This window comes from Bos indicus x Bos taurus, chromosome 7, assembly GCF_003369695.1.
Source record: "Bos indicus x Bos taurus breed Angus x Brahman F1 hybrid chromosome 7, Bos_hybrid_MaternalHap_v2.0, whole genome shotgun sequence".
Taxonomy (NCBI): domain Eukaryota; kingdom Metazoa; phylum Chordata; class Mammalia; order Artiodactyla; family Bovidae; genus Bos; species Bos indicus x Bos taurus.
Genome location: NC_040082.1, coordinates 40,914,597 through 41,202,954, shown reverse-complemented (window position 1 = coordinate 41,202,954; position 288,358 = coordinate 40,914,597). Strand labels below are relative to the sequence as shown.

Genomic DNA, 288,358 nt, shown 5'->3' with positions numbered 1-288,358 from the left:
CTATTATGAATAAAGCTACTATGAATATTTACATATGTCTTTCTATGGACATATACTTTGTTTTCTCTTGGTTATATCCCTAGGAGAGAGAAATGTCTGAAGTTTATAGTAGGTATATATTTGACTTTTTAAGAAACTCTCAAGTTGTTTTCAAAGTTGTCCTATCATTATGCATTCCTACCAACAATGTGTGCAAATTTGAGTTATATCTTCGTCAACTTGGTCTGGTCAGTCTTTTTAATTTTAACCATTTTAGGAATTGTGTAATGATATCCCATGTGGTTTAAATTGCATTTTCCTAATTGCTAATGATGATGAGCACCTTTTGATGTGCTTATTTGCTAGCTGTATATCTTTTTTGTGTGTGTGAAATGACTGTTCAAATATTTGCATATGTTATTTTTAAGCCATTATTATTCAGTTTTAAGTGTTTTTTATGTTTTTAGTTGGGCTTCCTGGGTGGCTCAGTGATAAAGAACCCGTGCTTCCCTGGTAGCTCAGTGGTAAGGAATCTGCCTGCCAATGCAGGTGGCGTGGGTTCTATCCTTGGGTCAGGAAGACCCTCTGCAGAAGGAAATGGCAACCCAGTCCAGTATTCTTGTCTGGGAAGTCCCATGGACATAGAGACCTGGTGGGCTACAATCCATAGGGTTGCAAAAGAGTTGGACACATTTAGTGACTAAACACCAACAAACAAATATTTTTTAGTTACAATCTTTCATCAAGTCTCTACTATGATGATACTTTCTCCCAGTCTGGGACTTTTCATTTTCTTCATAATGTTTTTTGTAGAGCAAAATTTTAAATTTTGATTAAGTTCAATCTATTGTATTCACAGGTTTGAATTCAGAAATGTTTATCTACTCCAGAGTCTCCTATGTTTTCTTATGGAAGTTTTATAGTTTTGATTCTTACATTTAACTCTGATTTCTTTTGAGTTATTATTTGTATATTGTTTAAAGGAAAGGTGAAATTTATTTTGTTGTATCATTTGTTGAAAAGATTATCCTTTTCCATTTGAATTGCCTAGTTTTTTTGTTATCAATAAATTGAGTCTGTATGTGTGGATCTCTTTGGAGTCTCTGTTTTGTTCAACTGATCTGTAATTATGTCTTTTTACTAATATTACATTTTACTTTTAAGATAACTTTATATAATAGCTTCTGAAATTAGACAGTGTGTGTTTCTTTTGTTCTTTTCTTCTTTCAAAATTATTTTGCTTATCTATTGCATTTATTTAGATGTAAAAATCAATTTGTCAGTTTCTATAAAGAAACTAGCTTGGATTATGATTGGGATTGCATTGACTCTACAGGTTAATTTGGGGAGAATTTACATCTAAATACCAACAGTGCATTTGATTTTGATCTAGTGTTTACATAACTGACTAGATTACGGTTATAAGTAAATATGTGATTTTGATGAGAGATAAAATTAGGAATTGTTCACTAGAGCAAAGTTTGCTTGCCCACAGGGATTAAACCAATGGCTTTGGCCTTCAGTTCAGTTCAGTTCAGTTGCTCAGTTGTGTCCGACTCTTTGTGACTCCATGAATCGTAGCACGCCAGGCTTCCCTATCCATCACCAACTCCCAGAGTTTACTCAAACTCATGTCAATATAGCATTGTTGCAGCTATTCCTTAGCTTAATTCAAATAAAATATATTTGGTCAAAATTAAATCTGCTTTTTTTCATTGTACAAAAAGAAAATGTTGATGTTTGTTGAGTATGATTAGTAGAATACATCTAAAAACTGTCTGACCACCCAGGTGGCAACTATGTGAAATAATCTTGTTATTACCTTGTGTCTTCCTCCCCACTATGGCAGAAATCATTCATTAATCCTGGCATTCTTTCTCAGAGAATTTGCAGCACACAGGTATTTTTTTTTTTTGGTTAGAAGTTGTCCTCAGTAAACTCAGCTTTTCTTTTCTTTAGTATAGGGAATTCCTCCACCAGTAATGGGAAGTTGAGTTGACTTCTTAGGCTAGTCTTAGGCAATCTCTGCATTCCTTTACCTGGCTCCATTAGGTCAAGGGTATTCCAGTTGTTTTTGCAACTCAAATGCTTTGGGCAACTTTTGAATTTGTACTAGAAGAAAGTATATTTGGTTGAAATCATTAGTTGCTCAGTCATGTCTGACTCTATGGAATTCTCCAGGCAAGAATACTCCAGTGGGTAGCCATTTCCTTCTCCAGGGGATCTTCTCAACCCAGGGGTTGAACCTGCGTCTCCTGCATTGCAGGCAGATGCTTTACCATCTGAGCCACCAGGGAAGCCCATATTTTTTTAAAGGTTTTCCTTATTAACTCTAGTCCATCCCCACGTGAGGATTGAAGTGGAATCAATGAAAGTGCGGGGGGGGGGGGGGGGGGCTTCAGTGCATAATGGCTTAATTGCAAGGATTTGAACATTTCTGTATGAGCTCTTGATCCCACTTTCTACAATGAAGACTTTAGACCTTTTAGTGTTCCCTAGATGCAGCTGAATATGTGTCCACTGTACTTAAAGCCCTGATTTCTAGTGTTGTAGCCACGTGTTCCGGGAAACAAACTCACTCAGAAGGACAATGCAGATAGTGGAGTGCAGTTTATTACATTGGCAGGCCCAAGGCAGAGTCTCCTCTTAGCCAAGGACCCCGACCAGCATTTGTGAAAATCCTTTATACCCCATGTGTACGTGTCTGAACCCACCACTCCAAATTCCTTGAGACTTACATAACCAAGGAAAATCCAATAACCCCATGATTCACGTGCTATGTGCTCATGTGCTCAAACAGTCAAACAATTAGCCAATAATCAATAAACCTGAAGTTACATTGCAATAGATACAGAAAAATTTATGGCCTATCTGGAGGAAGGGGTGATTAGTGTATGTTTTCTCTTAGGCGATGAGTAACCTAGATATGATCTTCAAGGTTCCCCGGTCTGGAGGGGGTCTTATCCTTCTGTTGTTGTTTTCATAGGCTCTAAACACAGAATTCAGAGTCCATTGGAAAGGTAGCTGAGCATGATCAGCATGAACAGGCCTAAGATAGAGTCCAGGCCCTATGAATTCCTTCTTCACTAGGGCACTCTACTTCAGACTCACCCAATCTGACTGTCATCCTATGAAATCAATTCTTCTACTGCTAGTTTGCCCCTTAGTGTCTTCTTTCTTTTCCCCTTTGGTTTCTTTCTTCTCTGAGAGAAGAGACACCAGGAATGCTGGCTAGTTTGAAAGGGTGAGTTCCATGGATAGATCCATTTTAGGGTTGTTGAATTGAGATCAAGTGGTAATGGGATGTCCAAGTAGGAAAGAAATGCAGATTTGGAGTTTAGGATAAAGGTCTATATTAGAGATAGTAGATGTAGGAGGCATTTGCACAGAGGTGGCTGTTGTAAGAGGCTATGGTAGATTGAAATCACCTTCACAGGTGGAAATGTACACAGAGAGAGGCCTGCAGCTGGACCTTGGAGGAACTCACATTTGAGAGTTAGAGGAAAAATGGGGGAGGTTGAGAAAAATTGATGAGGAGAAAAACTGCATTGACACATTGGAACCCTTCCTGATTCCTGCTTGGCCATCAAAACTTTGCATTCGCTGCCCTTAGAACAGTGCTCTTGTTTGGTCACTGAGTCATGTCCGACTCTTCAATCACATGGACTGTGGCCTACCAGGCTCCTCTGTCCGTGGGATTTCCCAGGCAAGAATACTGGAGTGGGTTGCCATTTCCTTCTCCAGGGGATCTTCCTGACCCAGGGATCAAACCCACGTCCTCTGCATTGTCAAGCGAATTTTTTACCACTGAGTCATCAGCAAAGACCTACCTTAGAATGCTGACTGACACATAACTGGTGTTTAATAAACTTCTGTTGAATGACCGAATCTAAAAACATTTTCTAGGAGAAACCTAGGGTCAACAGTTTCCAATGTTGAAGCAGGTGTGAAATGAATGAGGAAATGTTTCACTGAAGAAAGGATTTTAGATTTGGGGATTAGACAACTGTAGACTTAACAGTGTGAAGATTATTAATTCTTGTCACCTCACATCTTAGATTATGGGAACCTGTAAAGTGTAGATAATAAGAGTTAATTCCTTGGATTAATGTGAGGATTCAGTGATATAACCTGTGAACGGTGTTAAATACTTAGCTCAGCTCCTCATTCATTCACTAAACTAATATTTAATGTGTTTATGGATCAGGTGTAGTTGGTATGGTCTGTGGATAGATCAATGAATAAAACAGATAGTTTGTGCTTTCATGGACCTTATAGTCAACTTGGAGTGGGGACAGGTAGTAACAAAAACATCTGAGAGTGACAGGTGCTGTGCATTAATTAAAGGATGATGATCTTATAGTGAGGGGATGGCTACTTTATAGATAAGTTGGACAGATAGATTGGACTCTGAGGAAGTGATATAAGTTAAGAGTTGAAAGACAAGGAGAACTGATATTATCATGATGATGATTCTCTTCTTCGTCTTTTTACTTCTGATTCTCTCTTTTCACTTCAACTGTTTACCTGCCTCAAACACCATCCTGTCTCATCACATCACTTTTGTGTTCAAAACCCTTCCATGCCTCCTGAATGACTTTGCAAGTTGTTATCTGGACTCAGCCTGCAGAGAAAAGTGCTGCTCCCACATTACAAGCTGGCTGGCAGCTCCACATGGTGCTGTAGAAAAGGCATCCTTGCCCGAGGCAAAGGCATTTACACCTTCCAGGGACACATATGATTAGAGACAGAGGAGATGCAGACGCAGACAGAGAGGAGGGGGTGAATAGGAGGCTAACAGGAACTTAATCTGTTAGAAGAGGAAAGGCCTTTGAAAAGTGAATTAACGATATTTATAGCTGCATCAGGTAAGTAGCTGGCAAGAACTCGCTGATAATGAGGCCAAGGTTGAATTCCCATATGGACCAGAGAGCTTCATGTGGAGAAACTATGCTACTCACTCTCTGGCTGTGAGACTTGGGCAAACACTCAGAACCTCAGGTCCCCAGTCTAAAAGGGGACATGCATCCCACCTGCCTGCCCCATATGTTGTAAGGAACAAATGAGAATGGATAAAGTGCTTTTTAAAATAATACATTTTAAATAAGATCTATTATTGTTACTGGTTGCATTATTATTTTCATGGCTGTAGGTACCCTTCTCTCCTACTTCTTCTGCAGCGTATCAGCCAGCTATTTCTCACAGTGGAGATTCAACCACACTATGAATGCTTCGTATAAATCAATCAGTAATAGCCCTTCTTCAGGATGCCCATTATATTGACCCTGACAGGAAGATTGTTTGCATAGAAAGAATACAACATATATTTTCAAGCGCTGGTGCTTGGGTGTATTCTACCACTTGTTTTGGCTAAATCTTTTTCTTATTTTAATGCTATACTCAATTATAGTGCTCCTAACCACTAATCACTAGTGTGGATTTCCTGTGTCCTCCTCATGATTAAATCCTAGGCTGAGTCACCTCTGATCTTTTTTCGCCTAATCTTCAGAGAACTAGTAATTAGGCCATTTGGTGTCACTACCCAGTGATGATGACTATATGGCACAAGCACAAGTGCCTCCCCTCCAACTAAGCCCGTTGTGGATGCTTCTAATTGATAATTGCACTATCTCCTATTAATGCAGCTTCACAGCCCTAATTTGGTGACCACTGGTCATTTGAAATATGACTAGTCCAACTTAACCTAGTCTGTATGGGTAAAATTCATACCAGATCACAAAGACCTAGCACAAAAGAAAAAAATGTAAAATATCTCAATTTTTATATTGTTAGTTCATATATTATATTTAATTTTACAAGTTGAAATGAGAATGTTTTGCATGTATTGGGTTAAATAAAATGTCATTAAAATTAATCTTACCTGTTACTTTTAACTTTTTTCAAGTGGTTATAAATGTAAAATTGTATGTGTGGCTCACACGTGTGACTTGTGTTTTGTTACTACCTGCCTTCAAATCATTTTTAAGACAGTTCTTTAGGCAATCAGTTACCATTAAACCAGAAATAAAAGCAGTCCTATTTTATGGAAGTGGAAAAGAGATCAATACATTTTGAGTTTTAAATCATAGAATGAAAATAAGAACCTTTGAGTGTATCTAGTTAAGTAGTTCCCAAACATGTCTGTGCTTTAGAAAATCCTGGGATCTTAAATTGTAAAATGACAGATTTGTAGGTTCTACTCCTGAAGATTCTGGTTTAGTTGGTCTGGTCTGTGGCCCCAGATAGTGTATTTTTAATACGCAGCCCTGGAGATCCTCTGATGAGCAGCTCGGTCTGAGAACCCCTGAGCTAGGACTTTTTAACATTTTGATGAAGGGACTTGCCCAGTGTGACGAGTTGTAATTGGCAGAGCTAAGACCAGAGCACATGTTCCTCACGGATTATGTTTTGTACCACAGATCCCTAGGGTATTTTGTACTACTGCAACCTAAGTGTCTTTCTCAGAACTCGGGTTAGAATGAGGAACTTAGGCTGCATCTCAGCCGGCAAGAGTACTTCTTTTGCTTCCTTATTTGGAGAAAACCCAGTTTGGCTCAGCAACCCCCTCTGCTGGCAATAATCCCTAGCGCAGCTTGGCACAGCTGGCTTTGGGGAAGGGAGCCGGGAGGGAAGGCAACACAGAAGGATATAGCAGAAAGGACAGTGCAGTGGGGAAATTATTTGCAGTCAGGCAGTGGTCAAGAGGAAACATTGCAGTTTAAACTTGCAGAGCTAAGCCGGCCTGTAGAGTTTGTTTACCTGACTGTCTCCTGTCTGGAGGAGAGAATATGGACAAATCATTTCACCTCTCTGGGCCTCAGTTTCTTCCTCTGAACAGAGCAGAAGGACATGCTCTGCTTCCTCTCCCTCATTGGAGACTATTTGAAGAGTCTAATAAAATAACGGGAATGTTGTTGCTAATGTTTTAGTCCAAAGACACACTCTAGTTAGAGATGGAGCCAGACCTTGAACCCTGGTCTCCCAGTTAGTTAATTGAGGTGTCTTATACAATTTCAACTAACAAGCAAGAGATGTGTTCAGCTGCTTCCAGAGCGGTATAGGGGCAGGAAAAATGTACAAGGGAGGTTGAGGCTGGTCTCAGGCCTAGCTGAACTGAAGCCAGGTTGCTACCCTCTTCTTTATATATCATTCATCATTTATTCTGCTTGTATTTATTGAGCACCTCTTATGTGATTGAATCCTTGCAAGATATGGTGATACCAAGTCAAATCAGATATGGTCCTTGTTATGACTATGGTCTTGCTTTGTATCCCTGAGTATTTCTTTGTCAGATATATTCTCAACTAGCTGTCATAATATACAAGTAACATGGCTGGGTGAAATCATAATAGCTGTCATTTACGGGGAGTTATATGCCATGCATAGTGCTAGGCATTTTCCACTAACTACCTCAGAGCACAGAAGAAGTACATCTAGAGACATTTAGAAAACTTTTCAAGGTAACAGTGGAGTAGGTGGTGAAGTTGGGTTCATGCGCACTCTTTAAACCACAATGCTGTACTGCCCTAAAAACACTTCCTTTTGGTAAAAGCATTAGGTAGTTATCAGGCCCTAGGCAAAATGTATGTTCATCCAAATGTTAAAACCTAAAATATTTGAAATATGTTTAAATAAATTGTAATACAATGTTTTTGAAGAATGCTTAATGATCTGGAAAAAGGCCGTTGATAAAATGCTACTTCGTAATAGAAAGATATAAATCTGTTTGATACTAATTTTGTGAAACACCCATTCATATCCATAAATACAGAAAAAAAAGGATGGAGAGCAGCTCACTCTTGTTCTCAGTATTGCTGTTGGGCAGGCAGTAGTGTTTTGGGAGAGTCTTATTTCTTTGAACTTCGTAAATTTTTCATACTTTCTATAATATTTAAAACTTTTCTCCCTAACATTTTATTGTAACAATTTCCAAATCTACAGAAAATTTGGAAGGATTTTACAATGAATATTCATATACTCACCACCTAGATTCTACAATGAACATTTTACTACACCTGCTTTATCACATGTCTATCTGGTCTTTTATTTAATCCATCTAATTTTTTGATGTATTTCATGATAAGTTGTTGACATAGGTACACTTCTTCCCAAGTACTAAAATTCAATATTGGTTTGTGTATTTTTTCTTATACAATTCACTTACAACGAAATACACAAATCTAATGTAGCATTCAGTGAGGTCTGACAAATGTATTCACTCAACACATCCTTACCGAGATACATAACATTGTCATCACCCCAGAGAGTTCCCTCATTCCTAGTCAATCTCTGTCCCCAAAGCAACTGCTGTTCTAATTCTTTCCAGCAGAGATTAGTTTTGCTTGTTACAGAATTTCATGTAAATGGGATTGTATAGTATAGTATAGTATATAGTCTTTTGTAGGGTTTCTTTTATGCAATATAATGTTTTTGAAGTCTGCCCAGTGTGTTGCTCGTATCAGTACTTGGTTTCTGTTGCTGGGGATGGTATGACTACACCGCTGTTTGTATTTCTAGTCCCCTGTTGATGGACACCTGAGCTAGTCCCAGTTTTGGGCTGTTATAAATAAAGCTGTTATGGGTATTCTTTCTGTGTGTGTGTGGAGATATTTTTCTCGTGGGTAAATATCTGGGTGTGGGATTTCTGGGTCAAAGGGTAGGTGAATGTTTAGTTTTGTAAGAGACTGCCACACATTTTCCTAAAGTGGCTGTACTATTTTGTATTCTTGCTGATATGTTAGCAGACGCTAATTGCTGCATATCCTCGCCTATGTTCTATTCTGAAGTGTATCTCATTTGTGTCAGTCTATTCTGAAGGGTATGTAAGGGTATCTCATTGTGGACTACATATTTTTATAATCATAAAATAACAAGTTTTATTTAAAAATAAATAAAACTGAAATAATGTCAAGGAAAAGAAAAAGTACTGGAAGTAAATTTAATAAAGTTAATTGTGCTCTTCTCTAGGTGGATTATGAATGGATTTCTTTCTTGTACTATTTACTTTAGTTCCTAAATTATCCAAAATAAGCTCTTATTAAGAAGAAACATGTGTTTTTTGTTAAAAGAAAATATCCATGAGAGTTAATACATTGATCTAAGGGAATTCAACAATATTTTAATTGTCAGTGATTTTATTGATATGTGATAGCTTAAAAAGAGATATTACATAAATATGGGCTATATTTGGGCCTTACTTGTACATACTCTGTGACATTGAGCAAGCTGCCCCTTCTGTCTTCCGTTTCTTCCTCTTTTTTTATAAGTGGATTGGAATAGATGCTAAGTCCTCCATTGGTTAGAGAGAAAATGCAATAGTGGTAGGTGTTGTAGGAAATGAGAGCTAGGACAAGTAAACTTTGACAGGGAACAGAGGCTTGATACTTAGGGGATCAAGCTGAGTGAAAGCCTTTTGTCATGTGATTCATAGAAGAGGTCCAGGCCCACAGGGAGACAGAAGGGTGTAGTCAGAATGTGAGTTTGAGAGTCAGATGGTTCTAGATTCAAATCCAGACACAGAACTTTTCTTGATCTTTGACCTTAGGCGAGTGCTCCCTGAATCTCAGTTTTCTGCATCTACTAAATGACGATACTAATTTTTATCCTGTTGACTGTGTGTGTGTGTGTGTATTTTATATTGGATAATATTTACAGAGGGCTTCCCAAGTGGATCAGTGGTAAAGAATCCGCCTACCAATGCAGGAGATGCAGGAGACATGGGTTCAATCCCCGAGTCAGGAAAGTTCCCTGGAGAAGGGCATGGCAACCCACCCCAGTATTCTTACCTGAAAGATCCCACAGACAGAGGAGCCTGATGGGCTACAGTCCATGGTGTTGCAAAGAGTTGGAGACGACTGAATGACTATGCACACATACAATATTTACAGATGTAGTCATTTACAGAAGTAGCTGCAACAGACTTTTGCCTTGGAATTTGTAGGCAAGTGATAAAACTGGGGAAGAGGGATGTGAAATAGAGGGAAATAAAAGGGGACCACAGATAAATTTAGAAACCTAGATTGTGAAGATTTAGAGGAATGCTAGAGATGATCTAATCAAACCCACATTGCAGAGGAGGAAAGTGAGGTCTAGAATTGATTTCCCCATGGATACGGTGGCAGGGTCAGTGGGGAAAACCCATGTGGTTTATTTTCTGACTTACCATAATGTTTTGGTTAACCTCACAACTTGACCCTAGCGTGGTGTCAGTTGGATGAAGTGGAATTTTCCTTGCACACCCCACTAGGGCCACTCAACTTGGGGGATTTCAAATGCTGTAACCAGCAGGGGAACAGAAACAAGCACTCCAGGAGTCTTGCCAGTGGAAGACAGAACTCTTCAACTCTAAATTTTACAAGCTCAAGCAAAAGCCGTGCTGTTGATCAGCTTAGCTCAGACCTGGAACAGTTTGTTGCTTTTGACTCTGATTCATTCTGAGCTCATGCACCAACTTCCCTGGGAAGTACATATAGGCCACCTAGGGGATTGTCTGTGTATTAATTTCACCCATGAGAAGTTTCATCCTTTGTCCTGTATTGTAGGCTAGAAACTTAGTATCTGACAACTATATTGTTTTCTGTCACTTTCAAAGGAGAGCAGATATCCTTGCCATACTGATTTGCCGTCAGTTTCTTTCAAGGTTGTTTACCACTGTTTGTGTGGTATTACCCTGTTTCTCTTGGAGAAGGCAATGGCACCCCACTCCAGTACTCTTGCCTGGGAAATCCCAGGGATGGGGGAGCCTGGTGGGCTGCTGTCTATGGGGTCACACAGAGTCGGACACAACTGAAGAGACTTAGCAGCAGCAGCAGCAGCACCCTGTTTCTCTGCATAATTTCAGAGAAAAAGATTTCTTTCCAGAAAGCTAAAAATTAAGAGCTTAGAATCCCTCTTTTCAAATCTCCAGTCTTTTGGTCTGTAGAAGGAATTCAGGAAATCTCTTGGGTGGTTTTACTGGTTGAGAGAAAAGAAAAAAAGAAAAGTCAAGATCCAGCTTGAATTTTCTCTTGCTCCTTAACCTGAGTCTCTATAAAAAGTCTTTTCTCCTTGCATACCACATTCCTCCTGACTTTGCACAGGGGTGCTCTCTGCCCTGGAGATCTTGAGACAGGAAATAACATTAAGCTATCTAAAGAAAGGCTGTTTTCACAAGAGAATTTTTACTCCAGCCTCATTTAAAAAATAATGAACCTCTTGTGAGCAAATCTCTTAGGAACCATATAGTCTAATTTTCTAAGATGTTGGATGGTGGTTAGAGGATTGAGAGGGCCATGGGATGCTATGAAGACTGACTTTGGATTTTCATCTTTGCTTACGTATCTCTTATGATCAGGGTTAGCTTTACCCTGGAAGGAATAATTTCTGTGAAGCTCCTCCAAACCAAGGCATAGAAAGCACAAAAGAAATGTTGATGCATTCTTGTGCTTTCCAACACAAATGTATTTCATAGAATCCTTGCTGCTATAAAGAAATTCTTTGAAAGCAAAATGTAAGAGAGCATTGTTTATAGAAATGTCCTTTCTTCCCTTGGCTAAGGACTCCTTGTTCTTTTGCTTTCCTCGCTGCCACTCTGGCTTGCTTTGTTTATATGACAAAGTCAATATTATACTTCACTTACTGACATTGACTAAAGTAGGGAAGATGGAGTCATGGCCCCAAAGGTAATGTGGTGGAATAGAAAGGCCTGGAACTCAGTCTGGTGTCATCAGTTTAGGCTTTGGTTTTGGTAATGATGTCTTAGACTTCAGTCTCATCCAATCATATCTAAGAAATAGAGTTTACATGTTATAATGCACATGAGACATTTGGTAGAGGTCCAGGCAACAGAGTAAGCACCCAGTAAATTCTTGCTAGAGTTGGCATGAAAGTTTGTTTGCCGTAATGCTTTCTTCCTTAACAAGGGTGTGTGGCAGGGGGACTGGAATCCTCCAAGAACATGAGAGACATGGCTGCTGAAAGGGGGGCAGGGTACAGGAATAACTGCTCAATATTTGTTGAAGAAAAATATCAGCTAGTTCTTTTCCTGGGAGCTGACTCTATAGCTGTGTATCAGTATGTGATGTAGAAGAAACACGAGAGACTTTGGTTAAGACATGTTTGGGCTCTGGATTCTAGTCTATTGATTTGAGTTGTGTAATATTGTGTGTTGTTCAGTCACCAAGTTGTGTCTGACTGTTTGCAGCATGCCAGGCTTCCTTGTCCTTCACTATCTCCCAGGGTTTGCTCAAACTCACGTGCATTGAGTCAGTGATGCCATCCAACCATCTCATCCTCTGTCATCCCCTTCTCTTGCCCTCAGTCTTTCCCAAAATCAGGGTCTTTTCCAATGAATGAGTTATTGTTACTTAAAAATATCTCTCTTCCAGGTTTAGTAGAGTGACCCAAATTTTCTGTGCTCTTCCCTGTCTTCTACTTTTGATGCTGGGAAAACTAGATTAGAGCACTGGAAATGACTCCATTCTCTGTGTGAAACCAGCCCTGAAGAAGCAATTAAGGCAACCCGAAGGTGTTGGCAGAAGTGTAATAAACCTTATGGGAGTGTTATTTGGGGTTGCTAACCTTCCTCACAATTGGACTCTTCTATTCACAGATTAGCACCAATAATAAGCTTCATTGAAAAGAACGGCTCTAATTGGTTCCTAGTGGTTGCTTTGGGACAAAAATTGAGAATGATCTGTTTGAGTCTGTGTCTACAGTTTCCCCAAATGAACTGATAAATAAGTGAAAGATTCACTCCGCATCCTGACTGTTGAGTCTGTGGAAAGCCCGCCCAAGCAGTCTGGCTGGATTTCCTCTGTGAACCCATAGAGTATTTTGGCACCATGTGGACGCTTGCTTTGTGTGCGGATGTGTGCATGTCTGCTTGTATGTGTGTTAGAATGTGTTTTAGAGAGTGTTTAAAACCATGATGCAGACAAATGAGGACACTTAGAAAAATTAACCAACCAAAGGCTCAGGTAGACATTTGATTGCTTGACTGCTCTCTTCTGTATTAGTTTAACTTAAAAAGCATAATGAAAATATTTTGGCTTAATGAACATAACCTGTGATAAATTGTAGTGCTTTAGGAGGCAAATAAATTAATGAGAAGAAGATTCAGCCCTAAGACCAAGGATGCTGTTTACTGTTTAGTTGCTAAGTCATGTCCAACTCTTTGCTATAGCCTGCCAAGCTCCTCTGTCCATGGGATTTTCAAGGCAGTAACACTGGAGTGGGTTGTCAATTCCTTCTCCAGGGGGATCTTCCCAACCCAGGGCTTGAACCCATGTCTCCTGCATTGGCAGGCTGATCCCACACCTTTCTCTTATGGGAATTGCAATAAGAAGGATATTTATTTAAGTCAGATGTTATGGTTTTGGTCAAGGGCTATGGTATAACCTTTTTCTTGACTTTATATTCTTTGAATTAAGTCTATGTTCTTTTATTGTAGTTTTATATGTATATTAATATTTACGTAAAATGTAACATTTACAATTTTTAAATTGTTTATTGGTATTAAGTACATTCATAGTGTTGTACAGCCATCCACCACCATCCATCTCCAGAACTCTTTCATTTTCTCAAGCAGAAACTTGGTACCCATTTAATCCTTTATTTGTAAGAGACAGCAAATTACAAATTTTGGAACCATCTATACCTTATTTACATGAGAATTTATCACAGAAGTAGCACATCATTTATATTTTTTTTTATTCATTTGCTCAGTTATTAAATAGATGTTGACTGAGTACTGATGATAAGCCACTAGTGTGCTGAGGATGATGTTGAATAAACCAGATGAAGTCTTGGCCTCATATCTTACTGTGACTGTGGGAGCCAGAATAATGCCCTGCCCCTCAAAGATGTCCATGTCCTAATTTCTGGAATCTGTGACTGTGTTATTCTGCATAGCAGAATGGGATTTTGAGAAGTGATTAAATTAAAAATATACAAGCAACTCCTGCAGCTCAATTCCAGAAAAATAAATGACCCAATCAAAAAATAGGCCAAAGAACTAAACAGACATTTCTCCAAAGAAGACATACAGATGGCTAACAAACACATGAAAAGATGCTCAACATCACTCATTATCAGAGAAATGCAAATCAAAACCGCAATGAGGTACCATTTCATGCCAGTCAGAATGGCTGCTATCTAAAAGTCTACAAGCAATAAATGCTGGAAAGGGTGTGGAGAAAAGGGAACCCTCTTACACTGTTGGTGGGAATGCAAACTAGTACAGCCACTATGGAGAACAGTGTGGAGATTCCTTAAAAAACTGGAAATAGAACTGCCATATGACCAAGCAATCCCACTGCTGGGCATACACACCGAGGAAACCAGAATTGAAAGAGACACGTGTACCCCAATGTTCTTCACAGCACTGTTTATAATAGCCAGGACATGGAAGCAACCTAGATGTCCATCAGCAGACGAATGGATAAGAAAGCTGTGATACATATACACAATGGAGTATTACTCAGCCATTAAAAAGAATACAGTTGAATCAGTTCTAATGAGGTGGATGAAACTGGAGCCTATTATACAGAGTGACGTAAGCCAGAAAGAAAAACACCAATACAGTATACTAAAGTATATATATGGAATTTAGAAAGATGGTAATGATAACCCTGTATGCGAGACAGCAAAAGAGACACAAATGTATAGAACAGTCTTTTGGACTCTGTGGGAGAGGGCGAGGGTGGGATGATTTGGGAGAATGGCACTGAACCATGTATATTATCATATGTGAAATGAATCGCCAGTCCAGGTTTGATGCAGGATACAGGAAGCTTGGGGCTGGTGCACTGAGATGACCCAGAGAGATGGTATGGGGAGGGAGGTGGGAGGGGGGTTCAGGATGGAGAACACGTGTACACCCGTGGCTGATTCATGTTGATGTATGGAAAAACCAATACAATATTGTAAAGTAATTAGCCTCCAATTAAAATAAATAAATTTATATTAAAAAAATATCCTGATGGGGGGAGGGGCGGGAAGAGATTATCTTGGATTAAGGTAAATAACCTGCCTGACAGTGCAGGAGACACAGGTTCAATTCCTGGGTTGGAGAGATGCCCTGGAGAAGGAAATGACAACCCACTTCAGTATTCTTGCCTGGAAAATCCCATGGACAGAGGAGATTGGTGGGCTACAGTCCATGGGGTCACAAAGAGTCAGACAGGACTGAGTGACTGAGTATGCGCATACGTACACACATACATACATTCATACAATTACGAGCATCCTTATGAGAGAAAGAGGGAGACAGGAGAGTCAAAAAAGGAAATGATACAACAGAATACAGTGATGGGAAAGGGGCATGAGCCAGGGAAGATGGGCAGCCTCTGGAAGCTGGAAAAGGCAAGAAATGGATTTGCCCCTAAAGTCTCCAGAAGGAACATAGCCTTCTTGACATCTTGACTTTAGCCTGTAGGACTCATTCTGGATTTCTGATCTTTAGAACTGTAAGATACTAAATGTGGATGGTTTAAGGCCATTAACTTTGTGGTAATTTGTTATAGCAACAATAGAAAACTAATACACTTGTCTTTTTATTTAGTAAGTTTTAAGCTAAGGACTTTCTTTACTGTGAGTTTTGCTTGGTTTGTTCAGGCAAGTGTGAAGTTTTTTCATAACACAAAATTATGTTTGCTCTAGAAACCCTCTCTGCCTCATGTCATCAAGCCTGTGCCCAGACTTAGACTATAATTTACATTTAATTCACTATGATTAATCCATCATATTTCATTAATTCATCATTCTTTAAACCATCATAATTCATACACTAATTCTTACCCCCTGGCACCCTGCTGGGTATACTTAATGTCTAACACTCAATCTAGGAGACATCTTACACTTGGTTTGGGTCCTTTCTCAAACAGGGCAATTTGCAGTAGTGGTAGTCATTCTGTTACCTGGTAAATTTGCATATGTGTAACTACTTTGTCTACAGTAAAAATGATGACTACCAAATGATGGTAGTATATTCACATGTACTGTGTACTGAACTATAAGATATGTGATTTTTCTGAGACTCAGATAAATGTCATAAAGGTCCTACACAGGAGTCTTTCTTACATTAAAAAGGAAACCTTTGATAGTTCTAAACTCTTGATGTTTACCTCTTCCTGTGCTTTTTAGAAACAGTAATCCTTATCGTTTTTGCTGGACATTTCTCTCTTGAAAATGAGCAATGATGTTTTTCACTCTGTGGCCTCCCTCTCCATCTACTGGGCAGAAAGTTCAGGGCTGAGTGGATAAAGGAGTAAATAGCTACTGGTCTTTGGAAGAAAAACACTTGAACTTGAGAGTGGGAACTCCATGTTCTCTGTCTTCTTGACCTCCAACCAGAGAACTGATTATCTTGTTTATGTGTTTTTTAGAGATCTTCATAAAAGTGAATTTCTTAAAAAATTCTGAGGCTGGTTGAACATGTATCTTTTAAGGGAATGGAAAGTTGAACGTCTTTAAAATGGCATACAAAGCCCTCCATGACCTGACTGGCCCTTTTCCCTACCTGTCCAGACTTACCTCTCATCATTTTACCTCTTAATGTTTCAACCACTCTGAATGTTTTCAGTTCCTCCAACATCCTGTCTCTCCAGTGTCTTGGCTGTACCTGACTCAGTCTGGACAGTGTTTTCTTTTTCCCCACGTTCCCCTGACCGTGGCCTTGCTGAATTCTTCACAATGTTCAGCTTAGAGGCTGCTTCTGTGCATTAGCATTCCCTGATCCCACACCATTCTGAAGCGCAGCTCTTAGGCATTGTGTTATTGATACCCATTTACCTGTCTTTGTCCCCTATGAGACTATGAGCTCCAAGAAGGCATGTTTCATGAGAGCCTGTGTCTTTTTTATAGTTTTCATCACTATGCCTGGCACTTCCTTTAACAGACTGGCACTTTGCCCACAGGCCAAATCTACCTCAAGCAGCCTTTTATGCGCCACCGTTTGTTTTAATTGCACAGTTGAATATGACTGAGCAAATGACCGACGGGTACCTGTAATCAAACAGTCCGGAGATTTTAAGCACTTCCATTCATTCCTGGAGCAGTCACTGAGCCTTGGCAATAAGTAATTTAAATTCTGGACAGTGAGTTTTCGAGCTGCTTCAATGACTGCATTTTGAGAACAGCGGAAAAACTCCGACCCTTTGATAATTAGACTGAATTAGTTTTCATAATTCTACTTTATGCACTAGAATAGTTAGCAGGCTTCATTATCAGCAGCCTGATGAGACAGCTTTCAGCTTCTGATATAGATCTTGTGAGTAATTTCAATTTGCAAACAAACTGCGGCCACTCTGAACAGCACTGTTTCTTAGACAAGATAGTCTTATGCTGCTGCTAAGTCACTTCAGTCCTATCCGACTCTGTGCGACCCCATAGATGGCAGCCTACCAGGCTCTGCCATCTCTGGGATTCTCCAGGCAAGAACACTGAAGTGGGTTGTCATTTCCTTCTCCAATGCATGAAAGTGAAAAGTGAAAGGGAAGTCGCTCAGTCGTGTCTGACTCTTCGAAACCCCATGGACTGAAGGCTACCAGGCTCCTCCGTCCATGGGATTTTCCAGGCAAGAGTACTGGAGTGGGGTGCCATTGCCTTCACCAAGATAGTCTTATAGTTTCATTATAAATAATTTCAAAGTAGGTGCAGAACAAAGCATACAATTAGCATCTTGTCTATGTATGTCTGATCCAGAGAAAGGACCGATGACTGCCACAGTTGAAAGCAGCCACCAACAACCCCTGTAACCTAGGAAGCCTGTATTTGTTGAACTTGTAAATTGATATCTTTTCTTTTGCTCTATATGTCTGGGACAGTGCCAGGATCTAAAAGACTCTTACAAATTAAGGGGAATGTATCTTTAAGACATTCCCGGAAAAGACATTTGACTTATTATCTGACAGAACATCCTGGGCTTCTTTTGTAATACTCACAAATTTCTCCCTCTGACCCACAGTGTCTCTCTAGCCCACAGTAGCCTGAATGGTCCATTAGGGCAGAGATCACTTTTGTCTTTACTACTGAATCCCCAGAACACAAAGTAGACGCTTTGTAAATATTTGTTGAACAGATAGATAAATGATATGTATGAATAAACTTCCATAGTGAGGTATTGGTATATGCACATTTTTTTTTTAATCTCTGGCAGATCTACATAACTCTGTTCTGAGTTAGAACTTCATAACTTATTTGAAAAATTCGGTTTTCATCCTATTTCAGTTACTACAAATACGTAATAATCAACCCCAAAATTTATGCTTTTACTCCTCAACAACATCTAGTAGTAGTAGAGGTAGTGTTAGTTGTTCAGTTGTGTCCGACTCTTTGTGACCCAGTGGACTGTAGCCCTCCAGGCTCCTCTGCACATGGGATTCTCCAGGCAAGAACACTGAAGTGGATTGTCATTCTCTTCTCCAGAAGTTCTTCCAGACCCAGGGATAGAACCTGAGTCTCCAGCATTGCAGGCAGATTCTTTACCGTTTGAGCTACAGGGATTTTAAATTCAACAACATCTAATTTGCTCACAAATCTGCAGTCTTAGAGCTTGGTGGAGAATGCTCATTTCCGCTCTGCTTGCTGATGTGCACTGGGGCAGCTTGGAGACTAGAGAAGGGAATCATCTGAAAGCTGCTCCTAGCCTGGGCTAGAAGTCTTAAATAGTTGAAGACTGGCCAACCAGTCCTCCTCAGATACCTTTCTCTAGCCCTTTGTGGTCTTTCTATGTAACCTCTTCAGCATGGTGCCTTCAGGGTAACTTGACTTTGTATATGATGGCTCAGGGCTTCCTGGGTGGAACAGTGGTAAAGAATCTGCCTGCCAATGTAGGAGATGCAAGAGACTGGGTCAGGAAGATCCTCTGGAGAAGGAAATGGCAACCCACTCCAGTATTCTTGCCTGGGAAATCCCATGGACAGAGGAGCCTGGTGGGCTACAGTCCATGGGGTCGCAAAGAGTCAGACACAATTGACCACACACACACACACACACACACGCACATACACACATGACAGCTCAGAGGTCTAGAGATGCATGTACTAGGGACAGAGGGAAAACCAAGTAGATGGTGTATTGTTTTTTTTGTGATCTGGTTATGAGTCTCATGGTGTCATGTCCACTGCATTCTATCCCTTTGAAGAAGTCATTAAGGCCAGCCTGTGATCAAGGGGAGTTTGAATTTAGACTCCACATTTCCTGGGAGAAGTGTCAACAAACTTGCAAAGATATTTCAAAGCCATTACTCAACCAATCACTTTACTGGAAGTTTTGCAACATCAATTAAGTCCAGACTTAACACTTACTCTGAGTGAGACAGAAACTCCTGCAGAGAAGTAAAACTAGAATATCATCATCACTTCTTACATAAAAGGATAAAGATGAGGAGTTTGAATGTGGACCCTTCTTACTCCAATATAAAGTAAACTGTTGTAACTCCTCCAAAGGCTAGACTTTTGGGATGCATTTCTGTTCTTTGAATGGGTGCAAGTGGGACTCTTATAAAGGGAGAGGGAGAGGAGGGGCAGCAGTCAATGTCAATGTCAATATAGACGTTAGTAGACACAAGCTTTTCTGTACCCTCATTGCTTCCCGACTGTCCTGGCTTGTCCCCCGAGGCTAGGCTTCAGGAAGGCTGCTTAGTGACTTTCCCTTCATCTTCCAGTTGCCTTTTCCAGAACTTTTCTTTCCCAGCTACTCCCACAATTGTGCAAAATATCATTTCTATAATAAATAATAAATTTGATATTCTGTGATAGTGATAGTGGTTCTGTTTCTAATTGAATACTAACTGATAGAGAAGAAACCAGCATCATATTATTTCATAAAAAATTCTTAGTTTTGACTCAATATAGCTTGAATAGTTCGTTATTTTCAACACTAAGCTTCAACTTTGTATAGATGACAGCTATAAACTAAGTGTAGGGGACCTATTAAAATCTAATGATATTTCTTAGAACACTTTGCATTGACCTCTATTAAAACATCACCCTCCAAAATGGATAGAGTACAGGTTAATAATATGCAGTACAACGTATAATTTTCTTCTGCTAGTCCAGGGGTTGGCAAATGTTTTCTGAAAGAGACTAGGTAGTAAACATTCTAGGCTTTGAGGGTTCCTGTTGCAAAGACTCAAATGTACTGATAAGGTGTGAAAATACATAGATAATACATGATTGAATGGGAGAGGATATATCTCAATGAAACTCTGTTCACAAACACAGGCTGTGGGCAGGATTTGGCCTGTGGGTCTTAATTTGCCAGTAAGTGCTCAGAAGCTAGTTGACATTCTGTAAATATTGATCTGATAAAAGAAAGATGCCATAGAAATGATTTTCTGGAGGACCATAGGGGATGAAACAAGCAAATATGTAAAAGAAACAAGAAGTGACTTGCCTCAAGTATCACCTGTACAGCAGGAACAATATCAGAGAACCAAGAGGAGGAAAGAGAAGAAAAGGTTAATATTAAAGAAGTTGAAATTATTTTTTTTCCCTTGTGTGCTGGTAGGAAATATGTGTTGTAGGCAGTATATTTGTTTTGTGAAGTGGGGTGCAGCACTTTTTACATATCCTAAAAATGTTACTCCTAGCTGAGGCTCCCCCTTGGCAAGCTTGACTAGGCTGATAGTACCAGTCATTTGAGTGTATATGTGGGTATGGGGGCAGCAGTTGCTCCCTTTCCTAATATGGTTGGAGATTCAAAGCTTATGCAGCCCAGGAAAATGGTGAAAGTTTCTGGCACTCAATTTGAAGTGGTCACCATGGTGCCAAGCCCTACGGTGGGATTGTGGCTGAGGTTCCCAAGGTCACAGCAGGGGGGGCCAGCTCTTCCTCTTCCCCGCCCTCAGGCCTGAGGAATTTCGTTTCTTATCCACAATGCACTAAAACACCAAGTGAATTCTCTCTGTTCCGGAACAATCTAAATAGTTGCCAATTAGTTGGCCCTAGAGATCAAATTGCCAACATCTGTTGGATCATAGACAAAGCAAGAGTTCCAGAAAAACATCTACTTCTGCTTTATTGAGTATGCCAAAGCCTTAGACTATGACTGCTACTGCTGCTAAGTCACTTCAGTCGTGTCCGACTCTGTGCGACCCCATAGACGGCAGCCCACCAGGCTCCCCTGTCCCTGGGATTATCCAGGCAAGAACACTGGAGTGGGTTGCCATTTCCTTCTCCAATGCATGAAAGTGAAAAGTGAAAGGGAAGTTGCTCAGTTGTGTCCGACCCTCAGCGACCCCACGGACTGCAGCCTTCCAGGCTCCTCCATCCATGGGATTTTCCAGGCAACAGTACTGGAGTGGGGTGCCATTGCCTTAGACTATGAGGATCACCACAAACTGTGGGAAAAAAGAGATGGGAATACCAGACCACCTTACCTGCCTCCTGAGAAATCTGCATGCAGGTCAAGAAGCAACAGTTAGAACTGCACATGGAACAATGGGCTGGTTCCAAATTGGGAAGGAAGTACGTCAAGGCTGTATATTGTCACCCTGCTTATTTAACTTATATGCATAGTACATCATGAGAAACGCTGGGCTGGATGAAGCACAAGCTGGAATCAAGATTGCTGGGATAGAGAGAACAAGATGGCAGAGGAGTAAGTGGACATGGAGTACATCTCTCTCCACAGATCCATCAGGAATACACCTTCAGGCACAGAAGTGCATGCAGAACACCAGCTGAGAGTGGACAGGAGGACCTGACCAGTGGAAAAGAATATATAGAACGAAGCAAAACTCTGTAGGATGAAGCAGGAAGTAGGGGAAAAAACAGGAGTGTTAGTAGGACTAGACCTGCCCTCGGCCAGTGGGGGAACTGAAGCAGGGGTCCGATCCCCACATCAGGGCAATTGTCTGAGTCAGAGGAGAAACATTTAAGACTGAGAGTGAAACAGCTGATCTGTGGCAGCCTAAATGGAATGAGAATCCATTTTGTTTGCCACAGATCAGCTGTTTCACTCTCCCAGAGAGGGAAAGTGAAAGGACTCTGACAGCAGTGACTCAAGAAAAACATTTATTATTCTTATGTTTTGACTTGTTCTGTAGATTCTTTCAGAGAAGGCAATGGCACCCCACTCCAGTACTCTTGCCTGGAGAATCCCAGGGACGGGGGAGCCTGGTGGGCTGCCGTCTATGGGGTCGCACAGAGTCGGACACGACTGAAGTGACTTAGCAGCAGTAGCAGCAGTAGATTCTTTTGGATTTTTTTTTCTTTCTTCTTTTCCTCCCCCCGCATTGTAGTTGTCAATTTTATTGGCACGATGAAATCTAATTAAGCTTTTGAGGTTTTTTTTCTCTCTGTCAAATTTTTTATTGTTCTTATAAACCTCTGCCTCTACGTTGGGCTTTTGCAGTTCTGTGGAGTTTTCTTTTAGACAATTTTTTCTTTTCTCTTTTTTAATTTTAATTTTTTGAACCTATTATTATTTTTTCTACATTATTTCTTTGTTTGCTTTTCCTGTTCTTTTCCCCTTGCAGTTAATCTTTAATGTATATAAATCTTCTTTATCTACCTCTATTTAACTTTGCATATCTATTCTTTCTTTCTTTTCTTTCCTCTTAACATATTTGTCAGTTTTCTTTTCATTGCTTTATTCCCCACTTGGCACCTTGCTTTAATTTTGTTTTTCAGCTTGTGCTTTAGTTAGTTTTGTTCTGGTAGATATAACTTTTGGTTTCCTTTGTTCGCTGGGTCAGTCTATTGTACTTTATTTTTGTTGGGCTGTTTTGATTTTACTTATGGGTGTACATGTATATGTATATATTCAGTCACATTTTTTACTGTTGTTATAAACCTCTGCCTCTATGTTGGGCTTTTGCAGTTCTGTGGAGTTTTCCTTTTTTTCCCCCTTTTTTCTTTCTTCTTCATTTTTTTTTCCTCTTTTTTTAAATTTTAATTTTTTAAACCTATTATAGTTTTTCTACATTTATTCCTTTGTTTGCCTATCCTACTGTTCTTTTCCCCTTGCAGTTAATTTTTAATGTATATAAATCTTTATCTACCTCTATTTAACTTTGCATATCTATTCTTTCTTTCTTTTCTTTCTTTCCTTTCCCCTTAACATATTTGTTAGTTTTCTTTTTTCTTTTTTCATTGCTTTATTCCCCACTTGGCACCTTGCTTTAGTTTTCTTTTCAAGATTTGTGCTTTAGTTAGTTTTGTTCTTAACTGGTAAATATAATTTTTGATTTCCTTTGTTTGCTGGATCAATCTACTGTATTTTTGTTGGACTGCTTTGACTTTGCTCATGGGTATATATGTATATGTGTATGTTCCATTCTTTTAATTATTATTTGCCTGATTTTGTAACTGCCATTTGTCTAGGGTTTTCTTGTTTTTGGATATTTGTTTTACTTTCCCTTAATGCCATAACCAACCACTTGTGGAATCTTCATTCCTGACCAGCGATCAAGCCCTGAGCCTTTGGAGTAGGAGCACTGACTCAAAGACCCTAGACTACCAGAGAAGTAATTCTAGGGAGTATCAAATAGTGAGAACTCACATAAGGGAAATCACTTGAAAACAAGACCTGTCATTACCCAACCACCAGTAGCACTCTGTGCGGGACACTTCATCTAAACAACAAACAAAACAAAAAAACAAAACCAATCATCAGCAGACAGGATTACCACCTCATTCAGCCTTGCCCATCAGAGGAAAAACAAGCAAACAAAGAGAAACTGAGCACAAATCTCACCCTATATGAAGCTTACACAAACCACTGGACCAACCTTAGGAGGGCAGAAACCAAAAGGAAGAAATAATTCAACCCTGAAGCCTAGGAAAAGGAGACCTCAAACACAGTAAGTTAAAAAAAATAATGAAAAGGCAGAGAAATACTACACAAATGAAGAAACAGAAGTCCAAATAAATGAAGAGGAAATATGCAGACTAGATGAAAAAAATTCAGAATAATGATAGTGAAGATGATCAAAAACCTTGAAAATAAAATGGAGAAAATGCAAGAATCAATTAGCAAAGGCCTAGAAGAATTAAAGAATAAACATACAGAGACAAACACAATTACTGAAATCAAAAATACTCTAGAAGGAATCAATAGCAGAATATCTGAAGCAGAAGAATGAAGCAGTGAGCTGGAAGATAAAATGATGGAAATAACTTCTGAAGAGCAGAATAAAGTAAAAAGAATGAAAAGAACTGAGGATAGTCTCAGAGACCTCTGGGACAATATCAAACACAGCAACATTAGAATTATAGGGGTCCCAGAAGAAGAAGAGAAAAAGAAAGGGTATGAGAAAATTTTTGAAGAGATTATAGTTGAAAATTTCCACAACATGGGAAAGAAAATAGTCAATCAAATCTAAGAGGCACCAAGAGTCCCATACAGGATAAAACCAAGGAGAAACATGCCAAGACACATACAAATAAAACTAACAAAGACTAAAAACAAAGAATGTTAAAAGAAGCAAGGGAGAAGCAACAAGTAACATATAAGAGAAACCCCATATGCCTAACAGCTGATCTTTCAGCAGAAACTCTGCATGCCAGAAGGGAATGGCAGGGTATATTTAAAGTACTGAAAGGGAATAATCTACAACCAAGATTGCTGTACCCAGCAAGGATCTCAGTCAAAATTGATGGAGAAATAAAAAGCTTTTCAGACAAGCAAAATTAAGAGAATTCAGCACTACTAAACCAGCTTTACAACAAATGTTAAAGGCACTTATATAGTCAAGAAATATAAGAGAAGGAAAAATATCTGCAAAATCAACCCCCAACAATTAAGAAAATGGCAATAGGAACATATGTGTCAATAATTACTTTAAATGTAAATAGATTAAATGCTACAACCAAAAGACACAGATTGGCTGAATGGATACAAAAGCAAGACCATATATATGCTGTCTACAAGAAACCCACTTCAGACTTAAAGACACACATAGACCGAAAATGAGAGGACGGAAAAATATATACCATGAAATGGGAAGCAAAAGAAAGCTGGAGTAGCAATCCTCATATCAGACAAAATAGACCTTAAAATAAAGACGATTACAAGAGATAAGGAAGGACACTACTTCTTTGGATTGATTGGGATCAATCCAAGAGGAAGCCATAACAATTGTAAATACCTATGCACCCAACATAGTAACACCTCAATACATATGACAAACACTAACAGACATAAAAGGAGAAACTGACAGTAACACAATAATAGTAGGAGACTTTAACACTCCACTCACACCAATGGACAGATCACCAAAACAGAAATTAATAAGGAGATACAAGTCTTAAATGATATATTTGATGAGTGGATCTCATTGATATCTTCATGACATTCCATTCAAACCCAGAAGAATACATCTTCTTAAGTGCACATGGAACATTTTTTAGGAAACACATCTTGGGTCACAAATAAAACCTCAGTAAATTTAATAAAATTGAGATCATATCAAGCATCTTCTCCAACCACAATGCTCTGAAACTAGATATCAATTACAAGAAAAAAACTAAGAAACACAAACACATGGAGATTAAACAACACGTTTCTAAATAACCAACAGGTTACTGAAGAAATCAAAAGGGAAATTAAAAAATTTCTATAAACATGTCATTCCAAAATGACAATGAAAACATAACAACTCAAAACCTATGGGATGCAGCAAAAGCAGTTCTAAGAGGGAAGTTTATAGCAAGACAATCCTACCTCAAGAAACAAGAAAAACATCGAATAGACAACCTAAATTTACACCTAAAGCAACTGGAAAAAGAAGAAGAAAAAAACCCCAAAATTAGTAGAAGGAAAGAAATCATAAAGATCTGAACAGAAATAAATGAAAAAGAAATGAAAGAAACAATAGTAAAGCTTAATAAAATTGAGAGAGACAGAAGAATCAAATCAACAAAATTAGAAATGAGAAAGGAGAGGTTACAACAGACAATGCAGAAATACAAAGGATTATAAGAGACTATTATGAACTTCTGTCTCTCTCTCTTTTTTTTTGATGAGTCTGACTAAGGGTTTGTCAATTTTGTTTATCTTCTCAAAGAACCAGCTTTCAATTTTATTAAGCCTCTGACAAAATTCAGCACCTATTTTTGATTTAAACTCTTCAAAAAATGGGCATAGAAGGAACCTATGTCAACAGAGTAAAAGTCATATATGATAAGCCTATAGTGAACATTATTCTCAATGGTGAAAAACTGAAAGCATTTCCCCTGAGATCAGGAACAAGACAAGTGTGTCCACTTTTCCTAATATTATTCAACATAGTTCTGGAAGTCCTAGCTACAGCAATCAGAGAAGAAAAAGAAATAAAAGGAATCTAGATCAGAAAAGAAGAAGTAAAGCTCTCACTGTTTGCAGATTACATGATACTGTACATAGAAAACCCTAAAGTTGGTATCAGAAAATTACTAGAGCTAATCAGTGAATTTAGCAAAGTTGCAGAATACAAAATCAATACACAGAAATCACTTGCATTGGGGGAGGAGCCAAGATGGCGGAGGAGTAGGACGGGGAGAACACTTTCTCCCCCACAAATTCATCAAAAGAGCATTTAAACGTCGAGTAAATTCCACAAAACAACTTCTGAATGCCGGCAGAGGACATCAGGCACCCAGAAAAGCAACCCAACTCTTCGAAAGGAGGTAGGAAAAAATATAAAAGACAAAAAAAAAGAGACAAAAGAGGGAGGGACGGAGTTCCATCCCGGGAAGGGAGTCTTAAAAAGAGAGAAGTTTCCAAACACCAGGAAACCTTCTCACTGCCGAATCTGTGCCAAGCTTTGGAAGCACAGAGGGCAACATAACAGGGAGAAAAAATAAACAATTAAAACTCACAGATTGCGAGCCCTACGGTAACTCCCCCAGCGGATAAGCAGCGCAGACGCCTGCACACGCCATTAGCAAGCGGGGGCTGGGCAGGGAGGCGCGGCGCGGGCTGCATCGCTCAGAGTAAGAATCTGGCCTGAATACCCTGAGCGCTATCTGAGCGAAATAATTTGGGCTAGCAAACCAGACTGTGGAATATCTACCACGCGAAAAGCCAGCCCCAACCTAAGACACCGCCAGGCCCGCGCACAGAACAAAGGACTGAACAGAGATAGTCGGCTACAGACCTTCCCCCTCCGGTAACAGGCAGCCAGAGCCGGAAGGGGACAATCGCAGCCCCAGAGAGACATTATGTATAAAACTGTAAGCAGGCTTCTTTGCTAGCTAAAACTGCTTGGGGGTCTGGATGGTCAACATCTGCCTGAGAAGGTGCGCCGGTTTTACACCCAGATAACTGAGTGGCGGGGAGGCGATAAGTTGCAGCATTGGCGTTCGCCAAACACCTCATCACCTGAGCTGCTCGGACCTGGGAAGAGCACAAAATGCAGGCCCAACAGAGTCTGCGCCTCTGAGGACTACCCGAGTGCCTGAACCTGAGCGGCTTGGACCTGGGAGGTACATGCAGCCCAGGGCCGGCCTCGGATTGTTCTCGGCGGAACAACCTAGAGCCCGAGCAGTGTGGGCAGGGAGGCTACACGCGCCGTGAGTGGGGGCAGACCCAGTGTGGCTGAGGCAGTGCGAGCGCATGCCAGTGTTATTTGTTTGCAGCATCCCTCCCTCCCTCCCCACAGCGCGACTGAACAAGTGAGCCTAAAAAAAAAAAAAAAAAAAAGTTTCCCCCACTGTCCCCTTTGTGTCAGGGCGGAAGCCAGACACTGAAGAGACCAGCAAACAGAAGAAGTTATAACAGAGGGAAACGCCTTGGAAGCTACAGGCAATAGATTAAAACCCCGTGGTTACTACGGACTACATAGGAAGGGGCCTATAGATCTTGAGAAATATAAGTCGGACCAAGGAACTAGCCAAAAATGAACTGAACCCACCATACAACAAAACCAGAGAAAGTCCTAGATATATTTTTACTATTTTTACGATCATTCTTTCTTTCTTTCTTTTTTTAATTAAAAAAAAATTTTTAAGTCCTCTATTGTTCCTTTAATTTTCACTTTTATAACCTATTATTTTGCAAAAAAAAAAAAAGACCCTATTTTTTCTTCTTCAGCAAACTTCATATATATATATTTTATAATTTTTTGACCTTGTTTTTTTTTTTTCTTCTTCTTTTCTTTAACATTGTATTTTTGAAATTCCAAACTCTACTCTAGTTTTTTAATTTTAGCTTTTTGGTATATGTTATCAATTTTGTACCTACAGTTTTTTTTTATAATTTCTGTGACTTTTTTTTTCTGTTTCATTCTCTTCTTCTTTTATATAACATTGTATATCTGAAATTCCAAACTCTACTCTAGATTTTTAATTTATGCTTTTTGGTATTTGATATCAAATTTGTACCTGTATTTTCTTTATAATTTTTGCAACATTGCTTTTGTTTGTTTGTTTTCTCTCTTTATGTTTCTTCTTCCTTTTTTTTAACATGGTATTTTTGAAATTCCAAACTCTACTCTAGATTTTAAATTTTTGCTTTTTGGTATTAGTTATCAATTTTGTACCTGTATTTTCTTTATAATTTTCACGACCTTGTTTGTTTTTCTTTGTTCGTTTTTTCTCTCTTTCTTTTCCTTCTTCTTTTCTTTAACATCGTATTTTTGAAATTCCAAACTCTACTCTAGATTTTTAATTTTTGCTTTTATGTATTTGTTACCAATTTTGTACCTTTAAGAACCCAATGTTCAGGACCCATTTTTCACTACAGAGCGAGATTACTGGCTTGACTGCTCTCTCTCCCTTTGGACTCTCCTTTTTCTCCACCAGGTCGCCTGTGTCTCCTCCCTAACCCCTCTCTACTCTACCCAACTCTGTGAGTTTATGTGTGTTCCAGATGGTGGAGAACACTTAGGGAACTGATTACTGGCTGGATCTGTCTCCCTCCTTTTCATTCCCCCCTTTATCCCTCTGGCCACCTCTGTCTCCTTCCTCCTTCTTCTCTTCTCTTCTCTCTGTAACTCCGTGAACATCTCTGAGTGGTCCAGTTGTGGAGTGCACATAAGGAAGTGACTACTGGCTACCCCACTCTCTCCACTATTGATTCCACCTCATCTCATTTGGGTCACCTCTAACTCCCTCCTCCCTCTTCTCTTCTCCATGTAACGCTGTGAACCTCTCTGAGTGACCCTCACAGTAGAGAAACTTTTCATCTTTAACGTAGATGTTTTATCAACGGTGCTGTATAGAAGGAGAAGTTTTGAAACTACTGTAAAAATAAGACCGATAACTGGAAGCAGGAGGCTTAAGTCCAAACCCTGACTCCAGGGAACTCCTGACTCCAAGGAACATTAATTGACAGGAGCTCATCAAACACCTCCAAACCGACACTGAAACCAAGCACCACACAAGGGCCAACAAGTTCCAGGGCAAGACATACCAAGCAAATTCCCCAGCAACAAAGGAGCACAGCCCTGAGCTTCAAGATACAAGCTGCCCAAAGTCACCCCAAAACCATAGACATCTCATAACTCATTACTGGACACCCACCAGAACACCGACACAAGCTTCCCTAACCAGGAAACCTTGACAAGCCAAGAAAATAACCTACAGCCCAGATTATTGTACCCAGCAACGCTTTCATTCAAGTATGAAGGAGAAATCAAAAGCTTTTCAGACAAGCAAAAGCTGAGAGAATTCTGCACCACCAAACCAGCTCTCCAACAAATACTAAAGGATATTCTCTAGACAGGAAACACAAAAACGGTGTATAAGTTTGAACCCAAAACAATAAAGTAAATGGCAACGGGATCATACTTATCAGTAATTACCTTAAACGTAAATGGGTTGAATGCCCCAACCAAAAGACAAAGACTGGCTGAATGGATACAAAAACAAGACCCCTACATATGTTGTCTACAAGAGACCCACCTCAAAACAGGGGACACATACACACTGAAAGTGAAGGGCTGGAAAAAGATTTTCCATGCAAATAGGGACCAAAAGAAAGCAGGAGTAGCAATACTCATATCAGATAAAATAGACTTTAAAACAAAGGCTGTGAAGAGAGACAAAGAAGGTCACTACATAATGATCAAAGGATCAATCCAAGAAGAAGATATAACAATTACAAATATATATGCACCCAACACAGGAGCACCACAATATGTAAGACAAATGCTAACAAGTATGAAAGGAGAAATTAACAATAACACAATAATAGTGGGAGACTTTAATACCCCACTCACACCTATGGATAGATCAACTAAACAGAAAATTAACAAGGAAACACAAACTTTAAATGATACAATAGACCAGTTAAACCTAATTGATATCTATAGGACATTTCATCCCAAAACAATGAATTTCACCTTTTTCTCAAGCACACATGGAACCTTCTCCAGGATAGATCACATCCTGGGCCATAAAGCTAGCCTTGGTAAATTCAAAAAAATAGAAATCATTCCAAGCATCTTTTCTGACCACAATGCAGTAAGATTAGATCTCAATTACAGGAGAAAAATGATTAAAAATTCCAACATATGGAGGCTGAACAACACGCTGCTGAATAACCAACAAATCACAGAAGAAATCAAAAAAGAAATCAAAATTTGCATAGAAACGGATGAACATGAAAACACAACAACCCAAAACCTGTGGGACACAGTAAAAGCAGTCCTAAGGGGAAAGTTCATAGCAATACAGGCACACCTCAAGAAACAAGAAAAAAGTCAAATAAATAACCTAACTCTACACCTCAAGCAACTAGAAAAGGAAGAAATGAAGAACCCCAGGGTTAGTAGAAGGAAATAAATCTTAAAAATTAGAGCATAAATAAATGCAAAAGAAACAAAAGAGACCATAGCAAAAATCAACAAAACCAAAAGCTGGTTCTTTGAAAGGATAAATAAAATTGACAAACCATTAGCCAGACTCATCAAGAAACAAAGGGAGAAAAATCAAATCAATAAAATTAGAAATGAAAACGGAGAGATCACAACAGACAACACAGAAATACAAAGGATCATAAGAGACTACTATCAACAATTATATGCCAATAAAATGGACAACGTGGAAGAAATGGACAAATTCTTAGAGAAGTACAACTTTCCAAAACTCGACCAGGAAGAAATAGAAAATCTTAACAGACCCATCACAAGCACGGAAATTGAAACTGTAATAAAAAATCTTCCAGCAAACAAAAGCCCAGGTCCAGATGGCTTCACAGCTGAATTCTACCAAAAATTTAGAGAAGAGTTAACACCTATCCTGCTCAAACTCTTCCAGAAAATTGCAGAGGAAGGTAAACTTCCAAACTCATTCTATGAGGCCACCATCACCCTAATACCAAAACCTGACAAAGATCCCACAAAAAAAGAAAACTACAGGCCAATATCACTGATGAACATAGATGCAAAAATCCTTAACAAAATTCTAGCAACCAGAATCCAGCAACACATTAAAAAGATCATACACCATGACCAAGTGGGCTTTATCCCAGGGATGCAAGGATTCTTCAATATCCGCAAATCAGTCAATGTAATACACCACATTAACAAATTGAAAAATAAAAACCATGTGATTATCTCAATAGATGCAGAGAAAGCCTTTGACAAAATTCAACATCCATTTATGATAAAAACTCTCCAGAAAGCAGGAATAGAAGGAACATACCTCAACATAATAAAAGCTATATATGACAAACCCACAGCAAACATTATCCTCAATGGTGAAAAATTGAAAGCATTTCCTCTAAAGTCAGGAACAAGACAAGGGTGCCTACTTTCACCATTACTATTCAACATAGTTTTGGAAGTTTTGGCCACAGCAATCAGAGCAGAAAAAGAAATAAAAGGAATCCAAATTGGAAAAGAAGAAGTAAAACTCTCACTATTTGCAGACGACATGATCCTCTACATAGAAAACCCTAAAGACTCCACCAGAAAATTACTAGAACTAATCAATGACTATAGTAAAGTTGCAGGATATAAAATCAACACACAGAAATCCCTTGCATTCCTATACACTAATAATGAGAAAACAGAAAGAGAAATTAAGGAAACAATTCCATTCACCATTGCAACGGAAAGAATAAAATACTTAGGAATATATCTACCTAAAGAAACTAAAGACCTATATATAGAAAACTATAAAACACTGGTGAAAGAAATCAAAGAGGACACTAATAGATGGAGAAACATACCATGTTCATGGATTGGAAGAATCAATATAGTGAAAATGAGTATACTACCCAAAGCAATTTATAGATTCAATGCAATCCCTATCAAGCTACCAACAGTATTCTTCACAGAGCTAGAACAAATAATTTCACAATTTGTATGGAAATACAAAAAACCTCGAATAGCCAAAGCGATCTTGAGAAAGAAGAATGGAACTGGAGGAATCAACCTACCTGACTTCAGGCTCTACTACAAAGCCACAGTTATCAAGACAGTATGGTACTGGCACAAAGACAGAAATATAGATCAATGGAACAAAATAGAAAGCCCAGAGATAAATCCATGCACATATGGACACCTTATCTTTGACAAAGGAGGCGAGAATATACAATGGATTAAAGACAATCTCTTTAACAAGTGGTGCTGGGAAAACTGGTCTACCACTTGTAAAAGAATGAAACTAGAACACTTTCTAACACCATACACAAAAATAAACTCAAAATGGATTAAAGATCTAAACATAAGACCAGAAACTATAAAACTCCTAGAGGAGAACATAGGCAAAACACTCTGACATACATCACAGCAGGATCCTCTATGACCCACCTCCCAGAATATCGGAAATAAAAGCAAAAATAAACAAATGGGACCTAATTAACCTTAAAAGCTTCTGCACATCAAAGGAAACTATCAGCAAGGTGAAAAGACAGCCTTCAGAATGGGAGAAAATAATAGCAAATGAAGCAACTGACAAACAACTAATCTCAAAAATATACAAGCAACTCCTCCAGCTCAACTCCAGAAAAATAAATGACCCAATCAACAAATGGGCCAAAGAACTAAATAGACATTTCTCCAAAGAAGACATACAGATGGCTAACAAACACGTGAAAAGATGCTCAACATCACTCATTATCAGAGAAATGCAAATCAAGACCACTATGAGGTACCATTTCACACCAGTCAGAATGGCTGCGATCCAAAAGTCTACAAATAATAAATGTTGGAGAGGGTGTGGAGGAAAGGGAATCCTCTTACACTGTTGGTGGGAATGCAAACTAGTACAGCCACTATGGAGAACAGTATGGAGATTCCTTAAAAAACTGGAAATAGAACTGCCTTATGATCCAGCAATCCCACTGCTGGGCATACACACTGAGGAAACCAGAAGGGAAAGAGACACGTGTACCCCAATGTTCTTAGCAGCACTGTTTATAATAGCCAGGACATGGAAGCAACCTAGATGTCCATCAGCAGATGAATGGATAAGAAAGCAGTGGTACATATACACAATGGAGTATTACTCAGCCATTAAAAAGAATACATTTGAATCAATTCTAATGAGGTGGATGAAACTGGAGCCTATTATACAGAGTGAAGTAAGCCAGAAGGAAAAACACCAATACAGTATACTAACGCATATATATGGAATTTAGAAAGATGATAACAATAACCCTGTGTATGAGACAGCAAAAGTGACGCTGACGTATGGAACAGTCTTATGGACTCTGTGGGAGAGGGAGAGGGTGGGAAGATTTGGGAGAATGGCATTGAAACATGTAAAATATCATGTATGAAACGAGATGCCAGTCCAGGTTCAATGCACGATACTGGATGCTTGGGGCTAGTGCACTGGGACGACCCAGAGGGATGGTATGGGGAGGGAGGAGGGAGGAGGGTTCAGGATGGGGAGCACATGTATACCTGTGATGGATTCATTTTGATATTTGGCAAAACTAATACAATTATGTAAAGTTTAAAAATAAAATAAAATTAAAAAAAAAAAAGAAGAAATCACTTGCATTTCTACATACTAACAATGATAAATCAGAAAGAGCATTTAAGGAGTCAATCACATTCACCATTGTAACAAAAAGAATTAAATATCTAGGAATAAACTTACCTAAGGAGACAAAAGAACTGTACACAGAAAATTATAAGACACTAATGAAAGAAATGAAAGATGACATAAACAGATGGAGAGATATTCCATGTTCCTGGGTAGGAAGAATCAATATTGTGAAAATGAATATACTACCAAATGCAATCTAGAAATTCAATGTGATCCCTATCAAATTACCAATGGCATTTTTCACAGAACTAGAACAAAAAATTTCACAATTCATATGGAAATACCAAAGACCCTGAATAACCAAAGCAGTCTTGAGTAAGAAGAATGGAGCTGGAGGAATCAACATTTCTGACTTCAGATTATACTACAAAGTTACAGTCATCAAGACAGTATGGTACTAGCACAAAACCAGAAATATAGACCAATGGAACAAGATAGAAAGCCCAGAAATAAAGCCATGCACCTATGGGTACCTTATTTTTGACAAAGGAGGCAAGAATATACAATGGGACAAAGACAGCCTCTTCAATAAATGATGCTGGGAAAACTGGACAGCTACATGTAAAAGAATGAAGTTAGAACAGTTCCTAACACCACACACAAAGATAAACTCAAAATGGATTAAAAAGACCAGAAACTATAAAACTCTTAGAGGAAAACATAGGCAGAACACTCGATGACATAAATCAAAGCAAGATCCTCTATGACCCACCTCTTAGAGTAATGGAAATAAAAACAAAATTAAACAAGTGGGACCTGATTAAACTTAAAAGCTTTTGCACAGCAAAGCAAACTATAAGCAAGGTGAAAAGACAACCCTCAGAATGGGAGAAAATAATAGCAAATGAAACAACTGACAAAGGGTTAATTTCCAAAATGTACAAGCAGCTCATACAACTCAATGCCAGAAAAGCAAACAACCCAATCAAGAAGTGGAGAAAAGACCTAAACAGGTATTTTGCCAAAGAAGACATACAGATGGCTAACAAACACATGAAAAGATGCTCAATACCACTCATTATTCAGTTCAGTTCAGTCACTCAGTCATGTTCGTCTCTTTGCAACCCCATGGACTACAGCACATCAGGCCTCCCTGTCCATCATCAACTCCTGGAGTTTACCCAAACTCATATCCATTGAGTCGGTGATGCCATCCAACCATCTCATCCTCTGTCATACCCTTCTCCTCCTGCCTTCAATCCTTCCCAGCATCAGGGGCTTTTCAAATGAGTCAGTTCTTTGCATCAGATAGCCGAAGTATTGGAGTTTCAGCTGCAGCATCAGTCCTATCAATGAACACCCAGGACTGATCTCCTTTAGGATGGACTGGATGGATCTCCTTGCAGTCCAAGGGACTCTCAAGAGTCTTCTTCAACTTCAATGACTACTGGAAAAACCATAGCTTTGACTAGATGGATGTTTGTCAGCAAAGTAATGTCTCTGCTTTTTAATATGCTTCTAGGTTGGTCATAACTTTTCTTCCAAGCAGTAAGCATCTTTAGTTTCATGGCTGCAGTCACCATCTGCAGTGATTATGGAGCCCAAGCAAAAAAGTCTGTCACTGTTTCCATTGTTACCCCATCTATTTGCCATGAAGTGATGGGACTGGATGCCATGATCTTAGTTTTCTGAATGTTGAGTTTTAAGCCAATTTTTCCACTCTCTTCTTTCACTTTCATCAAAAGCCTTTTTAGTTCCTCTTCACTTTCTGCCATAAGCATGGTGTTATCTGTATATCTGAGGTTATTGATATTTTTCCTGGCAATCTTTTTTTTTTATTTTTTAATTTAAGGATAATTGATTTACAGAATTTTGTTGTTTTCTGTCAAATCTCAATATGAATCAGCCATAGGTATACATATATCCCCTCCCTTTTGAACCTGCCTCCCACCTTCCTCCCCATTCCACCCATCTAGATTGACATAGAGCACCTGTTTGAGTTTCCTGAGCCATACAGCAAATTCCCATTGGCTATCTATTTTACATATGGTAATACGTTTCCATGTTACTCTTTTCACACATCTCACCCTCTTCTCCCCTCTCCGCATGTCCATAAGTCGTTTCTCTATATGTTTCTCCATTGCTTCCCTGTAAATAATTTCTTCAGTACCATTCTTCTAGATTCTGTGTATGTGTGTTAGAATATGATATCTTTCCCTTTCTGACTCACTTCATCCTGTATACTAGGTTCTAGGTTCATCCAGCTCATCAAAACTGACTCAAAGGCGTTCCTTTTTATGATTGAGTAATATTCCATTCTGTCTATGTACCACTACTTCTTTATCCATTAAGCTGTTGATGGACATCTAAGTTACTTCCATGTTCTAGCTATTGTAAACAGTGTTTCAAAGAGCAATGGGATATATGTGTCTCTTTCAATTTTGGTTTTCTCAGAGTATATGCCTAGGAGGGGGATTGCTGGGTCATATAGTGCTTTTATTCTTAGTTTTTTTAAGGAATCTCCATATCATCTTCCTTAGTGGCTGTATCAATTTACATTCCCACCAACAGTGCAAGAGCTTTCCCTTTTCTCCACACCCTCTTCAACATTTATTGTTTGTAGACTTTTTGATGAGGGCCATTCTGACCAGTGTGAGGTGATATCTCATTGTAGTTTTTATTTGAATTTCTCTAATAATGGTGAATGCAGCCATGAAATTAAAAGACGCTTATTCCTTGAAAGAAAAGTTATGACCAACCTAGACAGCATATTAAAAAGTGGAGACATTACTTTGCCAACAAACATCCGTCTAGTCAAAGCTATGGTTTTTCCAGTAGTCATGTATGGACGTGAGAGTTGAACTATCAAGAAAGCTGAGCACCGAAGAATTGATGCTTTTGAACTGTGGTGTTGAGAAGACTCTTGAGAGTCCCTTGGAGTGCAAGGAGATCCAACCAGTCCATCCGAAAGGAAATCAGTCCTGATTATTCATTGGCAGAACTGATGCTGAAGCTGAAACTCCAATACTTTGGCCACCTGATGTGAAGCACCAACTCATTGGAAAAGACCCTGATGCTGGCAAAGATGGAAGGCACGTGGAGAAGTGGACAACAGAGGATGAGATGGTTGGATGGCATCACTGATGCGATTGACATGCGTTTGAATAGGCCCTGGGAGTTGGTGATGGACAGGGAAGTCTGGCGTGCTGCAGTCCATGGGGTCACAAAGAGTTGGGCACGTCTTAGCGACTGAACTGTATTGAGAATGCTTTACCCCAATCCCCACTGGCTAACTGGCTGAGTGTTTACAGTTAAAGTTGCTCAGTTGTGTCTGATTTTTGTGACCCCTTGGACTATACTGTCCGTGGAATTCTCCAGGCCAGAATACTGGAGTGGGTAGCCTTTCCCTTTTCCAGGGGATCTTCCCAAACCAGGGATCAAACCCAGGTCTCTTGCATTGCAGGCAGATTCTTTACCAGTTGAGCCACAAGGGAAGCCCAACAATACTGGAGTGGGTAGCCTATCCCTTCTCCAGTGGATCTTCCTGATCCGGGAATCGAACTGGGGTCGTCTGCATTGCAGGCGGATTCTTTACCAACTGAGCTATCAGAGAAGCCCTGAAAAAGCCTATCTCTCCTGAAGGTGGGACTCTGGGTAAGGCCTTCAGAACTGACAGAGATGATTTGGGTTGTAATTAAGATCCTCCCACCCCCATCCCTTTTCAGACAGCTTTCCTTTTCAGCCCTGGAAGAAAGGCCTTCTGGGCAGGAGTAAATACCATTCATTCCTTCTTGATAGATAAGAAGAGATAGACACAGAGAAGTGTCTCAGTAGATTATTATTCTACAGTGAATTCTCAATAAATCATCATGCTACACATGTGAAATACCTTTTGCATTAAAAATAAACCCGAGAATCAAATGAAATAGTATATAGGAAATGTTGATTTCTTTTGTTTCTTCACTGTTTGTAGGGCATGGAGGTGAAAAATTACATTTCCTGGATGTAGGTGAGGTTCACAGTTAAAACAGGGAGAGAGCAAAAGGGTTTTCAGAATGAGAGGAGTTACAGAGGAAATACCTCTCTCTTTTTCAGGTCTGTGAGTTTGCTGACTCCTCCTCTCTCTCTGAACTTCTAAATAAGGTGTGTGTCTTTGGAGTTCCTGAAAATAGGCCAGCTGTCTGCAGAGTATTTAAAGAACTCAAAGGAATATTTCTAAGTTATGACGATCTCCTCCAAAAAGGGAGGCAGAGATTAAGGAGCTGCTGAGTTTACATCATGGATGCATGATCCACTGACCCTTCTTCTTATTTTAAACCACACATGATTTTTAAATTTTTATTTATTTATTTATATTTGGCTGTGCTGGGTCTTCATTCCTGTACTTAGGCTTTCTCTAGTTGTGGCGAGAGGGGGCTCCTCTAGTTGCAGTGCTCAGACTTCTCATTTTGGTGGCTTCTCCTGCTGTGAAGGACAGGCTCTAGATACGTGGGCTTCAGCAGCTGGAGCATGGAGGCTCAGTAGTTACAACTTGAGGTCTCTAAAGCACAGGCTTAGTAATTGTGGCACATGGGCTTAGTTGCTCCCAGGCATGTGGAATCTTCCTGGACCAGGGATTGAACCTGTGTACCCTGCATTAGCAGGTGAATTCTTATCCACTGAGTCACCAGGGAAGTCCCTGACCCGTCTTCTTAAAATACCTGATAGAGTAGAGCCCAGAAGAGTTGAGAATACATGATTGGACCAGATCCTGCTAAAATCTACGTTCTCCGAATGTGGGTATGCAGAGGAGAATTTTGTTTAAGAATATTGGTGTTAGAGAAAGTTTTCCCTGTTGCTCTTTTCTTTATTAACTGTGTGAACTTTGTTCCAGGGATTTCTTAAGCTTCAGGTTGCTTGTCTTTGTTGTTGTTGCTGTTCAGTTGCTAAGTCATGTCTGACTCTTTGCGACCCCATGAACTCTAGCACTCCAGGCTTCTCTGTCCTTCACCATCTCCCAGAATTTGTTCAAATTCATGTCCATTGAGTTGGTGATGCCATCTAACCATCTCATCCTCTGTCACCTGCTTCTCCTTCTGCCCTCAATCTTTCCCAGCTTCAGGGTCTTTTCCAATGAGTCAAATCTTTGCATCAGGTGACCAAAGTATTGGAACTTCGGCTTTAGCATCAGTCCTTCCAGTGAATATTCCTTTAGGACTGACTAGTTTAATCTCCTTGTCTTTAAAACGGAAGTAATAGCAGCATGTACCTCATAGGTTATACGGATGTGAAGTTGGATTGTCCAGGCTCCATTAACTATGCTCTGGGTGAGTTGGGTAGTCCTTTACCTTTCCCACCCACTTTCCCCATATGGAGCTACACGTAACAACCGGACATAGTTTATAGCTTATAGTGTTGCTATGATACTTTAAGGAGAAGGAAATGGCACCCCACTCCAGTACTCTTGCCTGGAAAATCCCATGGATGGAGGAGCCTGGTAGGCTGCAGTCCATGGGGTCGCTAAGAGTCAGACACGACTGAGCGACTTGACTTTCCCTTTTCACTTTGATGCATTGGAGAAGGAAATGGCAACCCACTCCAGTGTTCTTGCCTGGAGAATCCCAGGGACAGGGGAACCTGGTGGGCTGCCGTCTATGGGGTTGCACAGAGTTGGACACAACTGAAGTGACTTAGCAGCAGTCATCTGGAGGGCTCAACTGGGTCGGAGGTCCAAGATGGCTCATTCACCTGGTGCACAGTCAGCATTGGCTGGGAGCTCAGCTGGGGATGCCAAACAGAACCTCACTTCTCCTCCATATACCCTTTCCTTGTGGCTTTGGCTGCTTGTAGCATGTATCTGGGTTCCAAGCAGTAGGAAGTGGAAGCTGCTAGTTCCCTTAAGAAGTGGGCTCAGAAGTTGCAGAGTGTCACTTCTGCAGCCTCCTATTACTCAAACCCGTCACAGGGCCAGACAGGTTTAAATGGAGGAGAAATAAACTCTTCCTCTCGATATGAGAAGCAGTTACCAGAGAGAGGAAGGGGCAGTCTTTGTAAACAAGCTATGTGTAATTTATTGCTTTGTAACAAACTATCTCAAAACATGGCAGGTTAAAGCAATGAACCTGGGGAATTCCCTGCTGGTCCAGTGGTGAGGACTTGGTGCTTTCACTGCTGTGGCCCAGATTCAACCCCTGTTTGGGGATCTAAGATCCAATAAGCCATGCAGCGAGGCCATAAATAAATAAATAAATAAAACAATGGACATTTATCATCTCACGGTTTCTGAGGGTCAGGGATCTGGGGATGGCTGAGCTGAGTGGTTTGATTTCAGAGCCTCTTATGATGTTGCAGTCAAGTTGCAGTTTCTGAAGGGGCTGGAGTATCCACTTCTAAACTCACTCCTGTGGCGGCTGGCAGGAGGCTTCAGTTTCTCGCCTTAGAGTTCTCTCCATAGGGCTGCTCATCATACACTTCCCTACAGTATGAGTGATCTAAGGAAAGATAGAGAGCAGGAGGGGGAAAGGGAGAAGGACAGGGAGAAGCAGAGTGAGAAAGAGACAGGGCCAACTTGAAAGAGAAAATCTCAAGGCAGGAACTGCGATCTTTTATAACCTAATATTGGTTCTGATGTACTGTTGCTTCTACTATGTGCTATTGGTCATACAGACCATACCTGGTAGAGTGTGGGAAGGGCCTACAAAAGGTATAGATTGGAGATTTCTGGGGATCATGTTAGAGGCTGCTTACCCCACTAGTTTACAAGGGTGCTGTGCATGACAACCTTCTCAGGAACTTGTTAAATATGTAGATCTCTTGGCTAAGAATCCAATGTGAACCACATTTTGGGAAACTTTGACCATATACCAGGGCTTTAGTGTTGTTGACTGTGTGATGTTCAAAGGGCAGTTAATTGTCTGGTGCAAGCACACATTTACACTTGTGTGTAAGTAGATGTGGGTTTCTCTTCTGCTCCCAGATGTTTTAATTCTTACTGAACATGCAGACATTTAGGTTGTTTGAAGTATGTGGCACTGACAGATACATGGTTTTTTGGTTTGGGGTTCTTCAGTGAATTCTGCTTATTTTTTATTTTCCCTAGTCAAAATCCTTGGAGAAGGCAATGGCACCCCACTCCAGCACTCTTGCCTGGAAAATCCCATGGATGGAGGAGCCTGGTAGGCTGCAGTCCATGGGGTCACTAAGAGTCAGACACGACTGAGCGACTTCACTTTCACTTTTCAGTTTCACGCATTGGAGAAGGAAATGGCAACCCACTCCAGTGTTCTTGCCTGGAGAATCCTAGGGACAGGGGAGCCTGGTGGGCTGCCATCTATGGGGTCGAACAGAGTCGGACACAACTGAAGCGACTTAGAAGCAGCAGCAGCAGTCAAAATCCTGCTATTGATTGACATACATGTTCTTGAAGGTAAACATCTATATCAGTGGCTACTTACCTGCAGATACTCATCACATACATATGTACATTGATGATGTCACTACCATTGGATTTCATGAGCATCCCAAGTAAGACAGTTCCTAATCTTCTGGTTTGAGTCTTATCACCGTCAGGAAGCCCTCCACCTGTATTTAGATTTATCCCCCCACCTTCCCTCCCTTATTCCTTCTTTTCCTCCCTCCATTTTAGGTCAACAGAATGTCTGTGGAGTCACCTTTTGGGCTCTCTGCTTCGCTCACAATGATTCTTCCTTCTCTTTTGCTTCGGCTTCTGTGTTCCCCCTAGCTGAATTTGAACCATAGCTCTGACTGTCTAAACTTAGTAAACTGGGTCATTTGGACATTTGATTCAAGTTGGGCAATTTGATTCCTCTCCTGGTATTTGGAATTGGGACCAAATGAGAGACAACAAGGGATTCTTTTTGCATGGCTGAACTCTTGCCCTATAGATACAAAATCTGTGGTGGAACTGAGTCCCTTCACCACCACTCTGCTCTTTTGTTGTGTAGGCTGATAACAGAAAAGTCAGTCTTAGTGATTAAAGAGCAAAGCAGATGTAGGGGTGAATGGGTGATGGAATGTGGGAAAGAGTGACCTTTGGATTCCAGATGGCTTTCCATTTCCTAAATCGGTCTCTCCCTGGGTCTTGGCTTGGATTCCATGAGCTTCCGATGTATGCTTATAATATGCACCCCATCTCCCTACTCTTTTAAACTGAAGTTAGCTCCTATAGATTTCTGTTACTTGATTGTTAATACAATCCATCTATAGAGGCACTAAGGCTATACTTACAACCTGGTGAGTTCAGGCATTGAAAGATTCTTTCTGAAGGCTACCTGTAGAACAAAAGCTGCATGGACATAAGGTGGTGGGACATCCGGGAGGGATTTCTCACTTCACCTGGGAGTACTGGCAAAGGTTTCACAGAGCAGGTGAAATTTGAACTGGGCTTTGAAGTATGGTAGGAGTTTGCTCAGAATGACAAGGGCCTAAGTCTGATATATCTAACTGATGTGTAAAGGAATAAGGGAGAGCAACCTAGAAACTGGAGATGTCAGTTGACACCAGAAAAGTCAAGGGTTTCTTATGCCATGCTAAAAATAACAAGGTGTATTTTCAAAAGAGAAATGAAGATAATCTAAAGCATAATTTGGAAACAATTGGTCTGGAATATCTCCTCATTATGAATTCATTTGCTATGCACTGTAATAGAGCTAGTCCTTGTAAATGCATTTGGAATTCAAATGACTCTCACATGTACTTCTATAAGATTTGGCCTATATTTTAGAGGAAGTTATTGGAAAGCATCCATAATCTTTCATGCTGGTTCTAATATTTCTGTGGCATGGCAGAGGCATTAAAAAGGAAGACCTTCACATATCATGTTTGGCTCAGGCTGATGTTAATTAGAAATAAAAGCAATTTGTGTTTAATTTAATGGTAGTGGGAGATTCATTATACCGTCCTTTGGTCAGACACAGTGCAATGAAGGTAGATTTCTGTGTTATTTTTATCTCTCTTTCCCTTTCCTTTGTCTTTCAAAGCTATGGTTTAATGTATTTCCTAGAAATTCTGACTCTTCTTTTCATTTTCTCTTCCATTTGATTTTTTCTTATGTTATCACTGTTACATTTGACATTTAATTGTTTTCTACTTCTAAACTTCATTTATTTGTTTTTGCATCCTATAACTACACATTTCTAATCATCTTTATGGTGAGAAAAGTCAATTGTGGATTTTTCAGGTGATGGTAGCTGGGTTAGTAGGTCACGTGGACTCTTTTAAGTTTTTACCTTCTTCTTCCTGTTGCTGATTTTTTAACCTCTCCCTGCTCACTAATATATTCATTGATAATTACCCTGGAATGAAGGGGGAAAAAGAACTCAAACAATTAAAATTTGGTGATTTTTGGACAAATTCTGTGAAAGGTTAGTTGGGATTTGAAACTCCAGTTAAAAGGAAGAACTTTGTCACTAGAGCTGATTTTCCTGGGAATACTGACTTTTATGGATTAGAATAATAGGTTGTGGAGGGAAAGGCTAACAGTATTCTAAGGACTAACCCAGTTTTTTAATACCTGTTTTTTGGAGGTAACAAGATTTCAGGGCTCTCAGGCTCTTCTCTGAAGTTTTAGGAAGCTGTAAGAGAAGGGTTTTTTTTTTTTTTTTAAAGAAGATGTGTCTTCTAGACTTAGCTTCCCTATGGCTCAGCAGTAAAAAATCCACCTGCAGTGCAGGAGACTCAAGAGATATGGGTTCAATCCCTGGGTGAAGACGATCTTCTGGAGGAAGAAATGGCAACCCATTCCAGTACTCTTGCCTGGAGAATTCCATGGACAGAGGAGCCTGGTGGTCTATAGTCCAATGGGGTCACAAGAGTTGGACATAACTGAGAGACTGAGCGTGCACTCACATCCTCTAGACGGTTTCATGGGATAACTTGATTCTCAAAGTGGGAGAGCAGTACAACCAGAACCCTGACTCTCTTTACTGAAAGGTAGATGCACATAGTATAGCTTTTGGACCATGGATATGCATTCGAGTCCTTGGCCTGCTATTAATTAGCTTTGTGATAACAACAGAAGCAACACGAATAATAAAAATACCCTGATGGTTTATTGTTCTGTTGTTATATGCCAGACACTCTTATTATGCTTTGCTCTTGCAAAAACCTTATGAAATAGAAAAAAATTAATATCTCTACCTCATATATAGGGAAACCGAGAGAGAAATTATATAGATTGCCTGAGGTTACCTGGTAGGTAACTGGCAGGAATCTAACCCCGGAGCCTTTGTTCTTAACTGCTGCGTTATATGTTCTCCCAACACTCAATTGCCTAGTCTCTCTGTTTGTTCTTACAAAAGGGAAATTCGTGATTGTTCTGACACCATCCTCCTATTGCAGAGGATCAAATGAGAGTGTGAAAGGGAAAATGTTTTGAAGACTATAAAGCCCCAGAAAAATACAAACAATTATTAAGATGGACAGGCTGAAAGAGAGAAAGAGAGAAGGAAGGCTCCCTGGAGTGAGAATTAGAGTTTGACCTTCAATAGAAGGGCTGCCGTCACTGCGCTGACAGCCCAAGCTGGGAGCCTGGGTCCCTTCTTCCACAGCTGTCAGAATGGCAAGGGCAGGGGACAGACGCCAGGCCTGGGCATCCAGGCGTGAGTGGCAAGGCCCCTTTCACCAGAGGCTCTGGGCAGATTCACTCAGAGCTTGACCTTTTGAATGTAAAACACTTGTCAGGTTGCCAAGTAGCAGCCAGTCAGGGGGTGGATTCAGCCAGGAGAAGAATATTCCTGTGGCTGTTCCAGGGATGCTCTCTCTCTGGACCCTATGACCACAGGGTCTCTTTTGAAGAGAAGTGGCCTCTACAGAGCTTGAGGTATACTTGAAAATTGAAATCTCTTTAGTACCAGGTTGGTGTTTCTCAAGTTTTAAAAATCATGCCTCCATTTTATAAATGTAATACATCCTGTAGTTTGTATTATAAAAAAGTTTTATATTTTTCATTTTCTAGCCATAGAACTGTGTGGTTTATTTGAATGTTTTTGAATTATCCACAGCCGCTTCAAGTCTGGTAAGTCTCTATAGGTGAGGTTCAAGGGGAGGAAACATTTGTTCTCTTGATTTAAATAATGTGTTTACTGAAATGTCTCAGTTGATCCATCTGGAGCAGAGGTTGGCACAAGAGAGCCTGTGAAAAGCAAAATTGTGGGTTGTTCTGTAAACTTGTTATTGGTGGAAAAGCTTTCCTTTAGGAATCAGAAACCAGAGCGGTCTAACACAAGAAGTTAGTAATTTATGTATTTACAATCACCAACTACCTAGAATATGCATTCACATCATGTTATTTAAATGTTTACAGTTAGGTACATTGTAAAATGGCTGCAAATTCCTCCCATTCCATATTGTATTCCTCTTTGCTCATCCTTCCATCAAGAGATGGTAGAGTCTATTTTTTTAACTCTTGAATTTGGGCTTTCTGTATGACTTTTTTTCATCAAAGAAACTTTTAAGAAATCTGATGCAAGCAGAGGCCTGAGAACTGCTTGTGCTTTGGGCTTGCCCTTTTCTCACTGCTGGGAGCCTTTTTGCCACCGCTGACAAAACCCAGATCAGCCTCCTCTAAGATGAAGACACATGGGACAAAAGACAAGAGGCCCAGAGGAGGCCCCTACCCTGAGCGTTCTGCCAACCACCAGACATGTGAGTGAACTACCCTGTTTTAGTCTGTTTGGGCTGCTACAATGAAATACCAGAGACTGAGTGGCTTTATAAACAACAGACATTTATTTCTTACATTCCTGAGGACTGAAAAGTCTAAGATCAAGGTGTTGACAGATTCAGTGTCTGGTGAGAGCCTGGTTCAAAGTCATCTTTTGGCTATGTCCTCACATAGTCAGCGGAAGGAACAAGGGAGCTCTCTTGTGGTCTTGAAAGTGAAGTCGTTCAGTCGTGTCTGACTCTTTGCGACCCCATGGACTGTAGCCTATCAGGCTCCTCTCTCCATGGGATTCTCCAGGCAAGAGTACTGGAGTGGGTTGCCATTTCCTTCTCCAATGTAACAAAGCCTCTATTAAAATCTAAAAGTGTAATAGCGACCTTCTCAGCCTGAACCCTAAGAGTGATGGGCCCTTCCCTCGTCCCTCCCTGGCACCAGCCATCGCTCATCAGGGCAGGTAGGAGCTCCACTCCGGGGACACAGTTCCCTTATTAGTCACGAACTAAGTCGGCGGTGGGCTGAGCTCACTGCCTCGCCGCTTCAGATAGCGATCCCAGTAAAGGGTGCTATCAGTTGCCTCCACGTGGCCACCTGCAGGTCCATGGAGAGCTGGAGGAGGACACTGCTAGAGCTGCCCGTGCTTCTTCAGACGGGCCACTTTCTGATGTCGCATTTGTCTGCTGCTGCTGCTAAGTCAATTCAGTCGTGTCCGACTCTGTGACCCCATAGACGGGAGCCCCACCAGGCTCCCCCGTCCCTGGGATTCTCCAGGCAAGAACACTGGAGTGGGTTGCCATTTCCTTCTCCAGTGCACGAAAGTGAAAAGTGAAAGTGAAGTCGCTCAGTCGTGTCCGACCCTCAGCGACACCATGGACTGCAGCCTACCAGGCTCCTCCATCCATGGGATTTTCCAGGCAAGAGTACTGGAGTGGGGTGCCATAGTCAGGGTGTAATAGTGGTGAAGGCAGGCCCTGAGCCATAGCAGCCCTGCTGAGCCGTTGATTGGTGCTGCAGCGGGCCCCTCCCCCAAAAAAGGACCGTTAGTGAGCAACCGTGAACCCGCAATGGTTAGTGGTTCTGCTCAGCCATTGGTCAGCACCACAGTGGCCCCGCCCCCTTTCACTCTTGTATATAAGGGGAGCCCGACTGAGGAGAGACTTAGCAGCAGCAGCGAACTGAGGGAGTTTGTTTTCCAGATGTTAATCTGCTATATTCTCAGTCTGCTAGCTTTCTGATAAAAGTTGTTATACTTGTTCCAACAACTTAGCTCCTAATTTGTTGGCCTGTCCTGTGGTGAGCAGAATGAACTTGGGCTCAGTAACAAAAGGATGAGGCTCAAAGATTCTCCAGGTTGATGAACAAGAATGTACCTACATGCCCAGAGGGCAGTGTACTCCACACTCCTGTGGGGAAAGAAACACCTGTGCTTGGTACCCTTCTGGCCTTCGCCTTATGTATCTCTCTTCATCTGGCTCTACATTCACATCCTTAATAGTCTTTTCAATAAAACAGTAACCTAGTAAGTATTCTGTTTTTCTGAGTTCTGTGAGCCACTCTGGCAAATCAAACTTGCGGCAAGGAATGTGGGAACCTCTAATTTATAGCCAGTCTGTTGGAAGTACATGTAACAACTGAATTTGAGCTTAGCATCTGAATGAGATTGGGGGTGGGCAGGGTACAGTTTTGTGGTACTGAGCCTTTTAACCATAGGATGTTTATTCCAGGTAGATGGTATCAGAATTGAGTCAAATTTAGGGCGCCAGGCTGGTGTCACAGAATTACTTGGTGTGGAACCCCCACACATTTGGTGTTAGAAGTGAAGTCAAATGAAGTGTAGATGTGAAAGGAGACACTCAGGGGAGTTTTTATCCCTGAAAATGTTTCTTTTTGAAGGGCATTGATCCCAGTCGTGAGGGTCTACCCTCAAGACATAGTCACCCTAGAGACCCCACCCCCAAATACCATCACACTGAGGATTAGGTTTTAGCATATGAATTTTGAGGGGACACGAAAATTCAATCTAGGGTATGGCCTAAAACCTCCAGTCCCAGCCAAACTGCCAATTGACAATAGAGATTTGCCAAGCTGGCCTTAGAACAACTGCCCAGTAGATCTACAAAATCATGATATATAATATTTACTGCTTTAAGTCACCAAGTTTTGAAGTATTTTATTATATAGTAAGGACTTCCCTGGTGGCTCAGATGTTAAAGCGTCTACCTACAATGCCGGAGACCCAGGTTCGATCCCTGAATCAGGAAGATCCCCTGGAGAAGGAAATGGAAATCCAGTACTCTTGCCTGAAGAATCCCATGGATGGAGGAGTCTGGTGGGCTACAGCCCATGGGCTTGCAGAGTTGGACACGACCTCACTTTCACTTTCATTATAGAGTAAGGGCTTCCCAAGTGTCTCTAAGGGTGAAGATCCCACCTGCCAATGCAGGAGACGCTGGAGAGGCAGGTTTGATCCCTGGGTTGGGAAGATCCCTTGGAGGAGGGCATGGCAATCCCCTGCAGGATTCTTGCCTGGAGAATGCCGTGGACAGAGGAACCTGGTGGGCTACAGTCCATGGGGTCACAAAGAGCTGGACATGACTGAAGCAACTTAGCATGCACGCATTCATGCACTATGTAGCAAAGATGATACAAACTCATATTTCAGTCCCAATCATTAATTTATTAGAAATATTGGAAAATTAAGGCCATGGGACTGGCCCTCCATTTTGTAACTGAAGTTTTATTGGAATACTGTGCTTTCTTTGCAATACATTTTTTCCTAGCTTTGTTGTGATATGATTGATATATAATATTTTAGCTTAATGTGTGCATATGGTTATTTGATACATATATATATTGAAAAATTATTACAATAGGGTTGGTTAACATGATTCTATTACTTTATCTAATGTACAGAATGGTGACTGTTAACAATACTGTTTTATAAACCTGAAAGTTGCTGAGAGAGTAAATCTTAAATTTTTTCACCACACCAAAAAAAAGTAATTGTTATTGTATTTTCTGTGGTTGCTTTTGAAAACTAATGACTGAATAGTTGTGACAGAGCCAGATAGTCCTCAAAGACTAAAGTATTTATTATCTTATCTTTAAAAAAAAAATGTGGGGGGGAGGAGCCAAGATGGCGGAGGAGTAGGACGGGGAGAACACTTTCTCCCCCACAAATTCATCAAAAGAGCATTTAAACGTCGAGTAAATTCCACAAAACAACTTCTGAATGCCGGCAGAGGACATCAGGCACCCAGAAAAGCAACCCAACTCTTCGAAAGGAGAGAGAAGAAATACAGCTCCACCCACCAGAACACCGACACAAGCTTCCCTAACCAGGAAACCTTGACAAGCCACCTGTACAAACCCACACACAGTGAGGAAACGCCACAATAAAGAGAACTCCACAAACTGCCAGAATACAGAAAGGACACCCCAAACTCAGCAATTTAAACAAGATGAAGAGACAGAGGAATACTCAGCAGATAAAGGAACAGGATAAATGCCCACCAAACCAAACAAAAGAGGAAGAGATAGGGAATCTACCTGATAAAGAATTCCGAATAATGATAGTGAAATTGATCCAAAATCTTGAAACTAAAATGGAATCACAGATAAATAGCCTGGAGACAAGGATTGAGAAGATGCAAGAAAGGTTTAACAAGGACCTAGAAGAAATAAAAAAGAGTCAATATATAACGAATAATGCAATAAGTGAAATTAAAAACACTCTGGAGGCAACAAATAGTAGAATAACAGAGGCAGAAGACAGGATTAGTGAATTAGAAGATAGAATGGTAGAAATAAATGAATCAGAGAGAATAAAAGAAAAACGAATTAAAAGAAATGAGGACAATCTCAGAGACCTCCAGGACAATATTAAACGCTACAACATTCGAATCATAGGGGTTCCAGAAGAAGAAGACAAAAAGAAAGACCATGAGAAAATACTTGAGGAGATAATAGTGGAAAACTTCCCTAAAATGGGGAAGGAAATAATCACCCAAGTCCAAGAAACCCAGAGAGTACCAAACAGGATAAACCCAAGGAGAAACACCCCAAGACACATATTAATCAAATTAACAAAGATCAAACACAAAGAACAAATATTAAAAGCAGCAAGGGAAAAACAACAAATAACACACAAGGGAATTCCCATAAGGATAACAGCTGATCTTTCAATAGAAACTCTTCAAGCCAGGAGGGAATGGCAAGACATACTTAAAATGATGAAAGAAAATAACCTACAGCCCAGATTATTGTACCCAGCAAGGATCTCATTCAAGTATGAAGGAGAAATCAAAAGCTTTTCAGACAAGCAAAAGCTGAGAGAATTCTGCACCACCAAACCAGCTCTCCAACAAATACTAAAGGATATTCTCTAGACAGGAAACACAAAAACGGTGTATAAACTCGAACCCAAAACAATAATGTAAATGGCAACGGGAACATACTTATCAGTAATTACCTTAAATGTAAATGGGTTGAATGCCCCAACCAAAAGACAAAGACTGGCTGAATGGATACAAAAACAAGACCCCTACATATGTTGTCTACAAGAGACCCACCTCAAAACAGGGGACACATACAGACTGAAAGTGAAGGGCTGGAAAAAGATTTTCCATGCAAATAGGGACCAAAAGAAAGCAGGAGTAGCAATACTCATATCAGATAAAATAGATTTTAAAACAAAGGCTGTGAAAAGAGACAAAGAAGGTCACTACATAATGATCAAAGGATCAATCCAAGAAGAAGATATAACAATTATAAATATATATGCACCCAACACGGGAGCACCACAGTACGTAAGACAAATGCTAACAAGTATGAAAGGAGAAATTAACAATAACACAATAATAGTGGGAGACTTTAATACCCCACTTACACCTATGGATAGATCAACTAAACAGAAAATTAACAAGGAAACACAAACTTTAAATGATACAATAGACCAGTTAGACCTAATTGATATCTATAGGTCATTTCATCCCAAAACAATGAATTACACCTTTTTCTCAAGCGCACATGGAACCTTCTCCAGGATAGATCACATCCTGGGCCATAAAGCTAGCCTTGGTAAATTCAAAAAAATAGAAATCATTCCAAGCATTTTTTCTGACCACAATGCAGTAAGATTAGATCTCAATTACAGGAGAAAAACTATTAAAAATTCCAACATATGGAGGCTGAACAACACGTTGCTGAATAACCAACAAATCACAGAAGAAATCAAAAAAGAAATCAAAATTTGCATAGAAACGAATGAAAAAAAAAAAATGTGCTGTTGAAATTGTGTTTTACTAATTGCTGTATAGGAGCTTTTCTTAATGCTAATTCTTTGTTAGTTGCATGTATTGAGAATATTTGCTTCATGTTTGTAACTTATTTCAGATACTTTAAGGTGTGTTTTGATAACCAATAAGTTCTTTAAACAGTCCTATAGACAAATCTTTTTTTTTTTTCCCCCCCCATAGTTCATGCTTTTTATGTCCTGGTTAGAAATCATTCCCTACCTCAAGTTAAAAAAATCACTTAATGTTGTTAATTCTGCACTCCTAATTTGTCCCTCCTCCCTCTCTGGAATTAATAGATTGCATCTGGGATTAACAGATACTATACACTGCTTTACATAAACTAGATAAACAACAAGGATATACTGTATAGCATGGGCTTCCCTGGTAGCTCAGTTGGTAAAGAATCTGCCTGCAGTGTAGGAGACCCCGGTTTGATCCCTGGGTTAGGAAGATCCCCTGGAGAAGGGAAAGGCTACCCATTCCAGTATTCTTGGGTTTCCCTTGTGGCTCAGTTGGTAAAGAATCTGCCTGCAATGCAGGAGGCCCTGGTTTGATCCCTGGAATGGGACGATCCCCTGGAAAAGGGAAAGTCTACCCACTCCAGTATTCTGGCCTAGAGAATTTATGGGCTAGTCCATGGGGTTGCAAAGAGTTGGGCACGACTAAGCAACTGTCACTTCACTTCACTTTATAAGGAGTTATTTTCATTATTTTTTAATAACCTGTAATGGAATATAATCTGCAAAAGACCCTGAATCACTATGCTGTGCACTTAAAACTAATACAGTATTATAAATCAACTATACTTCAGCAAGAAATAATAAAAATAAAAGTTTTTTTGTTTTATTATGCCCTGAATACATTGGAATTGACTTTTGGATATAGTATGAGGCAGAGATCCAGTTTCTTCCTTTCCTACATGGATTGTAGTTTTTTTTACAGCTCTTTAATGAATAGTTACTCCTTCCTAAGTGATGTGTCACTTCTGTCATTTATCAATGTTACATAAGTGTGTGGGTTTGTTTCTCAGCCTTCTATTCTATTCTATCCCATTTTATCCCACCCCATTTCACTCTACTTGTTAATTTATCTAAATTGTACCAATATGACTGTCTTAATCACTATAATTTCGTAATACTACTGATAGTTTGTGGGGCAGGTCCTCTGCCCTGCTCTGGTTTAGATGATTCTAGCCATCCGTGGTCCTTTTCTCTTCCATATACATTTTAGAATCCTCAACTTTTATGTAAAACCCTGTTGAGATCTTGAACTGAATCTGTAGATAGATTTGGAGTGAATGGATACCTCTGCAATATTTCTTTCTACCCATGGACGTGGTACATATTTCTGCTTTTTACTTAGGTCTTCTTAATAAAATTTTATATTTTCTTCTGTAGTTCTGACACATTTTTAGTTTTCCTATCTTGGTATTTTCTGAACTGCTGTAAGTAGGTTTTTAAAATTACATTTAAAAATTGTTTATTGCTGATGTATAGAAATGGAGCATAAATAATATTAATCTCATGAAGATGGCACTAAAAGTTAAGGAAGCCCCTCCTCCTTCCAAAGCTTAACTATAGACTTTGAAAGTCAACAGGCAGTGCTTTCCATCCATCCACAACACAACAAAAATGATCTGCATGTCGCCCACCTTCCATACAGCCCAAAACATTGACATTGATGTGGCCAAGGTTGACACCCCTGTTAGGCCTTATGGGGAGAGAAGGCATATGTTCTAACACTTACTCCTGACTATAATGCTTTGAATATTGCCAGCAAATTTGGATCATCAAAACTGAGTCCAGCTGGCTAATTCTAAATATAAATTTTTTTCACCATAAAATATTTCTATAATCAGACTACTTGTTATACTCTATTAATTCTAATAATTCTGTCTAAATATTTTTTCAGTTAAAAATTATATGTTGAATAATATGAAATCAATTATAGATTTATTTTTCTTCCAATTCTTAAAACTCCAATTTTTCTTTATCATCTTCTGGTACTGGCTCAGACCTTCACAATGTCAATAGAACTAGTATTGTGGGATGCTATTCCATTCATGATTTTAAACAGAATGATTCAAGATTTTCCCATTTAAAGTGATTACTCTGGATTATTTATAGATATTTCTGTGTCTTTTTGGTGTGTCTTCATTATTCTTTGGGAGAAGGCAATGGCAACCCACTCCAGTACTCTTGCCTGGAAAATCCCATGGACCTGGTGGGCTGCAGTCCATGGGGTCTCTACGAGTCAGATACGACTGAGTGACTTCACTTTCGCTTTTCACTTTCATGCATTGGAGAAGGAAATGGCAACCCACTCCAGTGTTCTTGCCTGGAGAATCCCAGGGATGGGGGAGCCTGGTGGGCTGCCATCTATGGGGTCGAGCAGAATCGGACATGACTGAAGCGACTTAGCAGCAGCAGCATTATTCTTTGAGCCCTTCCTTACTTTCTGGAGTAAAAAGATATTGTAGTTTTGTTTTGTTTTGAACTTTTTACTTTGTATTGCGGTATGGCCAATTAGCAAACAATGTTGTGATAATTTCAGGTGAACAGCGAAGGGACTCAACTACATGTGTACATATATCCATTCTCCCCCAAACCACCTCCCATCCAGGCTGTCACACAACATTGAGCAGAGTTCTATGTGCTATACAGTAGGTCCTTGTTGGCTATCCATTTTTAGATACAGCAGTGTATACATGTCTATCCCACACTCCCTAACTAAACAATATTGCAGGTTTATCTTATATTTTTCACCCTGGAGTCAAGCTTTCCTTTAAAGTCTTGGTTCTTGAATGATATATAGAAACCAAGATCTGGGCACTTGGGGTACTCACTGGTACTGGTATGTCATACTCCTAATCTCTCTCAGTTGACAGAATGGATACACATATACTTGCCTATGTGCACACTCAGTTGCTAGGTTGTATCCTACTTTTGGTGACCCTGTGAACTGTAGCCCACCAGGCTCTTCTGTTCATGGGATTTCCCAGGAAAGAATACTGGAGTGGGTTACCATTTCCTCCTCCAGGGGATCTCCCGACCCAGGGATGGAAATTGAGTATTTTTTGTCTGATGCATTGGCAGGTAGAATCTTTACTTTGGAGCCACTGGGAGGCCCCCTAGGTGGCTATATTAAAATATAGATACTTAATATCTGTATTAAAACCACGAGTTCACACCAATACCTCCAATTCCAATCCAGCACCACAGTGGTTTTTCTTGCCTTCACCTTTTCCACATTTGTAACTCCCCTTTTCCCAGTGAGAAACCTGGTTTTCATTATCCTTGATATATATGTAAGCAAATTTTTGCTGTGTAGGCCAAAATTTCAAGAGCGGGAGGAGGAGGAGAAAGGACAGGAAGAAGGAAGAAAGAGGAAAGAGGAAGAGTTTTATCTTTTTATCTTCATTTTACAGAACCATTGCCCTCTTTCAGAAATAAGGAAGAGAAGACCCAGAATGGCAGGGAAGGGGATAACTGCCCCAGGAGAAACAGGTGAGTCCTGTCACTGCCTTTGGTGTGGGAATCAGTAGCAGGCCAGCAGATGGAGCCAGTGGACCCACCTTTCGTCTCCTAGGTGATTCCTGGCAGTCTTTAAAAAAAAAAAAAAAGACCTTTTTAAAGGACAGTTTTAGGTTCAAAGCAGAACTGAGAGAAAGATACAGAAATTTAATATATCCTCTGTTCCCACACATGCATAGCCTCTCCCACTAGACCATAGTAGTACTATTTGTTACCACTGATGAACCTTGCATTGACACGCCATTATTACCCAAAGTCCATATTTACATTAGGATTTACTCCTCGTGTTATACATTCTATGTTTCTGGACACATGAATATACAAGGATATGAATTTACCATTTAGAATATCATATAGGGTAGTTTCATTGCCCTAAAAATCTGGCAGCCTTTTAAAACTTAAGCACCTTGGTTATTTTACAGGCAATACTTTTGAAGGCCATGGAGGTGCTGGGTATGTGTTTAAATGATCCTGTTGAGGGACCACAATCAGAGTTTGCACACCTCCGCCTCCCACTCTAGGAAGCCTTCTTGGCCCCGGGGTACCATGCATACACAGTAGCCCTGTTCCTTGTTTAGCTCATACTGGCAGCTTTTTGTGTTGAGCATCTTGCTGAATTTTCATGCTCTGTGGAGCTCATGATCTTCATCTTCCATGTAAAGTGCAGACTGAGGCTTGGCCTCTCTAGCTTAGAGCATCTCCATATGGTGTTTGCTTTGCAGGTTCATGCAGATTCATTCTGGCAAATCTAAAATAGTTCAGCTCAGTTCCGTCTCTCAGTCGTGTCTCTTTGCGATACCATGAATCGCAGCACACCAGGCCTCCCTGTCCATCACCAACTCCCGGAATTCACCCAAAATCATGTCCATCGAGTCAGTGATGCCATCCAGCCATCTCATCCTCTGTGATCCCCTTCTCCTCCTGCCCCTAATACCTCCCAGCATCAGGGTCTTTCCCAATGAGTCAACTCTTCACATGAAGTGGCCAAAGTATTGGAGTTTCAGCTTCAACATCAGTCCTTCCAATGAACACCCAGAACTGATCTCCTTTAGGATGGACTGGTTGAATCTGTTGCAGTCCAAGGGACTCTCAAGAGTCTTCCCCAACACCACAGTTCAAAAGTATCAATTCTTCAGCACTCAACTTTCTTCACAGTCCAACTCTCACATCCATACACGACCACTGGAAAAACCAGAGCTATGACTAGAGGGACCTTTGTTGGCAAAGAGTTGTTTCTGCTTTTTAATATGCTGTCTAGGTTGGTCATAACTTTCCTTCCAAGAAGTAAGCATCTTTTAATTTCATGGCTGCAGTCACCATCTGCAGTGACTTTGGAGCCCCAAAAAATAAAGTCTGATACTATTTCCACTGTTTCCCCATCTATTTGCCATAAAGTGATGGGACCTGAAGCCATGATCTCAGTTTTCTGAATGTTGAGCTTTAAGCCAACTTTTTCACTCTCCTCTTTCACTTTCATCAAGAGGCTTTTTAGTTCCTCTTCACTTTCTGCCATAAGGGTGGTGTCTTCTGCGTATCTGAGGTTATTGATATTTCTCCTGGCAATCTTGATTCCAGCTTGTGCTTCTTCCAGCCCAGCATTTCTCATGATGTACTTTGCATAGAAGTTAAATAAGCAGGGTGACAATATACAGCCTTGACGTACTCCTTTTCCTATTTGGAACCAGTCTGTTGTTCCATGTCCAGTTCTAACTGTTGCTTCCTGACCTGCATACAGGTTTCTCAAGAGGCAGGTTAGGTGGTCTGGTACTTCCATCTCTTTCAGAATTTTCCACAGTTTATTGTGATCCACATAGTCAAAGGCTTTGGCATAGTCAATAAAGCAGAAATAGATGTTTTTTTCTGGAACTCTCTTGCTTTTTCTATGATCCAGCGGATGTTGGCAATTTGATCTCTGGTTCCTCTGCCTTTTCTAAAACCAGCTTGAACATCTGGAAGTTCACGGTTCATGTATTGCTGAAGCCTGGCTTGGAGAATTTTGAGCATTACTAGCATGTGAGATGAGTGCAGCTGTGCAGTAGTTTGAGCATTCTTTGGCATTGCCTTTCTTTGGGATTGGAATGAAAACTGACCTTTTCCAGTCCTATGGCCACTGCTGAGTTTTCCAAATTTGCTGGCATATTGAGTGCAGCACTTTCACAGCATCATCTTTCAGGATTTGAAATAGCTCCACTGGAATTCCATCACTTCCACTAGCTTTGTTTGTAGTGATGCTTCCTAAGGCCGACTTGACTTCACATTCCAGGATGTCTGGCTCTAGGTGAGTGATCACACCATTATGATTATCTGGGTCATGAAGATCTTTTTTGTACAGTTCTTCTGTGTATTCTTGCCATCTCTTCTTAATATCTTCTGCTTCTGTTAGGTCCATACCATTTCTGTCCTTTATCAAGCCCATCTTTGCATGAAATGTTCCTTTGGTATCTCCAATTTTCTTGAAGAGATCTCTAGTCTTTCCCATTCTATTGTTTTCCTCCATTTCTTTGCATTGATTGCTGAGGAAGGCTTTCTTATTTCTCCTTGCTATTCTTTGGAACTCTGCATTCAGATGCTTATATCTTTCCTTTTCTCCTTTGCTTTTTGCTTCTCTTCTTTTCACAGCTATATGTAAGGCCTCCCCAGACAGCCATTTTGCTTTTTTGCATTTCTTTTCCATGGTGATGGTCTTGATCCCTGTCTCCTGTACAATGTCGCAAACATCCGTCCATAGTTCATCAGGCACTCTATCAGATCTAGGCCCTTAAATCTATTTCTCACTTCCACTGTATAATCATAAGGGATTCGACTTAGGTCATAGCTGAATGGTCTAGTGGTTTTCCCTCCTTTCTTCAATTTAAGTCTGAATTTGGCAATAAGGAGTTCATGATCTGAGCCACAGTCAGCTCCTGGTCTTGTTTTTGCTGACTGTATAGAGCTTCTCCATCTTTGGCGGCAAAGAATATAATCAATCTGATTTCGGTGTTGACCATCTGGTGATGTCCACGTATAGAGTCTTCTCTTGTGTTGTTGGAAGAGGGTGTTTGCTATGACCAGTGAGTTCTCTTGGCAGAACTGTATTAGCCTTTGCCCTGCTTCATTCCGTACTCCAAGGCCAAATCTGCCTGTCACTCCAGGTGTTTCTTGACTTCCTACTTTTGCATTCCAGTTCCCTATAATGAAAAGGACATCTTTTTTGGGTGTTAGTTCTAAAAGGTCTTGTAGGTCTTCAGAGAACCGTTCAACTTCAGCTTCTTCAGCGTTACTGGTTGGGGCATAGGCTTGGATCACCGTGATATTAAATTGTTTGCCTTGGGAAACAAACAGAGATCATTCTGTCATTTTTGAGATTGCATCCAAGTACTGCATTTAGGACTTTTTTGTTGACCATGATGGCTACTCCATTTCTTCTAAGGGATCCCTTCCCACAGTAGTAGATATAATGATCATCTGAGTTAAATTCACCCATTCCAGTCCATTTTAGTTCGCTGATTCCTAGAATGTCGACATTCACTCTTGCCATCTCCTGTTTGACCACTTCCAATTTGCCTTGATTCATGGACCTAACATTCCAGATTCCTATGCAATATTCCTCTTTACAGCATTGGACCTTGCTTCTATCACCAGTCAAATCCACAACTGGGTATTGTTTTTGCTTTGGCTCCATCCCTTCATTCTTTCTGGAGTTATTTCTCCACTGATGTCCAGTAGCAGATTGGGCACCTACTGACCTTGGGAGTTCCTCTTTCAGTATCCTATCATTTTGCCTTTTCATACTGTTCATGGGGTTCTCAAGGCAAGAATACTGAGGTGGTTTGCCATTCCCTTCTCCAGTGGACCACATTCTGTCAGACCTCTCCACCATGATCCGTCTGTCTTGGGTGGCCTCACATGGCATGGCTTAGTTTCATTGAGTTAGACAAGGCTGTGGTCCGTGTGATCAGATTGGCTAGTTTTCTGTGATTGTGGTTTCAGTGTGTCTGCCCTCTGATGCCCTCTCGCAACACCTACCACCTTACTTGGGTTTCTCTTACTTTGGATGTGGGGTATCTCTTCACGGCTGCTCCAGCAAAGCACAGCCGTTACTCCTTACCTTGGACGAGTCACCCCTCCTGACCTTGAACTTGGAGTAGCTCCTCTCGGCCCTCCTGTGCCCGCGCAGTTGCTGCTCCTTGGATGTGGGGTTGCTCCTCCCAGCCACCACCTCAGACCTTGGACATGGGGTAGCTCCTCTCTCCCGCTCCTGCACCATCGCAGCCAACATATCTTAATATAAACTTGAGGGAGAACTTACTGAAAAAGCCCCCAGTAGCCCTGTGCTAGCTGTGATGATTGCCAGAAGGAGAGGCTGGGGTCATATTGAGGCAAAAATCTGCTGAGCCCAAATATGCTGCCCAGTATGTAGGGGATTTCCTTTGAATGAACTGTGGAGGAAATTTGCTTTATCTGGGGTCAGAAGTCTACTGTATTGCAGACTGTCTGGCAGAATTTGACTTGGATCTCTTTTTCTTGCCAACTTCCAGGAGCCACTGGGTACTCTCCTTCACTAGACTATTCCATGACAAGAAGTCTTATCCTCAGCCTCCACCAATTCAAATTTTACTTTGTAGTATAGTCCCTGGAGTTTGGAGGAATCCTGTTGAGTCTTATCAATGATCTTCATAGCTACCTCCTTCCCAATCAGGATGTGTCAGGCCAACTTCACTTTGGCAAGGTACCCTTGCTGATGGTCTGGAGGAGCTGGTTATTGCCAAGAGGGGTCTTCTCCTCAGCAGAGATGAGAGGAAGCCCTGCATCATTTTGGATTTGTTACAGGACTTGAAGGCAAGGTTTCCTTTATCTTTATGACCCAAATTCAGCCTAAACCTGGGAAAAGCTGATGAGGTTGGTCCAGGACACCTGGATAGTAAATTGCTTCCCAAGATCACCTGATGAACTAATCTTTATAGTGAAATCAAGATACAATGGGAGACTAAAGTAAAAAACTAAGTAAAAAAAAATGAGAAAAAAGAATAAGTAAAAAAAAATGAGGGAAAGAAAAAAGAGAATAGAATAACAAAGTAAAGAATAAAAAAAGAGAAGAAAAGAATGAGAAAAATTTAAAAAGAAAAAAGAAAAAAAATCTATAGAAAGCTACAGAAAGCCCACAATGTCAAGGAGAAAACAAGCTGGCTTTGGTCAAATGTTCCTCAGGTTATTGGAAACTGGCTTCCTGAGCTAGAAGGACCACAAACGTAGGCCAACCAGGAACTTACATTGGTTCTTAGAATTCCATAACAATGGCTTCTTATAAGGTCATAACAAGAAAGGGACATTTCATGGTTAGTGATAATCCACGTGGTTCTCTCTCTCTCTCTCTCTTTTTTTATGTCTGAAGAGCCATTTTAAACTTAAAAACGTTATTGAACCCAGAACAGCTTTTCGTTTATGTGGATTATAGCTATTTGCCTTATTAGAAATTAAAACCTGTATGATTCTTCAGTGGCTTTTTTATTCCTAGTTTGAAACGTGATAATAATTTTTGGCCCAGTGTATTTTCTTTTTTTCTAAATTAAATTTATTTATTTTAAAATTGAAGGATAATTGCTTTACAGAATTTTGCTGTCAAATCTCAACATGAATCAGCCATTAGGTAAACATATATCCCCTCTCTTTTGAACCTCCCTCCCATCTTCCTCCCCATCCCACTCCCACTCCTCTAGGTTGATACAGAGCCCCTGTTTGAGTTTCCTGAGACATACAGCAAATTTCCATTGGCTATCTATTTTACACATGGTAATGTAAGTTTCCATGTTACTCTCTCCATACATCTCACCCTCTCCTCCCCTCTCCTCCTGTCCATAAGTCTATTCTCCATGTCTGTTTCTCCATTCAGTTCAGTTCAGTCGTTCACTCATGTCTAACTCTTTGCGACCCCATGGGCTGCAGCGCGCCAGGCTTCCCTGTCCATCACCAACTCCCAGAGCTTACTAAAACTCATGTCCATAGAGTTGGTGATGCCATCCAACCATCTCATCTTCTGCTGTCCCCTTCTCCTCCTGCCCATAATCTTGCCCAGCATCAGGGTTTTTTCAAGTAAGTCAGTTCTTCGCATCAGGTGGCCAAAGTATTGGAGTTTCCTCTTCAGCATCAGTCCTTCCAATGAAAATTCAGGACTGATTTTCCCTAGGATTGACTGGTTGGATCTCCTTTCAGTCCAAGGGACTCTCAAGAGTCTTCTCCAACACCACAGTTCAAAAGCATCAATTCTTTGGTGCTCAGCTTTCTTTATAGTCCAACTCTCACATCCATACATGACTACTGGAAAAACCATAGCCTTGACTAGATAGACCTTTGTTGACAAAGTAATGTCTCTGCTTTTTAATATGCTGTCTGGGTTGGGTGTAACTTTTCTTCCAAGGAGCAAGTGTCTTTTAATTTCATGGCTGCAGTCATCATCTGCAGTGATTTTGGAGCCCCCCAAAATAAAGTCTCTCACTGTTTCCATTGTTTCCCCATCTATTTCCCATGAAGTGATGGGACCAGATGCCATGATCTTAGTTTTTTGAATGTAGAGTTTTAAGCAGTTTTTCACTCCCCTCTTTCTCCTTCATCAACAGTCTCTTCAGTTCTTCTTCACTTTCTGCCATAAGGGTGGTGTCATCTGCATATCTGAAGTTATTGATATTTCTCCTGGCAATCTTAATTCCAGCTTGTGCTTCATACAGCCTGGCATTTTGCATGATATACTCTGCATATAAGTTTAATAAGCAGGGTGACAATATACAGCCTTGACGTACTCCTTTCCCGATTTGGAACCCGTCTGTTGTTCCATGTCCAGTTCTAACGGTTGCTTCTTGGCCTGCATACAGATTTCTCAGTTTCTCCATTGCTGCCCTGCAAATAAATTCTTCAGTACCATTTTTCTAGATTCCATATATATGTTTTAGTATACGATATTTACCTCTCTCTTTCTGACTTACTTCACTCTGAATAATAGGCTCCAGGTTCATCTACCTCATTAGAACTAATGCAAATGCGTTCCTTTTTATGACTGAGTGATATTCCATTGTGTATATGTACCACAACTTCTTTATCCATTCATCTGTCACTGGACATCTAGGTTGCCTCCATGTTCTAGCTATTGTAAATAGTGCTGCAGTGAGCAATGGGATATATGTGTCTTTTTCAATTTTGGCTTCCTCAGGATATATGCCTAGGAGTGGGATTGCTGGGTCATATGGTGGTTTTATTCCTAGTTTTTTAAGGAATCTCCATACTGTCTTCCATAGTGGCTGGGCCCAGTATATTTTGAAATGTCCAAATATGTGAGGATTTTTAATTTGTCTCTTTATTAACTTCTTTTTTCATTTTACTCATTTTCAGTTTTTATTTTAGAGATACAAAATAAAAATATTCTTTATAAGAAATATAACTTAAGTGCTATTCTAAAAATGATTCCTCAGTATCATCATCTATGCAGTGCTAAAAGTGTCTTATGCATTTTGAACATTTTTGTTTTTCAGATTATATGCCTGGATCAGAATCCAAAAATTTTTCATATATTTTGATTGGTTGATATGAATTTAAGCTTCTTTCAATCTAACTCCATCTCCTTCCTCCCTGTCTCCACCTTGTTTTTTATTTTTGAGCAATTTGTGTTGTTAATTTGCTACTTTTGGGATTTTCCTGATTGTATCCTGTTGTGTACATTAACAGGTTCCTCTGTACTTTCTGTAAATTGATAGTTAAAATCTTAAGGTTGATCAGATTTAGAAGTAATCTTTTTGGTGAGATGGGTGGTGATGTGTTCCTTTTCCAGGAAGGTGATGGCCTCTCATTTTGTGATGTTAATTAGTAGGCTTCCATGCTCATTGTTGAGATCCATTAAATCATGACAAGTAGCAAAATACTAAATTTATCATATTTTCATTTATTAGCTAGAATACTTCTGCAAGAGAAATGTCTTCCATTCAACTCAGTTACCTTGTGGTCATTGATGATGGTCTTTATGATTCCTGTTTCTGAAGGTTGTTGGAGGATTTTTTTTTTTTTATTGGGCTAATACACATTTTTTTCAATTGTTTTTCATACAGGGCTTTTAGGTGAACTTTTATTTGAATAAATATTTATGCAGCAAAAGTTATTTTGAAATGTTCCAAACTAAGCCATATAAATAAATGGCCAAGTGAGGAATTTTGGCAAGAGAAACACCATTTTGGATATTTGAGGTCCTGAGAATATTTGAAATCTTGTTAGGGCTGAAAAAAAAATGCAACAATATATGTTGAGAAGGAAATGGCAACCCACTCTAATACTCTTGCCTGGAGAATCCCATGGAGGGAGGAGCCTGGTAGGCTACAGTCCATGGGGTCGCAAAGAGTCGGATACGACTGAGTGACTTCACTATATGTATGGTAGCCATTGCTAATATCGTATAATCTAGCCATGTCATTTTATATGTGGTTCACTGGGGCTCATTCATTAGTTTGTTCAGTCATCAAATGTTCTCTGAGGCTTTTGTTCTCTGAGGAGGCACTGTTCCTGGTGCTGGATAAACTGCAGAACAAAGTCCCTGAGTTTGCTGTGCTTTATTGTGAGGTGGGGAAGCAACAAGTTAACAGATATGTTGAGAGGGTGAGAAATGACTTGAAAGAAATAAATACAGTGATGTGTTAGTGCTACTGGGTGGGACATCACTTTAGATGAGTACTAATGTTTCACATGAGATTTCCTTGACAGGAAGGGAGCCTGATAAGCAAAGATCTAGGAAAATGACTCTCCAAGCAGAGGGTACCACAAGGGCGAAGGCTCTGAAGTGTAAACAAGCTTGGTATGATTGAACTGCAAAAAGTCAATCAGTGTGACACACAGAGTGAGCGGGCAGAAGTGTGATGGAAGGCGAGTGGAGACAGGCAGGCAGGAATAGAGACGCAGAATTCAGCTTTTCTGGTCGATTCTGTCCTGATATATTTTGCATTTCATTTGGCATGATTCTGAGGCCCTGGTAGCTGTGTTTCTTCAGCATAACATGTGCTGCTGCAGAAGAGAATGTTTCAGAAATCACTTCTCTCTTCTTGTCTGCCTCTGCTCCAGTCAACATCTGTCCCTTAGAAAGCCAGTTCTGAAGGAAATCTGGCCCTTTGCTGCAGCCTCGATTTCGTTTCTGGTGGTTACAGCCTCCGTGTTTCCAGGGACCTGGTTGTGATTCGCTGATTTGAGCAGGGTTGAAGAGCCCGCTCCTGGACCATTCCTGCTTCGTGCTCTGCCCTGACCTCTGGTGGACTTGGCCTGTTAAGGCATAAACCAAGCTAGAAGCTGGAAGCCTTTGCCTTCTATCTCTACCTGCCTGATTTGGTTTGGAGTGTGCACTCTATTATGAAGGTTTTGAGAAGAGGCATAATTTCAGACACCACCATGGAGTGGCCAGATGGCTTTTGATCATTCAACACCTCTTATACTGGTATGGGAACCATTCTTTAAGAGTTTGCATGAGCACTGCATGCTAAGTTGCTCCAGTCATGTCCAGCTCTGTGCAACCCTATGGACTGTAGCCTTCCAGGCTCCTCTGTCCATGGAATTCTCCAGGCAAGAATATGGAGTGGGTTGCCTGTGCCCTCCTCCAGGGGATCTTCCTGTTCTAGGGATCGAACCCGAGTCTCTTATATCTCTTGCATTGGCAGGTGTGTTCTTTACCACTAGCATCACCTGGAAAGCCCTCTTTAGAGTTTGGATGGCATCAATCCTACCAGTCCCCCAGGCACAATGGATGGGTATAGGACCCATCCTGACCAATGTGAACAATCATTCCTTTGGCCTGAAGGCTTGGTTTGGAAAGAGCATATGATCTAAACTGGGCAAATCAAGTCTTCTGTAAGGGTCTGATACTTAGACCTTTCCCTGGAGATGGAGTTCTATAGATTCCTGAATACCTGAATTGCCAGTAACTATCATCTCTTTGGCCCCTTGAGAGAGCTGGCCGAGAATTAAATTGACACCGAGGAAGAGGGTGGGTTCTGGAAATTCAAAGGGAGTAATTTAAGCTTCTGCTTCTGGGTGTGCCTAGGGTGAACTGATGAATTCCTTTTTTCTCTTAAGCTAGTTTCCGTTGGATTTCTGACATAAATGGAAATCTCCTAATTAATACTGCAACCAGTGTTAGTCATAGTTATTATTTTTGTAGATAATCCGAAGTAAATTTGAAGTATATATGGTGTGACACTTTCCTTTATGACACCACATTAGTAATTATATAGTGGTCTGGATGACAATATTTAAATGTCTCTCACTCCATGAGCAGGGGTCATATTTATTTTGTTCATCACTATAGGTCTTTGACTGGTTGATAGTAAGTCCTCAATAAATATTCATGGGATGAATAAATAGTTGTATGGCAATGTTTACTGATGTAAGAATGTAATTTCTCTTACCTAACACTATTGTGGTTATTGAAGAGAATATTCTTATTCCTAAGTGAGTCATGCTGAGGTGTTTGGAGGCAAAGTGGGATGATGTCCACAAATTAATTGGTTCAGAAAAAAAAAAAAACTATCTTTCTCTCTATATCAATCTGTGTATGTATGTCTGTGTTGAGAGAGAGGGAAAACACATATGAAAAAATGTTAATCTTTGTTGAAATCAAGTGACGGCAATACAGGTGTTTATTGTACTCTCCTTTCAACTTTTGTATGTTTAAAAATGATCAAAATTCAAATTAGGAAAAGAGAAAAGATGACCTTTATCTGAATGGGCACTCATGCTTGTGTTGCCTTTAAGAAATGTCCAATTCCCCAATTACAGGACAAGTGTACCAGGGAAAGACCATTTGCATTACAAAATAACTTTTAATTTTCCAGGGGAAAAAAATCCCCTCAAGTCTTATTCAAATCATAGCAATTAAAATGATCCAATGAAGAGCTCAGCTGTAGGGGAAACTGGAATTAGCACTAGAGGGCAGTCTTCCCTCCCTTCTTCCCTCCTTTTGTCTCTCCTTTCCCTCTCCCTTTCTTTTCTCTTTTTATTTCCCCCTTTCTTCCTTCAGTTATTTTGCTAAAATAAAAAAAATTTTTTTTCCCTTTTTTTCTTTTTTAACAAACTAGGAAGTTATTATAAAAAAAATTTCAGACAATAAGGAAGGAGTAAAGGGGACAGCAAAAATTATCCTTGATGTTACTACCTACAGATAATAGTAAAAACAGTGCAAGGTATTATTCTAAGCATTTTACACATATTGACATGCTTAAACTTCACTCATAACCTGAGAAGGTAGTTCCTACTCTCATGCACATTTTACAGAAGAGAAAGTTGAGTAGAGGGTGTTAAGTTTCTGAGGATCAAATCCTACATGGCCTTGCTGAGAAAGAGACACTCTGGACTCTTTGGTAAAAGTCCTTTGCTACATACATACTTGCCCACATTCATGTGTGTATACAAATGTGTGCACATGATAATCACCCACATGTATATGGATTTGCACATATATGTATGCCACAATTACATGTGTAAACACACACATTTTACAAAACAATCATTTTATTCATGGTACTTTATGACTTGGTTTAAAAATATATATATATCACAACATTGTTAATCCTCTGAATAACAGGAAACTGTGGTGAGAGAGTTTAACTTGTCCTAGGCTGAGTGGAGCTGTGAACCTGGCTGGTTCACTCCAGAGCCTGTGTTCTTAGTCATGTACTGCTCCTTTTTTTTTTTTTTTTTTTTAATCCAGTTCTCTAATTTTTGTGTTTTAGTTATTTCTTAGTCTTAATGTTTTATAAATAACGCTGTCATGAATATCTCAGAATAAGCACTTTTAAGAGTCCTCAAAATCTTAGCTCTTAGACCCCTAGACTTTATTTCTTTATTCACAAAGCAGATATTAAATAAACTAGAAAATATGCTCAGCAATAGGTCTTCCTGTAAAGCTGTGTCAGCTGAGAGTTGGAAGGGAGACTTCTGATCGATTTTTCTGTTCTGGGCAAGAATCTTTTCTAACAATGACCTAGTAGCTGATATGATTACAATAGTAGTACCACCCCTTGAACACCTCGCTATATTTCAACCACTGGGTCACACCTTTTTCCTTTATCATTTCCTTAATCTTTACAATAACTCTGTGAGGGAGGTGTTATCCCTGTGTGTTCAGATGAGAGCAAACATCCTGTGACATCTCTGAGAAGATGGGCACAGCCTCTGTTTACACACATCTATGAATGGGGAGCTCTGTTGTGCAAAGCAGACCAGACCACTTATGGAGCCCTGTAATTGCTTGCTTACTATTGTAAGAATTCACTTACAATCACTGTAGAATTCACTAACTCTCTTTTCACACAATAGAGCTTGTTTAGATAATAACAATGAACATAGCTGCCATTTGTTGGGCATTTGCAAGAGGCCAGCATTAGTTCTTAGTGTACTTTTCACAGGTATTTTTAATACCTCACTTATACATAATGACCTTATATGGGGGGTATATTATTTTTTTCCATTTTATATATGAGGTGACTGAGGCCTGTGGCTATTAACTAGTGAGGCCAAGACAGTCCCATCTCACCTGAATGTACTTACCTGATGGCTTTAGAACCTGACCTCTCTAGAAAGATGCCTGAGGGCAGGAAAGTTAAGATGATTAGTTCGGTCAACATAGAAGAATGTCAGTTTAGAGAGATGGAAAGCCGCTGGCCAAGTTCCTTCTTAAAACTTTCCAAAGTTTTCAGAATTTCATATAGTATGGACGTAAGGTTGGAACAAGGAAAATTTAGATGGAAGTCTAGCAAACATTAATTATCACATCAACAAACATATCTGTAACATTTATTGATGTAGTAGGGGTTTGCTATAAAACCTAATATTGTGCTGTGTGCAAATTTACTTTAGAATCTATTGTGTTTATTCCTCTGTCATGGATTGAATTGTGTACACCCAAAAGATAAGTCTTAATTCCAGGTACTTATGAATGTGACCTTTTTTGGAAACAGACCTTTGAGATACAATCAAGTTAAGATCCAAAATCACTGCAGATGGTGTTAAGATCCAAAATGACTGCAGATGGTGACTGCAGCCATGAAATTAAAAGATGCTTACTCCTTGGAAGGAAAGTTATGACCAACCTAGATAGCATATTCAAAAGCAGAGACATTACTTTGCCAACAAAGGTTCGTCTAGTCAAGGCTATGGTTTTTCCAGTGGTCATGTATGGATGTGAGAGTTGGACTGTGAAGAAAGCTGAGCGCCGAAGAATTGATGCTTTTGAACTGTGGTGTTGGAGAAGACTCTTGAGAGTCCCTTGGACTGCAAGGAGATCCAACCAGTCCATTCTGAAGGAGATCAGCCCTGGGATTTCTTTGGAGGGAATGATGCTGAAGCTGAAACTCCAGTACTTTGGCTACCTCATGTGAAGAGTTGACTCATTGGAAAAGACTCTGATGCTGGGAGGGATTGGGGGCAGGAGGAGAAGGGGACGCCAGAGGATGAGATGGCTAGATGGCATCACTGACTCGATGGACGTGAGTTTGAGTGAACTCCAGGAGTTGGTGATGGACAGGGAGGCCTGGTGCGCTGCGGTTCATGGGGTCGCAAAGAGTCGGACATGACTGAGCGACTGAACTGAACTGAACTGAACTAATTTAATATGACTGGTGTCCTTAGAAGAAAAGGAAAGTGCCAGGTGAAGACAGAGACACACTGGGAGAATGTCACATGACAGCAGAGGCAGAGATTTGAGTGATGCAGCTGCAGGCTGTTGACCTGAAATAAATAGACTGCCAGTTACTTTTCCAGCAAAAATGAGTTTATTCAGAATCAGGAAAGAATTGCAGTTCGGGGTCTGCCACCATGGCAAGCCATATGCAAGTCTCATCACAGCAAAGGAGGGACAGTTAAAAGGGGGGGAAAAGGAATTTGGGAGGGCTGTAGTAAACAAAGAGTCCATGACTTTTCATTAGTTGAGTTGCCAAGAGAAAAGAGGAGGTTGGTCTACTTCCCTTTGGGCTACGCTATTATCAGAGGTAATGGGAGCTCCCCCTTCTGGTCTCCTGACTATTTAATTGAGGTTTCTGTTTATTAATTTTTTACAAGGCCAAGGAACATCAAGGTTTGATGCCCCTTTAAGAAACTACAGAAATGCAAGGAAGGAGTCTATCTGAAGTCTCAGAGAGAGTGTGGTCCTGCTGATATCTTCATTTTAGGTATCTAGCAACTGTGTAGAATTGTGGGGGAAATATATTTCTGTTGTTTTAAGCTCCCTCATCTGTAGTATTTTGTTACAACAGCCCTAGGAAACTAATACAACCTCCCATTCCACTTGTAGGAGTTGATAAACTATCCTCAAGATTTGAAGTCTGTTCAGTTGCATGGATGATTTCCTTTCACTTGTTCCCTCTGGGATTTTCAAACTTCAGTGTGTATAAACAAAAAATACATATATATATGTATATATGTATATGTATGTATTCTGCAGTTCGTTTGGAGAATTTTTAAAAGTTGAAGTATAGTTGACTTACAATATTGTGTTCATTTCAGGTATTCAGTGAAATGATTTTGTTATACATATATATATATATATATATATATATGTATACATCTATATATATTTTTTGTCAATTCTTTTCCATTATAGTTTATTACAAGATATGGAATTTTCCAGGCAAGAATACTGGAGTGAGTTGCTACGCCCTTCTCCAGGGGAATTCCCGACCCAGGGATCAAACCCCATTTCCTGAATTGGAGGCAGATTCTTTACTGTCTGAGCCACCAGGGGAGATAAAGTTCCTTGTGCTATACAGTAAATCCTTGTTGTTTGTGAGGACTTTTTTCAATAGATAATTTTCACTGAAAGTTTTTTCACATTTGTTCATTTAGAATGTGACTCCCAAGCTTCTTTGTATTGTATTTCTCTTTGCTTTCTCTCCCCTAGGCGATATCCCTTCAGTTTTTGTTGAAATATTTTCCTAGGCCATTTGCCAACCAAACGTATTCTCTTGTGAATGTACTATCGTGGATCAATGCCTCTCTTAAAGTGTGGTACTTGGTATAGGGATTATAGTGGGACTGATAACTTCCCTGCTGTGGATATGAGCACTGTACTTCTATCAGTGAAATCTCTGCTTTTTTTTTTTTAAAGCAGCCACACAGCAGCTATTTAATTGAAACCCCACATCTTTTTTGTTTTTTTAATGTTTAGCTCCTAAGTCTGATTTTATACCTTTTAAAACATGCCGAATTATACATGTTTTAGGACACCTAAATATAGAATGTTACTTTGCTCCTATTAATTTTTTATTGTATGCAACTAAGATTAGATCTAATATGCAGTACAGTGATTATAGATACAAAACTCTACTATGAACAAAAAAATTAAACTTACCAAGAGACTAGATCTTAATTGTTCCCAGTACTAGAGGAAGTGATAATTATGTGACTTGGTAGAGGTATTAGCTCAGGCTACAATGATAGTGAAAATCGCTCAGTCGTGTCCGACTCTTTGCGACCCCATGTACTATACAGTCCGTGGAATTCTCCAGGCCAGAATACTGGAGTGGGTATCCTTTCCCTTCTCCAAGGGATCTTCCCAACCCAGGAATCAAACCCAGGTCTCCCGCATTGCAGGCAGATTGCAGTATAAATGTATCACATCAGTATGTTCCATACCTTAAATTTACAAAATGTTGTATGTCAAAAATATCTCAATAAGAAAAAAAAAATCTAAAAAATGTATTTTTCCCTCAATCACTCTCTTTTTCTCTTCAAGCTTGTTGGTCTCATGAGAGGAGTTTCCCCATTACAGACTTCATCTCCAGATTAAATAAGTAAGTTTGCTTTTTAAGCCTATTTATGAATATCACTTTCTTCCTTCAGGTTTGTGCCATGTTTTTGCATTCAGGTTTGGATGGTTGCTCCATCTTCCATCTATTTGTGTGGCTCTGGTGGGAGTTTTCTGTGTATTAAATACGTTGCTTTCTTTAGATGCTGTCTTCTCTTTCTGACTCTTGAGGAGAATCTGTGAATTTCTTTTTAGTTAGAATGTTACTAAGACAGACTTAATGCCTCTGGATTGTACCCATCTTTTAAGAATATCAATGTAATAATATATTTATATAGAGAAAATGGGTAATAAAATTTACTAATAATTATTGGGTTTCTTCCTATGTGCTAGGCATTCTCATTTAAGAAAATTGAGGTGGAAGTCACATATTATAAAATCAACCATTTTAAAGCAAACAATTCAGTGGCATCAAGTACATTCATAATGTTGTATAACTACTGCCTCTGTCTAGTTAAACATTTTCATCACTCCGAAGTAAAACCCCCTACCAATTAAGCATTTTCTCCCTCTCCTTCCTCCCCTCAACTTCTGGCAGCCATCAATCTGCATTTTGTCTATATGGCTTTTTGTATTGTGGATATTTCATATAAATGAGATCATATAGTATGTGACTTCTGTTTGCCATTTTTCTCTCAGCATGGTTTGCAGGATCATCCATGTTGTAGCGTGTTTCAGTACTTGTATTTCTTTTTGTGACTGAATGATGTTCCATTCTGTTGATGGTCATTTATGCTGTTTCCACCTTTTGGCTATTGTGAATAGTGCTGCTATGAACATACCTGCGTATGTACTTGTTTTAGGGTTATGTTATAAACTGTGCCTTTTAGGACTTGGAAAACACTGTCATTCTTTTTCTAGGAAACCTTTATTTGGGTGCCTGTGCAATTTGTAAATAGAATGATACAACCATAGAAGATTCATTCATTTTGTAGGGCTTGCTCTCTCCTGGATTATGTTCACATTTCTGGGACATATTTCAAGCTGAATGAGTCCATCAACATTATTATCATCCCCCTGACACTGGTGATGGTAGCTATCATTTGAGAGCCTATCATATCATAGATACTATTTTTATCCACATTTCACAGATGGAGAAACTGAGGCTTATGAAACTTAAGCATCTTTCCCAAGGGATAGACTAGTGATAGAGCTAGGACTAAAACCAAAATCTTTGTGACTCTAAAACTTGAGCTATGTGACAGTTACATGCCTGAGTTTTCCAATTTTCATGAAGTTGGCTTTTTCCCCTAGTTTTAGTGGATAGCTGCTGACCATCAATAATAATAAACCTTCAATCAGTCAGTCCTGAAATCAGTTCAGTGAGTCAGAACCGTCACTGAAAACTGAAATGGAATGGAATAAGATGGAAAATACCATGTAGTAAGGGTATTATTTGATTAAACTTGCATTTTCACTTGTGTGGCATGTACATATGTGTCTGCATGAAGTAGTGATATAAAATGTATTTCTTATTGCGCGTTGCAGTCAAAAGGTTTGAAAAAATGCTCTAAGCCACTCAGGTTCGTTTTGATCAATGAATGTTCATCATACGTTTGAACTCTTATACAACCCCATACATTTGAGTTTTTATACACCCAAACAATTGTTGCTAGTTTCTTCATTCTCAAATATGGAGAATTTGCTCTCATCCTCCAAGTTCACGAATTACTGAACTATGATATTTTTTGCCTCTTCATAGCCATCATTGACTGATACTACATGCAGTTTTACATGGGTGCAAGCCTTTGAAATTCTGTTACCCTTCATTATTAAATAACACACATACAAAAAAGTACACATTTAATAAGTACTTTAATAAGTGATAGCCCACATCAATTTTCACTTAACACAAACAGACCATTTGTGCTGTTTTGTCACTTACTGGCACCCGCATCAGACGAGCAAGACACGAAACTAGACATCTTCCCTGCTGTTCATCACATAGCATAAATGCAATTTGGGGGCTCTGGTCCCCAGACAGCCTCCGGGAAGGGCTCCTGTGGATATGCAGATGATAATTCCACATGGTAAATGTTTGGTTTTCTTCACGTCAGTAGCAATCCACAGCAGTTCTCTGGGGACACTTTCAAAAGCCAGTTTGAAAATTTGTTCCTTAAAAACACAATGTTTTAAAAAATTTATGATGAGAACATATTAAAAATGCCAAGTTGTTGGTAAAAAGCCCCAAAGCATCCTTTTAATAAATTGGAGTGAATTATAACTTAAATCCTACAAAACAGAATTAGGGTTTTACATTTTTATTTGTCTCAATGCAAGAATTCAGTCTCTCACTGAAACATTAAAAAAAAAAAGTCATGCAGAAAGTTCAAGGGATCGTTAATCAGGTAGGGATAGTTGTGGAAACTGATCATTGAGTAAATGCTGTTGAAACACCCTTTGGTGTAAAACACTATGCCAAGTGTTGAGAAAAGGGAAAAATTATGATATAGCAAGCTGCTTCAGAAAGCTAGCCAACAGGAGACTCCTATGTGTGTTTGTAGGATAGATTTAAAGGAAGTTCATCAAAATCTTGTATGAAATTAATGGTAGAAAAGTAGAATTATAATGTCTGTTAAAAAGGGAATAAATACATTCTGGTGGAATCATCCAATGGGATAACAGAAAGCTATTAATAAGAAAGAGGGAGACTTCCCTGGTGGTCCAATGGTACAAACTGTGAAGAATGGTTAACCTGAGGAGTGGGCTTGGGGTCAGGGAAAGATATTACAGTAAGGACTTCAGAGCAGAAAGGTAGGGCAAGTCTGGGTACTGGTTGATATTGCTAAACTTCTGCATCAGCCCTGAAATAGCCAGAAACAATTAAATTGTGAAATTATGCAAGCAGTATCCATTGTTCAGTTCACTTCAGTTGCTCAGTCGTGTCCGACTCTTTGCGACCCCATGAATCACAGCCAGGCCTCCCTGTCCATCACCAACTCCCGGAGTTCACTCAGACTCACGTCCATCGAGTCAGTGATGCCATCCAGCCATCTCATCCTCTGTCGTCCCCTTCTCCTCCTGCCCCCAATCCCTCCCAGCATCAGGGTCTTTTCCAATGAGTCAACTCTTCTCATGATGTGGCCAAAGTATTGGAGTTTCAGCTTTAGCATCAGTCCTTCCAATGAACACCCAGGACTGATCTCCTTTAGGATGGACTGGTTGGATCTCCTTGCAGTCCAAGGGACTCTCAAGAGTCTTCTCCAACACCACAGTTCAAAAGCATCAATTCTTCGGCGCTCAGCCTTCTTCATAGTCCAACTCTCACATCCATACATGACCACTGGAAAAAGCATAGCCTTGACTTGACAGACCTTTGTTAGCAAAGTAATATCTCTGCTTTTGAATATGCTCTCTAGGTTGGTCATAACTTTCCTTCCAAGGAATAAGCGTCTTTTAATTTCATGGCTGCAATCACCATCTGCAGTGATTTTGGAGCCCCCCAAAATAAAGTCTGACACTGTTTGTTTCTCGTGGCTAAAAGCAATTCTATACAGTGCCGTAAAAAAAGCCTTGTTGAATTGAAAATATTGATGAATTCAAGGAGGTGACTCAAGCTATATAAATAAAAGATAAATAACAATGCAAGACTATGTGTACTGAGTATCAAATGGATAGCCTGGTGAACCTATCAAGAAGATCTTCATGGAAGAGAGAAAATGTGAAGTGATTTCAAAAGCTAGTAATAGTAAAAATGTGGATTTAATAATTAGTTGTGCAAAAAAAAGTCACATTGGGTTTTTTTTTTTGGTTTTAATTTTATTTTATTTTTAAACTTTACATAATTGTATTAGTTTTGCCAAACATCAAAATGAATCCACCACAGGTATACATGTGTTCCCCATCCTGAACCCTCCTCCCTCCTCCCTCCCCATACCATCCCTCTGGGTCGTCCCAGTGCACCAGCCCCAAGCATCCAGTATCGTGCATCGAACCTGGACTGGCAACTCGTTTCTTACATGATATTTTACATGTTACAATGTCATTCTCCCAAATCTTCCCACCCTCTCCCTCTCCCACAGAGTCCATAAGACTGTTCTATACATCAGTGTCTCTTTTGCTGTCTCATACACAGGGTTATTGTTACCATCTTTCTAAATTCCATATATATGCGTTAGAATACTGTATTTATGTTTTTCCTTCTGGCTTACTTCACTCTGTATAATAGGCTCCAGTTTCATCCACCTCATTAGAACTGATTCAAATGTATTCTTTTTAATGGCTGAGTAATACTCCATTGTGTATATGTACCACATTGGGTTTTGATAACTCAACTTGGTCTCATTTTTTTGACTATTCTTTTTCTAAAGTGCTTTTGATATGGACCATTTTAAAGTCTTTTTTTGAATTTGTTACAATATTGCTCATGTTTTATGGTTTGGTTTTTTTTTTGGCCTCAAGGCACATGAGATCTTAGCTCCCCAGCTAGGGATTGAACCAGCACCCCCTGCATTGGAAGGCAAAGTCTTAACCACTGGACCACTAGGGAAATCCCTTGAGACTTTTTAATAGCAAAAAACACACTATTAGTTCATTCTAGCTATACTGAAGTCAGTATTTTCTGCTTTACTCCCTTATCTCTGGTTGGCATCCAAGTTCTGAAGGGCTCATGTGGTATTGTGGACTCATTTTCTGTGTGTGCATATGTAGGTGCACGTGTGGGTGCATGTGAGTGCCCGTTTGTCTGTGTATTGTTCCCTAATTTTGGGACTTTACAGGGAGGGGCTAAACGCAGGGCTCCTTCGCAGAGATGGGGAAACTGAGACGTATGAAACTTGATGCCTCCCATAAGTGATACACCGATAAGTGATAGGACTGGAAGTAAGACTCTTCGGAAGTGTTTATGTCTTTTGCATCCCTTCCAACTCATCTCCTTGCCCAGTGCCTACAGATTTTTTCCACCTCTCATCATGTCAATAAAAAAAGTAACTAAACAGTTGTCTCCCATGAAACATTGTTTTGCGTTAGGGTTTTTGCCTTTAGAAAGCAAATCCAACCTGTCCAAAAGAAAGTCTTGATCTTCCTCCCACAGACTTGCCCTATTCATATCTTTCTCAACCTTCCAATTGTTTAGGCCATGAACTTTTATCATCCTTGATTTTCTTCATTATCTCATATCCCACATCCAAAGCATCAGCAAATCTCATGAAAGATACCTAGAATCTAACCGCTTCTCAACACTTCTGCTACTGCCACCTTAATCTAAGCTTCTATCATCTTTGACCTGCATTACAGTAGAAACCTACCAACTGGTCTCTGTGCTTCCATTCTTGCTTATCCCAATAGTCTATTCTCAAACAGCAGCCAGAACCATTCTGTTAAAACATGTAAGTTAGGTCATGCCACTTTTCTGCTCAAAAAGCTCCATTGACATCTCATCTGACTCTGAGTAAAAGGTTTTTTTTTTTTTTTTTTTTTTAATAAGAATCCTTATTTATAAAAGGCCTTAATTCACACCCCTGTTACATAACTGACTTTATTTCTTTTTACTCTTTTACTTGATCATTCTGTTCCATAAATTTCTTCTTTTCCTCAAAATGCCAGTCATACCTAGGGTGCTCCCCTCCCAGAAATCTGAGTGTTTCACCCCTTGCTTCGCTACAAGTCTTTGCTCAAGTGAGACTTACCTTGACCTTCCCACTTAAAATTGCAAACCCTTCCCTATTCCCCCCATGCTCCTCTATGTTCTGTTATTTTCCATAGCACTTATCAGCATATAAAATATGATATCACTTACTAATTTTTCTTATTGTCTGTCTCCCCTGAAAAGAATGCAAACCCAACAAAAGCAGGCAGTTTTGTCTGTTTTATTTACTGATGTATCTGTAGCACTTAGAAACCTGCTTATCACATAGCAGATGGTCAGTGATTATTGTTGAATGAATAAGTGCTGTGCTAAGTCCTGTCAGTTGTGTCCGACTCTTTACAACTCCATGGACTCTAGCCCGCCAGGCTCCTTTGTCCATGAGATTCTCCAGGCAAGAATACTAGAATGGGTTACCATTTCCTTCTCCGGGTATAGCACAAATAAATGAATTAGATGTATCTAGATTTCTCATTTAAGCAATAAAACTTGAAATATTATGTAAAAAGACAAAGTCATTAATAAAATACAGATCTTTATGTCCTGTTGCAACTTGAAAATATACTATAAGACATGGCATGTTCAGAGTACAAGGAGAAAGTGACATTAAAAATCATTTGTCCAGTATGGATATTCCTTAAAAAACTAGGAATAAAACCACCATATGACCCGGCAATCCCACTACTAGCCATATACCCTGAGGAGACCAAAATTGAAAAGACACACATACCCCAATGTTCACTATAGCACTATTTACAATAGCTAGAACATGGAAGCAACCTAGATGTCCATCAAGAGATGGATGGATAAAGAAGTTGTGGTACATATGTACATATGTACAATGGAATATTACTCAGCCATAAAAAGGAAAACATTTGAGTCAGTTCTAATGAGGTAGATAAATGTAGAGTCTATTATACAGAGTGAAGTAAATCAGAAAGAGAAAGCAAATATCACATACTAATGCATATATGTGTTGGAGAAGACTCTTGAGAGTCCCTTGGACTGCAAGGACATCCAACCAGTCCATTCTGAAGGAGATCAGCCCTGGGATTTCTTTGGAAGGAATGATGCTAAAGCTGACGTTCCAGTACTTTGGCCACCTCATGTGAAGAGCTGACTCATTGGAAAAGACTCTGACGCTGGGAGGGATTGGGGGCAGGAGGAGAAGGGGATGACAGAGGATGAGATGGCTGGATGGCATCACTGACTCAATGGACATGAGTCTGAGTGAACTCCGGGAGATGGTGATGGACAGGGAGGCCTAGCGTGCTGCGATTTATGGGGTTGCAAAGAATCGGACACGACTGAGCAACTAAACTGAACTGAACTGAATGCATATATATGGAATCTAGAAAAATGGTACTGATGAACCTATTTGTAGGGCAGCAGTGGAGACACAGACCTAGAGAACAGACTTATGGACACGGTGGGAGGGGAGGGAGGAGAGGATGGGATGTATGGAGAGAGTAACATGGAAACTTACATTACCATATGTAAAATAAATAGCCAATGGGAATTTGCTATATGACTCAGGGAGTTAAACCAGGACTCTGTAACAACCTAGAGGGATAGGATGGGGAGAGAGGTGGGAGGGAGGTTCAAAAGGGAGAGGACATGTGTATACCTATGGCTGATTCATGTTGATGTTTGAAAGAAACCAACACAATTCTGTAAAGCAATGATCCTTCAATTAAAAAAATAAATAAATTAAAAATTAAAATTAATCATTTGTCAGTCATCACATTGTCTAACTGACTCCATCTGAAAACTTACAGGCAAGAGGCCCTATAAAACATTGAAAAAGAATTAAAACATTAACACTTTGAAAAAAAATAAAAACATTACTTCCTTTCTTAGCCTCCTTCACTAGGTTCATCCTTGTAGAAATGGCCCTCCATCATTAGGAGGTTTTTGTTTTCTCATACCCCAGTGAGCTAGAGCAGAGCTTCTCAGACTTTAATATGCATGCCTATCACCTGTGTGATATGATTCATTAGGTCTAGGTAAGGCCCGAGAATCTGCATTTCTAGCAAGCTCTCAGATGATGCCATTCCTGTTACTGTGGTCCACACAGTAGCATGGCAAGGATTCTGTTTAAAATCTCTGTCTTGGGCTTTTTATTCTGTTTTTTAGAAGCCAGGGTTGAATGGGGAGGGCTTCTACCATCAATCATATCTGTTGCATCAAACTTTGGGATAATTTTCTATTGTCTTTTTCTCTCATTTTGTATATGGCTTATGTTTTGGTTCTTTCTTTTCCCCTGTTGTTTCTCTGGCTGTCACGAGCAGAATGTGCCATTGAAAAAAGTTGGCACATGTAATTGATTGTGATAGTATAATCTTTCATTGTCATGCAGTTAGCAGTGTACACGTTTGGTTTTACTCTAGGACAGCAGCATGGAGCTATTTAAATTAGTTAAAAATATTAACAGTGAAAAATATAATTAATAGGGGGTTGATCTGTTGAATTAAACCCCATTGTGTGGCACGTGTTTTCCTGTGTGTGTTATGCCAGACACTGGTAACTGTAACTGTGACAAATGTGTCCAGTGTTGCTTTGCTGGCTCTCACCCCTGCTGATTTCTATCTGCTAGTAAGGTGGGTGTGAGAGGAAGAGCAGGAAGAATTATTATATTTCTCAAAGATCCATTATTCTATAGTGCAGGGATAGCATGCACTATAGCACGTGGAAGTCCACGCAGGGATAGCAGCTACATATAGTAGCTAGGGACCTTGAGTTGATCATCAAAACTCCCATTAGTGCAAGAGGTGGAACTTTTCTTAATAGAAATTACTGTAAATGGATATAGGAGTCATGGGGGTAATCGACTAACCAAGGCTTAAGCATGTTTGTGGAAAAGAAAAGCCACAAAACAGTATGCCTTCCCCCATTATCCCTTAAACAGAAGTGAGTGGCAATTGCTGGCAATACATCTCAAATGAGGAAAGAAGCTCTTTAGGATGTCAAGTTGCATGGAAATTGTAATGAGGATGCTGATGTTCATTGAATCTGGTAGATAATGTTTTTTATATAGTTGGGTTATTTTCTAAGAAATCATATTTTACTTACTTTGAACCTTCTGAAGTTTAACCATATTGGTGATATACCTTGGTAGGATGCTGTCTTCTGGAGCTTCTTGGAGAAAGCTCTGCTATTCTTTCTGCTGCTGAGTTTGAAATGTGACTTTGACTATCTGAAATTTTAAAATGTAAGCAATAGTGCCACCCAATGGTGTCTCAGCAGCCTTTTGATGGAGAAGAAAATGGAATTTATTTTTAGGAGATGTTTCATGAAGCTTTATGTTCCCAGGCCCCATGGATTGTATTTGTCTCTCAATGGAGAGCCAGGTTCTCTAATTCTTGTCTTCATTGGGAAAAGTGGCCTTGGTGGAATTCTCTAGTCTTGCCAATCCAGAGTCACATGCCTCCCGAGAATGGGGAAGACTTACAGATAGCTAGTGTGAAAAGATGGCACATGAGAAGATGTTCAGCATCACTAATTATTATTCAGTTTAGTTCAGTTCATGCAATGAAATATAATTTCATACCAGTCAGAATGGCTATCATCAGCAAATCTGCAAACAATAAATGCTGAAGAAGATGTGGAGAAAAGGGAACCCTCCTACACTATTGGTGGGAATGTAAGTTGGTGAAGCCATGATGGAAAACAGTGGGGAGTTTCCTTAGAAAACCAAGAATAGAATTACCATATGATCCAGTGATCCCACTCCTAGGCATATACTTGAACAAAACTATAGTTCAAAAAGATACGTACACTCCTGTGTTCACAGCAGTAGTATTTACAATATCCAAGGCATAGAGACAAACTAAATGTCCATTGACAGATAAATGGATACAGAAGATATGGTACATGCACATTGAAATACTACTAAACCATAAAACTGAAATAATGCCATTTACAGCAACATGGATGGAACAAGACATTATCATACTAAGTGAAGTAAGTTAGAAAGAGAAAGACAACTATCATATATCACTTACATGTGGAATCTAAAATATGGCATAAACGAATCTATTTAGAAAACAGAAACAGACTCACAGACATACAGAACAGAATTGCCAAGCGGGGGAGGGCTGGGGGAAGGCTGGACTGCGAGTGTGGGGTTAGCAGATGCGAACTATTGTATATAGGATGGATAAACAACAAGGTCCTACTGTATAGCCCAGGGAACTATATTCAGTATCCTGTGGTAAACCATAATGAAAAAGAATATTAAAAAACTGTCTCTATGTGTATAACTCAGTCACTTTGCTATACAGCAGAGATTGACACATTTTAAGTCAACTGTATTTCAATAAAAAATTATAAAAATCCCATCTCCAAATGTATAATGCTGTGTTAAGCAACAAGCTCCATACATTGGGCCTTGTACGACTCCAGTTCTTTAAATATTCATAAGTAGAAGCCAGATGTGGTAGACTGCTGTGGATGGCTGGTACTCACACTATTCCCTAATGTCTTTGGTGAACCCCCGTTAATAGGACACACTAACAAGAATGGACTTTTTCTGAAGATTTCATGAGGAAATAGGAAAGTTGATTTGCATCAGAGACCACACATTAGAGAACTAATAAGGTCCTCATTCTTCTTCTGTCCTCTGCCAGTGATCTTGTCATTCTTCCTCTCTTACTCCAAACAGCCTCTGAAGACTCTTTTATTATCCAGCCTATTCAGCTTTTGTCCCCAATTTATAGATCCTTGTCAGCAAAGCCAAACCCTGGAATTAGCCCCAGAGTGATCATCAACTGCCTCTTGAAGGCCTTCTTCCTCATCAAAGCTTATAATTTAGTTATTCATCCAAGTAAACAATTTTGGTAGTGGGTGGGTTCTCCTGGTAAGTAGATTTTTCTCCATATTGTTACATAAAATATACCACATCTTCTTCCAAAAATGATTGTGAACCATTAAGAGGTTCAGATATACGTGAGAATATAAATGAGTAGCTAATTACATAGTCTAATACCAGACATCATTCAGTTTGTTACTGATTGTCCTGTTGTCCTTCAACAAAGTCCTTCAGTCTCTCCAAGTGGAAGTGTGTGCTCAGTTCACCTTTCTTCAATCGCTTGGCAACCCCTTTCCCATATTCCTGCTGAGGCTGCCAGCTGGCCTTGTTCTTTCTGGAAGCACTTTTACGTTCTCTCCCTTTCCAGGATTTCTTAGACTTCCCAGTTGCTGTTACGCTTGAAAGGTGTTAATGAATGACAATGATGTAATGTGTTATGGCTGCAGGGCTATTTGCATTTAAATTGGAACTCTTACATTTACACAAGTCTGTGTATTTTTAATTAATTAATTTAGTTTTGGCCCTGCCACTTGATTTGTGAGATCTTAGCTCCCCGACCAAGGATTGAACCTGGGCCCCCAGCAGTGCAAGAATGGAGCATAAGCACTGGACCACCAGGGAATTCCTGACATTCACACAAGTCTGAGCCCAGAAGGATGACTGATTGAGGAGAATTTCAAACTTGGGGAGGGCCAATGAGGCAATTGTTTGGCTGTATATAAGCAACATTATACATGGAGGGTTAGATGCACTTTTTAAGATGGTTGAGTGAGCGAGAATGAAGTGTAAACTGAAAAAAAAAACTACACATGACATTAGAGAATCTATATTTGATGCTTGAATGAGCCATCACAGGGGTTACAAATGTGGTCACATCTCCTTGACTATCTTGTTTGCTGTTGTATCCCTAGTGTTTTTTAAAAACCATTTTATTGAGGTGTTATTGTTATACAAAAAGCTGTGCATATTTAATGTATACAACTTGATGAGTTTGGAGATAAATATACATCTGTGAAACCATTACTACAACCAATGCCATAAACATCTTCATCATTTCCAAGCATTTCCTCCCACCCTCTTAATTTACTTGTTTATTATTATCTTTTTATAAATCTATAGTTTTATTAAGACAGAAAACTGACAGTGTTGATATGAAATTTACATTTAAACAAAAGTTTTCACAGAAACCTGACACATGCCTAAAAATTACAGTGGAGTTCTAGATGCAGGTCTAGATGATGTCAAGAACTGATGGAGCTCATGATCCAAGACAGCGTTTTGGATTTTAGTTAATTCTTAGGATTAAAAAATTTGTTTTGTTTTAAAGTGAACCACTGCCCCAGTATGAAAATTAAATCTTCTCCTGAGAAGATTCAATTTTTGAAATGATTCAGCTCTTGAACTTGTGCTGTCAGTGACTAAACCCTGCCACCAATGATTTCAAAGTTCAAAAAACAGAGTCTCCAAGAGTTTTCTACTTGAGTTTTCTTTGAGCACTGGTCCTTGTCTTTCCCTATCTGCCTACCTCCTATACCACTCTCTGCCCTTCCCTAAATACTTCAGCCTGTGGCTTGGGTGGAGAAACTGATATTTACAACTTCATAATTGGAAAAGAAAGGGTCTTGTCAATTCCAAGAATTAGCTCCTCTAAGACAGAACTGGAAAAGGTCAGTTTTCATTCCAATCCCAAAGAAAGGCAATGCCAAAGAATGCTCAAACTACTATACAATTGCACTCATCTTACAAGCTAGTAAAGTGATGCTCAAAATTCTCCAAGCCAGGCTTGAGCAATACATGAACCTTGAACTTCCAGATGTTCAAGCTGGTTTTAGAAAAGGCAGAGGAACCAGAAATCAAATTGCCAACATCCTCTGGATCATAGAAAAAGCAAGAGAGTTCCAGAAAAACATCTATTTCTGCTTTATTGACTATGCCAAAGCCTTTGACTGTGTAGATCACAATAAACTGGAAAATTCTGAAAGAGATGGAAATACCAGACCACCTGACCTGCCTCTTGAGAAATTTGTATGCAGGTCAGGAAGCAACAGTTAGAACTGGACATGGAACAACAGACTGATTCCAAATAGAAAAAGGACTGTATATTGTCACCCTGCTTATTTAACTTATATGTAGAGTACATCATGAGAAATGCTGAGCTGAAAGAAGCACAAGCTGGAATCAAGATTGCTGGGAGAAATATCAAATATGCAGATGACACGGCCCTTATGGCAGAAAGTGAAGAACTAAAGAGCCTCTTGATGAAAGTGAAAGAGGAGAGTGAAAAAGTTGGCTTAAAGCTCAACATTCAGAAAACTAAGATCATGGCATCTGGTCCCGTCGCTTCACGGCAAATAGATGGGCAAACAGTGGAAACAGTGTCAGACTTTATTTTTGGGGGCTCCAAAATAACTGCAGATGGTGATTGCAGCCATGAAATTAAAAGACGCTTACTCCTTGGAAGGAAAGTTATGACCAACTTAGACAGCATATTAAAAAGCAGAGACATTACTTTGCCAACAAAGGTCCGTCTAGTCAAGGCTATGGTTTTTCCAGTGATCATGTATGGATGTAAGAGTTGGACTGTGAAGAAGGCTGAGCGCCGAAGAATTGATGCTTTTGAACTGTGGTGTTGGGGAAGACTCTTGAGAGTCCCTTGGTCTACAAGGAGATCCAACCAGTCCATCCTAAAGGAGATCAGTCCTGGGTGTTCATTGGAGGGACTGATGTTGAAGCTGAAACTCCAATACTTTGGCCATCTGATATGGAGAGCTGACTCATTGTAAAAGACCCTGATGCTGGGAAAGGTTGAGGGCAGGGGGAGAAGGGGATGACAGAGGATGAGATGGTTGGATGGCATCACGGACACAATGGACATGGGTTTGGGTGGACTCTGGGAGTTGGTGATGGACAGAGAGGCCTGGCATGCTGCGGTTCATGGGGTCGCAAAGAGTCAGACACTACTGAGCGATCATCATTATTTGTTTTTTCCTTTGTTTCACAGTTTCTTCAAATTTTAACAAAAATGATCTTAACTCCAGTCTCCCTTCTTTCCCACCCCATCCCACGACCTCCTTTATATATTAAATTTCCTTCTCAACCAGTTTCCATCCCCCAAATGCAACTTTGTTAACTTCCTAACTAGCTTAGTCTTTTGTTGGGACCAGCATTAATCTCAGGCAGGGAATACCTTGGCTTCTACATTTTAGGCATTCACAACTTTTAAACAGTCTCTCACAGTCCTCATTTAGGTGGCCAATGACATTTTTTGAAAGGATACAATATTCTGGACACAGAACCCAATCATCATTATTTGTTTTTTCCCTTTTACAGTTTCACAGTTTATTCAAATTTTAACAAAAATGGTCTTAACTCCAGTCTCCTTTCTCACCCCATCCCACTGACCCCACACAATACACCAGTAATAGCCAAAAACTACACACATTCTATGCTGTAAAAAATGCAGAGTTAACCCTCTTGGGAAGAAGGCTGTGGGTTGTGGAGATGCTCTTTGAAGATCTACAGTATCGCCTGCTCTCCTACATCCCACTCTACAAGTTTTGTCCATCATAGAAGACCCTTTGCTTTTCTTAGTGAAGTTCAGAATGAGTTGCATTGAAACACTGATTCTTCTTCCTCTTCACCAAGATGGATGTGCAAACTGTACGGCATGGAACGACTTTGAAGCACTTAGCCTTCTGCTTCTCTTCAAAGCACATCTTCTCAAGCCATCTTTATGGTGTCGAGACAAGTAGAACTCCTTCTTTCCCCACTTGAAACCTGCAGTCAGATGTGACAGCCACTGGTATTCAAGAGAGTTAATTCTTGTTTTTTTTGTCATCATCCTCTGAGGGATAAGAATGGCACCTCAGCATTCCTCATAGAAGGATATGATAACCTGTGGGCACTTGACATTGGCTTCCTTGGCAGGGACCAGGTCAGCCTCATCAGAGTTTTTCCATTTCATCAGGAACATGAGTTCTCCACTGGAATCTGTAGTTCCAATAATCCACTCAGGTTCCAAACCCCAGGCAAAGCCTTGTGACTTTTCTGATTCTTTTCTTCTTCTTTGGTTTGCTCTCCTCCCCCATATTGTCTGAATCAGAATCAGCTTTGCACTTGCCTCCATCTGGTTTGTCTGTCTCGGGTGCTGTTTTCTGTGACTGCAGAAACAGCAGTGAGGTCAGGGCAGTCAGGTTATCTCCCGGCTCCCATGTGTTGTCCTCATCTGAGACCCTCTTCCACTTTAGGAGATACTCCACTTGGCCCTTTACCACTTGCCGGTCTAGAACTTTTTCCACCACATATTCCTCTTCCTCTAGCACCTCCTCTACTTTCTTCTTGTTTTGTTTTTTCCTCACAGTGCCTGCCAGCTTTCTGGTATAAAGGGTGACGGCTGCTCAGAGCAGCACCCACAAACCTGAGAGGAATCAGTAGGCACTACTGGCCGGGGAGCGGTGACTGTGACGGAACACTTAGAAGAGCTGCCCTTTCTGCACAACACATTGTTGCTAACAGTAGGCACTATGGTGTACAGTCGATCTCTAGGACTTACTCATCTTGCCCAACTGAAACTTGGTACCCTTGACCAATACTTCCCTGATTCTCCCCCCTCCCCTAAGTTTTGAATGGTTCCTGGCATATAGTAAGTCCTCAATAATTATTTGTAAAATAAATGGATGGATGTATAGGTGGATGAATTTTTTTTTTTCTAATATTGCTGAAACTCTTCCTCATATGCAGGGGCCCTAAATATCTTTCTCTTGAGGTTTCTGTAACTTGAAAATGTCTACAAATTCAAGAATTTTTTCTTATTCTCAAAAGACAGATGGGGCAGCCAGACTTCTTTTGACACCAGGGGGTCATTCCTACATTGTTCCAACCCTTTCTTTCTTGCTGCCTGAATGTGTCACTGGAAAACACGTGTTCTGCATAGTCCTAGGAGACTGGTTCACCTGAGAGGACCACAGGGTTCTCTAGGGAGGACATCCCACTCCTTCAGGACTGAGGTGAGTGCGTGTGTGTGTGCATGTGCAGAACGGAACCTCTCCATAGGCTCATTAGCATAACCACAAATGCAAAAACAAAACAAAAAATTCGTTTAACCCTACTGAAGTGCAATACGACAATATCAGTTCTTAAATTATTCCAAGCCATCACCAACTCAATGGACATAAGTTTGAGTAAACTCTGGGAGTTGGTGATGGACAGGGAGGCCTGGCGTGCTGCAGTCCGTAGGGTCACAAAGAGTCAGATATGACTGAGCTACTGAACTGAACTGAAATGAACTGATTCCAAGCCTAGCCCATTCTTCAAATCAAAATCTAATTCTTCCTTTTATGCCTATAATCTGAGGTTGGTTTAAAACACAGTCAAGTCTTTGGGGATGAAATTTCTCCAGAAGGGTAGGGGCATTTAGGAGAAAAGTCTTTAAGAGCACCTTCAAATTTTTGCCTTGGGAAGGACCAGTGAAAATGCCCTAAAGAGCAAAAGTATATGGTGCTTCTCAGCCTATAAAAATAATGTTCCTTTGGGGAAAACAAAACAAAACAAAAAATCCCACCGCCACTTCTGTCCCAATGTTGCTAATATGCTTTGGGGAAATCATATTTCTTTTAAGAGGAGCTTCATTTACTCTGGATCTTCCTCAACCAAGGTTATTGTCTTGAGCTTTACTCTTAGGAAAGCATTAAGTTTCCTTTCATTTTCTAAATATAGTGAATTAATTTATTGAAGAGATTAATTTAACACTAGTGATAAAACTTGGATTGGTTGCTTGCTTTTTCCAAGAAGAATCCCCATAACATTTTAAAGAATAAGATATAAAGAGTTTTGCTCAGTGCTTGGCTCATAGAAAGCATTCAATAAGTATTAACTACAGCTATTTTTGTTGTTATTGCTGCTACTAGTATTGTTATTAGTGGTGGTAGTCATTGGCCTGGCATCCAGTCCTAGTGGTAGGTATTATGAGAAAGAAGTGGAGTTTAGTGACATACAACACATGTAAAGTGCTTAATATAGTCTTTGACACAAAGCAAGCATTTAGTGAATTTAAACAAATTTAGAAAATGTGAATGTATTGGGGTAGATTTGGCTGCAAAAATAGAGACCAAAATTTAATGGATTAAAGAAACATAAATTTATTTTTCATTCATGTTACAGCACCAAGTGAGTGTTCCAAGTGTTAAAGAGAAGTTTTCAGGCAATTTAGCTGTGAGCATGTATCAAAATTTTATTACGATTAGGCACAGAAGGGAAATGGACCCTAGAAAGGCCACTTCCCAAATTTACTATTGGTAGGGACATTTGATAGGAAGAAAGTTCAGTTAGATAATCATTGTTAGACTAGACACAGAAAGAAAAGACAGTCTGGTTAAAGGTCACTAGACCCTTGATTGACAGCTGGCAACTGACTGTGTGGGTAATTGGGCATGTGGGTAATTGGTTTCTGAGAGCAAACCTTAATCCCATTAAAGTTCACAGAAAATTGCTTAAGCATTTTATCAGGAATGCTAACTTCTCAGAAAGAAGTTATGAGCAAAATGGTTTTGCCTTTCAGACCAGGTTTGAAACAGTTTCTCTTATGGGTGGGACCATGAGCCACTCTCCCCGCTCTCGTCATTCAGGTACTCTGGTTGACGGTAACTCTGCCATTTTCAGTATATGGCTTTAATGCTATTCTGGTCATTGTCAACAGCCAGTGAGAAAGAGGAAAAGAACGGAGATTTCTTCCTAAGAAATCTTGCCTAAGGAAATGAGCCAGAGGTGGAAGCAGAATTTTTGCTCGCACGTCATTGAGAGCTTAGTTACGTGATCACCAAGCTCCCAATAGGGTTGAGAAGTGCAATCTGGATATCCAGATTCTGGCTGCAGGACTTTTACTAGGGGGACGAAATGGAGTTTGGGGACAGTAATGATTTCTGCCACAATGAGGATGTGCCCAGCCTTTCTGCACCTACTGCCTCTGAAGCTGCTGCTGCTGCTAAGTCGCTTCAGTCATGTCCAACTCTGTGTGACCCCATAGACAGCAGCCCACCAGGCTCCCCCATCCCTGGGATTCTCCAGGTAAGAACACTGGAGTGGGTTGCCATTTCCTTCTCCAATGCATTAAAGTGAAAGGTGAAAGTGAAGTCGCTCAGTCATGTCCGACTCTTAGCGACCCCATGGACTGCAGCCTACCAGGCTCCTCCGTCCATGGGATTCTCCAGGCAACAGTACTGGAGTAGGATGCCATTGCCTCTGAAGCAGCAGTTGGCAAACTATGGCCTTCAGGCTAAATCCCACCTATAGCTGTTTGTATAAATAAAGTTATATTGGAAAGCCATGCTCATTCATTTATGCAATGTGTATGGCTGATTTCACACTACACTAAAAGGTTGAGTAATTGAGACAGAGACCCCATGCACCAAAGCTTAAAATATTTACTTTTTGGCTTTTTTAGAAAAAAAAAAATTGCTGACCCTTATTCTAGAGAGGGTTCTGAATTGCCCATAAAAGTGAACTTGATGGGTCAAAGGAAATGTGCATTGAAAATTTTAGTAGATATTCCCCTTCTTATTTGCACTAGTAGTGTATGGGATTGTCTGTCACCCAGTCAACACAGTAATATCAAAATTTTCCATATGGCCAATTTGATAAGTGAAAATGGTATTTTACTATAGTTTTCATTGTACTTACCTTATTAGTAGTAAGATTTAGTATAGTTCAGTTCAGTTCAGTCACTCAGTCCTGTCTGACTCTTTGTAACCCCATGAATCACAGCACGCCAGGCCTCCCTGTCCATCACCAACTCCCGGAGTTCACTCAGACACACATCCATCGAGTCAGTGATGCCATCCAGCCATCTCCATCGAGTCAGTGATGCCATCCAGCCATCTCATCCTCTGTTGTCCCCTTCTCCTCCTGCCCCCAATCCCTCCCAGCATCAGAGTCTTTTCCAATGAGTCAGCTCTTTACATGAGGTGGCCAAAGTACTGGAGTTTCAGCTTTAGCATCATTCCTTCCAAAAAACACCCAGGACTGATCTCCTTTAGAATGTACTGGTTGGATCTCCTTGCAGTCCAAGGGACTCTCAAGAGTCTTCTTCAACACCACAGTTCAAAAGCATCAATTCTTCGGCGCTCAGCTTTCTTCACAGTCCAACTCTCACATCCATACATGACTACTGGAAAAACCATAGCCTTGACTAGACAGACCTTTGTTGACAAAGTAATGTCTCTGCTTTTCAATATGCTATCTAGGTTGGTCGTAACTTTCCTTCCAAGGAGTAAGGGAGTATATATAATAAAATCTATATAGTATTTGGTCTTTGTCCCTCATTGTTGTTATTGTTCAGTTGCCAGTCATGTCTGACTCTTTGCAGCCCCAGGGACTGCAGCACATCAGTCTTCCCTATCCCTCACCATCTCCCAGAGTTTGCCCAAGTTGATGTCTATAGAATTGGTAATGTCATACAAACATCTCATCTTCTGTCACCCTCTTCTCCTTCTGCCTTCACTCTTTCCCAGGATCAGAGACTTTTCCAATGAGTCAGATGTTTGTATCAGGTGGCCAGAGTATCGGAGCTTCACCTTCAGCATCAGTCCTTGCAAAGAGTATTCAGAGCTGATTTCCTTTAAGACTGACTGTTTGATCTCCTTGCTTTCCAAGGGACTCTCTCTCAAGAGTCTTCTCCAGAACCACAGTTTGAAAGCATCAATTCTTCGGTGCTCTGCCTTCTTTATTGTCCAGCTCTCACATCTGTACATGACTACTGGAAAGACCATAGCCTTGACTATACAGACCAGACCTTTGTTGGCAAAGTCAGTGTCTTTGGTTTTAACATACTGTCTAGGTTTGTCATAGCTTCCCTGCCAAGAAACAATCGTCTTCTAATTTCATGGCTGCAGTTGCCATCTGCAGTGATTTTGGAGTCCAAGAAGAGGAAGTCTGTCACTGCTTCCATCTTTTCCCCTTCTATTTGCCATGAAGTAATGGGGCCAGATGCCATGATCTTAGTTTTATTAATATTGAACTTTAAGTTGGCTTTTTTACTTTCCTCCTTCCCCCTCATCAAGAGGCTCTTTAGTTCCTCTTTATTACTGGCACAAAACTTTAGAAACCTATGAATTTCCAGAGTGATAGAAAGTGTCTTTTGATATTCATAATGAAACGCTTTCAATCACACCTGAATTTGTATTAATGAAGTGACTTTTGGAAAATCCATAAGGAAGGGCCTGGTTGCCAGGGGACTCAACCAGAATTAGAGAATTGGAACTTTAAATCTCTTCCCACCCCCCATGCCCTTGGAAAGGAGAGGGCCATGAGATTGAATCAATTAATCATGCCTACATAATGAAGCTTCAGTAAAATTAAAAGAATGGTGTCTGGAGAGCTTCTGGATTGGTGAACACAGGGAGGTGCTGGGGGGGATAGCATAGAAGCTTTACATCCCTTTCACCATTTCTTGTCCCATGGAAGAAACAGGACAGTCCAGTCCTCAGGAACTTCCATCTGGCTGTTCCTGAGTTAGATATTTTTTTATAATAGACTGGTAACCTAGTAAGTAAATAATTTTGCTGAATTTTGTGAGCTTCTGTAGTAAACTAGTAGAACTGAAGGAGGGACTCTTGGAAACCTCTGATTTATAGCCAGTGGATCAAATGACATTAGCATCTGAAATGACGAAGTGGTGTCTGAAGTCCTGTAAGACTGAGCCCTTAACTGTGGGATTTGACACTAACTCAGGACTTCCCTGGTGGCTCAGGCGGTAAAGAATCTGCCTACAATGCAGGAGACCTGGGTTCAATCCATGGGTCGGGAAGATCCCCTGGAGAAGGGAAAGGCAAACTACTCCAGTATTCTTGCCTGGACAATTACATGGACAGAGGAGCCTAGTGGGCTACAGTCCATGGGGCTGCAGAGTCAGACATGACTGAATGACTAGCACACTTGCGAACACACACACACACACGGTAGATAGTGTCAGAAATTGTAAGACACTAAACTGGGGTGGAAGAATTGCTTTCCAAACTCAAATGTTTGGGAGAACCCACACATTTGATGTTAGAAGTGTGGGTATAGTAGAGTAGTGTTAAAGTCATACAAGAGAGTCATATAGGAGTGTGTTTTTCTTTTAGACTAATCATGATTGTAACTAATCATATTTTAAGAATATTTGGACTTCCTTTTCTGTGGACTATCTACTTGTCTTTTGCACATCTATTGGCAAATATTGGGTTGTTAATTTTGTATAATAATTTCTAGGGGGTTTTATATGCTAGGGAACCAAGCCATTTATGATACAAATTGTAAAAATCGACCTCATTTAAGAATTTTTAAATTTTTAATTTAATTTTATTATTATTATTATTATTTGACTGCTCCTGGGCTCTTCATTGCTGTGCATAGGCTTTCTCTAGTTGAGGTGCGCAGGGGGTCCTCTCTAGTTGTGGTGTGAGTGCTTCCAGTCGTGGTGGGTTCTCTTGTTATGGAGCAGAGGCATTGAGGACACATGGGCTTCAATAACTGTGGCTCACGGACTCCAGAATGCAGGCTCTGTAGTTCTGGCACACAGGCTTACTTGCTCTGCAGCATGTTGGATCTTAGTTCCCTCCAGGGATAGAATCCATCTCCTCTGCATTGCAGGTAGATTCTTAACCACTGGACCACCAGGCGTGTCTCTTCCCCATTTAAAAAAAAAAAATTTATTTATTTTTAAATATTTTGCTGTGCTGGATCTTCATTGCTTTGCATGGGCTTTCTTTAGCTACAGTGAGAGGGGGCTACTCTTTATTGCCATGCACCGGTCTATCATTGTGGTGGCTTCTTCCGTTGTGGAGCACAAGTTCTAGGTGCACAGGCTTCAGTAGTGGTGGCAGGTAGGCACGTAGTTGCAGCTTGTGTGCTCTAGAGTGTGGGCTCAGTGGTTGTGGTGCACGGGCTTAGTTGCTCTGAGGCATGTAGCATCTTCCCAGACCAGGGACCGAACCTGTATCCCCTGCATTGGCAGGCAGATTCTTATCCACTGCACAACCAGGGAAGTCTTCTACCCCATTTTTTAATGTATTCCTTTTACTTTGCTTATGGAAATTTTTGCTGTGGAAATTTTTAAATTTTTTATTTTAAAAATAGTCAAATTGGTAAATCTTCTGTTTCATGACTCTGACTTATATATTATGCTTAGAAGGCTTTCCCGTATCAAGATTGTACAAAAATTTCTTCTATTTTTTTCCTAATAATTTTGTGGTTTTCAGTTTTTATATTTAAATGTTCACTGCATCTGTAATGTATTTTGTTTTAAGATTAGAGGAATGGATTCAATTCTCTTCTAACTGGCTATCTATTCTATGAACACCATCTCTTTAATAATGCATCTTTATCATATATTAATTTCCTGTATGTTTTGGGGTCTTCCTGGGATATTTCATGTATATTTATGGGCTAGTATTATGTTGCTTTAATTAATGTACCTTTATATCACATTTTAATATCTGGGAGGGCTAATTTGCTCTCATTATTTTTTTTAATGAGTTTTTTTTTTTCTGGCTAGTTTTATTTATTTTTCTGTATAAAATAGTTAAAAAATACTGCTGATAATTTTTATTTGGATTGCATTAAATTTATTACATTAACTTGGGCAGAATTGTTATCTTTATGATGCTGATGTTAGTTCTAAAGTATGGACCTAGTGTACCTGTCCATTTGAAGAAATTGTGTTGTTTTTAAATTACCTTTTTGGTTATTGACTGAGTTTTTCTGACTATGACTATGACATATTTCTGAGACTGACCACCTTGTCCATTCCTTAAATTGGCTTAAGTTATTGTTTTTATTTCTGGAATACAACCTGTTCCACAAGTACAGCAGATCTAGGAGTGAACCAGTTGTGTAATGATATTCACAGAGCAAACATATCTTACTGTAGGAAATGAAAAATTTGTGAATTTTGCCTTGCCATTCTTAAGTGTTTGTGGTGATTCATAGAATAGGGTAAGGAGACCATGACACAGAGGGATCACATTGTCCGAAGAAAGTGTTGGTTTGAACTCTTAAATCTGGAAAACCTTTTTCATAGGTTGAGCTTTTAAGAAGCATGCCCTGGTCTAGGATGTGTGAATCTCAGAGGAACAGGCAGTAGAGTAGAGAAGTGAGACTAGGAAGGGAGGAAGCCAGTATAGAGTGTTGTCATTGAGCAGCCTAACTCTGTGGGTTGCCGTGGCTCAGTCATACTCTGGACCTCTGGGAAAGGGTAGAACGCACCTCAGGATGGTGTGACCTAAAAACCAGAGCATCTGGGGTATTTACCAATTCCAACTTGTCATTAATTGAATGCTGCTTCTGGTGCCATCAGCTCCCAGGCACCTCTGGCTTGCCTTGAGTGTATGTCTATGACCACCAAAGTCCCAGGCAGAGAGTCACAGATGCTGGTGGATGGGAGTGGTCAGCCTTCACAGAAACAGTGAGGCAAAGACTCTGATACAACTGTCTTAGAAAGACTTAAATTTCTGCATCCTTAGACACCAGCTGCCTTCCCCTGTTGGGAGAGGATTAGAGCAGTTGATATTTGGGTTGTTTGTACCATCTATACTGCTTTCTTAAGAAATTTTGCCATCACCCTCTCCTCAGTTGGCATGTCTATGTTTTATGCCTTGGAACTCACTCTTCATTCTCACTCCTACCACACTGATTGGACAAGAGGCAAAGTGAGCATTGTTATGGGCTTGCCAATAACCTATGACTTGTTATTGGAGTTTGTCCCAGATAAAACAAGCAGGACAAATCCAATTCCTCTTTTGGGGATTTTGAGTTGAGAAACAAAGAATCAGTTTCCAGTTAGCAGTAGGAGCTAGAATTAAACTATTAATGTATGAAGAGAGAAACATGATAGGTATGTTCAAGCAGAAATCACGCACAAGCTATTTTCTAGAGAGGGGGTTATGGAGAAAGAAGAGAAAAAGAGAGAGAGGCGGATAGTGTGTGTTAAGAGGTCAAACCCCAAAGGTACCTTGTTTCTTACTTTTCTGAGTCCTGGCTGTTTACAGTCTCCTGCCTTCCCATAATGCATTTCTTTATCCTCACAATAACTACCTTCACTCTTTTCTAGTGTTGTTATGAGCCAGTTACCATTAATTGTCTTGACCAAAAACACTTTGGCAGAAAATTGGAGAATGATCCCCTAAAAGTGACTCCTGTGCTCCATTTCTGTGGTTCCTTCTCTCTCCACTGTGTCTGGAGGCAGCTAACCTGCTAGTCCTCTCCCTACAGCTGTTGCCAGCTGCTGTGAAAGGCTCCAAGAAAATAAAACCTAGAGGAAATGCTAGTCATTAGGTGGTATAGACTTGTCCTTCCCAGAATAGGCAGTGAAAACATCATATAGCTTACTCTATTCAGAAACTAAATTTTTATCCTCTCAAGAAAAGAGGAAACCTGACTAATTCCTTTGTAGCTATAGCCCTCTGCTTTATAAATGGGTCCTGATAGCAAGGAGGTTAGAGGGAAAAAGTTTTAGCAAATTTCCTTCAATGAAACTGGATGAGATCCTTTCACATATGTTTTTACTGACTTAAGCTTCTTTGCGGAGAAGGCGGTGGCACCCCACTCCAGTACTCTTGCCTGGAGAATCCCATGGACAGAGGAGCCTGGTGGGCTGCAGTCCATAGGGTTGCTAAGAGTCAGACACGACTGAGCGACTTCACTTTCACTTTTCACTTTCATGCATTGGAGAAGGAAATGGCAACCCGCTCCAGTGTTCTTGCCTGGAGAATCCCAGGGACGACGGAGCCTGGTGGGCTGCCGTCTATGGGGTCGCACAGAGTCGGACACGACTGAAGCGACTTAGCAGCAGCAGCAGCAGCAGCAAGCTTCTTTGAGGAACAGCTTCATCTACTATCCAGAAAAGAAGCTGAGATTGATCAAGTAAAAACAGGCAAAAACAAACCAGGAGGCCTAACTCAAGCCATTTGTACGAAACAAATATGATCCACAGTCAAGTAGCATTAAATACAACTCCAACAACACACATAACAGATATTCACTGGACACCTATGTTCTGGCTTTGTGCTAGGGGCTTGCAGCATGAAGACAGACATATTCCTGCACTTAAGAGTCTGACCTACTGTGTAGTTCCATGTACTGTATACATCAGTCCAGTTCAGTCTCTCAGTCATGTCTGACTTTTTGCAACCCCATGGACTGCAGCAGCCAGGCTTCCCTGTTCATCACCAACTCCCAGAGCTTGCTCAAACTCATGTCCACTGAGTTCGTGATGCCGTCCAACCGTCTCATCCTGTGTCGTCCCCTTCTCCTCCTGCCTTCAATTTTTCCCAGCATCAGGGTCTTTTCTAATGAGTCAGTCCTTTGTATCAGGTGGCCAAAATATTGGAGTTTCAGCTTCAGCATTACAGTCCTTGTAATGAATATTCAGGACTGATTTCTTTTAAGATTGAATAGCTGCATCTCCTTGCAGTCCAAGGGGCTCTCAAGAGTCTTCTCCAACACCACAGTTCAAAAAAGCATAGATTCTTTGGTGCTCAGCTTTCTTTATGGTCCAGCTCTCACATCAATACATGACTACTGGAAAAACCATAGCTTTGACTAGATGGACCTTTGTTGGCAAAGGAATGTCTCTGCTTTTAAATATACTGTCTAGGTTTGTCATAGCTTTTTTTCCAAGGAGCAAGCATCTTTTAAATTTCATGGCTGCAGTCACCATCTGCAGTGATTTTGGAGCCCAAGAAAATAAGGCCTGTTACTGTTTCCATTGTTTCCCCATCTATTTCCCATGAAGTGATGGGACCATATGCCATGATCTTAGTTTTTTGAATGTAGAGTTTTAAGCAAACTTTTTCATTCCCTTCTTTCTCCTTCATCAACAGTCTCTTCAGTTCTTCTTCACTTTCTGCCATAAGGGTGGTGTCATCTGCATATCTGAAGTTATTGATTTTTCTCCCAGAAATCTTGATTCCAGTTCGTGCTTCATCCAGTCTGGCATTTAGCATGATGTACTCTGCATATAAGTTAAATAGGCAGGGTGACAATATACAGCCTTGACGTAGTCCTTTCCTGATTTGGAACCAGTCCATTGTTTCACATCTGGTTCTAACTGTTACTTCTTGACCTGCATGCAGATTTCTCAGAAGGCAGGTAAGTGGTCTGGTATTCCCATATCTTTAAGAATTTTTCACAGTTTATTGTGATCCACACAGTCAAAGGCTTTTGGTGTAGTCAATAAAGCAGAAGTAGATGTTTTTCTGGAACTTCCTTGCTTTTTTGACGATCCAGTGGATGTTGGTAATTTGATCTCTGGTTCCTCTGCCTTTTCTAAGTCCAGCTTGAACATCTAGAAGTTCTCGGTTCATGTACTGTTGAAGCCTGGCTTGGAGAATTTTGAGCATTACTTTGCTAGCGTGTGAGATGCATGTCATTGTGCAGTAGTTTGAACATTCTTTGGCATTGCCTTTCTTTGGGATTGGAATTAAAACTGACTTTTTCTGTATACCTTTTCTTGTATACAACAAATTGGGGTTTGAAGAGGCAGAGGAACCAGAGATTAAATTTGCCAACATTCACTGGATCATGGAGAAAGCAAGGGAATTCAATAAAAACACTGCTTCATTGACTATGCTAAAGCCTTTGACTGTGTGGCTCACAACTCACTGTGGAAAATTCGTAAAGAGATGGGAGTACCAGACCACCTTACCTGTCTCTTGAAAAACCTGTATGTAGGTCAAGAAGTGACAGTTACAGATGGACATGAAACAACTGACTGGTTCCAAATTAATATACTCTCTGAATATATTTCACTGGGTTCATGGTGGGGAAGTTCTGCTCCAAGGCCTCCCTCCGGGTCAGCCAGGGACAGGGGAAGGAAGGAGAAGTAGGATGGGCCTTCATATACATTCATCAAATTGTTCTTGAAGTGCGCTGGGTACCAAGGGCTGTTCCAGGCACTGGGGATAGAGGTGAACAAGACAGAGTGTCAGTGTATATTGTGTATATTGTCATCCTGCTTATTTAACTTATATGCAGAGTACATCATGCAAGATGCCAGGCTGGATGAATCACAAGCTACAATCAAGATTCCTGGGAGAAATATCAGTAATCTCAAATATGCAGATAATACCACTCTAATTGTAGAAAATGAAGAGGAACTAAAGCGACTCTTGCTGAAGGTGAAAGAGGAGAGTGAAAAAACTGGTTTGAAACTCAGCATTCAAAAAACTAAAATCATGGCATCAAGTCCCATCACTTCATGGCAAATGAAAGGGGAAAAATTAGAAGCAGTGACAGATTTTCTTTTCTTGGACTCCAATATCACTGAGGATGGTGACTGCAGCCATGAAATTAAAAGATGCTTGCTTCTTGGAAGGAAAGTTATGACAAACCTAAACGGTGTGTTAAAAAGCAGAGATATCACTTTGCCAACAAAGGTCCATCTAGTCAAAGCTATGATTTTTCTAGAAGTCTTTTTTTAAAAAAATTATATTTATTTATTTTAATTGGAGGCTAATTACTTTACAATGTTGTATTGGTTCTCTAGTAGTCTTGTACAGATGTGAGAGTTGGATATAAAGAAGGCTGAGCACTGAAGAATTGGAGCTTCAAATTGTGGTGCTGGAGCAGACTCTTAAGAGTTGTCTGGACTGCAAGGAGGTCAAACCAGTTAATCCTAAAGGAAATCAGTCCTGAATATTCATTGGAAGGACTGATGCTGAAGCTGAAACTCCAGTACTTTGGCCACCTGATGTGAAGAACTGACTCATTGGAAAAGACCCCGATTCTGGGAAAGATTGAAGGCAAAAGGAGAAGAGGGCAGCAGCAAGAAGAGATGCAATAAAAGACTCAATGGACATGAATTTGAGCAAATTCCAGGAGATGGTCGAGGACAGAAGAGCCTGAAATGCTACAGTCCATGGGGTTGCAAAGGGTTGGACATGACTTAGCGACTGAACAGCGTACCTCAATACAAAATAAAAAGTTTTTTTTTTTTTTTTTAAAGAGTCTATAGGGAAGATGCACATGGAATACATGTTTATAAGCAAGAGCATGACCAAGGGAAAGGGCACAGGAGTCGGTCAGGAAAGGCCTCTCTAAAACATTTTTTTTTTTTTTTTTTTAAGCTGAGACCTGAAGAATGAGCAGCGGGGAGAGCCCTCTAGGAATAAAGTTACTATTTAAAGAAGGAGGTAGTGTCCTACTGTATTTTATGTGATTTTTTTTGTGCCTGTAAAACTCCACGCCCAACTCTGCACGGAGCTTTCTCAAGAGTAAGTCACTCATGTTTTGGAGTAGTGGTGGTTTTTGATCACTTTTTTATCCTCTGCAGCAGATGCTTTTGGTGCTGGTATATCAGGCTGCTGTGGGACACCTGCAGACAGCTGCCTTACAGGCCGTGTGACCTTGGGCAGGAATCTTCCATTCTCTGGGCCTCAGTTTCCTTATATAGAAGTGGTGAGTTGGGACTAAGTGGTCTTCAGGGTCAACCTTCTTGGTACTCTCTGAATATATTTCACTGGGTTCATGGTGGGGAAGTTCTGCTCCAAGACCTCCCTCCGGGTCAGCCAGGGACAGGGGAAGGAAGGAGAAGTAGAATGGGCTTTCATATATATTCATCAAGTTGTTCTTGAAGTGCGCTGGGTACCAAGGGCTGTTCCAGGCACTGGGGATAGAGGTGAACAAGGCAGAGTGTCAGTTGCCCACTCTGATTCAGTCAACGGACCATGAATGAAGAAAAGTTTGGAAGTTATAAAAGGAGAAAACAAGTCTATTCCTCACTTCGTTATCCAATTGGCACCTATTGATATATGAGTGCAGGGTTTTTGTTTGTTTGTTTGTTTAAAATTAGAGTACTCATTTGCTCTCTAGCAAGAAACAGAACCCTGTGGGAAAATGATATTTAGGGCAGAGATATTTTAATGAGAAAAACTTGGGACTACGGGTGCTGCCCTGGGGAGTGGGGATAGGATGAATAATTACAGCAGGGTCTGAGGGCAGCCCAAGGATGTGAATGTCTGGCTGTGGGCAGGAAGAAGGGTCAGTTCAGAGGTGGAGGAAGGGCCCTCTATCTTAGGTCTCTCAGTTTTGCCAGTGGCTTGTCCTAAAGTTACCAGTTAGGTCACAATGCTTTTTTTGTAATTGAGGGGTTTAGGTGGGGAGGGGATGAAAATAGAAATAATTTATCCTCCTAAAGCAACAGATCTGGGCATAAGCCCAGTGCTACTGAAAGGGTCCTTTTCATGATGCGTGGGCAACTCTCTCTGCTTCCTAAGTCATCAGAGAGGCGATAGGAATGACTTTCAAACATGGACTCTGTCAAGTGATGCAAAACTCCCATGATTTACAACCCAAAGAAGTTTATCTTGCTCTGGGAAAAAAGAAGACCTTGGAACCAAAGCTGCACATTTAGAAGCCAATACAAACATCTTAAAATAACTCCCCCTCCTCCCTCCTGCTCCCATTATGAGAAATAGAGAGATTAAGCAAGAGGTGGAGGGCTGTGGGTAGGACCATTGCAATCACCAGTGATTGAGCTTCAAGGTCCAAGGCCTTTGTTGTGGGCATTGGAATCCTAATGATTTATAATTAACTGCAACAAGAAAACCAAATGCCATGCACTTTCCTAACAGAGCTACAAAAATAACCACATTCACAGTGTTTGTAAAATTGGAAACAAATGTTCTAAGGAACATAAGCGCTCCATGCTGTCCTACACAAGCTTTGGAGGAAGAAAAATATTGGCATTCAGTCACGACCATAAATGATGAGCCAATATCATTTGTCATGGGAAATTCGTCTAGGCAAAATCAAATTGCACCATTAGGCCTCAATGACTCTGAGAAATAACCATACTGAAATGCTTCAAATTAAAATCAGTCAAGGGCTGGGTCTAACATTCTCTTTCCTCTTCTCTGCTGAATTTTAGAATCTTTTTACATGGTTATCTCTTTACATGGAAGAGCTGAGAAGGGGAAAATAATGCCTAACTGTACCCTTGTCCCTGAAATGGCTTAGACCTATGTGGTTCTTTTTTTTTTTTTTTTTTAGTGGATAAGTAAAAGGGTAGTAACCATGAAAAGTATAGAGAGACTACAAGGTATCAATAGTATAGAACAGCATAGTGACCTTAGTACGGGGAGGGGGCTCTGGTGATTGGCAACTGGATTAATAACATACAACCTTAGTTTGCAAAAAATATTTTTATATATATGAATTCTCCATAAATAATCTTAGTTCTTGTGCTAAAGTGGAACATGAAAAGTTTGATTATGGAATTTTACAAGTTAAGAGAAATTTTCTATCTGTAAGGACTCCTTTGATACTATTAAATGTCAAAATCATCAGCAAAGGGTAGAGGTAATGATGCTAAAACAATAATGAACTAAGTCTAGGCCTCCCTTCTTTAATTGCACATCTCTATGAAACACCTCATGTGAAGAGTTGACTCATTGGAAAAGACTCTGATGTTGGGAGGGATTGGGGGCAGGAGGAAAAGGGGACGACAGAGGATGAGATGGCTGGATGGCATCACCGACTCGATGGATGTGAGTCTGAATGAACTCCGGGAGATCATGATGGACAGGGAAGCCTGGCGTGCTGCGATTTATGGGGTCGCAAAGAGTCGGACACGACTGAGCGACTGAACTGAACTGAACTGAACTGAACTGATGAAACAGTCTTTAGCATAATTCCCATTTTACATGTTGGAAAACAAAGTGTCTGAAATCTTGCCAGATTTCTGTTAGCAGGAAGCAGAGCTGGGATAAGGACCCAGTACTATTTGACTCAAAAGCCCACACTCGAATTCACTCTGTATATTTCCCCCTTTTAGGTTAATGTTTTCCAAATTGTGGTTTATCAGCTCTGAGGGGCCATAGGAAAATTTCAAATGACCTTGCCTCTCTGTCCCTAATTCTGTATGTCAGAGAGGTAGAGAATAAAACCCTTTCAACTTTCCCATCTCATAATCTTGCCTCTGATTCTGTGAATTAAGTAATGTGCCTCCTCTCTGGGGACCCAATACAGTAGTATTAGCTGAGTGAGAAGAAATATAGATAAGTGAACTTTCTAACTGACTAACTTGAAGGTAGCAGGTATAAAATGTAAGCTTGAAAAGTGCCTGAGAATCAACTGTACAGACATAGTCAGTTTATGTAAACTTTGAGCAATGAATATGTAAATGTCCTACATATTTTCATGCTTATACACTTCTAACAGACATGGGTGTGGCCTCCTGGGAGAACTCTGGTTTAAGCCTTTCTGCAAAAGTCACCTATGAGACTGAGAATTTCCATTGTCTCTGTCCAAAACATGGATTAATTGAAGACATTCTCACTCCTGGTTTTTGTTTTTTTCCTTCAGAGAAATTAATTCTTCCTATGGGAAATTTTTTTTTAATACCCTAAACTGATCTGAACTTTAGGAACTTGGACGTTGCATTGTAGCTGCCTCTAAGGAATATAATCTATTCAAGCTGTTAAACTGTTGAGAACACAATAAATAGGACATTTTTATAGTGTTCAGGATATGAAGCTAAAGCATATTCAGCTGTGGTGTGTATGTGTATTTGCTCACATTTAATAACTAAACATTTCAAATCTCTTTGGATTTATGTAGGGTTATTTATTACAAGGCTCCTGAACTTTTTAGAGGCAACAATCTTCCGGTGATCTTTATCAGGCTGTTCTCCTACTTGGCTGCTTGTTTGGTTCTTTCTTTTTTCCTTCTCTTTCCTCCTCTGTCTTTTTTCTTGAGCTTAGTCTTAACAGGAAAATAAAATGTCAACTACATCAGCAAAAGAGTCCAATGGTAAAATTTGCAAATGGGAGTACAATTGGAAGGCAACACCAATGTTAAGCAGCCAGGTTTTATTATTTTTTCTCTCTCTCTGCTAATTAGGCTGCACGTTTCAAATCTTAAACATGTGCAGACTTGTGAGGGATCTGGCATGTAGAGAAGGGCTTAATTCCAGCAGCTCTTGATAGCTGAGTGTTCAGGGTTGCAATGCTCACAATAGACACCATCAACAACTCATATTTTTGGATGCCTTTTGCACAAATGGTTGTATGGAAGGAAGAATCAGAGAAATTTAGAGCCTGCCTGAATTCCCAGTTGTTGTCCCCCCCCTCCTTTTTTTTTTTTTTAGGTCAGAAAACAAAGAGGATCTTACCTGGAAGCCTGATATGTAAAGCAGGTAACCTTGAGTGGCTGTGTATATGAATGTGGGTGCATGCGTGCCTCCCATTCATTCCTCTGTTAGGACAGAGCATTTGTCAGCTGGGAGCAAGTACACAAAATTCTTAGGATTATAGTTTGAAAGTTACAGATTTTAGACCACCTCTTCTATTGAGAGAAAACCCAAGTTCCAGAAAGCTACACTGAGTTGTTCAAGGTCACACCACTAAAAGAGGTGGCACAGGCACTTGAATGAGATCTTATGTTTCTGAGCACCCTGCCTTTTTTTTTTTCCACCTGCTACATTTATTATACATTCTTTTACTTCACATTCTCATGTATATTTTAACAAATAAGTCCACACTTGCCTTTCTGTTAGCTTCTTTGGAAGCCACACATTTCATTTCAACTATATTTTCTACTTTGTCTAAAGAAGGGCTGAAAAGGTACTGTTTGTATGCTTGTGTAACCTCGTCTGTCTGTCTTTTTTTGTTTGTTTTGTTGAGATTCAGTTGACATATAACTACCCTTTCTTTTTCCATGCATTGTTTCATGAAATGTGGAGAAATTATCCATTTGCTAGTGAGAAATTCAGTGAGATATATGTGCAAAGTTAATATGTACCTGAGGATAGGTTTAGATACTTTGTAAAGGGAAAAGATCCTGATGCTGGGAGAGATTGAGGGCAGGAAGAGAAGGGGACGACAGAGGATGACATGGTTGGATGGCATCATCGACTCAATGGACATGGGTTTGGGTGAACTCTGGGAGTTGGTGATGGACAGGGAGGCCTGGCGTGCTGCAGTTCGTGGGGTCGCAAAGAGTCAGACATGACTGAGCGACTGAACTGAACTGAAAGGCTCATTAAGGTGATCTTTAAAACTATGTATATTGCTGTCAAATTTGGAATAAAAGAAATAACTGCAAAAGATTGGTGTAGCAATGTTGTAAAAACCAAGAAGGATTCTTTGTAAATGTCTTCAAGCTCCCATCACTCTTTAAGGAAACCTATTGGAAACTGGAGACATCACATTATGAGTTTCAGTTCAGTTCAGTTCAGTTCAGTCACTCAGTCGTGTCTGACTCTTTGTAACCCCACGAATCGCAGGATGCCAGGCCTCCCTGTCCATCACCAATTCCTGGAGTTTACTCAAACTCATGTCCATAGAGTTGGTGATGCCATCCAGCCATCTCATCCTCTGTCGTCCCTTTCTCCTTCTGCCCCCAATCCCTTCCAGCATCAGGGTCTTTTCCAATGAGTCAATTCTTTGCATGAGGGGGCCAAAGTACTGGAGTATCAGCTTTAGCATCATTCCTTCCAAAGAACATCCAGGGCTAATCTCCTTCAGAATGGACTGGTTGGATCTCCTCGCAATCCAAGGGACTCTCAAGAGTCTTCTCCAACACCACAGTTCAAAAGCATCAATTCTTCGGTGCTCAGCTTTCTTCACAGTCCAACTCTCAAATCCATACATGACCACTGGAAAAACCATAGCCTTGACTAGATGGACCTTTGTTGGCAAAGTAATGTCTCTGCTTTTCAATATGCTGTCTAGGTTGGTCATAACTTTCTTTCCAAGGAGTAAGCGTCTTTTAATTTCATGGCTGCAATCACCATCTGCAGTTATTTTGGAGCCCCCCAAAATAAAGTCTAACACTGTTTCCACTGTTTCCCCATCTATTTCCCATGAAATGATGGGACCAGATTGCCATAATCTTCGTTTTCTGAATGTTGAGCTTTAACCCAACTTTTTCATTCTCCTCTTTCACTTTGATCAAGAGGCTTTTTAGTTCCTCTTCACTTTCTGCCATAAGGGTGGTGTCATCTGCATGTCTGAGGTTATTGATATTTCTCCTGGCAATCTTGATTCCAGCTTGTGCTTCCTCCAGTCCAGTGTTTCTCATGATGTACTCTGCATATAAGTTAAATAAACAGGGTGACAATATACAGCCTTGACGTACTCCTTTTCCTATTTGGAACCAGTCTGTTGTTCCATGTCCAGTTCTAACTGTTGCTTCCTGACCTGCATACAAATTTCTCAAGAGGCAGGTCAGGTGGTCTGGTATTCCCATCTCTTTCAGAATTTCCACAGTTTATTGTGATCCACACAGTCAAAGGCTTTGGCATAGTCAATAAAGCAGAAATAGATGTTTTTCTGGAACTCTCTTGCTTTTTCGATGATCCAGCGATGTTGGCAATTTGATCTCTGGTTCCTCTGCCTTTTCTAAAACCAGCTTGAATATCTGGAAGTTCACAGTTCACGTATTGCTGAAGCCTGGCTTGGAGAATTTTGAGCATTACTTTACTAGCGTGTGAGATGAGTGCAATTGCGTGGTAGTTTGAGCATTCTTTGGCATTGCCTTTGTTTGGGATTGGAATGAAAACTGACCTTTTCCAGTCCTATGGCCACTGCTGAGTTTTCCAAATTTATTTATCATTAAATGACTTAAAAAAATTGTTTGGACAACTACCAGTCTCAAGTTTATGATAATGAGGACCTTTTTCTTTAACATATACCAATGTAAATTTTCTAGCCACTTGAATTATAATTTCTTAAAGTTAACAGCATATTGCTTCAAACCCAGAATATGTACTTTCCTACTGGATTCTAGTATGTAATATGCTATATTTATTGAACAAAGCAATATTATCCTCTGTAATTACAATTTAGAGTTACTTCTAACTCCTATGTGATATTAATAATATGATTAAAATTTTCCCTTGGAAAATCTCTATACAAAATATTCAGAATATCTCTGTAACTCCTCTGTCAGCAAATATGGTAGTTTCTGCCCTCACAGAACTGACTATTGAAAATCTCTTCTTATATTATCACCATTTGTTTGGAATTTTGTGTTTTCTTTGTCAAGAAGAAACATTTATTATGTATATATATATATATGGATGGTTTTTGAGTTGTCTTGGGTTTCCCACCAAGCAAATACCTGAGGTTTGGGCGGGTGTGAATCTAGTAGGAGATGGAGTAGGCTGGGAGCATAGGTTGTCCAAAATTCAAGTAATCAAGTTGTTAGCAAGAGTAGCAGAACAGAGCCTTGTACTCTACCCTGTTTAATCCCTTTGCTTATATGATGTTGAGGCTCCTAGGTCTTATTTCTTTAGGCAGAAAGGAATCAAGGGATGCTAGGCTAGGCAAATTCTTCTCATGATTAAGCCAGGGGCAGAGATGCTAGAATTTCCTTTCTGCCTCCAAGCGAAGTCACCTTTGCATGGACTGACCAACACTACAGAGCCAAAGCATTGATTTGTAGGTAGGATTTGGTTCATTTTCTTAAACTGTCTTTTTTTTTTTGAACATGAATGTGTTAGTTGCTCAGTTGTGTCTGACTTTTTGCAACCCCATGGATTGTAGCCTGCCAGGCTCCTCTGTCCATGGGATTCTCCAGTCAAGAATACTGGAGTGGATTGCCATTTTCTTCTCTTGAGGATCTTCCTGACCCAGGAAACAAACCTGGGTCTTCTGCATTGCAGCAGATTCTTTACTGCTGAGCCACCTGGGAAACCCTAAAACTGAGCTATGCAAGGACAGGTGGGCTTCAGGGCTTGGATGCTCCAATCAATCTTCAGTCCTTTGTTGAAAGTTCTGCAGCATGCTGGTAATAGCCAAGTTGTCCCAGCAATCATGCATACTTCTCCAGGCCTTTGAGAACATGTAGATTTCAGCAAGGATGCCCAAAGCCACACACTTTTCCACTTCCTCTGTTACCCTTGCAAAATAGAGTGAAAGTTCATCCTAGTCAAAATGAATTGGTAGAGCATGGCCTTGAGAATCTGATAAGTTCTAAGAAGCCACCCTCCACAGTAACAATAAATACCGCTTTTTTTCCCTGTCATCTCAGGCCTATATTTTTGTTATTAAAAAAATCATTGCCTCTCTGATTTTAAACAAAGCATTTTTGTTTTCTTCAAATGTGGAAAAATCTTGCTTTAACTAGATTATCGCCTTCATGGAAATTACTTCTTTTCTTTGATTCTAAGATGCATTTTCTCTCACATTTGAACATTTCTGAAGTGCTGAATTAGTGTACAATGTATGTGCTTTATGTGATGTTCCACTTTTATTGAAAAGTTGTTATTAAAATTGATGATTCATGGCAAAAGGATGACATCATGGAATGAGGAGAATACTGTAAACTTTTCAGTTAATTTCTAGTTTTGAATCTGAATTTGTGTAACTGCAAGATCATGGTGGGGATGATGGAAGAGAAAGAAATGTGAAGAGATGGACAGATTCTTGAACTAGAAAAAAGACTATGCTAGAGAAACTTTGCTGTCTTATTTTTACTTGGGATTATGGTTTTGACCTCCATTCAGCTGCCTTTAACTGGGCATTTCCCCCATTGACTGGAGTGGGAAAATTTGGACCTGCTCTATCAATACTATTAAAAGCTATTTATTTACTGTCTACTGTATAACATTACAAAGAGATACAGAGCACAGCCTTTGAACCTTAGGATATGTTGATTATGGTAAACTGAGAGGGTTTTGTGGCTTCACTGGTGGGGAAAGTCTTCCATTAAATGTTATTTTTGGTAGCATCTTTATTATAAAATAATTCAGAAACCATATGCAATTCAGTCACTGAAAGTATAAAATTCAATGGATTTTAGTATATCCCTATAGTTGGGTAAACATCATCACAGTCAATTTTAGAATATTTTCATCACCCCCCCAAAGTTCCATACTCTTTAGGAGTCATATCTCATCCCTCCCATCTTCCTCAACTCTAGACACCACTATTCCATTTACATTAAAAAAAAAAAGGTTCATTTATTTTGGCTGTGCCGCATCTTTGTTGCTATGTGCAGGCTTTCTCTAGCTGTGGTGCCCGGGGACTACTCTCTAGTTGTGATGCGTGGACTTCTCATTGTGGTGGCTTCTCTTGTTGCGGAGCGTGGGCTGTGGGTGTGCCGGCTTCAGCAGTTGTGGCACAAGGTCTTAGATGCCCCACGGTATGTAGAATCTTCCCAGACCTGGGGTAGAACCTATGTCCCAAGCACTGGCAGGCGGGTTCTTAACCACTGAACCACCAGAGAAGTCCTCCATTTATATTTGAAGAACAAAAATACAGCATGATGGAAGGGCTGGATCAAAGTAATAATTTAGGAATTAGAAGTTTTAAGAAGATTTCAAATTTTGACATTGCTTCTTAGAAATTATACAGTTTCTTTGAGCCACATTTTCTTCATGTGTAAAACTGGTATAATGATACCCACATCACAGGTAGTTATTATTAATGTAGTGGTTGTGAAGATTAGCTAAGATAACATATGTGAAAGCACCAACATAAGGCATGTCACATGGTAGGTTCAGGATGTGATTTTCTTCATCTTTTCATCTCTCTTCAAAATGGGCCTCAAGTTCAACTGCTGAAGGATGACTGATCTCTCTCCTCCCTTTATGTGAAGACTGAATCCTCTGTAGGGACCTACTCAGGTTCCCTCCTGGAAATCCCCTTTTGGAAGTGTTTAAGGCCCTAAACTTTTGCTGGGGACACCTCAATTCAGTAGTTGAATTGATAATAAAAAACAGGGGGTCTGGTTTCCATCTTTTAAGAAAAGTCGCATCATCCACTTTATTTAGATATTGAGAAGTCAGTCTAAACTCTCAAAATTACCAACTAAATGGTTCTCAGATGAATACGGAGTCCAAGGAACCAAAGTGGCCAACAAGGGTGGCGGATGTGGAACAAAAGCTATGATCCTCTTAGTACCCCCCTGTGAACCTCCATGCAGTACCAGGAAAAAGAGATGAGGGTCACTGGACTCCAAAAATCTTTTCCATTGGCTTTTGACTCTGGAAAAACCCACTGAGCACAGCCAAGACTATTCTTTGAAAATCTCAGAGAGGTCTGATTCATCTTTAATTATCCATCCTTGAGTAGTAGAGAGGTGAGGGACATTTCTGTCTTAATGTGATGGATGGTGAAATTGAAGTGTTGGGTAATTTCTGTGGTCTGAGGACCTGAAGTCTTCCAAGGAGAACATTTACGATGATCTTCTCATGGTTCTAAACCCTCTGCTCCTGTTTCTGCCAGAATCAGAATGCTCCTGAGAGCTTTGGTTCTTCCTATGTGTCTATTAACTTCTGCCAACACAAGCTCCAGGTTATTAGACTAAAAATAATTTAGTAAAAAATAAGTTGATGCACATAACTATTTTGCAAAAGAAAAAACATAAAACAAATATTCTTCAGATATTATTCTTTGATAATTTTGGTCCATGATTATGGCTACTCTGCACTCTTTATTCACCTTTAAAGATTTTTGCTTATTTAAAATTTAACTTTTTAATTTCTCCCCATATATTTACTATTACTTCAAATTCATTTCAAGTCCATTATTCTTATTCTTTGATGTTTACTGAAGTGGAAAATTGAGATGATAGGATTTAGTTGAAATATTCAGAATATCTAACAGTTATGTGGTGATAAAATAAACACACATGTTCAGACACTTTATATATATATATAAAATATATATATGGTATGGAACCTATATTTATACAATAACAGTAATTTATAGAAAAGAATTTGAACAACCATACATCAAGCTTTGAATACTGTTTGCCTGGGTGGAATTATTTTGCTTATTTGTGATTTTTTAATCCATTCAACAAATTTTATTAAGGCCCTACTAAATGTCAGCCATATTCTCTCCATTGGGGAGAAAGCAGTAAAAAAAAAGACAAGAGGAACTTGCACCCCTGAAGGTACATATCAGTTGGGAGAAAGGGTAGCCAAAAAAATTAAGTAAAATAGGTTCAATGGTGAAAAGTACTACAGAGAAAAATGAGTCAGGGAAGAGGCAGAGAGTGTTGGGGAGGGATCTCAATTTTAAAGAAGGCCATCAGGGAAGGTCTGACTGTGGAGGTAAATTTTGAGTAAAAACCTAAAGGAGATAAGGGTATGAGCGAGGTGGATGTCTGGGGAAAACGTATGCTAGCCAAAGGAACAGCAAGTGCAAAAGGCCTGCTGGGGAGTATGCTATGTGTGTATGGGATATGAGATAAAGAAAGTAATCATGAGTCAATCCAGGGTTTTGGCCATGGCAACTGTGAGGATGGAAGTGCATTAATTGAGATGGGGAGACCTGCAGGCCGATGGGGTTTGGGAGGCACCATCAGGAGCTTGGTTTTGGACATGTTAGATTTGATTAACATGATTAGATTAGATTAGTCATCCAAGATGTTTCTCTAATGAAAATGCATTGTTTTTGAAATGTGGAAAACAACAATAAATGACATTTTAAAAGATATTCTACTGTGGGACTAGGTTGTTTCAATGAATTCTTTATTGCTGCTGTAGATTGTTCAGTTAACTAAATTTCTGTGGCCCAATTGTTTTTCAGTCAAACCATCTGGACCTGGTGTATGCAGGAGACAACTCTGGGTAGCCACCAGCATACTTGATCCTAGGGCTACCCTGCTTAGAAGAAAGCTGAAACAGACTCAGCAATGCTTTGCTGTCTTGGCTTTCAGGGTTGTTGACTCAGCTGACTTCCTAGATGCTTGTTTTAACCCACCCTTCCCACCAGGTAAGCTCTGCCTGACTTCCTAGACATTTGACTCTTTCATCAGTTTTTCTTACTTCAGATACTTACTTGAAGTTTCAAGGGTCTGGGTCCTCAGTTCTTCCTGTCATCTGATGGCCTTTGCCTAAACACACTGATCCTGTAACCATCATGCTCTCATAAAGCAATTCACACTACATTTCATGAACACCTGTTTTATACAAAGTACTATACTAAGCATTTTGGGGATGATAAAGAACTTGAGATGTGGCTTTGATAATTAGGAGGTTTCAGTGTTGTGGGGGATGTAAATATATATAATGAGGTGATGATGACAAACATTTATGAGTGTGGAGGGAAATCTGGGGCTCTGATTTTTGTAATAATGACCTACTTAGTCCCACTAGCTCTGGACTAGCATTTTATAGATTTTTTCCTAAAGGTTCTTTTTTGTGCTATTCAATATTTAGCCTTTGTTGTTTCTTCTGATTATGAAGTAATAGATATTCATTGTAGAAAACATGGGAAAAGTAGAAAAAACATAAAGAACAAAAAAAACTACTCATAATCTTATCATCTAGAGATGGAATGTTTCTATTAATGTTTGAGTGTATTTTTTCTTATTCTTTAAAAAAAGTTTTATTGTTGGCATTTCCCCACATCATTAATATTCTTTGGAAGAATGTTTTTAAATAGCTGAATGGAATTGATGTTTCACCGTTTATATACTGGCCCTCTAATGTTGAGTCTTTTCCTATTTTAATAGCTAGATTCTTCCTTGCTTGAGCTTCACAGGCCCAGAGTTGAGACTGTTCTAAGATACCTGGGGTAGAGTAGTGTTTCATAAAAATGGAGCTGTGTCCACATGGGGTACACTTGGGTGAGAGGGGTGCAACCCCCTGAGACATAAATGACAGCATGTAATCTGTGCTCCTTCTCAGCTCGCACATGCATGAGCATAGTAGATACCACACCTAGAAAGTCAAAGAGGCGCTTGTTATATATTTGAAAAGCTGCTTACCATTACTACTAGACCAAGGAACTTTGAAATATAATTTTAATATAGTCAATTTTTTTTAATGATAATTATCACTAGTCGTATTTGTCAGGTGGAGAAGGCAATGGCACCCCACTCCAGTACTCTTGCCTGGAAAATCCCATGGACGGAATAGCCTGGTGGGCTGCAGTCCATGGGGTCGCTAAAGAGTCAGACATGACTGAGGGACTTCACTTTCACTTTTCGCCTTCGTGCATTGGAGAAGGAAATGGCAACCCACTCCAGTGTTCTTGTCTGGAGAATCCCAGGGATGGCGGAGCCTGGTGGGCTGCCGTCTATGGGGTTGCACAGAGTCAGACACGACTGAAACGACTTAGCAGCAGCAGCAGCAGCATATTTGTCAAGAGAGCTGTAAAATAGAAATGACACAGGACCCTTCTTTTAAAAAGTAGAGGATGACCAAAGCAAGATGGAAGAAAGTGGCATCATGGGTCCTCTGCTAAGATGAATATTCCTGCTTCAGTGAGATTCCTTCAGGAGAATGAGCTTAGGAACAGAGAAAAGAAAAAGAAAAGAGTGGAAAGACAATATTGCGTTGTTTTAGATTCTGAAAACTGATAATGCTTTCCAAGTCTGGTATGTGAAATTTGCCATTCTTCTTTGGCTATGCCAGCCACAGATGAGTATTTTCTTGCCAATTAGAACATTTTGAGGTGTTTTCCTTTTCTTCACGTGATATTGGTTGCAATCCCATGCTTGCCATTACTTATAAATTAATTTCTGGAATTGTAGTAAATTCTAGGAAAACCAATAAAACCACAAATGTGCAGTTAAATCCTTCTGTACTTTAGAAAAAGTACTTTATTTATTTTTGTTTATTTTTTTTTCCTGTGGAAAAGACATAAAAGTTAAAAACAAAGTTTCCATAAGTGGATGGCTAGTTTATAGAATACATTTCTAATCTCCTTTATTCTTTAGTCTTTTCATTGCTATAAACTTGTTCTCTCATTTGCTTAAGGCTATTTGATTATCTTTCTTGATAGGAATAGTAAAGAAATTAATTGTGAGGATCTAGGCTGATGGAAAGAAATTGATGGAGTATCTTTTTCTTTTGACAAGAAGTATCAAAGCTGATAATCAGTACTCCTTTAAATATAGCCAAACCAGGAAGTCAAGTAGAGAACTGGTGACATCAGTAAAATAGTGATAAATAAATGGTGTATTGAGATGATATAAAATGTCAGACAGACTCAATTGTTTTTAAAAGTGCACTTTCAGCCTTTTCTGAGGAAGACTTTCTCAAGAATTTTTGGGGAAGTAGTTGTGAATGTTGTAGAATAACATCTCTCCAGGTGAGTTCTGCTGCTGCTGCTGCTGCTAAGTCACTTCAGTTGTGTCCAACTCTGTGTGACCCCATAGACGGCAGCCCACCAGGCTTCCCCCGTCCCTGGGATTCTCCAGGCAAGAACACTGGAGCAGGTTGCCATTTCCTTCTCCAATGCATGCAAGTGAAAAGTGAAAGTGAAATCGCTCAGTTGTGCCCGACTCTTAGCGACCCCATGGACTGAAGCCTACCAGGCTCCTCTGTCTGTGGGATTTTCCAGGCAAGAGTACTGGAGTGGGGTGCCGTTGCCAGGTGAGTTCTACAGAATGTCAAAGAGTGGAATGGACCCCTGCTATGTGCACTCAATATGTCAGCAAATTTGGAAAACTCAGCAGCAGCCACAGGACTGGAAAAGGTCAGTTTTCATTCCAATCCCAAAGAAAGGCAATGCCAAAGAATGCTCAAACTACCACACAATTGCACTCATCTTACACACTAGAAAAGTGATGCTCAAAATTCTCCAAGCCAGGCTTCAGCAATACATGAACCATGAACTTCCAGATATTCAAACTGGTTTTAGAAAAGGCAGAAGAACCAGAGATCAAATTGCCAACATCCACTGGATCATCAAAAAAGCAAGAGACTTCTAGAAAAACATTTATTGACTATGCCAAAGCCTTTGACTGTGTAGATCACAATAAACTGTGGAAAATTCTGAAAGAGATGGGAATACCAGACCACCTGACCAGCCTCTTGAGAAACCTGTACGCAGGTCAGGAAGCAACAGTAAGAACTGGACATGGAACAACAGACTGGTTCCAAATAGGAAAAGGAGTTCGTCAAGGCTGTATATTGTCACCCTGCTTATTTAACATCATGAGAAACGCTGGACTGGAAGAAACACAAGCTGGAATCAAGATTGCCGGGAGAAATATCAATAACCTCAGATTGCAGATGACACCACCCTTATGGCAGAAAGTGAAGAGGAACTAAAAAGCCTCTTGATGAAAGTGAAAGAGGAGAGTGAAGAAGTTGGCTTAAAGCTCAACATTCAGAAAACGAAGATCACGGCATCTGGTCCCATCACTTCATGGGAAATAGATGGGGAAACAGTGGAAACAGTGTCAGACTTTATTTTTCTGGGCTCCAAAATCACTGCAGATGGTGATTACAGTCATGAAATTAAAAGACGCTTACTCCTTGGAAAGAAAGTTATGACCAACCTAGATAGCATATTCAAAAGCAGAGACATTACTTTGCCAACAAAGGTTCATCTAGTCAAGGCTATGGTTTTTCCTGTGGTCAGGTACGGATGTGAGAGTTGGACTGCGACTGAACTGAACTAAAAAGTATGAAGATATGCCCCAAATTTAACTTTTGATTTAGTCCATTTTCTTGAAATAAAGTGGCCTTCTCTGAGTACTTTGTGAAGCAGAGTAGTGTGATGTAGCGGAGCAATGAGATTGGGAATTAGGAAACCTAGATTTGAGCCCTTGTGGGCTTCCCTTGTGGCTCAGCTGGTAAATAATCTGCCTGCAATGTGGGAGACCTGGATTTGATCCCTGGGTTGGGAAGATCCCCTGGAGAAGGGAAAGGCTACCCACTCCAGTATTCTGGCCTGGAAGATTTCATGAACTGTATAGTCCATGGGGTTGTAAAGAGTCGGACACAACTGAGCAACTTTCACTTTCACTTTCAAAATCCTGAGAGATGTTGATCAAGTAACCTAACTTCTTTTAGCATCAGTTTTCTCTCTCCTAAAAGGGAAAAATATGACATGCTCTATCTGCCTCCTATGTTGTAAGAATCAAATGAGATAATGCAAGTAAAATATATATTTTTTAATAATCTGTAGTACCTGATACAAATATGAGATATTATTAATACAACCTTAACAAAGGCATTAGTTTGCCCATCTGTTAAATGGAGACAGGAATTATGTCTGTCTCACTGGATTATTTTCAGGAGTAAATGGAATAATACGTGTAAAGCCTTTTAGAATAGTTTGTGGGAAATAATACATACTCAATAAATCTTGAGATTGCAGGATAAATATACTTAAGAAATAAAAAACTCATCTTAAAGCCAAAAAAGGACTTTTGCTTGTAAATATTCATTAGTCAACATTTGCTTTTACCTTCAGTTTTAAAAATGTTATCTTTGCATGAGGTCGATCATTCACAAAATAGTCATTTCCTCTTTTTATCAGTGCTGCTCAGATGGAGGAGGCAAACTAGCCATGTGGTTCTGCCTGGATGGGGCCAGCTGGGAGTGGGAATCAATTATATTAGAGATTCTCAAAGTGTGGTCCAAGGTCTTATCTCTTCTATTATTTATGCTGTAAGATGACAGCATACATACTTAGTTTCTGGCATAAATTAATAATTTGATATTGAATTAATAATTATCTTATTGAATACAAACTAGATGTCACCTCTCTGGTTTCTCACTGAAAGCAGTGAGTATCCCTCCAGGCAATTAGAAGTTTTTCTGAGGATGAAGCAGATGGACTTGGACCATAAGTGGTAAATGCCTCGAAAAGCTGATCCCTGGATCAAAGAGTCTTTATGATCCTTGAATTAGTCTTCCTTGATTGTGGCTTTCTGTGAAGTGACCAATGAAACAGAAATGCTATGGGTCCACAGCAGGGAAAGCTTTTCAGACTCAAGGGGTGGGGTTTTCAGAGGCCTATGTATTTGCTTTGTTGTTGTTCTCAGACTTTTAAGTATCCATGGATATATATTTTTGGGGACCAGAGCAGAAAACTCCTAAGGGGAATTTTTTTTTTTCCTGGAAGGTGTATAATGTTTTTCAAATGAAAGATAATTTTTCCAGAAGAATCTATCATAACTGAGAGTACTAACTTTATCTCATAAAGGTCATACTTCTAATCTGCTAAAGAAGAAAAAAATATTTGTTGATACTTGTTAAAGGTGGTAAGGCAGACTTTATTTTGTTTTAATTTAATTTTTATTTTATATTGGTCTACAAATGATTTACAATGTTTCATTAGTTTCAGGTATATAGCAAAGTGATTCAGTTATACATATGCATATATCTGTTCTTTTTCAGGTTATTTTCGCATATAGGTTATTACAGAATATTGAGCAGAATTCCCTGTACTATATACTAGGTCCTTGTTTATTATCTGCTTTATATTTAGTAATGTGTATATATTAATCCTAAACTCCTAATTTATCCTTCCCCTACCTTTCTCCTTTGGTAGCTGTAAATTTGTTTTTGAAGTCTATGAGTCTGTTTCCATCCTGTAAACAAGTTAATTTGTATCATCTTTTTAGATTCCACATGTAAGTGATATCATATGATATTTATCTTTCTCTATCTTACTTCACTTAGTATGATAATCTCTAGGTCCATCCATGTTGTTGTAAACGGCATTGTTTCATTCTTTTTTTATGGTTGAGTAATTTTCCACATACCACATCTTTATCCATTCCTCCGTCTGTGGACATTTAGGTTGCTTTCATGCCTTGGATATAAGTGAGTAGTGCTGCAATGAACATTGGGGTGCATCTATTAATATCTTACTTTTCAAATTATGGTTTTCTCTGGATGTATGCCCAGGAGTGGGATTGTTAAATAACATGGTAGTTCTATTTTTAGTTTTTTTAGGGAAACTCCATACTGTCGTCTAGTGGTTGTACCAATGTATATTCCCACCAACAGTGTAGGAGGGTTCCCTTTCTATGCACCCTTTCCAGCATTTATTGTTTGTAGATTTTTTGATGATGGCCTTTCTGACAGGTGTGAAGTGATACTTCAGTGTAGTTTTGATTTGCGTTTCTCTAATAACTAACAATGTTGCATATCTTTTCACATGCTTTTTGTCCATTTGGATGTCTTCTTTGCAGAAATATCTATTTAGATCATCTAAAGATAGTAAGGCAGACTTTATTCAGGACCATTGTGACAGTATAGGGACCACTGACACAGTATTTTATAGCTGGGAAGAGACATTGGACTCAACTTTGAATACAAATTGGGCAAATGGGAATTGATAGCAAAGGAACAGGGTGGGGATCAGTGGGTGGAAAATGCTAAGAGGAAACATCAGGGATAAGAGGGGTTTTGGCTAAACTGATCTAATAGGATTCTTGCTGAAGACAGGCCAGGGTGATCAGACATCACCTGAGGGACCGTGGAGTATGAGGAACCTGATCCAATATTGAAGGTGATCAGCTATCACAGGTGAGGGTTCTGATTAAACTAACTTAGTGCTCTTGCTAAAACTAGATTTTTCAAGGAAGTGCACCCATGGGCCTTGGAGAAGGTTCAGGAACCTGAATAAAGTTGGGTCAAGCAAAGAACCTTTGTGAAGTCTCAGAAACAGAAACCCATAGGAGAAGCTGTTAGAGACAACTCAAGTCTGGTCAGATGCAGTCATCTGCAGCTGTGGGTCAGTAATAGGCCTGTATGGAGTGAGTGTAGTTATCAGACCTTTAAGTTGTAGGGTGTGGCAGATAGAGTTCACTATACTGTTACTTTGTTATCATGCACACAGCTAAACTACATTATCCAGCCTCCTCTGCAGTTTGATGGGCATGTGACTGAGTTCTGGTCAATGGCATGTGGGTTAAAGTAATGTTGTCATTTCCAAGCGAGGTCCCAAGATCTCTTTTGATTCTGTGTTCCTTCTTCTGTATGCCCCTAGCTCAGAGGTGAAGCCCAGGGAGCTTTGTCAGCTATGGATTACAGATGACAGAACCCCAGATATAAGGATCCTGGGTTTCTGAATTGTCTATTGTAGGCGTGCTGCTCAAATTTTATGTGTAACAACACATTACTATTTTAAGACTTAGGGATTTTAATGTTTCTGTTACTATGGGTTAGTCCACCTTGAATATACAGGGGAAGGTTGTCATTGTTAAGCAGAGCATCTTCTTGCTTCCTTAATGGAAATGAATGTCTAGATGCAATTCAAGAGTGCTTTCTAGAAGTGTCACAGTCCTCAGCTTGTAGCCAACATCAGGTGGGTACTGGGATCTTCTGGAACAGGACTGTTAACGTGTGAGTTGTTTCATAGAAGCATCTCAGGTAACTGTTTGGATGAACTCAGGAAATGCGCGTGAGCATATGCTCAGTCACACAGCTGCATCCGACTCTTTGTGCCCCACAAACTGTAACCCACCAGGATCCTCTGTCCATGGGGTTTCCCAGGCAAGAATACTGGAAGGGGTTGCCATTGCCTTCTTCAGGGGATCTTCCCAACACAGGGATTAAACCTGCATCTCTTGCATCTCCTGGACTGGTAGGCAGATTCTTTACCAGTTCAAGAGATGACCAGCCCTAAGTAAATTCCAGTGACTTGCCGGTATGCTTTTAGGAGTAGACCCCAACTCCCTTCTCAAGTTTCCCAGGGTACTTAAAAATCCTCATTATTAGAATCCTTAACTAGAGGGCTAGAGTATTATCTTGGAAGGTTTATGTAAAAAATGCATCTAGTTTATCTAGGAGAGGTATCAGATTAACCAATTCATACCCACTAAGAGCATCTTGCTTCCCAGATTCTTATATTAAAGGGATGACACACTGATTAAATGAATTTTTGATGAGGGCAGAGTGTGGGGAGAGTGGGGAGAATGAAGGGTGCTTATGAGGGCAAGGAAGGTCTGGTTAGGAGACTACAATTCAGGGACTGCTGAGTGCCTGGGAGGGTTGCAAAAAGAGCAAGGAGGGCTCTGTAAACAGGATGGTGGAGATTGAGAATAGGAAGGAAGTAGGCAGACAAACTTAGTCCCCATCATCAGGTTTGTCTTAGTTAAAAAAAATTAAGTTCAGAACACTATTCATACATCTTTTGGGTTTTTTTTTTACAGAGTAGAGGTGAACTACTAACTTTTCTGTTACTAATAGCAAGGAAGAGTTCTTTTTCTTTTAGATGGGATAAGTAAGGTATATATTTTCTCTATTGATCATACCCTTTACTGAAGAAATTCAAAGATATTTAAATTTCTGTTTGGGGTCAGGCCTAAGACTAACTGATGGCATTGGTTGACTAATAACTCAATCAAAAAATGCTGAATCAGAAAAAATTACCATGTAAGAAGCTTTTCCAAAATAGTCTTTATGCCATAGCCAAATATTCTTCCTCATCTTTCTCCTCATCCTCTGGTGTCTCCAACTTTGGTAGCTTTCAGTTCAGTTCAGTTTAGTCACTCAGTCGTGTCCGACTCTTTGCGACCCCATGAATCGCAGCACTCCAGGCCTCCCTGTCCATCACCAACTCCCGGAGTTCACTCAGACTCACGTCCATCGAGTCAGTGATGCCATCCAGCCATCTCATCCTCTGTCGTCCCCTTCTCCTCCTGACCCCAATCCCTCCCAGCATCAGAGTCTTTTCCAATGAGTCAACTCTTCACATGAGGGGGCCAAAGTACTGGAGTATCAGCTTTAGCATCATTCCTTCCAAAGAAATCCCAGGGCTGATCTCCTTCAGAATGGACTGGTTGGATCTCCTTGCAGTCCAAGGGACTCTCAAGAGTCTTCTCCAACACCACAGTTCAAAAGCATCAATTCTTCGGTGCTTAGCCTTCTTCACAGTCCAACTCTCATATCCATACATGACCACAGGAAAAACCATAGCCTTGACTAGATGAACCTTTGTTGGCAAAGTAATGTCTCTGCTTTTGAATATGCTATCTAGGTTGGACATAACTTTCCTTCCAAGGAGTAAGCGTCTTATAATTTCATGGCTGCAGTCACCATCTGCAGTGATTTTGGAGCCTAAAAAAATAAAGTCTGACACTGTTTCCACTGTTTCCCCATCTATTTCCCATGAAGTGATGGGACCGGATGCCATAATCTTCATTTTCTGAATGTTGAGCTTTAAGCCAACTTCTTCACTCTTCACTTTCACTTTTATCAAGAGACTTTTTAGTTCCTCTTCACTTTCTGCCATAAGGGTGGTGTCATCTGCGTGTCTGAGGTTATTGATATTTCTCCCGGCAATCTTGATTCCAGCTTGTGTTTCTTCCAGTCCAGTGTTTCTCATGATGTACTCTGCATATAAGTTAAATAAACAGGGTGACAATATACAGCCTTGACGTACTCCTTTTCCTATTTGGAACCAGTCTGTTGTTCCATGTCCAGTTCTAACTGTTGCTTCCTGACCTGCATATAAATTTCTCAAGAGGCAGATCAGGTGGTCTGGTATTCCCATCTCTTTCAGAATTTTCCACAGTTTATTGTGATCCACACAGTCAAAGGCTTTGGCATAGTCAATAAAGCAGAAATAGATGTTTTTTCTGGAACTCTCTTGCTTTTTCCATGATCCAGCGGATGTTGGCAATTTGATCTCTGGTTCCTCTGCCTTTTCTAAAACCAGCTTGAACATCAGGAAGTTCATGGTTCACATATTGCTGAAGCCTGGCTTGGAGAATTTTGAGCATTACTTTACTAGCATGTGAGATGAGTGCAATTGTGTGATAGTTTGAGAAGTTCAAAAATCAAGCTTTAGCTAGTGAAAAGCCTCTGTCTCATCTAAAGTAAAAGTAACAACCTATTCCCTTAACATAGAGCTGATGATTTCAGGCACATGTATTGATTGGGGGGCTTGCTTCCCTGGTAGCTCAGCTGGTAAAGAATCTGCCTGCAAGGCAGGAGACCCTAGTTTGATTCCTGGGTTGGGAAGATGCCTGGGGAAGGGATAGGCTACCCACTCCAGTATTCATGGGCTTCCCTGGTGGCTCAGATGGTAAAGAATCTGCCTACAATGTGGGAGACCTGGGTTTGATCCCTGGGTCAGGAAGATCCCCTAGAGGAGGACATGGCAACCCACTCCAGTATTCTTGCCTGGAGAATCCCCATGGACAGAGGAGCCTAGTGGGCTACAGTCCATGGGGCCGCAAAGAGTTGGACAATGACTGAGAGACTAAGCACACACACACATAATGGCTGGGAGCCAGTCAGTGGTATGTTTTGCAGTTTTGACTTTGGCAACTACATGCACGAATCTTTCTCACTTACCTAATGATTGAAGCTTCTATTTTTACATTAACCTCTTCGAGAAACCCACAATCACCTTTCATTAGGAATCTACAGACTGTGAGCTCCTTGAAGATAGAGGCATCTTCAGCTATTCTGTTGTCCTGACAACAGTACTTAAACATGACAGGCAGTGAGTAAATATTTATTTAGTAAAATAATCAGTTACAAAGGCTCATCTTTTATTTTTTTCTTCACCCTGAGAGAGCCAAGCAACCACCTTCACTAAATGCTTTCCCCCCCTCAAACAGATTTCCCTGAAAGCCAAATTTAGTGAATCTGAGAGTCGAGATTGATCATAACACATTATTCCTAACTCAATTTTCATAGAGTATGTGAGGTGATTTTCACTAGCTGCACTCTAATTATTTTTTTCTTTTTTTGAGGGATTTGGCATAGATAAGTGTTTATTTTTCTGGCTAACGTACACAGTCCTTTGGCATTTGCCATGGGAAAGACCCTACCTAATCTTTATGGTACAAGGAATCATTCGTTCAGATGGAACTCACTTAAATGTTCTCTGGGTTTCCTAAACCTTGCATTTAAGCTTCTGTGATGACTTTGTCCTCACTTTCTTCTCTGTGAACCTTTCCTTATCCATGTTTCTTGAGGTGGACTTGAAGAGTGTGTCAGATTGAATGTTGTCAGCTGCAAGGAAAAAGAAAACCAATGAAATGTGCTGTAAACAATTGGGCATTTTTTGTGATGTCAAATAATAAAAAGTTTGAAGACAGGAAAGTTAAAGAGTTGGTTCATTTGGAGGCTCAACCAAGTGAAATCCTCAGTCACTTCCATCTTTCTGCTTTGCCATCCTCGGCATATTTGTTTGTTGGGTTGACATCTTTTTTGTGATCCCAACAAGGTTGCAATAGTTCCCGACATCACCTTCTCACCAGCCATGCTGAGGGGGGAAAATGGACGTCTGTCATTTTGTACATTTGATTTCAGGAGCCAAAAAAAATCCTTTTCCGAAATCCCTCTACAGATCTCCCCTTAGTCTTATTGGCTTGAACTGGGTCACATGCCCATTCTTAAACTAATCATTGGAAGAGAATTGGAATTGCCACCACTAGCTTAGATTAGTTGGAGAGGAGCCTGTTTTCTTTGAAGTATAAAATTAGAGTTATGCCCTTAAGGGAGAAGGGAGAAAAGGGCTCTCACAAATAGTAAAGGGGAGATGATTCCAGTCTCTCTAGGAAAGCTTTGACTTCAAAAATGGAAGTGGTGATTATTCAGCTGGAAACCTCTCTGGGAAGCTCCCAGTGGGATCCCCAAACCTTATCCCTCCATAGTAGCTTCTCTGCCTTGGACTCAGTGATATTGTGCTGTGGTTTGGAGGATGACTTGTCTCACCAGTATATTAACTCTCACTCTGAGCCTCAGGATTTCCCAGTGGGCAATTATAAGATATTTTTTTACCAAACTTTATTAAATATTCAAAAAGAATATTTAAAATTTAAAAAAGAAACAGAAATTCAGAAGTTGGAGATGAAAGAGTCCTGCCTTTTGCCTAGATTAATATCAGTTCTAAGAGGTGCCATTGTTTGTTCTTCGAGACCTTACACTGGCAAATGAAAAAAATATACAGCTGTAACATGTTTAAAGGAAGAAGTGAACAATGTCTTTGTAATTAAAGCTACAGCCTGGGACCTTCTGAGTGATGTTTCTCTGGGTTCACTAATCCCACAGTGTGCAAGTCATCCAGGACCAGCCTATAAGCATTGGGGATGCCTATTGCTGAACCAGAGGGGATCTTTTCCTGGATGTGGCATAATGGCTATTCAACTTCAAAGCACCAGACAATGATGATTTTTTTCCAGGACATTGCACCCACTTTTTTTTTTTAAATAAAACATATTACTGTTGTTATAAATCAGTGAACATGGTTCATAATAGCAGTAATGCCCTTGAAACCTGTTAATCCTGCCATCAGAGAATGGTATGTCAGAGCATTTGCTGCCCTTGGCTTCACCTTGGGCTATTAACTAACAAATCAGTTATTAGCTGGTGGTAATGACCAATTTTCAAGAGATGATTGCTTAAATATTGCCCACCTTGAAAAGAGAATTATTACTCAACCGAGAACTGAACACTTATTTTCAACTCAGTAGAGCTAATGATCTTATCTCACCCTGTAGTGTCTCCATCTCCCAACGCGCCGCCCGCCTCACTCCCCACACTGACCCCCTAGCCTCATCTATGGCTATGAGGTGTGTAGAGATCACATGGTTACATAACTGCTTCCCTCTGGGCCTCAGTGACTTGAATCCAGGAAAAGTTCCATATTTAATATTTATTCACCAAGCAGCAGTGGATGAAGACAGATGGTAATGAAATCAGTCTTGCTGAAAGTGACCACAATGATAATAGATTCTTTATGATGTCCAGGAATTCTGGACTCTCAGTCTCTGCTTAAATGCATGTTGGCGCCAACTCTGTCGTCTTAAGCTTTAGTGTTCTTGTCATCCTCCTGACCTCTCCTTAGACCAGAGCAGGCAGGCTGTGCTAAAGGCATCAATCTGTCTTTCTCCTCATATAAATGCTTTAAACACCTATAGCCACAAATGACTCACCAGCAGAGATTTTTCCAAAGATGGGAAATGAGAAGATAAAGTAAAGGAGCCCCTTCAGAGTTGGTGCAACAGCTGCTTTTGCTAGAACTCGTGTCTGGGCTGGTTTTGCCTGTAGTGCCCTTTGCCTGAAGCTAGTTCTTCTGAACACTCAGGTAACCTAGCTGGGCTTGTTGAGGATTTCAGAATTATCGCAAACTGGGAGAGAGATTGGGGCAAGGAGGATAAAGGGGGAAAAGAAGATATGTAAAACAAAGCTATATTGGGAAAGAATCAGTGCTTCTGTCAAATGAGTAAACCCAGATTGCTGATTATACTGGAGATACCAATATCCTGGGTCAGGCAAAGCTTTTTAAAGCAATCTGGCAGCCCTTTTAGTAGTAAGAGGTAAATCATTCTGACATCCCTTGCTATTCAAAGCATTAATCATGTTGAATTCCTTTGTTATTCTGGGGTCCGGATCAAGTATACTTCCATAGGAATTCCATTGTAATCTAGTATTAATTAATCTCTGTTTTGTGGTGCCAAAAACCTTTCTCTGCATTTGTTTGCTTGTACATCAGTTATTAGCTTTTTTAGTACCTAACTCTAGCTGTGGAACCGTTACTCCCCCGACCCCTGCCCCACTCTCTCATGTTCTTTTTCATCTCAATCTTGGAAATTGTCATTTTCCTTGGGTACTGAAGTGTTTTGAGAGGTGGGAGGTGAGGAGGATGAAAGGGCTGATTGCAGTGTCTTTAAGCCAATAAAAACTGAGGCTCAAACTCTAGCCCTGACACTTACTAGCTGTATTACGCTTTTTTTTTTTTTAAAGATTTATTTATTTTAAGGCTTCACTGGCTCTTTGTTGCTGCGCATGGGCTTTCTCAATATGCTGCGAGCAGGGGCTCCTCTTCATTGTGGTGCACAGGCTTCTCATTGCAGGGGTTTCTCTAGTTGTGGAGCTGGGCTCTAGGGCTCTGACTCAGTGGTGCTCACACATGGACTTAGTTGTCCTCTGTTATGTGGGATCTCCCTGGACCAGGGATCAAATCCGTGTCCCCTGCATTGGCAGGTATGTATTCTTAACCACTAGACCACCAAGAAAGCCCAGCTGTATTGCTTCTGAGCACATTAAATAACCAGTGGACATAAAAATCCTTATTTTCCAGGATTTTTGTGAAAATTAAACAACAACCAGTTCTCTCTCCAGTGATGACAAAGGCAGCTCAGGGAGGGGACAGATTCTCTAAACCCATGATGGGATTGTCTTCAGTCAGTGACAATGCAGCAAGAGTCTTTCTTCCAGGATGTAGGATGTTGGGATAGATCATTGCTAGTGTCAGTTCCAATTTGAGAATTTGGAGTGTCTGCATAGAAACCATGTGTTACTGGCTCCAGGAAACACCTGCCTGCCTCTTGGCCCTTCCCAGAATATGCCTAAGCAACAATGGAGGGTCAGAGGCTGAGATTCTTGGCTTTCCAGTGGTAAATAATGAATGTTGCCCCAGCTGCTAGCAGACTCTGAAACCTGTTTTGAGATGCAGAAGGAGAGAAAAAAATATCCAATATGCAATTTATCTGGCCCATCATCTTTAAATAGCTCTCTTCAGATTTCAAAAGGGGTAACTCTATCCTCTTTCCTGTCTGGCTTTCTGCATCCTGCTGCAAAACAGGACTACTGGCCCTAGATTTTGACCTGGTATAAAAAGCAGTATATTTTTATGACCTGGTAACAGTCACATTTCTACACCATAAAATATTAAAGCAGGCATGACAGTGTCTTTAAGATCTTTGAGGCAGGTGCTATCAAAATGTGCCCCTTTATTATTTATTTATTTGACTCTTTCTGTATAGTGAAACTTAAATGCTTCTCAGGCCAAATAATTAAATTCCATTATGGAAAGTGGGGATTGTTGGTGAAATGAGCTCACTCTGGCTATTAGACCCTTGAGTCCCAAGGGGAACACCATGGAGGGGAGTATAAAATCTGGCTTATGCTTATATTTAAGATAGGCAGTATGACCTATATTGCGCCCATAAGAGTGATGCTACATGAGAAAATAAACAGGGAGGGAGCTGTTAGAGATCCTGCTCTTCTAGCCAGCATCCTCTTAGAGCAGGGATCTGCTGTGGCCCTTGGACCAAACGCTACCTCTTTTTGTATATTCTATGGGCTGAAAATGGTTTTTGCATTTGTAAATTGGTTGAAAAAATCAAAATAAGAATATTTTGTGGCATGGAAAATTATATGAAATTAAAATCTTATTGTCCATAAAATTTTGGGGGAGGACACAGCTATGCCCATTTGCTTCCATATCATTTCTTGCAGTTTTTGCTTTCTACATACAAATTGAGTGGTTGCAACAGACACTGTAGCTGCAAAGCTGAAAATACTCTCTGGCCATTTGAAGGAAAAGTATATAGACTCCTGTCCTGAAGGAATTTGGACTTGGACTCTGAAAAGGATAAAATTGCTGGTACAAGAGTTCAAAGTCCTTTATACTGTTAGCACATTTGGATATTGACTTTCGATGCTCATTAACATATTTTCTGAAATGGACAGATAAGCAAGTTAAGGGAAGAAGATAGGGATTTAAAAAGTAGTTTTTGGATCCCATAACAGTATTCCCTAAAAGCAGCTCCCAGGGTGACATACTAGGTGACATCCTTTCCCTCCCTTTCCAGTGCTTCCTTATGTCTTCTGCTTATCATTTCCAGTGCTGCAGCCTTATCAAAGCCATGACCATCCTCCTTGGTCTTTGACCCCTTAAATGGTCTATTTCCATACTTGTTCAATAACAGTTCACTCTCCACATAACAGCTGTAGTGATTTTTAAAAGACAAAAATCAGATTATTTAACTTCTTTCAGGTTTTTGTATGAATATTCCTTCCTTAATTCAAGTCTCTATTCCAGTGATAATCTCTGAGAAAGGCTTTCCTTATCTGTTCTTTCTAGAGTAGTCGCCATCTCACTCCACTATCATTTATTTTATTACCCCTTTTATTACTCTCTTAGCATTCGTCACTGTCTTACATTATCTGGGTTGGCTTACTGAATTATGTGTGGTTTCTCCCATCAGAATTGAAGCTTCATGAGGGTAGGTATGTTGACTATCTTATTCATTAGAGTATTTCTAATACTCATACATTTTTCACATAAGTACTCAAGAAAAGTTTCTTGTGTGAATAAATGGGTTGGTCCTTCTGGTAGATGCTCCATGCAGCATTGGTATCACACCCTGCCTGTTTGCTTCTCCAGGGGCATGACGATTTTCTTAATTTCATCTTCATCTCTTGCCTATCAGTATATCAGGAAGCAACATATTGACTAGAGAATTGCACCGAGGGTCAATTTATGAGTTTTCCTGTGGTTTGTACCTTAGATCACCTGAACAATCTGATTTCTTTCTGGATCCTTTTCATCATCAGGGACATTATGAAGGTGGTTGGAATGTCCAGATGTTGATATTAGCTTTATTATTAAGAGCTTGGGCCATGGAGTTAGACTGACTAGGCTTAAATCCTTAATTTCTTTGTGACTTTGGACCAGTCATTCAAGCTGTCAGTGCCTCAGTGTCTTCATCTCTGAAGGAGTCTTAATAAAAGTGCTGACATTATAGTTTGTTGTAAAGTTCAAATGACTCGGTAAATATAATACAGGTGCTGAGCATGGTGCCTGCCATATGGCAAATACTTAATAAATGTCATTATTGCCATTATTATTGTCAGCTGAAGATTTCCTACTTAATTATTCTTTCATTTATTTAACAAAAAAATTTTAAGAAGAATTGTTTGCTGGACTTTGTTAGATTCTGAAGATGAAATGGTTAAAACACACATGTCCCATCCTCAAGAAGACAAAAACAAAAACTTACACAAATTTTTGTTTTTTTTTTTAGTGTCCAGTTCTGGGATAGTATCTAGAGCTTGAGTGATGCAAGACACATGCATACTTTTTTCCTTTGAGTCACTGCCCTAGACTGAGTGCATGTGTCCCCCACAAATTCATATGTTGAAATCTAATCCCCAGTGTGATGGTAGTTGAAGGTGGGACTCTAGATGATTAGGTTTTAAGAGTGGAATCTTCATGAATGGTATTAATGCCCTTATAAAAGAGACCACAGAGAGCCTTGTGAGGACACAGAGAGAAGACAACTGTCTATGAACTAGGAAGTGGGCTCTTGCTGCTGCTAAGTTGCTTCAGTCATGTCCGACTCTGTGCGACCCCATAGACGGAAGCCCACCAGGCTCCCCCGTCCCTGGGATTCTCCAGGCAAGAACACTGGAGTGGGTTGCCATTTTCTTCTCCAAAGCATGAAAGTGAAAAGTGAAAGTGAAGTCTCTCAGTCATGTCCGACTCTTAGCGACCCCATGGACTGCAGCCTACCAGGCTCCTCCATCCATTGGATTTTCCAGACAAGAGTACCGGAGTGGGTTGCCATTGCCTTCTCCGAAGTGGGCTCTTGCCAGACACCAAATCTGTGGCATTTTGGTCTTGGACTTCCCAGCTTCTCTAACTGTGAAAAGCAAATATTTGTTGTTTAGGCTACCCAGTCTATGGTATTTTTGTTATAGCAGGCTGATTGAACCCAGATAGGCACTTACTGTTTGGACAGGTCAGATCAATACAGGTGGGTAGTACTGACCACAGATTATACAGGAGAGAGTGTGAACATTACAGAGGAATTAGGTTCTAAGCAGAGCCTTAAAGCTTTGGATAGGTGGAGGAAGAGCAAAGGACATTTCTAGAAGCAGTAATGATATGACAGTGGTAAGGAAGAGTCTCTTAGACCTTAGAACAAAGTAGTCTACCAGAAGGGTGAGAGAAAACAGACTCTCAGTAAAAATTGCTCTGATTTCATCTTAAAATAGCATCATTGCTTCCTCATCATGTTGACATAATTCCTCTTGTTGATTCATTGAAGCAATTTTCTCACAAGTCATACAGCTATGTATGGAATTTTATTTTTTGTCTTCAACATTAGCTTCAAATTATTTTAGAACATTTTTTATTTGGAAAACAGTTTATAATTATTTTTGTGAAAGCTTCCAAATATACACGTTGACCAGGACAGTTAGCCTCATTTTATAGATGTATCAAAGGTGAAGTGACAAAAAGACCAAGATTCTCACACGTGAAGAATGACTTGAGAAGGATGAGAAACAAAGACCCCCCCCCCCCCCCCCCCAGAGTTGGGTAATGACAAACACTGGGGCATGACATTAAGCTGCTAAGGCTTTGCACCTGGCTTTAAACTTTACTATGAGCCCAAGGCAACTTAATGAACCTGTCTGAGTCTCAGTTACATCATATGAAAAGTGAAGATAAAAATACTCATCAAGGACCCTATGGAAATCAAATCAAATGGTATTTACAAAGTGCTTGCTGCAGTGCTTGGCATCGGTTAACTGCTTGATACTTGGTAGTTGTAAATGTTATCACTGAGTTTCTTGGTTGCCTTTTGATAGCCATGAGTGTCCCTCAATGGACACATTTTTATTTCACCTAATTTCTGAGTGCAAGAATTGTTAAATTGTGAAATAATAGAATCAACACTTGAGCAAGAAGGAAACTTGATTTCCCAAACATTAGTGTTCTCACAGAAAATTCTAGATATCTGGACCAGAAGAGTCTTATGGTCAAGCAAATGACAGAGTTTAGCAGTTAAGTTTTTAAAGGCAAGGTTTTTAGTTTGTTAATGTGGACTTCCAAGAGGAAACTGCAGTGCTCTCTAAACTTTGTGTCTGCAGAACCCTTTGCCACAAACACCTATCAATAGCTCATTAAATTCTAGTGTTTCTTGCAGTAGGCTTTGGAAAGTCCTAATCTGGTCAACTGCAGATGGTGACTGCAAACATGAAATTAAAAGAAGCTTGCTCCTTGGAAGAAAAGCTATGACCAACCTATATAGTATATTCAAAAGCAGAGACATTACTTTGCCAGCAAAGGTCCATCTAGTCAAAGCTATGGTTTTCCCAGTAGTCATGTATGAATGTGAGAGGAGGGCTATAAAGAAAGCTGAGCGCCGAAGAATCGATGCTTTTGAACTGTGGTGTTGGAGAAGACTCTTGAGAGTCCCTTGGACTGCAAGAAGATCCAACCAGTCAATCCAAAAGGAAATCAGTCCTGAATATTCATTGGAAGGACTGATGCTAAAGCTGAAACTCTAATACTTTGGCTACATGATGCGAAGAACTGACTCATTGGAAAAGACCCTATTGCTGGGAAAGATCAAAGGCAGGAGAATGGGACGACAGAGGGTGAGATGGTTGGATGGCATCACCGACTCGATGGACATGAGTTTGAGTAAGCTCCGGGAGTTTGTAATGGACAGGGAAGCCTGGTGTGCTGCAGTCCATGGGGTCTCAAAAGAGTTGGACATGACTGAGTGACTGAACTGAATCTGGTCAGCCCTCATTTTACCAAAGATAAAGCTGAGATGATGGGAGGGAAAATGGCTTGTCCAGAGTCACAGTGAGGTTGCTGGGGCCGCACTAGACCCCCATTTTGATCTAGTGCCCTTCCTTCTGGTCTTTTCTCCCTCATTTGCACTGCTCAGTAGCTGTTTCCCCAGATGTACAAATGCTATCGGGATAGCACCTTGTTCTTCCACCTCCCTCCCTTATTGAGTCTTCTCCTTTGGCTCCCAGTGTTTTTGACTGCAACCCTGCCCCGTCATACAGCCCTACTTCCTTTTACCCAGTAGTATCCTGTCACTTAACTTTCTTGTCATCTGCACCCTCCCTCCCGGATCCTGTTCTCTTCTAAGGTAGCCATTTTGCCCTAAACCACTGAAGGCTGAGAAAAGCTTCATGCATGTAGCAGATGCTGTCATGCTCTGTCAGATCCCCTTAGACCCTTTTCATGTACCTTTCTCTGGTGCTTTTTCTTTTACGACCTGTCCTTGTGATTTTGTGTCTCTGAGGGCCACTCTTGTTCTATAGGGGTGGCTTCACTCAAATTCTCAGAGTGGTAGAAGTACTTGGGGTTTATTTGCCCAGGGCTGCTTTTGGCCAATAGCTGATTTGTGTAGGAGTGTGAAAGCCCAACTTTCTTATCTCAAATTGAGACAAGTTCTGAGGTATGTGACTTACATTCCAGGATTCCCTGTGGGATGAATCTACTCTTCATTCGGATTTGCCAGAAAGTGAACCTTGGCATAGCTTCTCCCTCTCCCCACCCTGCTTTTCTCTTGTTGATCTCTGCTGGGAGCATTTCTTTAACAAATCACTTGCCTGTGAACCCTCCTCCCAAGATCTGAGTCTAAGGAATCTCACCTATCACACTATGTTTCCACATCTTAGAGAGATACATACACATTTGATATGAAGGGAGGATATAATGGAAATATCAGCCACTGTGATAAAGCCAGAGTTTAATACATTTTTGGGGTGAATAGGTAGAATGGAGGATAAGTCAGGAGGACTTTAATGAGCCCTGCAAACTGAGCCATAAGGGTGACTTACATTTTGTTGTGTTAGACTTATTCTTTGTAACGGAAGGGGAAGACAAAGCAAGGAATGTCCTTATTTGGGCAAATATATGTAAGCATATATTTGGTTTTATGGATTGAGGCAGGGGTCATGGAGGGAAAATGGATGCTTTTTATTTTGCATTTAGGAAGTTCTATTTCAGGATTGGTTCTCAGATGTGCTAAGTTCTCCTGTAGCCATCACCAACATGCCACCAATTCTTCTTTATCCTGCACATGCTGGCAGAGTATTTAAAATCACCATGCCCAAATGACATGGTTTTTATCCTCCAGCAGATGGTTCAATTAGACAAGATTCTGAAAAAGCCAATTGGAACATTTTTTTGGTCCCATCTATTCAAGTCAGCCAACTCTTCCAAGCTGGGTGGCGATTCTGAGAGCAGCAAATTTACCCAGCTCTAAGGCATTGGGGTTATTACTTTTTGATGGGCTCCTGGAAGCATGGAGTAGGTTGCCAATATGGTTTATATATTGAACAATGCCAACACCAGAAGGAAATGGAAAGGAGAGCTTTCTTTTTCTTGGACTATTTGGAATGAACATGTTAAGGAGCTGTGATGAAAGAACCCATTTCTTGTTCTTCTGCCATGAGACACTCAAAGTCAATGCAATCATGCTGATTTCAATCCTCTAGTATCTTGGTGCTGCCTGGATCCCCTTACTTGAAAGATATAGGGAATCATTATTCCATATTTCTTCTCTCAAGCTTAACATATTAATATGGCAGATTGATAATGCTAGAAGGAGGGATGCTTGAACACACAGACAGACTTCTTCTGAGTGCTCCAACTAGTAGCCTCTTTTTCAGAGTGAATCTCAGTGCATTGGCACCAAGTCACAGGATTTAAAATGTGAAAGGCATCGTCTACTTCAATCTCCTTCTTTTTCCTCGAGGAAAACTAAGTTTTAAATAGATAACAAAATCTGACTCAAGGGAAGTGTGTTGGGCCCATAAACTAGAGACTGTTTGAATGAAACAGTTTTCTATGGCAATCACTTATTTTAAGAAAGCAGCTTGATGGTGTTGGGAGAAATGAGAAGAATCTGTATTGTGTAGTCAGTAGACCTGGATTCAGATCTTGAGTTCACTACTAGATGTAACTTGGATAAAAATGCTTAAAATCCCTGAGTTTTAATTTCTTTACTCTTAAAAACAGAACAGAAATAGCTTCTTGGCAGGGGAATTAAACTGAAAAAATCTTTAGAATGTGTTTAGTCCAGAGTTGGCCTGTAGCAAGAGCTACACAAATATTCTCATGCCTTTCTTTTCCTCCCAAGACACAGAGCTGATGCTTGGCGAATATGGCTTTTCAGTTCTTCTGACTTTTGGTTTGTTATTCCTTCTACCCTACCTTCATTCATCCCTTGACTGTTACTTAGTCTGACAATTTTCTTCTTGTGACTGGGTTGGTGAATAGCTTTGTCTAATTGAACATTTTAGAAAATTAGCAATTGTAAGATGGGAAGTAAAAATAAGACTCACAGAATGGAAGGGTTTATTCTAAATACAGAGTGGCAAGCATGGCTGATAATGGAGGAAGTGATATTGATTGATTAATTCATGAACTCAGTAAATATTTATTGAGCACATGTAATGGTTTATAACTCAGAGGTGAGGGAAGCAGAATAGGTGGTCTCTGCGCTCACCAAGTCACTCAGGGCTGGGTCTTGGAGAATTCGTTCATTAAGGAGATCCTGACTGATCTTTACTCCCTTTGAGCTTGTGAAAGACACAGCAGAATATAGATTGAATAAAAGGACTCCATAGTATGCACAGCTTGTGATCAGAATGTGGAACTCACAGGAGAGAGCAAAAGCAGAAAATGTGGCTTTTAAAAATATTTTGGAAAAAACCAATGAGAGTTGAATAACTTGCTGTAAAGGGAAAGATGGACATTTTGGAGATATTCCAACCTTAGAGATTGATGCAGATAAGACAGAACGGTCTCCATACCTCATTCTTTTAGCAATAAAATACAGTTATTAATATGATAGCTTCCAGCAATGAGCACTTATTAAGCACCAGGCATTGTGCTGTGTGTTTTAAATGTGTTATCTCACATAACCTTCGTAGAATGTGCTAGCAGGTTATAATATTATTCTTGTTTTTAATAGATAAGGGATTTGAGATACTAGAAAAGTTTGATGAAATGACTCAGGGTCCGATTGATGGTTCAGATTCAGGCAGTCTGCACACTTGAGCAATTACTGAATATCTCTGCAGTTCCATCTCCTTGTCTGTAAAATGTCCCTATCCCAGGGTTCTGCTGACAATTAAGTGAGATAACATTAATGCAAGTGTGTGACTCATCTGCCAAACAGATAGGTGACCAGCTTTCTTAGTTTTATTGGGATTTTCCCATTTTTAGCAGTCTCCCATTTTAGACTTCCTTGGCAGTCTCTCAGTTCCAGGCAAATCTAGACAGCCTCCATGAAAGTATCATTCTAACCTGAAGACTATTTGGACAGGACAGAGAAGCCTGATGGGCTACAGTCCATGGGGTTGCAAAAAGTTGGACATGACTTAGCTTCTGAACAGGCATGCTTACTAATAGATTGGGGGAACAGGAAGCAGCTCAAGGAGGCAAATGAATTTTCAGCTGATGTTCTAAGCCTCTGTCAACTCGTGGGCTGAAAGACTTCAGGGACAGTCTTGCTGATAAAGCCTATGAGAAAAGTGGGGGAGTTAGAGCAGGGTTTGAGAAACAGGATGCTTGTCAAGTCATGGTGCTAATGCTTCTAATCTGTTAGCCTCCCATGCACAGCCTGTCAAGTGTTTAGAGCCCAGGGGTAAGTTACTGATTACAAAGATTAGAAGGGGTGGTTATGGGGGGGAATTCAGGTGGCAAACTCTGCTACCTTTGGCATCTGTAGGTACAGACTTCTCCCTTCACCCATTCATAGAACATGGATCTTGAATTTGAATTTGATTTTGCCATTGACTAATTATGTGATATTGGACAAGCTATTTCATCTTTTTAATCTTTAATTACTGCATCCATAAAATGGAAATGGTGATTATCCTAACCTCCTGTGATATGGTTAGAATAGAATAAGACATTATGCCTGACATGAAAGAAATACTCAGTGATTGTTAGTTATTGCTATTGTTACTACTCTTCCTATTTAATCTATTATTATTAATTGTTCTATTAGGGTAGGGTTGCCAGACTTTGCATATAAAAACTTAGGATGCTCAGTTAAATCTGAATTTCAGATAGCAACAAATAATTCTCAGGACATACTTATACTAAAAAAATTCATTGTCTGAAATTCAAATTTAATTGAACATTCTTAATTTTATCTGGAAACCCTGTATTAGAGTAAACAACAACCCTGGTCTTCTCAGGCCTGAGGGATTTCCCAGGACATAATAATATAACTTTCAATCTAAAATTGGGACTTAGGTTTGATTAGTCTCCCATTAAGAGAGCAATCTGGCTGCTTTTTAGAAGGTCATATTTGAAACTCAAATGGTGGTTACAACCTCTCTTCCTTTAAAACACACACACATCCACATGAATGCAATGTTTTATATATATTTTCAGGAATTTCTTGAATGTTTGAACCCTATTCCTGAATTCCTGGTTAAGAATACAGGCTCTGAAAAATCATTCAGGCTACAAAGTTCTTTCCTTATTCTTTTGGCAAAAATTGTGAAGATCTTTTGAGGAGACTCAGGAAATAGGTATTGAGGGAGCCGTGGCCCTCTAGTCACTCTGAAAATGAATTTTTGGTACACTAGAACATTGATCAATAGAGTAAAAGCTAGTACACATGTGTATATAGCAAAAAAACTGAGGTGGTCTCTCTGTTGAGGTTCATCCACTTAGTTAATCCAAGACTTTAGTCTAAATCCACGTTGAGGTCACACTGATGTATTTTGGTGGCCCATATTGATTGAGTTGATTCAGATTACTTCTTTACTGTTTCATTGTAGGGATGAAGCAGGTTATGGTCCCATCAGAATTGGGAGGTATCATACAGAAGATTTGGGATTCCCTGGTAAAGCGTCTGCCTGGAAATCAGGAGACCCTGGTTTGATCCCCGGGTCGGGAAGATTCCCTGGAGAAGGAAATGGCAACCCACTCCAGTACTCTTGCCTAGAAAATTCCATGGATGGAGGAGCCTGGTGGGCTACAGTCCATGGGGTCACAAAGAGTCAGACACGACTGAGTGACTTCGTTTTCGCTTTCGCTTTATATAGAAGATATGAAAGAGGCATATGCTCACCTGGCTGTTGATCCTTTTTCTTCGTAGCACTTGTGAGTTTTTTACTCTTTTAGACAATATAGCGAAATATGCACATAAATGGCTGACTATAGCAAGACGGACAGTATAAAGAGTGATGATAAATAACCAACCACATACCAACCATCTAGCCTAAGAAGTAGACATCATCAATGTTTGATGACTCCTGTGTGCCCTTCATTTTCACTGTTGTACAGTGATCCAGTGGATAAATATATTTCAACCTATTTAATCCATGATACTTTTGAGGGGGCATTTGGGTTGTTTCAAGTTTTGTTTTTATTTTTGTTATAGACAATGCTGTCAACATTTTCACACGTCTTCCGAGTACACAAAGATAAGTGTTTCTCTACTGTGTACATTTAAGAATGGAACTGTTGGATTGGAGAATAGATGTATTTTCCACTTTATGCTCATTGTTTTCTCAGATGTTTATAGAAGTTGCTGTCCCACCAGCAATGTGTGGGAATTCCGCCCCTGCAATGCTTGCTATTGTCAGCCTTATTAGTTTTTGCCTAAGATGTGAAATCATATCTTATTGAAATTAATACATTGTTTTCTTATTACTTATAAGACTGAACATCTTGTATGTTTATTGCTATTCATTGTTTCCCTTTATGTGAAATGTCTGTTCATGTCTTTTGCTAATTTTCTATTTTTATTTCTTATATTTGTTGCAAATATCTCTTCCTGGTTGTTTTCTTGCCATTCTCTTTGAAGAATGGTTTGTTATCTTGTCATATGTATAATTGTTTCCCAGGTGGTTCAGTGGTAAAGAATCTGCCTATCAATGCAGGAGACGCAGGTTTGGTACCTGGGTTGGGAAGATCCCCTGGAGAAGGAAATGGCAACCCACTCCAGTATTCTTGCCTGGGAAATCCCATGGATGAGGATCCTGGCAGGCCACAGTCCATGGGGCTGCAGAGTCAGACACAACTGAGCAACTAACACGTTCATGTTCCCCCAAAAAAGACAGTTTAAGAAAACGAACCATGATGGGGGAGGATATTTGAAATTATAGGGACAGCTGGGTATTGGGTAGAAAAAGGACTAGGTAAGGGGACACTCAAAACTTTGAAAATATCCCTGTGAACTGTGAATTTTAAAGACTGGCAGAAGTTCTCTAATCTGATATAACAGGAACAGTCCCACAGTTAATTAAAAAATAGTTGAATCAGGGTATCATTAAAAAACGCATTTATACATTTTATTTTAACTTAAGACCCATAATACATTCATTGACTTATCATTTGATGTCTGGCCAAGGTCTTTGCTTTCTGGCCAAGTGGCTGCTTTTGGAGCTCCTTGCTTTTCTTGCGCCAGGCACTCCAAATGCATCATCTATGAATTCCATTTTTTAAAAATTGTATCTTATCAACTGAAAAGAAACTTGGAAAGTAATCTCAGCATGGAGTCCTTCCAGAGGTTTATTACCATCCCTGTCTTATAGTGATCTTTTTTCTCAAAAATTGAACCTGATAATAATTTCTCTATAAGAACACCTTTATCAAGCCTATACAAAACATTTAACTGTTTTTTAAAAATTTATTTTTAATTTGAGGATAATTGCTTTACAATGTTGTGTCGGCTTGTGCCATATAACAACGTGAATCAGCCATAAGTATACATATATTCCCTCCCTCTTAAGCCTCTTCCCTACCCCCACCCCATGCCACCCCTCTAGGTTGTCACAGACTATGGGTTGAGCTCCATATTTTGTACAGTAAAGGAAACTATAAACAAGATGGAAAGACAGCCTGCAGAATGAGAGAAGATAATTGCAAATGAAACAAATGACAAAGAATGAAATCTCCAAAATATATAAGGAGCTCATGCAGCTCAATACCAGAAAAAACAAACAACCCAATCAAAAAGTGGGTGGAAGACCTAAACAGATGTTTCTCCAAAGAAGACATGCAGATAGCCAAGAAAAACATGAAAAGATGCTCAACATCACTCATTATTAGAGAAACTGAAATCGAAACTACAGTGAGGTATCATCTCACACCATCAGAATGACCATCATCAAAAAATCTACAAACAATAAATGCTGGAGAGGGTGTGGAGAAAAAGGAGCCCGCCTACATTGTTGGTGGGAATGTAAACTGATATAGCCACTATGGAGAACAGTATTGGAGATTCCTTAACGTAGTTTTGATAGAAATGAAAACTGTTTTCATACTTACATTTTGTCTGTTTGTTTATATTGAATTAAATCACTCAATTACAATAGCAGCACAACTGCCACAAAAAACAACAATGTTTGGTATGAGTTATGAGTTGTAAAAAGGTCATGGGAAGCTTGGATCCATCTAATGGACAGTCAGATAGGGATCATTTAATGTGGTTTCTAATGTAGCTCACTGGAGGGTACGTGCTGTCTTTTTTTCTGAAATGTTCTGAAAAATCCTCATTGTTCATATCTAGCTCTCTATGGGTGGATCACTGGAGGTGACCCAAGGAAGGATTGAACTTCACTTTGGAGTTTCTTCAGTGGAAAACAGAGATGGTCCCCTGGACATGGGAGTCAGGGAGAAAGAATTGAGCATTGAAGAAATTACAGGTCTTTTAGCTGTAGAGCTTCCCCCACACTGCAGAATAGGGATTTTGAGGTAATCCTATTTAAGATTTCAAGGGTTTGAGAAGATCCAGATGACATGATAAAGAAATAAATACATTCCAGGAGCTCAAATGTAAATTCAAAACAAAATTCTCCAATATCTTTTCATAGATATTTGTATATTTTGAGAGTACCAGACAGAGGTGATTTTAAAAGTGTCTTTTTCTGTGGGCCATGAATTCTCTCCACAGAAAGATCTGCATATTATGCCACCTTTGCCATCCTCGAAGTCTCTATTTGCCTGGGGCTTAGCCTGGCTGAGAGATTGAGGTGGGAGGAAGGAGGAAGGAAGAAGGAGGCTTTGCCTATATAGGAAGGGGTAGCACCCTACTAGGGGCCTCCCAGGTAGTGATGTCTGTAGAAGAACCTGCCTGCCAGTTCAGGAAACGTAAGACGTGGGTTTGATCTCTCAGTCAGAAAGATCCCCTGGAGAAGGGCATGGCAACCCATTCCAGTAATCTTGTCGGGAGAATCGCCATGGATAGGGGAGCCTGGCAGGCTACAGTCCGTAGAATTGCAAAGAATCACCTTCCTGCCTTGGTTTAAGAAACAGTGCCTAGACGGTAATGCTCATCCCTTGTCTTGCTTATGGAGCACCTTAGAGTTCATAACTGAACTTTAATTCCAGTCCTGGCTGCTCCACACCATGTCTTAGTTATTCTTGGGGGTAGACTTAATGCTTGTCTTGGCATATTTAAGAACATACAAAAATGCAGATTTGATAAAAATGGTAGTGAAGGAAACCTCTATTCTTTCATAATCCTTTTGAATAAATTAGTTTTTTGGATTACTGGAAAGAGAATACTTGTTTCAAGGAAACAAGTTTTTGAGCAGAGGGTATGTTTCCTAAATATTCAGAGTACATAAGAATACTTGAGAAATTTAGCTTACTTGGAGACCCTGGGCATTAAAGGCAACACGAAACATTGGGTTCCTAATTGGAAGGATTCATTCTAATATACCAAAAAGGAGAGTAGTGGATGAACAAAACCTGGCCTTTCTTCACGGTTTTGTCTGATGTCTCTGGTCCTGATTATTTGGCTCCACTGACTAATCTTGGTTCCTTCCTGTTCTCTGGAATAGCTGACAACTGACCTTGTGAAATTCCTTTCTCATATACCTTGTGTGTATCAGCTTCCATTTTCCTTGAGCAGACGGAAGCTCTGGTTCTTCCTCTGTGCATAGTGAGGGGCTGATAAGTATTTATATTGCATTTAGCAGAGGTTGGAGTGGCCATGTGCTGGCACTGTGTCCTACACTTTCTTTAGTGCATATTCAAGAATGAAATCACTGGGCACATGTTGGTTTAGCAGGTTTCACTATCTAGGCTCTGAATTCTCAGAAAACCTGGACTGTTTTTCATCAACAGCAATAATTTTTTAAACTAATTAAAAATTGAGATATAATTGACATACACCATTATGTTAGTTTCATGTGTACAACATAATGATTTGATATTTGTATGTATTATGAGAGGATGACAATAAGTCTAGTTAACATCCATCATCATACATAATTATAGATTTTTTTCTTGTGATGGGAATTTTAAGATCTATTCTCTTCAGTGCAGTTCAGTTCAGTTCAGCCGCTCAGTCATGTCCGACTCTTTGTGACCCCATGAATTGCAGCACGCCAGGCCTCCCTGTCCATCACCAACTCCCGGAGTTCACTCAAACTCACGTCCATTGAGTCAGTGATGCCATCCAGCCATCTCATCCTCTGTCATCACTTTCTCCTCCTGCCCCCAATCTCTCCCAGCATCAGAGTCTTTTCCAATGAGTCTATTCTCTTAGCAGCTTTCAAAGAAGTTACTCTTTTTAATAGCTAATCCTTAGTTGAGTTTTTACTGTGAACAGATATTAAACTAGATACTTTTTATCCATTATCTCATTGAACTTTCCCAACAAAACTGTGGGATGAGTACTGTTGTTTTGAAGAAATTGAGGCTGCCTAAGGAAAAGCCAACCTAGATAGATATACAAAAGCAGAGACATTACCTTGCCAACAAAGGTCCATCTAGTCACGGCTATGGTTTTTCCTGTGGTCATGTATGGATGTGAGAGTTGGACTGTGAAGAAGGCTGAGCACCGAAGAATTGATGCTTTTGAACTGTGGTGTTGGAGAAGACTCTTGAGAGTCCCTTGGACTGCAAGGAGATCCAACCAGTCCATTCTGAAGGAGATCAGCCCTGGGATTTCTTTGGAAGGAATGATGCTAAAGCTGAAACTCCAGTACTTTGGCCCCCTCGTGCGAAGAGTTGACTCATTGGAAAAGACTCTGATGCTGGAAAGGGATTAGGGGCAGGAGGAGAAGGGGACGACAGAGGATGAGATGGCTGGATGGCATCACTGACTTGATGGACGTGAGTCTGAGTGAACTCTGGGAGTTGGTGATGGACAGGGAGGCCTGGCATGCTGGGATTCATGGGGTCGTGAAGAGTTGGACACACTGAGCGACTGAACTGAACTAAAGGAAAAACAAAAAAGCTGGTGAGTGACAGAGCCATGATTTGAACTTGGTTTCTCTGACTTTAAAGCTGATGCTCTTAAAGGGAAGTGTTACTCGCTCAGTCGTGTCTGACTCTTTGCGACTCCATGGACTGTAGCCATGAGGCTCCACTGCCCACGGGACTTCCAGGTAGGAATACTGGAGTGGGCTGCCATTTTCTTCTCCAGGGATCTTCCCAACCCAGGGACTGAACCCGGGTATCCAGCATTGCAGATGGATTCTTTACCACCCGAGCCACCAGGAAACTGACCCTGTGGAATTATTGCCTCCTGTACAACCAGAGAGGGCTCCACTTTTCTTCTCAGTTTTATAGAGACCACAGGAGTGTCTTATCACCCCATTCTTCAGACTGGCCTGAGCTGAACTTTATTGTTAGGTAAAAAACTATGCATTTGGAATCTTCTAGTATGTGAGGAATCTGGAAATTGCTGCTCAATCTCAGGATCACAGTGTTCAGGTCAGAGCAACAGAAACTTCCAAACATCTTGGGGCTAATGGCATTATAAAACCCAAGTATTTGTAGGCCAAGGCTAGAGGAGCTCTAGGAAGAGGCCATCTGAGAAACCCAGCCAGATGTATGGGAAAAAAAAAAAAACAGGGCAAAACCAAGGGATGAAAGAATTTGGGTGGGTATGTTTGTAACTTTCTGGGACACTCGGAAATTGTAGCAGTTCTCAATCTCATATGCTCAAGAACTATCACACTTATCTTTCCTTGAAAACAAAAGTCCCCAACCTTTTTGGCACCAGAGACCAGTTTCATGGAAGACAATTTTTTCCATAGACTGGGGGTTGGTGGGAGGCATGGTTTTGGGTTGATTCAAGCACATTGCATTTATTGTGCCCTGAAGACTCTTGAGAGTCCCTTGGACTGCAAGGAGATCCAACCAGTCCATTCTGAAGGAGATCAGCCCTGGGATTTCTTTGGAAGGAATGGTGCTAAAGCTGAGACTCCAGTACTTTGGCCACCTCATGTGAAGAGTTGACTCATTGGAAAAGACTCTGATGCTGGGAGGGATTGAGGGCAGGAGGAGAAGGGGACGACGGAGGATGAGATGGCTGGATGGCATCACTGACTCAATGGATGTAAGTCTCAGTGAACTCCGGGAGTTGGTGATGGACAGGGAGGCCTGGCATGCTGCGATTCATGGGGTCACAAAGAGTCGGACACAACTGAGCGACTGATCTGATCTGATCTGATAAATGGCAAACCATTGCAGTATTCTTGCCTGGGAAATCCCATGGGCAGAGGAGCCTGACACAAAAAGTCAGACCCGATTGAAGTGACTTAGCACATATTTCTATTACTATTGGACTTCCCTGGTGGCTCAGATGGTAAAAGCGTCTGCCTACAATGGGGGAGACCCATGTTCAATCCCTGGATCAGGAAAATCCCCTGGAGAAAGAAATGGCAACCCACTCCAGTACTCTTGCCTGGAAAATCCCATGGACGGAGGAGCTTGGTAGGTTACAGTCCATGGGGTTGCAGAGTCAGACACGACTGAGCGACTTCACTTTCACTTTCTTTTACTTTCTATTACTATCAGCTCCACCTCAGATCATCAGGCATAGATCCTAGAGACTGGGGACCCTTATTTGAAAACAACTGAGGTTCTCTCTCCCTGGTGGGTTAGAAATTCAACCTTACTTAGTCCTGGGGACATCTCCTGGGGAGGGTCCTGGGTCATTGGCCCTCAGTGTGCCTTGGTTGCTGAGAATCATGAATCCAGCCCACGTGGTATGATTCTTGCCCTGCTGACTTTAATCCACAAATGGAACAAGATCATCTTTGTTAAAGCAGAGAACTACACAGCCATTCCATGCTGAAATCTTGCTATTTTTCCAGAACATTACTAATCAGCCCCCTCAGGTCTCTGCTGCTCATTGAGAGAATGCAGCTCTTTGTCTTCCTCTTCAACTTTTGAAAATGTCTTTAATTTTTAGAGAAATTATGTTCATCGCAGCACTGTTTATAATTATTTTTATTTTTGCTTTTATAAGCTGCTGCTGCTGCTGCTAAGTCGCTTCAGTCGTGTCTGACTCTGTGCGACCCCAGAGACGGCAGCCCACCAGGCTCCCCCGTCCCTGGGATTCTCCAGGCAAGAACGCTGGAGTGGGTTGCCATTTCCTTCTCCAATGCATGAAAGTGAAAAGTGAAAGTGAAGTCGCTCAGTCGTGTCCAACTCCTAGCGACCCCATGGACTGCAGCCTACTAGGTTACTCTGTCCATGGGGTTTTCCAGGCAAGAGTACTGGAGTGGGTTGCCATTGCCTTCAGAGGAATTCCCTTTAATCTCCAACTCTATTTTCCCATCCCTTTAGGACTATCCTGGCATGCCCTCTTTTGAGATTTAGGCCAGGAATTGCAAACTCAAGTGACTGCAGAGGCTAGATAAGAATAGAGGTGAGTGGAATAGCTTGGCAGGTCTGTCTAGAGGGGCTGCTGCCTAGTTCTGGCTTGCTGTCATCACTCATGTTGCCCTGTGTTGCTGAATCTTGTGATTTTTCAAGAAAATCTAGAAATCTAGACTTTTATGAGCAATCTCTTTCCTGTCAAGTGTTGCCTCAGGCATTTAAAATTATTCTGTGTAGGCCAAAGTAAAATGTCCATGGGCCACCTGGTTGCCATGGCCACTGCAGGCTTTTGAGAACAAAAACCAAGGAAGAAAGGTGTTTTATAGTCACAGACCTTCCCTGGGGCAGGGAAGCACAGACTTTGGTACCTGACTGGATGCAAGGAAAAGGAAGGATGAAAAGATAGAAAGGAAAAGAACATAAATGAATTTCTCAAACGATTGTCCTACTACAAAAAAATGCTGCTTTTACTCACAGTGTCTGTTTTCCTGAAAAGGAAACTTCTTTGGGTTTTAGGCTTTGTTTTTTTCAAATCAGTTATTTGGGAATTATAACTTAACTTACTTTTGGTTCAGCCTAATCTTAACTTACTTGTGGCACACACAGGTCTGGATTCTGAGTGATCTTGCTTTATGAACATAGAGTTTATACTTGTTGGATGGTAAAGCCAATATTATTTTTACATTGTTGGAGTTAAGGTTTAGTGAAATTTATTTGGTTCATTTCTAGTTTTTGAGGCATATTTTGCTCATTTTAGTTTTTCAAAACCATTTCTAACTCTGGAGAGACATTTCACAAGGCTGTGCCAATGGTTCAAAGGATGAGAAGTGTGAAAGAATTAGAGTCAGTTTCTTCTGTTCTACTACTGTTAATGAATGAATCTATATTTATGGAGCCCTCTATTAGTACAGATTAATTTGACTGAAAGTAACAAATATCCAGTTCAAACTGGCTTAAGTACAGAAGGGATTTCCATGGAAGAGTGAAAAATTATTTCTCTCAAGTGGTAATCACATGGCTCAAGGGCGCCACTGATGTCGTGAAGACTTGATTTCTCTCCATTTCTCAGCTCTTCCTCATGTCTTATTCACTTCATTCTGAGGTTCCCTGCAATGGCCATGGAAGCTCCAGACTCAGATTCTCCTTACTGCTAGCAGACCCAGAGGAAAACATGATGCCTTTTTCCCATCAGTCCCATGAAAATCCTCTCTGGCTCTAATTTGGTTACAAGTCAACCTCCACTACAACCCCCAAAGCAATTGCTTGATGGAGAAGTCAGCTTTTTGATCGACTAAGCCTGAGTTAATATCAGTCCCACCACTACCTCCCATCAATGCCAGTTGACTCCTGAAGTGGAATCAGTTCTACCCAAAGCACAAGGACTGAGAGCTGGAGAAGGGGCCTCCAGAGCAAGGTTGGGATGCTGTTACTTGAAGAAGAATCTATGGATGTTAGGAAAAATAATATATGTCTATGCTGAGTACTTGGAATAGTAAATATATGCTTTTCATCATCATATTTCCAATACATCATCTTCAGAATTCCTAACAAATATGCTAATGGTGAATAGTGTTAACTTCATGTAATAGAGATATTATTTGGGGAAGTCAAATATAAGAGGGAATGTTGAATATTGTATGTGGAGGACTCTGGTTATATTTGGAAGAATTCAGAGATGGGGTAATAACTCATCAAGTGTCTGTGTCTTTTTTAAACAATGACTCTAAAAGCTCTTTGAAGATGAGATTCACAACTTGTCCTGCTTGGTCTTTTCTCACAGGCCCTGGCTTCATACAGGTAAGCATATAAGAAATAATGGTTTGAACTATTGAGGAATTGATGACATGAAATAACAGCTACCACTTATGGAATGTTATTTTCTAGGCTGTATAAGACTTGATTTAAAATCCTGACTATGCCAGCAAGTGACTCAATTATCTCAAACATTGTCTATAAGATGGGCTTCCCTGGTGGCTCAGACGGTAAAGAATCTGCTTGCAATGTGGGAGACCTAGGTTCGATCCCTGGGTTGGGAAGATCCCCTGGAGAAGGCATGGCAATCCACTCCAGTGTTCTTGCCTGGAGAATCCCCGTGGACAGAGGTGCTTGGTGGGCTACAGTCCATGGGGTCACAAAGAGTCGGACACGACTGAATGACTAAGCATAGCATAGCACGTCTATAAAATGGGACTAATAGCAATACTTATTCTGGATTCTTTTGAGGCATAAATCTGACATAGAAAGACCTTGGCATGGTTAGCACTCACCAAGTGCTGGCTTTTATTATTTTCATGTTAGTTTTTAATGATTAACACTTGTTAATCATTAAAACATTATCATGCTTTATTCTTCCAAAAAATAGACTTATCAGGAAAATGCTATTTTTTTCTCCCATTTACCTGCAAGAAAATGGGCTCAGAAAGTTGAAGCTACTCAGTCAGGGTCATATGTAAGGAAAGGGTGAAGCTGGGATTGAATACAGGTTTGCCTGCCTCCAGATTCCATGTCCTAAATTACTATTCTATTGTGCCTTCCTATCCTTTAGTACACCAACAGAGAAGTTACTCAATCCCTGAATTCCCGTTTCCTTGTGGGTGGGCGAGGCAAACCACTGGTAATGTGGAAAGAAACCAAATAACTTTTTGCCTTAATTTTTTTTTCCACATAGAGTAGTTCTGTATAGCCCCTACACTTAGGCTTTTGTGTTTGTGACGAGTTCAAATGAATGTGCAATATAAGACCCTTCTTCAGTTAGACCAGAGCCTCTGATGAGTGCTGTGGCCTCAGACACCTACATGGTAACCCACACATGGTTCATCTCAAAGCTGTGATTGTTGCTGCAGGGATGGCATTGGCTGTGAAGCCCCCTTCCTCTTGCTCATGGACAGTCAACAGGAGATTTCGCTGAGCAGCCAAGAAGTACCTACTCAGTTTGGGGCATTGTTCTGAGCACTTAAAAACTATTATCTCATTGAATCTTCTCAAGAACCCTTTGAGGTAAACCATCACCTGTGCTTTCATTCTGAATCCAAAATACAATGCTTACTCCATGCCAGAAACTGTTCTAACTGCTTCGTATATACTGGGTGACCTTGTTTAATCCTCATGAACAACCCTATGAGGTAAGATACTATTATTATCATCCCTATCCAACTGTTAAGGAAATGAAGTCTGGGAAGATGAAACCTGCCCAAGGTCACACATTTGGTAATTGGTGGCTCTTGGGATTTGAGCCCAAGCAATCTGGCCTCAGAAAGCACATTACCTACTAACTACCCTGGGCAGTCACCTCCCATTCCCCCTATAGCTTAAAGGAGTTAACTGTTTTATTTTTTGCTCCTGAAACTTTAATCACATAAACACAGCAGCTCTGCCTAAAGTGACCATTGTTGATCCTCAACATAAACCCAGTGACTGAATTTTCTAGAATATTTAGGTAATTAGAAAAGTAGGAAACAGTGAAGGGTGTTGGCCTTATACTTAGATGTTAGTCATTTATTGGCTGCATGGCCTTGGACAAGTTACTTGCATCTTAGAGCTTCAATTTATTCATCAGTAAAATGGGGTAATAATATGTCTGTGCCATGGGGAGTAGTGAAGATTCCATGAGGAAACCATATGAAGATCTCATATAATGTCTGAAATGAGGAAAGAGTCCAGTAAGTAGTAGATATTTTTTATTGTTATAGACAAATATTTTGCCATTATAGGGACTGACTTTGTGTAGGTACTCTATTAAACCTGCCTTACGAACATCATTTAAAAAAATCTTCTTCATTTTGTAATTAATCACTTGATGGTATTGTCTAATGAATCTAATGAATGTCAGTCTCTCTTCCTGAGCTATAAACTGCACTAGACTGTAACTTTGACGTATTTCTTCATGTTGTCCTCTCTTGGTACATGGCCTTACTGGGGGCCTGGGCATGCAGAAGGAACATCTTGTGTCCAGTGACTTGAACAAGGTTTGGCCATTTGTAGAATAAAGCATTTAAGGACAGCTCTGGATATAGGGACATCAGTTTAGAAAATCCAGTCGAGGATTTATTCTTGGGTCCAGCATCATCTAATGAGCAGTTTTCTGTTCCAAGTACGGTTCAAGACTGACTTCATGCAAGTTTGGGTTTAGGCCAGTGTCCCCTGGAACATACCTTCTATGTATTTGCAGTGACCTTTCCCTTTGTTTCGGAGAAGGCAATGGCACCCCACTCCAGTACTCTCGCCTGGCAAATCCCATGGACGGAGGAGCCTGGAAGGCTGCAGTCCATGGGGTCGCTGCCACTGTTGTGCACCCTACTTAAAATATTCTCCCCCAAAGTGGCCTATCCCTTGTTTCAGTTAGTAATTATCTGTATTTGGAAGGAAAAACATTTACGTGTTGACAGTTGTTCTCTGAGGGTATGAAGTACATAGCAGAGATCTTGGCATAGTTTTTGTCAAAAAAAAAAAAAAAAAAAGCAAAAAGAGAAGAAACCTAAAGAAGGAGCTAGACTTTTACTTGAAACTGAAAAGATATCCTCTCCCACTCTTCCCCTCGTAAACATTATATATATATATTATAGTGACATTTTTAGTCCTTTTTGAAATGTATTGATTTGTTTCCTGTGAGTCATTGTCTGTTTCTTCTGTGTTAAAAAACATACTAAATATCAATGTGATGATATAAATATATATGTGTGGGTGGATGGGAGGGTGAAGGGAATTTTCCTTTAGATTCTACGAAGGGAAATAGCTTTCTTCTAGGTTCCCACATCATCAATCAACTCATCACATCCTCAATCTACTTCATTTTCTCCTTCAAAACAAAACCTGACAATCACATCTGGTTTTAAAGCTTGAGAAAAACATTTCAGAAAGTTCTGAGATGGTCCATTATTTGGTGGGATCATAGACATTTTTGTAGCCCAATTCTGGATTGAAGAGATGTCCAGACGCTATTTCCATTTTGGGCAGTAGAGGGCAGACGTCTCCAGTCCTGCCTTCCTTAAGATTACCCTGGCGACATTATGTTTATGCAAACAGCCTTTGACATAATAGCTTTGAAACAGCTGAAAATTGAATTGTGCCTTGAGGCCAAACATCTAGACCACCACCTTTGTTATATTCATCTGCCACAGTAAATTGGGTTCACCATTGGCTCCAGGAGCTGCTTTTTCCTGGATTCCAGTCCCACAATAACTTTGCGTAGGAGAAAGACAAATGCGACTTCCTTACACAAAATGTTGGCTGGATTTCATTTCGCAAATTCTTATCTGAGGGACTGGAGATTGCAGTGTGGATTTCTGCAGCCATCTGAAGAAAAGAAAATAAAAGGAAAACTGGAAACCTAAACCAAATCCATCTAATACTGGAATCTCTCTGTGTGTTTCCATAGTTTTTTAGCTTCCCCGCTTAATCTAATTAGGGCTTTGCCTCCCGAAATAAATACCTAATAAAGAATGAACCTATTAAAAGTCTAAATTTACTACACACCCGTTTGTGCAAATGCTCTGCATGTTTCCTTGAAGCGGTAATGCCGATGAAATTGAACGTTGTTTGACTGGATAATGGTCTCCCGCTGTAAGACGGATTATAGAAAATAAACGTCGAGGGGGGGAAAGCCAGTCACTTTATTGAATTCCATCGATGATAATGCCATCACCTGAAATAGCTGCCTGAAAAGAGTGTAAATGGGAGTGAAGCAGCAGCATCTAGAGCCAATTTGCAACTGGGGAACAGTTCATTTTCTTGGAAGTAATTTTATTTTGTTCACTGCCCTGGTTTGGGGGGAGTTGACAAAAAGATTTTAAAATGAAATCTGTTTGTGGGTATATAAAATGCTTTTCATAGGAGAGCATTTAGACATTGACTAATTGAATCATTCATTCAACAGTAAATATTTCACGAGGACCTATTGTGTGCTGGACACTATTTGGGAGCTGCTGCTGCTGCTAAGTTGCTTCAGTCGTGTCCGACTCTGTGTGACCCCAGAGACGGCAGCCCACCAGGGTCCCCCGTCCCTGGGATTCTCCAGGCAAGAACACTAGAGTGGGTTGCCATTTCCTTCTCCAGTGCATGAAAGTGAAAAGTGAAAGTGAAGTCGCTCAGTCGTGTCTGACTCCTAGCGACCCCATGGACTGCAGCCTACCAGGCTCCTCTGTCCATGGGATTTGCCAGGCAACAGTACTGGAGTGGGGTGCCATTGCTTTTTCCAATTGGGAGCTGAGGGGATGCTAATGACCAAAACAGATGTGTTATTTCTCTCATGAAACTTACAGTCTAGTGGAGGATGTAGAATCCATTAGCAAATATTTATTAAACACCTACTTTGCTGCAAGATCATGATCACAAAATAACTATAAAGTTGCAACCCAGATGAGTATTGTGAAGGCAAAGTAGTGAGGATGCTGGACCAGGATGTATGCCATTCTTTTGAAGAAAAATTTTATGGCTTATCATGTAGTATCAAAGAGACTCCCAGGTCAGTATGAAGATTGGCCTATTAGAGAGTTTATTAATATGCTTGTGAATTTGACTAATGGGTTCATAATCACTCACCAAATTTTCTGGGATTCATGTTTCCTTTTCTTGATAGAAATCTATAATAATTCCCATCTGATTTGCCTTATAGGATGGATATGTGAGTAAAATAAGAGAATATGCCCCAAAGTGCTTTGTAGTTAATGAAAATAACAGATTATTATGGGCTGATGCTTTCCTAGGGCTTACCCATATGGGTCTTGCAGAATTCTTCGGGAATCAAGAGGAATGTAGGTTGATCAACAGTGAGCATTTCAAGCAGTTTATAGATAAGTGATGAAGTATATAGCATAGATGGTAAGATATACTGGGGGAGGTCAGGGAAAAGGTAAACCTTGAAGAATAAGTGGGGTTTAGAGAGAGGAGAGCAGGAATCCCAGGCTAGTCAACGTTTTGGGTTTATGGCATGCTGGCACAGACATTGGCAATAGGAACACAGTGGGTAGGAGTGGGAGGCTGTCCTGGTAGATGCAGCTCAAGTTCTGGGTGGTGCCGCAGGATCCCCACGGACCATTTGTGAGGCTGACACCTGACATTAAGTTAGATGGTACTCCAGAGGCTTTTTGCAAGGTCCTCTTCTGCCCATCGGCATCTACCCTTCTCTTGCTCAGTGTCCTGTTCATGTCTCACCCAGCTATTCCATATTCTCAACCACCCCTCCTCCAGGCCTTCCGTGCTCTTCCAGAACCCTGCTTTCCAAAGGTGTGTCTGGTTGTTAATTGGTGCAAAGACACTGATGGGAGAGCATGGGAACATTCACATTTGATTTCACTTTCCTGAAAAGACAGTGCTGAAAACCACAGTTTCTTAAACATGTGTAATGTATGAACCCCTTTTAAAGGAGAAAAATTCTCTGAACTGTAGAGAAAACAACCCCTATTTGGGAAATTCTGACCTAGTAAACTTTCGACTGCAAATTGTCACTGCAACAGAGAAGTTTTGGTCTTGTAGTTGGTGGACACTTTTTTTTCTTTTGAAATTATCGTTGAAATGAAAATACACGATTGAAAAATGTTTTTGAAACACTTAGGCCCTTGAGAAAATAGGCCTTTCCTTGCCCATTAAATTAAGCACTCCAGGGGACTCCCCATACCACCAGGGTCTCAGTGCCTGTCACTTGTCCCCATGTTTTCATTATATGTCTCATGACAGCCAAGTGGCATTTCTTTGATGATTAATGATGCCGGGGTTTCTTACCAGTCCCCATACTACCTCCTTGCTAGGACCCAAGAAGGACCCGTTCCCTGAACTCCTGTTCAAAAGTACTGTTGCAGTCAGGGTCAGTTCCACAGGCCGGTTCCACATTTAGCTGATGGAGAACTAGCCCTCTCTAGAAGTTTCTTATAAAGTCTCAGAGATTCAGCTTAATCATCTTCCTCAGTGTTCATGTCTTCTTCAGGCCTCATGGAGAAATCTGGCCAGAGGAGACAGGCATTTGGAGAAAATATCTTAGATATTGGGGCATGGTTTTGGTAAGATCAAGAGAGCATCTTCATCTTTGAATGATTCCGATCAAGCCAAATCATTCTTGCTTGTGCCTTTGTTATGTCTACATTTGGGGCAGCAGGAAAGAAAAAAAGAGATTGGAAAAAAGGGCAAAGATAGAGCATAAGAAATAAAGGGGTGGGATTTCCTTGGTGGTTCAGTGGCTAAGACTCTGTGCTCCTAATGCAGGGGGCCTGTTCGATCCCCTGTTGGGGGAACTAGATCCCACATGCCACAACTAAGAGTTTGCATGCCCCAACTAAAGATTCTGCATGCTGCAACGAGGGCCTATCGCAGGCAAATAAATAAATAATTAATTAAAATGTTAAAATAACCAGTGGAGAATTTGAGGGGCAAAAAAAAGAGAAAATAAAGCTGTTTCCTCATAGTAACATCAAAAAGGACATTAGGCAGTGGGACTAATATATTGAATATCTTCTATACACCAGGTGATTTATGCTGCATCCTACTATATAGTGTGGAGGAATCTCCACCCACAAAATCAGATATGTGATGTGTGTGTGTGTGTGTGTGTGTGTCTGTGTGTGTTAGTTGCTCAGTTGTGTCTGACTCTTTGTGACTCCATGGACTGTAGCCCACTAGGCTCCTGTGTCCATGGAATTCTCCAGGCAAGAATACTGGAGTGGGTAGCCATTCCTTTCTCCTAAAGGATTTTCCTGACCTAGGAATTGAATCTGAGTCTTCTGCATTGCAGGCAGATTCTTTACCATCTGAGCTACCAGCCTTGCATCCTGATGGTTGGAGGGAAATCCAGCTTGAATCACTGTGGGAGTTCCTTTAAACCTTTCCTGCTGCTCCCTGACCCCTACCTAGATGTCTATTTGCCAAGGTTCTAGGCTTTTCCTTAATGCAAGATAGGCGTGGTGCAGTAGGTGTACCTTCAAGACCCGTTTAGAATATTATGAGAGAGTTTGGATAGCTATCTAATTTTCTCGCAGCTTTTAAAAAATATCTTGAATAGGTAGTATTTGCCCATGGTTCAGAATTCAAAAGATATACCTTGAAGAGCCACTCTCCCACCCTTATTCCCCAACCACCCAGTTTTCCCCAGAGGCGACCACTATTAGCTGTTTCTCTTGCTACCTGCTAGAAATATTCTGTGCATGTATAATCATTGTCTTTGTGGTTGTTTGGTCACTAAGTCAGGTCCAGCTCTTTGCGACCCCATGAATGATAGCCCATTAGGCTCCTCTGTCCTTGGGGTTTTCCAGGCAAGAATACCGGAGTGCTTTGCTATTTCTTTCTCTAGGGAATCTTCCTGACTCAGGGATCAAACCCGCATCTCCTGCATTAGCAGGCAGATTCTTTACCACTGAACCACTAGGGAAGCCCTATCATATATGAACACAATATGCTATTTTACACCTTGTTGCTTAGTATATATTTGATCTATTCACATAATTATATAAAGTTACCTCTTTAATTTTAGTCGCTTTATACCATATTCTACTCTATGCATTAACCATAATTCCTTTTACTAGCCCTCTTTTGATGGACATTCAGAATGTTTCCATTTTTTACTAACATAAACAATGATACTATAACAATCATGGGTATTGTGTACAAGTTCAGGTAAATTTCATGATAAATCATTAGACTTTAATTATTAAGTTGAAGGCTGTATGTATTTAAAATTTTGGTAAATATTACCAAATTGCCTTTCTCAGAGGTTAAGTCAGTTTACTTTCCCATCAATAAGGTGTTAAAAGCATCTATTTTCCTACCTTCAATATAAGTAGTGTAGTTTTTTTTCTCTTTGTCAATCTGATAGGTAAAATATGGTTTCTCAATATAGTTTTTAGTGTTCATTTCTCTTATTATGGGGAATTTGAATATGCTTAAAATTGTTTTAGCTTATTTTCTATGAATTGTATAGTCTTTGCCTATTTTTCCTTTGGTAATTGGATTTTTCTTATTGATTTCTAAAGACTCTTTTTGTATTAATGAAAATAGCTTTTGGCCTATGATATGCATTACAATCTAGTTTTCCTCCAGTTTGCCATTTATTGTTGATTTTTCCCCTTGACATTTTGTTTCATGCAAAATTTGGTAGAGTAAAATTCATCCATACATCTTTTTGGCATCTGAATTGTACATGGAAATTAAAATCATAACATAAATTGTAACATTTTCCCAGTGTTTTCTATAATCTTTATGGTTTCATATTTTGCACTTTAATCTTTGGTTCATCTGAAATTCATATTGGTGTGAGTTAGGAATCAAAAATCATTTATTTTCCTAGCTGATTATTTTGTTTTCCAATATAGTTTTACTCATTTTGCAGTTCTTTAACAAAACAAATTAGAATTCTTTGAAATATATGCTGTTTCTGAATTCTGCTTGCAGAATCTGAATGGGAATAGTTGGCAGATAGCTTGATACCCCAGGTACACAAGTAATGAATAACTGCCATTGAAAAGTCAGGAAATGAGGCAGGAGTTGGGGAGAAGTCTACCTTCATTCCTTAACTCCTTTCAGGGACATTTATAGCCTTGAGAAGAAAGGGTTAGCTTTAGTGTTAATACTCTTGGGGCCAAACCTTGGCAGCAAGTGAAAACCTACTTAGAATTGATAGTAAATAAGGTATAATGAGCCCATGTTAAAAATATACTTTGCTATCATGTAGGAAGGTTATTTGGTTTATAATGGCTTTTTTCCTACTATAAATTATTTCCCAATATTTCTAAGGAATTTTTTTTTTCACAAAAATAGAAAGGTGATTTTTATCTCTAGGGCACTGTTTCCTTTTTGTTTTTCCCCATAGAGTGATTTACTGTACTGGTTGCATTTTTTCCATAGTAAACTCCGTTATACTGAATTTCTTTGTCCTATGTCACAGTCACAAATAATTTATCTTGGTTATTTTTGGGTAAAGATACTTTCCAATAAGAGATATAGTCATTCCATCACGTATTCCTCCCCACCACCCCCAACTGTCCTTGCCTCTTTCTGGGCCAATGTCTCCATGAGATTCTTGGATCATCAGTCAATTTTTGACTGGCCAATTCATTGAAGCAAAGTATTATCCAGTACTTTTGGTTGAGTTGACAGGATATTTGGCATAGTATGGGTGCAGTAAAAGTATCTTTCAACAGATAGAACTCAAATCTTGAGAATGCATTGATCTTAACATCTTTCAATGGAAAATACATGTGACAAGGGAGCCATCTGAGGTAAATACTAATCAGGAATTCTCACTTGGGAAAAGATCATATTCTCTAGGTCAGTTCTAAAAATTAGTGGGTGTAAAAAGTACCTGGGGAGTTTGTTAACCATGAAGATTCCTGGATCCCCCTCTCCCCCAAAAGGGTTCATGACTTAAGTCTAAGATGATTCCTGGGAATTTGTTAGCAAACTCCTCAGGTGATTCTGATGTAAGCTGCCTACAGAAAACGTTTTGAAGTTCTTAACCAAAATACAACCGACTCTTGAACAACATAGGGGATTATGGGTACTGACATTCCACACAGTCAAAAATCTTTGTATAACTTAAAGTTGCCCTTTGCTATACATGGTTTTCTCCAGCTGTGGTTCCTCTGCATCTGAGGTTCCACATCTGTGGTTTCAACCATCTGTGGATCATGCAGTATTTACTATTGAGAAAATTTCACTTATAAGTAGACCCAACAGATCAAACTTATGTGATTCAAGACCCAACAGATCAAACTTATATTTATTAGGTAGTGCTGGTTTCCAGCACAGTAGGTGGGAGACCAGATTTGACTTTGGACTTCCTCCTTCATGTTCTCTCCATGCTTTTCTCCTCTTGGTCTGCACTCTTCTATAATCTTCAATCCCACCTCACCCAAAGTGCTCTAGGTCACTATACTTGGCAGTATGTCTTTGGGTCTCATCTGCTTGCCAGAGGGTAAAGAATCTGCCTGCAATGCAGGAGACACAGGAGACATGGGTTTGATCCCTGGGTCAGGAAGATTCCCTGGAGAAGGAAATGGCAACTCACTCCAGTATTCTTGCCTGAAAAATCCCATTGACAGAGGAGCCTGGTGGGCTACAGTCCATGGGTTTGCATGAGTCAGACAAGACTGCGTGACTAAGCATGGCATAATGTTGTAATAAAATTTTATTTACAAAAATAGTCTCTGGTCTATAGGATATGGGCAAGCAATCAATGACATGCATTGTGATTTAATACTGAAATAGAGACTAGGGCCAGGGCTAGCAGTTGTGCTTCATCTCAGGAGTCAGCTCTGGTCAGTTGGTAGTGACTGCCTAGAGCATTCTGTTCATTCATTCGTGCACTCAACAAATATTTACTTATTTAGTGCCCTATGCCAGGTTTAGTGGAACAAACTGCTATTATTTATTAACTGTATTTTCCATGGGTAGGGGAGTTGCAGCACTGGGGCTGTGTATTTGCCATCCATGTGCTATGTCTCAAGAATACAGACACGAATAAGAACTATTCCACATATATAAGCCCATAGATTAAATGAACTCACAGTTGCACTAATGTAGTAAAGTACTATTATACTGCTTTTACAGAAGTTAAAGGGATGCTAAGAAATGTACTCAAGATCACCAAGCTAGGGAGCTATGGAAAAGCATTTTAGCCCATGTCTCCTGCTCATAAATCCAAGAACTTTTAAACTACATCCAAGCTGTTTTCAATAACAATGATTTATAGTACAGAGTTCATGGTTTGAACTGTAGTGTAAACCAGAGGTCAGTGACCTTTTAAGAAGTGGCTTGCCAAAATTCCGGTCCCTTTCCTTCTGACGTGCCTAGACAAGGTCACCACTGGAACAGTTCTTGACCACCTTGTTCTCAAGGGGTATGAGAAACAGGGTTGGTGAGCTTTTGCTATTTCTCTGTGTGTGTGTTTGTGGGTGCATGTGTAACCCTACGGAAACCAGGACCCACATAGTCCAGTCTCAGAGTTCTGTTGTAAAGAACTTAGTAACAATAACAACAAAACCCCAAACAACTTAAGTTTCTTATTTAAATTGCTCAAACATTAAGAAGGGGATACATATACCACAAAAGCTCTCTTAAAGATACAGTCTTATCTACTCATCTAATTGCCTCAAACCTTTTGACCTCTCCTTTTCTATAATTTTATAAAATTCCCAGAAAAACTTTATCTCCATTTCTAGCCTCTGTGCCCTTTGTCGATCTAGCCTTCCCACTTCTATCACAGAATCTAAAGAACTAGTCTGACGATAGCAGAATGTATCTCAAAGAGCTAGGGAGTAAAAGAAACGAAGTGAGCAAAGCCAGACATTTTTGGGAGCAAAGGGGATGGAAAAGCCTGGAAATATTAGAGCATGCATGTATACCCATATCCAATACTTGTATATATTCTATTCCTTTCTGCCATCTATCTCTCTACTGATCTCTCTCTACCTTTCTGTGTCTCTGTCTCTACTGAGGGCTTGAGAATCAAAGGAAAATGGACCTGGAGCCCTAAAGGTGTCATACCCAAGTCCTGCATCACATCTGAATTTCCACTTATGTTAGCCAGTAAAATTTCTTATTGTTCAAGCTTGTTGGAGTTATATGTGTGTTACTTGGGGTTAAAAAGGTTCTAACTATTTTAAACTGTAATGAAGGTAAAGGTGTAAAAAGGTGTCACATTTTACCTCCCTTCTCTACCCATATTTCTCAGTCTTTTCCCTATTTATAACTCTTCTGTGGTTGTCCCCTTTCTTCTCTCTTTGCGCTATCTTATTTTCTGGATTTGCTTTCTTCCTATTTTTAGAAAGTGCCTTCATCTGAGGAAAAAAAAATGTAATATGCGGATTCAGTGAACATTCCCATGACAGACATGAAATGTCTTTCCTCACATATTTCAGTATGGCTGGTTTACACTCATCAGGCAGGTCCACAGAAAGCCTTCCTGAGCTTCCTCAGTGTAGAGTTGTCCTTCCCCCAAGTCTTCCTATTCCATCGCTTGGTTTTCTTCATAGCCAAATTACATTTTCATCATTAACCAATAATAGCACCAATTAGTTCATTTACAAATCTGTTTTCCATCTCTCTGTCAGTGCTTTCCTACACAGTAGACTGTGAGTTTAAAGAAAGCCTTCTTATTTACCCTATTGACTAGAATATAATATATGCTCAATAAATATTTGTTGGAAAAATGAATGAAAAAATGGGAGAAAAAAGGTGTTATAATTCTCAGAGCTGCTTATAGTTTTATAGGTAATAATGCCTTGTTACAAAGAAATTTCTAATCATGAGAGGTCTATGCAGAAGATATTTTTGTCATGAGACCTTCTTGGTAAGCCTTTAATCAAATAGGCAGATGGGTGGAGGATATTGCTAGTGGTGTTCTGTGGATATTAATATTACGGTTTGTTGTACCTCTGCAAATCTTAGGAGGCTTTGGACCACCCTGCAGTTGTGTATTAAACACATATGTATTTCACATATGTGCTGTTCCTTGGAGGAAGTTCAGAGGTTTCAGCAGATAGTCAGTGGGATTCATGGTGTTCCATGTGTTCAAAACTGCAGCTGTCCAGAGCCTTATACTTATATCTAGAATCTTTCATTAACATTCTGCAGGATTCTCATCTTTCAGGGTTTTCAGAGGAGTCAGAAAAAGGATAGCTGAAATAGTAGGAGGATGACCCTTTTCTTTCCTCTTTGTTTTTGCAAGTTGTCCATAATGTGCTCACAGTGCTTGCATCTCATTTTTTTCAAAAAAGAAATCTTTAAAAATGTTTACAATAATGATATATATATATATATATATATATATAATTAAATAAAACCCTGCAGTGTTGCAAGTATAAATTGAAATTCTCCTAATCCCATACTTCAGAGGTTTACTCCTAGTACTTTGGTGTATATCCTTTCCAACACTGACTACAAATGTTAATAAACTTGTATTATAATTTTTATAATGAAAGATAATAGAAATGGACAAGGGAGAATTTGCCTGTTGAATGAGTGAATGGAATAATGCTTATTTTTGTGGTCACTTCTGGTTTCCAATTCCAAATGCCTTCAGCTAGGATCATGGCAACTACAACTACAACAATATGTGTCATTGCTTACTGATATTTTACTCAGTGCTTTGCATGCCTTGTTTTAAGCCTCACAAGAATCATGTGATTCTATTATAATTTTAAAAATTTTAATTTTATTGTTAAAATTTTTTATTTTATTATTATTTTTTTTATTGAGGTGAAGTTGATGTTCTAATTTTTTATTAACATATTAGGAAACTGAGGTGCAGAAAAAAGAATGAACCTGCTTGAGTCAAGCCTCAGATTCAAGGCTTGCCAGTGGCAGCATCCACCCTCTTAGTTTTTCATCCCAACTCCTGTACACTATCAAGACGATACAGCAATAGTGTCTGAGAAGAAAAAGGCAATATTTGGCTCTCCCTGAGTTCTTTCCTGGTGTGAGGTCATGAAGTACAGTCCTCTTAACCTCTGCCCTTGTCCCTATGCCCTGTAGTTTGAGGAAGGAATGGATTGAACTTGATGCGAATGATATTAATCCAGCTTCCTCCAAACGATAGTCCAGAAAACCTCGAAGGTATAAAATTGAACTGTGCATCTCTGAAATTCTCATATCAAATTACTTTTAAAATAGCTATGTTAATGCCTTCCACAGCACAGGAACTTTCCAAGCTGAAGTGGGACCTGCAGCTAGGTCAGGGAGAAGGAAGTTAATGATGTGATATGGTAGCCAGTGGAAGCTGGGACTTCTGTTCTGGTTATTCATGATAATAATAATGATGATAAATGAAGGATATTTGTTGGATTTCAGTGAAGTCTTAATTACAGGATGAACATGAAAGAAGACAACTTCTTTCTAACAAAGCCGTTAGTATATGAATGGTGATCACTGAATACCTGTTCATTGACTACACTCTGAACAGGTATTTACTCTGGTCTGAGTAAACAGAGGGAGCTTCTTAGTTATGCTCTGTGAAGGCTGGTGAGCAGGTCAATTCCAGGGTGAGAACCTTTTGGATAAGAGGTACTGTTTAAAAATGCCACTGTTAGGCAGTTAAAGTCCTGGGTGTTCATGTATCAGGAATTTGAGAATTTCATAGCATGTAGGACCCTTTGAAAGTATCTTGTTCAGATCCTTCATTTATAGATAAGTAATCTGAGGTCAAAAGGGGAGATATTACTTGCCCAAGCTCATATAGTTACAGGGTCTATATGCCAAATATCCAGACCTCCATCATGTACCTTTTCATCTATTCTGTGCTGCCTGCCTAGGCTTTGGTCTGTAAATTATCTTGCTTCAATGGAAAATACATTGTTTATAGTACATCCTTCCTGGCTGATTGATTCTCACCTTTCACTGCTCTGGGAATATTTTATTGCTTTGAAAATTACAGATAACAGGTAGTGAAGCAAAATAATTCATATTTTCTTGATATGCAAATAAATTCTATCCAGTGGAGGGAGAAGCCTTTCCTGTGTGCCTCACCCCATGAAAAAGTCAGTTTTGTATCCATTTCTACATTTACTTTACCATTTTTAAAATAACACAAAATTGTTCTTCTTCAAATTTTCCTTTGAACTGGTTATATCATCTACCTTGTTTGCTCACTTAAGTAATGAGTTAAATAATAAATAAAAATTAACTTGTCTTATTTTATGTGTGCTATGCTATGCTAAGTCACTTTAGTCGTGTCCGACTCTGTGCGACTCCAGAGACGGCAGCCCACCAGGCTACCCCGTCCCTGGGATTCTCCAGGCAAGAATACTGGAGTGGGTTGCCATTTCCTTCTCCAATGCATGAAAGTGAAAAGTGAAAGTGAAGTCGCTCAGTCACGTCCGACTCTTAGCAACCCCATGGACTGCAGCCTAACAGGCTCCTCCGTCCATGGGATTTTCCAAGCAAGAGTACTGGAGTAGGGTGCCATTGCCTTCTCCGATTTTATGTGTACATGGGTCATAATTTTACCTTTTTTGCTGGAAACTATCTGTAAATACAATCTTTATAGTTTGGTACATATCTAAGAAACATCTTTTACTAAATGTCTTTCTTGAAATTAATTCACTTTAAAATAATCTATTTTAGAAGGACATTGGTATTCCTGCCATAAATGGAAACCATTTGACATAAATAGGAGTTAAATATAAAAATGAATACAATGAAAGTGAAGCAATATTTGAGTTCTAATTAGAAACTGTGATTTGTGAAAGACTCTGAACCCAAACCTGTTTTATCTCTGTTATAAAGGGATATTAGTAAGAATTAAGGACACACTAACATGAAAGTGAGTCCTTTCCCTTATGCTGGCTTTGTTAGGAGAATGGAAAGAAAATGAGAATGAAATAAACTTTCTTACAGTGACAGTCAATGTTATTTAGTGCCATGTTTATGTACCATCTAAAATCATCTCCCACATCACCTAAAAGCATTTTGAGTCCACAGGAGGGCTATGTGTTTACATTTTAGGAAACACTGCTTTAGATAATTAGCTTTTTTGCTAATCTTATAGATGGAGACAAAGAATGCTTGTTTTATCCACAGTTGCATATGATAAAAAGAATTGGCTTGTAGTTAAGACCTAGAATGCACTTTATAGTAGCATCCTTTTATGTTAGCTAGCAAGAGCATAGCCATAAATATATACAAGCAATAAATGCTGGAGAGGGTGTGGAGAAAAGGGAACCCTCTTACACTGTTGGTGGGAATGCAAACTAGCACAGCCACTATGGAGAACAGTGTGGAGATTCCTTAAAAAACTGGAAATAGAACTGCCTTATAAGGAGATCAGCCCTGGGATTTCTTTGGAAGGAATGATGCTAAAGCTGAAACTCCAGTACTTTGGCCACCTCATGCGAAGAGTTGACTCATTGGAAAAGACTCTGATGCTGGGAGGGATTGGGGGCAGGAGGAGAAGGGGACGACAGAGGATGAGATGGCTGAATGGCATCACTGACTCGATGGACGTGAGTCTGAGTGAACTCCGGGAGTTGGTGATGGACAGGGAGGCCTGGCGGGCTGCGATTCATGGGGTCGAAAAGAGTCGGACACGACTGAGCGACTGAACTGAACTGATGACCCAGCAATCCCACTGCTGGGCATACACACCGAGGAAACCAGAATTGAAAGAGACACATGTACCCCAATGTTCATCACAGCACTGTTTATAATAATCAGGACATGGAAGCAACCTAGATGTCCATCAGCAGATGAATGGATAAGAAAGCTGTGGTACATAAACACAATGGAGTATTACTCAGCCATTAAAAAGAATACATTTGAATCAGTTCTAATGAGGTGGATGAAACTGGAGCCTATTATACAGAGTGAAGTAAGCCAGAAAGAAAAACACCAATACAGTATACTAACGCATATATATGGAATTTAGAAAGATGGTAATGATAACCCTGTATGTGCGCAAAAGAGACACAGATGTATAGAACAGTTTTTGGACCCTGTGGGAGAGGGCGAGGGTGGGATGATTTGGGAGAATGGCATTGAAACATGTATAATATCACATATGAAACGAATTGCCAGTCCAGGTTCAATGCATGATACAGGATGCTTGGGGCTGGTGCACTGGGATGACCCAGAGGGATGGTACGGGGAGGGAGGTGGGAGGGGGGTTCAGGATGGGGAACATGTGTATACGTGTGGCGGATTCATGTTGATGTATGGCAAAACCAATACAATATTGTAAAGTAAAAAAAAAAAAAAAAAGAGAGCATAGCCATAAAAATGAAAGTGAAAACGATCTCTAAGTTTCTGTGACAAAGGCTCGTTATTTTATTCTGCAGAACTAGCCACATTCATGCTTTTACACAGATACAGTAAATATGAAATAAAGGCAGATTAAAACAGGCTCCACTGACATCACAGTGACAACAAAAGTCAAATGGACAAGTCCTGTGAGAGCAGAGTGGTCTGGACCATTGAGTGCAAGAGCAGACAACACTACACACATCAACTAATTCCTTACATTGTGTCCATGTTACAGAAGTCTAGAATGTATGGAATTCACACATCTTTAGCTCCAATTCAGAGTTCTTTCCTCAGCTCCTTCTCTACATTTTCCATAACCTGGGAGACAGCCTCATTCTGGGTATCCTACAGATGTCTAAAACCCAAGAGGTTTAGAAACCAGCTATTTACCTTCTATCCCAATCATGTTCTTTTTCTAAATTCCTTAGTGAATGGCATGCCTATCCTTCCTGTTCCTCTAGCCAGGCAACTGAGGTCATATTCTGATCCCTACTCCCCTTTCATCATAGTCAATTGATTATCAGGTTCTTTGGAGCACACTGCTTTAAAATTTTGCATCTTATTTCTTTTCCTATTGCCGTTATTTATGCTGGTAAGTATCTTCTCCTAGCTGGACATCTTCAGCATCTTCCTAACTGGTCTCTCTGCCTTTCCGTTCTCTTGTCCACCTCAAATCTGTTCTACATATTCCTGGGAATAAGTTTTATAAAGTGAAAGTCTGCCTAAAGTTTAATATTGCTCTACATTGTACTCAGAATGAGGTCTGGATCACTTATGAAAGTTATATGGTCCTTCATGGTCTGATCTTCCTTTCTTCTCTAGTCTTTATTTATTGACAGCTCCTCTCTCCCCAGCACTTTTATGTTCCCCACCCACCAGCATGTGCATTGCTATACTCTGTCTTGAGTCTGTTATGATAAAATGAGCTACTCATGTTTCTATCTTCACTTGTGCCCTCACCCCATCCCTTCTTTTCTACTCAGGGACATTATTTCAGCAATTGCCCCCTCTTTCACCTGCAGCCTCAGTCTCTTTTCCTTGTATTGGGTCATTCCCAGCAGCATTTAACTATGTTGTTATTTTTTTACATCTTAAAAAAAAATCTTTTCTTGATTCCATGTTTCATGCTAATTGTGACTTTCTTTCTTTGCTCTTTTGTGCTTCATTTTCTCTTCTCCCTTTCTCTCTTGCCCCTATATCTCCATCAAAATAATTTTTGTTAAGGTATTCAAGCTACCTCCGTACTGCTTAATTGAGTGGTTATATTTTCAGAGCTTGTGTTACGTGGCCTATCAGCAGCTTTAATGTAGCTAACTGCTTTGACCTCGATATAACTGGATACTTCCCCCTTCTGGATACACTGTCTTCCTTTGGCTTCCAGAACACCAAACACTTGCTTGGTTTTCCTCCTACTTCACTGGTTGCTGAGTCTAAATCTCCTTTTTTATTTCTCCTCTTCCTGACCTCTGAATGTTGGAGTGCTCCCAGGGACTTGTCCTTAGTCTTCCTCTTTTTTCCATCTTCATTTATTCACTTGGAGAGTTTCGCTATTGCGTGGCTTTAAATACCATCTCTATGCTGATGACTTCCCAATGTATATTTTTAGCCAGAGTTCTTCCCTGAACCCCAGATTCATCCATTCTACAGCCTACTTAGTTTTGGTTATATGATGGGCATCTCACACTCAACTTATCCAAAACTGAATTCCTGATTTTCCTTTCTACCTCCACCCCCCAAACCAGCTTTATGTGCTAGCATCCCCATCCTTCCATGTGCTCAAGCCCAAAGCTTGGAGACATACTTGAATACTTTTGTCTCTCACATTCTACAATGAATCTGTCAGGAAATGTTGTAGACTTGGCCTTCCAAATATATTCAGAATTCAGCCACTTGTCCCTGTTCCTGTTGCTGCTGCTCTAGCCACTATTGCCCCTAGTTTGGATACTCAGTAACTTCTTACCAGGTCTCTCTGACCCTTTTCCTTTGGGGCCTTTGCTGCTCACTCTGTCTAGAATACCTGTTCCTCAGATAACTGCATGACAGTGTGCTTTGTCTCCTTTAGGTCTTTGTTCAGATGTCAGAGGCTCACCCTGACCACACTAGGTAAAACTATTTCTTTTTCCCTTCCTTCCTCTTCATAAGGAGCACTCACTATCCCAGTTACTTTACTCTATTTTCCTTTCCTTGACTATATGGACCTTTGTCAGCAAAGTGATATCTCTATTTTTAACACACTATCTAAGTTTGTCAGTTTTCTTTCCAATGTCTTAATTTTATGACTGCAGTCACTGTCCACAGTGATTTTGGAGCTCAAGAAAATAAAATCTGTCACTGCTTTTGAGAGTTCCTTGGAGTGCAAAGATATCAAACAAGTCAACCCTAAAGGAAATCAACTCTGAATATTCATTGATGCTGCAGATGAAGCTTCAGTACTTTTCCACCTCATGTGAAGAGCCGACTCATTGGAAAAGACCCTGATGCTGGGAAAAATTGAAGGCAAAGGGAGAAGAGGGTGGCAGAAGATGAGATGGTTAGATAGCATAACAGACGGACATGAATTTGAGCATACTCTGGAAGATGGTGGGGGACAGAGGAGCCTGGTGTGCTGCAGTTCATGGGGTCACAGAGTCAGACTCAACTTAGCAACCGAACAACAATTTTCTTTCCCTTAGAACTTAGCCCTTTCATACATATTGTACTGCTGCTGCTGCTGCTAAGTCGTGTCAATCATGTCTGACTCTGTGCGACCCCATAGACGGCAGCCCACCAGGCTCCGCCATCCTTGGGATTCTCCAGGCAAGAACACTGGAGTGGGTTGCCATTTCCTTCCCCAGTGCATGAAAGTGAAAAGTGAAACTGAAGTCGCTCAGTCGTGTCTGACTCTTCGCGACCCCATGGACTGTAGCCTGCCAGGCCCCTCCATCCATGGTATTTTCCAGGCAAGAGTACTGGAGTGGGTTGCCGTTGCCTTCTCTGACATATTGTATATTAACAATCTATTATATTTGTTTATTTTTCTCAGTCACCCCCCATCGGGAGAATTGCCCATAGTGGAGCACAGTGCAGACTATTTACACTCGTAACTCTGCTTGCCCTGACTCACAGAGGGGATGCCATGCTCATGGACAGTGGATTAGTGGGCTTGGACTTAGGTTTCTCTTACCTTCCAGACCATGGTCCCAGGGTTGTAGGAGTGCTAGACCCCTGAAAATGGGTCAGGGCAGTCAGGATAGGAATCCATGTGCTTGGACTTCTGTCCTTGAACAAATTCTTTGACTTCTTAGTCCTTGTTTTTCCAGCTTAAGAATTTTCTCTTAAACAAATCTCTCTAAAGTTTGCAAGTCTAAATGTTCCTCCAGTTCTTCTGTTAATAAACAAATTGAAGAAGTATATCATAAAGAAATATATACAGCATAGCAAATAGAAGTATAAGCTCTGGTATTTGGCTGCTTAGATTCTAATCTGGGTACTACCAGTTGTGTGGCTTTGAATTTCATCCCTCTGTCCCATTGAACTCCATCCTTTCTGTCCCTTCTATAAAATAAGCCCAATAGTGATACCTATTACCAGAGATAGATCTTCTTAATTTGATGTTTAAAGATTGGGAGTGGGAGATATGGGTGGAGACATTGAGGAAAGACCCCAAGAAAGTACTCTTTTCTGACCAGAAGTGTCTGTATCTGTGGGAAAGTAAGAAAAACTGCCATCTATTGATTAAATGAGTTAGCTTGGGATTGACTAATTGGACCCTGCTCAGCAGATGCTACTTCAATAAATAGCTGAATGAGTATATCTAGAAAATAATTCTGTACCTGCATCCTAGGACCCTGTGAAGTTGAATTAGATATCTAGGTAGGAAAGCAATTTGAATTGATATAGCCCTTTCTCTCTAAGTATCTCAAAGTACATACAGTCAGTTCTGGTTTATAAGTGTGTGGTTAGCTATGGTAGGTTTTAAATGTTCTGCTGTCTTTGCAGTGCATGTCAGTTTGGTTTTGGGCTACCCTCTTTGTTCTCAGGTTGGGGGTAGGGGTGAAGACACAGTAAGGCAATGCAAACTCATTTAGTAATAGTTTAGAAATAATGGTGAAGATTATTATTCCTGGTGGCTCAGACGGTAAAGCAACTACCTACAATGCGGGAGACCCGGGTTCAATCTCTGGGTCGGGAAGATCTGGAGAAGGAAATGGTAACCCACTCCAGTATTCTTGCCTGGAAAATCCCATGGACAGAGAAGCCTGGTAGGCTACAGTCCATGGGGTCGCAAAGAGTTGGACACGACTGAGCAGCTTCACTTAATGATGAAGATAAAAAAGATATGAAAATATATCCGGAGTGTTCCAAAGCAAAATGAAAATGAGTTTTGTATTATCTGTTCTTTTACACTGTTTATATACCTTCTTCACCCTTCTCACAGTGTGAATAATTAGTGTGGGGAAGTGGAAGGAACATGGGATTTAGACTTGGGATATATCTAGGTTGGAGCCCAAGTTCCTCTACTTTATAGCTGTGTGCTTTTTGCTTGTGTGCATGCTAAATCGCTTCAGTTGTATCTGACTCTATGCGACCCCATGGACTATCACCTGCTAGGCTCCTCCTGTCCATGGGATTCTCCAGGCACTGGAGTGGGTAGCCATGCCCTCCTCCAGGGGGTCTTCCCCATCCAGGGACCGAACCTCTGGCTTCTGTAGCTCCTACAATGCAGGCAGATTCTTTACTCCTGAGCCACTGGGGAAGCCCCTGTGTGCTCTTAGCAAGTCCATTAAATTCTTTGCATCTCAGTTTCCTTATCTTGAAATATAGATGTTATTGACTGAAATTCATAGGTTGAAACTCTAATCTTTAATCAGACTATATTTGAAGATAGGTCCTTTAAATAGGTAATTAAGGATAATTGAAGTCATAAGGATGGGAACCTTATCCAATAGCACTGGTGTCTTTATAAGAAGAGGAAGAGCTATCACGGTGTGCACACTCTGAGGAAAGGCCCTGTGAGGAATTTTACATCTGTCATGTAAAATTGCAGGCCAAAGTAAGAGGCCTCACCAGAAACCAATCTGTCATGTAAAATTGCAGGCCAAAGTAAGAGGCCTCACCAGAAACCAATCTGTCATGTAAAATTGCAGGCCAAAGTAAGAGGCCTCACCAGAAACCAACTCTGCTGGCACCTTGAATCTTGAAGTTGGAGCCTCCAGAACTGTAAGAAAATAAATTTCTGTTGTTTAAGCCAGCAAAGCTGTTTTATTCTGTAATGGCAGCCTGGTCAAGCTAATGCAGTAAATAATAATGCTGCTGCTGCTGCTTGTGGTAAGAGTCATAATGATGCCATCTTTAGCAGAAGAAGCATAGTATGAGGATTGAGTGAGGTTTCTCAAGGCAGGCTTAGATGAACTCATCATCTCTCTGACTCTTACTGCCTCTATAATTAGATTTTCAACCTGTCTGAACCTCAGTTTCCTTGTCCATAAAATAAATGTCATAATAACATTGATCTCAGGTATCATGAGACATCATTAAGTGAATTATTGTATATAAAAGGTTTAGCACATTGTGTATGCCAAGCAGCAGGATATATGCTTCATATATACTAGTATTTAAAAATAACACATGTACTACCCACACTATAGAGTTTTTGAGAGGATGAAGTCAGACATTGCAAGTGAAGGTGCCATGTAAAATCAAGCAGTCTCATTGTTATACTTGAGACATGACAATTTTGGATATATTGTTGTAAAAATAATTATTCATTTAACAAATAATTAACGTGTTTGTATTATATGCACATTTTAATTAACTAACTTTCAATGTAAGGCATTTATCTTCAAGTTTGTCAGATGAGTATAAGTGTATTCCAGAGTTAGGTGACCATGCAGTTGGTCAAACTACAACAACCTCAAAGCCATATCCTTTGACTGACTTTCAGAATTCTATTGTTTTTCATGACCCAAGGCTGGAAAGAACTGGTTGCTAATGAAATAAAATCATTATTTTTGAATATAGAATTCATGAAGAATAAAAATTATGACAGAAGGGAGTTCAAATCCATAACCCCTGCAGAGTATCATGCATTTAAGCTTCAGGTTATTTTATGCTTTTCAATCATGCCTGGGTTTATTGAAAATAGTCTTAAAAATATAGATCTTGATCTTTTTTTGTTGAGTTATTGTTAGGAATTTTATGTTTGTATTTCTATGTAAATGGGATCTTTCTTCAATATGAAAATTTCTGATGGCTGTTAGCAGGTGTATATAAAAGCTACTCATTTCTACCTGTCTTGCATCTTATGTCAACTTGAAGTCCTTTATTAGTTTAGTTTTTCAGTTAATTCCCTTGGATTTTCTAGGAAGATAATCATTATTACAAATAATAATTTTGTCTTTTCCTTTACAGTGTTTATTCAACATTTATTTTTCTTGTCCTACTGCATTTGCTAAGACCTCCAGAACAAATCTCATTAACAGTGATAGTAACATTTTTGCTTGTTCCTGATTTTAATAGAGGCATCCTTAGTATGTCACCATTATGCGTTATGCATGTTTGTTGTAGTGTCTGATATATACTTTATTTTATTTTTAAATTAATTTCTAATTGAGGGAAAGTTGCTTTACAGTGTTGTGTTTGTTGGTTTTTGTGGCACAACAGTGCAAGTCAGCTATAACTGGAGATTATATTTATATTCTATTTTAAAATAGAAATATTTAAATATTTTATATATATATATATATATATATATATATATATATAATGGACAGGGAGGCCTGGTGTGCTGCGATTCATGGGGTCACAAAGAGTCGGACACGACTGAGCGACTGAACTGAACTGATATATATATATATTTATTTTTATTTTTGGCTGCGCTGGGTCTTCATTGCTGCATGTGAGCTTTCTCTAGTTGTGGCAAGTGGGGGCTACTCTCTAGTTGTGGTGTTCTGGCTTCTCATTACAGTGGCTTCTGACTTGCTGTGGAGCACAGACTCTAGGGTGGATGGTTTCAGTAGCTGTGGTACATGAACTTAGCTGCCCTGTGGCATGTGGGATCTTCCTGGTCCAGGGATTGAACTCATGTCTCCTGCATTGAAAGTGGATACTTAACCACTGGACCACCAGATAAGCCCTGCTATATACTTTAAATATATATTAAGAAAGTTAAAAGTTTATGGTGTGATTTGTTTGTTCCCTTTATTAGAAGTTGGACTTCCCTGATAGCTCAGTTGGTAAAGAATCTTTCTGCAATTCAGGAGACCCTGGTTCAATTCCTGGGTCAGGAAGATCCATCCACTGGAGAAGGGATAAGCTACCCACTCCAGCCCTCTTGGGCTTCCCTTGTGGCTTAATTGGTAAACAATCTGCCTGCAATGCAGGAGACCTGGGTTCAGTTCCTGGGTTGGGAAGACACCCTGGAGAAGGGAAAGGCTACCCACTCCAGTATTCTGGCCTAGAGAATTCCATGGATTGTATAGTCCATGGGATCTCAAAGAGTCGGACACAACTGAGCAACTTTCACTTTCACTTTATTAGAAGTCACTGTCTCATTTACTCAGATTGGGGCCATCTTTGCCTTCCCCCTGGCCCCATAAACCCAGGCCTAGAAGGAATAACTGAGAAGTTTCGGTGAATCCTAAGCAACCACAGTACCTCATTGTATAGATTCTTCTGGGTTAGGCCAGTTACAGGAACTTGAACTAATTAACTGAATCACTAAAAAAATGAATACTAATTTTTTGAACTCTCAAACCAAACCCAAATGTTATTTTTTAATTGAGTGATGAGTCAAAGAAAAAGTCTTTTTTCTTTTTTTTAAAACTCCCTAGGAAATTAGTTCAAAGCAGCACCAAAGCTATATATTTTTGAATACTGTTGAAATGGAACAAAGGGAGAACTTCAAATGTCTCTAAATTCAATCTGCTGTGGACAAAGCCTTTATCCACGCAAAGTTTCTGGTAACATAAGGCATAATGCTTGGGGGCCTGGGGTTGGGGTGGGGGTGGCCAGCTCCAGAAATGGCAGCAGGACTTTAGCTCTTGCTTCTAATGTTGTAGTAAGTAACCTGGTGAATCCCTCACCCCAGCATCACCCCAGGACTTAAGCAGAGTATGAATATGAACCTCGGTCAACTTGATACTAGGAATCCAGCTTAAGCCACTTCCCAGGATATATTCACTTCCCAGGATATATTCTCTCAGGAGGAATAAACACATATGTGTAATCCACCCATAATCCCATGTGTCATTATGACAAAGCAAATGGCATTAGCGGCTTTTCCTTTTCCATGTAGGAGCTTCCCTATGGAAAAGTTGTGAAACAGGCAAAATTTGTCTTCAGTTCTAAGTTTTGCATTTCTCTTCCTTTCTTTGTTTTTAATTGAGGGCAGGTCTCATTTACTTACCCCAGAAGGACCCAGCTAAGTAATGAGTACTAAAATGATCCCACAGTTTAAAATTTTTATTTTTCTGGGAAAACTTTGACTGCTGACCTGCCCCAATGTAGGTCAATTTAAATCTTCTAATCTGTTCACATTACATACTGTATTCACATTACTATCACAACTGAAATGAAATCATGTCTATATTTTTGTTCATTTCTTGGCTTAATATCTGTCTTCACGACTGAGGAGTAAATGCCACGAGGGCACTTATTTGGAACATTATTTGCGAAGAGTGTGTGCCTGATATATATTGAATTGATGAATGGCTGGATGGGCGGCCTGGAGGACCTGAGTGTAAGAACTCCAATATTGCCTTTGCTATAGCAATGGTTGCCAGCCTTCTGGAATATGACTGTAACCAGCTCTCTCTTTTTTTAATATTCCTCAATTTATGATGTCCTCCCATGACTATAATTATAACCATACTGGATGTACTTTTGGGTTACGTCCCCCTTGTGATTAATCTGCAGTGCCAAATGTTGAGATCAATTGGTGTAACAGATGAAATGAAACTCTTTTCAAAAAAATTTTCAATTCAAACTCCATCCAGTCTAGTTTCACTTTTACATCTCACTATTTCCCTGAGGTAAGAAAACACTTTGTACTTCCCACCCAAGTTGCTTTTCTCTAAAAATCTCTATGTTTCCTCAGCTATGTAATGCTAACAATTATTCCAGATCCAGTTTAAATGTCACCTCCTCCAGAAATCCTTCTCTTACTACTCAATCCTTCTCTTTTTCCAAATAGTCCCTTTAGCACTTACTCTCTGGTGTTCTTACTTGGTCAACAGCATGCATAGTGTTGAATTTAGCTCTGTCACAGTTGCATTCTCTGGGAAGCAGACTCTGAGGTGGAGTTGAGTTGGATAGAGTCTTTATTAGGGAGTGCCCTTTTGGAGCAACATCAGTGGAAGGGAGAAAAACAAAGGAGGAGTGGGCAGAGGGAGAAATTGACTTGAGATGTAGACCTTACTAAAACTTCCACTGATGAGGGAAGCTGTTAACCGGTCAGAGTTGTCTGGCATTGACTGAAGTGATCAGGCTGTTACACCCACATGGTGATCAGTCATCAGATGTCACCTCCCTGGGCAGGAAGTGAGCCTGGGTGAAGCAGCTTTCTGCTGTTGATGTAATCCCTGGAGTGGCAGATAGCTGAAGGCTCTCTGCAAACAGCACTCAGCTGGCAGCCAAATTATTTCTCGAAAGGCAATCTGTCTCTACCATAAGCTTATTGAGACACAGACCATATCTTACTTATCTGTGAAAGCTCCAAAGTGCTCGATCTATAGTCAATAATCAGTACGTCAACAGGTGCTAAATGAATTGCTAGTTGTTTTTAGTCTAAATGCTTATTTCTGACCATTTGAGTTCTCTGAGGTCAAGAACATTTTGCTCCTCCAGAACTTACTACTAGACTTTTCACAAAAAAAGGGATGTTTGATATGGCTGCCCCTTAGAGCTGGCAACCCACTCCAATATTCTTGCCTGGAGAATTTCATGGACAGAGGAGCCTGGCGGGCTACAGTCCATGGGGTCACAAAGAGTCGGACATGACTGAGCGTCTAACACACACACACAGAGCTAATGCACAGGTGCGTGTTTCATAGTTGGATAAGTATTGATTTGGGGTTGGTTTTGTATACCTAGGCACCCATGTCAGGGTAGGTGTATGTGTTGTGGTTAGTGTGGGTTGTGGCTGAGGAATGAGGGTATGTATGTGATAATTATTTCTGTTGCTGTAGCAGATTATGTATGTTGAGTTTTTGTGGTGCCTGTCTTAGTTGGTACATGTCTTGTCATGACTTGGTATACATATACTGTGGTTTAGTATATGTGGATCATGGATTGTATGGATGTGTCTGGTGGTTGAACTTGAGTAAGATGATTGAGGGATATGAATTGCTGTGTGTGTGTGTGTGTGTATGCATGCACAAGAGTGTGCTTGTCTATGCGTGAGCATGTGGTGGTCAGAGTACATCTGTTGGGATCGCAGACTTAAAGCTATAGGCCCCTCTCCTCTGGCCTTGCAAAGGCTCAGCACACCCCATCTCCAGTCCTAGCAGCATGAAGTCCCTCCACTTTGAATAGACAGCAGTATCAGCCATAATTAAAGCTAATTATTCCATGGTGCTCTGCATGTGTGTTGGCCTCCAAAGTACCCTACAATGAGCAAGGAGGCAGCAGGGCTGTTTTTCTTCATAAAAACTTATGAGGAGCTCTGGGCAGATTAACAGCTTTAATGACAAAAATTACCGCTTACAACACTGACTTCAAATCAAAGAACAATATCCGCAGACAGATATTTTCATGGTTTTCATAACAATTCATTATAGGTGGCACCAAGGGATTACATTTTTATTTCCCCTGTGTCATCTTTCTCAGACTCAGGTTCATTTCTCTTAATGAGGCAGCAGAAGATAAAGGGCAGAGACAGTGCGTCCAAGGTGGCTGCCACGAGAGAGGCATTTAGGGTCACAGAGCTGTCAGAACTTGGAGGGGAGGGGCTGAGGAGGGAGAGTGATGGGAGTAAGAGGCTTTCTGCCATAATGAACTAAAATTAAGACATAAATTCTCCCACCTTTGTTCCGACAGCCCCAACTCAGGGATTCAGCTTTTTAATGAGGAATGGACCAGAAGCAAAAATTATTAGCTAATTAATTGTACAGAGGAAATAAAAACTTGCTAGAAGGATTGGGAATGGGGTGCTGTCCCATTGTCACAGCCCTTCAGAAGCAGACCAAAGGGAAAGTTCTCCTATTGGAGTAGTGGTTCTGGGACATGGGGGCGGGGTGTGTGGGGGGCTGGCTCCTGTTGGTCAGGTCTGGCTTGGTTAGGATGGAACACGGTGAAGAGCCCAAGGGCTTACCGGGAGGAGCCTTTCGTAATCCTACTGACTGCCTTCCTCCAGACTCTTCACTAAATGGCATTCTGATTCAGCCAAACAGGGCAGAATAAGAGTCACCTGGAAGCTTGGGCAAGTGCAGCTTCCTAAGGATTTGCCACGTCCACGTACACACAGACCTAGGAATCTGTGTTTAAAACAAGAGCGCCAGGTGGCTTTCCTGTCCACCAAAGGTTAAGAGCCCCTGGTCTGTGTTCAGAATCAGGAATTCTATTCCCTTTCCTATTCTTCTCAGATTCTGCATGTGACTTAGGACTGTTTACTTCCCCATTCTGTGTCTTGATTTCCTTCTCAGTGCGGCAAGGATGATAATATCAGTTGAGAAATTACTTTGAGATGAATGCCTCATTTGCGTTCACTGCTTGTAAAACCCAAATTAAATCTCGAAATCCTAGCATAGTCTTTACAATCCGTTTGGATCTCTAACAGGTTTATAAATAAAACAATTAAAATAGAAAAATAAATTGCTTGTCATCAGCTTTTCATTTTGGATTTGGTCTCTACTTTCTTGGTTGTTATTTTTCTGGGTATTGGAAGGGTAAAGATTAAAAAAAAAAATTTTTTTTAATTGTGGGACTCCAGAAACAGGGATAACAAAATCATTGTGGCAGGAATATGAGAAAAGGCAGATAGGTCTATGGTGCACTTAGAGTGCAGCAGACAACATCTGAGTGTCTTGATTAAAATTCATCAAACTGTGTATCTCCTACAATTTCAATAGGTCAAGGGACATTAACATTGCAACTATCTGTGAGGGGCTTATTCAGTTGCATGTGATTATCTTCATGTATTAGGCAACAAAGGGATCCTGCATCAAAGAATTCTGATTTCAGCTTGTGTGCTGGACATTGTGCTATGTATCGATAGTATGGAGAAAAATAAGCCACATTCCTTGCCAGTAAGAAGCTCATAGTCTAGAAGAAAATAGGTAGAAGAGCAGATAATTATAACATTGCATGCTCATGCATGTTGTGTACCACGGCAGTACAGAGGAAGGACACATCACTCTTGGTGGGAGGTAGAGAGAGGTGCTATGGCGGCTTGGGAGAATGTCACAGCATTGGAAGGCAATGAAAGGAAGTTCTTACTGGCAGGAACAACACTTGGCGCAATAGTCAAATGGATAAAGACTATCTCTGGAACATCCTCCATCTCTGATTTTAATGATTTTATTTCCACTTCATGTGTCTCTAGACCCCAGGGGGACCCAGTGACTCAGATACCCAGGGATTCTTCTGTGGCCCAATATGACTAGAACATGCCCTTCTCAACACTCTTGTTTGCAATGAACATTTCCTAACCACCAACGCTTCACCTGTGCTGGGTTCTAATCTCTCGTCTTTCCCTCGTGATGCTTTGTAACAACTTTAGCTTTTCTCTTTTTTCTTTTGCTTATGATATTAAACAGTCACTAAGACCCATTGCTTCTATATCTGAAATGTCTCTTGATGCCTTTCTCTTGAATTTTTCATCATCCAACCTTAAATTCTCATCATCTCTCAACCTGGATTACTAACAACAAGCTAAGGTAGCCTTTTTGCCCATGATTTTCCTGCCATTTGGTATATTATCTGCATAGCCACATATAATGCTATTTAAAAATAGAAATATGGAAAGATACTCTTTTTCTTATATTATTGGATAAATGTAGTCACTTCTATGTGGCCTTAAAGGCCCTGCCTATTTTGACTTAATTCCAAACTTTCTAGGGTCATCTTCTGCTAGATTCTGGCTTCAGTCATGTGAAAGGCTGCAGTATCATCTCCAGTGAGCCGTTTGTCATCCTTTGAGCACACACTATATTTCCATGCTTGGCTAACACATTTCCTTCTGCCTGGAGTGCCTTTCAGAGAAATTTATACCCTAACCCCTTCCTAGAACATTTAAGATTGGATAATTGAAATAATAACTAGTATCTCCTCTATCATGAGTTTGTGTGATAGATGAAGGGAAGTCTATATGGCTAGGAATAGTCCTTGGTTTTAATATTTCAACACATCAAGCAGAGTTTCACTGCTTTATTCTAACCATGTTCCCCAGATCCTATGTTCAAATAATATATTGAGAAATGTTGAATATTTATAGTTGATTCTGTGAAGTATTTGATTCCTTGGGGGTCTTTGCTGTCATGTTGTTTGGAATTTAATAAATTTTTAAGACTTTAGTTCTCAGCTTCATTTTTTACCTGTTACAAATTATAATGCTAAACATTTATTGAGTACTGCTAACATGCCGTCTGTGGGGTCGCACAGAGTCGGACACAACTGAAGCGACTTAGCAGCAGCAGCAGCAGCAGCAACATGCCAGTGAAATGTGAAAGTGAAAGTGAAAGTCACTCAGTTGTGTACTACTCTTTGCAACCCCATGGACTATACAGTCCATGGAATTCTCCAGGCCAGAATACTGGAGTGGGTAGCCTTTCCCTTCTCTACGGGGTCTTCCCAATTCAGGGATTGAACCCAGGTCTCCCTCATTGCAGGCAGATTCTTTACTAGCTGAGCCACAGGGAAGCCCAAGAATACTGAAGTGGGTAGCCTATCCCTTCTCCAGCAGATCTTCCCAACCCAGGAATCAAACTGGTGTCTCCTGCATTGTAGGTGGATTCTTTACCAACTGAGCTATCAGGGAAGCCCCAGGCACAGTTCTAAATTACTTACACAAAATTAACTCAAGAAATTCTCACATTAGTCCTATGTGGTAGGTTTTATTAAATCACCATTTTAATGATGGAGAAATTGGACCCATAGAGCGGTTACATAATTTGTCTAGGAAGTAGTGACTCTCTGGCTCCAGAACCTACCTTCATATATGCTGAACTGGTAATTGTGTTCAAGTGGATAGAGAACTATTGAGTGGAGGTGTTCTTAGGTAGGCATCCACGTGCTGTCTCTTCTCAGCTACTCCCTCCTAATCCCAGCAAGTTTCCCAAAAGATACGTGCCCCTAACAAGGCCAGATAAAGGGACACCTAATTACCAGCTGGTGTTTTAAGCTTCTACCTTAATGTAGAACCTCCTGGGTCATATGGAAAACACATTTTTCCTGAAACAGAAGGAGATTCAGTCCTAGATCTAAGACGGCCTAATGGCCTCCTTTGATCCCTTCTCTGATCTCATGATTCTCTTTACCTTATTGCTATTGATGAGGACAGTTAGTTATGGGAGGAACAAGTCAGACAGCAAAAACAGCAAGAACAAGTATTAGTCTTGCTCCGGAGAAGGAAATGGCAACCCACTCTGGTGTTCTTGCCTGGAGAATCCCAGGGACGGGGAAGCCTGGTGGGCTGCCATCTGTGGGGTCATGCAGAGTTGGATATGACTGAAGCAACTTAGTAGCAGTGGCTCCGTTAGTAAAGAATCTGCCCACAATGTAGGAGACCTGGGATCAGTTCCTGGGTCAGGAAAATCCCCTGGAGAAGGAAATGGTAACCCACTCTAGTACTCTTGCCTGGAGAATTCCATGGATGGAAGAGCTGGACAGGCTATAGTCCGTGGGGTTGGATACTGTGCGACCAGCTTTCACTTTGGCTTACTGTATGGGTTTGGGAAGGAGGAGGAAATGGCAACCCACTCCAGTACTCTTGCCTGGAAAATCCCATGGACCGAGGATCCTGGTAGGCTACAGTCCATGGGATCCTGAAGAGTCGGACACGACTGAGTGATTTCACTTTACTAGAGCAGAACTGATTGATACCTCTTGGAGATGTGAACATGCAGAGGGCATTTGTGGGTAGTACAAATGCATATTCTTCTTATTCTTAAAGATATTAATATGTATATCATATCTATCTTTGGTATTAGACTAGAGAGCAATGCTGTATTCATGAAGAGTCTCAATAAATTTTTGTAGAAATGAATTCATGATTCTGTAAGTAGAGAATGCTTTGCACCCATTAAAATGTTGTTTTTTTTTTTTTTTAAATTGCAAGTCCTTTTAGAGGCGGTAAGAATTTTGAATGATGTAATATAAGTGAAAAAGCAGGATGCAAGATTATTATACAAAATGGTCTCAGCTATATAAAAATAGTCATTAATAGTCATTAAAAAAGAAGATTATCTATACTTGCTTCTTCAGGATATATTGTTAAATGCTAAAGCAAGAACAGAATAGTCTATAGAGTGATACCATTTTATGTTAAAAAATGCATATATAAACCTTGAAGTCCACACAAAAAATTGTTACTTTGGGGACTAAATCTGGGGGTGGTAGCAGCTAGAATGGAAAAGTAACTTAATTTTTATTATACCAATTTTTATGCCTTGCATTTTTACTGTGTCCATTCCACACATTTTTAATAATAAAAGTTTCCTTTTTATAATACATATATATGGTGCATGGTACTCAGTCACTCAATTGTGTCTGGCTCTTTGTGACCCCAGGGACTGTAGCCCACCAGGCTCCTCTGTCCATGAGATTTCCCAGGCAAGAATACTGGAATGGGTTGTCATGTCCTTCTCCAGGGGATTTTCCTGACCCAAGGATCACATCTCCTGGGTCTCATACCTTGGCAGGGAGATTCTTTATCACTGAGCCATCTGGGAAGCCATATATTATGTATATATAATAGCTATCTATATCTATATGTTCTAGTTAGCAATGATGGGAGTATGTATGGGCAATATACTTTTTCTTTCATTGAGTTTCTAAATATTCTACAATGAGTATATCTAATTTTTATAATTAGAAAGTATTAAACCTGATTTGCTTTCCTGGTGGCTCAGTGGTAAAGAATTCGTCTGCAATGTAGGAGTTGAAGGAGACATGGGTTCGATTCCTGGGTCGAGAAGATTCCCTGGAGGAGGGCATGGCAACCCACTCCAGTATTCTTGCCTGGAGAATTCCATGGACAGAGGAGCCTGGTGGGCTGCAGTCCATGGGGTTGCAAAGAGTCCAACATGACTCAAGCAACTTAGCAGCAGTAGCAGCAGCAAATCTGATTTGGGACAAGCTAAAAACCTGGAATGGAGATCAGGGACAGAATTATGAGAAGTATCTGTGTTTTCTTATGGGAAACTCAAGAATTTTTTAGGCATCTGCTTAGAGATCATCTCCTCAGAGATACGTTCTCCTGAGTGCTTGATACTAGGTGTTGTTCAGTTGTTCAGTCACTAAGTCATGTCTGACTCTTTGTGACCCCGTGAACTGCAGCATGCCTGGCTCCCCTGTCCTTCACTATTTCCTTGAGTTTGCTCAAACTCATGTCCATTGAATCAGCAATGCCATCCAACCATATTAAGTGAGTCTTCCCTATAATTCTCTCTATAGCACCCCTTTTGGTTTCCTTCATTTTCACCATTCTTTGCATTTTCACCATCATTTATTTGTTGGTGTGCTTGTCAGTTTAATATTTGTGTATCCTTCTGGGCTGTAGACTCACATCTGGTGGTTCACTACACTCCAGAACACAACCCAGTGCCTATTGCATAGTAGTTACTCAATAAATATGTGTTGAGTTACTAAATTTGTTGAGTTACACTGGGTGCATGAGACCTGGTCACACAGCCTTTGGCATAAGCTCTCTTGGAGGAGGTTGCCATTAACCCCACCATAAAGCTGCCGAGCAGATGACCCACAAAATGCAGAACAGTTACACCAGGAAATCCTCACACTGTTAAGAAAGTTCTAGGATCCACAATAGATTTCTCAACCTGGAGATCTGACACAGGGACTGAGAATCCCCAGGGAATTTGACTTTGGAGGCCAGTGGGATTTGATTACAGAACTTACACAGGACTGGGAAACAGACTCTTGGAGGGCACAAACAAAACTTTGTGCACACCAGGACCCAGGAGAAAGGAGCAGTGACCCCCCAAGAGACTGACCCAGACTTTTGTGGGATTGTCCAGGAGTCTCTGGTGGAGGTGTGGGACTGCAATTGCCTGCTGCAGGGTCAGAGGCATTGAGTGTGGTAGTGCATACATGGGACCTTTTGAAGCAGGTTGTCATTATCTTTATCTCCACCATAGTTTGGTCTCAGATCAAACAACAAGGACAGAACACAGCCCTGCCCATCAACAGAAAATTGGATTAAAGATTTACTGAGCATGGCCCCACCCATCTGAACAAGACCCAGTTTCCCCCATAGTCAGTCTCTCCTAACAGGAAGCTTCCATAAACCTCTTATCCTTATCCACCAGAGGTCAGACAGAATGAAAACCACAATCACAGAAAACTAATCAAACTGATCACAAGGACCACAGCCTCGTGTAACTCAGTGAAACTATGAGCCGTGCCATGCTGGGCCACCCAAGATGGATGGGTCATGGTGGAGAGGTCTGACAGAATGTGGTCCGCTGGAGAAGGGAATGGCAAACCACTTCGGTATTCTTGCCTTGAGAACCCCATGAACAGTATGAAAGGCAAAAAGATAGGACACTGAAAGATGAACTCACTAGGTCGGTAGGTGCCCAATATGCTACTGGAGAAGAGTGGAGAAATGACTCAAGAAAGAATGAAGAGTCTGAGCCAAAGCGAAAACAATGGCTAGTTGTGGATGTGACTGGTGATGGAAGTAAAGTCCAATGCTGTAAAGGGCAATATTGCATAGGAACCTGGAGTGTTAGGTCCGTGAATTAAGGCAAATTAGATGTGGTCAAACAGGAGATGGCAAGGGTGAACAGCGACATTTTGAGAATCAGTGAACTACAATGGACTGGAATGGGTGAATTTAGTTCAGATGACCATTATATCTACTAGTGTGGGCAAGAATCCCTTAGAAGAAATGGAGTAGCCATCATAGTCAAAAAAAGAGTCCAAAATGCAGTAATTGGGTGCAATCTCAAAAATGATAAAATGATCTCTGTTCATTTCCAAGGCAAGCCATTCAATACCACAGTTATCCAAGTCTATAGCCTGACCAGTAATGCTGAAGAAACTGAAGTTGAATGATTTATATGAAGACCTACAAAATGTTCTAGAACTAACACCCCAAAAAAGATGTCCTTTTAATCATAGGAGACTGGAATGCAAAAGTAGGAAGTCAAGAAATACCTGTAGTAACAGGCAAATTTGGCCTTGGAGTACAAAATGAAGCAGGGCAAAGGCTAACAGACTTTTACCAAGAGAACGCACTAGTCATAGCAAAAACACTCTTCCAACAACACAAGAGAAGACTCTACACACGGACATCACCAGATGGTCAATACCAAAATCAGACTAATAATATTCTTTGCAGCCAAAGATGGAGAAGCTATATACAGTCAGCAAAAACAAGACTGGGAGCTGACTGTGGCTCAGATCATGAACTCCTTATTGCCAAATTCAGACTTGAATTGAGAAGAGTTGACTCATTGGAAAAGACTCTGATGCTGGGAGGGATTGGGGGCAGGAGGAAAAGGGGACGACAGAGGATGAGATGGCTGGATGGCATCACGGACTTGATGGACATGAGTTTGAGTGAACTCCGGGAGATGGTGATGGACAGGGAGGCCTGGCGTGCTGCGATTCATGGGGTTGCAAAGAGTCAGACACGACTGAGCGACTAATCTGATCTGATCTGATCTGAAGGAAAACCACTAGGCCATTCAGGTATGACCTAAATCAAATCCCTTACAATTATACAGTGGAAGTGACAAATAGATTCAAGGGATTAGATCTGATAGACAGAGTGCCTGAAGAATGATGGACAGAAGTGTGTGACATAGTATAGGAGGTGGTGATCAAGACCATCCCCCAAGAAAAGAAATGCAAAAAGGCAAAATGGTTGTCTGAGGAAGCCTCACAAATAGCTGAGAAAAGAAGAGAAGCAAAAGGAAAAGAAGAAAAGGAAATATATACCAATTTGAATGCAGAGTTCCAAAGAATAGCAAGGAGAGATAAGAAAGCCTTTCTCAGTGATCAGTGCAAAGAAATAGAGGAAAACAATAGAATGGGAAAGACTAGAAATCTCTTTAAGAAAATTAGAGATACCAAAGAAACATTTCATGTAAAGATGGGCACAATAAAGGACAGAAATGATATGGACCTAACAGAAGCAGAAGATATTAAGAAGAGGTGGTAAGAATGCACAGAAGAACTATACTAAAAAGATCTTCATGATCCAGATAACCATGATGGTGTGATCACTGGACTAGAGTCAGACATCCTGGAATGTGAAGTCAAGTGGGTCTTAGGAAGCATCACTATGAACAAAGCTAGTAGAGGTGATGGAATTCCAGTTGAGCTATTTCAAATACTAAAAGAGGTTGCTGTGAAAGTGCTGCACTCAATGTGTCAGCAAATTTGGAAAACTTAGCAGTGGCCACAGGGCTGGGAAAGGTCAGTTTCCATTCCAATCCCAAAGAAAGGCAATGCCAAGGAATGTTCAAACTACCACACAATGGCATCATCTCTCATGCTCAAAAATCTCCAAGCCAGGCTTAAACAGTACACGAACCATGAACTTCCAGATGTTCAAGTTGAATTTAGAAAAGGCAGAGGAACCAGAGATCAAATTGCCAACATCTGCTGGATCATAGTGGAGAAGGCAATGGCACCCCACTCCAGTACTCTTGCCTGGAAAATCCCATGGACGGAGGAGCCTGGTAGGCTGCAGTCCATGGGGTCGCTACAAGTCAGGCACGACTGAGTGACTTCACTTTCAGTTTTCACTTTCATGCATTGGAGAAGGAAACGGCAACCACTCCAGTGTTCTTGCCTGGAGAATCCTAGGGACGGCGGAGCCTGGTGGGCTGCTGTCTATGGGGTAGCATAGAGTTGGACACGACTGAAGTGACTTAGCAGCAGCAGCAGCAGCTGGATCATAGAAAAAGCAAAAGAATACCAGAAAAGCATCTACTTCTGCTTTGTTGATTTCACCAAAGCCTTTGACTGTATGGATCACAACAAACTGTGGAAAATGCTTCAAGAGATGGGAATACCAGACCACCTTACCTGCCTCCCAAGAAATCTGTATGCAGATCAAGAAGCAACAGTGAGAACTGGACATGGAACAAGAAACTGGTTCCAAATCAGGAAAGCACTATGTCAAAGCTGTATATTGTCACCCTGCTTATTTAACTTATATGCAGAATACATCATGCAAAATGCCAGGCTGGATGAAGCACAAGCTGGAATCAAGATTGCAGGGAGAAATATTAATAACCTCAGATACGCAGATGACACCACCCTTATGGCAGAAAAGAATGAAGAATAACTACAGAGCCTCTTGATGAAAGTGAAAGAGGAGAGTGAAAAACTTGGCTTAAAGCTCAACATTCAGAAAATGACGATCATGGCATCTGGTCCCAGCACTTCATGGCAAGTAGATGGGGAAACAGTGACAGACTTTATTTTCTTGGGCTCCAAAATCACTGCAGATGGTGACTGCAGCCATGAAATTAAAAAAAACTCTTGCTCCTTGGAAGAAAAGCTAGGACCAACCTAGGCAGTATATTAAGAAGCAGAGACATTACTTTGCCAACAAAGGTCCATATAGTCAAAGCTATGGTTTTTCCAGTAGTCATGTATGGATGTGAGAGTTGGGCCATAAAGAAAGCTGAGCACTGAGCATTGATGCTTTTGAACTGCAGTATTGAAGAAAACTCTTGAGAGTCCCTTGCACTGCAAAGAGATCAAACCGGTCAATCCTAAAGGAAATCAGTCCTGAATATTCATTGGAAGGACTGATGCTGAAGCTGAAACTCCAATACTTTGGCCATCTGTTGCGATGAACTGACTCCTTGGAAAAGATCCTGATTCTGGGAAAGATTGAATGCAGGAGAAGGGGAAGACAGAGGATGGGATGGTTGGATGGCATCATCGACTCGATGGACATGAGTTTGAGCAAGCTCTGGGAGTTGGTGATAGGGAAGATTTCTGTGTTGCAGTCCATGGGGTTGCAAAGAGTTGCACACAACTGAGGTACTGAACTGAACTGAGTTACTGAATGAATAAATGAACACTCATCCTCTTCGTGGCCCTTATATCACAGAACCTGGTGATATCTATCTTATCTATAGATAAGAGGATAAACATCCACAATGGACTTGTACTTTAGTATGATGATCAAGCATGGTCCCAACAGGGTAACAAGAGGGCAAAGATAAGCTGCAAAAGTAAGGTGGGAGTAACAGAGAGATGCCCTCTGCTTAGGAAAATATGTGATGTTTGAAAATAGGTCTTCTCATGGGTGGCAGTTGTCAGCTTGCTATATTTGTGGTGAAGGCTCCCCTGTGGTCACATGGGCACATACATTGGGAACCAGGGATGGAAGGTGAAATGGTACCATTAACCCTGGTGAAAGCCCACACTTTATTTGAAAGGAAGACTATAACACTAGAAGTGACAGCACAAAATGGTAGCAAAGAATTTGGATAGCTATGTTTTTCTAGGCTTGGCTGGGCTGGGACCTGGTTGTGTGTCTTTTCTATAGTCACTTCACCTCTGAGTCTTGTTTTCTCATTCATAAAAGGAGGCCACTGAGTGATGATCACTGAGGGTCCTTGGGGGTGTACCATTGAATGATTATGTAAAATGAGGGGTTTTCAGGGATTGGGTGGAGAAATTCTTCCGTATGGTTTACAGTCACTTTAGTAGGTCCCAATTGAAGGCATGGTGCAAATATGATATGTGAGCCTGGTCATGGGTTAAGGGCTAATGTAATGTGATAAAAGGTCATTCAGCATCATATCTCTTTATAGAAAAGAACTGAAGTCTTTAGTAACTCAAACCAGTAAGGTGCATGAAATGGATCATGCATGTGCACAGATAAGTTTTGGTTCTGCCATCTACTATCTAAGTTACCTTGGGCAAATTTCTAAGACCCAATTTCCTATAAAAGGAAGATTATAATAACAATACTTATTTTTATAAGGATTTATCTAAGGATTTTTCTAATAAGAGAATGCTTGAAAAACACCTAGAGTGGTTCCTGGACCATGGTATGTCTCAATAACCAAAAGCCTTTATAATTTAATGTATTATTATCTACAGTTGCAAAGTACAGAGCATGTGCAATGGTTACATTGTTTCTCCAAGGCTCTGTTTAAACTGTGAATAAAGAAAACACGGCTTTATTTTTGGGACTGTTTCCTGCTCTAGAGAAAGTCCCCTACTCAAGGATGAACATACTCTTAATAAAAGCCACCACTTTCACCCTCCAGGTGCTTGATCGACGTTCGCTTCTTTTAGTCTTGTGAGATCAGTCTTCTTCTCTCTTGTGCCTGAGTTTCAGCATGGTTACCTATCTGAGTGAGAGTCAGTGCTGAGATGAGAACCAAAGTCTGTCTGACTCCAAAGCCCAGGCAGTGAACTCCTGGGCTACATAGCCTTTGGCCACTCTTTGTGCTTTCTCTGGGCTCTACTTTTCTGCAGTCCAAGGTCCCTCTCACCCCTCCTTTCCTGTAACAGGCTCATGGCTCACATCCTGTGGGAGTCAGTCTTCTGCATTTCCTATGAGTTCCCTGGGCTCATCTTCCATCTGTTCCAGTATTCGCTGTAAACCGTATGCAGGGTCTTCAACCCTAGGTTCGCCTGATGCTTCTAGATGAGAGAAGGTAACCCCGAGCTCAGGCCAGCCAGGGCTGTCTACAAAGCGTGGGAAAATTATCAGCAGGGACAAAAAAAAAATGTTCTCCCTCAAGAGTTGTTTTTGTAGGGCTGCATTTTCTGATGTGAAGAGCACATTTTTTGTTAATCTGCTCTCAGTTGCAGAAACAGGGAGAGTGGGAACAGGGCTATTTTATCTACCCAAAACAATTCATCAAACAAACTCAGGGGTTCTGAGATAGTCTCTGACAAATAAAAGTTAACAGTGTTCCCTTTGTCTCCAGCCACATATACAAACTGCTTCTTTTAAAGGTAGAGGAGGTCATCTTGATGTTCTGTGGATGTCTGCAAGCAACACATGCTTTTCTTTACTCCTTCCTGGTCCCCAGGGTGACTGCAGATCTTAAAGCCTGTTTGGGGAGGACAGTGGGAAATATGTGAATGGCAAGGAAAGGCAGAACTTGGTTGTGGTAGAGAGTTTTGGCTTCTGTGGGGAAGAACTGGCTAAGCCTCTGAGGAGGCACTGAAACGTGGAGACACAGTTGCCTTTGTGGAAGACCCCTCTCCGGAACATGGTAGCTTTCCCTCTGCTTGAGATACTGCTGCTAAGTCACTTCAGTCGTGTCCAACTCTGTGCGACCCCATAGACGGCAGCCCACCAGGCTCCCTGGTCCCTGGGATTCTCCAGGCAAGAGTATTGGAGTAGAGTGCCATTGCCTTCTCCGCTGCTTGAGATAGGAAAGGTGAATATTCCAGCTAATGTTGCCTGAGCACTTTCAGAGTGCTGGGTATGAGACTAAAGACCTTTGCAGACTATCTCATTTCATCTTCACAGCAGTCCAGACAGGGAAAATTATTATTCTGTTTCTGAATTGACAGCTGAAGTTCAGAGAGGTTAAGTCATTTGCCTGAGATCATACAACTTTATGTCAGGGGGCAGAATTTGGACATGGACATTTTGATTCTAGTCCCATACTCTCAGGTCCACAGAAGCTGTGACTTGCTTAAAATCTCAAGCTAGCTAGGGGGTAGAACTAGGATTAGAATTTAGGCCTTCTGATGTTCGGTTTTCTAATCGTATCACTCTTTTTTGATTTGAATTGTTGTAAGAATAATATTTCAAAGGAGCAAATTTAAGATGTTATTCAATTTATTCAAATTAGTCTCACAAATGAGGGGACAAGCTTGGTGGTCTTCCTTGAAGAGTGTTAAAGAGCAATGAAGGTGAATTAAAAAAAATTTAACTCTCTTAAAATTATTTCTTTACTGAGTATAAAAGTAATCAAGCCTGTTGCAGAAAATTGGAAAATATAATAAAGTAAAATTTAAAAAATGGCTTATAATCCAACCACTCAGAGATAACCTTAGAATTTTTGAAAAGCATGATTTATTTCATGATATATGTGTGTATGTATATATAATATATCCAACTTAAGATTGTATTGGTGATGACAATAGGTTTTAAATCTTATGCCCATTAGATTGATTGGTATTTAGAAGGGTTCTGAGTCCTTGATATTGTGATGAACTCATGATGATTGCTATTGGTTCATGTTTGAAGATTGCATCAGGAAAATAATTTCTTTGTTCATACTTTCATCATGGTTGCATCATGACTGCATTGCATTTGAAAACATTTTGATGCCAGTTTTACTTCCAGGAACAATGAGGTTGGGACAACCTAAGGGCTTATTCTTAGATATTAATGAAGTTTGTCTGATGGCCTTGATTAAAGCCAGGATTTCCCTTGCTGTTGAACTTCATGGGATGAAAGAATCTGGGCCATCTCTCTTTTTAAAAAAATTAATTTTTTTATTGAAGGATAATTGCTTTACATAATTTTGCTGTTTTCTGTTAAACCTCAACATGAATCCGGAGAAGGCAATGGCAACCCACTCCAGTATTCTTGCCTGGAGAATCCTGGGGACTGCGGAGCCTGGTGGGCTGCCTTCTATGGGGTCGAACAGAGTTGGACACGACTGAAGCGACTTAGCAGCAGCAGCAGCAACATGAATCAGCCATAGGTATACATATATTCCCTCCCTTTTGAAGCTCTCTCCCATCTCCCTCCCCATCCCACCCGTCTAGGTTGATACAGAGCCCCTGTTTGAGTTTCCTGAGCCATACAGCAAATTCCCATTGGCTATCTATTTTACATATGGTAATGTAAGTTTCCATGTTACTCTTTCCATACATCGCACCCTCTCCTCCCCTCTCCCCATGTCCATAAGTCTATTCTCTATATCTGTCTCTTCACTATTGCCCTGTAAGTAAATTCTTTAGTACCACTTTTCTAGATTCCGTATATATGTGTTAGAATATGATATTTATCTTTCTCTTTCTGGCTCACTTCATTCTGTATAATAGGTTTTATATTCATCAACCTCATTAGAACTGACTCAAATACATTCCTTTTTATGGCTGAGGAATATTTCATCATGTATATATATACCACAACATTATTCATTCATCTGTTGATGGACATCTAGGTTGCTTCCATGTTCTAGCTATTGTAAATAGTGCTGCAATGAACAATTAGATAAATATTTCTCTTTCAATTTTGGTTTTCTCAGGGTATACGCCTAGGAGTGGGATTGCTGGGTCATATGGTGGTTTTATTCCTAGCTTTTTAAGGAATCTCCTTAACCATCTTCCATATTGGCTGTATCAATTTACATTCCCACCAACAGTGCAAGAGCATTCCCTTTTATCCACACTCTTTTCAGCATTTATTGTTTGTAGACTTTTTGATGAGGGCCATTCTGACTGGTGACTCTTTGTAGTTTTGATTTTCATTTCTCTAATAATGAGCAATGTTGAGCTTCTTTTCATGTGTTCGTTAGCCATCTGTATGTCTTCTTTGAAGAAATGTCTGTTTAGGTCTTTTCCCCCACTTTTGATTGGGTTGTTTGTTTTTCTGATATTGAGTTGTATGAGCTGCTTGTATATTTTGAAAATTAATCCTTTGTCAGTTGTTTCATTTGCTATTATTTTCTCCCATTCTGAGGGTTGTCTTTTTACCTTGCTTATAGTTTCCTTTGCTGTGCAAAAGCTTTTAAATTTAATCAGGTCCCACTTGTTTAATTTTGTTTTTATTTCCGCTACTGTAGGAGGTGGGTCATAGAGGATCTTTGATTTATGTCATTGAGTGTTCTGCCTATGTTTTCCTCTAAGAGTTTTATAGTTTCTGGTCTTACATTTAGGTCTTTAATCCATTTTGAGTTTATCTTTGTGTATGGTGTTGGGAAGTGTTCTAATTTCATTATTTTACATGCAACTGTCCAGTTTTCCCAGCACCATTTTTGAAGAGGCGTCTTTGCCCCATTGTATATTCTTGCCTCCTTTGTCAAAAATAAGGTACCCATAGGTGCATGGCTTTATTTCTGGGCTTTCTATCTTGTTCCATTGGTTTATATTTCTGTTTTTGTGCCAGTACCATACTGTCTTGATGACTGTAACTTTGTAGTATAACCTGAAGTCAGGAAGCTTGATTCCAATAGCTCCATTCTTCTTTCTCAAGACTGTTTTGGCTATTCGGGGTCTTTTGTGTTTCCATATGAATTGTAAAATTTTTTGTTCTAGTTCTGTGAAAAATGCCATTAGTAATTTGATAGGGATTGCATTAAATCTGTAGATTGCATTTGGTAGTATATTCATTTTCATAATATTGATTCTTCCTACCCAGGAACATGGAATATCTCTCCATCCGTTTATGTCATCTTTCATTTCTTTCATTAGTGTCTTATAATTTTCTGTGTACAGTTCTTTTGTCTCCATAAGGTAAGTTTATTCCTAGAAATTTAATTCATTTTGTTGCAATGGTGAATGGAGTTGATTCCTTAATTTCTCTTTCTGATTTTTCATTGTTAGTATATAGAAATGCAAGTGATTTCTGTGTATTGATTTTGTATCCTGCAACTTTGCTAAATTCACGGATTAGCTTTGTAATTTTCTGATACTATCTTTAGGGTTTTCTTTGTACAGTATCATGTCATCTGCAAACAGTGAGAGCTTTACTTTTTCTTTTCCGACCTGGATTCCTTTTATTTCTTTTTCTTCTCTGACTGCTGCAGCTAGGACTCCCGGACTATGTGAACAATAGTGGCAAAAGTGAACACCCTGTCTTGCTCCTGATTTAGGGGGATGCTTTCAGTTTCTCACCATGGAGAATAATGTTTGCCGTAGGCTTATCATATATGGGCTTTACTGTGTTGAGGTAGGTTCCTTTTATGCCCATTTTTTTTTAAGAGTTTTAATCATAAATAGTTACTGAATTTTGTCAAAGGCTTTTTCTGCATCGATTGAGATGATCATATGGTTTTTATCTTTTATTGTTAATATGGTGTATCACATTGATTGAGTTCCATATATTGAAGAATCTTTGCATCCCTGGAATAAACCCAACTTGGTTATGGTGTATAAGTTTTTTGATGTGTTGCTGAATTCTGTTTGCTAAAATATTTTTGAGGATTTTTGCATCAATGTTCATCAGTGATATTGGCGTGTAGTTTTCTTTTTTGTGTTGACTTTGGTTTTGGTATCAGGGTGACGGTGGCCTCATAGAATGAGTTTGGAAGTGTTCCTTCCTCCGCAGTTTTCTGAAAGAGTTTTAGAAGGATAGGCATTAGTTTTTCTCTAAATGTTTGATAGAATTCTCCTGTGAAGCCATCTGGTCCTGGGCTTTTGTATTTTAGGAGATTTTTCATCACAGCTTCAATTTCAGTACTTGTAATTGGGTTGTTCATAATTTCTATTTCTTTTTTGTTTAGTCTTGGAAGATTGAACTTTTCTAAGAATCTGTCCATTTCTTCCAGGTTATCCGTTTTATCGCCATATAGTTGTTCATAATACTCTCTTAGAATCCTTTGTATTTCTGCATTGTCTGTTGTAACCTCTCCTTTTTCATTTCTAATTTTGTTGATTTGATTCTTCTCTCTCTCTCTCTCTCTTTTTTTTTGATGAGTCTGGCTAAGGGATTTGTCAGTTTTGTTTATCATCTCAAAGAACTAGCTTTTAGTTTTATTAATCTTTACTATTGTATCTTTTATTTTTCATTTATTTCTCCTCAGATCTTAATGATTTCTGGGCCATCTTTTGATTGGCAGGTGAAGGTCCTTATCTCTGGGATAGAGGGACTGGCTATAGGGTTATCTACTGCCTTAATAAACTTAACCCATGACTCTGCCTTCTTGAGAATGAAATAACATGCCTTCCAGAATTTGTCAGCTTCACCCTATTCCACTCCTTGTTTGTCTGGATGCTCGTTTGTCATCTTGCACATGCCTTCTGCAAAGCAAAGAGTGGAAGTGAACAATTGTCTGATGTCAGTCCTTCTCTGTTACTAGTCATGTCTTGTTGAATCACTGAAATAGCTGTCACTAGAAAGGTAGGGGTGGAAGGGACCTTCAGTTGCATTCCAAAGCCCTTATCTTACAGAGGAGACCAACAGATTTCATACAGTGTGACATGGGCCAGCTTGAAGTCAAGTTCTCCTGATGTGTGTTCAGTTCTCTTTCCTTTTAGATTTGCTTTTAAACTTTATGACATTATATTTTTATAAGGAGAAAAAGGCATTGATGAATGGATTTGGAGTCTTATAGAAATGATATGCATATAGAGAAGAGCATTATTGAGTCATTTACATTTTACATCTTCCAGTTATCTGCATGTGTGGTGACTGATTTCCAAACCAAAATTTAGATCATGTGGTCAAAGAATTATGAGTTATTTTACTTGTGTATTTATTAATTAAAAAAAATTTTTTTTGGCTGCATGTAAAACTTCCCCAACCAGGGGGACTAAGGATCAAATCTGTGCCTCCTGCAGTGGAAGCACAGTCTTAACCACTGAACCACCAGGGAAGTCCTTGAATTTATTTTTAACAAAGGTTTAAAAAGAAAATCATACTTAGATATTTAGTGATTTATTTATTGAAGAAATGCTGTTTTAAGGTTTCTACATGACTTTTCTCCTTTAGTTTCCCCCCACAATCTTGTTATGTAAGTATTAAGAATATGTTTATTCTACAGATGAGGAAAACAAGGCTTAGAGAAGTTACTAGACTTAACCATGGTCAAAGCTTATAAACGACATGTCTTTCTGACTCACAAATCTGTTAGTATAGTCACTTATATCATTCTATTTCCCATTCTATTTCATGTTTGTATATACATTAGATATAATTTTGGACTTAGTTGATTTACTGAAAATAATAGGACTACATGAAATCAGTTAAGTCTGGGGTATGAGGTCACCATCCCTATGACTGAAAGTATTTGATTATTTGTCCTGATAACTGGCACCTGGTGGTAGGTCCCCCAAAGTCAAGTTTAGCTACGTTTTAGTGGGAAATCTTGATGTCATTTAGTTCTGTCATAAATTAACTGACTCAGATTGACATTTGAGCTTTCCAGTGTTCAGACTCTCATATCCAAGCCAGAGTCTCCATTGGTGAGCAATGAATTCATGGGAGAGAAAGGGCTTCCCTGGTAGTTCAGCTGGTTAAGAATCTGTCTTCAACGCAGGAGACCCTGGTTTGATTCCTGGGTCAGGAGGATCCCCTGGAGAAAGGATAGGCAACCCACTCCAGTATTCTTGGGCTTCCCTGGTGGCTTAGATGGTAAAGAATCCACCTGCAATGCCGGAGACCTGAATTTGATCCCTGGGTTGGGAAGATACCCTGGAGGAGGGCATGGCAACCTACTCCAGTATTCTTGGCTGAAGAATTCCCATGGACAGATGAGTCTGGCAGGCTACAGTCCATGGGGTCACAAAGAGTCGGACACGATTGAGAGACTAAGCACAGCACACACTGGGGAGAAAAGGTAAAGGAGATGGGTTATAGGGTTAACTTATTTCACAGTTCTGCTTATGAGTTTGGGACTATGTCCCTCTTGAGGTCCTAACTTTCTCTCATCAAAGCCCTGGTAACTTAATTATTAAAATGCACTCACTCACCCTTCAAAAGACAGAAGTTTCATCACATTACTTTTAGGCTGTCTCTACTTGGTGACTGAATGTCTGGGCTGTGTCATAACAAGGCCAATTAAAAAGAAAAAAAGTGCACAAAGTCAAGGCACATCCCCTCCTCTGAATCAGGTTCATATCCCTCTCAGGATTTGTAAATCCTCTGCTCTTCTGGAGCTCACAGCTGCTCCTCTGGAGCCAGTTGTGCAGTTTTATTGCCAGCACTGACCTCATGATGTCACTGGGTCATCAGAGAAGGTGGTATGGGGTTAAGAAAGGCTAGCTCCTAAGAAGCTGGCCCAAGGCTCAGAAGGGTGGAGGGCATCCTAGAAACAGCCCTAAGGAGCCAGGGAAAGGAGCCATGGAGGTATTCTAAGGCAGGATTTCTACCACCTGCAGCGAGAAGACCCATCTTACTTTACTTGGGCAGGTGGACATAGTGGTTATCACTCAGCCAGCTCTTTGCACCTGAGCATGAGATCTGGGTCCAAAGCTATTGGAAAAAAGAGACCCAAACAAACATAGAAGCAGTTCTGCTGGACAGTAGACTGTTAAAACAATACTTAACCAATGTTGACTCCCATTTTGCTGAATGAAGCCTGTAGATCTCCTTGGTATACATATCATGGAGCCTGGACAGATAGTCTGGTTCTAACAATGCTGGGAAATTTATTTGTCTTAGGGCCTTGTTTATCATTATCAAGTCAGCTTTTTTTTTTTTTTTTTAAGATTTCTTTAAAAATAATAAATACTAATACTAGGGAGTTTGAAATTCTGGAGGGCTAGGGAAGAAATGTTTGTCTTGACTAGGAGCACTATTAGTAAAATGATTGTCTATAGAAAAGGCCCTGGATCAAGAGTCTGAACACTGAATTCTCAAGTCTGGCTCAGCATTTATTTGTAGGGGCCACTGGACAGATCTTTTAGCCACTGTGGCTCAATTTCCTTTCCAAAAAGTGAGGTTTAGGCTAGCTAATTCTTTGAGTTACATGTTGCTTGAAGACACCAAGCATCGATTTCTTTAGCCTCTTTATGATGTAATTAAATAACCCTTTCCAGCTCTTGAGACCAGTGGGAAACACTCTTTGAACATATGTATTTATCCAGCCCCTAACTCACTGAATCATTACAAGCTAGACTCCAGGGGTCACTGGGAGCCACGTTTTCAGATTAGCATTGATATAGAGATCCAGAGGCTGACAGGAATTAGGGTGAGAGTAACAACATATAGTAAATCAGGCTGGAAGCCAGTTTGAATCATTTTTGATAATATCAATAGAAGGACCTTTCCCAAACACCTTAGTTAATCTTCATGATATTTTCATCTATGGATAGTTTTTTATTTATTTAATAAGTGAAACCTGGCTAAAGTTTGTTGAAAACAGAATTTGTTTGAAATATTTTCTATTCTTAATATCATCCCCTAAACAACAACTGAAAATCACATGTGATATAGACTGAGAAGGGGAGAGCTTTTGGTGACTACTACCTTTATTTGCAAACATATTGGAATGTCTTCAAGTTAGAAAACAAAATCAAAGCAAGATAAGACCAAAGAAAACCAAGTAAAAATAACAACAAAGTACTTTAACTTTGCCTGTTCCCAATACCACTGGTCCCTGGTAGGCTTCTCTGATGGTTCAGATGGTAAAGAGTATGCCTGAAGTGCAAGAGACCTGGGTTCTATCACTGGCTCAGGAAGATCCGCTGGAGAAGGGATAGACTACCCACTTCAGTGTTCTCGAGCTTCACTGGTGGCTCAGATGGTAAAGAGTCTGCCTGCAGTGCAGGAGACCCGGGTTTGATCCTTGGGTTGGGAAGATCCCTTGGAGAAGGGAATGGCAACCGACTCTAGTATTCTTGCCTGGAGAATCCCATGGACAGAAGAGCCTGATGGGCTACAGTCTATGGGATTGGAAAAAGTTGTACACGACTGAGCGACTCATGCATACTGCTGCTCAGTTTCTCGCCTTTGCTTCCACTTGCTCTTTCAGAAGAATAGATGTTAAATGTTACGTTTCTTTCAGTCTTGTGCTTCCAGGGAGATTTCAGGTCTGCCCCCAGGACTGACTGCTGCCACTACCGGGCTATTTCATTTCTGCAGTTCCCTGTCTCTTGTTCACAGTTAGTCCTTGTCCTACTTGCTCTCTCTAAAGCCTCCTACATTATTGAGAAAATTGCCTCTTTAAACCTCTTCCTTTATACAACTTTCAGCTTTAAAACCAGTTATTATTACTAAAAACATAATCTTGTTTCATTTTAGAAAATTTAGTAACTGAAAAACAAGCAAAAAGATATATAGAAATTACCCATAAACCGTGGACCCAAAGAGAGCCGTTATTAAAATGTTAGTGCATTTTCTGGCATTCATGGAGAGAAGAGAGTGAGGAGAAAACAGTGCACAATGAGGCCAGACAGAGGGTTACCAGACACACTAAGACTTGTAGCCAGTGCTAGAGAGTTGAAATTTTATTCTAAGTACAATGAGAAAATGGGGATGAATTTCAGTAGGACGTGTGTTTTAGGAAGAATACTATGATTAGCATGTGAAGACCAGACTAAGGGCAAGAGACAAGTTAAACAACCATGTAGGAAATAGTTTGTGCTGTTCTCAGTACCTCATCTCCGTCTTCTGGAGTACTCTCCTTTCTCCCTACATCTATCCAAACTCTACCTCTCCTTCAAACAACTTGAAGTATCTAGCTATTCAAACCTTTCTTGAGTTCCCTCTCCTTCAAAGTTCTACACACTTATGTGGCCACATTTTACCAGCTGTGATTACAATCCACAGTTGCTCTGAACCAGGGCAGTCTTCTGGAGCTGGACACAAAGCTTTTCATTCTTCAGTTTCTCATTGTTCTTATTTGTATTATCTCTTGAAGGATTTTTATCAGACCTTATAAACTGATTTAAAATGTACATGAAACAGACCCTAATACCTCTTGCAAGACAATAACTTTTTAAAAACTTCAAACCTGTACAAAAGTGGCAGGAATAGTATACTGAGCTCCTGAATGCCACCAGCCAAACTTTGCAGTGATCAACTTAAGGAAAGTCTTGGTTCTTTTATACTTTCAACTACTGCATCCTACCTCAGCCTCAGACATCTTATGTGGCTCACTGCATTGTAATCAGTTCAGTTCAATTGCTCAGTCATGTACAACTGTTTGTGACCCCAGGGACTGCAGCACTCCAGGCTTTCCTGTCCAACACCAATTCCCAGAACTCACTCAAACTCATGTCTATTGAGACGGTGATGCCATCCAACCATCTTGTCCTCTGTCATCCCCATCTCCTCCTGCCTTCAATATTTCCCAGCATCAGGGTCTTTTCCAGTGAGTCAGTTCTTCACATCAAGTGGCCAAAGTATTGGAGCTTCAGCTTCAGCATCAGTCCTTCCAATGAATATTCAGGACTGGTTTCCTTTAGGATGGACTAGTTTGATCTCCTTGCAGTCCAAGGGACTCTCAAGAGTCTTCTTCAACACCACAGTTCAAAAGCATTGATTCTTTGGTGCTCAGCGGTCCTTATGGTCCAACTGTCACATCCATACATGACTACTGGAAAAACCATAACTTTGACTATACGGATCTTTGTTGGCAAAGTAATGTCTCTGCATTGTAAGAGACAAAATAAATTAACCCTAAAGGATGCATTTTAAGGAGGAATTACTGGTAATTTATCATATAGTTGGGGAAGAGCAATTTCCACAGGTGCCTTTTGAGCAATCATGTAGCATTAAAGAATTTAGTTCTGGCATTGAGTGTCTAGGACACTCAATGTTTCTACAAACACACACACACACACATAAAGGAAGATGAAACACATAATAGCTTTGGAAAGGAAAATGTTGCCATATAATCTAGCACAATTTTCTGGGGGATTTAAAATAGCATGTTAAATAGAGATCAAACTACTCTTTTAGGAGAGAAGCCTGGTAAAGGAAAGTGTGCCAAGCAGAATGACCTTCCATCATCCACCTTCAAAAACATTTGAAGTCAGGAAATGTGCTGGAAGAATTAGCTTCCTAAAGAACCCCTGAATCCAAAAAACTTAGAGTGATGCTGCACAACTGTACTCGAGAAAATGATCTTTTTTATTTTTTTAGGCAACATAATTAAATGATGACAGTAACCTGGAAAATACCATGGACAGAAGAGCCTGGTGGGCTGCAGTCCATGGGGTCACTAAGAGTCTGGCACAACTGAGCAACTTCACTCTCACTTTTCACTTTCATGCATTGGAGAAAGAAATGGCAACCCACTCCAGTGTTCTTGCCTGGAGAATCCCAGGGACGGGGAAGCCTGGTGGGCTGTTGTCTATGGGGTTGCACAGAGTCAGACACGACTGAAGTGACTTAGCAGCAGCAGCAACATGTAGCAGTTTTATGAAACAATAATCCAGTTCCCAAATGGGTAAACTATACATCTGATGGCCAAGTCATCTATCCCAATGAAGGATCCTGATTATTGATGGGGGATGCCCAGGATTGCCCTTTATAACGATTTTGCTACAAAGGCCCATCTAGTCAAAGCTATGGTTTTTCCAGTAGCCATGTATGGATGTGGAGTTGGACTATAAAGAAAGCTGAGCACTGAAGAATTGATGCTTTTGAACTGTGGTGTTGGAGAAGACTATTGAGGGTCCCTTGGACTGCAAGGAGATCCAACCAGTCCATCCTAAAGGAGATTGGTCCTGGGTGTTCATTGGTAGGACTGATGTTGAAGCTGAAACTCCAATACTTTGGCCACCTGATGTGAAGAGCTGACTCATTTGAAAAGACCCTGCTGCTGGGAAAGATTGAGGGCAGGAGGAGAAGGGGACGACAGAGGATGAGATGGTTGGATGTCATCACTGACTCAATAGACATGGGTTTGGGTGGACTTCAGGAGTTGGTGATGAACAAGAAGGCCTGGCGTGCTGTGGTTCATGGGGTTGCAGAGTCAGACATGACTGAGTGACTGAACTGAACTGAAAAGTGAAAGTGAAGTTGCTCAATCGTGTCCAACTCTTTGCGACCCCATGGACTATAGCCTACCAGGCTCCTCCCTCCATGGGATTCTCCAGGCAAGAGTACTGGAGTGGGTTGCCATTTCCTTCAGTTTAAATAAGTCTAAGACATTCAGTGTAGATTCTTATCCTGAATAGGGAAGCTGAAGCTTTAAATGTGGGAGGAAGATGAAGGTGAGTGGAGGTTGGCTGGGAATGTGTCTGGAGTGAGCATGGTGGGTGGTGAGACTTTGCAGGGGAAGAAGGTGGATGGAGTGGGTGAATTCAGTAAAGTTAGAGCTTCGGGAAAAAAATCAGACCACAGTTCCTTACAATAAACAGTTCTTTGTTCAGAAAACAAGAAACTATTTTCCAAAAAAACAAAGAAGACAAGAAAGAAGTATTAGTTTTGGGTCTCCAACAACCATATACCAGTGTTTTTACAGATCTTAACTCATTTAATCCTCACTGCAACCCTAAGAAGTATGGATTACCCTTCCTATTCTATAATCGAGGAAAATGAGGCTCAGAGAAGATAAGTCATTTGCCTGGTAACACAGAACTCATGGGTTAAAGCCAGGATTCAAGGTTTCTCCTTCCACCACTATAGTTTGTCTCACCAGGAGAATTAGAAGAAAGAGCCACCACTGAAGCCTGACCTGGTACTGGATGAATTAGAAAACTCAGCAGTGGCCACAGGACTGGAAAAGATCAGTTTTCATTCCAATCTCAAAGAAAGGCAATGACAAAAATGTTTAAACTAGTGCACAATTGTACTCATCTCACATGCTAGCAAAGTAATTCTCAATATTCTCCAAGCGAGGCTTCAACAGTACGTGAACCAAGAACTTCCAGATGTTCAAGCTGGTTTTAGAAAAGGCAGAGGAACCAGAGATCAAATTGCCAGCATCCGTTGGATCGTTGGAAAAGCAAAAGAGTTCCAGAAGAACACCTACTTCTGCTTCAATGACTACGCTAAAGCATTTGACTATATGGATCACAATAAACTGTTGAAAATTCTTAAAGAGATAGGAATACCAGATCATCTTACCTGCCTCCTAAGAAATCTGTATGCAGGTCAAGAAGCAATAGGTAGAACTGCACATGGAACAACAGACTTGTTCCAAACTGGGAAAGGAGTATGTCAAGGCTGTATATTGTCACCCTGCTTATTTAACTTATATGCAGAGTACATCATGCGAAATGTTGGACTGAATGAAGCATAAGGCGGAATCAAGATTGCCAGGAGAAATATAAATAATATTAGATATGCAGATGACAACACTCTTAAGGCATAAAGTGAAGAGGAACTAAAGAGCCTCTCAATGAAAGTGAAAGAGGAGAGTGAAAAGGCTGGTTTAAAACTCAACATTCAAAAAATGAAGATCATGGCACTCGGTCCCATTACTTCATGGCAAATAGATGGGGAAACAATGGAGGCAGTGACAGACTTTATTTTCTTGGGCTCCAAAATCACTGCAGATGGTGACTGCAGCCATGAAAGTAAAAAATGCTTGCTCCTTGGAAGAAAAGCTATGACCAACCTAGACAGCATATTCAAAAGCAGAGATCTTTGCTGACAAATGTCCGTCTAGTTAAAGCTATGGTTTTTCCAGTAGTCATGTATGGATGTGAGAGTTGGACCATAAAGAGAGTTGAGCACCAAAGAATTGATGATTTTTAACTGTGGTGTTGGAAAAGACTCTTGAGAGTCCCCTGTAATGCAAGAAGATCCAACCAGTCAATTCTAAAGTAAATCAATCCTGAATATTCATTGTAAGGACTGATGCTGAAGCTGAAGTTCCAATACTTTGGCCACCTGATGCAAAGAACTGACTCATTGGAAAAGACCCTGATGCTGGGTAAGACTGAAGGCAGGAAGAGAAGGGGATGACAGAGGACAAGATGGTTGGATGGCTAACCGACTCTCTAAACATGAGTTTGAGTGAGCTCCGGGATTTGATGATGGACAGGGAAGGCTGGCGTCCTGCAGTCCATGGGGTTGCAAAGTGTCGGACACAACTGAGCAACTGAACTGAACTGACTGGATGGATGCTCTCCAGGGTCCACTTAGTGGTTCCTGAGTACAAAATGTTCTTATACTCTGGGCCATAAAGAAAGAATGCTGAACACATTTTCTCCTAATGGGATCTTTGGAGCCAGGAAGGCAGCCTCCTGTTCTTCACAGAGCTCACATCTGTCCTTTTCCATGGCCATTTGATTTTACTCTACAAAGTGCTTATTTTAGGCTGTCAGACACACAGCAAATTGCCAGACATATGATAAGACATCAATAAATACTGTGCAGTAAATATACAAATGAACAGGAACATCACCTATACATGTATCCCTGCACAACCAGGAATATTTTACTGTATTGCCATATCCCTTTTAGGATTAAGTTCAGATATTCACTCCTCTTTACTTCTCAATTCTTAAGAAAACAGCTTTTTTTTTTTTTTTTTTTTTAAATTTCCATCTTCCTAGAGCATTCATGTTGCTGAGAACTCACGTGTTGTAGTTTTTGCTCTTGGTTTGGTATAATATGTGAGAATCTTGCCTCTCCTTGTAGGGTAAAGCAACTTAAGGCTATGGACTGCATCTTTGTATTCTTGTGTCCCGCATGGCACCTACCATGGCATTCCATTAGAAGGTGTCTAGTGAGTCTTAGTTGACTTGACAAGTCTAGACAAAGTTGAGGAATCAGAAGACATAGTAGTTAAGATCATGGGCTTCGGAGGGAAACAAAACTGTACAAGAAATATAAGTCTGCTAGTTGCTAGCCTTGAAAAAAAGTTTTTCTTCTGAATGTCGCTTTCCTCCTCTGTGGATATGCATGCTTATATGCATGCTTATATGTTGGATGTTAAGGTTAAATGAAACAGCATGGCAACTTGGCCTATACTTGATGCACTAATTAGTGGTAGGAAATAGGAAAAGGAGAATGTAGGTGGCAGAGAGCTGGCCCCAGCTTTCTTACAACAGAAAGGGGTATGGCTATGGAGGAGAGGGTATGGGGAGATACTAACTCAGTCCAGTAGTGCTAATGCCCAGATGTGTGGGTCACTTGCAGAGGCAACTGGTCCTAGAGAGTAGAGACAGCCCTTGCAATTGACTCTGCTCCTGTGACTTTGAGATGCTGTTAGGTACCTCTGTCTTCTCTCCCTCATTTGGGGATAACAGGTCAGACATAAACCTGGTACATCTGTGCTGCTTTCAAGTCTCTGAGAAACTACAACTAATTCTTCCTCAAGATTAAGAAATCTCATCTGAAAATATCCATTCACCCCCAAAGAAAGAAGGACACTGGGCAACAGGGAAAAAAGGGAAATCAGTACTTATTGAGTGCCTCCCATATACCAAAAACTTATTGAAAATGTACTGTACTTCATTTTGTGAACAGAAGTGGGATGTTCTAGTCTGAAAAAGCAGGTAATAGAGGTATAAATATTATGTTTAATGCCAGGTAGATAATTACTATGAAGTGGAAAATAAAGTTGGGTTAGGAAATAGTAGGGTCTCTTTCCAGATGGCTCAATGGGTAAAAAATCCACCTGCAATTCAGGAAACCCAGGTTTGATCCCTGTTTTGGGAAGATACCCTGGAGAAGGAAATGGCAACTCTTTCCAGTATTCTTGTCTGGAGAGCCCCATGGACTGAGGAGCCTGGTGGGCTACACCTGAGGGGTTGCAAAGAGTTGGACAGGACTGAAGTGGCTGAGCCCACATGCATGAAAGGGTAAGTGATAAAAGTACTGCTATAGATAACATGGTCTGAGAAGGCCTCTTTGATAAGGTGGCATTTGCGCAGAGACATGAGGTCCTGAGGGAGTGAGTTGCACCAGTATCAGAGAAAGGACATTCCAGTTGGAGACAGAAAATCCTCTGAAGCATTAAATGTGGATGTTGTAGTCAAGGAACTACAAGAAAGCAAATCTCATTGAATCTGCATGATCGAGGAAGAGAATGACAGGAGATGGGGTGGAAAGGTACCCAGGAACCAGGTCATATAGGACTTAGTATTACCCTCACTCCCAGGTGAAAGCATTAGAGGGTCCTGAACACCACAGTCACAAGTAAGCAAATCATGTTAACAAACACATAGGCCTCTATTCCTTGTGATTCAGTGCTCAGTGTTGACACAGAGCAACTCAGACACTAAACATCCACCCTTGTAACTAACACAATTGAGGCTTGAGAGGAACACTTGCCCTATGTCCTCAAAGCAAAAGGTCACTGCATCCAAAAGCTGTAGAACTTTGATTGAAGGTTGTACTGTTGCTGACCTTGGAAATAGACACTGATTTGGAGTTTGGAAAAGATTTGAGTAAATGAAGTATTTGAATAAAAGACAAATTGATTTGATCAATTCTTCCTCCAAGATATCTCAGATATCAAAATTTTTTGCATAATGAAGTGCAAAATTATTTCCTAGCAGTGTCAAGCATCTATTTTCTTGCTTCATATTCCAAAATGTGCTTCTGAAAGTACTCATGAATACAATTGCATATGATGGCTGAAGAATGTTTTGCAATGTAAAAAATTTCTATAATTCTTACATTGTATATATATATATATTTACAAATATTAGTGGTACAAAGTATGAAATGTGATGTGATACTGAATCTTTACATTGGCAACTAGATGAACCTTCAGTCTAGAATTACAAATAGTTTTGCTTTTATAAAATATTTAATAAGATTTCATTAAATTTTCAAATGTAAATACATTTCAGCCTTATTTAAATAATTTGATTTAAAATATTGACATTTATTAATATAAATAACCTTTGCCTTTTAATGCTAGTAGATGATTTGGAATATTTTAGAATAAAAATAGCATTTTTGTAAACATGAGAATAATTTTAAGCATTTTGATTTTAAGTTTATATTAACTAAAATTTTTCATGAAAGTTTAATAAAATATTATATACTTTGAATAAAATTGTGTTTTAGTACTTAAGATCATTTCTGTTAATAGAACACACGTTTTTGTTAACAGAAAGCAAACCATATGAAAATCTTGATTATAATAATACAATTATTAATTTTGCTGAAATTAAGATGAGAAAATATTTATAGATTATAGTTTTTCAATTATTTACATATTTATTTACTATTTGTTCTATATAACAAGTCCATCAAGAAAACACCCAAAATGCACAATAATAGAGTGAACAGTTTCTGATATTTTGCCAATTTTCAGGTATTTAAAAACCATAGATTTATATTTTTAGTCATTTAAAAATAGATTTATACTTTTTTTAGGTTTCATTATTCATATATTTATGAAGTAGATAAGCAGAAAATTTCAGTTTGTTATCTTGATTTAAAATTTAAAAAAGTTAGAACATGGTATGTGAACATTCCTTTGAACTCTTGCCCTGGACCCTGCAAAAGTTAGAAGAGGCAGACCTACAAGCTGTGGTTCAAAATGCATTTTACTATGTGTGGTGGACAGTCGTTGGAGAGTTTCTAGCAGGGAGGAGATATGACTTGACTTATTTTCTTAAAATGGTTGCTCAGTCTGCTGGTGGAGAACACATGAAACTGAGGGCGGTGGTTACTACAGCCAACTGCAGAGGTTCAGGCACGTTGGTGAGATCAGGGCAGTGGAGACAGAATTGGTGAGAAATGGTCTGAATCTCTTTTTTAAGGTAAAGCCAAGAAGATTTGCTTATGGATTGGTATAGAATGTGAGGGTAAAGATTCAGGAATGACTTTCAGGTTTTTGACCTGAACAGCTGGCAAGTGACAGCACTCTTTACTTCCTGCCTCTGAGGGTTGTTGTGAGGATTATTTAACTGAAATGCCGTATGTAAAATGTCTAGCATGGTGTCTGGTGCATGGTGATTGCTCGATACATGGTAGTTGTGAGTATTTTTTTATTGTGTTCTCATTTGTTTATCCCCAGAGTCAAGTCAGATGCTGATTTTATAATTTTTTGGAGGGGGCAGGAAAAGAAATTGATCAAGAAGTTGAATGACTTGGTCAAGGTCATACAGATAATGAATTAATAAAAGCTAGAAGGAAATGGCAACCCACTCCAGTGTTCTTGCCTGGAGAATCCCAGGGATGGGGGAGCCTGGTGGGCTGCCGTCTATAGGGTCGCACAGAGTCGGACACGACTGAAGCGACTTAGCAGCAGCTTAGAACTAGAGATTCTCTCTGAGAGGAGAATGCAGAAAACCTTTGATGGCAGCTAGACCAGGATGAGAATTGGTGTTTGCCAAGTGTGGACTGCGAGTTTGGAACGGAAAAGGAGCATGTAAAAATGCCTTTTCATGGAGGCATGCCCCTTGAACTCTAGTCCAATCCTCTTCTCCTGTCCCAGGCTAAAAGGAGTTGTTGCTTGTCTATTGGAGGCTTTGGCTTGTGTGAGGAAAAGACCCCAGATCTGGGCATGGTGCCTGATCTTAGCTTGGTGGTTTTGAAATTATGGCTTCTTATATTTTTCAATCTTATTTTATGAATCCTGTTGAGGGAACTTGTTCACAGTTTTCTGCTTGGTTTCCCTGTGTAATCAACAGCAGACTCATGCAAACAAGTCAGTACCAAAAGTTTTTCTTTAAACACTAGAATGCAGGGGATTTTGATGGAGTTAGGATGCACCTCCCCCTTTTCTTCTTCTCACTATAAAACTAAAAGACAGAGATGACCAGCATTAAGGAGATGGAGTAAGTCCTTTTCAAAATTGTCCCTCAAACTGAACTCCAGAAATGAAAGTCTCACCTCTCAGCCTTGACCTCATGGGCTTGAGAAGATTATTCCAATGCTTAAAGTACAGGAGAACAAGGCAGGAAGATGGCTTGGAAAGAGTAGGAATGGACTGGGACAAAATAGTGAGGGAAACCTCTGATAGATGGTCTCTCACCTTCAGTGAATTTACAAATTCCCTGCCTCGGTTTCTTCACACGGGAAGTTCTTGCAAGAATCAATGAGTTATTTCCTAAATATTATTCTTAAATGATTTATACATTGTTTAGAAGGGAAACAAACCATCCTTGCTTTATCCAACAGCACCCCGCTCCAAACTACTCTAGTTTCTTGGTGAGTCCTTTTGCCATTCTTTGCTTTAATAGTGGTGAGATTCAAGAAACTAATATTTGATGTAGACTCTAAAATATTTTCCATTTGTTTTTGGATTTTTAGAACACCAAATAGAATTAAACACAAAAAGAGTCAATATTTCTGAGAAGGGAATAATTTGCCCTACCAGAGTTTCCAGGAGGTAAGGGGAAAAATGCTTTTTAGCCACTTGCAATGTCTAGCAAAAGGTCTACTCTTAGAGCCTCGCTCTCAATGAGCCAGGTCAAGATGGTGTTGTGTCTTGTCTAGGTAAACGGCAGTCCCTGTCCAGTTGGATTTGTTGTTCAGTCACTCAGTCATGTCTGACTCTTTGTGACCCAGTGGACTGCAGCAGGCTAGGCTTCCCTGTTCTTCATTAGCTCCTGGAGTTTGTTAAAACTCATGTTCATTGAGTCGATGATGCCATCCAACTATCTCATCCTCTGTTGCCGTCTTCTCCTCCTGCCCTTAATCTTTCTCAACATCAGGGTCTTTTCCAATGAGTCAGCTCTTCCCATCAAGTGGCCAAAGTATTGGAGCTTCAGCTTCAAAATCAGTACTTCCAATATTCAGGGTTGATTTCCTTTAGGATTGTCTGGTTTGATCTTGCAGTCTGTGGGACTCTTGAGCATTTTCTCCAGCACCACAGTTAGAAAGCATCAATTCTTTGGCTCTCAGCCTTCTTTATGGCCCAACTGTCACATTGTACATGACTACTGCAAAAACCATAGCTTTGACCATACAGACTTTTTTTGGCAAAGTGATGTCTCTGCTTTTTAGTACAATTAGATATTTCACTTTAAATAAAAATGCTGGAGCTTCACATTTGCTTTCTAAAGCCCCAGTGAGTGTGATTGCTTTCTGGGGACATAAGATGGGGCTAAAAACTCTCCAAAGCTGCTATTCTAGGTGTCTAAACTCACTAGCTAAGATCACAGCAGGGACCGCAGACATCACACCTGGAATCTGGAATGAGCGTTATAAAATTGGCAAGGCTGAAAAGGCATTAGTAAACATTATTAAGAATTCCTTGCAGGCAATTAGACTCCAACAATATCTTGGAGAGGGTGTTTTTTCTTTTCTTTCTTCCTTTTTTTTTTCATCTTTATTTCTATCTTGCTAATGAGAGAGTAATGAGCCACATACTTGTTACCTAGAAGGAATATCCCGGCAAAGCTTCAGTGAACTTAAAAACAGTATTTACAAACTGATTATTGTTCGCATTCATTATAATTTTCAAATTAGAGGGAATTGTAATAGAGAGAGCCAGGAAATGAGTTGTCCCTCATTCAGAGGTTTCATGGGCCCTTAAAACAGTGAAAATGCTAAGATTTCTGCCACTGAAGAACTGGCCATGGGAGATACTCTTGGCCTCTGTAAAAGAATGTGTTCCACAGCTCTGGGTTTGTTTATTCTCCTTGTTTGTTCTCTACGATGTGGTTGTCTTAAGTCACATTCAAGGAAGTGATATCTAGTATGTAGGCTCAAAGATTTGTTTTCTATTGAAAGCACACTCAGATATTTCACCTACTCTTCACAAACTTACACCACATCATCCTTACTTCTGTTTACTTATTCATTTCTTTCTTTAACTCCTTCCACCAAAGAGGAAGAAATTTCCATTAAGAGGACCAAGCTCTTGACCTTAGCTGAAACTCCCCAACTTGCCTGCAGGTCTTATGCTTCCCGTTGACTTGCAGGGACGGGGAGATAAACATGCCAACCTAGAGATCTGGCCTCTCTGCAGAGGCTCTGTCTCAAGTCCCAGTATCATTTAGAAGGGCTAGGAAAAGATGAGCTTCATGTCCTTTTATTCTTCCATGCTCTTTAATTTCACATATGTAGATTTTCCTTTGGCTGTTATAGCTAAGTTAGAGAACTACAGCTTTGCCATCCATGATCACTCTCCCCTGCACTTTGGCTTGATTTATGTATGCTTACTCTTTTTGTTTTGATTTAGCATCTCTGTGTACTTCCTAACTACCTGTAATGGTCAGTCTGGGCTAAGTAATTTACTTTCATTATTTTATTTGATATTCATGACAACTTAAGAAATAGATGCTTAGAGAGGTCAAAAAAAATTGATGAAGCAAGTATTTTTAACCTAGGAGATCAGACTTCAGCAGAACACTTGCTTGTGTCAATTGAATTGAAGTAAACACTCTTAAATGCAAATACTGTATGTCATTCCTTTAACATGAGTGACTTTGTTATCTTCCAACACTTAAGGAATGTACTGATGGGCAGAAGGAGTTCTGAAATGGGCATTAGGGTCTAAAATGGAAGACACTGGTTTCTAAATATCTGGAAGGAAGGTCAGCCCTGTTGAGCGAAAATAAATGACAATGGGTTTCTCTTTTATGTGGAAGACCAAGTTGCATTCAGTTGCCTTTTTCAGGTGTACTAAGGTGCCTTCTTGTTCTATGATCTTTGATAGTAGCTGTGCTTCCTGCATTGGAGATCAGGAAACTGATATTTCATAGGACCTTCAACCAAGTCACCAGCTGACACAGAGACTGTGCATAGGTTGTTCTATATGTGGTTCCCCACTGAAAATATGCTTGACCTGGGAGTCAGGACAGGACACTGTTGGAAATTACAGGAAACTCCTGGTGAATCCAGAAGAATTGGAAAGCCTTCTTTTATTTCAGAGCATAAAAATTCTCTCATATTGTGGAGAATAGCATACTGCTGCTGCCGCTAAGCCGCTCCAGTTGTGTCTGACTCTTAGCGACCCCATGGACTGCAGCCTACCAGGTTCCTCCGTCCATGGGATTTGCCAGGCAAGAGTACTGGAGTGGGTTGCCATTGCCTCCTCTAGCATACTAACTAAGAACATAATGTTTTGGAAACATATATAAGGTCTGATTTAAACCTTTACTTTGCCCCTTAATGTATGATTTTAGGCACATTCTTGACCTTGGTTCATCCACCCATTAAATGGAAACAAAAATTACAGAAATCTCACAGAAATATTGTGAGGATTAAATGAGATACTACATGTAAGATGCTTAACTCAGTGCAATAAATATGGTAAATGTTCAAGTAGTATAGCTATGACTATGTGACTGTTTCCCATGGACATAATAGAAATTTTTTGTTGCTGATACAGGAATATGATAGGAAAGGCAATTTCAAGTTTCAAAAGAGTGCATATGAGGCCAATTTGAAAGGCAGCGGGACTCAATGGGAGGGACATAGGGATAAATGAGGGACTTAGAGGATGCTGGGAGAGAGGATGCTTCATAAAGAATTTCTGTCAGCAAGATAGTACCTCACCTCTGGCTCTAGCACAGAAATGGCCTCAAGTCATTTCCAAATTTGAAAGGAGCTGGGAGTGGGGGCACCAGGCATATCTACAGTATTTTATAAACCATAACAAACTATACAAATGTGAAGTCTTACTTTACTGTGCATGTGTGTGTAATGCCCACCTCTATTCAGGAAGTCTGAAATTCAGGTGACTATAAGGAACAAGTCAGAAATCAGACAGAAGCAGAGATTAATACATCACACACACACACACACACACACACACATACACGCACACACAGAGTAAAATAATACTTCACATTTGTGTGGTTTGTAGGTGATATTCATTACCAGTCTGCAGAGTATGTCAGTTCATGAGTCATTATTTGGGTAAGTAGACACCTGGCAGGCTGGAGAGAAATCCAGGCCTTTTTGGTACTAGTTGTTCAGTTGCTCAGTTGTGTCTGACTCTTTGCGTCCCCATGGACAGCAACATGCCAAGCTTCCCTGTCTTCCACCATCTCTTGGAGCTTGCTCAAACTCATATCCATTGAGCCAATGATGCCATATAACCATCTTGTCCTCTGTCATCCCCTTCTCCTCCTGCCCTCAATCTTTCCCAACAACAGGATCTTTTCTAATGAGTCACATCAGGTAGCCAAAGTACTGGGGCTTCAGCTTCAGCATCAGTCCTTCCAATGAATATTCAGGATTGATTTCCTTTAGGATTGATTGGTTTGATCTCCATGCAGTCCAAGGGATTCTCAAGAGTCTTCTCCAACACCACAGTTTAAAAGCATCAATTCTTTGGTGCTCAGCCTTCTTTATAGTCCAACTCTTACATCCATACATGACTATTGGAAAAACCATAGCTTTGACTAGACAGATTTTGTTGGCAAAGTAATGTCTCTGCTTTTGAATGTGCTGTCTAGGTTGGTCAGAGCTTTTATCCCAAGGAGCAAGTGTCTTTTGATTTCATGGCTGCAGGCACTATCTGCAGTGATTTTCAGTTCAGTTCAGTTCAGTTCAGTTAGTTGCTCATGCGTGTCTGACTCTGCTACCCCATGGGCTACAGCAGCCAGGCTTCCCTGTCCATCACCAACTCCCAGAGCTTACTCAAACTCATGTCCATTGAGTTGGTGATGCCATCCAACCATCTCATCCTCTGTTGTCCCCTTCTCCTCTCACCTTCAATCTTTCCCAGCATCAGGGTCTTTTCAAATGAGTCAGTTCTTCACATCAGATGGCAAAGGATTGAAGTTTCATCTTCAGCATCAGTTCTTTGAATGAATATTCAGGACTGATTTCCTGTAGGATGGACTGGTTGGATCTCCTTGCTGTCCAAGGGACTCTCAAGAGTCTTCTCCAACACCACAGTTCAAAAGAATCAATTCTTCAGTGCTCAGCTTTCTTTATAGTCACCCTACTAAATTAAATTATATGCAGAGTACATCATGCAAAATGCCAGACTGGATGATGCACAGGCTGGAATCAAGATTGCTGGGAAAAATATCAGTAACCTCAGATATGCAGATGACACCACCCTTAATGGCAGAAAGCAAAGAGGAACTAAAGAGCCTCTCGATGAAAGTGAAAGAGGAGAGTGAAAAAGCTGGCTTAAATCTCAACATTCAAAAAACGAAGATCATGGCATTCCGTCCCATCACTTCATGGCAAATACATGGGGAAACAATGGCAACAGTAACAAACTACCTTCTTGCAGTGATTTTAGAGCCCAAGAAAGTAGTCTGTCACTGTTTCCATTGTTTCCCCATCTATTTGCCATGTTTTTATGGAATTCTCTCACTTTTTCTATGATCCAACAGATGTTGGCAATTTGATCCCTGGTTCCTCTGCCTTTTCTAAATCCAGTTTAAACATCTGGAAGTTCTTGGTTCATGTACTGTTGAATCCTTGCTTGGAGAACTTTGAGCATTGCTTTGTTACAGTGTGATCCGTAAAACAAGAGACAAGCAAGGAAGGTGGTGGACCAAATGTGAAACCTCAAGCATCAACAAGGTTATCTCTAATCAAATGATGTAATTTTGCTGAGCCTCATTTGCTTTATCTGCTAAATGGGAATAATTATGGTGTTGGCCTTACTAGGTTGCCATTAATGTTGGATGAAGCAATAAATGCAAAATGCTTAATGCTCTTAAGTACTTACATGGTCATGAACTGGTCAAAGGTGAGGAATGTCTGGGATGTTTAGTGAGGAAATGTGCCTGGAAACAGATTCTGAACACAGTGAAGAGAAGAGAAAGTGGGGAAAGGAAGTGATATAAAGAATTGTCCTACTTGGTATTTTGGGTCTGATATTGGAGTTAGCAAAGCTAGAAGCAAGAATCCCCACCCAGTGTTCTTTCTCCTGTATTAGACCCAATTTCTAATTACTGGGCCTAAATAAGAGACCTCTGCCCTCCCGTAGACTGTACCCGGCACACTAGTCATCCATCTGGCCTCATTTTGTCTCAGTGTGTTCCTAATCAAGACACCATGTTCTTGGTGTGAGATCTCAGGTCTCCAGAGAGGATTAAGCTGAAACATCCTGTCCCTCCAGTTCAGAAAGCAGGACATCTTTCAACACATTTCTAAAGAAGTTGGCAGTGCTTCTTGGAAATATTGATGAGTGGTCAAAGATTTGGCCAGGCCTAGGAGTACTCTCTGTAAATTCACTTGGGGAATAAGAGCTTGTCCATGCTTCTAGGTCTTACCAGGTCTAGTAAAGTAGCTGGAGAAGGCAATGGCACCCCACTGCAGTACTTTTGCCTAGAAAATCCCATGGACAGAGGAGCCTGGTAGGCTGCAGTCCATGGGGTCGCTGGGAGTTGGACACGACTGAGCGACTTCACTTTCACTTTTCACTTTCATGCATTGGAGAAGGAAATGGCAACCCACTCCAGTGTTCTTGCCTGGAGAATCCCAGGGACTGGGAAGCCTGGTGGGCTGCCGTCTATGGGGTCGCACAGAGTCGGATATGACTGAAGTGACTTAGCAGCAGCGGCAGTAAAGTATCTCTGTGCCTTAGTTCAGATCAGATCAGTGACTCAGTCATGTCCGACTCTTTGCGACCCCATGAATCTCACCACGCCAGGCCTCCCTGTCCATCACCAACTCCCGGAGTTAACTGAGACTCACGTCCATCGAGTCAGTGATGCCATCCAGCCATCTCATCCTCTGTCGTCCCCTTCTCCTCTTGCCCCCAATCCCTCCCAGCATCAGAGTCTATTCCAATGAGTCAACTCTTCGCATGAGGGGGCCAAAGTACTGGAGTTTCAGCTTTAGTATCATTCCTTCCAAAGAACACCTAGGGCTGATCTCCTTCAGAATGGACTGGTTAGATCTCCTTGCAGTCCAAGGGACTCTCAAGAGTCTTCTCCAACACCACAGTTCAAAAGCACCAATTCTTTGGCGCTCAGCCTTCTTCACAGTCCAACTCTCACATCCATACATGACCACAGGAAAAACCATAGCCTTGACTAGATGAACCTTTGTTGGCAAAGTAATGTCTCTGCCTTAGTTAGGAGATAACATTTGTTAGCAGTGCTTGTGATCGTCATCAGGGTGCCCAGGCTACCACTGTTCCACTTCCATCTCTAGGACTCGCCTCCTTGAGATCAGATCTCATCAACCGTCTTCTTCTTGTCTTTCCATCTATCTCTCCATCCATCCATCCATTTAACCTCAGTGCTTACTTCATACTAGACTTTGTGCCTGGCTCTAAAAAACTCTTACCTGTGGCTTCCATTGCTAACCTACAGACTTACCATCTTCTCTGGTCTTTTGATATCTTCCAACCTTTGTCAGTTTAGCAGATTTCTGGATCTCATCTGGAGAAGGCAATGACACCCCACTCCAGTACTCTTGCCTAGAAAATCCCATGGACAGAGGAGCCTGGTAGGCTGCAGTCCATGGAGTCGCTAAGAGTCAGACACGACTGAGCAACTTCACTTTTACTTCTCACTTTCATGCATTGGAGAAGGAAATGGCAACCCACTCCAGTGTTCTTGCCTGGAGAATCCCAGGGATGGGGGAGCCTGGTGGGCTGCTGTCTATGGGGTTGCACAGAGTCGGACACGACTGAGGCGACTTAGCAGTGGCAGCAGCGGCAGCAGCTGGATCTCATCAATGTATCTTCTCGTGTCTCATGATTATATAAGCTGATAGTCTAACCCCAGGACCCTTAATTTTCAGAGGGGAGGTTTCTTGAGGCTTCAATGAAATACTGAGTTTTGGAGATATATTGAATTTTTTCTTAATTTTAAGTGAAGGAATTGAGGGGTTAGTTGTCTAGTCTTGAGGATGGGATCCAGCAATTGGGGTTTGGATGGCTTAGTATTTGTTATTAATTGGCAGGTAAGGAAAAAAAAATATACCAGAAACTTCTTCCTAATGGCACATTTCTGAGCCCTTTCCTATAATCACCAAATTATAATACCCTCTTTAAAGAGGTTAGTTTCTTTTGTTTCAAAAACAAAGTAATCAAAATGCTGAAAAATTCAGTCATTCTAGTTAATTCATTAAAAATTTTTAAATGTCTGTAGAGTTGGTGCTAAAGAGTTTTCATATCCATGACTCTTCAAATCAGTGATGCTGTCATGAGGGACCAGGGAAAAATTTTGATCTCTTGATGTACAAATCACTTTTTGTATAGGTGAACTGTAAGAGTCAACCTTTATTTGTATGCAGGTACCTGTTAATATGTAGGTAGAAATAAGATTGTTAGCCATCTCTCCTTGTCTCATCCCTAGTGCCCTATACTAAAAAATCGCTACTATATGGTCACATTAAGGAGATGTCTAATTTGGGAAAACTTCATTTTGATTGTATATTTGGCACCACCACTGAGTCTTAGCAACATCTAGACTTTTGTAGAACATAAAGTCTCTTATGATACAAAGTGATCCAGTTCTGGTCTGATCACCACCTCTTGACGGGGCTTGCACCCAAACCCCTGTGTAGCCTTCCCACCTGTTCCCTGGTTTTCCTGCTCCATTTGTGGTTCTCATAAAGACGGTAAGCAATTAGGCTGTTCTGTTGTGGCACATGGTAGTGTAAAATTATGGAATTTAGGATTTTAATGAGTTCAGGTGCCATACAAAAGAACCCCCCCTACTTTACCCGCACCCCTTGTCCATAAAATTATATGACCTTAGAATTGGGGCTTTATGTGGCCTGGACTAAGCCATTTTATTTAAAGAAAAAAATTGACCATGAAAAAAAAGAACCAACACAATTATATGCAGATTTGTTCATAAATCAGGCACTGCAGCAGCTGTGCAGCACATGTTGGCAATCCTGAGTTTGTTGCTGGAACTTGAAAGATAAACATGAACCTGTTTCAACAGAAGAAAATCTGTTCACAGCAAGGAGCTGACCGTGTTCTTTAAACAAGGAGGATAGTGTGGCAGCCTGCTGTGCCCTGCTCTGTGTGGCTGTTTGGTTGTGAGGGCCACATAAAGAAGAGACCAAAGAATGAGAAGAGATTTACCTAGGGCAAAAGGGATCAGCAACAGACCCCAAACAGTAGGCAGAACTTAGCTCTTCCACCCAACATTCTTGGGCCCAATTAGCTAGGTCACTGGAGCAGGTCAGATTTCTTGTATGAATTTTCAGAGGTGAAAGCTCTTTTGCCCTAGAACTAAATAATGTAGGGGAAAAAGTATGCAATTTATTATAAGAGTAGTTCTGAGACTTATGTCCTTTTAAATATATGTGTGTGTCCCTAGAGCTCCTGCCAAGCCCTGTGTTTGCCCTAGGTGTATGGAGAAGGGGAGAACAAACAGAGGGGATCCATCTGTTTTGGGAGTCACTGGAAGGCTGATTGCTTTTGCTCTGGCCTAGTGCCAATAGGAACTCATTGCAAGGTCCAGCTGTTTCCAGCCATTTCCTTGGTCCAGGTATTCCTTGGGGGCTGGACTGTAGCATAAAATATCTTTTAGCTAGCTTTTTGTGGGAATGGGTATCCTGGGTTGACCTGCCTGAGTCTGCTTCAAATGGAAGCAGGCAATGGTGACAGCCACTTTGTGACAGTATGGCAGAGACTGATACTAAACATCTGTGGGGTCAGTTAATTACTGAGACTAATGATGATGTAAACTGCCCAGAGTAGACATGACTAGCCTCCTTCCTCCTTCTACTAAATAAGAGAATTTTGGAGTGAATCTGATTGTCTTCTTTCCCCTCTGTTTCTTCCCTAGAACTCCCTGTCTTGGTGCTTCACTGACAAGAGTTAATAGTAAGGAAGACCCCCTTAATTAAATCATATAAAGGCATTGAGTGGTTCTATGCCTTTCAAGAACTTCATCTCAAGACAGTTCCCTGTATCAGGTGGCCAAGTGAAAAGATACATCAGCACTAGACGATTTTCTTAACTTGGAAAAATGTTAATTATCTCAGAGGCATGATTTTCTTTTGTCTTTTCAGATGACTACTGTTCAATCTGTCACCCCAAGAGTCTAAAAAAAACTCATATCCTGAACACACACACACACACACGTGATGATGCATCATTATTAATAAATGAATGGAGCTATTTGTTATTTATTATTTAAACCTTCAATACTGGCTGGCCTGAGTGATACATGAAATATAGGCAAGTAATTTATTTATTAGAGAAAATAATGATTTTTTTCCCCACAGCATAACCCCCTGTGACCCCAAACAGCAAGAGCTTTATCAAATACAAATACGATGGCTTGTAATTTTAGAGTCTTCCAGAACATTGTAACTGACAACCTTTTTAACATAAGTACATTGAACAAATAATTTATAGACATATTCTGGGAATATTTTAGGGTATTTTATTGCTACTTCTGAAAGCTATGGCATGTTATCGATTTTGGTATATTAATATAACCTAAAAGGGAGGGCACACTCTCAGCTTCTAATCCACATCAGCTTTGATGGCAAGCGATATATTTTACTGAAGGGAGCCCTGAGCCAAAGCAGCAGAGGTTAACAATTACACCTCATAGCCAAAAGTTTAAGATAATGAATTTCACTCATTACAGAACTTCCAGTTTGGGGACTGAATCAAATTTTTTCTACTTAGTATTTCATCCCAATTTCTCACCTACCATTTGTCAGCATGATTTCTCTTTCCTTCAGCCCCTTCCTCTCTTGCCACTTCCTTGGGGTTCAGCCTTCTGCTGAAAGGATCACCTTTTCCCAAAACTTATTTTCAGATTTATTTTTGAGGGTTTGTTTAAAAGAGGCGATTATGATCCTTCTTGCATTACTTGCTTCTCTTAGGTGGTTTCTAGATAATTAATGCTTGTGACATCAATATCTTGTTAATAGTTGATATTTTAAAATAACTCTTCTCTTTGTTATATTTAGACCCAGAGCTTTAATTACACAGACATTATTGCCCAAATTTCTGACCCCAGCATTTAGGCTTCTCCTTAAATTATTCTGTCTTCAGCCCTCAGTACGAAGTCAGTGCTTAAGCCAAGCTGGTCTCTTACTGCTTCTGAAACTCACATCATCATTCCTGCCTTTATGCCTTTGATGTTGCTGCTCCTTTCTCTCTCTCTCTCCTTTTTTTTTTTTTTTTTTAACCATCCCATCTTTTTTTGTGTGGAAGATTTTCCTGACACCTCCAATTTGTAATTATCTTCTTTAAACCTCAGTACAATCCAGCATCTCTGCCTTGTTATTTAGTACTTCATCATGTGTGGCCTTGAATTTGTCCTAATTTCTCTTTCACATATATCATTTATCCTGGATTCAGTCAGTTCAGTTGCTCAGTCATGTCCGACTCCAACCCCATGGACTGCAGCACCCCAGGCTTCCCTGTCCATCACCAACTCTTGGAGTTTGCTCAAACTCATGTCCATCAAGTCGGTAATGCCATCCAACCATCTCATCCTCTGTCGTCCCCTTCTCCTCCTGCCTTCAATCTTTCCCAGCATCAGGGTCTTTTCTAATGAGTCAGTTCTTTGCATCAGGTGGCCAAAGTACTGGAGCTTCAGCTTCAGCCTCAGTCCTTCCAATAATTATTCAGGATTGATTTCCTTTAGGATTGACTGGTTTATCCTGGATTGACTGTGAGTAATTTGATGAAAGGAGTCTCATCTCACTTAGGATATAGCTGAACAGATAATGGCAATTTAGTAAATTCAGTATACACCCAGTATTAGTTATAATGAAATCTAAGGAGAATCAGCAACAGTTTTCAAAGTATGGGTTAGCTTGGATCCTTCTAATGATTTAAAAATTGCAGTATGATCAGAAATTCTATGAAATTCTGTTTTGGCTGTAACTGTTGGGGATGAGGTTTATTTCCCTTTATTATTATTTTTACATGTAAAAAATTAACATTATAAATGTGAGATAGGCTCCTTTTAGAAAGACCTGAAAATCTGCAAAAGCAAAAATAAGAAAATAAAATAGTCCCCCAAAGTCCCTCCCCAATAGTGAGCACCCATAATCCCTTAGTATATACCCTTCCAGACTATTTTGTGTGCATTTGTGTCAGTTTATATATGCATACACTTTTACATATGTCACCATTTCTGCCTTCATTAATTCCTTAGGATAAATTGTCAGAAAGGATTTGCTGGGACAGAAGGGCATATATAACATAAACAGATGAGGATGTGTGCACAAGTATGTGTGTGTTTTAAAAATATTTTACAGTATGCCCTCTTTTGTAACCTGTTTTTCACATGCCAATAATATGCCTTTAATGGTTGCATAGTAAGTCATCATACCTTAATTTATGTAACCAGCTAATTATTTTTTAACATTTGAGGTTTTCAACTTTTCACTCCTACAAACAGTGCCAAAAAGTGAGCTTTCCTGTAGGTAAATATTTGTGCACATTTTTCATGACTTCCTCAGGATAGAGTCCTAGAAGTGGAATTTCCAGGGCAAAAGGGCATGCATATTTTAAGGCACTTAAGGCATATTGCCAAACTACTTTAGAAAGGTGGCATGCATTTATAGTACTACAAGTGGTGAATGAGATTGCCGTTTCCCCACCCTACCCCTGTCACTCCAGAATTATTCCACTGGAACTTAAAGAGCCAGGGTTGGGAGAGCATAATTGAGTTTACAGTGAGGGAAAGGAACAATCACTAATGTGCTGCCATAGCAACTTCCGAAAAGACAGACCTGATATGTCGCTCGCTGCTTACAGTCCCTGTTTGCCTCTGATGGCCAGGGAACTGATTTTCCTACTCCTTGGCTGGGCCTTTTGTAATCTGTCCTCTATGTATGGCTGAATTCCACTGACCTTAATTCCCCTCCAACCATGCACTTTAAGCTCCTCCTAGGCCAAGAATGTCACCTTGTCCAGAACATGCCCTGTACTCTTATCCTTTTCAGTTTTGCACCCAGGGACAATGCTCATCTATATAAAAGCGTTTGTTAGAACCATGGATTAATCAAATAATTATAGCCATTGAATTGTCACAAAAAAGAACTTAATCAGTGAGAAACACTATGTTCTCAAGTCTCAACTGCTTATTGTGACATAAACTAGCAGCTAATACCCACCCTGTGCCAAGTAATGTGTCATGTACTTTCCTTGGATTGTCATTTGCAGCTATGTTATTGTCCCCACATTATAGGTGAGGAACGTGAGATTCAGAAAGTTTAAGTGACTTGTCCAAGAACATGACTAGAAAGTGGTAGACTTGGGATTTAAAATATAGGAAATATAGACAATAATACTCTAACCACAGCACACCATGTTGTCTACCAGAGGTCCGTCACTGGGGATCTTGGAAGCCTTCAGGCACTCTCCACAGGATGAAGGAGTTTCTGCTGATTTAAAGAAGCAAGGGGCCCAGTGTATTTTTGAAATCCAAGATTAACATGCATAGCTCAGGCACAAAGTGAAAAGTTGAAATGTCTAGTTGTGACATTAAGCCTGCCTCACCCACGCGGTTCGGGGTTTCTTAACCATGGCACCGTATGTGGCCTAGAGCATTCCTGGTTGCAGTGCACTGTGCTGTGTGTCCCCTGCCCCTACTTGTAACAACCAGAAATGTCTCTGGACATTGTAAATGTTTCTGTTTGTGGGCAGGCAAAATCATTCCCAGAGAACCAGTAGTCTAACTGAAAAGATGCAGTGGACTTCTGTCATTGTTTTTGGCTGGTAGCAGCTGAACACTTTTCCTGTTATTTTGGAATCCTCACTGAAAGACATTTCTGATTGTCACAATGGGGCAGTGAGTTCTACTGGCATCCAGCGGGTTGAGGCCAGGAATGATGCTACACATCCTATAATGCTCATGACAGTCCCCCATGACAAAGAATGCTCCAGTCCCACATGTCAGCAGTTCTGGTAGCTTTCTGAGCTATTCCAGTGCCTTAATGACAAATCCCGTTATTCTTGACTTAGGCTAGTTCAGTAACTGGAAACTGACAAAGAATCTCATGGCATGGACTTTTCAGAGTCTGATAATATCCAGAAGCCCTCTAAGAATGGCTTTGCACCTGGCAATGTTTGTTTAATCATGCAATAAATAGTTATTAAGCCTCTGCTGTGTGCCAGGCACTGTGCTAAGTGCTGGGGATCCCTGCTCCTCTGGTAATTTCAGCCTGACAGGACAGACAGCTGAGTGTGAGAGGGAAAGCATGGTGTAAGGGGTCAGAATCCCCAGAGGAAAAGATATTTAAGCCAAAGCCTGAAAAAGGAGTAGGAATCACATAGGAAAGAGAATGAGAAAGGATGTTGTTGTGTGCAGAGAGAACAAAACTGGGGGGAGAGAGGAGTAGAAAGGAGGGAAGATCAGGAGAGCTTTGAGGGTTAGACAGAAAGAGAGAGAGAGAGAGACCCAAGAGGAAAGAAGGGGTGAGAGGAGGAGAAGGTAGGGAGAAACAGAGATAGAAAGAGGAAGAGGGAGAGAAAAGAGGGAGAGAGGCAGAAACAGACTTCCAAGGAAAGAACTGAAGTCAGGCGTGTCTGGAGCTGAATTTCAGTGCATTTTCTCTACAGCTCCTGAACCAGACAGGGGAGGTCTCTGAGTTACAATTCCCACAGACTATTCTTAGGACCCTCCAGCAACCTGCCTTTGGAGCCACCAGTCCCCTGCTGTGACACTGCAATTTGGGAATAAGGTCTGGAGCTCAGGATTGAGAAGGGAGGGGGGAGATTAAAATAGACATTTATTTATTTTTTTCATTTTGTATTTAGCTTGGTGTGGTCTGACTGCTTTTCAGGATCTGATTATTCCCTCCCTGAGGGTCCTGTGGTCAGACACCAGCTGTGAGGATCTGTTACCATGGGTGACATTTTCATCCAATGAGGGCCCACACTGCTTGTTTGCAGAGTGGCAGATGGAGCAGCTAATCAATACAGTCTGGGAGGTGGGCGTCCCCACCCTCAGTGGCCCCACCACACAATGACTGCTGAGCCCCAGGGACTTGTGGAACACAGGCGAGTGACTAGGTCTTTGATTGAAAAAGACCTCACTCACTAGGGGTTCTGGCCCTAAACAATGCCCTGTTCTTTACTAAGGTGGCCTTGGCACTTCCAGGATTTTTATAGCTCTTGCCTCAGGCAACACTCCTGGGAAAATCTGCTGCCAACCCTTTTCAGCTCTATGTGGATGATACTGAGTATTCTCTTCTAGTAAGACTCAGCAGGCATTTTTTTTTTTTTTTTTTTTTAGCATCATCTGTGTGCAAGCAATACACTGAGTGGGGGAAAAGAACAAGGTAATATCCTGCCCTCCAGTACCTTATGATGTAATTATGAGCTTTCTGTCTGGTCACGGACCAGCCAGAGCCACTCAGTCATACTTCCTAAATCTCCATTGTATTCTGAGTTGGGGATACAGAGATGGCTAAGGTGTGGTTGTTGTTGTTCAGTCTTTAAGTTGTATCTGACTCTTCTGTGAGTCCACAGACTGTAGCCCATCAAGCTCTGATGCTGAAGCTGAAGCTCCAATACTCTGGCCACCTGATGGGAAGAGCCGACTCATTGAAAAAGACCCTGATGCTGGGAAAGATTGATGGCAGAAAGAGAAGGGGGTGGCAGAGAATGAGATGGTTGGATGGCATCACTGACTCAACGGACATGAATTTGAGCAAACTCTGGGAGGTAGTGAAGGACAGGGAAGCCTGGCGTGCTGCAATCCATGGGGTTGCAAAGAGTCAGTCATGACTGAGTGACTAAACACAACAAAAGATGTGGTTGGTGCTCCCAGTATCATATCTAACTTTATATGCCACTGAACATAGGAATAGCTAGGACTTCCTGACTTCTCTTTGACTATCTCATTCAATGTTTGCAACTTTAAAAGATGGATACCAATACTGTCTCCATTTTTGAATGAGGAAACAAGTATAGATTAGAGCAGTGACTTGTACTGATCTACAGTTCAGTACTATTTCCGCCCACTGATATCTCAAGCATTTTAGTCTTTCACACATACCACAGCATACATGTGTATATATCCAAATACACTGAATGCCAAATAACACATTTATTGTTATAAAACAAAATTGAGCTCAGTAAAATTTGAAGATCTTATTGGCTTACTTAAACAATTCTTTAGCAGATAGAAAGGAACTCTGAGGAACTATGAAAAATGAAAGACTTTTATAAGGAGAAGGGAGCAGGAACAAGGGAGTTATATTAGGCAAAAAATCAGATTGGTTATTGCAGTTACTTTCTTTTAGGGGATGACAGAGGTCTGGCAGGTAGATTAACTGACTAATGCTGATCATGTGATTCCTGTTGACAGGTTAAAGATTCCATTTCTGAGCAAGCCAAAACCATCATTAAGTTAAATCTCAGTTTGGTGACCTGGGGTTTAACATAAACAACTCTATTTGGGACTGTTATCTTGCTTTTAGGGCTTCTCTCATAGCTCAGTTGGTAAATCATCTACCTGCAATGCAGGAGACCTGGGTTTGATTCCTAGGTCGGGAAGATCCCCTGGAGAAGGAAATGGCAACCCACTCCAGTATTCTTGCCTGGAGAATCCTTGCCAGAGGAGCCTGGCAGGCTACAGTCCACAGGATCACAAGAGTCAGACATGGCTTAGTGACTAAACCATCACCAGGTGGCACTAGTGGTAAAGAACCTGCCTGCCAGTGCAGGAGACGTAAGAGGTGTGGGTATGATCCCTCGGTTGGGAAGATCCCCTTGAGTAGGAAACGACAACCCACTCCAGTCAGTATTCTTGCCTGGAGAGTCCCATGGACAGAGGAGCCTGGTGGGCTAAGATCCATAGGGTCGCAAAGAATTGGACACAACACAAGCAACTTAGCATACACTTATGCATCTTGTTTTTAACAGTTATTTTGGATTGCTTAAGATCAGAGGGTGAGAAAAAATTCATTCCTTGATGCCTTAATCCCAGTGGATTAAGAGTCAGGAAACCTGGAACCTCATTCTTTCCAGTGATGTGGGACTAGGCTGTTCATCAAACTAAACCTCAACTTTCTCTTCCTTAAGGTGGAATATTAAGGTTGACTGTGTCCACATTATGGGAGTTTTATGATAACCAAATGGAAATCATGTAAACATGTAGTTCATGAATTCAATATGATAGTACATATAAAAATCAGTTATCTTCTGGGCTTTATGGAATTGTGGTGTATTTCCCTGGCTATCATTGCTGTTGTTATTTCTGCTGTTTCAGTTGGGGAGGCTAGTAGATAAGTTTTCCTAGAATTGGGAGGATAGTTCACTAAATAAACAAGGAGATGGCTCTTCCCCTTTCTTGCTTTTGCCATAAAAACATGCTAAAACACAGCCAAGTTTTCATCATCTCCCTTCTTCCTCTGTTCTTTCTCTCCCTTCTTCCTCAAATTGGTAATTTATTTCTTAAGCTACTACTCATATAAGCATCACTATTTTAATTAGAGAGAAGCAAACAGAAGAAAGAAGCTAGAAGGTACAGCAAGAGAGACCGCCACGTCCATGCTTTAATTATTCATCGAGGTAAATAAAATTAAATATTTTCCCAGCAATCCAGAGCAGGATCTGAAGTAATTACACTGTCAAATTCATCAAAAATTCTCTCATCAAAATAAAAACCTTGATGTCATTTAATAATTTATAATACAAACACACAGAAATTGTACAATATTATAAATAGAAAACTGCAGGGTAAGTGAGCATGAATTAGTTAGGGGCTATGTTCTAGAAAGAGGCTGTCATGCGCTGTATAAATTTTTAATCAGAAATATTTTTGAGGTCTAATTTAGAGTATGGAATATACCAAGAACTTTAGAATACAAAGAACACAACAAAACAGCAACACAAATTCCTACTGCCTGGAGATTTATAAACGCTCCTTTTTGAGAAAAACAGGACTCAGAATGATTTCAGGCAGAAAGAAAGAATGTTGTCTTTGATGTTATATATGTTCCAGATCATCTGTGACACCTTACATGTTGTCCATGCAGGTTACAAATGAATTAATTAGCCTCCATGTAAAGACCCCAAGTAACAAATGGGAAAAGTCTGGTTCATTTCTACTAACAGAGTAAGGTGGTTTTAGTCACTGAACCTTGTAAAACAATGTGTGATTCTGGAAACCATATGGTTTCATCCCAGTTTGAAATGGTTTTGATGCTGAGTTTCAGTATGGAAAAAGCCTAAAGCAAAAAGAGGAAACCCGATTTTTCTTTTCTTCACTCTCTGAGAAGTGTTCTCATACATACATGTCATGCTTTGCCTTAGGAAGCATCTCTGGGTCTCCCTCTCCCAAGTGATGGACAGGTAAAGAGTGAGCAAAGTTTTGTTTTGCAAGGATGAGTCAGGGGGCAGAAGCTCCATTGGCCAGGAAGGGAGTTCAGAAATGAAACGTGGGCTTTCAAGATGACTAATTAGAAAAGAAGCAGGGATGACTTTTTTTTTTTTTTTTGACTTATTGTGTCATTTCAAGGATCTAAGAGGTTAGCAGGGATGGTGATATGGTAATTTTTTACAAAAAGAAAGGTAAGGCAGATTGTGTTTACACTTAAAACCTTTCAAAAGCTTCCTCTTCTGCTTAGGATGAAGTCAAAGATCCTTCATACATAAGTTTTTCAAGGCCTTGCGGATTCAGGCTGTTTTCCAGGCTAACAACTCACCCCTCTCCCCCTTGCCCTCTGTGCTATGAGGGTGAAGCCCTTCTCTCAGTTCCTCCAACCTTCTTGGACACATACTTTCCTCTCTGTTTGGTACTTTCTTCTATCCTTTGTTGGGCAAACTCTTCGTATCCTACAGGCTCAGCTTAGATGGTCTCTCTTCTAGGAAACATTCCCAGATTATCAGATGCCATTGAGTTTTCCTCTTGTATTTCCCATGGCACCTTGTTCCCCGCCTCCTTATATATATACACCACATTTGTTACATTCAGAATAAATTACTTGTAACAATTTACAAGTAAATTATTTTTGACCCAGATAACCACGATGGTGTAATCACTCACCTAGAGCCAGATATCTCGGAGTGCAAAGTCAAGAGGGCCTTAGGAAGCATCACTACAAACAAAGCTAATGGAGGTGATAGAATTCCAGTTGAGCTATTTCAAGTCCTAAAAGATGATTTTGTGAAAGTGCTGCATTCAATATGTCAGTATGGAAAACTCAGCAGTGGCCACAGGACTGGAAAGGGTCAGTTTTCATTCCAATCAGAAGGGCAATGTCAAAGAATGCTCAAACCACTGCATAATTGCACTCATCTCACATGCTAGCAAAGTAATGCTCAAAATTCTCCAAGCTAGGCTTCAATAGCACATGAACCAAGAACTCTCAGATGTTCAAGCTGGTTTTAGAAAAAGCAGAGGAACCAGAGATCAAATTACCAACATTAATTGGATCACAGAAAAAGCAAGAGAATTCCAGAAAACCATCTACTTCTGCTTCATTGACTATGCTAAAGCATTTGATTGTGTGGATCACAACAAACTTGAAAATTCTTAAAGAGATGGAAACACCAGACCACCTAACCTGCCTCCTGAGATATCTGTATGCAGGTCAAGAAGCAACAGTTAGAACTGGACATGGAACAACAAACTGGTTTCAAATTGGGAAAGGAGTACGTCAAGGCTGTATATTGTCACCCTGCTTATTTAACTTGTATGCAGAGTACATCATGTGAAATGCCAGACTGGATGAAGCACAAGCTGGAATCAAGATTGTCAGGAGAAATATCAGTAACCTCAGATATGCAGATGATACCACCCTTATGGCAGAAAGCGAAGAAGAACTAAAGAGCCTCTAGATGAAAGTGAAAGAGGAGAGTGAAAAAGCTGGCTTAAAACTAAGCTGTGGCGGATTCATTTTGATATTTGGCAAAACTAATACAATTATGTAAAGTTTAAAAATAAAATAAAATTAGAAAAAAAAGGAAAAACAAACAAACAAAATGAAGATCATATCATCTGGTCCCATCAATTCATGGCAAATAGATGGGGAAACAATGGAAGCAGTGACAGACTTTATATTCTTGGGTTCCAAAATCACTGCAGATGGTGACTGCAGCCATGAAATTAAAAGATGTTTGCTTCTTGGAAGAAAAGCTATGACCAACCTAGACAGCATATGCAAAAGCAGAGACATTACTTTGCTGACAAAGGTCTGTATAGTCAATGTAATTGTTTTCCAGTAGTCTTGTATGGATGTGAGAATTAGACCATAAGAAGACTGAGAGCTGAAGAACTGATGCTTTTGAACTGTGGTGTTGGAGAAAACTCTTGGGAGTCCCTTGGACTGTAAGGAGATCAAACCAGTCAATCCTAAAGGAAATCAGTCCTGAATATGCTGAAGCCTCAGTACTTTGGCCACCTGATGTGAAGAGCCGACTCATTAGAAGAGACCCTGATGTTGGGAAAGATTGAAGGCAGGAGGAGAAGGGGATGAGATGGTTGGATGTCATCCCCGACTCAATGAACATGAGTTTGAGCAAGCTCCAGGAGATGGTGATGGAGAGGGAAGCCTGGCGTGCGGCAGTCCATGGTCGCAAAGAGTCGGACATGACTGAGCGACTGAACAACAATGAGACCCTTTACTATCTGTAACCCCCAGCCCATCCCCATGTCAATCCTCTTCCTCTACTGTTGACATCTGCTCCTGTATTTTCCAGTGTGTCCACTTAGATCTACCTCTTCACAGCTCTTGACCTGCTCCCGCCCCAGGACCTCTCTCAGGAAGGTGCTTCGTCATGACATGCTTCTTTACCTTCTTCAGGTCTTTGTCACATGTCAACTCCCAAGTAGTTTTCCCTTTTTGAGTTTTCCCTTTTAAAAATTTCTATCCACCCCACATCTTCCAATACTCTCCATTCCCCTTTCCTGCTTTTTGGGATCTTCTTAGCATTTAGCAGTTGGCCCTCTATGCACTTACCTATTTGTCTTGCTTCTTGTCTGTGTCATTCCCTCAAAATCAGGCAGAGATTTTGCCTATATTCTTCAGTGTTGTATCCTGAGTCATTAAAACATGACATGACACATACTGGACACTCACTAAATATTTGTTGAAATAATGAATGAAGTCACTACCTCTAGGTGGGAGGAGAACAGATTGAGAGCTAATATTTTCATGGGAAACCCTTTAATAAGAATGTGGGGGCTTGGAGGAGTGGATGCTGTTGTGGGGTAGGTGTAAGGGCATGAGAAGAGGTGAATTAGCCTTCCCCCCACTTCCCAGTGTGGACTATTCAGGTCTGTATGAGGTCCCGATGTCCATAGCTTCTTCTGAGAAAAGCTATAGTTGCTGAAGTAATTGGTGGGAGGGAATGTCTGATGAGGGGATGGCTAATTTGTTGTTGTGAATCAGAAATGATGGATGGGCTTCGATGCCAGTGCCAGTTCCATTTGATTGGTAGTGAGTGCTTGGAAGGCTGTGTTGAAAAGCATTCTGAGGCTGTTTCTAGGTCTGACAGAAAAGGATGTTGTGAACAGATGTGTCTTGGCCTTGGGAAGGGGGATGTGCAGCATTTTTATCCTTTATTTGTATCCTGACCCCTAAGCTTGGAGTTAGTTCTGTTTTTTCCATGGAAATCCAGGCTTATAGAGGAATGGATGATATCCACATTAGTTTATTTGATTTAAGATTCTATGCAAGCTAAAGTTAAGGTACTTCAGTTCAGTTCAGTCGCTTAATCATGTCCGGCTCTTTGTGACCCCACGAATTGCAGCACGCCAGGCCTCCCTGTCAATCACCAACTCTTGGAGTTCACTCAATCTCACGTCCATCAAGTCGGTGATGCCATCCAGCCATCTCATCCTCTGTCATCCCTTTCTCCTCCTGCTCCCAATCCCTCCCAGCATCAGAGTCTTTTCCAATGAGTCAACTCTTCGCGTGAGGTAGCCAAAGTACTGGAGTTTCAGCTCTAGCATCATTCCTTCCAAAGAACACCCAGGACTGATCTCCTTTAGGATGGACTGGTTGGATCTCCTTGCAGTCCAAGGGACTCTCAAGAGTCTTCTCCAACACCACAGTTCAAAAGCATCAATTCTTCAGTGCTCAGCTTTCTTCACAGTTCAACTCTCACATCCATACATGACCACTGGAAAAACCATAGCCTTGACTAGACGAACCTTTGTTGGAAAAGTAATGTCTCTGCTTTTGAATATGCTATCTAGGTTGTCATAACCTTCCTTCCAAGGAGTAAGCGTCTTTTAATTTCATGGCTGCAGTCACCATCTGCAGTGATTTTGGAGCCCCAAAAAATAAAGTCTGACACTGTTTCCACTGTTTCCCCATCTATTTCCCATGAAGTGATGGGACCAGATGCCATGATCTTCGTTTTCTGAATGTTGAGCTTTAAGACAACGTTTTCACTCTCCTCTTTCACTTTCATCCAGAGGCTTTATAGTTCCTCTTCACTTTCTGCCATAAGGGTGGTGTCATCTGCATATCTGAGGTTATTGATATTTCTCCCGGCAATCTCGATTCCAGCTTGTGCTTCTTCCAGCCCAGCGTTTCTCATGATGTACTCTGTATACAAGGTAAATAAGCAGGGTGACAATATACAGCCTTGACGTACTCCTTTTCCTATTTGGAACCAGTCTGTTGTTCCATGTCCAGTTCTAACTGTTGCTTCCTGACCTGCATATAGGTTTCTCAAGAGGCAGGTCAGGTGGTCTGGTATTCCCATCTCTTTCAGAATTTTCCACAGTTTGTGGTGATCCACACAGTCAAAGGCTTTGGCATAGTCAATAAAACAGAAATAGATGTTTTTCTGGAACTCTCTTGCTTTACTTAGGAGGGACATAAGAATCCAGACCCTTTAGGGAATTGGATATATCCTTTGGGTTGGTTTTTTTCCTCCCGAGGATGAAATGGTTAAGCTATATTGATAGTTAGGGACTCTAATATGCAGGGCAGAACTCTTCTAGTCTCACTTAGATAGACTGGCCATTCATTCAGAAAGTGAAAGTGAAAGTGTTAATTGCTCAGTCATGTCCAATTCTTTGCAACCTTATGGACTTTAGCCTGCCAGGCTCCTCTGTCCACAGAATCCCCAGTTGCTAAGACAGTCTGCAGAAAATGACCCAAGGCAGACTGTTCTGTAAAATCTTGGCCTGAAGGAGAGACTGACCCTAATGTGACTGGCTCAGCACACCGACTCTGTGAGCTCACTGGCCCATAAATGCCATCACTTGTGCTTCTAGTGCTGCCATCAGCCTGATCTCAGATCCCTCTTCTACCAATTGTAATTAATGATTTTGCTCCTTTTCAGCAAGGCTTCCCAGTCCCTACACTGATATCCTTCCTTTCTCTGAGCATTCCCTTTACCGAGCTTCTTCCTGCAGCTATCTCAGCATGCACCTGATCCAGTTTCTTATGCTAAGCGTTTATGTATTTTTAGTATTTTGATGTCTCTTCTCTCTCCCTCACTAGTTTTATGCTTGTTAAGAGGGCCCATTATGAATATGTTCAGTATTTTTTTTACTGACTACATATCAGGATCTCAGCACATATTTTTGTCTAAAAGGATCACTGTCCAATCCACTGTTGACTAGATTCAGTGGGTCACCAGTGCAATGGTATAATTGGTATAATCTTTTTTTAGGGCTGCTGCTGCTGCTAAGTTGCTTAAGTTGTGTCCAACTCTGCGCGGCCCCATAGACAGCAGTCCATCAGGCTCCCCCATCCCTGGGATTCTCTAGGCAAGAATACTGGAGTAGGTTGTCATTTCCTGCTCCAATGTGTTAAAGTGAAAAGTGAAAGTGAAGTCGCTCAGTCGTGTCCGACTCCTAGTGACCCCATGGACTGCAGCCCACCAGGCTTCTCCATCCATGGGATTTTCCAGGCAAGAATACTGGAGTGGATTGCCATTGCCTTCTCTGTTTTTAGGGCTATATGGCATTATCTATGAAATATTTGAATATGTATGCCTTTTCCCCTAGCAATTCTACTTCTTTGAATTTATCCTACAGAAATACTATAGGAGTTTGCAGCTATATATATCTATATGTAAAAGAATGATCAGTACAATCATTTGCAATGGTGAAAATGAGAATAACTTAAATGTCCATCCTGGGAGAAATTGTGATATAAATTATTTAATATACACATAATGGGATACTGTGTAATTATCAACAAGAAAAGTACTATATATTTGCAGGCAAAAAATGTCCAAAATACTATGTATAATTGTGTAAAATGGTGTTTTTCCAATAAACCGTAACTACATGTACAAATGCGCATGTGTGTGTAGACATGTGAATATATATAGTACATAGGAAAGGACTGGAGGACATACACCAAATTATTAGTGATTTATATATGGTGGGTAAGACTGGGAAAGTTAGGTTTTTTTAACTTGTACTAATTTGGAAATAAAAAATGCTTTTTATTCCGCCCACTTTATTGAGGTATTGGTGGTGTTGTATAGTCGCTAAGTCATGTCTGACACTTTGTGACCCCATAAACTGCAGCACATCAGATTTCTTTGTCCTTCACTATGTCCAGAGTTTGCTCAAACTCATATTCATTGACTCAGTGATGCCATCCAACCATCTAATCCTCTTTTCCAATGAATCAGCTCTTCGCATCAGGTGGCCAAAGTATTGGAGTGTCAGCTTCAGCATCAGTTCTTCCAATGACTATTTAGGGTTAGATATCCTTTAAGGTTGACCTGGTTTCATCTCCTTGCAGTCCAAGGGACTCTTAAAGAGTTTTCTCCAGCACCACAATTCAAAAGCATCAATTCTTTGGCTCTCAGTCTTCTTTATGTCTAACTATCACATCCATACATGACTACTGGAAAAACCATAGCTTTGACTATATGTACCTTTATTGGCAAAGTGAAAGTGAAAGTGAAAGTGAAGTCGCTCAGTCGTGTCCAACTCTTTGCGACCCCATGGATGGTAACCTACAAGGCTCCGTGGTCCATGGGATTTTCCAGGCAAGAATACTGGAGTGGGATGCCATTTCCATCTCCAGAGGATCTTCCCAACCCAGGGATCGAACCCGGGTCTCCTGCATTGCAGACAGATGCTTTACCATCTGAGCCACTAGGGAAGCCCACAAAGTGGGCAAAGTGAAGTCTCTGCTTTTTCATATGCTGTCTAGGTTTGTCATAGCTTTTCTTCCAAGAAGCAAGTGTCTTATTGAGGTATAATTGGCATATAATAACAATATTTTGTAAATGTAAGGTGCATGATGATAGATACATTTATATATTGCAAAAAGATTACCACTATGACATTAGCTAATACCTCCATCCCATCACAAAATTACCATTTGATTTTTATGGTGAGAATATTTAAGGTCTACTCATGTAGAAACATTCAAATATGTAACACAGTTTGGAAAAAAAATTTAATGGACATGTGACATGTGATCATTCTAAGATGAAAATATATTTTAAAGAAGAGTTTATTATAAACAAGAAATGGTCAATGTGTTTTCTAAAATATCCTAAAATTTAGAGATGTTTTCAAATCAATTTAGTAGGGAATTCCCTGGTGGTCCAGTGGTTTGGACTCAGTGGTCTCACTGCCTTGGCCAGGTTCGATCCCTGGTTGGGGAAGTGAGACCCTGCAAGCTACCTTGTGGCCTCAGGTTAAAACAAACAAACAAACAAACAATTCAGCAGCCACCTTAGTAATCCAGGATGGTTAAATATTTCTTAGAAGCATTAAATACAGATTAAATGTGGTGTTTTGTAAATAAATTTTCCTTTTCTCCCTTCTCACTGATACCAGGCTAGACTATATAACTTGCTCTGGTTAATGAAATGTGAGTGAAATTGATATGTGTAATTTCTGAACAGAAGTTTTAAAAGCCAGTTCAGGGTTTGCCATGCTCTCCTTTGTTCTTTGTCACAAGACCAGCAATATTCCAGAAAAGAATTTCTCCATTAGTCTTGGAGCAGAACTTCAGCCAACCTTGATGGACATGTTACAAAACAAGAAAGAGAAATTTGCTGTTGTACGCCACTGAGATTTGGGGGTTTTTTCTTACTGCGACATAACCTAGACTGATACATCTATTCACACACTTCATCAGTTTCTTAAGGAGAGAACCTCCACTGGCCTGGAAATCATGACCACTGGTTCTAATCCTAGTTCTGCCATAAACTTTCTGTGATTGTATTAGCTAGGATGCTTCAGACTGCAAGAAATTGAGAGTACAGTAAGAAAAAAAAAGAGTAGCTTCAATGGGGATTCTTACCATCGTGCATAACAGGAAGTCCAGAGTGGCAGTTCATGACATCATTGAGGATGTAGAGTCGGCCATCTTTGTGCTTGCCCTTCCTGTCATGGTGTACAGTGGCTATAGAAGTTTCAGGTGTCATATGCAGACATTATAGTATCCCATGAAGAAGAAAGGAGTATTTTTCTTTTTCTTCTTACTTGTTTTTACTTGAGGAATGTATTTCTTAGGAATTCCTCAGTAGACTGTCTCAAGATTCTATTGGTCAGGTTTGGTCTTACAACTGTGCCGTACCTGTCACTGCTAAGGGCAATGAGAGGCTATGATTGGCTTTGACCAGGCATAGCTCATGACCCCTCAGGAGTCAGCAGTGGCCCCTTTTCTGAGCACATGGAATTATGGCAAATAATTACCCAAACAAAATTGGGAAGAAGGGGAGGATATAATTAACGTTTACTTTGGTGACCTTAAGCAAGTATCCCTCCTTAGACTTTAGTTCCTCCATCAATAAACTGAGGCTATTGGACAAACTGGCTTCTAATTCAAGGATTGTTATCACAGAGTCCATAGAGTGTCCACTGAAGAAATGGAGTCCAAACTTCCTTACAGGGGCTTGGGTGTGGCAGAGCTATTGTCCCTGGTTCCAGGGTGCCTCTGACTAAGGCCATCAAAAGTCTTGTTTCATCAGCTTCCTAATAAGCAGGCGCAGCATGACTTTCAGCTCCCATAAAAATTTTCCTTTTTATTTTACATGCTCTGTGTGAATGCAGTCTAGGTATGGGATATACATGTGCAGTTTTGTTAGTTTTCAGTTACATATCAGATTGACTTTAAAAGCACTTTGAAAGCTTATAAAGTGCTTTGTGCTTAGAGATTGCTTTCCAATAGCTCCCTCTTCTCCCATGTCCCATACTCTCAAATCTCTGCATTCCCTTACAATTTGCCTTGACTCAAGACACTTTATTGGTCAATTTAATATAAGCCAGTCTCAACTGTTCTTGAGCCACGAACTTCAAAAATAATTTATCATCATCATTATTAAAAATAACAGTCAGAAATGATTTGGGAGCAGGGAGCTACAAAACCAAGTGGGTAGACCTCATGATATTGAAGCTGAGGTCTTCACTTCTGCTTTCAAGGCACTGGTTTTCTTGTATCTAGGCATTGGCTGCAAACTGCCTAAGAATGGGCTCGTCTAAAGAAAATGCCAGAGCTCTTTTTGGTCAAGTAGACACATATGCAGCCAAGGCCTGCTTGGGCAGTGGAAGGGGGTTAGGATCTGTAAAAACTGATACAGTTGAAGTCATCCTATCTTCTCTGTTCTTTAGGATACTTTTAGCAACTACCTCCCCAACCCTACTGCATGCATAAAAGCATGAAAGCTTTTATGAACTGTTTGTAGCTTTGCTACTTTTTACTGAAAGTAGGAATCCTAAATGGTGTATAATTTCTTGACTAGCTTTGAGGAGATCATTTTTTTTCATCTTGGTAATGTACTAGGATGCTGATGTCACTGTCCTTTTCCCAACAGACACACTGCCACCACACTCTGGTCCACAGGAAGGAAGACTGTTAAAGACAGTAACTTCAGCCATCTCAAACTCTTATTTGTCACCACTAAGATACAAAGCCTAGTATGTCTCCTGGGGTGGCTTTGTATTCCTGGAGGACCTCTAAGAAATGTTGCTTTTGGGCCATAAGAGAGTAACCATAAGAGCTGTCAGTCAAGGACATACCCAAGTCAGCAAATTAGAATGGACATAGCCCATCATGTAGTAGTTCCAAACTATTTGACACTGGGCAGTGATTGATGGCTGAGTTTCTTATGGAGGGTTAGATGCTTTCCTGAGGCTCAAGTACCCATAAAACAAAACCAAAGAGAAAGAGGAAGAGTAAATTACTCATTCTGCAAGTCTTTTATTGTTAAAGCAAACAGATAAAAAGAAACACAAAATAGGTATATAGTTTAATGAGTTAGAAGGAGCACCCTTCTAACCACCACTGAGATCAAGAGATAAAAGTGTGTTATTTATCGCAGAAAGCGCTCTGTGTGCCCCATCTGATCTTACCCCTTTCCCCAAGATAACTACTATCCTGAACTTTTATAGTAATCTCTTCCTTGTGTCCGTTATAGTTTTACCATGAAAGTGAGCATCCTTAGACACTCTAGTTTTTCTGATTAAAAAAGAATCGATGTCTTTCAAGCCTCTTCTAATCTACAGATTTCTCATACATCCCTTTCTTTTTATTCCAATTTACCTTTTCATCTGTAGAGTTTTCCTAAAATACTAATGTTGCTGATTATATATTCATTGTACAATTCCTAGGTTTTCTGTATTTTCTAAAGTTGGGAACTATATTCAGAGACCCCCCACTAGATTCAGGTTCAATCCATTTGGTAGGTGTCACTGAGTTCTTTCACCAGGAGGCACATGAAGTCTGATACATGCATGTTTTTAGATGTTAACATTAGCCAATGCTCAATGCCTGGGAATTGCTAAATGGGGATGTCTAATTCTATCATTTCCTTTTCATTTATTAGCTAGAAAATTTATAAACAGATGCTTCCCCTCATCTATTCTTTGACTACCAAATGGCAGGGTTCGTATAGGAGATGCTTGATTCTTTCTCTTTATTTACCATAAAGATAATGAATTGGTTCATAACATCCTCTGAATGTAACTAACTTGCTTTTTAAAAAGTATCATTATTAATTCAAGAACTTGAGCACTAGATTGCACCTTTAATCTGTATCTCTTGTATCTGCTGGAGAAAGGATAGGCAACCCACTCCAGTATTCTTGGGCTTCCTTTGTGGCTCAACTGGTAAAGAATCCACGTGCAATGCAGGACATCTGGGTTTGATCCCTGGGTTGGAACCATCTCATGGAGAAGAGAAAGGCTACCCAATCCAGTATTCCGGCCTGGAGAATTCCATGGACTGTATAGTCCATGGGGTCACAAATAGTTGGACACGACTGAATGACTTTCACTCTCACTACTCTCTTGTGTCTTTAATATTCTGAATACATGGATTTGTGCTTATGCTTGTGAGACTTGGTTATTTTCTTGGTTCTAGTGGCTCGAGCTCATGTGAAGATGAATGTAAGGAGTTTGAGCTGAAGGACTTTGACAAGGTATGATCCATTTGGCAAGATCTTTGTCACTGTCAGATGGAGGTCATTAAAGATCCCATTTATGCAGCCTTATGATTTCATGAGCTTCAAGTCCCCTTCTGATCCTCAAGTTTGACTTTGCATGTGGCTTGACAGCAGAAAGAGAGTACCCAATCATACTGGCACAAAGATTTTCTTTTTGCTCACTAGTCAAGTTTTTCATAAGAAATGGATAAATTGGCATTTTGTTGTCAAAGTTATGTTTATATTTTTCTCCAAGGAAATGTGAGCCCTGAAAATACTTTCCTTATAATCTTGCTTCTTTCCAATTGACTTTGTCTAGTTTTCGAGGGTAATCCTGTACTAGATTGTTCTTTATTTTCAGGTTTTGTTCAAGGCGAAGACATATTTATTCTAGGTAACTTGAAGAAAAGCACATCCTTTTCAAGCTGAGTCCACTCACCCACATGGCCCTGAGGCAGGCCATTGATTTCTCTCTTTCTCTCTTTCTTACCAGCAATGAGGTACCACTGTTAGAAACCAGGTACCTTTCCTTGGCAATAGCAGCTGCTAACTAACAAGTAGGTCATTAACTAAGGGTAATGATGGATACAACCAGATTGCCTTGCTGGTCTTTAAAACCGTTTTCCCTTCAGAATGAAAGAATGTCGTTTTGATACTTGAGTCTGTAAATCAGCATTTAGAATCAACAGATGAACTAAAACACATTCTTATTCTATCTCTCCATGCATGGAAAAAGACAAAATCTGTCTTTCACCTTCTTGCTCTTCTTTGTTTGCTTGTGGCATACCTAGGCCCAGTTGATGACATTGCTCACTCCTGAAAATGAATCGAATGTTTCTGTTATCAATGGAGAATTGGTTTGTAAAATTTCAAAGCCCTATTCTTGATTATCTGAGTCATATGGAAAATAAAAAATTAACAAAAAATAGTAATTAATACCGATTTTCTATAGCCTACTAGGCAAAGTCTAAATCAGATGACTTCACTTAAAGCTTTGGTGGCAGAGACCTAATTAATGAAAAACACCAGGCTTAAACAATTGGCTATCCATCTTTAAGCATAAGCGAAGGACAGAATCCATATGACACTTCACTGTGGATAAAAAATGAACAATTGCATGAGTCCTGGATAATCCTGATTTGACAGGGCACCCTGGAGACTTTTAAATACCCCCCTTTTCCTGTGACATATGGATTCTACACCATTGTCATATTTAATCTGAGAAACTGGGTTCCCATGCATTCTGTTTGTTTGTTTCCTTGCTTGAGGCCTGTGGCTGGGGCTGCATGAATTTGTTGCAACTGGAATGAGCTTTTTTGTTCAGCCTGTAAGATGAAAACCATAAACATGCTACAAAACACCAGAATATAAAGGGGATTATTGGTGCTATAATTAGAGAACTAGGAGGTTGTTATTCTAGTTGTCCCTCCACCCTCCCAACCATACACATGTTTGCTAGACCAGGAACAAAAGAGATTTAAAAATCAGACAGCCTTGAGTTTATTTTAATGGGAGCCCTCTTAAGTTGGGGCATAGTTGGAGGCCATTTAGTTGACAAATAAAGAATGCTTGCTCTGTCTTGGTGCCTCAGAAATTAGAGAATCATCAAAATAAATCAACGCCAGATAACCAAAGAATCTGAGCCTCTTGTTGTGCAAACTTGTAGGTTATGTGAGAAAACATAACCACCTATGTGCATATTTCCCCAGTTATTTGAATGTTTAGGTCCCCCTTCAACTCTCATTTCAAAAGAATGACAGTTGGAGGGAACTGCTTTCTCCAGATCAAGTGAGTTGTCCTTCACAGGAGGTGTTTAACCAGAGATCCAAGGTCCATCTCTCAGGCCCAGTACACTGAGGATTCACTCATAAAAGAGGGTAGATGTTTGAACAAGATAGTTGAAGACATTTTCCAATTCTGAGAAGGTATGTGTTAGAATGCAAATTTAAAGGGAAATTAACTTTTGAAAACCATAGCAAAGAAATATTTTCCCAAAGGGGTGAGTGCTTTTGGAGATTAGGACAAAACAGCAAGTATGGTCTTAATGGGAATCAGTTGCCCATTGAATTAAATTTTAATGTTTCTGCGTACCTCTTGTTCCTACAAGTTTCTCTTCCTGTACATTGTGGCCATTTGATGGAGCAACCTCATATGACCTTCAGTGCAAATGAAATATGTGTATAAAATATGTATATACACACACACACACATATATACATACATATAGAGATATACACAAACCTATATTATCTAATCTTGACTCCTAGGGAAGAGGGAGACAGGAAATGCAAGTGTGCACTACATAGACAAATGTTTTTCTACCCTTTCTAAGCCCCTTTACTTAGTCAATTAGTTATTCAGAGAGATGTGATATCTTTTTGAGACATCTCAAATTCTTTCAGGACACTGCAGTATGTCATAAACTGCTTTATATGGTACCCTGGAAACTGGTTTAAAACTATCCAACTAAGGTATATAATTTAGTTAAACACCCTTTTATACCCAAGAACATCTGGATGTTGAGAAACCGAAAGTTTATTGGAATAATATAAAATTAACTGTTAGTGAGTGCCTCAAATGGATGATAGCACAAAAAGGTATATAGAAAATATGGAATGAGTCACTATATATCCTGGAACAGAATAGTAAATATGTGGCATAAATACCACAGTTTTCCTATCCTGTAGTCATGGCAGACACTGCTAATTGAATGCAGCAGTCCTTGAAGTTGGGCTTAACTTCAGAGTCTTAGACCAGAACTCCAGATAATTCTATTATTCAGAATTACCCAGAACTCCAGATAATACTGTTATTCAACTGGAGTTCCCTTCTGCCATTCTTTTGTGAACTCTTCCAAAGGCTTTTGTCCTCAGCACTGACAAACAGTTCTTATCAAAGTTTCCAGTAATTAAAGTCCATGTTGCCAAGTCCAAATGTCAATTCTTAGGATGCATCTTGCTCAATCTATTAGCAGTTGATTGCTCCCTTTTTCATAATATACTTCCTTTACCTGGCTTCCAGGACACCATACTTGATTTTTTCCTACCTCTTTATTGTTCCTTCTCAGTATCCTTTCCTGGTTCCTTCTTACCACCTAGATTTGTAAATACTGGAGTATTCTTGGGCCCTGAATTCTCTTGATGACCTCATCAGGTTCACAGCTTTAAATACCATGTATGCCGATAACAACCAAATTCATATCTATAGCTTGGATCTTTCTTTTTAACTTCAGAGTCCCAATTCCTTATTCAAAGCTTCATTTAAGTATCTAAAGGTGACTCAAACTTAACAGGCTTAAAATTTAACAATTTCGTTTTATCTTTTATCTTAGTTGCTCAGACTAAATCTCAAAAGTTATTGTTTACTCTCTCCCTCCCTCCCTCTTTCTCTCCCCCTTTCCTGCCCCCCTTCCTCCTTCTTTCTTTCCTTTTTTCTGTCCATCTTTTTTTCCTTTCCAAAACCATATCTAATTCATCAGCAAATCTACCTTAAATATTTTGTATATCTGGAGTCAGATTACTTCTTAGCACCTTTGTAACTATTATGTCCTCGGGTCTCCTGTTAAATACCTGCTGTGATGGATAACTCATTTCTGGAGAAAGTAGTTTCCTCTGACCGTCTTTTGAAACGAGGGTTGTAGGGTGTAATATTGTTATTTATAATAAAAAATATATATTTGGTCTTTGTCCCCATTTCTGTCACAGAGCTTCTAAACCCTTGGAATTTCCTGTGTGAAAAGAACATAAAGTTGTCTTTTGTTAGGCTAATGAGGTGACTTTTGGAATCCAGTTAAGAATGGGGGCTGGTTGCTAATGAAGTCAAACATATGATTAGAGAATTGAAACTTTCATTCCCTCTCCTTCCTTCCCCATCCCTGTCCCCTGACCTCTGGGGATAGAAGAGGGGCTTGAAATGGAGTTCAACACCAATCACCATTGACTTAATTAATCATGCCTAATGATCAAGCCCTATAAAACCCCAAAGGACAGGGTTCAGAGAGCTTATGGGTTGGTGAACACACGGATATTTGGGGAGAGTGGCATGGATGTTCCATGACCTTTCCACATACCTTGTCTTACGCATCTCTTCCATCTGGGCATTCATTTGTATTCTGAATTATATTCTTTTTAAAGTAAACTGGTAATCTAGTAAGCAAAATGTTTCTCTGAGTTCTCTGAGCCATTCTAGTGAATTAATTGAACCCAAAGAAGGGCATCACTGGAACCTCAGATTTATAACCAGTTTGTCAAAAGCACAGGTCAGTCAGAAACATCTGGGCTTGTGAATAGTCTCTAAAGAGGTGGGCAGCCCTGTGGGCCTGAGCTGGTAACCTAAAGAATCTGATGCTAAATTCAGATAGATAGTATCAGGATTGAATTGAATTGTAGAATACCTAAGTGGTGCTAGAGAATTGCTTGGATGTATGGAGGACTACCTGACGGCTTTACGGCGGCTCTACGTGCATCCCTGTGTGAGGCTGACAGGGGAGTTGGGGTCTCAAATTGGCCAGCGACTCCTTTTCAGGGAGCACTGGCCATGCCCCCAGGCCACCTGGAACTGCAGCATTGCCATTTTCCACCATATTTTCGTATTTTTGCAGAGTAAAGCCAGCGGGGTCTGGCCCACCCCTCCGCCCCATCTCCCCAAGCCCTGACCCAGCGGCCTTGTCCCCCACCAGGCACGGGATCACTTCCTTGACCCCACGTCCAAGGAGTGGTGGCTGCACGGGCGCAGGAGGGCTGAGAGGAGCTACTCCACATTCAAGGTCAGGAGGGGCGGCTGTGAGGAGATACCCCTCATCCAAGGTAAGGAGCAGTGGCTGCACTTTACTGGAGCAGCCGTGAAGAGATAGCCCACGTCCAAGGTAAGAGAAACCCAAGTAAGACAGTAGGTGTTGTGAGAGGCGTCAGAGGGCAGACACACAAACCATAATCACAGAAAACTAGTCAATCTAATCACATGGACCACAGCCTTGTCTAACTCAATGAAACTAAGCCATGCCGTGTGGGGCCACCCAAGATGGGCAGATCATGGTGGAGAGGTCTGACAGAATGTGGTCCATTGGAGAAGGGAATGGCAAACCACTTCAGTATTCTTGCCTTGAGAACCCCATGAACAGTATGAAAAGGCAAAATGATAGGATACTGAAGGAGGAACTCCCCAGGTTGGTAGGTGCCCATATGCTACTGGAGATCAGTGAAGAAATAACTCCAGAAAGAATGAAGGGATGGGGCCAAAGCAAAAACAATACCCAGCTGTGGATGTGACTGGTGATAGAAGCAAGGTCCAATGCTGTAAAGAGCAATATTGCATAGGATCCTGGAATGTCAGGTCCATCAATCAAGGCAAATTGAAAGTGGTCAAACAGTGAAGTGTCAAAGAGTGAACGTCGACAATCTAGGAATCAGCGAACTGAAATGGACTGGAATGGGTGAATTTAACTCAAATGACCATTATATCTACTACTGTGGGCAGGAATCCCTTAGAAGAAATGCAGTGGCCATCATGGTCAACAAAAGAGTCCGAAATACAGTACTTGGATGCAATCTCAAAAATGACAAAATGATCTCTGTTCATTTCCAAGGCAAACTATTCAATATCACAGTAATCCAAGTCTATGCCCCAACCAGTAATGCTGAAGAAGTTGAAGTTGAATGGTTCTCTGAAGATCTACAAGACCTTTTAGAGCTAACACCTCAAAAAGATGTCCTTTTCATTATGGGGGACTGGAATGCAAAAGCAGGAAGTCAAGAAACACCTGGAGTAACAGGCAAATGTGGCCTTGGAATACAGAATGAAGCAGGGCAAAGGCTAATAGAGTTTTGTCAAGAGAATGCACTGGTCATAGCAAACATCCTCTTTCAACAACACAAAAGAAGACTCTACACATGGACATCACCAGATGGTCAACACCGAAACCAGATTGATTATATTCTTTGCAGCCAAAGATAGAGAAGCTCTATACAGTCAGCAAAAACAAGACCAGGAGCTGACTGTGGTTCAGATCATGAACTCCTTATTGCCAAATTCAGACTTAAATTGAAGAAAGTAGGGAAAACCACTAGACCATTCAGGTATGACCTAAATCAAATCCCTTATGATTATACAGTGGAAGTGAGAAATAGATTTAAGGGCCTAGATCTGATAGATAGAGTGCCTGATGAACTATGGAATGAGGTTTGTGACATTGTACAGGAGACAGGAATCAAGACCATCCCTGTGGAAAAGAAATGCAAAAAAGCAAAATGGCTGTCTGGGGAGGCCTTACAAATAGCTCTGAAAAGAAGAGAAGCAAAAAGCAAAGGAGAAAAGGAAAGATATAAACATCTAAATGCAGAGTTCCAAAGAATAGCAAGGAGAGATAAGAAAGCCTTCCTCAGCGATCAATGAAAAGAAATAGAGGACAACAATAGAATGGGAAAGACTAGAGATCTCTTCAAGAAAACCGGAGATACCAAAGGAATGTTTCATGCAAAGATGGGCTCGATAAAGGACAAAATGGTATGGACCTAACAGAAGCAGAAGATATTAAGAAGAGATGGCAAGAATACGCAGAAGAACTGTACAAAAAAGAACTTCACGACCCAGATAATCACGATGGTGTGATCACTCACCTATGGCCAGATATCCTGGAATGTGAAGTCAAGTGGGCCTTTGAAAGCATCACTAGGAACAAAGCTAGTGGAGGTGATGGAATTCCAGTTGACCTATTCCAAATCCTGAAAGATGATGCTGTGAAAGTGCTATACTCAATATGCTGACAAATTTGGAAGACTCAGCAGTGGCCACAGGACTGGAAAAGGTCAGTTTGCATTCCAATCCCAAAGAAAGGCAATGCCAAAGAATGCTCAAACTACCACACAATTGCACTCATCTCACACGCTAGTAAAGTAATGCTCAAAATTCTCCAAGCCAGGCTTCAGCAATACGTGAACCATGAACTTCCTGATGTTCAAGCTGGTTTTAGAAAAGGCAGAGGAACCATAGATCAAATTGCCAACATCTGCTGGATCATGGAAAAAGCAAGAGAGTTCCAGAAAAACATCTATCCCTGCTTTATTGACTATGCCAAAGCCTTTGACTACGTGAATCACAATAAACTGTGGAAAATTCTGGAAGAGATGGGAATACCAGATCACCTGACCTGCCTCTTGAGAAACCTATATGCAGGTCAGGAAGCAACAGTTAGAACTGGACATGGAACAACAGACTGGTTCCAAATAGGAAAAGGAGTTCGTCAAGGCTCCTGCTTATTTACCTTATATGCAGAGTACATCATGAGAAACGCGGGCTGGAGGAAGCACAAGCTAGAATCAAGATTGCGAGGAGAAATATCAATAATCTCATATATGCAGATGACACCACCCTTATGGGGAAAGTGAAGAGGAACTAAAAAGCCTCTTGATGAAAGTGAAAGAGGAGAGTGAAAAAGTTGGCTTAAAGCTCAACATTCAGAAAACGAAGATCATGGCATCTGGTCCCATCACTTCATGGGAAATAGATGGGAAACAGTGGAAACAGTGTCAGACTATTTTTGGGGGGCTCCAAAATTACTGCAGATGGTGAGTGCAGCCATGAAATTAAAAGACGTGTACTCCTTGGAAGGAAAGTTATGACCCACCTAGATAGCATATTCAAAAGCAGAGACATGACTTTGCCTACAAAGGTCCGTCTAGTCAAGGCTATGGTTTTTCCACTGGTCATGTATGGATGTGAGAGTTGGACTGTGAAGAAGGCTGAGCGCTGAAGAATTGATGCTTTTGAACTGTGGTGTTGGAGAAGACTCTTGAGAGTCCCTTGGACTGCAAGAAGCTCCAACCAGTCCATTCTGAAGGAGATCAGCCCTGGGATTTCTTTGGAAGGAATTATGCTAAGGCTGAAACTCCAGTACTTTGGCCACCTCATGCGAAGAGTTGACTCATTGGAAAAGACTCTGATGCTGGAAGGAATTGGGGGCAGGAGGAGAAGGGGACGACAGAGGATGAGATGGCTGGACTTCATCACCAACTCGATGGACTTGAGTTTGGGTGAACTGCGGGAGTTGGTGATGGACAGGGAGGCCTGGTGTGCTGCCATTCATGGGGTTGCAAAGAGTCGGACACGACTGAGCGACTGAACTGAACTGATGGAGGACTCTCCCTCCCCATTCCAATCTAATACACACACTAAAACACAGGTTAGAATTGGTGACTAGAACCTTTAAAAGGGACCTTGAACTCTTAACTAATTTAGGGGGCATATACACAGGTGGGTGTATTTTCTAACATAAGTCACAGATTTGCATGTAAGAAGATGCTCATATTCTTTGATTATTGGGTCTGGCTATCTCTTGTTTGAGTATTATATTATCTTCCAAACTGGTCTTTCTGATGTCACCTTTGCCACCTGTCCCAATCTCATTTTCACATAGCAGCCAGAAGAATTACTTAAAAATGTAAAATACCACTTGTTCTCCCCTTCTTCTACTCTGTCCAGCCACTCAGGTTTTCTCACTATTCTGCAAACACACTAAACACATCTCCCCAGGCCCTTTGCACTTGCCCTTGCCTTGCCTGAAATATTCTTTCAGATTCTGACACGCTTGACTCATTTCATTCAGGCCTCTGCTCAAATGCCCCTTATCAGGAAGGAGTACTCTAATGAGACTATTGAAAACAGCATCCACTTCATTTTTCATTCTCCTTACTTTGTTTCATTTGTTTTCATAATATTTATCCCGGTTTGATATATTATATTTTTATTTATTTCCTTTTCTCATTCTTTCCCCCTTCCTTCCCTCCAGTATTAAGTCTATGAGAATTCTGGGCTATTCTTTGCTGTATCTCTGACACTTAAAACAATTCTATTTTAAGTCAGACTTCCTGGAACTGAACTCTGTGACTAGTGCACAGGAGATTTCCTAGGGCTTGTTCATAGGAGTAGCAAGTGAAATGAAGTGTGATGGGATAGAGGTAGATGTAGAACTGATTGGTAATTGCAGCAACGTCATGGCCTCAGATCTGGGATGGCCCTTGGGTTGCCCTGAATTAAGGCAAGGAGGTTAAACTTCAGAAATGAGCAGTCATTGGAGGTGGGTTGCTACTGGAGAAGGAACAGAATTCTGGGCAAGGCCTCTTCCTTCTGTGAAATTCTCTGAGCAATTCTCATAAAGGGACTCCGCTTAAAGCTCTAAGTAGCCAGTATTCTCAAGCAGCTCGTGGTCCTGAAGAATGAGGAGAGCTGGTATCCCACAGCACCCTCTCCACGTGCTGAATACCTGGGTATTGAAAGCTTGGCTGTGACACTACTCTCCATCTGAGGTGTCTTCTGTTCTGTTCCAGTGCTGTCAACCCTGAGAACTCGGTGCATGCTGTGACTCCCTGCTTACTACCAAGCAGCCACTTGCAGCAGCTTCCCAAGGTCAGGAGATGGAGAGGGTCCGCTGAGGCCTTGTCTCAGAAGTCAGAGCTGGCCTTCAGCTTTGGGAAGCTGATATCAGGCCTGAAAGTGAGAGGTATTTCTACTCGTGTCCTTGGGGACAAAAGCAAGAAAAGAATATTTACTAAGAAAGACAATCCATGTCTTTGGGGCAAATCTTTCCCAAATTTGTAAGAATGAATAAGAAATCATTACATTTGATATAAAACAACTGAAAAGTCTATGATTTTAAGTCATATCACACCATAAACTGATTTTCAGTGTCTCAAATCTCAAAAATTTATGCCTCCTGGAATACTCAAAGCAACAAAGTTGTTATTCATCCATTCATTCACTAAGTCATCTATCTGTTCAGTCACTCATTGACTCAACAATCTTTTTTTAAATGTCAAAATGAATTCTAGGTGGATGGTGAATATACAAAACTAAAATATTAACTTCTTTAAAAATGCTTACATTTTGTGCTAAGATAAGTTTGTTTATCACATGGATTATCTCAGTTTATTGTACAATAATTCATAAAGTAGATATTATGGCACATATTATTTTTCTCACCTTTTTGAATTAGAGTGATTAATCACTTGCTCAAGATCATACAACTAGTAAGTGGCAGTGGCATCCAATCAAGATGTTTGAGTTTGTAAAAGTCTCAATAAGTAGTATACTCTCTCTCCAAACAGGGAATTAGACTCTTAAGAAGCTTACAGTTCAATAGAGAGATAAAACAATAAATGAAGTTGCGCCACTGAGGGAGTTAAGATGTGCCTCCAAGATCCAAGTATCAGGTCCATGTCCATTCTTCTCTACTTGTTTATATACTTCGAGAATGGAAGATTGTAGTATTCCTAGCAATTTAATCACGATGCTTCGGCTGCATGTAACAGAATATCTAATGAAAATGGGTTTAAATGATAGAGTAATTGCACACAGGAAGAATTCTGGAAGTAGGTAATGCCCAGGTTGATTGATTTGGTAGCTCAGTGAGGTCAGGCTCTGGGTCAACTTTGCCATGATGACACTTGGCCCAGCTCTATACTAAGCCATTATGAAGAATAGAGCTCTGGGCCCCATAGACTTTGGTGAGGTGCACGAAGGGCAGCAGAAAGGACCCCACACCAAAGATCTTATATACACACAGGAACTGAGTGGGGTCAGTTGCCTCAGTAAATTCTACATTTTACCTGAAACCTCCTCTCTTCAAAAATATTACCTGAACTTTAGACAGTTGGAGTCTTAAGGCCACTGGACCTAGACTCAGATTCCCTGGGATGGGTTGGGAGTGACCCAAGGGCTGCAGAGCAATCCTAAGTTGAATATCTGAGGTAAAGCCAGACTGAGAGTCAAGCAGAGAATCTGACCAGAGCCACAACCTAGGGAGCCAAGGAATAATGATAAGGAGAGAAATTAGAGAGACTGAAGCTGAGCAAGCAAGTGTGGAGTGGAGTCAGAAAGTAGTGCCTGAGGTCATTCCTGAAAGTGGGATCTCTTTGAGGCAGCTCCCTTCAACATCTCGGGAAAAGAGCTGCACTAGTTCAGACACAAATAAGTAATAAGTAAATAGAACAAATGACAAAGATGTCTTCACTTCCTATTTCTAAACAGCTGGTCTTGAGGACCAAAGCAGGAGAGATGAGGCTACCTGGGTTTGGCTTTTTAAAATGTTCAGAAAGGTAACAAACTGTGCACTGGTGAGACATACTATTTTTATTTACTTATTTATTTGCCCACCACACAGACTGTGGGATCCTAGTTCCCAACCAGAGATCGAACCTGCACACACAGGCAGTGAAATCACAGAGTCTTAACCACTGGACCGCCAGGGAATTCCGACACACTACTTTAAATAAGAAAATATTTTTGGTTGAAATCTAGGGTGATATGTAGTATTAAAACAGTCTCTTTTGTTTATGAGGGTCTTGATGGAGTATGCAAAGCATTCACCCATTAGTCCTGTAGTTGCTGACATGCTGTTTCTAGTACATACTGAAGGAAGTTGCCCCTGTTTCTTTTTCCTGGAATAAAATGTTACTTACCACTGTGAACATTTTTCACTATGTTCATGAACAATGTAGCGGAAATGAGTAATAAACAGAACGCTGTCAAATATATATCTTCCCATAATAGATCCTATACCTTAAAATGCCTACAGGGAATCACTTTTTAAAGTCTGTAACATGCAGTAGTTTTGATACGACTGGTTGAGCCATGCAGAAATGATTAAAAAAAAGAGTAATAAATTCAGATTTTATACCAGGCACTGAGCATTAAGCCAAAATGAAACTACCATACTCAAATCTTCTGCAGCTTAGAGCTAATTAGACCTACATTTCTGGATGGCATGAGCATCATGCAATGCAGCAATTGTTATAATAACTATATTCTCCTTGAGTGCTGTGTGGTGATTTACACCAGTGATGCCTGTCAGGGCTAATGGACTTTCTAGGAGGAAGTCTCTGGGTGCTCTGGAGCAGAAATGGGAGCTTTGCCCTGGGGCATCTCTCCCTATTGGATTCCTGATGATTGTGCCGAGTGTTTGGCAGGGCAGAGGTATAGCCCAGGGGGCAGTAATGTCCATGTACATTTTAGTTACCAGTGAAACACACTATTTCAGATAATGACAGGGTTTTATATAGATTTGAAGAGAAGCGATAGTTTGTACTACTACTGAGGGTTGTTGGGAGGATAAAGTATTACTGTGTCTATTAAGTTCTTAGCATACTGCCTAGCACACAGTAAGCACTCAATAAATAGATGTTCTTTTAAAAAGTAAATGTTCCATCTATGGCTTGGAATATATGGTTTATCGCAGATTAACTTTTAGTGCTAAAATCAGGTACTGTGTCAACTGATGCTGCGTGGTTAGTGATTTTAACGCCCTGGATTTCCCCAGAAAATTACATAAGCAAGGGTAATCCAGGGTCTCTGTTGATCCTGACTCATGTTTCACACATATAAGTGTGCTAAACTCCAAGCTTAGAAATACAGGCTTGATTCAGTGGAAAGCATGTCTGAACTCTCTAGCTCCCGCACCTATTTTGTGAAGAGAGCCTATTGTGATGGTAGGGAGATTTCCAAATTACCAGCCAAGAGGGTGGTGAAAGGGCAGAGCATTTTCTGGGAGGTCATGCTAGGGGCCAAGTGGGAAGGGAAGAGGGGACTCCTTGCAAAAGCTACACAGGCATGATCCAAGGAGGATTGGTATGGACTGTCTTCCGGGGAAACCAGATTGCCACACGGTGATGATAAGTTCTCAAGGCAAGAATACTGAAGTGGTTTGCCATTCCCTTAAAGGCAAAATGATAGGATACTGAAAGAGAAACTCCCCAGGTCAGTAGGTGCCCAATATGCTACTGGAGATCAGTGGAGAAATAACTCCAGAAAGAATGAAGGGATGGAGCCAAAGCAAAAAGAATACCCAGCTGTGGATATGACTGGTGATAGAAGCAAGGTCCGATGCTGTAAACAGCAATATTGCATAGGAACCTGGAATGTCAGGTCCATGAATCAAGGCAAATTGGAAGTGTCAAACAGGAGATGGGAAGAGTGAATGTCGACATTCTAGGAATCAGCGAACCAAAATGGACTGGAATGGGTGAATTTAACCCAGATGACCGTTATATCTACTACTGCGGGCAGGAATCCCTCAGAAGAAATGGAGTAGCCATCATGGTCAACAAAAGAGTCAAAAATGCAGTACTTGGATGCAATCTCAAAAATGACAGAATGATTTCTGTTCGTTTCCAAGGTAAAACATTCAATATCACAGTAATCCAAGTCTATGCCCCAACCAGTAACGCTGAAGAAGCTGAAGTTGAATGGTTCTATGAAGACCTACAAGACCTTTTAGAACTAACACCCAAAAAAGATGTCCTTTTCATTATAGGGGACTGGAATGCAAAAGTAGGAAGTCAAGAAACACCTGGAATAACAGGCAAATTTGGCCTTGGAATATGGAATGTAGCAGGGCAAAGACTAATCGAGTTTTGCCAAGAAAATGCACTGGTCATAACAAACACCCTCTTCCAACAACACAAAAGAAGACTCTATACATGAACATCACCAGATGGTCAGCACTGAAATCAGATTGATTATATTCTTTTCAGCCAAAGATGGAGAAGCTCTCTACAGTCAGCAAAAACAAGACCAGGAGCTGCCTGTGGCTTAGACCATGAACTCCTTATTGCCGAATTGAGACTTAAATTGAAGAAAGTAGGGAAAACCACTAGACCATTCAGGTATGACCTAAATCAAATCCCTTATGATTATACAGTGGAAGTGAGAAATAGATTTAAGGGCCTAGATCTGATAGATAGAGTGCCTGATGAACTATGGAATGAGGTTCATGACATTGTACAGGAGACAGGATCAAGACCATCCCCATGGAAAAGAAATGCAAAAAATTAAAATGGCTGTCTGGAGAGGCCTTACAAATAGCTGTGAAAAGAAGCGAAGCAAAAAGCAAAGGAGAAAAGGAAAGATATAAACATCTGAATGCAGAGTTCCAAAGAATAGCAAGAAGAGATAAGGAAGCCTTCTTCAGCGATCAATGCAAAGAAATAGAGGAAAACCACAGAATGGGAAAGAATAGAGAGCTCTTCAAGAAAATTAGAGGTACCAAAGGAACATTTCATGCAAAGATGAGCTCGATAAAGGACAGAAATGGTATGGACCTAACAGAAGCAGAAGATATTAAGAAGAGATGGCAAGAATACACAGAAGAACTGTACAAAAAAGATCTTCACGACCCAGATAATCACTATGGTGTGATCACTCACCTAGAGCCAGACATCCTGGAATGTGAAGTCAAGTGGGCCTTAGAAAGCATCACTTGGAACAAAGCTAGTGGAGGTGATGGAATTCCAGTTGAGCTCTTTCAAATCCTGAAAGATGATGCTGTGAAAGTGCTGCACTCAATATTCCAGCAAATTTGGAAAACTCAGTGGTGGCCACAGGACTGGAAAAGGTCAGTTTTCATTCCAATCCCAAAGAAAGGCAATGCCAAAGAATGCTCAAACTACCGCACAATTGCACTCATCTCACATGCTAGTAAAGTCATGCTCAAAATTCTCCAAGCCAGGCTTCAGCAATATGTGAACCGTGAACTTCCTGATGTTCAAGCTGGTTTTAGAAAAGGCAGAGGAACCAGAGATCAAATTGCCAATATCCGCTGGATCATGGAAAAAGCAAGAGAGTTCCAGAAAAACATCTATTTCTGCTTTATTGACTATGCCAAAGCCTTTGACTGTGTGGATCACAATAAACTGGAAATTTCTGAAAGAGATGGGAATACCAGACCACCTGACCTGCCTCTTGAGAAATTTGTATGCAGGTCAGGAAGCAACAGTTAGAACTGGACATGGAACAACAGACTGGTTCCAAATAGGAAAAGGAGTACATCAAGGCTGTATATTGTCACCCTGTTTATTTAACTTATATGCAGAGTACATCATGAGAAATGCTGGACTGGAAGAAGCACAAGCTGGATTCAAGATTGCCAGGAGAAATATCAATCACCTCAGATATGCAGATGACACCACCCTTATGGCAGAAAGTGAAGAGGAACTCAAAAGCCTCTTGATGAAAGTGAAAGTGGAGAGTGAAAAAGTTGTCTTAAAGCTCAACATTCAGAAAACGAAGATCATGGCATCCGGTCCCATCACTTCATGGGAAATAGATGGGGAAACAGTGGAAACAGTGTCAGACTTCATTTTTCTGGGCTCCAAATCACTGCAGATGGTGACTGCAGCCATGAAATTAAAAGACGCTTACTTCTTGGAAGGAAAGTTATGACCCACCTAGATAGCATATTGAAAAGCAGAGACATTACTTTGCCAACAAAGGTCTGTCTAGTCAAGGCTATGGTTTTTCCTCTGGTCATGTATGGATGTGAGAGTTGGACTGTGAAGAAGGCTGAGTGCCGAAGAATTGATGCTTTTGAACTGTGGTGTTGGAGAAGACTCTTGAGAGTCCCTTGGACTGCAAGGAGATCCAACCAGTACATTCTGAAGGAGATCAGCCCTAGGATTTCTTTGGAAGGAATTATGCTAAAGCTGAAACTCCAGTACTTTGGCCCCCTCATGCGAAGAGTTGACTCATTGGAAAAGACTCTGATGCTGGGAGGGATTGGGGGCAAGAGGAGAAGGGGACGACAGAGGATGAGATGGCTGGATGGCATCACTAACTCCATGGTCGTGAGTCTCAGTGAACTGCTGGAGTTGGTGATGGACAGGGGGGCCTGGCGTGCTGCGATTCATGGGGTCGCAAAGAGTCGGACATGACTGAGCGACTGATCTGATCGGATCTGATCTAATGACAAGGAAATGATAATGTTGTTATTACTTCCTGAACTCTTTTCAAATCCTTCATTCATATCTTAAAATGAAACTCAGATATACTGAATGCTTCATCTCTTTCCAGATTTGGACCAAATCTTTTATATGTTTGATTTTTTCTAATCCTCTCAATGACTTGTAACGTGGATATTGTTAGTGCCTTTCCTTTTGGACAGGGAAACTGAAATTTGGTGTGGTTATATGACTTGGCCATAACATGAGCCAATTAATAGGTATATGGGAGTTTAACCCAGTTTAGTCTAACTCAGAAAGTCATGATCCTGCCCCTGTCCCCATGTTCCCTGCTGAGAAGGTTGTGGGATTGCATTTGTTCATTGTCCCCAGATGCTCTCAGTTTGTAGTACATGACCTCATGCTTTTTGGCTACCAGTAAAGGAATGAATTCAGCCTCCTACCAGCCTTGATTGATCCCCTGGCTCATGCTCAGCACCACACTAGAGTGGGATAGAAATAAAAAATATGAGGTGGGATTCTTGGTTTCAAGGGAAGAGCACACATGGGGCATTTAGTGAGCAGTCCAACACATTGTACAACCAAAGACTAGCATGGCAGGCATCACAACCACCTGCCAAGTATGTCACAGCACTTACTTCGTGCTCCCCATGCCATAAACTCTAATTCTTGTGGCACTCTTTCCTGCTGATTCTGGACCTGGTCTTGGTTTCAGAATCCCTTTCAATGCAGGACCCCCGGTGGATATAACCATTGGATCTAGCCACCATCTCCCTGTAAGTGTTGTTGTCACTCAGAGGAGCAGGAGATTGGAGATCCGGAGGGTCTCGACAAAGGCTTAACTGGGGGTCGTGTGTGGAAATGCAGTCCTGAAGGGGTTAGGATTTGGGACTGGGATTACAAGAAAAGAGAGTATTCCAGGTGGAAAGAAGCACATTAGCAAAGCCTCTGAGTTGAGAGTGGGGGAGTAGCCTCCTGGGGATGGGGACAGAGTGACTTTCCCAATGTGGATGCTCTTGGGGCAGAAAGAATGAGATTGAATAGAACTTTTTTTGACTTGATTTTGACCTATTTACGAACATCCTAGCCTATCTCAGAGATAATAAGATAGTAAGAATATTAACTCCTATTTATTGAGGTTATTGTGCCAGTTTTACTGCTATTGCATACATGCGTTGTCTTTCTTTCTTTTTTTCATCCTTAGAACAAAGTAAATATTGGCATTCCCATTTTATAAACGAGAGTAACTAAAAAATAGACATAATAGGTTATATAGCTAGTTACCTAGCTGGTAGGGCAGGTTACTGAAATTCAAGAACATCTTAAAGACTTTACCAAAAAGTACCTGATCCTGTGAACTGTATCTTCCCAGCATGTTCTTCTGCTGCACATGTGCACCTGTACATATAAAAAGACAATGCACACCCATGTCCACAATCCCACACATACACTCATACACAAATACAGATACAGATGTAGCTACACACATGCACAGACATGCACAGACATGCATGTGCCGTGCACTCATGTGTGTACTTATATACTACATACATACATATACACACATATGCATAGACTGTATGCACGCCGTTCTTCTGGAAAGAGTCACTGCTCTTTGATCCCAGGGGTAAGTATAATGACCCAAAACAGGCCAATCAGCTTTTTTTCCCCCAGCATTTGAATCTCAGGCAGAGACACATAGAGACAGAAGAAAGCTGAGCCATCTGATAACAATGCTCTGGAGAATGCATCCTGAGTGACTGATATGCCTGAGCTGCTGGGTCCTTGTTCTTCTTGTGCTTGGTTAACCAACTCTTCGTTTTATTCAGCAAAGCTGCACAGTAGACTTGCAATTACTTTTTTCTCCCCTTAAGTCAATTTCTATTGCTTTCTACCAAAGAGCTCTAATTGATACAAATTATCTCTTCAGTTTAGCTAGTGCCAGTGATGGGGGTCCATTCTAATGACAATGGTGGTCAGTGCAATGCTGAAAGTAAGGAAGGGGCTTTTCATCGTTGTGTTACAAAACTGTCCATGGGGTAGGGCCATGATATAAAGGAGACTGTTATAAGAGGGCCTTCTGGAATTTACAGTAATAAACCAGTTACAAATGGGAGCCAGGACAGAGAGCCCTTATTCTGAATCCATGAATTATAACATCATGGCCTGATGTTAATTTTCTTGGTTGTAGCTTGCCTATGTTTTCCCCATTACTTTTTTTCTGGTATGGATATGATGGCTAGATAATATTTTGCCTCTTCACCCTTCAATCCTTCAGTGGATATTTACTGAAACACTCCATATGATGGTAGATAATTGGGAATACAGGAGTAGTTAAAACTACAGAAACAGAAATTTAGAGCCGGAAGACATATTTGAAATGGTATAGTCCAACCCTTCTTCTCATAGAAAATAGAGGTTTAGAACAGTTTAGTGACTTAAGTAGGATCACAGAGCTTAGTGTTAAGTGTACATTTTGGGACTTGTGATGTAGGTCTTGTCTCCTAGGTCTGTGATATTAATGGTTCCTGATCAGGCTCCTAGAATTTAGATGGAGTGCTGGGACATGCAGACAGGAAGCGATTGGTAAACTCAGCCCTGCATCAGGTAACCTTCCTCTTTCTTGACTGAATAGCTCTGCAGTAAACAAATATCCCAAAACACAAAATTAACAGTAGTTTCCAGTCTAAGCTGAAAACTTAGTTTGGAGACTTAGTATGGAAGTATTCATACTTGATACTTGAAGGAAGTGATCCTTCAATAGGATCATTAGTTATCTGTATCTTTCATTCCCAAATTGGGCTTTTGAAGGTGAGATCACCCAAAGGGAGAATAGTATCTGTTGTGCCAGTGTTATCCCAATGAGCCACATGAAGTATAGAGCTCTGCTTTTACTCTGTAGGCACAGAGAACCCCAATAGCTGAGAAAAAGAGATAGGTGTCTTATAAAGCAAGATGAAATCTCCTTATTCAGTGACTTTAGATACATTAAATCTAAATAGAGAAATGTGGACCAGTGGATATCAGAATCTTGCCATCTTATCAATCAAGTAAAGACCCTAGCTTTTTTTTTTTTTTTTACCTTAAGAAAATCAATAGCTTTATTTTTCTTCAATATACATATAGAAAACCAGTCTGAGAAGAAGTTTCACGAGATAGACCAGAGGATTATATACAAACTCAGGAATTCCAGATCAGCAAGACAAAGTGCACAGACGACACACTCTTCCACAGGGCCCTGGAGCTTAGGACTGTCCCAACAGAGGTGAGGCAAGCTCCTGGATGGCTTTTGAGTTCAGCTGAGGAATTGTGCTGATCTTCAGGAGTTTGCCACTTGCATACTTATTCTTGATGGTGGTGAGCTTGGTCATGTTCTTGTTGACGCGCCCAATGTTTTTGGCCTTGTGCCGCATGACCTTCAGCACCTCTCTCTCTATATAGCCAGTGTAATACTGCTGCTTTAAGTTCCATTTTTCTTGGTTAGAACCTTCTGGGACAGGCAGGAAGTGCCTGCCGCCACCTTAAAATGGTGATAGTGCACCATGTCATAGTCAACGAGAGTCAGCTCCATCAAGTATTTGGCTGAAGTGTGCTATTCAACATCCATATTCCCGGCTTTCGATGCCTGCCTTAGAAATGTAGCGGCAACGGTTGACTCAGCTCAAATTTCAATTCTTTCAAAATCAGAGTGTACATTTCTCAAATTTGAGAACTGGTGTAAGCATTGTTGGTGATGTAAACAAAGCCTTCAATGTTTGGAGAAAACATTTCCTCATACTTGGAAGCCAAGAGCAGTGCCATAATGCCAACCAGCGGAAGCTTCTTCGGAGAGACTGGCTGAGCCTGTAAATATCAGCCCATGATGGCAACACACATGTACAGTGTTTCCTGCAGCAGCCTGAACTTGGAGTGCACTGGCACCAGCCAGTCCACCAGGATGGCACACATGCAGCCATTTATATCTCTCCCATCTAAGAAATGTGGGTTTATGGACTGTAGCACCTCAAGCTGCCTTAGATACTGGTAGATATCCTTCACGTAGTCACTGCAGAGCTGAGAGTTCTCCCAGTCTTCAATATCAATATCCTCAATTTTGTAGAGCAAGGCATCAGAGAAAGCTTGGCAGAGGTTCTCTTCCTTCATGGAGACGTCCTGAGGTGTGGGAGAAGGACCCTTTGGAGCCAACACTTCCATCTGCACTGGTTTCACAGAAGCAGTAGGTTTCAGGTGCTTGTTGACATTTGTTGTTTTGGTGGGTGGAAAAAGTGCTTTAGTGTTCTGGATTTTCTGAGCTGCTTGTGTGGCTCGGGTTGTAACCCAATTTCCAATTTCTTCTAAAACTTCCCACCTGATAGTCACATGACTTTTAGGTTTAGAATTAACTCCTGTGTCATTATTCTCTAAATCGGTGGATGCTGTCGGGCGTTGGAACAGCACCATGAGGAAACGGACAGGCAAGAGTGGCAGCCCCGCCTAGGGGAAGACGCAGGCTGGACACGGAGAACACTGTGCTATTAGGACTGCCAAGACCCTAGTTTTTAATGACTATCTTAGGCTACATTGATCTCTGCAGAGTAAGGTAGAATGGACCATTTATTCCTCCTTGAAATTCAATTTTTCCTTGACTTCTGTAACACCATAGACTTGATTTTATTATTTCTGGTTGCCTCTTCTCACTACGTTCTTTGTGGCTTCCTCTTCTTCCACCTCTCCTTTTAATGTTGGGTATTACAAGATTTTGTCTTGATATATCCCTCTGCTTGTTTTATAAACTCTTCCTAGTCAACTTTACTATGGCAGTCATCAGCTGTTCCCCCAGTATCCATCCACCCTTCCTTTAGTAAAAGCAAATTGATTTCTTTTGATAGGATGAATAAAACCTCTACGTCTCTCAGCATATGTGATTCTGATGTACCGGTAAATAACAACCAGAATTCAGGGTGGGAGGAAGCCATAATTTGTAATATTTCTTTGGTGTAAATACTCTCACCACCATCAAAGCCTACTAATTCAGGACATAGTAAATGAACACCTAATATGTGCCAGAAGGTGCTGTTTAGAGATTGGCAATCCACAATGTGAAAAGGACCAAATTATCTCTTAGCTCATGGAGTTTATATTCTAGTTATACAGACAGGTAATAAATAATTAAATACCTAAATTACATAACAAGATAATATCATGTAGTGATAAAGTAGAATAAAGGTGAGATGAGTGACTCAGGTGGGGAGCTATCTTAGACAGTGTGGTCAGAAAATCTTCTCTGGAAACTGATGGTTGAGTTGAGACCTGAATGAGGAGACATAAACCATGAAAGACCTGGGGGAACAGCCCAAACTTTCAGCCATGGAACTTTTGCTTGAACTGTTTGGAAAGAGATGGTCTTTTTTTGTGTGGTTAGTAAACTTGTAGGATGTCAACCAGGAGGCGCTGGTATCCATTTCCTCACCTAGACAGGATAGAAGCAGAGATAAAAGATGGAGATGGAGAGAGACAGATTCCTGGTGGTAATATTTGGATGTGAACATTTGGACATCTTTACCCAGCTGTATCTAAAGCCAGCATATCTTGGTACTTTTAAAGCATATGAGCCAATAAATACCCTCCACACAATTTGTGTCTTTACTAATATACATATCTCTCCCATCTCTTCAAATACTATTTATAGATATACAACATGAATAAATACTATTTATTCATATACAATATTGAATGACTCCAAAATCTCTATCTAGATTGGGCCTGATTCTAAAATCCAGACACGTGTGCATACATAGAGCTGAATAGATGCCTACTAGGTATCTTTACATGCAGAGTTTTGCAAGATCACAGATGTAATATGTATAAATTTCAATTCATCATCTTTCCTCCACAAACTGCTCACTCTGTTTAGTATTTCTACTCAACAAGTCAAAACTATGGGTGTAGTTTTATACTCCTTCTTCTCCTTCAACCTCTGTAACAAATAGACAGTTAATTCCCATGGAATAAAGCTCATAAATGCCTTGGGAACACACCCTCTTATCTCTCCATTCCCACTCCCCAAGCTCAGGGGCTTGTTTCTCAGCTAGATTACAGATCTATTACTGGGTCTCTGAATCCATTCTTCCTTCCCTTTAGTTTCAATTTCTAATTGTCACCAGAGTATAAATACTTTCTTTTTCACATTAAGTTTAATAGTAAATGTGACTTTAGATTTTATATCAGTCAGGATTCTCCAGAGAAACCAAACCTCTAGGAGGAACCAATAAGAGTTTTACGTATATATGCTTATATATATATATATACACACACACACATACATACACACACACATGCATATATGAACAAATAAATACATATATTAATATATAAATATATATACATATACATTCACACACATACAATATATAAAAAGATTTATTTTAAGGAACTGGCTCATGAGATTATGAGGGCTGGTAAGTCTGTAATATGTAGGGCAGGCTAGCAGCTCAGGCAGGATTTCTGTTAGTCTTGAGTCAGAATTTCTTTTTCCAAAAATCTCAGACTTCTCAATCTTTGCTCTTAAGGCCCTCAACTGATTGGATGAGTTCCACTCATGAGTTCTGGCTTTACTTAAAGCCAACTGATTGTAATAGTTAATCACATCTACGAAATGCCTACCCAGCAGCATCTAGATTAGTGCTTGACCAAACAACTGGATACCATAACCTAGCCAAGTTGCCACATAAAATTAATCATCATGGACCAAGACTAGGCATTATGAAACTAGCCACCTCCAGACTTTGAGAATTCCTGGATGATTTCAATAGTTTTTTTTTTTTTCTCTTTAATTGAATTGTCTTTATTTTCTTAGTTAATTTTTTATTAGAGTATAGATGATTTACAATGTTGTGTGAATTTCTGCTGTATAGCAAAGTGAGTCAGTTATACATATACATATATCCACTCTTTCTTAGATTCTACTTCCATATAGATCGCTACAGAGTATTGAAAAGAGTTCCCTGTGCTATACAGTAGGTTCTTATTAGGTATCTATTTTATATATAGTTGTTTCTTGAGAAGGCAAGTTGAGGCAGCTGAGTGTCGAAGGCATGATCTTGTGTGCAAGAGAACCATTGGAGTGCTTGTCAAAACTGTTGGTTCCCTGACTTCATTCTGAGAGGATTCTTACTTCCAAGGTCTAAGGTGGGTATGAAGTTAATTGTGTGGGTCTTCACCAAGATTTTTTAAAAAAGAGGTAATTATAAGATAGAAAATATCAGAGGACATCCTGTGTGGTAAAAGTGAGTATTGATTCAAGTGAAAAGTTTTCATTGTTTTTGCACACACACTTATGAGTGTGTGCATGGAGGTCTGAGGCATATTGCAAAATGTATTTCTAACTCTGAGGCACAGTCAAGGTCAAAAAAAGTTCGAACACCCCCAGTGAGGGATATGGTCAATATTCACCCTTGTGACATGATGTGGCAAATAAGTCTTTCTCTTTCCTTATTCCATGAACTTTTATGGCTCCATCCATCCTTCCTTGGGCAATTTCTTCATCTTCAGGTCTTGTTGAGTCCAGTGGTTATGGAGTAATGAAAGGTAAAGGCAGAGAGGGTACAAAACAAGGGCACAAAATCACCATTTCCACCAGCCCCGCATCTTCTTCTTTCTCGCCAGTTCCTCGCAGTTCATCCCTAGCGTCCCTCTTTGCAATTTGTAAGACTTTCTGTTGCCTGTGCTGCAGGGACAGCAGAAGCCTGAAGTCAGATGTAGGGTCAAGCACCCCACAGAGCTGATAGCAATAGCAAAGTGTACTTTAATAACTCTCAGTTCCCAAGCAGCTCTGGGAACCAAGCGCAGGATTTTCTCTGCCTTTGCTCCTCGGCTTCCTGGCCTGAGGGAAGACCTGACTGATGGCTTTGAATATCCATCAACAAATAATAAATAATAATAATAACCTGCCTGCCGCAGGCTTGTCGGAGTCAGGGAGGCTGGGTTTGCTGACGCTTTCTGGCTACTTAATACAACTTCAGAGTCAATTTTAAGCAGCAACCATAGCAGCTTTGCACCAGGGACTTGTCCTTGCTGCTGTCCTTAGGTCTGATTCCCAGGGTTGGGGCCCATCTGGGGGAAATTGTGAAATGGGTGGTATGCCCATGGTGACGTTGGAATTCAAGATCTGCAAGTTTATTCTTTCCTCAGATTTGCCTCTCAGGCACCACGGTGTTCTCAAATGTCCCCACTTCCCCCTTTTCTTCCAGTTTATGGGCTGGAAAAGACCCAGATTGAAGAAATAAGTCCTGGGTTATAAGGAGGCATCCTTTCAGAAACACTTGTTCTCTGTAATGATTAAGCTCTTGGGCTTTGGGGTCAGAATTCCTGGGTTTGAATTTGAGTTTCTGTTCTTCCATCTAAGTGTGTGTGTATGTGTGTGTGTGTGTATGAGAGAGAGAGAGAGAGACAGAGAGACAGACCCTGAACATATTACTCAACTTCTCTGAGCTTCAATTCCTCATCTGCAAAACACACATCATATTCATAGTAATAATTATAATTGGTAACATTTCTTTAGTGCTTGTTATGTTCCCAGCAGTGTTCTAAGTGTTTTACCTGAATTATTGCCTTGAAGCCTCCTAAGAATCCCATGAGAAAGGTTATGTAATTGTCTTTGGCTTACAGATGGGGACACTGAGGCAGAGAGTGGATAAGGAACGTGCCCCAGGCCACACAGCTGCTAAATGGTGGGCCAAGATTGCTCACACAGCTGGGCCTCTGCTCCGCGTCTCCCAGATGCTAAGTGGCAGCAAGCATGGCTAGGCTTAGTTAAAATCCAGGCTCTGGGACAGGGGAAGTTTCCCTTTAGGATTTTGACTAGTCCAAAGTAAACATTTTTAATTCCAAATTTTCAGGTCCAGGGAAATCGTTGGTGTAGATAATTACCCTAACACCATACAAAGTTGCTATAGCAACTGTTCTCAACTCCACTCACCCTCCAGACCAGCCCTGAGAGCCAGGGGTGGGCTTTGCCTCTCCAAAATATCAGCTCATTAACAAGAGACACCTTGTGCTCTGAGGTTCTTTATAGCACCCAGCACCCAGCACATTGAAAAGCTTATCCTGGTTGTCCAGAGAGTTTTAAAGTCCATTCAGCATGGTAAATGGGCTCTTGTGTGAGGGCCCTGGCTCCCCAAGCCTTCCTTCTCTCATCTCTCTAAAGAATGGCCTACCCATGGCCATTCTTTTTGAAACTGCAGATACTCTTGGTTGGAGGAAATTTTCAGACATCAGTTTCTTAGAGTGGCTTTCTTGATCAGATTACTTTCCTTCCAGTGAGGAGCCAGGAACTCCTGCACCCACGAGGAGGGGAAGTTGGAGTCAGATATTGATGGTTTGAGTTTGCCCTGGGTGGTTACCCTGGGCTAGACTAGATCATGGACTCCATGTGGAATACTGCTCTGGGCTGTAGCAGAAGATGATATTTCTTTGTTGCTCATGGTCAAAGACTGAGGGGGCCGTTCTGTGTTTTCTATAAGCTGGGATCCAGCCTGGGAATCTTGCATTTGCAATTTTCCACAAATGTCTGCTACCCTATTGCTTGCTTCTGAACCTCCCAGAGATGAATAATTTAGTTGGCACAGAAATAAAAGTCCCAACACTCTCATCTCATTTCATTTTGGATTCATGGTTAGCAGCTAGAGGTAGAAGGAGACAGTAGAGTGATTAAAAGAGACTGTAAACTCACGATATATCACAGCCATATGGCCTCCTTCATGAAGAAAGCTTGTAGTGCCAGGCATGCAATGGTCAAAGCCCTACATGGTGAGAGGCACGTTTCACTGGACTCTTGGAAAATGATTCAGCCACATTCACTTCTAATCCGATTTAATGATCCTATTTTGATAGCTTTACGTATTTGCTGATTAGGAGAAAAACCACCACCTCACAAGGTCTCCCTGCAGGTGCTCTAAAAAGAGGGCTACTGAAGGAGCCGCTGTCCTTGCTCCATTCTGGGGGCCTTGGTGTGAGAATGTGGCCTTCAGACGGGCTGGGATGTTTGAAAGGGCAGGGACCAGGGACAGAGGGTGAGGGCGGTGCTAAATGTTCTGAACAAGCCAGCTGGGGTGGGAGCGTGGTCGTGAGGGAACATAATCTGGTGTGATTCTTTGTTTTCATGGCATCACCTCCTATTCCTCAGACCAACAGAATCACCAAGCTGTAAACGGCACACCTTACAAATCAGGGTTCCCTGGCGTGGCTGGAGCATTCATTACCAGCTGTAAAGGCACACCAGCAAGTGAGGTTGCTGTTCTGTAGCCCAATTTTCCATCGCAATAACCCAATTAACTGGTGTGTGTGTTTGTTTTACAAAGCTCCAAGCTACAATAAACCATACAGATACGCAGGCTGCAGAAAGCTCTGTAATTAGGACAAGGTGTACAAATTAAACTACTCTTTTTAAACTTCAAACCAGCTAACTTCTGACATACTGTACTGCTGGGGCTTCTGGGACTGAACCCAATTAACATCTTAGTATTTTATAAGCATCGTTTTAATTGCATTTGTATGCAATCTTCTCTCCAAGTGCCTTTCAAGGTGCTAGTCCTTGTTCGGCTTTTATTACTTTGGTGATTTAAATCTTCTCTCTCAGAGGTTCCCGTTAATAATGACTACTGCTACTTCAAATGCTGGTCCAACATAAAACTCGTCTCTCAGAAGAATTATGTTTTAAAACAGTTACATTTAACTTTATTATTACATTTTTAATTTTTTTCACTGTTTGAACATTATGCCTTTAAATGTTTTATCAATCTGTCAGCTCTTGTAATGGCTAGGAAAGAGATTCTTTTCAGAAGATGAGATGGTGGTTCCCCCACCTACCTCTCCTGCTCATCCATTGTGTGGAGTAAAAGTGTTTGGTGCCACGGGATGCCATGAGAAGAGGAGGTAACTGAATAAGTAAATTTGGAGTTTTTAAATTTCCTTATGGGTTTCAGCATCATTGTCTACATATTGAGGCTGGACCAGAAAACTAAGTCGTTTTCTTCCTGTCGATATTTAAAAAGGCACCAAAATATGCAGGGATCAAGATAAATAATATCTTAAAGTGATATTAAAAATAAAAACAACAAAATATGACTTGCAAACCAGGCATGATTTTTTATAAATAAATCTTTTAGTGGCCAGGGCTGGGGTTAGGGTGAGGTATGTGAGGCAGTGTTGCACAAGTGCACACTTGGTGTCTTGTTTTATTTGAAATTCTGATCTTTTATTTTCCATGGATTTTTTTGGCTTTCATTTGTATCATCAAAAGTGTTGCATTAAAATATTACTTATTTTGATCCCTGGGTTTTTGGTGCCTCCTTAAATTTTACACCTGGGTGAGTGAGTGTCTCACTCACCTCCCCGTTCCAGACCCTGCTATAAATCTAAGTGCAAGGAGTACTTTAAAAGGGATTGAAACATGTGGAGAAGTCCCAAAGGAAAGTTTTCACCCAGTGAGTAAAAAATATAGGGGAAAATTCAGCCCAGGGTTTGGTTCTTTCTGAGTATGATGGCCACAGAAGTCCTCACTTTCTGCTTAGAAGCACCCAAATGAAGGGTGATGCCTGAGTTTATGGGAATCATGGCATGGCAAACTCTTCCTATTCAAAATCCTAGCCCATGAAAGCAAAACGTTTTTATAATTTTCTTTTGGCATGTGCTATTGCAAGAAGGAGTTAGGAAAAATGAGTACTAATGTTGTGCTCAATTAGGATTTCTGTTATCTGGATAAAAATATAGTCTTGAGCAGGCAATGGGATCCTCCTGGAATATTTTAAATCTTTTTGCTTGATTGAGTGTCTTGTCAAACAAAACTGGCAGGCTCTCTCCCAGAGCTGCCTGAATCTATGCAGATATGATTTCTATCATGCCTTTATTATGTGTAGTCTGTAATAAGGATGAGCACATATAAATCATCTCTAGATGGCAGTTAGGATGCAATACTCAAAGGAGAAAGACATTTCTGCTTTCAAATGTCTAGTGATTTCAGATATTATATAGCAAGTCTCTGCTGAACTGCACAATCTTCAATTCTACTCAAGCCCTTCTGTGGAAGAATGAGACTTTCATATCTTTTCTTTGCAAGGATCGCTAGTGTGGTAAGAATCATGTCACCAAGACCAGAGCACTGTATCTTTTTGGCTAGTCTGATGTCAAAGTTGCATTTGAAAAGAGAATACTTCTGTGATTTGATTTAAGAAGTTGGTCTTGAGAGATGATGGGGGAGACCTCAGATTTGGGGTCTGCTTTTCTCTAAACAGGGCATGAGTCTTAGAGTGGGGAAGTATCAAAATTGTGTTCATCTGAGTCTGCAGCAAGAACAAAGTGCATTTCTGGTGACATTTCAAAATATCTTTCTTTCCTCTGGATCAGGAAGTGAGTCATAAATATCTCAACCTCTTCCCAATGACACAAAGGGTAATTTGGTAAGGAAAAGCAAACCAAAACAAAAGACAAGAGCTCCAGACTTGGCTACTAATATTGTTGAGCAATTACTATGTTTCAGCTACTGAGCATCTCCGTGTATTATCTGATTTACTCTTTGGTAGACTGAAACAATACAAGGACTATTCAGATATACATTGTACAGACAAGGAAAGGTAGGCAATGGTCTACCTATGGTTACAGGTTTGGTAGGTTTGGTAGGTGATGGGCCAGGATTCAAATCCAGACACCTTGGTTCCTGGTGTGATTTCTCATCCACTCTGTTTTCATATACTGTGTGGTCTTGGGCCACCTCACCTCCCACATCTCAAGAGGACCAGGACAAAAGTGAAATAGCTGGCTAGGAAATTGAAGTAGGTAGGTGGTCATAAGGTCTCTGAATCCTACTTCAGTTGCCATTACAAGGCAGTTTATAGAAATTCTTTGGTTGGGTTGAGGTGAGTGTGTCTATGTACTAGGGTGGCAGTTGTGACAGTGAATGGGGTAAACTCCAGACATATTGTGAAGTAACTTTGGTCTCCAAGGCTTCCATTTCTCTAATCTGAGGTCTTCTTCCCCTTTCAATGCCTTTCTTTCCTCCCTCAGGAGTCTTGGATTTGACTGCTGTAGGTCCACCAGACCAATGCTCACACACTGCAGCACACATAGAAAATGACAAGCGAGAATGTCATTGGCAGGTCAGGCTGCAGAGTTGGAAACCCTGTACCAGATCACCAATACCATGAAGCCTGGGGCTACATATCTCTATGACTAGACACATCACTCCTGGTGCAAAGGGAGACTTTGTGGTAAAATAATTCCCACCAAGTCACTAGAGATTTGACCAGCCAATATACAGATAAGACTACTCTTCCTTTTGGGAACATTAGCTCTTGAAAGTGGGAGACTGGGGGGACACGGGCTTTCCCCACTGCCTGTCATCGTGCCAAGTGGTTTCTTTGCCCTGCAGTGAAAGGTGAGAGGTGAGGACTGTCAAGTCTCAGGCAGAGGGAGCAATCAGATCAGGAAGGAGGCTTAGGGAGAGAGCAAAGAACAGAAGGCAACAGAAAGGAAGAGAGGAGCATTTCATGACTGGAGTCTTTTTTAATGGGACTGAGGGGGAACAGTTGTCTGAACACAAACCCAGGAAGTTGCTGTGACGTGCACTATTTTCTACCTTATCTACAGGCAGCTCTGGCCAGATAAGGGGTGTCACTGTGATTTCTCACTCTTGGCTGCTCTGGCTGTGCAGTTGTCCAACTCCAATCCTAGAGTGTCTGTGTAAGGGCTTCCCTGGGCTTTCTCAATGATTGGCACAAAGATTCAGACCTCGTCAATTGAGCTGCTTAGAGCTGAGATTCCAGCTGGTTAAGATGCATGGTTCTCCATAGCTTGCTCTGTAAGGTTCTCATTCTTCATCTATAAACTGGAGATGGTAATTGCCTCCCAGACTACCTTCCAGAATTGTCAAATATAAGACATTACTATGATTTAAGGTAGCAACATAATTTCCAATAGGGAAGGGAGATCTATGTAGAGGTCAACTGGGCTACACCTTTAACTCAGTGCGAGGTGATTTGCCCTTAACTGATTTGATACTAGGGATTGCAAATGCCACTCTGAAACTCTCAGGGTGGAGAGTGGGGTGAGGGAGGGTGGGTATTCTGTACTCTCATTCACTCCTGCAGTTGTGACGTCCTTATTCACACTTTACCTAAAATTTGCCTGATGTAAGGGAGCTCTTACCTTTCTTTACCTATGATACAGATGGGAAAATATGAGTGTAAATCATCCATAGTAGCACATCTCTTTATGTGCTTAAAGATTACTCAGAGTGCCTTCCACAGACTTCTTTTCCTTTAAGTAGGGGCCCCAGCTCTGAGAAGGCAATGGCACCCCACTCCAGCACTCTTGCCTGGAGAATCCCAGGGACGGGGGAGCCTGGTGGGCTGCTGTCTATGGGGTCGCACAGAGTCGGACACGACTGAAGCGACTTAGCAGCAGCAGCAGCAGCAGCAGCAGCAGCCAGCTCTGAGAGGTCCTTTGAATTCATTTCCCAATCTCATTTTCTTTCTGTCAATAACCTAAACGGTTCTTTGTGGAATTTGACGTTCCAAGCCTTCCACTCCTGTCCTGCCTTGTGGCCCAGGAGTAAGGACTCGGCTCACCCACCTTTGGGAAAGAGGTGCGGCCGAGATGTGCCAGTGGCCAGCATTTGGGGGAGGGCTGGCCATTTTGGACCACTGTGTTTGCTGACTGTTGACCTAGGAGAGATCTAGTGGCAGTCCCTGGCTACATTTAGCCTGATCTCTGGGAGCTGGACGCCTGTGGCAGGTAGTACCTGCTGAGCAGATGAGATTTTATAGCTTGGTTGCAGACAGACTCTGGGGCATGGCCCAGATAGGTTAAACTTCAGAGTGTGCTGACATCTGCATATGGAAGACGTTTAATGTAGGATTCAGTAATTGTTTATATTGCAGTGTGAGGTTAGCTAAAGAATGCTGGAGAAACAGAATTCCAGGGTGCTAATCTGACCTTTGACAAACAGTGTGACTTGGGCAAGTAACCTGGCCTTTCTGAGCCTCAGCTTCCTGATCTAGAAAATGAAGGGAGTGTATATTTTCACTGGATAATGTATGAAGACTAGGGGAGCTTATACATATCAAAATGTGGAGGACAATTTAATTTGAACATTATAATAAGGGATTATTATTCATATTATCAACATTATTCACCTCACTAAATGGACTATCTTCTTGGGCAGAAAAGAAGGGAAACATAAAGTCTTAGGACTCAAAATAGCCAGAAAAGTCATTGTGTAAGATTTCCCCTTCAGTGCCTAAAAACTCCATTGAGCAGGGACATTGTCTTTTCATGGTGGGACCTCTGGAGCTTGGTGAAGTTTCCTTCTCTGGCTGAGCCTGGAAGGACCAGGCTCTTTGAGGGGCCACTGTCTTGGAAGCTCTCTGAGACTGCAGAAATGTTCTGACACTTTCCCTTCACTCAACAACCTTCCAGGGTTCAATCATTTCTTCCTTCAATATGCATTTATTATGCTACTCTGTGTCAGGCACTATGCTAATTTAGGGGATGCCCTGATAAACAAGGCAGATATTATCTTTGGTCCCCTGGTAGCTCCCTTCTAAATGGCTGTGGATGATTTTTGAGGTATCCACGAATTTTGGGAAATTGGAGAAAAAATTACATGTGTTTGTGCAGTTGTTTTTCCCAAAAGTGTTTATATCTTTGATAGGATTTTAGAAGTGGCTCAGAACTTCTCCAAAAAGGTTAAGAATCATAGCCTGGTGGGAAAGATCAGCTATTCACATGAAACAGTAACTACCAGGCAGGAAGTGTCTTGTAGAGAATCTTACAGAGAGTACACTGTGGGTACAGAACAGGGAGTGCTTCTTGTCAGCTGAGTTGCTTGGGGAAGACTGGGTGGAAAAGGTTGTATGTGACCTGACTTTAAAAAATGGAAGAGTGCAATTCAGTGTCTTTTTATTGCATAACACCTAGAGAAACTGTTCATATCATAGCCTGTGTGAATAGTACCTCTTGGAGTTGAGCAGTGCACAACCTGTGCATCTATACGTGGCGACCCTGACTTGGTTGGGGGAAAGAAACCATTCTTGTTGGTGAGTTATGGATTTCCTGATAAAGTTGTGATAACCACGCTTTTGTCACATCACGCCACACCAACAGGTTAGAAAGAGCAGTAGGAGAAACACTAAAGAAAAAGTCAGAAATACCACTGCCTGTGGAACAACCTCAGTGTGCAAGAAGGGTTGGTTTTCTTATTTTTCCATTTAATTTCTTGAAATCCTCACACGCCTTATTGAGGAAGCTCAGTGTTTCCTACCACTCCTTGAATTATCCAAACCCCCAGAGCTTGCTTAAGTAGCCCACAGGGTGGTCAGTCTTTATTGGACACTCACTGAGGAAGGAAGTGGAATATGAGCAATCTTCTAGTGATGTGGTTTCTCACTGGCCCATGTATGACTCGGAAAACATCATTCTGCACCTCTCTTGGGCAAGGCTTCAGTTCAGGTCCCATCATGGTTGCCCTAGGACCTCGTGGGCTCTTGGCATATCCTTACTTGTTCAAATGTCTTCCAAGGATAAATAGAGTCATTGCTAAGGGGTGGCTTCAAGTCCACACCTTCACTAGCCTAGAACATTGATCCAGCTTCTTCCCCCTGATCCCCTCCTCATCCCTCAAAAGGTAGAAGGTTTTATTACATCACTATTTGAGAACAGTCTAGTACTCTCACAATATCTCATTTTTTTCCCTTTAATTTTTATTGGAGTATAGTTGTTTACAATCTGAGTAGTGCTATTCAGTAAGTTCTCATTGGTTGCCTATTTTATACATAGTGTTCTTGCCTGGAGAATCCCAGGGACGGGGAGCCTGGTGGGCTGCTGTCTATGGGGTCACACAGAGTCGGACATGACTGAGTGACTTAGCAGCAGCAGCAGCAGTGTATATTTGTTAATCCCAACCTCCCAATCCATCCCACCTCCCTTTCCCCTCCTGATATACATATGTCTGTTCTCTACGTCTGTGAGTCTATTTCTGCTTTGCAAATAAGATCATCTATATAATTTTTCTAGATTCCACATATATATGTTAATAAACAATATTTATTTTTCTCTTTCTGACTTCACTCTCTATGACAGTCTCTAGGTCTATCCACATTTCTATAAATGAATCAATTTTATTTCATTTTATGGCTGAGTAATATTCCACCATATATGTGTACCACATCTTCTTTATCCATTCCTCTTTTGATGGAATTTAGGTTGCTTCCATGTTCTGGCTATTGTAAATAATGCTTCAGTCAACATTAGGGTATATGTATCTTTTTGAATTATGATTTTCTCTGTGTATTTGCTTAGTAGGGGAATTGCTAGCTACATCTCCCTTTTGAAGAAAGTTCTTTTTAGGAATTTATACAGTGACACAGCTGGTAATTTCTGCTGAGAAAAAAGAAAATTATTTAGCCCAAGCTGAGTCTCTGGTAGGCAGTGTTCTGATGGGCTCCCTCTCCACGAACAGGTTTTGTGGGTGAGGTAGTACAACAGGCAGATCACAAGATCACAAAAGTAAGAATTTGGATTTGGATGCCGCATCAGATCTGTGACTTTGGGCAGTTTATTTAATCCTCTCTGAACTTTAGTTTCTTCCTCTCTGAAATCTTTACATATCGCTTACCTCAGAGGGTTGTTTTCCAGATTAAACAAGATGATGCATGTGAAGCACTTAGCACTGTGCCTTGTATAGGGGTTAGGACTCAGAAAACTTCATCTAGAGCTAGTAGTGAGAAATAAGAAAGAAGATGAGAAAGAGAAGGAGGAAAAAAAATTGGACATGGTGCTAGAAGGGAGAAGCAGGAGCAGATAGGCAGCCAGCACCCACGATCACCCTACTGTACTCATGTTTTATGCACCGGAAGCCACCCCCAGCGATGTTCCTCTCTTCTTCAGATGCAAAAGACATTGTACACAGGGCTTTCCCCCAGTCAGCCCATAGGCTGTCCCAGCCAGCCTCCATTCAGCTTCTCACAGCTGGTCCTGCCTGCCTGCCTGTGCCTTGGAGACATTGCTGACCTTGGGGCCACTTTTTCTTAACCCTCCAGTGGGGTGTCCTGTGAGACTGGAGCCTCTGGCCAAGGAATGGCCTCAGAAACTTAGCAACAAGAGTCAGGCATGTGTTCTGTGCCCTCTAATCTAGAAAGGTTCTGGGGATGTGTGTCAATGACACTCGTCATTTGCATATTGAGCTCTTCTTGGCCTGCACTGGACAAGGAAAGAGTGATGTGCTATGGCTATGATCTCTCAGCAAAAGACCAAGAGACCCAGAATGCTTTGTGCCTGTCTAGGGGTTGGCAAGCTGAATTTAAGTAGGGTGCTAGGCTGCAACCTTAGTCTAGTTCTGGGCATGGCATTTCTTGTGCTTCCATTTCTCATGAGTCTATCCAGACCCCCAGATCATTAGAAACAGTTCTAGCACGTGTAGTGGTAGGGATGAGAACTGTCCTTTTCCCTCATTTACATATCAACATTAATTGTGTTACCTTGAGCAAGTTACCTCTTTTCCCAGTAGGTTTCCTCATATGCAAAGTGGCAATAGTAATGGGTAGTATGATGGGGGCTTCCCAGGTGGTGCTAGTGATGAAGAACCTATCTGCCAGTGCCGCAGATGTAAGATACACAGGTTTGATCCCTGAGTCAGGAAGATCCCCTGGAGTAGGAAGTGGCAACCCACTCCAGTATTTTTGCCAGGAGAATCCCTTTGCAAATGTTTTCAACTCCCCTTGCAACTGCTTCCTCTCCCTGAGCAACCGCATGGATCAGCCTCATATAAAACTGTGGCATGTTGGAAAGCCTTTGAAAAATGGTACCTAGTCTCTTGCAGTTGACCTCTTCCAGAGCCCATGAGGCAGAGACCTATGCATGTTCCCTGGCCTGCAATAGCAGAGTGATAACTCTACGTAACACTTCTTGCCTATTGCTGCATCATGTAAATGGAAGTTACCAGTGTTCATCCAGAACTCAGAGCTGAGTCTCACCAAATGACTCTGGGGGGAAATTTTGACATGGAGAAACACCCATGATAACTTCAGTGGGACTGAATGATGGATGGGTATATAATGGATAGTTGGAGCTTCTGGGTCAGGAAACTATAAAGAAGAGTCCTGTGCTAAACGCCCTTGGAGCAGGTCACATAACTGTGTTTGGACATTGGGTTCATCATGGTCTGTCTCTTAACAGTTTTCTAGTTAAGTTCAAGGAAGGAGCCAATGACTTCTGCCCAAGGCTCTCATCAGAGTCTCAGGATTGGAAGGCACTTTCAGTTCAGTTCAGTTCAGTCACTCAGTCATGTCCAACTCTTTGTGACCCCATGAATTGCAGCACACCAGGCCTCCCTGTCCATCACCAACTCCCAGAGTTCACTCAATCTCACATCCATCGAGTCGATGATGCCATCCAGCCATCTCATCCTCTGTCGTCCCCTTTTCCTCCTGCCCCCAATCCCTCCCAGCATCAGAGTCTTTTCCAATGAGTCAGCTCTTAGCATGAGGTGGCCAAAGCACTGGAGTTTCAGCTTTAGCATCATTCCTTTCAAAGAACACCCAGGACTGATCTCCTTTAGAATGGACTGACTGGATCTCTTTGCAGTCTTTTAGAGATTATCTAACACAGTAAATATATAATATTCATCTCCCCACTCCTCAACCCTGTGTCCATAACAATGGCAGACATCACTAATTGATGGTGGTATTCTCTCTGGAAAAGCCTAAATGCAACTTCAGAATCCTTTAACACTTAGTCGTCTAGGCAGTATGGCATTGACCATAGACTCCAACCAGAACCTCTAATTCTTAGTTTAGATCTCTTCACATGGTTCCTTCCCAGGTCTGAGGGAACGGGGGATTTGAAGAATCCTGCTTGGAAAATACAAGCGTTTCTGTCTTTATTGGATGTTAATAGGGGCAACCAAGGTCTTGGAAAGGACATCAGATTAAAGATATGAAGTTAAGTTCTGGTCTTGATGTTGTCCCAGAGGAGCTGAGTGATCTTAGGCAAAGTGTTACCTCCTTGGATCTCAGTTTGTCTCATCTGTAAAATAAAGGGCTTGAGAGGACCACATGATTGCCATGGACCTTCTTTCAGAAATATGCTTTGATGGCTTTGAAATGTTTGGGTACATCAAGATGCCTCGTGGAGATACATGTTTCTTGCTCCTAGGAGTCTGTCTGTATGCCACATATCACCAATGACAGACGTGTGACAACCATGCTGCCACTTCCCACTTTCCTGCCTGTAGCTTATATGGGCAATGGGGACTCCATGTGGACTCAGTCTAGAGTCTTTTTATCCTTTTTAGCAGGAGGGGAGGGTGTCTAGGCAGCCACTACCAGTTGATTAAAATTTGCAAGGCAAATAAAAACTATTTGCCATATGTTATGAGCTGAATTTTGTCCCTTCAAATATTCATGTTGAAGTCCCAACCCCTAGAATGTATTTGGAGAAAGGGTCTTTACAGAAGTAGTTAAGTTAAAATGAGGTCATTGGGAAAAGTCCTAATCCAATATGACTGGTATCCTTATAAGAAGTGGTAACTTGGACAGAAGGAAGATGGAGAAGATGCAGGGAAAAGATGGTCATCTACAAGCCAAGGAGAGAGACCTGGGACAGATCCTTCCCTTATGGGCTTCAGAAGAAAGTTACCTCCTTGATCTTGGACTTCTAGCCTCCAGAAGAGCAAGAAGATAAATCTCTGTTGCTCAAATCACCCACCCTGGAGTATTCTTTTATGGCATCCCTAATAGACTCATATACCATCCCTTGCTTACCTCCACCCCCTGGACCCTTAGAACAGCTAGGATTATAAAGACCCCCTCCCAGATCAGACATTCTGCAAACCCAAGAGCCTGACAACTGCATTCATTGATTGTGGGTTCCTGGAGAGAGGAACTATTTCTTAATTAGCATACATCCAGGCATACAGGAGGCACTCAATACATGTGAAAAGAAGGGAGAAGATGAAATGTTAGAAAAACAAAAAAGAAGAAAATATTGCTACAGAGTTCCAGAGAGGGCGTGTGCCATTTGGATATCTTTGCTGCTGCTGAGTCACTTCAGTCATGTCCGACTCTGTGCAACTCCGTAGACGGCAGCCCACCAGGCTCCCCCGTCCCTGGGATTCTCCAGGCAAGAACACTGGAGTGGGTTGCCATTTCCTTCTCCAATGCATGAAAGTGAAAAGTGAAAGTGAAGTTGCTCAGTAGTGTCTGACCCTCAGCGACCCCATACACTGCAGCCTACCAGGCTCCTCCGTCCATGGGATTTTCCAGGCAAGAGTACTGGAGTGGGGTGCCATTGCCTTCTCTGTTGGATATCTTTAGGATGTTCTTTTTTGTTTTGCTTTGAAAAAGTCACCTGGAGCTCCCTGGCATCAGGCAGAGCCTGTTGGCTCACCTATAACTTTTTTGCCTTTTCTAGAAACTAAGATTACAAACTGAAACTCAAACAGGCACTAGAGAAGTAGAGGTGACTGAAAATGAACTGAAATCTCCAACAAGGCCAACAGGTTAAATCGCTGTTTCAGACCAGTTGGAATTTGGCTGAGGGTTAAAAAGGGAAGTTGGGAACCGGTTGGGAGCTGGGGAAGCCGCTTTTCTTCTGGGCTCCTCACTCTGGGTTTGGCATTTCACCTGCTAGATGGCGCTGTCCTCTAAGGAAAGACGCCAGCTCAGCTTTAAGGGTCAAGGAAACAGGAACAACTGAAGTTGGTTGGAAAGAATTGATGGGCAAGAGGCAGAGGGGATGGAGGCCAGTCCTTTCCCCAGCAGCAGCATCTCCTTTTGTGGTGGTTCTGGTTCCCTTTAGAGATCTCATTTTACAGTGTGGGTGTTTCATAACATCACATCTGAAAAGTCACAGGGCCTTTTTCTCTGAACAGAGTGAATATGAGGTGTGTGTGTGTGTGTGTGTGTGTGTGTGTGTGTTGTGAGGAAGGGGCAGGGAAGATCATTGAGGTCCCACCACAAGGCTGTAACTTACAAATGACATGTCCCAGTACTGGTCTTTGGCCTTGACTTAAATGAGATCAGTGGGAAAAAGAAACAGCCAGGCCTTTCTCCGTGCTGCCTGCCAAGGTGGACGCCTCACACTCCTCGAGCTTTACTCCAAAGCCTCTAGCTCAGCTTCAAACTGTGGGGGGAAACTGCTTGTGGGGGACGAGACTCCCTTTCCTTGGGCAATGTTAGTGTGAGACCGACGTGCTGAATCTGGGTCTGCATGTGAAATCAGGGATGCAGTCTGTAACTACTCCCCCTCTATCAGCAGCCAGAAGGAAGGAAAACAAAGATAAGGGTGGGGGTGGGGGGGCTGGAAACCAGGAGGGGACAGAAGAGGAGAGATGGGAGGGTTGAGGAAAGACAGGAGACAAGGGAACAAAGAATAGCGGTGAGGGGTGAAGGGGATGAGGAGGGGCGAGAGGGACACACAGGACTAGGGGGCCAGAAAGAAAGGAAAGGGCCATGCAAGGGAGCCACAGTGGAAGAGAAAGGATGGACCAGTAGGGGAAGTGAGAAGACCAGGAAGCCAGAGTGGAGCTTTCAAATCGGTGCTAAAGTCAGGAAACTTAAAAGGCAGGGGAAGGAGGCTCTGCCAGGCAAACAGGAAAACAGAGGAAGAGGAAGTCTAGTAATTAGAGAAAACCTGACCAAGGGCCCAAAAGGAGGGGAAAACCACTGTGATGGGCAGGTTGCAGAAAGGCAAGGCAGCAAAGAGTGGCAAGCAAGCTCTGAAGCAGGAGGGCGGAAGCAAGGAAGGCAGAGAGCAGAGCTGGGAAGAAGGGGAAAAACACGGAGATGGAATGAGCAAAACAAAACCCAGTAGAGACTGAAGGAACAAGGAAAGAACCATTAAAAGAATGCTTACCTTATAGTCGTAAAAACTGGAATGTGTGTATTTTGGCCTCTGGCCATGGTCCAGGAAACACAGTGTGGCTTTTAAGCAAATTGTGGAGTGGTGGTGTCCACACGTTAGTAGCTTGCCCTGGTCTGCTGCTTTGAAATGTAGCTGCTCTGGGCTGCCCCCCTGTTGGCTGGCAGCCGGCTACTGGGGACATTAGATAGAACCCACTCTCCATACCTAAGGTCATCCCTGTTCAATTTATGGTGCTGTAAGTTCACAGGCACAGGCTTCTCTTCCAAGGCGGTCACTGCCCTTTGCAGGCCAAGAGTTGAGATGTGAATCCTGTGGGGTGACCGGCTCACTGTGTCTTGAATCAGTGGTCCCTTGGAGGATGTTTCTCGGTGGGACAGGGTGCAGAGGCTCTGGAAGGGCAGAGCAGGAGGTATGTTAAAAGTAATGCAGGGAGATTAAGGGAAGGGAGTCTGAAGTCTTATAGCCACAATTTGGTTCTGAGTTTTACTATTTTATTCTGTAAAAACTAGCATGTGTTTCTTAACCTTTCTGAGCCTCAGCTACTCATCTGTAAAATTGGATTCATAATCCTGCCTATCTCATAGTGTTCTGATGAAGCTTGAATGAGATGATCCATGGGGCTGAGTGGCTAGATTGTACTGATGCTCGTTGAATGTTAGTTGTTCTTTGTTTTATCATCTAAAGACCAAATAACTCTGTGTGTGTGTTTGTATTTGGGGGGAATCAGTCCTTGAATGCAGAGTAAGGGGCTTAGTTTTGAAGGTATTTTAACAAGAGAATGGTCTTTGCAAATGATTGCAGAAATAGATCCAGTGGTGACACTTGGCTGTTTTGGAGAACGGGAGAGTATGCATGAGGTAGTGTGGTCCTGGATTAGGGTTGGGGGGATGAAAAAACGTAAAAAGAAAGTAAAGAAAGAAAGTGAAGTCACTCAGTCGTGTCCGACTCTTTGCGACCCCATGAACTGTAGCCCACCAGGCTCCTCTGTCTATGGGATTCTCCAGGCAAGAATACTGGAGTGGGTTGCCATTTCCTTCTCCAGGGGATCTTCCCGACCCAGGGATCGAACCCAGGTCTCCCGCGTTGCAGGCAGATGCTTCAACCTCTGAGCCACCAACTGCTGCTAAAAAAACGTAAAGAGTATTTTGAGAGACACTCCAAACCCAAAAATCTTTATGATTGGATAGATAGATGGTGACAGAGGGACAGTTTTAAAAATTTATTTATTTTTAATTGGAGGATAATTGCTTTACAATGTTGTGCTGTTTCTGCCATACATCAACATGAATCAGTCATAGGTATACATATGTTCCCTCCCTCCTGAACCTCCCTCCTACCTCCCACCTCATCCCACCCCTCTAGGTTGTTACAGAGCACTAGGTTGAGCTCCCTGTGTCATATAGCAACTTCCCGTTAGCTACCTACTTTTACATATAGTAATGCATATATTTCAATGCTACTGACAGAGGGACATTTTAAGCACCACTCCAAGGTTTGGGGGCCTAGAACAGAGCAGAGGGAGCCCTCAAGCTAAGAATGATTTTTCACATTTTTAAAAGACTGTTAAAAAACAAAGAAGAACATGTGACGGAGAAAATATGTTGTCTGCAAACCCTCCTATTTAGCCCTTTACAAAAAGAATTACCCTACCTCTGGCCCAGCCTATTGTATCAGAAGATGACTCTGCCCCAGAAATCAGGAAACCTAGAGAGGTGCAATGTCCCCCAGAAAACTAGAGCATTGGACTAAAGCAGGAGCAAGGTCTGTGTGAAAAATACACAGATTTAAGTCATGTATTCATTCCACAAATATTTTTTGAATGTGGCTCAGGAGATAGACAGACCTGGTTGATTCCTGGCTCCATCTTCCTACTTGTCACCTTCAACAAATTATCAAGCTCTGTGTATCTCACTGTTTTTCCACTTGTAAAATGTAGATGATAATTATACTTACCTCCTGGAAACATTTTGGAGGATTAAATATGATAAGACATGTAAAGCATTTAGGCCATGTCTGGCACACACCACATAATAAATAATTAGCTTTTATTGTTGTTGGAAACCCAGAGATAGAAATGAACATGGCATGTGCTACATGACAGTAAGAGGGTGAATAGACTTGATAAATAACAGTAAGCCAATATCACTTGCCATTATTATTATCATCAATATCATCATCTTTTACTGCTATTATAACTTGAAGTCTGATCCTGGGACCCCAGTGTTCTCATTCGTAAAGCATGAGGTTTGCTAGGATTCCTTCCAACTCCATCTTTTTAACTTTTTGTCAATTTCTTCCTCCTTCCCCATTTCCCTCCCTTCCCTCTATGCAGTTACAAACACGCTTAATACTCCTTGACATTTCTGACAGGCAGGTCATCTCTTCCCCATCCTCTTTAAAAATCCCGATCATGTAAGAACTGATTCTATTTTCCCTCCATTCCCAGTGATCTCTCTTCCTTTTGCAGCCCCTCCCCCTCCAGGCGTTTGCAACAAAAGAGTCAGGTCATTTTTCATGCAGTATCAGCCAAATGTCAGCCTCCGAAGCATTTGTCCTTGTTTCTCTGAGTGTCGGAAGTTCTCCGTCTTCCCACTAGGACTTTCTGAGAGCGTGGAGTGGATCCCAGAATCTTTAATTCTCCTTTTGCAACTGAGCCTCTTCCTATACTCTGAGTAAAGGAGTGGGGGGAAAAGGGCCGGCAGAGGAGCCAGGCTTCCAGGCCGGTGGCTCGCTGCTGTGGGGGTTTGTGCTGCACCCTGCCTGGTTACTTACTGCTGCTGTGAGAGGCCAGTCAGGGGAGAGAGATTAGGGTCATCAAGATAAGGCAGAGAATATTCAAACTGGAAGCAAAAAGGGGCTGTTTTTCCAATAGTAAGTAATCAGGGAACAGGAGGATGTAATTTGCAGATTAGGAAAGTGAACAAAGAACATAAAATTAACTTTATAGCAAAGAGGAGCGCAGTCTGTTTGAAGAAATAAACCTCCATAAAGCATTATTGTTGATAAAATCAGATTGTTGATTTAAACTAAATAGGAAATATGACCAAATCAGGGTGAGGAGGTGGTGCTCAGTGAAGCTGGGGCTAAAACTTCAGGAGGGGATGGAAGGTTGGTTTGGGCCTAAGAGACCTGATGTGGCGTGGTGTGTGCGTGTGCGTGTGTGTTGAGAGACATCAAAGCAAGGATGCCTGTGCTAAAGGCATAGATAATAGGAGTGTGCCTTTCTGAGATGCTTAACATGCCTTCATTTAGTGATTGCTTTTATTTAAATTGATAAGATACTTGATCTTAGCCAAAAGGCTGAGAAGTAATAAGACTGTCTTTATTTTTAAAGTGGCATTGACTTCCAAGCACTGGTAATTAGCACATATGTTCCTGCCTCCTATTTTGAATACTCAAATGCCTACATAAGCTCACCTGAAACACCAATTACTTTCCCAGTGAATACCAGGACCGACCTGGGTACCAAAGCCTGGGTACCAAGTCCCAAGGTCATGCCTTTGGTCCCAAGAAGGTTAGAGCAGGGCTTCTGTCCCCTTCATCACAGGCAAGTTGGCCAGATTAGGATAACACTCCTGTAGTGGGCAGTGACAGACCCAACTCTGTGCTGTTAGCTGCCCTATATTTCCCCATGTCAAGCCTTCCTGGTCCTACATTGACTAGGAGGGGACACTTACATGGTTTTGTTGACTTTGAGCTGCTGAGACAGAACTCTTTCCAAGGACCAAAATGCAGAGAAGCATCCTGCAATGCAGGAGACCCTGATTCAATTCCTGGGTTGGGAAGATCCCCTGGAGAAGGGAAAGGCTAACCACTCCAGTATTCTGGCCTGGAGAATTCCATGGATTGAATAGTCCATGGGGTTGCAGAGTCGGACACGACAGAGTGACTTTCACTTTCACTTTCATCCTTACGTAGCAGTGTGTTCAGAAGTCTTCATTCCCTGTCTAGGTCCATTATCCTCCCTTCTCTGTCTTGCTCTGACCCTTGGAAGCCACATCCTGGGAATTTCTTATTTTCTGGTTTTCTGTATGGTTCAGCTTATGAAAGGCACCAGCAGGCTGGAGAAGAGACAGGGCATGCTACAGGTGGGCAGGGGCTTTCTCTACTGAAGTTCAGAGCCCTCTACAGCTATAGCTTCAGCCTCAGCTACAGGTTTCTCTGGGTTCGGGGCCTTAACCTAATCCTTTCAGCACAGGGGTTGGTCCTAGTCCCCATGTAGCTGCTACACCTGGAATGTCTCACCAGCCTTTGTTAGCTTCCTTTAAATGTGCCCTTGCATTTAACTATACCTTCATTATGTTACTTGAGTCTGCCATTCTTGTAGGACCCTGGTGGGTACAAGTGATTGCGAGTTCCTATGGAAACGCGGAGAAGGCAGTGGCAACCCACTCCAGTACTGTTGCCTGGAAAATCCCATGGAAGGAGGAGCCTGGTAGGCTGCAGTCCATGGGGTCGCTAAGTCGGACACGACTGAGTGACTTCACTTTCACTTTTTGCTTTCATGCATTGGAGAAGGAAATGGCAACCCACTCCAGTGTTCTTGCCTGGAGGATCTCAGGGACAGGGGAGCCTGGTGGGCTGCTGTCTATGGGGTCACACAGAGTCGGACATGACTGAAGTGACTTATCAATCTGGAAACAAGAAAGCCTGGGTTATTGAAGGTCATCAGGCAAGTTGCTTCTACTTAATAGCTTCATGTTCTTCATCTGTGAAACTGGCATGACAGTACGGTCATCCCTCAGCTAAAACATGCTAAGATTCTGTTTCTGCTAGAGATGTAATGGGCAGGGCATTGGAGGAAAAAGAAACAGGAGTTTGAATCCTGGTTTTGACACTTACTAGGTATGTGGCCTTGGTCAAGTCTTAATCTCTTTGAATCTTTGTTTTCATTATCAGTAAAATAGGGAAGATAATCCTTTCCTTGCAAGTTGAGGGGTAGGGTTAGATATTAAAATTACACATATGGAAGCAGTTAAAAGTAGTTCTCATGACACAGGAGGTATCCAATCCACGGACACTCTTTCTCTTGTTTCCAGGCTACCTTGGAGGGAAAATGCCTGAGCATGAGGGGAAAGGAGTTTGTAGATTCTGGAGGTTCCCATTCTTTTCACCTCGAATTCAGTTTACTTATATCTGCTGACAGTTCAGCTCACAGATTCCCATTCATTTATTCTTTCTAATCGATCTAGTCCTTGAAGATTTCTCCCTGGAACCATTCCTTCAAAAGGAAGGCAGGCCTGTGGTTAGTTGGAAGGAGGGAACCAGAAGAAGCAGGTCCTGGGCACCAGGCTACTCACTAGCCTGGTGTTTTGACCAGAACAGGGATTTCTTTGAGCTCAGAGTTCTCTGGTATAGCTGACACATTTCAGGGACTTTCTCTTTCCTTCTTTATGCACATGTCGCCTTTGTAACTGAAGAGCTGGGCCTCTGATTTTTCACAGTAATTGCTCATACCTAGATTTTAAGACAAAAGGAGCTCTCAGCCAACACAATTCATAGTCCTGCCCAGTCCCAAGCTTGCCATAAGTGATTTTTGCACAGAGATTAAAAAAAAAAAGTATAGAATGGGATTTTTGAAATTTTTGCTTGAAATTTCAGTATTTAAATGTGTGATTCATCACTAATAGATCCAGATGTGGAAAAGCTGTGAGTGAAAGGGAGTTCATCTGTAATTTCCTTCAGTCCTTCTCAATGTTCTCTTTTTTCATTTCAGCATCTCATTCTCCAGATGCTCCACATCTTTAACTGCCCACAGTTGACCAGAGATCCTCTGACCAGAATCTTTTTCAGGATCAAACAGACCCTTGTTTTTTTGCCCTTATTGAATATAAACTTGCATATCTTTTGTCTGTCAGTAGCCATCGAATGCTCTCAAATTTATGATAATTTGACTCATTCTTCTATCCATCCATACATTTCATCCGCCTACCCTCCTAACCGCCAAATGACAAATACTGGTTGGGAGCATTTTATGTGTAAAATGTGATGGTAGGGTTTCTACAACAATTTTTAAAAGCATCAGCCACTGTTCCAGACTTAAGAAATAAAGAGGATATTTGCAGACCCCAAACAAACAAAGGAAAAATGTTTTCTCATAATAGTGCAAGCAAGGACTAGGTGTCTAGTAGTGATAATATAATAGGTATAGTTAAAGAGCAAAAGAAAGAGAAAGCAAAATGGGGAAGAGTAATAAGAACTGACTTCAGAGAAGAAATGGGAATAGAGCCACCCCGTAAGTGGCTCTAAGATGAGTAGAATTTATGCAAGTACAGAGAAAGGTGAAAGCTACCAGAGAAGGCATGAGGGTGGGGAAATGGAAAAAATAGGAGCTAGAATCCAGAAAGTAGACCTGTTTGGCTGGACTGCAGCATTTGAGTTAGTAACAGTGGTAAGATTGGAAAGATTGATTGGAACTGGTTTCTGGAAAAGAGGCTGGAATGTGAAGCTGAAAAGTATAAGCATTTCCTACATGTAATAGAGAGCTCCTGAAGATTTTTCTAGCCTGGAGAGCCATCTAGTAGAAAGGTACAGAACATTGTAAAGTATGGAGTGTTTGTATTGTCTATAGACTGACTAATTCATAGATTCATGCAGCAGGAATTTAATGAGCTCTGTGTGTGTATGCTCAGTTATGTCCAACTCTCTGTGACCCCATGGACTGTAGCCCACCAGACTCCTTGGTCCATGGAATTCTCCAGGCAAGAAAGAATAGTATAGCAAGTTGCCATTTTTTTTACTGCAAAGGATCTTCCTGACCCAGAGATTGAACGCATGTATCTTGAGTCTCCTGAATTGGCAGGCAGATTCTTTATCACTGTGCCATGTGCTAAATTCAGTGTTCATGGCTGGACACTAGTTATTACGTCTTAGTCCTGGAGATACCCAAGAAGCCCTTGCTTTGGGGAGAGTTTCTTATTTATTAAGACCAAATAATTAACATAGAGAACAAAACCATTGCAATTAACTCTTTTAAAAAATATTTTTAGTGTAAAATTAAGCACAGATATAGGTGGCTGCCGAGAGGAGCTACCCCAACCTGAGGCCAGGGGCCGCGGCCGGAAGGTGCAACCCCAGGCCCGAGGCCAGGGGCGGCGGCCGGGAGGAGCAACCCCACATCCAAGGAGCGGTGGCTGTGCGGGCACAGGAGGGCCGAGAGGAGCCACTCCACGTTCAAGGTCAGGAGGGGCAGCAGTGAGGAGATACCCCTCGTCCAAGGTAAGGAGTAGCGGCTGCGCTTTGCTGGAACAGCGTGAAGAGATACCCCACATCCAGGGTAAGAGAAACCAAAGTAAGACGGTAGGTGTTGCAAGAGGGCATCAGAGGACAGACACATTGAAACCATAATCACAGAAAACTAGTCAATCTAATCACACAGACCACAGCCTTGTCTAACTCAATGAAACTAAGCCTTGCCATGTGTGGCCACCCAAGATGGGTGGGTCATGGTGGAGAGGTCTGACAGAATGTGGTCCACTGGAGAAGGGAATGGCAAACCACTTCAGTATTCTTGCCTTGAGAACCCCATGAACAGTATGAAAAGGCAAAATGATAGGATACTGACAGAGGAACTCCCCAGGTCGGTAAGTGCCCAATATGCTACTGGAGATCAGTGGAGAAATAACTCCAGAAAGAATGAAGGGATAGAGCCAAAGCAAAAACAATACCCAGTTGTGGATTTGACTGGTGATAGAAGCAAGGTCCAATGCTGTAAAAGCAATATTGCATAGGAACCTGGAATGTCAGGTCCATGAATCAAGACTGGAAATGGTCAAACAGGAGATGGCAAGAGTGAATGTCGACATTCTAGGAATCAGCAAACTAAAATAGACTGGAATGGGTGAATTTAACTTAAATGACCATTATATCTACTACTGTGGGCAGGAATCCCTCAGAAGAAATGGAGTAGCCATCATGGTCAACAAAAGAGTCTGAAATGCAGTACTTGGATGCAATCTTAAAAACAACAGAATGATCTCTGTTCGTTTCCAAGGCAAACCATTCAATATCACAGTAATCCAAGTCTATGCCCCAATCAGTAATGTTGAAGAAGCTGAAGTTGAACGGTTCTATGAAGACCTATAACACCTTTTAGAACTAACACCCAAAAAAGATGTCTTTTTATTATAGGGGACTGGAATGCAAAAGTAGGAAGTTAAGAAACACCTGGAGTAACAGGCAAATGTGGCCTTGGAATACGGAATGAAGCAGGGCAAAGGCTAATAGGGTTTTGCCAAGAGAACGCACTGGTCATAGCAAACACCCTCTTCCAACAATACAAAAGAAGACTCTACACATGGATATCACCAGATGGTCAACACCAAAATCAAGATTGATTATATTCTTTGCAGCCAAAGATAGAGAAGCTCTATACAGTCAGCAAAAATAAGACCGGGAGCTGACTGTGGCTCAGATCATGAACTCCTTATTGTCAAATTTAGACTTAAATTGAAGAAAGTAGGGAAAACCACTAGACCATTCAGGTATGACCTAAATCAAATCCCTTGTGATTATACAGTGGAAGTGAGAAATAGATTTAAGGGACTAGATCTGATAGATAGAGTGCCTGATGAACTATGGATGGAGGTTTGTGACATTGTACAGGAGACAGGGATCAAGACCATCACCATGGAAAAGTAATGCAAAAAAGCAAAATGGCTATCTGGGGAGGCCTTACAAATAGCTGTGAAAAGAAGAGAAGTGAAAAGCAAAGGAGAAAAGGAAAGATATAAATATCTGAATGCAGAGTTCCAAAGAACAGCAAGAAGAGATAAGAAAGCCTTCTTTAGCGATCAGTGCAAAGAAATAGAAGAAAACAACAGAATGGGAAAGACGAGAGATCTCTTCAAGAAAATTAGAGATACCAAGGGAACGTTTCATGCAAAGATGGGCTTGATAAAGGACAGAAATGGTATGGACCTAACAGAAGCAAAAGATATTAAGAGATGGCAAGAATACACAGAAGAACTGTACAAAAAAGATCTTCATGACTAAGATAATCACAATGGTGTGATCACTCACCTAGAGCCAGACATCCTGGAATGTGAAGTCAGGTGGGCCTTAGAAAGCATCACTAGGAACAAAGCTAGTGGAGGTGATGGAATTCCAGTTGAGCTATTTCAAATCCTGGAAGATGATGCTGTGAAAGTGCTGCACTCAATATGCCAGCAAATTTGGAAAACTCAGCAGTGGCCACAGGACTGGAAAAGGTCAGTTTTCATTCCAATCCCAAAGAAAGGCAATGCCAAAGAATGCTCAAACTACCACACAATTGCACTCATGTCACACGCTAGTAAAGTAATGCTCAAAATTCTCCAAGCCAGGCTTCAGCAATACATGAACCGTGAACTTCCAGATGTTCAAGCTGGTTTTAGAAAAGGCAGAGGAACCAGAGATCAAATTGCCAACATCCACTGGATCATCGAAAAAGCAAAAGAGTTCTAGAAAAACATCTATTTCTGCTTTATTGACTATGCCAAAGCCTTTGACTGTGTGGATCACAATAAACTGTGGAAAATTCTGAAAGAGATGGGAATATCAGACCACCTGACCTGCCTCTTGAGAAACCTATATGCAGGTCAGGAAGCAACAGTTAGAACTGGACATGGAACAACAGACTGGTTCCAAATAGGTAAAGAAATACGTCAAGGCTGTATATTGTCACTCTGCTTATTTAACTTCTATGCAGAGTACATCATGAGAAACACTGGGCTGGAAGAAGCACAAGCTGGAATCAAGATTGCCTGGAGAAATATCAATAACCTCAAATATGCAAATGACACCACCCTTATGGAAGAAAGTGAAGGGGAACTAAAAAGCCTCTTGATGAAAGTGAAAGTGGAGACTGAAAAAGTTGTCTTAAAGCTCAACATTCAGAAAATGAAGATAGTTCATGGCATCTGGTCCCATCACTTCATGGGAAATAGATTGGGAAATAGTGGAAGCTGTGTCAGTTTTTTTGAGGGGGCTCCAAAATCACTGCAGAAGGTGATTGCAGCCATGAAATTAAAAGATGCTTACTCCTTGGAAGGAAAGTTATGACCAACCTAGATAGCATATTCAAAAGCAGAGACATTACTTTGCCAACAAAGGTCCATCTAGTCAAGGCTTTGGTTTTTCCAGTGGTCATGTATGGATGTGAGAGTTGGACTCTGAAGAAGGCTGAGCGCCGAAGAATTGATGCTTTTGAACTGTGGTGTTGGAGAAGACTCTTGAGAGTCCCTTGGTCTGCAAGGAGTTCCAACCAGTCCATTCTGAAGGAGATCAGTCCTGGGTGTTCTTTGGAAGGTATGATTCTAAAGCTGAAACTCCAGTACTTTGGCCACCTCACAGGAAGAGTTGACTCATTGGAAAAGACTCTGATGCTAGGAGGGATTGGGGGCAGGAGGAGAAGGGGTCGACAGAGGATGAGATGGCTGGATGGCATCACCGACTTGATAGACATGAGTTTGAGTAAACTCCGGGAGTTGGTGATGGACAGGAAGGCCTGGCGTGCTGCAATTCATAGGGTCTCAAAGAAGTCAGACATAACTGAGCGACTGAACTGAACTGAACTGATAGAAAAAAAAAAATCCCCAAATATAAGACTTAGTGAATTATTATCCAGTGAGTACCCTTATAAATATTACTCAAATCAAGAAATAGAATCTCCAGCCACCCCTGTAAGTTCTCCATGTACCTCAATTTCTCCTTACCTCCAGAAGTAACCACTATCCTAACTTTTTTAGTAATGATGTCCTTGCATTTATTTGTGGTTTTATCATTCAAGTGTGTATCCCTGAACTGTAGTTTATTCTTTCCCTTATGTTTTTAAGCTTGATATACCTTTTTGGTCTTTTTAATCTATGATTTTCCCCTCTATCTCTTTCCCTTTCTTACAATTTTTCGTGGACAAGTCTGGGCCATTTGGCTTGTTAAGTTTCCAACAGTCAGATTTGCTGACTGCTCCCTCATGATTCTTCCCTGGTGGCTCAGATAGTAAAGCATCTGCCTGCAATGCGGGAGACCCAGGTTCCATCCCTGGGTCAGGAAGAGTGCCTAGAAAAAGAAATGGCAACCCACTCCAGTACTCTTGCCTAGAAAATCCCATGGATGGAGGAGCCAGGTAGGCTACCGTCCATTGAGTTGCAAAGAGTCCGACATGACTCCACTTTCACTCATTATGCATTTCAGTGTGTTTCCTTTGTCTTTTGTATTTCCTGCAGATTGGAAGCTAAATCGAGAGGCTTGATCTGACACAGATTTGATCTCTTTAATAAAGTTATAGGTGATGTTATGTCTTGTGTCTGGTTTATGCTGTTTTTTGATATTAATTAAAGCAGATACTCCATGTTGACATTCATTAATTTATTGGGAGTTGAAAAATAGTAATAATTTAATTTATAGTATATTTTTATTTGTTACTTAGGGTACATTTTAAAAATATAAAGGGATAATATCTCTCATCTGCTGCTTTGTCACACCATACTACAATTCATATAGGATAGGTAGGACAAGGTTTGATTACCCTTTTGTTTGCCTAGTTTTCAAGATCACAACTGGATCATTGTTTTGTCTGAAGTTAACCAATTATTATTTTTAAAATGCATGTCATTAATTCATTCATGGGTTTGTATGTATTTGATGAGCTTCAATCTTCTACATAGCTCAAATCTTTGGCTGTGGAAAATTCTTCAAGGTGCTTCCTGAATTCTTTTGACATGTTCTTAGTGGTTTTTTACAACTTCCTTCTAACTTCATGTTAAGATGTTCCAAACTCATGAATATTTCCTGCTGCAGACCTGAAATTAGCCATTTGTCCAAGAAATCCTGGTTTCGCTCAATGGGATATGTCACTTGAAAGTCAAATCTGAGTGCTGGAGATGCTTACAGCTATCAGGTTAATTTTTGTTTCTAAATCCTTTTAATGGAAAAAATTGGAATAAACAAATATCTTGAGTTCATACTGATATTTCTAATTCAGATTTAAATCTGATAGGATGTTAAGTAAAATAAGATGTTTACTTAACATTGCCTTAGTAACTCCTTTCTTTCACCAGAGAATTCTTGAAGGTGCAAGGGATAGTAGAATTAAAAATATTCCATTATTAGCATTTGCTTTTTTCTGCTTCACATATACAACATTATCAGAATAATAATAGCTGTACTATCACTGACATTATTATTACTGAAAGCAGATAAAACATTTCTTTGCATATGCTAATCATTTCCCCATTTTTTTATAGTCATATATTTGCATTTTAAATCATATAGCCATTACATACTGGAATCTCTACCTTTTAACCCTCATTTAGTCTTTTAGCTACAAGAAACTATATATCTAATATTCACCAGCAATACCTGTCTGAAACTTGTTCTTTAGTAGACTCCTTAAGAAGGACTCATGGGAATAATATTCTCTGAATCTTTGCATGTCATTAGCAGTTTGTGATTTCCTGGATAAAATATCCTTAGTTCACATTTTCTCTCCTTGAATATCTTAAATACATTACTGTAATTTCTTCTGGCAAAAAGCTTTGCTGTCAAAAAAAAAATCAGAAGATAATTTAATTTGATTTCTCTTATATGTTGTTTTTGCCTAGATACCCAGATTCTTTTTTCTTTTAAATGCAATAATTTTTCTAGACCATGTCTTGATTTTGGTCATTATGGGTCAATGTTCTCAAATATAGGCTATGTTCTTTCAATATATAGTTCAAATAATTTTTTATATTGGGAAAACTTTGCTGAATTATAGTTCTTGGGTTTTTTTTTGGTTATTATTCTCTTGTGATTCCTATTTTTATTTGCTTTCTTCTTTGAAGTCTCCTATTAGTTGAGCACTGGATCCTCTTTGCCTATCTTCCAGTTAACTCTTTTAAATGTAAGTTTCAATTGTTTGGTTTGTGTGATAATTCATAAGACGTCTGGGCAAATATGTGTCTATTTAAAAGCTGACTTATGATTTGGGGTAATGACTGACTATTTAAAAATTTTGTTTTCATTTTATTGCGGGAATTGGAGAAACTGGATCATAGTCTCCAATGAACAGTATACATTTACAGTACAACAGCAGGCTGGTAGAAATGACAGTTTGGTACCCTGAGACTTCTTGTATTATACAGTCTAAAAATCTGAGCCTGGCACTGGAGCTAAGACCTTACTACCTTTGTAGGATTAGAAATCTTTCTTTGCCTTTTCCAATTATTAAAGCCTATTTGGAAGCCTGGTGTGTTTGTAGCCATGGGGTCGCAAAGAGTCAGACATGACTGAGTGACTGAACTGAACTGATTTGGAACCAAAGGTGGAATCCCTGGTGGCTGAGTGGTAAAGAACCTGCCTGCCAATGCAAGAGATATGGGTTCAATCCCTGGGTTGGGAAGATCCCTTTGAGAAGGAACTGACAACCCACTCCAGTATTCTTGCCTGGGAAATCCTATGGACAGAGGAGCCTGGTGGGCTGTAGTCCATGGGGTCGCAAAAGAGTCAAAACATGACTTAGTGACTAAATAACAATTTGGAACCAAAAACCTCACTTCCATCAAAAACATAAGTTTAAGGAGATTTCATTTAATTATTTCACAATAGAATCTAAAGTAGGATAGATGAGGGTGGCTCTCAAGGCAGGAACAAATGCATGGAAGCCAGTCTGAACTGAACATATTTTGTGGCTTAATATAATAGCTTCTAATGGAGAAGGGATACAATAAATATCCCTCAACATCCTATGTTCTCTGGTTTGAAGTAACATAATTCACTATAATAGTGTGAAGTTGCTGATCCACCTGACTTGGACTTTTATATTAGTTTCCTGTTGCTGCTGGAATGAACTAATTACAAATCTAGTGGCTTAAAACAATACAAATTTGTTATCTTACAGTTCTAGAGATCTGAAGTGCAAATTGGGTTAAAACCACATGTTGACAAGATTTCTTCTGAAACTCTGGGGGCAGATAACTTGTTTCCTTGCCCTTTTTAGCATCTCAGTTCAGTTTAGTTCAGTTCATTTCAGTCGCTCAGTCGTGTCCGACTCTTTGCCACCCCATGAATCACAGCACGCCAGGCCTCCCTGTCCATCACCAACTCCGGGAGTTCACTCAGACTCATGTCCATCGAGTCAGTGATGCCATCCAGCCATCTCATCCTCTGTCGTCCCCTTCTCCTCCTGCCCCCAATCCCTCCCAGCATCAGAGTCTTTTCCAATGAGTCAACTCTTCGCATGAGGTGGCCAAAGTACTGGAGTTTCAGCTTTAGCATCATTCCATCAAAAAACACTCAGGGTTGATCTTCTTTAGAATAGACTGGTTGGATCTGCTTGCAGTCCAAGGGACTCTCAAGAGTTTTCTCCAACACCACATTTCAAAAGCATCAATTCTTCGGCGCTCAGCCTTCTTCACAGTCCAACTCTCACATCCATACATGACCAATGGAAAAACAATAGCCTTGACTAGATGGACCTTTGTTGGCAAAGTAATGTCTCTGCTTTGTAATATGCTATCTAGGTTGGTCATAACTTTCCTTCCAAGGAGTAAGCATCATTTAATTTCATGGCTGCAGTCACCATCTGCAGTGATTTTGGAGCCCCCCAAAATAAAATCTGACACTGTTTCCACTGTTTCCCCATCTATTTCCCATGAAGGGATGAGACTGGATGCCATGATCTTCGTTTTCTGAATGTTGAGCTTTAAGCCAACTTTTTCACTCTCCACTTTCACTTTCATCAAGAGGCTTTTGAGTTCCCCTTCACTTTCTGCCATAAGGGTGGTGTCATCTGCATATCTGAGGTGATTGATATTTCTCCCGGCAAGCTTGATTTTTAGCATCTAGTCATCAGTATTTCTTTGCTTATGGTCCTTTCTTCCATCTTCAACTCCTATCACTCCAGTCTCTGTCTCCATCATCATGTAGCCAAGTCTGTCTCTGCATTCCTCTTATAAATACACATTTGATTACATGAAGGCCCACCTAGATAACACAGGATAATCTCTCCATCTCAAGATCCTTCACTTAATCACACTGGCAAAATCCCTTTTGCCATTAAGGTAAAATTCATAGAAAGGAACTGGGGATTAGAACATGGATATTTTAGAGGGAGCCACAATGTAACATACCACATTGGTAAGGTTTTTGCACAAAAGAATTCTTAATAACAGAGAAAGTAAACTCATTTACAGGTTGGTGATGAGACTGTAGCTCAGAATAGTCTCCTGGAAGCCTGCAATTTCATTGAGGGCTAATGTTTTTTTGCTGTTCAGTTGCTAAGTCAAGTCTGACTCTTTTCAACCCCACGGACTGCAGCATGCCATGATTCCCTGTCCTTCACTATCTCCCAGAGTTTGTTCAAACTGATGTCCATTGAGTTGGTGATACGATCCAACCATCTTATTCTCTATCATCTCCTTCTCCTCCTGTGCTCAATCTTTCCCAGCATCAGTGTCTTTTCCAGTGAGTCAGCTCTTTGCAGCAGGTGGCCAAAGTATAGGAGCTTCAGCATCAATGTTTGAATTTTGTAGTTTACATTTATGCTTACTAACTAATAATAAGAAGAATCTCCCTAGCCTACTTTCCTGTACCAAAAGGAAAACTGAACTGAGAAGATATGTCCTGATTCTTCCATGGCTGTAAGGAATATGGAATACTGCATATATCCTAGTAGTAACTGTCTAATTTGGATGGCATGACATCACATCATAGGAAAGTGTGCGTATTGAGGTGTCATTAGTCCCAATTATAGCTGAGTCAGGCCTTGCCCAGTAATCTCAGTTCAGTTCAGTCGCTCAGTCGTGTCCGACTCTTTGCTACCCCATGAATCGCAGCATGCCAGGCCTCCATGTCCATCACCAACTCCTGGAGTTCACTCAGACTCATGTCCATCAAGTCGGTGATGCCATCCAGCCATCTCATCCTCTGTCATCCCCTTCTTCTCTTGCCCCCAATCCCTCCCAGCATCAGGATCTTTTCCAATGAGTCAACTCTTCCCGTGAGGTGGCCAAAGTATTGGAGTTTCAGCTTTAGCATCATTCCTTCCAAAGAATACCCAGGACTGATTTCCTTTAGAATGGACTGGTTGGATCTCCCTTGCAGTCCAAGGGACTCTCAAGAGTCTTCTCCAACACCACAGTTCAAAAGCATCAATTCTTCAGCACTCAGCTTTCTTCAGAGTCCAACTCTCACATCCATACATGACCACTGGAAAAACCAAAGCCTTGACTGGATGGACCTTTGTTGGCAAAGTAATGTTTCTGCTTTTGAATATGCTATCTAGGTTGGTCATAGTTTTTCTTCCAAGTAGTAAGCATCTTTTAATTTCATGGATGCAGTCACTCACCATCTGCAGTGATTTTGGAGCCCAGAAAAATAAAGTCTGACACTGTTTCCACAGTTTGTCCATCTATTTCCCATGAAGTGATGGGACAAATCCCATGATCTTTGTTTTCTGAATGTTGAGCTTTAAGCCAACTTTTTCACTCTCCTCTTTCACTTTCATCAAGAGGCTTTTTAGTTCCTCTTCACTTTCTGGGGAGGCCTTACAAATAGCTGTGAAAAGAAGAGAAGCGAAAAGCAAAGGAGAAAAGGAAAGATATAAACATCTGAATGCAGAGTTCCAAAGAATAGCAAGGAGAGATAAGAAAGCCTTCCTCAGCAATCAATGCAAAGAAATAGAGGACAACAACAGAATGGGAAAGACTAGAGATCTCTTCAAGAAAATTAGAGATACCAAGGGAACATTTCATGCAAAGATGGGCTCGATAAAGGACAGAAATGGTATGGACCTAACAGAAGCAAAAGATATTAAGAAGAGGTGGCAAGAATACACAGAAGAACTGTACAAAAAAGATCTTCATGACCAAAATAATCATGATGGTGTGATCACTGACCTAGAGCCAGACATCCTGGAATGTGAAGTCAAGTGGGCCTTAGAAAGCATCACTAGGAACAAAGCTAGTGGAGGTGATGGAATTCCAGTTGAGCTCTTTCAAATCCTGAAAGATGATGCTGTGAAAGTGCTGCACTCAATATGCCAGCAAATTTGGAAAACCCAGCAGTGGCTACACGACTGGAAAAGGTCAATTTTCATTCCAATCCCAAGGAAAGGCAATGCCAAAGAATGCTCAAACTACTGCACAATTGCACTCATCTCACATGCTAGTAAAGTAATGCTCAAAATTCTCCAAGCCAGGCTTCAGCCCAGTAATCTAGAGGGAAACTGTCACTCATACATTCTGACTGTCTTTTGCCCAGAATTACCATTCATGCCTGAGTCCCTTGAATAAGGCAGTAAGTCTCCATTGGGCATGAGGTAAAGAAAACCAGTAGGACTTGCTCTTCAATTAGAAAGTGAGTCCCTGGACCTCATGGGTATCCCCTCCTCCAGGGTTGAATCAATAGCTGATCCTCATGGAATGCTCATTTGCAAGTTGATTCTCAGAATGAATTTTTCTTGCTTTTCTGACCCAGGGTTCATTCATGGGCTCTCTTTCTCATTGGAGAGCTTGTTGTGCACAGAATCAGCATCCTGGTCATGGTTTCTACTGAAGAAAGAGTGAGGCACCTTCTTTTGACAGATCTTTGCATGCGTAGTTATTATTCAGACTTTCTTTCCTCCTCCTCCACCTCCTGCCCCTTTGGCTCTGTAACTGCTCAGGGTCCCAGGACATTTGAAATCTGTCCAGCTGTGTGCTACTTTTAACTTCTCCACACATCACAGCTGAGGCCTTGGCCCCCATACACATGTATCCATACCCACTGTTTCTTTTTGTTGGAGCATGCCGATACAAAACCTATGCCCATGCTTGGAGTGGAGGAGGCAAGGGAGGCAGGAGGTCCAGTTGTCTTCTCCCAACCTCCTGGACCACCCAGCTCTGCTCATTGCAATAGCATGCAGTACAGTACTTCGAAAATGTGGTGTTCATGGGTGCCGCATGATAAAGAGTATGTTAGGTCCTATCTGCTCAAGTTTGGGCCAACATGAGAATTATATTGTCCAGAATTTCTCTCCCCTCCCATTTGACTAAGAGCCAGCTGAGGGTCTTCTCTCAGGGGAGGTAGCAAGTAGACAGAAACACATGATGGGTAGCCCAGTATTAGGAAAAGAATGGATCAGTTTCTAGTTATTTCTCTCTTTAAGGGACCTGTGCTAGTATGTTAGAGAATTTAGTTAGAATTAAAAAAACTAATATATCATAATATATATATAAAATATACATACACATATATATGTACATTGTATATATGCTACAATATATATTATATATTACAATATTACTTATACATATGTTTAATACATATATATATATATGTATTAAAATTTTTTTTTAAACTGACTTTAGTTTGAAACTTTTCACCAGGCATTTTTGTTTCAGTTAATCACGTTTCTATTGCAGCCTGGGGACTTTCAAAAACATTTCTAGAACCCCCTATCTTGCTCCCAAAGGCTTAAGCATTATTTGATAATTAGCCTTCACAATTATGTTATACATTTCAGAGAGAAGAAATGTGGGCTGGAGGAGGGTGGGAGGAAGAAAGTTGTGTGTGTTAGTTAATGTGGGAGGAATGAGGGGTATTATCTGGGGATTGGAGGAATGCTTCTACGAGAAAGGAGTTCACTTTGTCAAAATTGTGTTGGTTGCCAGTTCTCTGTGAAACCCTCACTTAGACACCGGGAAGGACAGTGGGGGAGCATCGATAATATTCTCGCTTTTCCTAATTAAAATGATGCCAGAAAACAGGATACATATAGAGGCCAGCTACGTGCCGCTTAAAAAGAAATATACTTCATTACATTTTCTCTCCATTTCCCGGAGCTCACAATGGAAACAAGAGAAAGGAAGAAGACCTGTTAAAATCTGGCATAGTATTTTGTTATTTACCCAACTGTTAGCACAGTATCACAATAAAATAACTCTTGCTAAAATGACGGCTTTTCTCCCTTTCTTTCTGTCCATACACAGGAAGTGTATGTGTTCATATACCTTCTGCCTCTCAAAGTCGTCA

At 40.7% G+C, this 288,358-nt stretch overlaps 2 pseudogenes; both read right to left on the bottom strand.

Moving 5' to 3' along the window:
• Positions 1-84,324: 84,324 nt before the first annotated feature.
• LOC113896241 lies at positions 84,325-227,774 on the bottom strand (annotated as a pseudogene).
• Positions 227,775-249,585: 21,811 nt separating this feature from the next.
• On the bottom strand, positions 249,586-251,620 carry LOC113896557 (annotated as a pseudogene).
• Positions 251,621-288,358: the final 36,738 nt, after the last annotated feature.